Below are 288,358 nucleotides of genomic sequence, written 5' to 3' on the forward strand. Positions count from 1 at the left end.
CATTACTGACTGCTTACAGTGTTAATAAATGAATGTTGAGGTTTGTTGTTACTTTCACTCAGCTAATTAGAATTAATTTATTGTTAGATGATTTCTTTCAGGTTTGGAATAAAAGTAATTTCTTCATTTTCATTACAGCTGCCATTGATTGTGGACTATATTTCCATTAACATTGACTTACATAAGTGTAGCAGTTCATGGCAGCTTAGTTAGAAAGTAAACCAGCCAAACCCACTCTCTTGATATGCGAATAAGTGAAGCTTAGGAATTCTTTTACTGGGCGAGGCAGGAATTCAATCAGTTGGACTATGGGGCTAGGAAACTGGGCATCCGACACAGTTATGCTTCAGCACTTTTCAATTTGGGCTTGGCCTGCCTCAGCCTCCGGCCTGTAGCCTATCGTTAATGAAAGTCACATTAGGCATCCTTGTCATCCTTAGTCATCCCCCTCAACCAGTAGGAGGTTTTCATAGCTGTTACCTACTGCTTCTATCAATGCATAATGTCCCCCAGCTGGTAAGGGAGTCCTGACACTGTTCTGCTCAAGAAACCTTAAGAAATGAAAATGGGTGTTCGAAATCGTCATCCCTTGCCATCTGTGTATTTGAATTTGCTCTTGATTATTGATTGGCAGTTCCTGTGATAAAAATAAACTGCTGTCCTTTTATTTTTTTTCTCTTCCTCTCACTCAGCCCTTTCACTATTATAATCTTTAATGATTCATGATGTTTGTGCTGCTCTTCGTTGCTCAAGTGCTTTCTTTTGTGGTGTAGCAGAGGTCATGGATTCCTACATTTATGCAGGGAAGTTTAGATGGATGTCTTGGGTTTCCTCGCGCTGTGACCTTAGCCTCTAACCGAGTGCCTAGCACGGCTGTGGCCTGGCACGATCTCCCAGACCTTTGCCCTTCAAGGGGAACTCCACGCTGTAGGGGCCAGCTCATGTTGCCTGTTTGTGAGGTGCTGTGGCTTTGACAAATGGCCTTTTAGTGGACATATTTGCTGAAAACCTTAGTAGTGCTTCCATGGTGAAAGTTTTCTCTCTGGCCTTGCTATGTGTAGTTGATTTGGCCACACAAGGTCAAATTCCAGAGCAAAAGTGGAGACTGACATGTATCTGAACCCTAAAAAGCAGGAACAACCAGCAGCTGCGTACATAAGTACATATGTCTGAATGCATGCTGTATGTGCACCAATGTACAGTATCTATCTACATATTTTTTGTGCTTTTTTATGTCAGCATCAGTTTCTTTTGCACTTTGACAGATGCACACATTGCCAACAAGAGTCCTGTTTTTGCATCTCACTTTAAGGGCTCCTTGCTTCTCCTCTACTCTTCGTTTGACTTTGTTGTCTGTATCATGTCACCTCTCTTAGCCCTTGGCTCAATTTCCATACTCCAGCTGTCAAAAGAAATCACACTCATTTATCTGCCTGAGAGATGGGATGTGCAGAAAGAGGTCTGTCTGTGCATTGTGGTTTGATTTGAATGAGGCTAAATGGGAATGAAACGTAGATGGATTTAGATTCAAAGGCCTGATTACAATATTTATTGTTACTTGCTGCACATGGGATATTCACATTAACACAACGATGTCAACACTTTGTCCCTCTTACGTATGTGTACCATGAGTAATTAAATTCAGTCTGGCAGCAGTCTCCTCTCTCACTGTTTGAGCAGCAATATAAAAGAGGGTGTGGGACATGTGGAAATTGTGATCCCCATCTTCAGTTGCCTGCATGGCCTCTTTCAGCCCCAGAGGACCCATGCTGCAGTAGGAGGATTTGTGTTGTGCAGTGCAGTGAAATGCATCTCACCACTGAAAATGTTGACCGCCAGACATAAACCAAAGCCTGAAATGATAGTTTCATTAGACTGTCTGAACTTAACGAAGGCTTGCGGTGTGGATTCGGAAGCTATTGCTGTTTTTTCTGACAGAATTACAGAGATTGATGGCTCGGGCAAACATAAATCATGAAGTTTTTCTCGAGCTGACTCGGTGTTCCTGGGCGTACCCTCCCTGCTGTTTTCTGATTTATCGTTAGTTTGGCCATTTGCGAAATGTTGGTGAACACTTCAGTCTGCACCAAATCATTTGGCCCTTGAGAAATGACGACAGGAGGAGAAAGTGATGTTCATTAGTTGGTACATCATTCTTTTCCACACTGTGCATGACATGTTGCACACTTTACATGATCTCCCAAATGGCTTATTCTGTGGAACACATTGTACTGAAAAGAAATTGGTATGTGACAGAGTATGTGTAACATGTAGTACACCAACCCCCTCTGAGACTTGAAACTTTTATTTTTACTCAACCAATCAACAATGTTAAGTTTCTTTTTTTTTTTTAAATTTCAGTTCTTCAGAAGTGAATCTTAATCAATAATGCACCTGTTTCAGAAATATGTTTAAATAATAAAATATCCTGGTCATATCTGGTACTCTGCTGGTATGGTTGTTGCATAGAAATTGCACTCAGTCTGTCAGTCTGTAATATGTGTCTCATGACTTCTTGACTCTCATTTATCCTCTCATGTCTCATGCACTCAGCATCCTGTCATTTGCACTTCCAGAGGAGCATGTGGCAGGATTCAGGAAGCCACGTTTTTGCTACAGAGGACTATCTCTAATAGAAAATATTCACTTTGTGTTCCATCACAGCAGGGTAGGCACGTGAGTAGCACTTAATTGACTCAATTAATTATAAGTCTGAATGCACACAAGTTCAAGTGCTACAGCTTTTCCTCACATAAGTGCCTTTATCGACATCTGCCGTAGCTATTTAGCTCGTTTTTTAGACGTACAGCTAGAAGGAATCAGGGGCATTGTTATGTTGTAACCTGAAAATCTGAGTTTTAAATGTCCACTGTCCCTTGTCTTCATGCTGAATTGTGTTTAATCCAATAAATTGCACTTCTAGATGGCTGATTTGGTTACTCACTGTGAAAGGATACATTAGAAATACCATATTTACCCCATGAAGATCAATAGAGCATTTCAGAAAAAGAAAGAGGCCACATTATCTGGCAGGTGGTGTTGCATTGATAACACAGTACAGTTCTCAAAACAGTGACAGTATAGCTGTGGAGCTTTCTCAGGGGGCCAAGAGCCACTGTTCTGACATGTCCCTGTGTCAGCGGTCTGGAGAGGAGCTGGAATGTGTTCATGACTCTACATGCGTACCCTGTTATGCTCCATTGCGGTGCAGAGTGACGGGATCGCTCTGTTTTTCACTGCGGTCCCTCACACCCTATCCCTCATCCGTTCAATGAGTGAGATGGAGAGATAGTGCAGCATGAGATATGACGCATCCAAGAATCATTCGTCATTCTGATGAAGATGTTCATTGTCATAATATATAATGTGCACAGTTTTCCTTTGGCAGTGAAGTCCACTGAGAGGAAAACACTTCAAAAAAGCTCTCAGCAAATTTAAGAATATAAAAGATCACACAATACCCAATTATTGTTATGTTAAAAAAAGCTCTGAAAAAGAAAAGTTGGTTAAAAAAACGTTGTCCTTTCATTATCCCTCCCAAACATTTGTGGGCAACTTGTCTCAAGTCTTTTCTCTGCCTTGGTATCACGGTCATTTACGTGGTTCTTACTGAAGGTTGAAAATACAGGCGGGGACAAAGAAGGTGTTTGCTTTATAGAAATCGGTTTAATTTGTCATTGCGGAGGACAAACTTCTGCAAATAGGACAAGGGTGATTACAAAAGCTTGATCAAGCTCTTACGTAAATAGGAAAAGGTTGATTACTAAAGCTTGATCCAACTCTTCACCAAAGGAGAAATTCTGTCTCCTTTTTTCCTCAGTGCATAATTGTCTGTTCTTCTTTAGCGGTAATCAAAACAAAGCCCGAGGTTTAATAATGATCTGGGTTCATGACTGCTTCTCACAGCAGTACACCTGCAGCATTTCAGCAAGTCATATTGCAGAAGCCGGCCTCATATGGGAAACTTGCACAAAACTGTGTGCTCATCTCAAAACTATACCGTTTTTCATCTGAGCAGAGAAAGAAGACTTTATTGAATTTAAAGAAAAATGATAACATCATGTGGAGACAGTGTGGAGAGAAAATAGACTTTTATCAAGAAGTGTTGTTATTGGACGACTGCAGTGTTCGCCGACTTGGTTGCAACTTGGTTTGTTTTCTCGTACTCGTCTTAATTCTTCATTTCCACCCTCCACAGGGATCTGACGGAGACAACAAAACAGAAAAGAGATTTCAAGCCTGAGAGGAGAATAGAGTATCTGTATAGTGGGAAGTGGCGTTTGTTGTCCGTCTTTTGACCATGACCCTGTGGGGATGTCATTCATATGAGTAATGCATGTGCGCGTCTTTATGACCTTGTGTGTCCATTTGTTTGTCGGTTTTTGAGCGTTCACGGGTATCTGTCCTTGGCCGCTTGATACATTTTAAGTTGCCATGACAATATATGCGCAAAATGTTTTCCCTGCAGATCCTCAAGAAGCCTTTTTTCTTTTATCATCTGTATAAGTAAACAGTTTTTTTGCTCTGTACTTCTGACGCACAGTACGACCTGTGATGTCTGACAGATGTGCACGTTTGAAGGTGGTATCAGGTTTCCTCGGGTTGGAGAGGGGGTACAGGCCTAGAAATAGCAGCGGCAGCAGCAGCAGTAGGCAGCTGGGGCCCACGTCATCCTGATAGGTGCTGCAGCAACCAGGGCCCATCTGGAGGGAACACAGATCCAAGGACACTGCAGGAGAGGAGAGGAGAGGGGGAGACAGGAAGATACAGTGCAAGGCCCTTCTCATTGGCCTTGTCATTGGAGGCTTGGAAAGGCAAAGACATTTCTTTCTTCCTTTCTTTTTTCTGTATTTCTGTCTTTTTTCCTTTCTTTCTTTTTCTTTTTTCTTTCTTTCTGTCAATCAGACATACGCAGAGGGAGTCAAACTTTAACAACCTCTGACAGACAGACAAGATCCTGCCATGGAAGACTCTACGTCACCTCAAAGCCACGTTCATTTCCTCTTGTCTTACTCCCCCTCTCCTCTTCCCGTCTTCTCTCACTTTGGGCCACTGGGACGGATGCGTCAATGACAGAAACACAGCCAAACTTAATGCTGTCTTGTCCCGCCGCAAGCTGCACTGTGGATATTTGTGGTCTCTAGTCTAGTAGCACCACTTGTTTTATTGCCATTTTACATGGCTCATGTGTAGGAATATAGAACCATAATTGCAGCAAAGTCTGCGTGATATGATATAAAATCTATATCAAGAGAAAATACCATGCTTGTGGTGAGGCTGTAGGGATGGCAATGTCAGTATCTACAGACTCTGGTCGTCCCCTGACTTTTTCTGTAGTGCCATCATGATGTTTACAATTGTTGAATTTGGTGCAGACAATTGTGTCCCCCACAGGATGTGTTTAATGACTTTGGTGATCACTTAAAGATCACCTCCTGATATGTTTTAAGACCCATAGAAATACTCTGCTTTGAATAATATTTTGTCTCTGATGTGGCTTTTGTAGAAAGCAAAGCAAATTGTCAACTGGTCATTCCTATAAATTTGACTAAAGAACTGATTGTGCAATCTGAGTTGATTTGGCCCAAACAGCCAATATACTAACTGTCCATACGTCAGCTGTTAGCTGTTGTGTGTGGGAGTGTGCCTGTGCATGTTTATAATGCAGAATCATCAAGCCCCAAGATAAAAAATGATTTTTTTTTTATTGTTGGTTTTTTTTTGGCTTAAGTTGATACATTTTCACCTTGTCTAACAGCATCTTTTCCTTAACTTTGTATGCAACGATGCCTCTAAAATTCAACTCACGTTCTGTCTGAACACACAGTCTTGTATATATACAGTACATCAAAGCATTTCCTTACATACGTTGGCTCACTTCTGTTATGTTTTTCCTGTTCTAGACTCTCAGGTTGGTCTCTAAATGCTTCACTTGTTGAGACTGAGGGCTTTCTCCCTGGTTTTGTTGTTAAAACTGGGTGGAAACAATTACAGAATTTAAAAAACGACAACCCTGCATTGCAAGCCTTTAGGTCAGCCTTTCATTTAGGGGTGGTGACATGCAGTTCACTACGGAGGAGAATGGGGGGAGAGCATCTTCCACAATAAGGCATGCCCTTCAGAAAGTATGAGGTTTGTTCGTGGCTGTTCTCCCTGCCTTTCAAGCAACTAGCATGAATTTAGAAATCCCCAGACTTTGGTAGGCAGAGATCTCTGATTGCCTGGTTTTGTGAGGGTAACCCTGTTCAATTACAGTATGACCAGTTTAACATACTGGGTTTATCTGCTGGTTAGATGTCACTGGTTGTTGAAGTTATTACCAGTTTATTGGCATTTATTAAGATTGCATTGTGAGTAAATTTAGGTTGGTATGAGATGCATGATGTTGTTTATTTTACAAACCTTCTTGCAGTTTTAAGTAATTTAGATTTATGGCTCGTGGATCTTAAAAAAAAAACAAGACTAGGTAACAAAGGATAGTTTGCTAATCATTTGTACACTTTCAGTAAGAAAAAAGTGTTGTGTGATTTAGTGTTTAACTGAGAGTACTTTATGTCCTGCTCTCTTTTACCACAGCTTACTCAGATGTTACAGACCACCTCTCACTTAATGATCATGTGTGGCTATTTCTGCATTGTGTAGGTTGTTTTAATGGCACAGAGCTCCAAACAACACTCGGGATTTAGTGTGCTGGACTCTGAGGCCGGAGGCAATCAGAGGCATCCATCATCCACACAGTTTATAGAGTGATGGAAGGAAAGAGAGAGAGCTGGACAGAGAGAGAAACACACAGAGGGAGAGAAATAGAGAGAGAGGTGGATAAACATACATAGACAAAGAGAGAGAGAGACAAAAGGAGACAGTGATAGAGCGAGGCGAACAGACAAAGTGACAATGCCAGAGAAGTGGGTGTATAAAAAGCATACATAAGAAGAGGACTAAAATGTCAGCATGAAAGCATTTGGTCTGGAGGTGTGATGCACTCAGACACAGCCTGTCTCTATACCACTGTTAAGAGGTTTAAGTACTGTGCATTACATCCTGCATTCCTGTAATTCAAAACACATATTTGGTGTTCTCTGTGTTTCCTAATTAGTGGAAGGTTTTCATATTTTGTCCCATTTTTGTGGCCATTTTCTTGCATTTACTAATAAATGCCCTGAAGGCCTATAGTATGTTTCAATGAAGAGATTTATTATACTCTATTTTATAATAATATAACATACCTGTACATTTTTTAATCTATGACTGCAAATAGTAATCATTTTAACTATTAATTTATCTATTTTCTTTTTTCAATGACCTGTGGACCCATACCTGACATTTATAAATTGATTTTCCTGATCCTAAAAGGGACATTAGGACATTGACGTGTCCCGAAATTGACCCAAGACTGATTTGACTTGACTTGATCTAAGTGGCACTTGACCCAAATGGACCTAAATAGAGAGATAACAGTGACACTGGTAGCAGCACAATATGCCACCAGTTAACGAGCAGTAGCAGTTGAAAACAGTGGCATTACATTACATTACACATTGTTTTCTTTACATTTAAGACTTCCCTTCTCACCACAAAAAACAAAAAATTATCTTTCGATGATTAGGATGCAGCATGTCATCAGAACTTTAGGGAGTTGCTTGGGTCTGCTTATAATCATTTATAGATGTTCTCAACAGTCCAACTCTGCTTTTTTTTTTACATACAAAGTAGTAGTCGTGTCACATAAGAGGTCGTACTAGAAAGAGAGCTTCAGAGAGAAGTCCGTACACCGCTTACTCTGTCACCTCCACACACCTGCTGTCACACCAATCACTGAGTGAAGTGGTTGTGATTGTCAGTTTCAGAAAGTTACAGAAATGGCCGGATGCAGTGCCCTATAAAAGTGTGGCGGGAGGTCGTTTTGAAACGATAAACGACAAGCACTTCAGTTGGAGCACACTGGCAGCTTTTATACATATTGACACATACTGGAGATCCAGGACTCATGGTAACAGAATAAATTGAACCCAGCCCCAATCCAGATATCCGGTCTTGGTTATTACCCAAGACCTGACATGTGTAGACCTCTACTTCAGATAGTTTGCCCAATAGTCCAAGAGGCAATTTAAATTCTATTAACTATGGTATAAAACAGAGGAGCAGAAAATGCTCACAGTTTGGCAAGTTTGCTCCTTCAAATGTTTCTTTTTTTGACTGACTAATGACTTAAATGCTTGAACACACAATTGATTAACAAAATTGTTGGGTATTACATTTCTGTTGGTGATGAATTGACTTATATTGCAGCATTAGTGTAATCCATCCTTCCAGCAGACCCCGGTTTGCAGCAATAAGCCTTCATCTCTCCCTGAAGTACCCCTGTGTAAATGTTTATGTCCCCTCTCCACTGAGGGGGTAGATGCTGCCTCTTCTAGTTAGTCTAAGCATAGTGGGAGACCGATGGATTGCGCTGGGAAAGGGAGCACCAAGTACTTTGGCTATCTGCTTTCCTGGTGTAGGTGTTATCGAAATCAGGACACGCAGATCATCCCCCATGTCTTTCCATTTGCTTCCCATAGGATGTCAAGATGCAAATTTGGGGCGCTACATCCGCTTCACAGCAGCAGCCCTCAGGCTCACGGTTCACCAGAGCATAAACATGTGTCAGGCCAAGGAAAATATTTGGAGAGAAGGATAACAGACGCAGAAAGTTGTGGGGTTTACTCAGAGCTCCAAGTGTGGAAGGGTTATATTATTGTTCACCAAAGATTCTCAGAGGTCAAAGACTCACTCAGTAAATATCTTCCTCCTTTCCTTTTTTTTTTAAGTCTCTCTATGTGCTCCCCTCTGCCCCTCTACATCCCATCCCCTTCTCTTTTTTCAGCACGGCAAAGGAGGAAAGCACTATTTGGTATCAAAACAAGTTTCTTAAGGAAGTAAACACAGTATACTTTGAGTTGGAATACATTAACAGTATATTGTGCCACCTAATACCTAGAAATAACAGTTCATGACTTGAGGATGGGTACACTGTGTATCCTGTATCCTCTCGAGACTAGAGCAGAGCCACTAAACATTTGATATGGGTCTGCAGAGATTTCACAGTCACACTGAGGTCAATGCAGAAATCTTAAGTCAGCCTGTCCTCACAAGAAAAAAGACACTTTAGGTCTAAAATTCAGGCTGGGAAAAAAAGACCTATAGTTACGTTTGAGTGATGAAGCTATCTAGCAGCTATAGTAATTATGACCCGGGGGAGTGATGCAGATCAGATGACATCAATATAAGAAGACAAATTTCCTTATTAAGAGGAAGTGGGCTAGGTGGATGTTTAGATAGTTGGATTGCAAAAAATGGACTGCTGTTCTTGTCCCAACCATAAGTCGGGACATTTAAAATCAACAACAAACTGTAACAATGATTTTCATGGTGGTTAGCGTTGCCGTCATGACAGTTTACTATCTTTGATCTTCTGTGATCATTTTAACCCAAACCATGATCTCCCCCTAATCCTAACCAAGTAGTTTTTGTGCCTAAACCTAACCATTATTGTTTAACAGTGATTTGTAACAATTTTGGAAAGAAGCATAATGTGCTCCTATTTTGGAAAGTGGAATATTGTGCTCCTCATTCTTAAAATGCTCCCATGGGCCATTCTGGAGTGCAAGGTACAATCAACCTATGTGGTTGTTTAATTATGAGGATGTGTTGTAATAGTATACACCACACAGCTGACCCCCAGTACAGTACTGCACTGATTGTATGAGTGGCTGTCAGCCATCCTGGGTATAATGTCACCCTCTGACCCAGTTGCCTTGGTTACCATCTACTCTGTGTCCCTCCAGACTCTCATCTTAGATCGCAGAAGTGTTTTCGTAAAGCATTATTAGAAGAACAAGCTGAGAGGAAAAATGTGAGAAAGAGAGAGAAGCAGACACAGAGTGTGTGGTGTTGGCCTTGCCAGCCTTCTCTGCCCTGGTGCTAGTGAGCGTGGAGGCCTTGGGGGTAAGTTCTCACTCTCTCTTTCCTTCCCTTTTTCAGCTGAGAGCAGCCTGAAACCTGTCAGACTTCCCACGTGCCAGAATCCACACATGCCCTGCCACTGCGTTGCCTTGGTTACGCTTGAACTTGGTGATCTAGTATTGGAGAAAAGATGAGGGTGGGTGAACAGGGGTGCCGTTTGGGATTGTAGGTGAACTGCTAGTGAACCACAGAGACCACCGCACCTCTGTCTGCTGCGTTCTGCCAGGAGTGACAGTCAAAGCCTGCATGTTTGGCGGCAGGAAGGTGACTTGTGTGAAGGGATGAGGATTGGCAAAGGAGAGCGACTGGTACAGTGGAGGCCATTTCACGCAACACAGCTTCCAGGAAGTCAGTCATCAGAGATGCCAAAGGAAAGCTGCATCTCTTTCATAGCTGGCCAAACGGAGCAACCAGGCGTGGAGGGCCCTCTAGAAGACAATATCCCCTAACTAATGCCATCTGGGATGGCTTTCCTAGTCCCTGTGTTGAAGCCTCTCACCCTGAAACCATTCATTTCAACCTTCATTTCAAAAAATGCTTTGGCAAATGGCTATTCAGTCGTTTATGGACTTTAAGTTTTGTCATTTTGAAAACCTAATTTTTGTTTATTTGAGGGGTTTTTTTCTGCCAGTTTACACCGTTGCACTGGAGGTTGTCTATTATTCTGCATGTGCTTTGTGTGAAACTGGAATATGGAGATGACACAGAGAGAAAAAAGGGGCCTTTTTGGCAGCACTCCAGTCGCTTTTGAAAAAAGGGTCTGAGCCAAGATAAAGCACAGTTAGGCCAACAGGAAACCAGGACATTTTGATTTGGATCTGTGTAGTGGGAAATCAGCCATTTCTGCCTTCAGTACCCATGTACCCAACACCAGATGTAGGGCACAAAGCCTTCTGGACGATCAGATACTCACAAACCAGGAAGCTGTACAGTGTTTTTAATTGCATACAGAAAGGAGAAAAGCATAGATTTGAGCCAATTTGTCATAATGTTTAGTATTACACTTGAAATAAAGGTCCACCATAAGATAAAATTAGATAACTTGTCAGGAAAAAATAACAAATGAATAACAAAATACAAACTGTTGCCTTAGGGTGTCTGATTCTTTCTATAAGAAAGTCAATATACCAAGTGGAAACCATAAAACTGGGAAATGTCACAGCGAGCCATAAAGAAGCGTAGTCCTGTTAAACTTTCTGTAATACAAAAGCAATCTGATGTCTCGGCAATAGGCCACAGTTTGCTTCCTCAACACTTTACCGGAGCTTGTTTTTGTTCTATTGTGTTATAGATTTCATGGTGAAAATATTTCCTGGAAAGCAAAGAATTGTTCTGTATGACCATATTATTCCTTAGTGGGAACCTCATGGGGAGATTTCATCATAGTTATGGGGTCACACAGTGTTCACAGAGTAATGACTCCTGTGAATGAGGGAGCAGTGTCTTCCCTTTTTTTTTTTTTTTGCAGTTCAGGAATCATAAAATAGGCCAGTGTAACGTTGTTCACTTCCATCTCCAAGGACTTCACACTGCCACTGGCATCAAAACCAGGCATGCAGGTAATTTAATGTATTCTCTAAGAGCATTGAAATAGCATTTAATGACAAATACGTATTCATTGCCTGAATAGAAAGGATTCCATCTCTGAAAAGGAAAATCAACCTTTATCTGCCTGAATAAATCGACGGTGACCCATAGTTTGATACCTTGTATTGCTGCACATTATATGAAGAGTCCATTTCCATATGAGGAGCAGGACACACAAGAGTTCTGTAATTCACAAAGGTCCATCCTTTAACACCCTTAACCACACAGTGTCACAAGGGAGAGGGAGGAGAGGGAAGGAAATCACTTAACCAGTGAAAAATGGACTCAGGAGAGGTGCTATGCTCTGGTTCATCTCAGCGTATTAATGGAGCCACAACCTCCACTCACTTTTTCATAGCTGAAGGTGAAGCATTATCCCGCCTCAACTTGCATGTTTAGTAATAAATGGTGCTGATAACACTCTGGCTTGCTGAAGTAGTTACATTTTTTTTCTCCGTTAAGCCAAATGAATCAAATGTATTAAGAAAATAATGTGCAACTCTCATTTGTGCGTATTATGATCTAAGGTTTACTTGTCGGAAGACATAGAAATGTGTAATCCCCAGGCAACATATTTAGTGTACTGTCCTTGATTTATGGTGTTTTATGTTGAAAGGTCAATCAACTATTTTTTAAAGGTTCCAGGATAAAATTTAAAGAGCTTGAATGGATAGTCTTTAGAGCTGGGTTTCATCAACAATGCCAAAATGATTCTTTTGTTTTTTATATGAGAAATTTAAATCAATCAATATCAACACAATCATTAAATGAAATACAGAATGAGCAAATAAATGACAAAACTAATGTAGACCTGCAACTAATGATTAATTTCATTATTAATTGACTCATTAATTTTTTTGCCTATATGATGTTAGAAAGTAGTGTAAATGTTTAATGTTGTTAAATGTTTAATTTTATTCAGATATTCAGTTTATTTTCTGTGTCATATCAAGCAAGACAAAGAAAAGACAAAGTCAAGCATTCACCTTCAGATCTGAAGCTAAAACCAGCAGATTTTTGGCATGTTTGATTTTAAAATTGCTCTTTTAATGAAACTGCTGTATTATGTTTCAACCTAATTTTAATCTCAGTAACCCTGAAACCGAGTATTGATGCTCAAACTGCTCTCAAAGGCCCCAAAAATCCCAATTCTCTAAAGATATTTTCCCTGCCAAAGTACAGAACTTAAATTGTTCCCCACAAAGATAGAAATACAAGAACACACACGCACACACACGCACACACACGCGCAGGATATGATTTGCCCTTGTTTAAACAAAAAAATAGAGTGAAAACAATGTTCTTCTTCTTCATCATCCCCCTCAATCAATTTTGAGCAAATCAATCACAGCAGACACATACAGTGCATAAACACGTGCACGCACTCACAAACACATTGACACCAGCCAGCCTATACACACATCTGTTTGCCTGCATGTAAAACATTCTCCCTTAAAGGAAGAAAGACCTTGTGTAACCAGATCCGATTGGCCCTTATATAAAATGGAGAAATATGGGCAGCGTGTAGCTCTCTGACGAGCTGCTGAAAGTCTGTGACATGAATCTGAGTCTTGGGACCAATCATGCATTCCAGTCGAAGAATGTCAAAACGCTCGGATCTCAGCCTCATGTTAAAACACAGCCCTGCTCCTGTGATATAAAGGGAGGATATCTTGTCACTCATGCAGCATAGCTATCCAGCCTTAAAACATTTTAAGATAAGATAAGACAGACTTTATTGTCCCAGTGGGAAATTTGCCTTGGACATCACAGTGTCTGCTGTACAAAATCACAGCCAAAAAAAAGAAGAAAAAAAGACATTCATTCAAATACATTCATCCATCAATTGCACAAGCCTGTCTACATCAGAAAAAGTGCATACATCATCCAATATATAACAGTGATCAATGACAGTCGACAGCTACAGCATACACATATTATATTATAAATGGACAGGGGAACAAAGAAATGTTTAAAACTGCTAAGGGGAACCCTGTACAATCTGACTGAGGGGAGGAACTGATACTCAGGGTTGGGTCTGAGATGATTAATTTTGGCCTGTCTGATCATGGTTTCTTGAAATATATCCTTGGGACTAGGATATTGACAGACTACAGCAATTTTCATGGCTTTCTGTGTAAGTTGAGTGATCTGGGTCTGAGACTGTTCTATCAGGTTACCAAACCATGCAGAGATATCATAGCACAGAAGACTCTCCTCCACTGCATGATTGAATAGAAGCTGCATTTCAAGTTCACACCAAAGGTTGTGAGCCTTCTCAGGAGGTGTAGCCTCTGCTTCAATCTGGAGCAGACATCCTCCACATGGGCATTCCACACTAGTTTGTAATGCATGTGGATGCCCAAGTACGACCTGGGGTCAACCACCATCCCTTCTCTTTTTTTTCTGTGTTGAGGATGATGTAATGTTTGTAGAACCATTGTGCAAAGTTCTGCATAGTAGTATTGTACAGATGGACATCAGAGGTATTTAGCATAAGCTCCAGGATGGCAGTGTTGTTAGAAGATTATACAATATATTTTACTGTATCGCTGGTGCATGCATTCGTGAACAGCACAAGTGAGTTAACACACCCTTGGGACACTCCAATACTGATGGTCTTGGGCTCAGACACAGTTCTGATCACTCTGACATGATGGGTGTAGTTGATAAGGGATGAATGCTACCACTTAATGATGAATTGGTTGATATTGAGCTGATTCATTGTGTTAAGTAATATATGAGGCTGTAAGTTCTTAATTGCACAACTGAAATCAACAAACAGTCTGACATTGGCCTTGGGTTTCTTCAGATGTTTAGTGACCATGTTCACTATACTAGTGATTGCATCATCAGTGCCTTTGTGGTCTTTATGCAAGTTAGTATGGGTCTAACTGTAGGTCTTTCTCAGACCTCAGCTTGCTCACCATAATACTTTCCATACATTTCATCACCACAGTGGTCTGATATCATTAAATCCTTTATGAGAGGGTTGTTTGGGGACAATTTGATGACTGTCTTTTTCTTTATTGCTGGTACAATGTTACAGTCTGCAGACCTTTGAAAGAAGGGACACCAGGCAGGTGTTAATTCCTCTGCACATTTTTAACACAAATACAGAAATACCATCTGGTTCAGTGGCCTTGTTAAAGTCTTCACCTCTTTGGAGTCTATAAAGAGCCTATCGACCCTGTCAGTGGATATGTCTTCTGAAACGCTGCTATATTCAAACAAGAAGTCATGTGTATCGAACCTTTTATAAAAACCTGTCCAGTTCGTTTGCCGTGGATAGTTCATCTACAGCATGTAAAATTTCCTACTGGATTTCATGTTAGTCATAGTTTTAACAGTTTCCATAGATTCCCATTGTTCATATTTGTAGGTTTTCCTCAAGTGTCACATTATGCTGTTGTTTTGCCTCACTGAGTCTCTGGTTTAGTTGTGGTGGAGATGCATGTTTTCTCCTGTTGATACAGTCCTTTACCTCCTTGGTTATGTAAGGCTTGCTATTTGAAAACACATTTATTGTCTTTTTGGGATCACAATCAATGCAAAATTTACTGTAGTCCGTAGTGACCTCTGTAGCATAGTCTAGATTAATTTCCTCAGAGAATGTGTCCCACTCTGTGCATAAAAAAACAACCTTTCAGTGTATTACACATTGACAGATTTTACCAGGGGCTTGCTCCTCTTAAAAGCTGCTCTGTATGAAGGGATCAAATGGACAGAGTTATGGTCAGAATTAGCCGGGGGGGGGGGGTTGCAGTTGCTGTTGCTGTTTGCACTTTTAACACTTCCATCACACTTGTAATGTTTTGTTTTTCCTGGTGTCACATTTTATATCTTGTTTAAAAGCAGGTAGTGCAATCTATAAGCTACGATGGTTAAAATCTCCCATAATAAAGATAGGAGCAGGAGTGTGATGCAACTGTTCTTGTAAACAGTCTACCACTTGGATCGCAGCTCCGGACATCAGGGGTAACATAAAATGAACATATAATATTTCTAAACTCCAGAGGCAGGGAGAATGGCCTCAGGCTCAGACACAGCAATTCAATGTCCTATTTGCAGACTATATCCCGAACTGTATACTGCCTAAACCACTTGTCATATACATACACACGGAGCTCGCTATCTCTTCTTTTCTCTGAGACTTCAGTTCTGTTTGCGCAAACGTGGGTAAAATCTTTGTGGATTTGTGCTCTTAATCGCATATCAGTGAAGAACATTATACAGGACAGCTTGCATTGCACTGGATGATAGAGGTTAGGCCCCTTTCCTCCCCTTTTTACCAGTTGCTGGACATCTCCGTTCTAGCCTCTTTTCCTCACTCTTGGTCACTGTGATGATCATATCTCCTTGGGCAGGTTTTCAGTGTGAGATCCCTGGAGATTTGCATGCAAGTTCACACAGAATCACTATTGCCACAAAAACAGTCCAAAAGCAGGCTAAATCTCATTCCTTTTTCTTTATTCATGTACATATTAATGCACATAAAACATCCCAATAATCTGACAAACTGTTGCTGAAACAGCCAAACACTAAAATACATCAGCCAGCTTACTGCTGACCATGTTACCTGCAGAGCAGCGCCACCCCCACTTTGTTGTATCATCATATTGTATTTTATTGTAATCAGTGGCTCTGTTATCCAATATAACTTATGTGCATGAAACATATTTAAAATTAATCTCACTCCTGAGATAGTGTCTTAAACCACACCCCTGCCTCAATGCATTAGTTCTAAATGCCTTCTTTTTTACTGAACCTCTATTGGCCTTCATTTATAAGGCCAATAGAGGTTGTTGCATGGCTTGGGGCTGCACTTAAACTCTATGAACTGGTGAATACTTGCGTTAAAGTAGCGGCTCTGGCCATACAATTTAATGTACCATACTTAGGTCTGTTTCTTCCCCCTAGGCTTTTACTGTGGCTGTATAATAGTGCAAGAATTTCTCTATAGCGCTCAATAACTTGCATCAGTGAGGCTTAGCTCTAAATGTTGATGTATTGTTAGTACAATATATCGTGCCCACACATAGTTCTCAAATTTTGACCCTATGACTAAGTCTTTCATTTAAGGCCTGAGAGAAAATAACAACTCAGTGTGTTTCATGTGTTTGAGAAAAGCTGGAAAAAATACACAAACTTGCTTGATTTTTTTTCCATACACAGTTCAAAACCTGGTGATTCAAAATCAGTGCTGCACATATTTGTCTATTTTTCCCCCCAGAAACTATGGTTTTATTACACCAGTGGGCCTCTTTCATGCTCCTCTATGGACTCTGCAGTGGGCTGCATAAATGCATTATCCTACTTTGGGGGAAACGGCCTCCTCCTGTTTTATATTAACATGAACCCTAAACCTGTCGTTGTATATTGTATGTATTAAGCTGAACTTTGGCTTATGTTCTCCCCCTCCGGTTCTTTCGTGATGAATAATACGAGACTGGCAAGCTTTCTGAGCACAGCTGTGAGTCTATATTGCTGCTATTGCTCTCCCCCAGTATTCCCTGTGTGGGATGGCCTCTGACCTCAGTGAAAATCCAACAGAGGCTAAAGGGGACTGTTAATGCTCACTAGTGATGTACAGCTTTGCTTCATTCAAGGTGGTTTGTCTTTGTTCTTCAAACTATTCATACATTTAAATTTAATCATGGCATAATGGTTCAATCATGTGTCACAGCAAGAGTGAAATCAGAGAAAAAACTGTGCATAATTGATACTTTTTAGGGAATAAATCTTTAAGTTTGTACTATTTTATATGTCAACAAATTGAAAAATTGAAAAATGTCCTTGACACGTTTTGAAAGTCCATGTTTGTTTCTTAAAGTTGCTTATGTTGGATAACAAATACAACAAAACCCAAGAGCTTTCAAATAGTAATACTACTATAAAATGGAGAAAATGAGCAAATTCGCATTTGGAAAGTTGTAACTGTTTGAGAAATGTTTGTCATTTCTAGCTAATAGTAGCTAATCCATTTTATATTTATTCATTAAAGAACACTTAATCCTTCAGTTATTCCTGAGAAGTTCAAAACCACCAAATTTGGTTACGGTTTTCTTCGGACAGTGAGTTTAATACATACAATATCAAACACTATCTGAATTTACCTTATGCAGTAACACTGCTGTGTGGTGACTTAATATGGGTTAAAACCAACAAAGAGGCATAGTTCATTACAGTTTGCATATACTAAATTATTTTCCTTAGGTTTTGTTAAAATACCACTGATCGGCATGTGTGTCCTGTGTTTCCTGTGTTTTTTTCTGTGCTCCAATGGCCATGACAGCCTGGGTAACCCATCTCAGAGCGGCATAAGCCATCCTGTCAGCAGACTCAGCTCTGTGTTTCCTGGACCCTGTTGATACCCAATACATAATGCCACACCGGGAAGCCCATTGCCAGCTGGTAATCCAAGCATCTCAGTGTTTTGCACAGAATTATATTCTATTTGTGGTGGTAGCTGATGACCTTTACTGGCGTCATTAAGAGCCAGGTCATACAGTCTGTTCTAGAGTCTGAATAATAATAATAGTACAATAATACAATTTTCTTTGAAGAGAAAGGTAAAAATCCATTAGTTTTTAAAGTTACACATTTACTTCTCGCTGGAATCTGGCCCACTGCTCCTCCCTCTGCACCTCTTGGACATCTTGCCCTTTCCTTTTGCGTCTCCTCCTTGTGCTGTATGTTGAAGACAAGGTACTGATGAAGGCAAGGCCGGAAAGATCCAGGGAGCTCCTCAGAGTCTGAATTGTGACAGGAACCTACATTTAAAAAAAACAACTAATGCTGCTGTTTAGTCTTGGTCAGAAATGCAAACAATCATCATTTTTATGTATCAAATTAAACTGAATCTGCTCCTTGATGTAGAAAGTTTTATTTTTTGAAATATTTTTGACATATGAGGTGGGGAAAATATCAGCCTGAAGGTAAACCACTGCCACACATCTGTACATAGCACAGATTTTGTAGAGTCCCTCTGCCTCCTCTGCCATGGCTCAAAGTACTGTTCAGGTTCCTCTGTAGGGTCTCGATGGCCTTGTGCTGATGTTCTAATTAAAGACATATTGATTATTTATGAATAGAAAGAAGATAACCACTATGGTATCAAATAACTACTATATATATATATCTCACTCTATGATTTACAGTACTGCCTAAGCATTAAATCCAAATCTAAAGCTTATTTTTGTGTTACTGCCTGTCTTGATGATGGACCACTGCAAATAGTTGAACACACCTAATACCTGGGCCTATTGCTGAACTCTGAACTTTCATTTAAATGCCATATTAATCATATTGTGAAGAAAATAAACTTACCCTGCTGTTACCCTGCCTGCATTTTTTGAAATCTTTACACAGGATATAACGCAATAGGATCACATATAATGATAAGAATAAGAAAAAGAGGATGAAGAAAAAAAAGAGAAATAAAAACTATTATTTCTGATTATTTATTCATGATAACACAAATTATGCAGATATGAAATTTACCATGCTGTGTGTGGTACAGCCAAGTCTTAAACTAAGACATATTAATTCACTCTGGACCAAATCCAGGGCCTCTGTGCTTGCTGCTTACACGGCACAGAAAAATAGAAAAAGAGGCCCCTTTTCGTGAGAAATGTGCTTTTCTTACCTGTCCTGCTCCTACATCTCTCTGTATTTGCTGTCTCTACTGGCTGCTGTCCTCCTCCTCCTTCCCTACATCTATCTCTTCATTAGCTACAGCTATCCCTTCCTGACCCTCTCGTGCTGCTTCAGCTGCCACAGCAGCACTGTAAATATTTGAAACATTTAATTAATTAGATAACTAATCACACTGGTCAGGCTGCTCAGCTTTCCAACATATGTTTTCTTAAGTTTCTAGTTACGTGGTTTTGATAATACCTCTGTTCCAGACTGTCTTTGGCCTCCTCAGGATGAGCCCTTTTGAGCCTTTGAAAATATTTTTCCATATTCATCTGTATTGAGGGAGCAAACATTCAGCATCAGAGTAAAAGAGTTAACATGAATGTTATCCACTTGCATGAACATATATTATATATTGATTAGCAGTTATGTACAGCATGCTAACCTCCACAACCCAACTTCTCTAATGTTAACGTATAGCTGCCCTCACTAGCTAGGCTCCTTACATTCTTGATAATAACTTATTAGAAGATTTGAAGAGTCTCTAAGATTGATACCTTTGAGTTAAGAACATCAATAGAAAAACTAGAGTTAACTTGAATGCATCAGTTTTGGACAGATTTGTGCAGAGGTGTTCATGATACTAACCATTTGTGAACTGCAGGTTGATACTATTCAGGAATTCGGCCAGCCGTTTTCTCTGCAGGGAAAAGCCAACAACAATCCTTCCTCCCGTGCATGATCATGTTTTGATTCAGAGTGTGCACATGGAGGAGGGGGTTTTCATAGACAGGCTTGTTGTTATTGTGTTTATGTGTGTGTGCATGTGTGTGAAAGAGAGAGAGATAGTAAAAAATGTAGAAAATCAATATGTGACAGTCAATATTGATATTGTGGCAGACTGCCACAAATAAATCAATGCATGGGAAATACTGCATCTTATCAAAGCAATCAGCACTTTTCCAGCAAGAACACATCTCGACCGTGACAGAAAGCGGTTTCACAACATCTGGTGCTGTAAGTGAGAGACGGGGAAAGAGAAAGCGAGTCAGGGTGAAAAAAAGTGTGAGAACAATCTTGATGTTCTGGTATGGAGATCTTAGATCAACACCACATCCTGCCTTCTCTTTCTATTCAGGTCAGTGAACGGGCAGTCAGTTGTCAGTGCTTGCCCGCTGCAGAGTGACTACTTTCAGTTACGCTAGTGATGTTCTTGATGGTAACATTTGTCATTGCACTCCTTCACATTGTCTTTTTGCTTCTCTTTCCTCTCACCCACCCCTTACATCTTTCCTTTCCCTTTTTCCCAACCTCCTGATCCATCTTTTCATTTCTTTCTCCATACTTCCTTCCAGCCCGGTGTAGCAGCGAGAGGGTACCACAGCAGTAAGGCAACAGCCATGAGTCCAAGCCTTGGCTCCAATTGGACCACTGGTAGCAGTGGTGGTCAAGCGGCCTGGAGTGGTCCTTCCTTCACCCATGCAAGCCTGCAGCACCACATGTCCCGCCATCAACAACACCCACATCACCACCATCAGTCCACACACACGAGTTACGCCTACTGCCCGGTCCATACAGCTGTGAGTACAGCAGTGATTTCTACTTTCTCTGTGTTGCTTCATGTCTCACTTTCATTTGTAGCTTGTTTGTTGCTCTGCTCTCTTTGAATACATTTCTGCTTTCACTCACTTGTTTCTTATTTCTAATGACTCTCTCTGGTGTCCATTAGTGGCTTTTACTATCAGGGAAGCTCTTATGTATATAGCAAATTCTTTCCATCTCTCTCAGTCTTCCTCTCCTCTTACTCCCCTTTTTTCTACCTGCCCTCCCTTTTCGTCTCAAGCCTCATGTATATCACTTCCTCTGGCTTTTTCTTCTTCCTTCTTTCCCTCACTTTATCTCTTCATTTCACTGTCTTTTTCTCCCCTCTGTCTTCCCTGCAACTTAATTTGTTTTTCTTTCATCCATCCTCTGCATCGACATTGCAATGAAAGACTAATTGAGGTAGAGACACTTTTTGGACGGCTTCTCTTGTCATTATCCTTGGAATTAATTGCTGTTCTGCAATCCGTTTGATTTGACTTTATTGGTGCGATCTGGTTTTCTAATGTTACGTTCAGGGTGTGACTGAAACCCAGACATAAGCCAAATTGAGAAATGTTATTATCGTCATGTTGCTGTCACAGTCACAAAACTGAAAACAAAGATTTGGCAGCTTTTTATTGCTCTGTATTTCTTCCGCTAATAAATGTATTTGTTTCACGGGCTTGACACCAAATCCTTCTGTCATTCTCTTTTATTTCCATGAGAGCACCATTTCCATGATATTCTCTCAATGAAAGATATGCTTTGATGCAGATGCACAGTGATTGACCCTGGAGTCATTAGGTGCTTCGGGTCTTTCATCATCAAAAAACATTGCCATGGTGACCAAGCCAGAGTCGATCAGATCCTACCTTGCATCCCAGCAGGATCTGGGATTGATCTGTCCTCTTGATCCAAAGCTACCTACTGACTTTCCCTGCGACTTAAGTAGTGGATCTGATGGTCTTCCTCTTTGCCTCCCCAGTGATGCTCAGTAGCATAAATGCTTTGCTGAGTGAACTCCCTACAAATCCCTACAAGCCCACCTGCACATGCTCACATTGAGTTTGCAAGTCTTCTGCCAGCGAGTTCTACAAGCCCTTGGTACTTGGTGTACTTCCTTTTGTTGACCTCATCCATACACTCTTCCCAGGGAACTCTGAAACAATGATTAGTTTAGTTTAGTTTAGTTTAGTTATTAGGATCCCCATTAGCTGCAGCCTTGCTGAAGCTATTCTTCCTGGGGTCCGACCATAGCATAAAAGAACACAGTGGAATACAAAATATAACAACACAACATAATAAATTAAAGAGAGAAAAAAAAAAAGAAAAAACAGGGTATATGTATACCTAGTCATACCTAGTTGAAGCCGTGTTGATGTTATCCGCTTGCCAAGCTTCACTTCCACTTGCCCGTCAGCAGTAGTGTTGAAGAGGTCTGACTTTGCTCTTGGTGAAGGTGGGGCTTCTCTTTGGCTATGAGGAATGTGATGGTTTTTGGCTGATGGTGGCTCTTGCTGGTTTTGATGGCCGAAGCTATATTCTCAGTGACTGCATTATGCAACTGGTTATGGTGGCAGTGATAGCGCCCGTCTCTGAGGGCTTTTAGGCAGCTGCTAAGGATCCAATGATCCTCTTCTAGAACAATGCAGGAAAGTTTCTCACGTAAGTTTGGCTGGACTTGGTAGGATATATTGTAGGCAGTCTGGACTAAGAACCCGATGTCATGGAAGTCGGCTTGCTAGATGTTGGATCAAGTAATCTTTTTTTCGTTGCATTGCATTTTTTCATCTAGTCTACAGTATGCTCCTAGCATTCCTATCCCTACCATCCTGCTGGCGCGTACCTCCTCTATTCCTGCTCACACTTCCTATTGAATGAGAAGAGAAGTTGCTGCTCTTTGCCCTGCATGTTGTATACTGGATCATTGGAAAGTAGCCTTTGCAGTACCCTGTTGTTATGGACCCCACTAGTGCCATCTACATCAGCCTGCAGAAAATTTGTCAGTGCTCCATTTCTTGCCTGTCCAAACCTGGACACTAGCAGATACCACTTTTGGATCCCATTATTCTTTATAGTGAAGAGTTTCCTGTGTCAATAATACCATGAACTCTTCAGCGTGGCTTATGATTGGGAGCTGCAGGATGTTACTGGTGCAATGCAGAGCAGTGCTGCTCCGACAGCAGGGTAGGCTTAGTCATCTTCACAAGTAGCTGCTGATCTTCTCTTCAGAGACTCAAACGTCATTACTTCCTTGAATCAGTTTCTCACTTGTCCCCTGGCAGCTTTTTAGTGAAGGTGAAAGGGTTAGAAATAAAAGCAGCACACCTCCTTGCTCTTTCTTTCCCCCTCTACCCCTGTTTAGGATCATGAGTTTATTGTTCAAGATGTTGCGGAGTACGGAAAGTGGTTGCTCTTCCTTTACGCAAGCCACCTTGTGCTCTTGGTTTAGGATTTGACGCTCTCTCATCTTAAATATGCACTGCTTAAATTCCTAGCAGCCTATTTGCCAACACATTGACACTCCCCTGAAGTGCTTGCATGCAGCAAATGAAGAAATTGGTTGGACTAAGATATGATAATCAGGTTTCCCTGGAATTTTTTTAGGAAAAAAAAAAACAGTTTGTGCTTGATTTTTAACCTCATGGTAAATAAGTTACAGTGAAATCTCCGCATTCATACCATCTTCATAATAATGGCAAATCGGTTCTAATCTATACAAGCTGATTTTAATCTACACTTTTTTCATAGTCTGACTACCTAAGTAAAACTCATATACAGTGCATTAAAGAAGGAGCAGCCTGTCCTCTTGCCAATTTGAATGAGTGGCACATAGCTGGTGTTATGTAGCCGCCTTTTGCTCAGCACACTCATAGACTAGTTGAAAAGGGGCTTCCAGGGCTTTATGCTCAATGTCTGCTTGGACATCTAGGGCTTTGACAACTCCTCTTCCTGTATAGAAGGATGAATGCATTAACACTGAACTACATGTCTTCCAGAATACATTAACTATTCTTCATGTATTTGGCATTATGTTACTTCCTCCAAGATTGCCCTCTTTCTTTACATAATCTTAGTGGGTCTCGCACTTCTTATGACAGACAACATTATCCAGTCTGTTGTTGTTTTTAGGTCGCTTTTTGAAATTAACATGATGTGAGGGATTGTGTTTTCTGCAGAGAACACATAACAGCCCATCAGGCATGTTCATGAGCCAGCTATTGCTTATTGGGTCATGCTGGTTCAAAGCCACTTGATCTGTATTTCCTGTGCTGATTGTTTAATATATAAAAAAGAACAAAAACAGAATAAAGTTCATTTTTATTTAGTCGGCTATTCTTCAATGTTCAGTAACTCCCTCTCTTCTCTGCTTTGAGTCTCAGTCTGACCCTCGCTTTTCTCCAGAACTGTCTCATCTGGCTGGCTGGTTTATTAAGAAAGTGTTAGACCGTAGGAGACATTGACAGTGTATTAAACTTCTCCATACTGAGTTACTGTCCTAGTCTAAAGATGTTTTAAAAAAGCCTATCTGTCACCTCTCTCTTTCCCCCTCTGTCTAAGGCATTTTACTAAAGAACATAGTTATCCTCTTCCTTTTAATTCTGGAAATTAAATTAAATTAGTTAAGTTATTGCATTATTTTGGACATCAGTGACATATTATGTTTATTTCTAGGAATGGTTATCTTTTGAAATGTATCACCAAAGCTTTATTACATTTTGGATTGGGATTTTTCTGCTTAACTGATCTGTCGAGTACTTGCGATCCAAAAGTAGTTTACTGACATTTTTTGTTTTCATTGTATTTTTTTAAATACACAGTTGCACAATACTGTACTGTAGTTGTACTGTTAAAAGGTACTGTTAGTAGATTGAGACAGCGGGTTATGGTTCTATATGGTCTTTTTGTAATGGTTAGTGAAATTAATATGACTAGTTTGTGATGTTTGGTTGTATGCAATGTAGAGAGATTACCAAGTAATGCAATGATATGACGTAAGAGGATGCTGAGGCTGAGGCTACTGAGGTTTGATATCCAGTCCTATTTACTTCTGTAACTTAAGCTAACCTAGTTTTCATCACAGACAATTGTTACCTTGATCTTGCACAAATTGTGAAAGTGTCATTCTCCTGTTACCTCCACACTTGAGTGCCTTGTGTAATGTGCATGTGCTTGGTATGTTTATAGATGCACTAGTCTCCGTGGCGACATATGCCTCAGCATATGGCTCATGAGTTACAAACTTAACATGATATGATAATGTCGGGGATATTAGATTGAGCAATTACCTATTGCATCAAAGCAGTTGCTGATAAAAGACACAATAGTGCTTTTTTTTTTTTTAAGGTTCACATTTATTCTGACGTAGGTTCTTTTTAGTAAACGGAGAGGAAATTATCTTTGAGTGCTTGACCTGCTGTATGTGCGTCATTTTGTGACAACCCTCTGATCATAATCACTGTTTCCAGAGTTTCTACATATTCGTCATAATCACTACAAGCACTACTATCATCACTTACATCACTTTTACCATCGCCACCAAAGGCAAAGCAGAGCAGGGGTGTTTCAGCACTGCAGTGCACAAACAGGAAGCAAAAACATTCCAGGAGACAGACATAAACCCTGCGGTTCTTTTGGTGGTGGGGTCCGTCACATGTGTCTTTCCTCACAAAGTTTTTCGGGAACATCACAGTCTTTTCTGTTCATCCCGGGGGAGCACAGTCATCGTCATTGACACCCACTCAAGGCAGTGCAGGAGTGAATGAAATCTTGCTGTTGACCTGCTTGACTGGTCCTGCTTTTTCCAAGAGCACAAGCATAACATAAGCCACTTCTGTCCTCTTCTAACTGAGCATAGTCACTGGTTTTCTGAGTTGCAAAAAAGTCCACACTCAGACTAAAATATACTTAACTAGAGTAACCATACATAATACCATAATAACACAATACACAAATAGGTATAGGTCTTGAACTGAATGTAACATGCCCATTGCAGAGTATCAAAATATGTCAAGTACCCAAAGATGGCATGGTAATTTTATGATTATTTAAATGATAACAACACTTGTTTTTACAAATAAAGGTTCTGTAGAAAATATGTTTATATTCCTTTACACAAACCTGTAGTTTTGGAATCAGTTTTGAAACCCATGTAATTGGTATTTTTGTATTAACAATGGAACAATCTACTACATGTAATGTGAAAGGTGTCGCTTGTAGTAATGAACCCACAGGGAATTGTCACCCGACTCTTTAGTTCCTCAAAGCTGTACTGAGATTTTTAGCTTCCAGCTCCAAGTTTTGGTCTTATGACCCACAACAACCTTATTGTTTTAGTTCTATGTCCCTGCTCTCATCAACCCCGTTTCCAGGTACAGCGGGCAGACCAAAAAAGCGCCAAAATGAGCTTAAAGATTAGGCTTCCTTTCGTCGTGTGGCCAGAAACATCACTCCAAATGAAAGCTCGTTTGAGAGATCTATCAAGATGAAACCTAAAGTGAATTACTGTTCTTGTCATGGTAGTGCGTGCTGTATGAAGTCTATGCTGTAACTATGAACTAAAGAAAAAGGGTGTGTAAATCGATTTGCAATGGGTCGATCTGCCCTTGTATTACGTCACTATTAATACCCTTTGTAGCCTGAGACTTCCCGGGAAATGCACATTGTGTGTATCACAAAGCCAGCAGACGAGAGTTTTATAGTGTAAAAAAAAAAACCCTGAATAACTTTGAAACAAACACCACACTCTTTAAACAATACACAAATTCAAAACAGACACACCTCTCTCAATTTTTCTTTCATTCTCTATTTCCACTCTATTCTCCCATGTGTGTTTTTTGTTTTTGTGGGATGTTGGTTGGCCACGTCTCTTATAATACCCGGCTAACCGGTCTTGGTTACAGATCACTACGGGGTCATCAAACTCTTGGCCTCGCCTTGACCCTCTACCGTCAAAATGTAACAGACTCTGCTGGCTGTAACTGGCCTGTTTTCATTGGACAGCAGGGATGGTTGTTTTCTTTTCAGCCTTTTTCATTTTGTCACTGCAGAAAGCAATTTCTCTCCCACTATCATGTCTTTGTCCTGGGCTGTTACGAGTCAACACTTTGGCCTTGAGGAGGATTCACAGTGCCTAGAGACAACTAATCCAGACACTAACAGTAAACAAAGGCATTGTTCCAGCTTTCGGTTCTGCTTTGCCATTTTTACAACCTCTCATATACAATACATAATGTATATGGAAGAGAAATCCCCACAATTTACTAACAAACCAATGCCAACACCTCCCCTCTTTTTTTATTTTATTTTATTTTACAACCTTTGTCTCAAACACCCTCCCCTCCCACTTCATGGTTTTTATTGCCTCCATAAATGCTATTGTAATTTCAAGCATATTAGATGCAAAGAATGCCCAACAGAAAGGGAAGAAAAACAGAACTGATAGCTCAGCATGTGTCTGTCCTCTCAGCTGAGAGAGGTGAGTAAATAAAGGAAAAAAGAAAAGCAAGCGAGGATCCAGCAGAGATCAAGAAGCTTTGCCTCCAGTGGGTTTGTAATTACAATGGAAGCAGATACATTTCCACTCTTAATATGGTGGGATGAATATTCCTCAGGGGGGATGGTAGTATGACAATACAGCAGCGGAGAAAGTCATATAGAAGTCAGGAGATGTTATTAGAAAGAGAAATTTATGTCATTTATTAGGCATACTCGTCTGTACTATCTACAAAATATGGTACGATATATACTATTTTGCTTTGCCAAATATATTTTGGCAGAAACATTTTTGCTGCCTGGATTAAATTCCCTGGCATTTTTGTCGAAATCCTTGTTCTACACAGAAGTCATGGGATGTAGTTCTGGTGGATGGTTGGTCATGCAAAAAACAGGACTTTGAGTACTTCAGTGTCGGACAATCAGTTCACTGTTTTGGTCTAATTTCAAATATCTCAAGATCTATTGAATGGATTTCGATGGAATTTAGTGACGTCTTGACTTTTCCTCTAGACCAAACAGTACTGTTAAATTTTGGCTCTGCAAAATGTTATTTATTACCATGTATTGCAGTTCTCATGTGCCTCAGCTGTGCCTTATATTTAGTGCTAGATAGCAAATTATAACAGAAGTCAGAGTGACTTTCCTACTGCTGTAAAACACATTAGTTGTACATAAATATAATTATAATGCAGCGTAGGACCAGAATAACATTTATTTTCTAATGATGGGTTTTTTATTATTCTTTAAGTTATTATTTTCAGTAACCTGTAATTTGGTTTAAGTGATAAGTTAACCTCAACATTCATGCCACTAAAGCTTCAGTTTTTTAATAAATGAAAGCAGGATTGAGACAGGAAAAAGCAAAGGCGGACAGACAATAAAGTACAGTGGTTACTGAGGGTTGTCAAGTGTCACTTCATATTCCACTTCATTTCTCTCTGTGTACTACTAACCAAACAGCTAAACAGGTTAGGTAACAGCCTTTGTGAGTGGACCAGACAATAGGTGCTCAAGTGTAATAAAACCTGACAAGCAAGTGATTGCACATGGTGTTATTGGATTCCTTACTTGAATCCACATGGGCTAAATACTCTTACAACCTTCAATGTGATTAAAACCTGTGTCATATAGCTTCTAGTCTATGAAGAATTGATCACAGGCACAACGGCAATGAATAAGATACTAATCGGTGTGACAGAGCCTGTTTATGGGAGGTACACACAGTGGTGGACATACATTGTCAAGTAAAGTTTAGACATTTTAAATTGAGTTTCCACTCTATTGATATTTGATATGCTGCTTCTACTGTAGTTTTAAGAACATTTCTCTCCATATATATTTGTTCATTCCTTCTGTTTTTTTTCTCTCTTTGTACTTCATTTTCACATTCCTAATATTCTTTCACCCCCAAAAGCACACTTTTAATGAGCTAATCCCTTGCAGTGCTTACAGCACAGCGCAACCCCATGATGAGAACTATTCTGACCTCATATTTGAAATAATAGATAGGCAATTAGTCCTTCTTAAAAGTTTGTTTTATCTGTGATTTTACAGAATGTAGATAGTGGTGTGTATTGTATTCAATTACCAAATAAGTTTGATTTTTAGAGAGTTTTTAAAATGTCTGTTTTGAGGAAGAAAACTTGAAAAACTAATCTCAGTTATACAGACGCTCCTGCTTGAATAATATCTATCACCTTGAAAATGGAAAAAGCCTTCAAAACAAGTTTATGTATTTGTAACAACTGATTACTTTCAATTTTGTTCTGTAATAGTATATTTTCTTATAAGTTTTGGTACAGAATAAAGAAACTGCTTCTTTCCATTCAAATTTGCGAAGGTGTACTTCCCCTCCCTTGATGTACTGTACATGCTGAACATTGAGCCTCACTTTACTTGGATAAGTTAATCAGACATGTCTTTGTGTGAGTACCATTTCCTTAAGACAAATTAAATTTGATGATGATGGGGGTCATGGTTGCCTAGCGGCTTGGGAAGCGGGCTGTTAAGTCTTCTTCATCAAATCTTGAAATAGCTGGGAGAAGTACAGTAAAGTGTAAGACTAATCTCTCCAGCTACTTCTACCTTATCTAAAGTTGAGATGACTTACCCATAAATATAATAGAAGACAAGCTTTGTAACTGTGCCAAGCAGTGAGACATTGCTGAAAAAGAGCATGTGTTCTCAGTCAACTTTCTTTACTTATATAAACACATTTTTTCTATCTAAACCCCTGAGCTGTTTCATTTCTGATGGTATGCTTCCCCTTTCAACAGATTATCTCAAAAGTGCTTAATATCCAGATGTTTCCAACATTGCTTCAATCATCTTGTTCTTCTCAGTCAGATACCACACATGTTTGTGATAGTGTTTCATTATTTTGCATATCAGGCGTGCTTGGGAATCATGATCCTGCATTTGTCCAGGCTTAATAGCCGTATTGGACAATTTAACTATATACAACTGGGAGGAATTGCATTACCAGCCTGGTCTGCTTCGGCTAATTGCATCCATGTAGTGTGCTTATAACCATCTTAATCAGAACTCGAGTGTGTATGTGTATGTGTCGAAAAAAGCAAGAGCTTTTGTCTTTTGGTGTTTTTATGACAAGATATATGCAGAAGGACTGGGAATGTATTTTGAACTCAAGGGCCAGCCCGCTTTGCGTCTATGTACTGCTGCAGAGTTCATCTCTCTTCATAACATACAGATACAGACACACACACACACACACACACACACACACACACACACACACACACCTACACAAAACTAGGTTTTCTCTCCTGTAGGATAACAAGTGCTACACTGCTGGTGGATTGGTGCAAGAACTGTTGGCTGGCCGACTGTTTCCATATGTTATCCTTTGCGTGTGTATGGGGAATTCTCATCTCATCAGGCAAAGATAACAAGAGACATTTTTCCCCTAATAAAAACATTTGAGTAGGTTATCACTCTTTTATCTGAGGACGTGGACATCCCTGTGAACCCTTCAATTTAATCTGGAGGTGTCTCCTGAGCAAACTCCAGCTGTTACCTCATTAGACTTGCCGAGCACACACTGGCCAATCATTCAGTCAATACAAACCTGCTAGTAGGGATTCCCAGCACATCCACAGATTCACAAGGTCTGAAAACTCAGCGAAAAAGACAAAACAGGATATATAAATAGTGAGAGAATAGGTTATAATCATAGAAGGACAAATGGACATAAAAACAAACTAGATAGAAAGAGGAAGTGAGAGTTACGCAAAGAGTAAAATCCTTGATCATGAAATGTTCCTTTCGCTTTGTCTTCTTCAAACACTCAAAACTAGGGTTTACCTACAATAACGGGGACATTTTTTTGTTCATATCTAACAAGAATTGGTCAATCAGAGATACTAATCAAAGAAACAAGTTCATGCTTTCCTTAATTCTTTACATCTTCACATATTTGTCATGTGTAGGTGTGCCATAACTCAATCCCACCATCTCACCTTTTCATCCGTCTCTCTTTGTGAGGCCTGCGCTCTGGCACAACCCTTGGTGTTGTGATTAGCTTAATTGGCCATAACTCACAAACACCCATTTATACATGGTGACAGATGACACAGTCATTTAGCTGAATGAATGGCCTGCCTGCTGGCAGCAAGTGACGGCGCATCCCCTGGCTGATGGCCTGCACAAGACAAGTCGGTTGAGACTAGTTGTCTGAGAGTCACCCAGGGAGCACAGAATGCTCGGACCAATGAGAGTGAAGATATAAAAATGGTCCGATTGGAGGAAAGCAGGGAGTGAGGGCAACATTTATATATTTATTCTTCTGTAAAATATTACCTCTAAGAGCAAATAATTTAAAAATTCCTGATTGCAGAGACGGCAGATGCTGATTTGTACTGTACATGTGTGGTGCTGGCGGGGGAGCCTCGTTGAGACTTTGTGATGAATTACATTAGCTTACATTTTAGAGTCTGAGTCTCTTTCATCACCCCTTGAATGAAGAGCATTGCTCATTCCCCAAATACTGCAATGATTCATCTTTGCCATGAGCTAGAATGGGCTTTGTCTCAGTAATTAATTTAGCTCTCGGGACAGCAGTTGGAATGAGTCGTGTCTTCGAGGCCTAATTAAAAGAAGATTTTCAAACACATTCTAGGTCACACAGCTCAGAACCTCCAACCATTTAGGAGGGATTTTTAGGCACCGCCACCTCGTCCTTTGCGGACAATTTTAAATTCTCCTGGAGTGTGGGTTACGGAGTGAAAAACAAATGGTTTTATTTGCTTTGTTGATTTCTTCAGGCACCACTTGAAAATTGAGACACTTGATGTTTTGTTTATTATTGGCTACTTGAGTCAGAAACTCAACCCACTTGTGGCTTTGTGCCCTGCATGTCTTTGCCTCTGTCTGGGGATGGTTTATTTGAAATTGCGAAGACATTTCATGATTCCAGCTTGTGGAAAGTAGCCACACTATTAACATCCAATACACAGCTGCGTGAGGATGCAACTGTGCATGAATACCTTTGGTTTAGGATCACTTTCTCTAAAATAACAATCAAATTGTGGTTGGAAAACCATATATTGGCACAGTATTCAGCATAACATATCAGCTGGAGTAGTCATTTTATTGAACCAGTCAACACAACAGCAAGCTGACAGGCAGGAAGTGTCTATCTGATCTGTCCTCATAATGAGAATCTATGACTTTAGTTACAGGCACAGAATGGCTCTAACACTACACACACTTACACACACGCACACACAGGTTCTGAACAATTAAGCGCGAGCTGTCGGGCTTAGTGCCTGGGTCCATTGTAAGCGCTCTAAACCTGTTAGACTGTGACAGACCATTAAAAGGCTGCCAAGGCTTCCTTAATTTGCTTCAACAGTGCACACTGAGGCAGAGTGAGTGAGTGCCATGAGTTTGTCTCTGCGTATAGATGTCCCTTCTTATGACACTCCTTAGCTCACCAACAGCCCCCATCCCTCATCCTTTGACCGTTCCTGCCACTTCCACAAAATGTACACACACTCACCCACAGTTGAGTTTGACAGTATAAACACCATAAAGTCGCTGCATGTCTCCGCTTCAGTTCTTATGTTGGAATTATCGTATAATGGCCAATTTCTATTTATTTAGAGAAATGCATCAAATCGTTAAACTACTGCCAACACTAATGTGCTTTCTGTGTCAGTATTTCTGTTAATTGTTAGGAGCAACAGTAATTATCTTTTCATTGGAAGGCAATGTTATGGTTAATTGAAGTTTGTATCCTGTAATGTTTCTCAGTTTATTAGTCATATTTTTTAAATATACATGCTAATTATGGAGTACTGTTAAACACAGAACCTTCATATTTATCATAGATATTCTCCATTTTTTGCTGATGATTAGTTTGTCTGTGTTGGTTGACTGAACCAGTAAAATCTGGTACAATTGGCAGGCAAAGTGGAAATGACATGTTTCACACCATGTTTGTATTTTCACACGTTGGAATCACACTTTTCTAACTGGTTTGTTTTCCAGCGATTGCCATGTTTGACTCAAAACAATTCTGCTGTCTTTGTTGTGCTGCAAACATTATTTCAGTCACCTGCTACACAGCAAGACAAGCCAGCAAGTCTAAAAGGAATGATGACCAGAATAAGAGAATAAGATCCAAGTTGTGAAAAAGCAGAATTTCCCTTTAACCACTCAGCTTTCTGGACTCTGAGCAGATTAACATAGTCATGGTGACAAAGCACTTTGTTTGTCAGTGCACCAATCCACTTCATAGGGAAACCTTGTGTATTTAACACTTCTGAATGAATGCTTTTTGGGTGGATGTTTCACCTAGCAGGCATTTCCTGTCGTGACCAGAGCTTGGCTTTCTCCACCAATCGAAATTAAAGGTCCAGGCCACAAGATCTTGAGCGCCAGACCACAGGAATATCCAGAATCTGACAGAGCTTCCAAGCCCCCGCATGTTTCATTTCCTATTTCACAAGAGTGGGGCGGTCCATGCAAATTCCTGGCTGCGGTATGCCACCAGTCTTCATTTAGCAGTGGTTCGTGGTTGATATTAGATGTTGGACACAATGGGAGATGTTAGAGCATGGATTACGAAGGGTGCTGGCAGATCTTACAGGGATTTAAATGGTTGTCTTCTCTTGTTCAAATCATACGGACTGTCATATTTATATGTCACTGGTGGCTTAGTGCTGTTTCTTGGTCGTGTTTAATGGCAAATTCAAAATGTCTCATCTGTGAAATCATTCTTCAGCCAATCAGTTTGCACCTGCTACTCTCTGTTTCAGGTGATTAGTCAATGACAGGGCAGGGCAGGGGAACATAAATCACACGTCCTGAGCTGTAGATGTGACCTTAATTTACAATGTTTCGCTCTGATCTGTGCCATGGTTTTCAGCTACATGTACAGACACGCTAGAGACACACACACACACACACACACACACACACACACACACACACACACACACACACACACACACACACACACACACACACACACACACACACACACATTGACATCCGTGCACAGATGGGTTTTCATATATGGCTGCCTGGGGCTGTAGTATTGGCTTTAAAAACACTCATAACATCTGTAAAGCATTACGGCTGATTATACTGGTCCTTCAGTGCAATCATGCAATATGGGCATGAGCGTTGGCTGAACATGAACCGTATGGGAAAGGAGATGATGAGGCCTTGACTATTCTGATGAAGGCGTGAGGCCCATGGCTAAATACACACATGAAACACACCCCAGGACATGAATTTTACACATATTTTTTATTATTTTTATAGTTTGTAATGAGGGTCATAATTGCGTGCATTCATTCATGCACTCACAACTCAAGCTTCAAAATCCTCCCCAGTTGAATACACTTAAACAGTTCATGCTGTATCTTACATCTTTGTTTTTTGTGTAGACTTTATTTTTCAGTCTCATGAGTTGATCACATCACTTTATTCATCCAGCTGAAAAGACTGTGATGTGAAACATTAATTTGAACGTCAGGATTTTGGTGTTAGTTGAAAGGAATCAAATAGAAAATGTCTTTTTATAGGCTGACTACGGTAAGTTGCAGCAGTTTTTTTGACAAGACAGACATGTACTGTTAAGAAGGAGCACAATCCTCTTAGCTGCTACATGAGTCCCATCACCCTGCAATTTACTCTGGGGACTTGAGTGTAAGCGGTTGTGGACATCAGACTTTTTTGGTATGAAGTTCAACTTTTTTATCCTTTGAACTCATTTATTTCTGGGGAATATTGTTCATTTGTGTCTTTATCAAATTGATTAGATTTTACCTAATTATATCAGAGTGCCACAAAAGTGCATCTCTGTTTTTACATCAGTTTTTCTCCCCATTTGAGTGGATTTCCTGTCTCAAAATGAGGCAATGATGGTTTCTCAGGTTTGATTGACTAAGCTACAGGAAAGTAAATTAAAAAATGGAACTAGTCTCAAGCAGATGCACAAGACCTGCCATGCCTCTATCTAAGTGAAGCCGAGTCTATGACTTAGTTAATTCCAGAAATTACAGGGATTTGTGTTCAGGCTGCAACTAATAACTATTTTAATGTCAATTATTGCTTCAATTAAGCATTTAATTGAATGAATAAACAACAATGGCTAAAATCAGTTTTCACCTTGAAAATTGAAAAACCAAAACACATTTTTGTTAACATTGTTTTATATATTAAACTGTATTATATAACAAAAAGCAAATGTTAACATATGCTGTACATCATATGTGCAAAAATTGAGCTTTTTATGAATTACATAGTAATCACATTGTTCACAGGAAAAATACTTGTTAAAAGCTTTCTTTAAAATGCTGAACACAAACTGAGTACTAACAGGTTATGCGTTATCAAATAGCCTCAACAGCGGATCATGGAGTTGAAACAGGACCATGGAGGCACACCAGTGCTTCAGAAAGCACACACTTACCTTCTTCCTGTAATACTCATTCAAAACACACACTTCCTCTTTGTGAAAGGTCTTTGCATTGCAGTACAAAAATGTTACCATGTCCAAATACCCAGAGCTGGGGCTGGCTCTCTTCCTTATGTTAGCCTTCCACCATTGTAATGGACTTACTTCTTTGGCAAGGACCTCTCTCCGAAGTATGTCCGGATATGGGCTCCAATTTATTATTGGGGTCTTTAGCTTCCTTTTCTCTATTTTATTCTTCACTACTGGTTTCAGAATCAAGGAGTGAGTCAAGCAAAGAAACAGGTGCTAGAAGCTTTAGTCACAGTGGAGATTGTTTGGTTTGATTGGACCAACAGGCTGCTGCTGACCCGCCTTCCTTTCCACTGTAACTTCCTGTGCCTGCACTTTAACCTGCATATTAAAGACTTTCCTGATATAAAATTAGCTATGTAGCAGTAAACGAGTCTACACCCTGTAACTTAACTATGTCATTTAATTTGTGGTAACTCATAAATGTTAATGTTGCTGTCTTGCCAAGTCACTTCATCTATTGCTTCAACATTTTCTCTCCTCAGGTGCTTAATCAATCATCTGACAAATTTTCCTGCAAGCCTTGCCCTGTTTTCTGTCTAGTCAGACCTGACCTGCCACGTATTGTTAGTAACCTGAATGATGTTATGATCTGTCCACATCCTGTCTTCTGACATAAGCCCCTCATTCTCCTCAGTGTGTTTCTCAGTGCCACCTGAAGGCCTTCCAGTTCCTGCTCGGTGCTTTCCAGTGCTTTCCCAGAGCCTTCAATAACAATTTGTGTGTGTTTCTCTGCCGTTCTGCACCTGTCCACCAGATGCCCTCTCCTGCACACCTGTGGCTCTCCCCCTTAATCAGCTCTGATCTGCTGCCTGACTTCTTAGCTGACATTTTAACATCTAAATGTAGTGCAACAGTCAATTATTAGTCAAATTATTAATTGCACCTGTGCTCTTCCTGCTATAATATATAAAAATGTCTGCTGTGAAATATAAATATAAATAGTGTGGTTATATCCTGATCTTCCCAACCTTACACACAGTAATCCAAAATCTCATGAGTGCACTATAGTGAACTTTACTAAAACACCAAAAAACTATTCATGCTCAGCAGAGAATAATCTTGAATCTAGATTTACGTAACATGGCCTCTCCACAAGCCAGACATTTCACATATGCCCCACTTGTGGTAAGGATCTACGAATAGCAAAGCTTTCTACATCCAAAAAGTTGCTGTTGCCTTAAGAGCATTGCAGCATCACAAGTTTGCTGGTGTGGCTATAGAAACTTTAGCCTTGAAAATGTCCAGGAAATGTAATAAAAAAAAAGGTTGAATATATGATTCTGTTGCAGTGCCAGGTTTTGATGCTGAGATAAGCTGCTTGGCTATTTTTGATTTATTTAACAGAAATTTTGTTTTTTGAAACTTCCTCTCTGTGTTGTTTTGGAGGAAGAAACACAGCACACGTCTTGTTGGAAGAAAGAGCTTGATGGTTCACTTCTTTCCAGGCTCTGTCAAGCCTCATACAGAGAAACACAAATAAAGGCCCCCATGTTATTGCACCTTTTGTTACTGCCATAAAATAGCTGAGTTTAATAGGACAAGCACCACAGTGTGTCTAGCCTGCAGTATTGACAAGGGATGGAATTAGGGCCCGACTGATACTGGGTTTTTGGGGCCAATATTGATATAAGGGAGTAAAATAATCTGATATCAATATACTGACCAATAATCTTACATATACAGAATACAAACATAGATATACATAAACACATTTTTTGCAATGATGCCTCAAATGTGGTTATCAAACACTTATGACAAAGACATGTAATGGATGCATGATATTTTACAGCTTAACAATAAACATCGTATAAGATGACATCAAATGGAATTTAATAATTATAAATGGCTATAAATAGAGAACATGTAGAACAAAAAAAACGCATGTACGTGTATTAAACTTTAATTAAGTAAAATGATTAAATATACATAGAATGCTGCCTATTTAACTAGCAGTGGATATCAGACAACATACACTGATACTGATATATCTGTGATAGGCCAATATCAGTCAATGATATTGGCTGATCGACATGGTTGGGCTCTAGTTTAAATGTGTCTGCTGTTCCTTCACCTCTTTTTGTCTTTTACTATTTTACATTATTTCTACCGCTCTTCCTCCATCTTTATCTCACTTTCTTTTCCCACCCTCTAATGGTAAAAAAGTGTTAGTTCTTTCAAAGATAGAACCTGTATACAGCGTCGTCCCTCCTTTCATCCTCTAACAGCAGTTGGATTTTGTTGTGTGAAAGTTGAAAGGTTTGTTGGAGCTGCTTTGCTCCATTTAGTTGGTTCACTTTGATGACTTCAGTACTACTAATTATAGAGGCGCTGCCAAAGAGGCAATCTCAAAGTGCATCACCCTGAAAGTCTTACATTCACTGATATCCAAATGTTACCCAGTGGAGTTGCACCATAATGATAATGTTGTAAATAATCTGCTCTATGCTTTCTAGTACCTCTGTGCCATCTGGTAGTATTACACCATACAAATCCTACAGTAACCTTCCAAAGAATGTAGTGTATGTTAGAGATATGCTACCCATTTTGATCTGTGGTATGTATATATATAATGTATGCTACACTTACTGCAATTGCAGTTAGCTTAGGAAGGCAGCTTCTAGAGAACATGCACCATTGTGCCCATTAATTGTGCAGCAGCCTTTAATAATACATTTGTTCCAATGTTTAAAGTTGAATAAACTAAAAACACAAGGCCCTCATAATCACCATCAAAATGTCAAGCCTATCAGAGGCAGCAGTGGTGGTTGTTCCTTGCTTGTCTGTCATCAAGCTTTCCTCTACTTTGCCCAAATTTAGCTTTTCTTTAGTCAGTAAATCCAATATCTCTTCAGAAGCATTAAGTGGGTGTCACATTGCATTGCTTAAAGGTTGATTACCATTAGGAAGAAGGTTTTACAGTAGTTGAATGTTTTAAAGGCAGTGCTGCAGAGGCATATCTCAGTGGGTGACTGGTCCGCATGGTCAGGATCGATAGCACTCATCTTTTCACCCTTAAAAAGAAAACGAAAACAGAAGCGGAAATTTCGACTAGATAGCTTACCATTCCACGCCCCTGTGTGTTTTCTGTTTTGTTAAAACAAATGCATGAGCAAAATGTCTTGTCTATTAATTCAGTGTTATTTTGTCCTGAAGCTTGTCTCTTTAGCTCTCTCTCTATCTCTCTCTCTGCGTTCTTTGTCTCCTGGGCTTCATGCTTTGCATGCAGAGGATGAGACATCGGGGGAGGTTAAGAGAGGAGCTGGAATGGAGTTCTGCTCCATTTACCACCCTGAAATATTCTTCTTAGAACGACACACTCTGTTTTCTCTCTCTCCTTACTCTCCGCACTGTTTCTCACTCCGCCTGTCCACTCCCTCTCACTTCTCATCTCTGTGTGACATGCGGTCATTTCACTTCATTCCAGGATGGCTTAGCAGTGCTTTAAAACATTGCTGCTGTCCACCCATCCCATCCAGCTCAATTGCAGGCAGCACTGAGCTTCATAGGTCTATACGGATCTGTTCCTGGTAGCTATAACTCTTCCTCAATCCCCAATCTCTATCTGCTTTGGGCAGAACATTCAGCACCTCTCTCTATTGCCTGACTATTTCACTTCCTTACCTGTGTGCTTCTGACACTTGTGCACATGAACAACAGTTAGCACACATATACATACACTCAAATACCAGCATTTTCCAGTGTCTATGTGGTTTAGTAATATTTTAGAACAAACAGTCACAGATCACCTTGTTTTCCAATACTCACACTGATTTTGTCCGTGGATTTGTTTCGAACATTAACACAATGAATAAAACAAATTGCGCATAATACACTGAGTGCTATGATGACACATTGATAGCCCTCTTGTCATATCTGCGCAACGTGAGTTCTGAGTCATTTTTGCCTTTTACTGTGAGGTCTGCTGAGTTTTTCATAGTCTAAACAATGTGGGTTTTCTGGCTTAGTACATCCACTTAGATCAAACATCTATCGTTTAAGCTCACACCCTTATTATGCATCATCTTTTCCTCTGTGTCCTAGGCAGCGGACGTCTGGCTGGTTCATAGAAGGACATGGCCAACCCTCAGTTTGCAGTTTATATGTTATATCAGGGTAAGCAAGAGGCCGCACAGGAAGTCTGATCTCTGAGCTCCACTGAATTGTTTTCACCTTTGGTGGCAGAACTACCTTGACCCTCCTGTGATCTCAGAGTTTCAGAAACACTTCACTTTCTTTACTATTTTCAGACACGCACACACACACACACACACACACACACACACACACACACACACACACACACACACACACACACACACACACACACACACACACACACACACACACAGCTGCAGACCACCTGACTTGAGATATAGTTTCACAAAAACAAAAGCACAGATGCAGATACACGCATTTACACACAAACAAAATGCAGCTATGCACACACTCACACACACATGCTAGTAAAATTCGACCCATGGGCCTCTTTTCCAAGTACAAAATCATTTGTAAGAGCTCTGATCTTTTCCGAGAATCATGTTAATCAGGAAATGAGTCGTTGGAATGAGTTGTATATACATTTCACATTTGGAGTTGAGACCTAGTAAGTGTTCGCAATTTACTCTTTCGGGTCTATTGCCTGTCCCTCGTTGGGTAGTAAGGGGTGCTGTGAGTCATTTCTACTCATGCATGTCTGGTTTCATATTTCCTCCCCATTAGGCCTGCATTGCTCTCCTCTGTGTTGTGATAGAAGCTAATGACTCACTGGAAATCTGCCTGGTGTTTATCAAATGTCTCAGTGCAGGGCTGGTGGTCCAGGGTCTGTCTGCCCTTTTTACCTTATTATGAGGTATTAGATAAACAGCCAAACCCAGGTGATGAGCACATCAACAACGGCAAAAAAAGAAAATAGAGGAGCGGCTTGAAATCATATCTTAACTATATCGCTCTGCTCTTTGCGCTGCAGAAATGTATACTCTCATAGGGTGAATGTGTTGAATTACCTCAGGCTGTCATCCCTTAGTGCACTGATAAGAATGTATTAAGAAACTGCATGTGTCAGAGATGAGGTGAACTTACACACACAATGTTAACGTACAGTATCTCGGCTAAGAGTTTAGAAATGGGCGGAGAGGAGGATGGTATGGTGTGCATGAGTCTGGTCTCTCAGATTAAAACATTTTTGGATGAAATCTTGAAAGGATGCCACTTACATTATGTGGCAATCTGTCAAAAATGTACCTTTTTATTCTCAGTTTAGCTTTCTGATGCTATGATTTCAATAATAAGAGACTCTACTTTCTTTTAAATATGATTTCCCATTGTGACCGCAAGATGATCAATCGCAATCTAACTGCCTTGTTGAGTTCAGATGTGATTAATCACATACTCAAATAAGTTATCACAATGTGGGAATGAACTGCAAGACATTTTGGACTCATTTTGCACTTTAGAGCCACATCAGAGGTCATCCACCCTTTTTCTTTCTGTTATTTGTGCCGCCTTTCTTTTTAATTTGATTTAAACTGTTAAAATCTGTGGCTCTCTTATAGACTTAACACAATGAGATATTTGAAATTATTAGATTATCTTTTTCTTTTAGTATTAATGTGTTTTAGCTTGCCTGTAAATTAAAATAACTAAATTAGATTATACTTTTTATAATACAAACATAATAGCTTAAACTTAATCATCAGTACTAAGTGATCCTCTGTGATATGGTACACTGATATGCAAGCAACAGTCTGTTCCTATTTGAAGTGATTATCAACATTTAGTGATGTTTTCTCATATTATTGTAGTCAAGAGGATTTCTGCTGCAGATCCACAACCCAAGCTCAGCTTCTCTGTACTTGATGCAAATGTCAATGTTGCAAGAGCGTGTGCACACCAGCCATGCCATAGCTGCAATGGTTATAGTTCATCTTTCACTTTAACATGAACAAAGTGCCTCAGGGAAGCTGGTTAGTCATGCTACATCAGTAGGTCTACATAAAGCGTGTAAGATGATCTATTGGTGCTCGGGTATCTCCCTGTAGAACTGCTGCCAAAAGCAAAAGGGTTTTTCCAGGAACACCAGGCCCTGCATTTCACCAACCCCCCTCCCCCCATTATTCCAGCCTTCCTCTTCTCCCACCACCCCTCCCATGCTGCTATGCCAGCCTTCCCTCAAATACCACGCATCTGGTCGTTTCTGGGAAACACCCAAGACGGGACGTGTGGTCCGGCGAACCACAACAAACAAAGCCTCTTGGTTTCCGCAGCGGCTTGAAGAAGGCCAGTAGTCACTCGGGTAGGGGTCAGGCATTAGGGCGAGATGGTGGACTTTCTAGGAATTGTTTTGGATAAGAACATTGTGCAGTTCTGTATTGTTTAGAATGAGACTAATGTCTCTCCATTACAGCTTTAATGTTGTTTTTGCATTTAAACCATGTCCTAATGCCTCTTCTCTCATTCAGTCTCCCTTTTCAAAAGAGATTGAGAGCATTAGCTTAATAACTAGTGTTGATAGAGCAGTCGATGAACAAAAGAGTAGCTCTATCAGTGCCTCTTCAGGCACTAATATCTTTGTGGATGTTAATATAATTTAAATATCTTACAAAAAAAGCTTAATTTTACTGCTGTGCAAACTCACTATGCAAGAATTTGAGTGATCTGGTTAAATAATGAGCCTTAACACTCTCTTGAGTTGCTCTCATTCTGACCAGAGACCACACTGTGATCATGCTGATGTTTTCTATTAGTAGACCTGCCTGATTCTTTAGATAGGAATTGTATCCACTTAACACCTTCGGGGGCATGATACACCCTCAGCTGTCTTCCAGTTTCGCTATTTTAAAGTCTTGTGAATGACTCACTCATGCTCTCAGTTTAGAAGGTGAATCAACAAGCATCAGACTTTAGAACTGTGGAGCAGATGGGTTTTTTCTTATGAACATTTCTGACAAACCGGACTGCAAAAGTATACTTTCAGAGAGCAGAGAGGCACAGTTTTAGCTTCATCGTGACAAATCAACCTGTAAATAAGAGGAGTTCTCACTCACTGTGAAGTACACTAAATGCACTTTGAAAAAGTCCTGCACTTACTGAGCTGTTTCGGGCAGCAAGCTCTACTATATTGTAGAAAGTAGTGTGAAACAAATAAAAGTCAGTCATCTTTAATGCCTCTCTGGTCTAGTCCTTTAAAGATGTGTACTTTTTAAAGGCAACATTTGAAAAATCTGTAGATTTTGCATGTCCTCTGCTCCAAATTACAGCACTGGTGAGACGACATTCAATGAATTGGTGTTACATCGGTATTGATAATACAAGAAGAGAGAGAAACTCACTTCACGTTTCCCTCTTTCCATGAAATAGTTGTCTGCTTATCACCTCTCTGTGACGTCAGATGCTGCTGATTCAGACCAGACCACACCACCACCGGGGAAAAACACAAACATCCACAGTCTTCAGTTTTCCTCTGGTTCCACGGAACAAGACTGTACCAATGTTTATTTACATTCAGTGTGCATTACTCCTCTTGAGTCACTTAACATGAAATTAACTTTATAAACTAACCTTTGCCAATTTGTGGGTAAAGACTGAATGTTCACGTCAGCCAGCTCTCAAGGTAGTTTCCAATGTTGTCTGTTGGGCCACAGGTCAAGTTCTTTAGTTTCAAGAGTCAAGTCTCGATACCCTGCTCTTAATTCTTAATGGCTCAACCAATGAATATTAATGGTTCAGCTGACCAGTGTCTGTGTAATGGTACTCTCCCAGGTTTCCATTCTGTGTCGACTAATTTGAATAAAAAATGTAGTTAGTTTGCAGTCAGTAGAAGCAAATATTCCATAATTAGGGCTCAATATTTAGGATTCATTTTACAAAAAAATTAGTTTTTGAGTAAAATCTAACTTGAAAAATAAATAATGAAAAAACTTAGGTGATAATCTGATAATAATTAGAACAAACACAGTTTTTTTAATTACGTTGATCTGACTTGATGGTGCATAATCAGCACCTCAATTCTATTTTCTCACCAGTTTTGTTCTTTCAGAGCTGGAAGCACTGCACCTTTTAGATACGTGGACGAAAATGGGTGAAAATCACCTTAAACTGACCAACTCTTCTGACCTCTTACAGCAAAAGCCTTAAAAACAAAAAATGATGAGGCTTATCTATGAAATACAGAGATGACGCTCCATGTTTGATCAGTGGACAGACACCGGTATAAAGACATATGAATCGTTTCTGCCTCATGTTCTGTCTCCTACTGTGTCTTATCTTATTTTCTCTCCATATCTCTTTTATTTACTCTCTCCATTGGCCATTGTCCATCTTACTGTCTTTGTTCTCTACTTTCTGCCTTTCCCCAGATGCTGAGAGTTTATGTGTCTAGTTGATCCAGAGGCTGTTAATCTGGTAATCCACAATCGATATCAGCCTCATCTCTTTCCTACAGATAAAAGTGGCCTATCTGATAATTACATTTTCCTCTCCATGTCTGTGAAAGACTGGCCTTTCCCTCTGTGCTTTGTTTTGGTCCTTGGGATTCTTCTGCTGGTATTGATTCGGTCTGTCCACATGCACTGGACCCGTTCAGATGCATAAATCTTCTAAAAGGAATATGGCATTTACACCACACTATGTGTATAGATTTTGAAAACAAAGTCTTATACTTGAGTGTGCATTGGACATTTTTTGAAATTTCTCCCAAGAATATAATGCAACATAAATAATTATGAATATACTGTGAAGTGAAGCACGTATGTTTGGCTTCCTTACCTTGAGTGTTGCACTCGAAATATGTAATTAGACTGATAGCGTCTATTATTGTTTGAGAGGGAGACATCATCCTCTTGAGTTTGTATGTAATGCTCCCAACTGTAACACATACAAAACAAAACCAAGCTCATCCAAGTCGGGGTTCTATTTTCAGATGTGGAAATTGTCAAAATGTAATTGTTTTCAGTCCAGATATTTCATGCTGTAGTTTTTGGCTGCACAGTTTCCTGCAGGACTCTGCTAACTGAGTGAAAAATGAGGCTCTTGAACTTGTGGCCTCAGAGTCACCAAGAACGGCAAAAGGACTTTAGGTCAGTTCTTATCCATCTGTGTGTGTGTGTGTGTGTGTGTGTGTGTGTTTGTGTGTGTGTGTGTGTGTGTGTGTGTGTGTGTGTGTGTGTGTGTGTGTGTGTGTGTGTGTGTGTGTGTGTGTGTGTGTGTGTGTGTGTGTGTGTGTGTGTGTGTGTGTGTGTGTGTGTGAAACAAAATATGAGAAGGGTTTCTTGTTTGTAGCAGTATGCGTATGGCTTTGGTTACTTGTAATCAGGCAGCTCAGTGTCTGAGCTTTCTTACAATGTTTTTTGGCATAGTCATGGTAAATCAAAAATGATTAATCCTACCATTGTTAACTTTTGATGTTACACAGGAAGCGGTGCTCCCTTAACTCTCAGCCAGTACCTGGGAGATTGTTGCGCACTGTACCTTTTTATATCTACTGTTCTCGACCTTGCAGTAATAAAGATCTTCACTAATTTCACATTGAAACTTTATTATGATCTAATGTTTGATTTAAAATGAATAAAATATATCTGTTTATAGCTGTCAAAAAGTGCAGTGTGCACTCTTGAGTTTCACTAATAAGGAATAAATGGGCTTTTGCAGGAAAATAATGGTATAAAAATGGATCCGTTTTTGCTTGTATGTGTTGAATCTGATGTAATCTTTGTGATTGATTAAAATACTTATGTACAAAAAGAATGTACAAGATCAAAATATACATACCTAGAGGCTCTAAAAAGTTGCATAGTTTATCCAACATCAGTGATTATGAGGTTAGATCAGCCTAGTTTGTTAAGAGACAGTGTTTGTTCCAGGCGGTAGCTCCATGTGCAGCCAGTAGGGGGAATCGACTGCTCGCGCTGTCGCCATCCCCCTCTCTTCTCCACTCCTCTCCTCCTCTTCCCTGCCTTCTTCCAGGTTGTAGAAACACTGCAGCCCGCTGGTCTGTGTCTGGATCCCTCTCACACAGAGCTGCTCAAGACCCTCCTACCGGCTGGGCTGGGGAAGGAGGAGGCAGTCTGTTCTGCTCGCAGCCTCGGACGAGCCCCCTTTACCGCCCTGTCAGTGTAGAGGAGAAGTAGAGAGAGAGAGAGAGGGTGAGAGACTGAGTGATAGAGAAAGCGCACGCGAGAGAGAGAGAGAGAGAGAGAGAGAGAGAGAGAGAGAGAGAAAGAGAGAGAGGAACTGTGTGACAGAGGGAAAGAGAAAGAGGCAGGCTGCTTAGAGGAGTGAGAGAGCCAAGGAAGAAATAAGGAACACATTTTACAAGAGCAGGAAGAGGGAGGATCACAGACGAGGGACTCTTTCTCTACTGGGCACCTGGGACACAGTCACTGTGTTTTTTTTCACTCATCTTCTCCAGTGGATTGACTAACCAACCGGTGGATTTTTATATACGCTTGTGCCACATCCTTTAGAAACTGGAATCATTTCTCTGTGTTATCTGCTCTCTTGCTGGCTCGACCGGTACAAACTGAGATTGCCTTTTCTGTCTGCTCTGCTTTAGTGTTGTGATTCTGCTCCGTGCACAAAGTGCATCTGTCGGTAACCGGTGCTGAGGATATCTCCCTTCTGTCAAACAGGACAGCACACAGCCACCGTCGGATCAGACTACAGAGAGGAGAGAGAGTGTGTGTATGTTAGAGAGGGAAAGAGAGCGAGAGAGAGAGAGAGAGAGAGAGAGAGTGAGGGGAAGAGAGACAGAGTCAGAATCACAGTGTGTTTGAGCGAGAGGCAGATTAAAGCCCAGGCGAAAGACTGGAGTGAAACAGCTTAAATAGAGAAGTGAACCTATACGTCCTCTCCCGTTTTCCTTGCCATCCCTTTCCTCCTCCTCTCCTCCTCCTCTTCCTCTCCCATTTTCCAACATTCACAGGACTGCCAGAGCTACTGCCACCTGCACCTCCTTACGTCTTCTCTTTCCTCTTCATCCTCTACCTCACCCTTATCACGCGTTACTATCCGATACCAGCCGCTGACGGACACTCTGCTCCTGGTTCAAGCACTTGTGGAAATATTTCCATTGATCCAGCAGTGAGAGACTGAGTGAGCATCTGGCTGATACTGAGGCTCCGGACCAGTGAGGCACCCTACGTCAGGAGCTTTCCCGTCAGAGACAGATCTTCTTCCCAGCCGCTGTCCGGCACGAAGACCCTGCCTTCTCCCTGGAGGACTGGCTAGCGACACAGTGATACGGACAGCAAAGAAAGGATTCGCATTGCTCCTCTGCTGCCTCTATCCCATTGCTAGCTACTTGGCAGCTCCCGCCCCCGTGTCACCATTCCCTGCCTCAGTGCTAAGGATTCCAGCTACATGGGCAAGCGATTGGAGCAGCAGCCAATGTACCCTCAGTACACCTACTACTACCCCCACTATCTCCAGACCAAGGTACGCTGCTCTTCTGCTCTTCTTGCATTCCTCAAACCTACTCATCTACTCCTACACTTCTGCCCTTTCTCCCTCCCTCCCACCCTCTCTCACCCCCCACCAACCCTACCTCCCTCCCTCCTCCACCTCCTCTCTTCCACCGCCCTCCCCTCATCCCCCTCTCATCCCTGAGTAGAGATGGGATTTGATGGATAGCTGGCCTTGGCTGTGATGGTTTCAGATGGCAGGTACCTCGTTGGAGTTTGGATGTCTGTATCAGTGTGTGTGTGTGTGTGTGTGTGTGTGTGTGTCTGTTTGTGTGTGTGTGTGCACTTGTGTGTGCATATGTGTCTCAGCTTGAAGGATCAGGGATCAAGGCTGGAGGGTTTGGGCCACTGTTAGTACAGCCTGGTAGACCGTTACTGGGAGCTGTCCAGTAACCTCCATCTATCTCTCTTGCAAACTGATGAACTCCTCAGATACCATCCTTACAATGTGTAACATGTTGTATTGCATGCATGATATATACTAAGGTTTTTGTCAATTAAAGTAACTGACAGAGAGCTCTTGTGCTGTCATATAATTAAACAAATGAGAGAATTAGGATCCAAATTTAATTTACTAATGAAGCATTTGAATTGAGTTGAATGTAGGCCATTGTTTAAAAGCTTCAATGCCACTTTTATAATAGAGGCAAATAAAACTTTCAATTACAAAGTTGCTCATTTAATAAAAAGCGCCTTACTTTACTGCTTTACAAAGAGGGTACAAACAGGTTATGAACCCTTTTTTTTTCTATGCTGATGATCAGTATGGTTCTGACAGAGAGCAGGCATGAGGAAGGCTGCCTATGTTTGCTTTAGCTGTAGTATGCATCAGTGCCTCTGGGATGGAAGCCCAGGCCTGGGCCCCGATGGCTGCCAGGACACTGGCTGGGCACACTACCCAGACATCATCAAGAGATTAAAATGGGAGCCTTTTGGGGATTACTCTATTTGTTTTTCTACCCGCATGCGTAACACTAATTTCTGTCCATTTTTGTGATGGTGTGATGTACGGCCATTGCTGAACAACACAATGAAGATGCGCAGTTAACGTTTGTACGACAGGCAAGTGTAAGTTGGTTACCTGAGTGCATTTAAAACAAATATTGCATAAACAAATTTGTATTATTCATATCGAGGAATTACAGCAGAAAGAAAACTCAAGCAATTAATGCATCAATATAATCACAATAAGGCAAAATATCATAATTTTATTCGTCCTTTCCATGTGAAGCTCGATTGTTGGCCAGAACGCTTCCAGCAGGGAGGACCTGCCTGCAGCCCCACCTGGCAGTCCGCTAGCTCCCCCCCTGATTTATAGTTTAATACATTTGTGCTGCTGCCATATGGCTTCCCTCTTCCTCCCACCCCCCTCCCTTGCTCCTTCCATCATCCCCCTCTTCCTCCCTCCCCCTTCTCATATCTCAGAGTTGCTCATCTCAGGGGCCTCTCAATCAGGGCATGCCCCTCCATTCTCCCCTCCCTCCCTCCCTTCCACTTTTCTTTTCCCCTCTTCCTCCCTCCTCTCGCTTTCTGCCTCTCCGCTCTGCTGCAACAGGGCCCCATGCCTCCTTCGCCTATGCTGCAGTTCACTCCCAAGGTCAGCGCAGATCCGATCTTGCCACCGTCAGCGATTGATGTATCCTTGAGCAAGCCACTAGGGTCCTGTGTCATGCAAACGAGACCAACGGTGGGGGGCGGGGGGCTGAGAAGAGCGTACACTTCCGTTTATAAATCAGTGGCCAACATTCATATCCATTTTCATTGTTAGTTGGCGTAGCCAGTGGCCTCATAGGTTGATATGATACACAGACAGGGTCAGTAGGAGAAAGGGAGGCGGGGAGAAAGGCCAGAGTGTTGGGCAATGTGGCCGAGAGAACTGTGGAGAGCTATCTCACGCTCTCTTTAATGATCATTGATAGCTCGATTACAGAGAGGGGAGAAGGGCCTTGGCTGGCAGGTTCACTCCACAATCGACAAAATCACATGGCAGTCACTTGGGCCTTGAGTGCGTACACACACATTCACTGCAAATGCCTTTTTTGCACTCATACACTCCCTAGATTTTAGGCATCAGCCTGGAATCACACAGGTCTTTCTATTAATCTTCATTGCTGCATTCTCAAGGTATGGCCTCATTCTCCCAAGAGATGTGGGTAGGGGGCATAAATATCTTATGGAGGGGGAGGGGGGCGTAACTCATACCAAAGTGTTGCCATTCTCCCCCTCTCGCTTCCATTTTACGACACATATTTGAGATTCTATGCATAGAAAATTTATAGAACATCTGTGCTTGGTTAGAACAGAAGACTTTATAGTAAAGAAAGGAACTAAACATCATCTTAATGGCGTGGCAGAACATACTTCTGAATTTGGAGTCCCTTTATTCCCCCTTTATGTGTGCATTATATTCTAATTTAATGGAGTTCTCTGATGCTGTCCAGCATGTGCTAGTCAGCCTAGATTAGAATGTGAAAGTCAGAGAATGAGATGAAACAATAACATTTGGCTTTCTATTGATTAGTGCAGTGGGGCGTAGCATGTGCTTCTCTTTAGCTGAATTATTGATTCCTGAAAGAGGATTTGTGTGTGTGTCCACATGTGCACGTCTGTGTGTGCGCGTGTGGCTTTTATACGAGGTTATAGCTGGGGGGAGCTGGCAGGATGCTGCTTTGATGAGAGGATCCTTTAAAGGCCCTATTTCTGTCTATTCCCCAGCTGATCAGTCCATGGACTCATTTGCTAAAATTTGGCCTTTTTTCCACTCGTGTCTTTCCTTGTGAGTTTGATGTTTAGCATTGTTCGCAGCTTGCTGTGCATCCAACTTTAATGAAGGGTAATAGATGTGCATCATGAATTAGAAAATGACTGTAAAGTGCTTCACGCCAGCCCTGGCCCCTCCTCTCGCCCACGAGAACAATTACAGCACACAGATCAATTATTGTTATTTCATGATAGTGTTTAGGGAAGAATATGAATTTCAACCAAATGCGTGCACTAAGTGCCTGTTAGTCTTAGTGTGTGATGTATCTCATTTTATCTCAATGACAGACATTTTCAGTATTCTTTGTGTTTCATTATTGCGCAAACAACTCTCAAAGGTACTGATAATTTCCCCTTGAATACCTACTGTAAATTCTAGCTATATTGCGTATATTTACTTGGCTTTACTGTTGCTGTTACAGTATGCACAGAGGGTACTTGATACTGTTATATCACTGATAGGCTAGGTCATTACATGCCTAATGTCAGCAATCTCACACACAAAGGCAAACAGCACTCAGTTACACAAGGGTGCACAACAAAAATATATGCACACACACCCGTGTGTTGTGGCAGTGCTCTGGGAGCGGACAGGAGTCAGACAAGTACATACAGAACCTGAGAAGCCGAGAGGGATAGATTTAGGTAGATTTAGCAGCAGCTAATGTCCCTGGCCTTAAGTAAACACCAGTCAAAGAAGCCCTTTGAGAGGATCTGTGCCTGTATCTGCCCTGGCCATAGGCACCATTTATAGTCAGACATTATACTGTTTAATTCTTTATAAATTGAGGAGGCGATGGAGTGAAGGACTATATGCGTGTGAGACAGAAAGAGAGAGCGGGGCGGTGGACATTATAGAGAGTGAGGGAGGGGCTACTTAAAAGCAAGGAAAAGGGTTTGGTTACATTACACGGGGTGATCCATTGTGCTACAGAAATAACAACAGAGCCATCTAAATCCTACTTTAATGCCTCGATAGAGGGGAAAGAGAAACACAGATACAACAAGGAAAAGACAGATATACATAGACATGGAGAGCAAGAAAAATCAAAGGCAGAGTAAAAGGACCCGTTTCCAAAGTCTTTCATTAAATCAGTTATCAGTGGTGTAAAACTCAGCTAGCAGCTTAGTCCCCTCTGTCTCCACTGATGTGGATCTGCTTTAAAGAGTTTATCAAGGGCTTTTAGGGCCGGAAAATACACTTCTTATATTACATTCACTAAAGCCCAGCCCTATTTTGAGTCCAGGACGATATGTTCTTATTAGTGCTAAGACAGGGGTAGTATAACTCATTTTCCCAGCTTGTAATTCATGATGCGTACCTCACGACTGACTACCCGTAACAAAATACACTCCCAGTCTCGCTGTAAATCTTAACCCATCGTGCGTCCTCTCTTAGCTAGTTGAGATTGGCAGGCTTTTTAGCAGGAGCTCTATCTTGCTTTCTTTTTCATTTTTATGTTTTCTTAATCATTTAGAAGACGTGGTCAAACCATGAAAGGAGGCTGTTTGATCATGAATCAACAATATGTCTGGTTTTTATCTGCCTGTGCCTACGCCTTTATCCTGTTGTACAATCACTCTATGTGTAACTGTCAGCCAATTGGGCAGTCAACTCCATTTGCTTGCTATGACCTGTGTGTACATGCACAAACATGCACGAACACACAGGCACCCACTACAGTAGGGGTACTCTTAACCCTTCTCATCTATCAACTGACATCCCAGCCCTATCTGCACACCCATACATTAAGGTTGCCTGTGCATTACTGCTTCCCGTGGCCTCTAATAAGCCGCAGAGCAGGGTGCTGAGACCTGGCGCTCTGCACGCAGCCGTCCACATCTCATTATGGCTGCTATACCAGAGTGCTCTCTCAACATTGATATCCATTTTGTTAGAAGAGCAAAGGAGAGACAGCGCATAACAGAGAGAAAACTAGATAGCAGACTCATTTCAAATTTCTATAGGCTGTGTCTGGACAAATGTGAGAAGGAATCTATTCCCTATTATGCACAAGAGGTTATAAATGTAGCAGCAGTCTAATGCGTGTGCTGTTATTGCCCAGCAGGGTTTATAAACACAGATGGTGTATGAGTATGTGTGTGCAAGTGAATGCAAGAGAAGTCTACCAATAAGTTTGGACAATATAAAGTTAGAAGTTGTGAAAATATGTGTGTGTGTGTGTGTGAGACTGCGTGCTTGGTAAGTTATCTAGTGATTAGATTGAAGGTCTCAAAATCAGGTAATATTTTTCTTCTCTTCAACCGGCTTGTGTTGTATTGAAGTGTCCTTGAGCAAGACACAGAACAAAGTACCTGCTCACTCACCGGAGGTCGCTGTGAAAAAGAGCATCTGAGATAAATGGCTGAAATATAAAATGATGTGCTCGGTGGTGGAGTTCTTGCCCCAGGGACTCTTGTCTCTGAACTCTCCTTCCCTGACCATCTGGAGATAACAGGCGACTCGAGTCTGTGCTGCAAGAGGGAGGAACACCTACCTGTGTGGTGAAATGGGGCATATGGGGAGGTTGGTGGTGGAGTGAGTCGGACGAGTTTCCTTCAACCGGAAAACCCGGGTTAAGACTCTGAATCCCCACCAGCTTCCAAAGGTACCGCTGTGAAGAGAGGCACACACACACACACACACACACACACACACAAGAAGAAACCTTACTGGGATCGTTCTTGTATCAAAAAATTGTTGATTTGAACTCATATCCACAGGTGGTCCGTAGTGTCTGCATATTTGGCATAGTTTTAGTTAACCAAAATTCAAACATGTATTAGACAGATAGATTTTGGCCCAGGATGTGGCGCATTTCCTTATGAGTAACTGAAATGAAACACACACAAGAGGCATGCAGGGACAACATCAAGCGAGACAGCGAGAGACAGGAAAGATTTTGCTTCAGATTTAGCGCCAGATGAAACAGACACATGATGTGCCCTTCAAACCCACCAACGCGGCAGGACTCTACAAATACACCTGCTTTTTTTCATCTTTCTTGTTTTCACTAGCATTTCTTTCTCTAACATAGTTCTGTAACAGCCTGGAGCTGTCTACTCTGGCCCACTGTTTCACTCTTCTGTCTCGCTGGCAAAGACCTGGCCTGGCGTTTTCACGCTCTATTTTCTGTCTCCCCTTTTGCATCTGAGGACGGTGGGGTACAGTCTCAGAATTTTGTCTCTTTTCATCTTTTACTGTTTATGTACCCCCCCTCACTTTTGCTCACATCAGTCTTTCTTGCTCCTATTTTCGCCATGCCTCCCTTCATCTTTAAATTCTCTTTCATGTTGTCCCTCTTTGTAATTACTCTTTCACATCCTCCATCACTTTTTCGTCCCTTTTCTTCCATTTCCGGGAGCCCCTGCTGGCTGTTGGGCATGGTGTCCTGCCATCTGTGCAGGATGACTTGAGTGGTTGGAGACATCTTTAATGCATGCAGTCAATATTAACATACAGAAGACATATAGACTGCATGTGATATAATAAAAGTCAAAAACACCTACAGTGAAAACCTTCTAGCTACAATTTGCTATGTGCTATGTGGATAGTAGGGAGTATTGGCAAGAGTATCCTATAATTGTTAGGCCAATTATTTTGCAATATCATTTCCAATATTTTCCAAAAGAGAGGAATTTGAGTGATTATGCTTAACCAGAGATTATAACTTTGTTGACAAAGAGATAAGGGGATTATAAACTCCTGAAACTCCTTTTGGTTTCTGTTTCTGTTCAGTAGATACTCTGTCTGTATAAGACTGAATCATTACAGTGTGTTGTTTCATGTTTTGGGCTGGTCTGGATCTCTTTACTAGAATATAACTTTACTACACAGGGCAAACACTACCTTTGTTATATGAGCAACTTCTCTGGAGAGGTTGCATATTTGTTTCCATTCATAATGTCATTTGGTGATTGCAGTTTTCAATTTGCTTGCCTTTGATGTTTCACAGCATTTCTTTTTGACTCAACTGTGAGCTATTGTTTTTTGCCAAATTAAGAGTGACGCAGAATATTTACAAATTTGAACCGTGGAAGTGATGGATTAACTCAAAAACTCTTTTTTCTGGAAGACACATAGCTGAAATTCAGAAATAAGCAGGGCCTGTTTGCCCCATGTAAGAGGAAGATAGTGGAGAGCAAACAGGGAAGGAGAGGAGTTGGGTCAGGGTAGAAGAAGGAGCTGGTAGTGAAGGATGTCATGCTGCAAGTCACGTGCTGGAGAAGGGTGGGTGGGGGGAGAGGTAACTGCGCCTCGTGAGAGACAGGCAGGCAGTCAGGCAGAGAAGGGCTTTTGTTGTTTTAGTGTAACTGAAGCTTTCGGTGTCTGCTCCGTCTGCTGCCCTACCTTTGGCATGCCGGCTCACATGAAGAATGCTCAGGTTGCTGTTGTAGCGACAAAGGCAGTGGAAGAGGAAGGGTAGGAGGAGGTGGAGGTGGCAGCTCAGCTTGGTAGTGCTCACTGACTCAGACTCTGCCGGGGTAATTGCTCTTGCATTTTTAACGAGTGGCTGCTGCGTACACTTTGAGGAGCAGCCCACCAGAGGATCCCTGCCTGGCTCCTACTGCAGCAGAACTGCCTTCCTCACCTTCCTAACTGAGGGCATCTCCGGGAGGTGGAGGCCTGTTTCATGTGGTCATACCTAATCAGACGTAAATGTCTCTTCATTGTCATGAGTGATGTTATGAATTTAATATGAATCAAGCCAAATGAAGCCTGTCTGCGTGTGAAACGCTGCAAAGAGAGAATTCCCATCCTGATTCTCGTGGCACTCTCAGGAGGAAGGAGAGGCTGCACAGACAGTTTTGTCATTCTCATCTGGTGTCAACTTATTATTGGGTTGTAGTCCTAGCCTGTGGTTTACCCCATAACCAGACACATGTTATGGGGTACTGAGAATGCCTAATAGCGATGAGTTCATTATCAAAACAGTCTACTACGTAGGAGTCAGTGTCTATTCCTTGAAAATATTTTACTGAGAAATCCTGCAAAAGGATCAATTTTCTATATATTGTTCCCTATAAGTTTGATCTATTTTTCTCAGATTTCTTTTTCTTTTGGCACCAGAGAATCAACTACAATATGAAACTGGGCAAACCACCTGTATAGAGAAAAATGTAAAGATCGACAGTCTTTTTTTTTTTTCACCGCGGTCTTTTATTTACATCATAGCATTATAGTCTGACAAAGAAAATATTTTGCCCGTGTGCATTTCACTTTTAGGAATTTGCATTTAATTTCCATTATGACTGCACGAGTAGATGACCTGGTGTCTTCACCTAGATATGGAGACATGGAAACCGGAGGAGACCCTTGCCACAGACATGCAAATGGTAGTGTAGCCTTACCACCATGATTACTATGGGCAGCCGCGGTCATCCCCCCTCCTAAACACATATACCGACTGCCTTCAACATTTACTCTACACAGCTGCATTAGTAGTGGCAGGCTCAATGAAAATACCGTGTCACACATAGCTTGAAAAATGGCTCCGGAAAAAGCCAATTCTGCCATGAATGAGGATAAGCAAATAGGCATGAGGGCTTGAATAGCTGCCAGTCCTGTCAGATTCCCCCTCTCACCCAGCCACAATGAGCTCCTATACAAATAAGGATACGTGCACCAATTTAGCGCAGCAGATGAACCTTGCGAAGCCTTGTCGAGCAAGTGGGGGATTACCAAGAGCAAACAGGCCTTTCTCCTGGCTTTATTTGAGTTAAATGACTCAAGCCGCCCTCTTAGATTTTGCCTGAATGGTTTCTTTGGCAGACCCTTCCAGTGCTCCACCCGCTTCTGAGGCCACAACATGCGTGCATTAGTCAGTGTATGGAAAAACACTGAGCGGGACAGGTAGGCGGCATGAATTAGATTACAAGGACACTGATGCAGGGCGCAGGCAGAGCCAGCGCAGTCACAAACCAGGATTAATGGAAAGAAGAGGATGGGAGAAAGCCCTCGGCGTGATAGAGTCCAATTGGAGGAGAGATTATTATTCTTCACTAGTAATTAGTAGCACATAAACAGCCATTGGCAACAGAATTAAAAAGTGGCATTATGATATGTGGTCTCCATACAAGATGCCTGTTTTCTCCCTTTTCAATAGTTAATCATGTTGCCTCACAGACACCCCCGGTGCACACACAGAGAGGGTAAGGGTTCAGTTTGTAGCAGATGAATGCTTGAAAATGACAAACCTATTGGAGGGCTTGATGCAGAACACTAGTTTCCCCTTGTGCAATCTGCAAATGCCTGCACCTCTTTTGTCCCTTTCCCCTAAATTATTAAGGTCACCCACATTTGTGAGAGAAAGAATAGAACAAAAGTGTGTGTGAGAGAGAGAGTGCACAAAGGAACCAATGCTTTTATATGCATCTATGTAAGACCAGCCTTACTTTGTGTCTCTATTAAGATGTGCAGAAAATTACAGGGACACATTTTGAATAAATTCAAATGTTAGCGTTTGAGTACTTTTACAGTTGATGAATACTGATGTTTTCATCTTTCTGTATTTTTTTGTCCTTGGGCTCTTATGAAAATGTTAGAAAACAGTGGCTTTGAAAAAACAGTTAGTTACTAATTCCCTGTCTGCTTTCTCTTTCTCATTAGCTGTCTTGAGTACCCTGTGGAAGACTTGTATCCATTATTTATCTCTAGCCCCAAAAAACAACAGCTGCATGCTTGTGTAACCGCCATATGTTATGCTTTTCCAAACATATTGGGAGGAATCATGCTGTATAGGGAGCTTTATATCAACCCAAAGAGGTCTGTATCAAGCCCTGTGCAGAAATGCAGCATTTGAATTATTTCCTAAATGCTTAGTTTTTCAGGCTATCAATGGAAAATACAGTAGAAACTTCCCACAACACTGAGAACTTAAACTACATCGGGCAATTAACCACAGTGGGCCCTTGCCACGTATTGTCGGATGCTCCAGCACCACTGGAACTGTCAGAGGGAGGGAGGGTCACATTAGGATTCAGCCGATAAAGCAATAAACCCTTGTAGGAGCTGCAGTCGGCGCCATTCAGAGCAGATTCTGTGTCCTCAGCACTTTGGGCCTGCAATTAATCACTAAGCCGACATTACCCCGCCTTCCTGCGAACGTTGGATAAACACTCTGGCAACGGTGAGGCAACGTTTTCCGCCACAGTCCCGGTGTAATCGTTAAGATGACGCTCGCTCCCTCTCAGAAATGTTTAGGAACTCTGTGCCCCAGTTATGTAGACTTCCTGTAGAGCGCTGGATGATCTGCTGATCTGTTTAGTTATAGATAGCAGTTTAACAGCCACCCGGAGTTACAGCAGGCGGCCCTTGCTCTATCATTCCCCACTCAAGGGTTATGGAGGACACCTGGCTCCCGTGGCTGATGTGTAGCAGCATTAACTAGCGTGCTGCATCTGTTTAACCCATGTGTGTGTTTGGCATTGTACATTTCTCTGCCGGTGTGACTGTGTGGCAGTTGCCACAGTGATTCGTGTAATGGGAAGCCTCGGAGCCTGTTGAGGCTTTATTAAGAGGATGGCTGGCAGTGTGTGCTGTGTTGTTACCATAGTGATAGTTGCCAGTAGTGTGTGCTTACCCAGTCCATTGTTTGACAGCAGGTCAGGAAAGGTTACTGTAGGGTAACCACTGTGACCCTAAGGTGGGGCTCTAGTAGGTTGTTATTTTTGATTTGGTTCCAGATGTGAAATACCCAAATTCATTTAACTGTCTTATCTCCCACCCAGTTATTCATATCTTTTTTTTATTCTCATGTGTGGCAATGGAAGTAGGGGTGTAACAGCACATAAAATCCATGGTTTGGTATGTACCTCAGTGTTGGGGTCACAGTTCAGTACTTTTACAGTCCAACAACTGTTACAGGAACAGTGTAGTTGTGCTGCAAAGAAAAAAGAAAACAAGCTTTCTGTTACTTCCATGGTTTTATACTGATTTATAGTCTAACTGTATATAAAGTAGTTGAATCTAGCTCCACCTTGAACAGTAACATGCTGCTTACACTCTGATGCTTCAGAATCAATAATCTAATGATTTCATAAATAATAGAATATATAGAAATATGTAAAGCTATGTTAAAATAAGTCTTATTGGAGCTGGATATGGTATGGATGTCGATCTTTTGGGCTGTAGCAGGAGTTCCCAAATGGAGGTCTAGCCATTAACACTATATTACACTGTCTTCATCATTGGCTAGAGTCTACCCAGTTGTGTTGAGTTATGAGCTCTTTTAGGACTTCTTTGTGTTGGTTTATAGTATAGATAGGAGTGCTTACTACTATTTTCAACAACAAGAATTCAGTTTGATGGCAAAGGCAATTATAACTTTATTAAAGCCTTCATAGATTTTGAAACTGGTTGAGATTTTGAACCCTGGACTTTCATAACTTTTTGCGATTGCAGTTTAGTGTTACAAAGTAGGTTTTAACATTTATCTTTATTTTTAAACCAAAACACTCAACAAGTAAGAGTTTTCATCTTTAAATATCCATAACGCATTAAAACTCTTTATAAATACTCAAGGCACGTGAGAGATGGTTCACACACTTGTAAAACGCCAACATACACACTGACCCACATTATCATGTGCATACATAACAGCCCGAGAGGAAACATGAGTGAGCAGGACGTTTATCGTTGAGGAAGGAGGCAGGAGGGCTGTATATGAGGAAGGGAGGGAGCCCTGTTGAGTGCACTGAGTTCACCGGAGGGGACTGACACACAGTTCACCCTACCGTAGTCTCTCTCTCCTTTTCTCTCAAACATGGTTGATCTGAATAATTTATCTCATATAATTTATCTCCCCACCTCTCTATCTCGTTCACTCTCGCGCACAAACACACTCTCACACATACAGACGTGCAATTATCTCCCCCCCTCCACACAAACACACAAACACACACATGCCGCAAGGGGTTGGGTCTTGGGGCTGGTGTGGAGTGAGCGAGCTGGAATCTGCACACAGGGAAACCTGATAGGCATTCCCTGTGCCAAACACATGAGGTCACCCTGGCTGACTGATCCTGCCTGCCAGCCAGCCTCGCTCCATCCCTCCACTGCCGTCAGGTTAAAACCTTGTATCTCTGAGAAATCAACTGCAGGAGTTGGAAAAACCTTTGAGAGATTTTCTCATGGAGGCTCGTTTATTCTTGTGCCCCGTAGGATTGTAAAGCTTTTTTAAATGACCATGCAAACTTTAAAGAACACTAGTTTTATACAATTTGGGTCATATTTCCTTAGTTTTGGCCATCATTCAGATCCGCAAGTGTACTCAGCAAGTTAATGTTGTGATGTGGGAACATGGCAATATCCTCAAAAGCACATCATATGTGGAAAAATGGGTAAAATCGTGGCAGTCGTGCAGATTTTAAACAAACGCTCTGTTGAGCCAAACTTACTTGGAAAAGAAAACATATGGTAAAATTATTACTGTCCATTTTGAAAATTCATCATAGTTTAGTGACTGACTTTCAACTTTGATCTACCATGCTAGTTTTAAGTCATTGTAGGCAATGAGTGATTACTACCAACATTTCAGTACTTTTGAATAAAGCTAAATGGTTGGCTTGTTTACAGTCTGTCTGCTTGTCCGATCACTCGTGTTTTTTGCCCCGTCACACTTCGCTGTAGCAATGTCATCATGTTTCCAGATCTCAGCACATTCACATTTCAAATGTTATTATCAGCAACCAAGCAACCAATTATTGCCAACACTATACAAATAATACAAAAGTTGTGGTTTAATGAACTGGAATTATTCTTGAAGTTCATTCATCTACTAACATAAGCAGTTTAATTCAACAGTATTAATGAATATTCCTATATGAAAGCATTTTAGAAAAGATTTTTCCAGTGATATAGAAAAAACTAAAACTAAAATAAACCTCACACAAAAAAAGAAAATATGGAGCCTTTCTTGGACTTTACTACCAATTTATGAAGTACTTGCCTCCGGGAGACTAAATGGTGCAAAATACCTGTTATATAGTGAGCTTGTTGTCCAGTGTGAAAAACAATACACTGCAGTCTCTCCAAGTTGACGTGTATGAAAGGTTGGAATCTTAAAATGGAAAATGTGTAGCAACTGTAAGCTCCAGAGACTCGTCTTTTATGTCAAGCAGCCTTTTGAAATACCCACCCAAACCCAAACAATACTGTCAACTCAAAGCACCGCTCTCAAAAGGACCCCAAACATGTGTGCTTTAGATCCCGGCTCCTGTTCTCTTGTCACAAGTATATAACATGGACACCAGAATTCAATCAATCTCACACACACACACACACACACACACACACACACACACACACACACACACACACACACACACACACACACACACACACATACAAACGCGAGTACACACACATATACACAAACTCCCACCCCCACACGACATAACAGTCACCTCTTGCTCCCACACATCTCATGTTCTCCCCATATTATGTTAAAATGGACACGCATAATTGCGCTGGCGTGGTTTGTTGTTTTTGTTGGCGGTTATCAACAGCCCCCATGATGTCTCCGACAGAGGTAATCATTGTTGCAGGCACCACAGATCTACATCACAGTGTTCGCAAAAAATGCTGTTTCTGTGAGGTCCTATTGTCAAGATGGAGGGGTCTGGTTTTGGAAGTGTGGGGGGGAGGGGGAGGGGGGGGGGGGGGTAATTAGAGTAATTATATAATTACAGTAGGTCATATGTTTTTCACATATCGTTAAAAAAGAAAAACTTACAGGCTAAGGTAAATGGTAAGATAACATTTATATTAATGTGTGCAGTAGTAGTGCTAAGTTACTCTTTATAGTACTTATTGTAACTCTTTATAGTGAAACCATTTCCCCCTCACACAGGCCCAGTGGTAAAATGGGGTGAAATGAAGCGTGGAGAGAAGTCTGGGCATGCGAGACAGTTACACCTGTATTAACGCCAGAGTACAAGCACTGTCATTCTAAGACCTAAACTAAAACACTATAATGACATTGCAGCTGCCAATACCATTGTGGTGAGACATTTACGGTACCAGCAGTGTTTAACTTTTACTTCTCTGTTAGTCACAAAGCAGAGGAAGTCAATATCAGACCGCTTGCATGTGCCTTTATTTTTTTGCTTGTAAGCTTGAAATTTGTGTAGCTGTACTGCTTCTTTATGTTTTTGAGAAGTCAACCACCCTGAGTAACCTTCCACCAGGAATTGACTTCGACAAGTCATTGAGGTTGGGTGAAGTTTTAAACAAATCTGCAGCTTGTGGCGGCTAGCTGATTTTATATGTTTTGTATAAGCTGGCCCGGCACGGCCTTTGCCAAGCGAGCGCTGTAGCGATCATGTTTCCAAACAGTGTGCAGCCTGCAGACTTAACAGGAGGTTCAGTGCCTTCATGGAGATGTTTAAACTGGCTAAATATGATGCTGAAACCACATAATGTGAGGGAAAACAGCAGCTGTTAGTCTATGTAAAGGTTTTTACTCGATAATGTGTATTTTTTAAAAAGCCTATTGCCTGAAATCCTTCACTAGATGATCCCAACCTCAAATACGTTTTATTTAGCAGACAATAGTCTTAAGCCTGTAATTTAAATGCTATTCCACAGCTTTGGTTTCATTGTTTGACAGTCATTTAAAAAGACTACATACAGTATTTAGTTGTGGTCATTCTTTATTCAAATGTATTTCAATTAGGGAAGAAGGGCTTAGAAGATTTTATTGTAATCGTCTTTAACACACAATTCATCAAATGTGATTTTCTGATATGCTCTATAATTGTGCGCAATTCCCTTTTTGTTCTCTCTGCCTCTGTTTCTTTCTATTTAGCAGCTCAGGTTTGTGTTGTGGGTTAGAGAGGGTGAGTTAATGGAGAACGTCAAACCAGCTTGTAGCGCTGGCTTGGCTCTGACCCGTGCAGATTGTGGAGTGACCCCAGTGGTGCTGCCCTGAGCCTGCAGTGGAATCCAATCTCCTCGCCGGGATATGGTGCATGTTTTAGCAGTCCGGTTTGATAACTTTGCCCCCCCCTGTCTCCTCCAAAGTGTCTATCATTCTTCTGATAAAACCTGGTTTATTTTCACTTGTGATGACCCAATTTAGTCTGGCTTTTTGGCTCGCAGGCAACAGCGGTACATTTGTTTAATCACATTGAACCCCTTTCTGCTCCCTGCACTTCGACTGAATGGAGACAGGACAATTTAAAACAAGCTTTATTTTGTCTTTAGAAGTTAAAAAAACCTTTACGATACTCTGTATAAAAAATAACTGCAGATACTATAAAATGACAATCACATATCCAGGCTGGTTGTATAATATCAGATCTTTTTTTTCAGGGTTTATGATGTGATTAAAGTGACGAACATACAGCCACAGCTAATCATTCGAAATATGTGTTACATTGAATCAGTGAATTACAATTAAATCGATAGAACTTCATTATACTTAAATTATCATTCTAGATTCAGCACCCTTGGAGAGGAATGATTTTATCATCTTAAAATGTCTGCCCTCATCTCGTGGTTTCAGATTATACTTACTCTTCTTCCAATTAGAAGCTATGGAGAGAGAAATCGATGGATACAGAGAAGTGACATCGTTAAGGCATTTCGAGGCAAGCTGAAATCACACGGGGCATGATAGCCAGGCTGTTTAATGAGTCATCCAAAGGAGTGCTTCTCCACACCTATTTGTTTCCTCTCCATTTGGGCCTTTTGCCGTCCCCGTTGGTGGTAATTGTCTGGAACACACTGGCTATGACACAGCTACCCTACCTCACACTGAGATGCATTAGTGCCGTTTTAAATGTGACGCAGGGTAAGACTGCACCCCTGTAATTCGATAAAAGTGAATGCAGGGAGTTATAGATAGATAGAGAGAGGGCACCAGAATCACAACGTGGTTTGAGAGCAGATTGTCCGCAGCCTTTCAAGGTGAAAGCATCAGCTGAAGGTCTCACTTTTACTTCCTCTATTTTTTTTCCACTATCACACATTGACACATTACTTTCTCCCACTATTCAGCAGGTATTTTAGTGGCCAACAGTATCTCTTTGCTTGAGTCTGAGCAGCAATATTCAACTTCAGCTTCTCAAAACTGGAGTCAATATGGCTTCTTCAGAGAAAGTGGTGGCTTTTTAGTAGAAAAACCCCCAGAGATTATCATGGAGAGTAGTTTGGCTCAAGAGAGAAAAGTGTCTGGTGAAGCGAGTTTAGAAAGGAAGAGATTAAAGGGGACCTATTATTCTCATTTCCAGCTCTATATTTTTCATTCTGGGACTCCATTCAAGTAGCTTTGCTTGATTCACAGTTCCTCCTTATTTATCATATAATGGCTATTTTTGCAGGCCCACTGTTCAGCCTCTGTCTCTTTAACCCCCCTCACCGCCAAAAGGGAGAGTCGTGTTAAGTTGATGTTGATTAAAACCCAACATTTCCTGTTATTTCAGTTAGAAATAATGCAGGCAGCAATAGTACAAACAGAAACAGCCACAATGAGATGTTTGATGAAGAGCTGCAGATGACCAGCATACCTCCAACAGGTAAACAACTTATTTTACTTTGCCCTGCTGTGTAATGGAAAAACACTCGCAGCGTGCCAGCTCGACCCGAGTCATGGTTCAGTCTGACTGCCCCCAGAGCAGTGGAAAAACTCCATAATGTTTTTTTATTTTATTTCTTTTTTTAAAAATGTAATCTTTATTAAGTCAAGCAGTCTCATTGACATTAAGATCTATTTTCCAAGAGAGACCTGAGAACAAGAAACATTCATAAGAAGACCAATCAGCATGACAGAAACAACACAACTGCACAATAAACAAGAAATTAATTTTTAAAAACAGTTACAAGAATCATAAAACATCAGCTGGTCAAGCTTTAAAATCTCCAAGAGGATTGTAAGACTCAAGTTTGAGGGCTGTTTGCAGTTCATTTCATTTCAAAGGTGCATTGTACCTGAAACCAGTTCTGCAAACATGAGGGCGAACATGAGGGATGTCTGAGGTTAAGTAGATACTGTATCATGTACTGGAGTTACTAGTTTTAAATAAGAGAAGAGATGTGAGGTAGCTTGGAAGCTTCAACAGTAGAACAACAGCATCTGCACTGCTTATCAAACTAAAAGAAAGTTTGCAGGCAGAAGAAGCTGAGGCATGAAGGACTTCTTTTACTGGACATATATGGTAATTATCTTCAGTTGAATTTACAGACATTAAATAAAAGACTGGAGGAGAGGAAATGGGGATGCTCCATGGATGATCTATTAGAAATATGACCACATACTTGTTTCATTTGTAGTGGGCGATGTGGCCGTGATGAATTTTGAAGAGATGCTACAGTGCTCCAAAATTTACTGGAACTGTCAGGCAGAGAGAGTGGCCTGATAATAATTTGATTTAGCCTTCCTAATCATACTGGTGCAGATGTTTCTTTGTTGCCTAAAGGTTAAGCAGTCCTCAGCTGCCTCAGGGACGCCACTGGATCAAACCTTGGACCAGGCTTTGTCTCAGTTTGGCATTGAAGAGTTATGGGGAAAAACCAAGGACTGTATAATTCTATTTTTTTTTTCTATATAAGGGGCATATCTGATGTTTCAGTGCACCAGTCTGAGTCTTTGGGCATACTTTAAAGTGTAACATGCTCTTAAGCTGTAGCAAAGGGTGGACGAGAGGGCACAGTAGACAAAGGGGGGATAGATTAATTTTTTAGACAATTAAGAGACATGTTTAGGTCGACTCCAAGCAACCAGATTTATAAATAACAAAAATGATATGTTCAATTGACTGATTGTTGATAGAACTGTCTTTAGTGGGACAATGTACATAGTTGTTTGAGGGTCATGAACAACAATACAGAAGCATGGGGAACCAATAAGGCGGGTGCTAGGACCCTGGGGACGTTGTTAGCAGAGTGGTGTGATGAAATCGCGTGCTGTGCATGGAGCAGATGAACATATAAAGAAATCCATCACAGGTTGATTTTGGCTTGGGCTGAAAGTAGAAAAAAAAACATTGGAAACAGAACGTTGAGAGCAGTCTAAAGCTGGTGCTTTTTTCCTCAGAGGGGTTACTTCTATATACATTTACCCCGGTTATTTTACTCTTTGGCCACCTTTAATATAAATAGAAAACATTGTAACATTACAGATATAGAGATAATAGGTTCACTTTAAAATATTACTACTACTAACTGACAGAACAGAAGGAGACATGGAAATGTATGAAAAATGATGAAGAAAATGTGGTCTGAGCATCAGTGCAATGTGCAAAACAAGTTGGAGAAATTGTGTTTAGATCTCAGGAAAAGAGAGACACTGAAGAATACAATCAGACATCAGCAACCTGCTGGGAGTCTTCAGTCTAATTCTACTGAGAGCAGATAGTTAACTCTATTGCATGTTACGCTAGCAATGGCTGGCAACATAAGAATTCAAAATAATTAGAGTCAAATGGAGAAGCGCTTAGAAAAAATAGTGGATGGATAAATGGGAATTGTTTTGATGAGCAAAGACACGTTGTTGCTCAGAGGAAATGCAGTGCAGACAAAAGTATGTGCATTTGTCTGCGTATGTATGTTGGGTACTTGTTTATTCATCCCAAGGGCAGTGTCAGAAATATTCAGACTACGGTTGAGCAATATGGATAACAAGTTTTATGATGGTTTGTCTTTTTATATTGTGACACATTTGTCAGAATTTAGAGAATTTTCCAAAAATTAAAGTTAGAAACTGTTTATAGATAACATTACCAGATAGGAAATGCATTTGGTGTTTGGCTAATTCATTGAATTGTATGCCTGGAAAATCCTCATACATAATCATTCTTAAAATCCAATATATTTCTGCTGATATGATTTTGCAACATTTTCCACTATGGTGATAATACTACCAGAGATTATCAAATAATATGCAGTCATATTGTTCACCCGTAATTCACACACAGAGACAAGTACAAATGAGCTTGTAATTACTTTATAGTGACTCAATTACAGTACAAATCTTACAGTTCCCTTTTAGGTCATATTTACATTTTCTTTTCTTCTTCTTTTCTTCTCGTCTTTTCTCCTTGACTTCGTACTCAGTGAACTCTGTAATGTCTCTTCAGCTGGTGTCATCCAAAGGTTTGCCTCTGAATGATATGCAGCAGAGCATATGTCTTCTTTTCTTCTTTTCTTGCCCCTCCACCACACACACACACACACACACACACACACACACACACACACACACACACACACACACACACACACACACACACGTTATGTAGGACTGGATGCAAACTGCTCCATCTTGTACTAATATATAAATGTATAATACATTTACATAATACATACAATGCAAAATGTATTCCCTAAAGTCTCACCCAGTGATTGCTGACTGGCAAACAGTCATCAGTACATTATGCAGCGGCATCTTCGTCACTGCGAACACACTTACGAGGTGTCCTTTTTATCCCGGCACCCAGTGACACCACATCCTGTTCAAAGTGGGAGTACAAGGAGAGCAGCCCTGGTTTGAAGGGTAAATATATATTGCCACACTTCACTCTCAAAGCATGTAAAAGGTAGCCTCATTTGACTGCTTGCACTTGTTAGCACTGTTGGCTCCTGAATACATGAGCTGGTGTGCTTCAAGGTGCCTCTTGGATATCAGGAGGGGCCTTTTAAAGGGAAAATTTAACAAATTTCAACCAGCATTTTATCATTACAATGTGGGTAGTATATGCAAATGAGCAAAGTGTAACTTCCCTCTTGCACCCAGAGCTCCCAGCTCATTTACTGGCAAACGTCTTTAGAGATCTGCCGTAGACTGCAAACTATGTTTCCTCATTTTCTGTACTGGTGCCTTAAAGGACAGTCAAATGTGGGTCTCCCAAAACACTCCATCTACCATGTTATGCTTGCAATAAGGAAAAGCAGACACTAATATCATGCTACTTTAAAATATCAGCATATTTGGAAGAAAACTAGTTTCATGATACGAGACAGAATATCACTGTGGAATCAGACACAACAGCATGTGGAGGAGGAAGCAACCACTGGAGCTCTGTTACAGCCGCAGCCTGAGACACAAACTTCAGCTGTTGAGTTTCTCCATGATTCCTAACACTAACACAAACAACTAGCTTTACAATGTAATTTTAGAGCAGAGATGTGGTGCCACCATTACATCGTATGAGGCCAAATATAGTGCTGTGTTATCAGACACAGCAGTGTGGAGAAGAAAGTCACCACGGGAGCTACTGTACAGCTACAGCTAAGAGAGAGGCACCGCAGTCCGATAGGCAGCTGCAGCATCGATCAGTGCACAGTGCAGAGAGTATGGAGACAGAAAAGAAAACTCCACGCTCCAACAAACTTTGTGTTGCTTTGGTAAACCCGACTTAGTTTTACAAAAAGTAAAGAACAGAACTACAGCAACTTAGGTTCTGGTTCATCATCATCCAAAATAGGTAAAAGAAACAGTATGCGGACTTTAGTTCACAATTGTTTCTCAAAACAAGCTGAAATGATGAGGACAGACTCCAGATCCACATAACCTTAACTGACTCCATCATCTGTTTTATGATACTTGTAGACCGGTTTACATTATCCAGGCTTGATGAGGAAAAAAAAAATTTAAATGGGAAAAAACCACAGCATCAAAAATAATAGCACATTTCTACTACATAGATGACCTAGTTTTAAGAAATTATCATATATACAGTGGTGAATTTAAATGGAAACCAAGCAAAGACAAGCCAATATTTTCTCTTTTAATCTGGGAAAAAAAACCCATACTAGCTGCTTTTGTTTTTGGTCCCAGCAATGCTGAGAGTATGAAGCCTGCCCACCAATTAGGGCATACCCGTTCTTACAGCCCATGAATTATTAAGAGCAGCCCATCGACTAGGAGCAGTGACGGAGGGCAATAGAGAGAGAGCCAAGCCACCTGAGCACCACAGCTGCATTTGTTAAAGCGTAAGCTGTGTGCTGTGTGCTGTGCCAACACTGTTATAATTAAAGTAAAAAGAACCTCCACAACACCAAGCTCCAGTGATTTTAATTATTTTCAATCTACAAATTGGATAAATGCAGCATTTATTCAACAACACACATGTATGAGGCGGGGGGTAAAAAAAAACAGAAAAGGAGTAGCAGAGACAGATAGGATAATGTACGGTATTAGATTGCAACTTGCAACAAGGGCTACCCTCGAGGTCAACGCAATTCATTCCTGCTGTAGAATTTATTGCCTGGTAGTAGGTAAAGCAATGAGGTCCTTTGAACCTTGAGCTCATGTCTATATAGAAGGCCTTCACAGGTTTTTTTTTTTTTTTTGGGGGGGGGGGGGGGGGGGGGGGGGGGGGGGGGATCCTGCTTGTTAACTCTCCATCGAGGGCTCCAGCCAGCTCTAGTGCCTGAAACGTGACCCCGCGATAGTGTCGGCCAAGGCCTGCTCATGCTCCTGCTTTTTTTTGGGGAACACCAAGTTAATGTTCCCTGGGACCATCACCTCATCATAAATACTGTAAGTCTTTGAGACGGTGCCAATGGGCCGTAACTTGTGAGGAATGACGGGAACGCTGCAAAATTAGGTGCCTGTCAAATGTGACTCCTGGCGATTGTCAGTACTTAAGATGTATTAGACGGAGAAGGGGGAACTGCTTTGTGTGGGAGCCCCTGCCTTACTGGATAACAGAGCTATCATTATGCATGAATAATTGGATGCATTCCTTTTATTTTTTTTTCCCCCTCTCTTTTCACCAGTGGGCTGTTTAATGTAGCAGAGTTGTCAAATAAGTCTGTCGCAGGGAGAAAGAGTGAGCCAAGACTGATTACTTTATGTGAATGACTTTTTTCTCCCTCTCACAGAATTGAAATAATTTAGAGCAGTTACGAGAGGAGTGGGACTGTGGAGAGAGGGATATATGTGGATATTGTGGCACGGTGGGGCTTTTAAGTGTGTTGTGATTTAGTTATTTATTGTTTTGCTGCAGGGAACGAGGCGAGAAGAGAATGCTGGTCTCTCAGATGTCTTTAAATAGATATCCTGACTGCCTACTTGCTCGCTTGTACTCAGAAATGGCTAGTTCAATCTCCGTTTGGTAATATACATTAGCCATGGTCCTGTTTGTCACTGGAATAGCTTAAGTGCCCTTTAGCTGGCATTAGATTCAGTGTTTTCTTCTGTGTTGCTCCCTTGTTTCTGAAAAACCACCGGGCAGAAATAGTTTAATGCCCGTAGAAGAGCATCGCTTTGCTCATTTATCAGTGAAACTCCCTGGAAAAGCACATACAGTATATAATGACGGTATAACACTGAGCTCAGGTTTTAGTCCTGAAATTGCACAGAAATAATGTCCGTCGGTGTGTCTTCTTCCTCCTTTTCATTTGTCTTTTTTTCTCTCTTAAACATTCTGTTTCTCCCAAGCGGTTTGACAAACCAGCAATTTCACCAGTTAAGAAAAAACATGCAACAAGATGTGAATATGTAATGAGGCTTTTTGAACTCTATTGTAAGCTTTCTTGTGGTAGATGGATGAGGCAATAGTCAAAATATTATAGAAACAGATTTACACTGTTAGATCCCAGTAGCATACTGTTAACTTTTAATTATCCACTCAGAACAAATAGGCTCATTATTAACAATTCAAATACACAATCTTAAAGGGCTAAATATACACTGGTGACTGTTCATTTGTATGAGATGTGGGTTCTGTGCCAAAGGATAGATGGTAAAGAAGCCTCGTACCTGTCAGTAATCAAAGTTTTGGCTAAATCCATTTGCTAAATTTAGTTGTTGTGTGCAAAAATAGACTCACTAAGAAGTGCTGAAGTTTGAAGTTTCAGACCCCTCAGTGTCAGAGACAGCTGCCGCAGAGTCTTCATGAGCTTCATCTTTTTTCCTTTGACTGTATCTCCTTCTGTTTTTCTGTGCTGCACCCAAATCACATTATATTTTCTCAAACAAAAAAAAAAAGAAGAAGAAAAAGAGCAATACACAAGTCTGGAGAAAGTCAACCAGAACCGGGACCAGACGTGAACTGAAAGGGCCTGTTGGAGCTCTACAGTGCAGCTTGCCTGTCAGTCAGTCATGAGTTGTTTACCTTTCCAAATCGTGACTCAGCCTCATTATCTTTATCCCTGTTCTACACCTGCCATCCAGCTGTAGCCTCCACTAGACACTAAACATCAAACTATTGACAGTCTATTGTTTTGTCTGCTTTTCTTAATGTTTGCTCTAATTGCCTCAACCTGTGCCTTCAAAGGACACATTTGTAACTATGTGGATCCTTTCGTGAAAGATTATTGTGATACCTGTATGAAGCAGAGCCATTTACCATACTTCTACTTTGGTGGCTGAGACAGATTAACAGATCGATGAGCCTTGAGATGAGTCTTAAAGTATTCTTGGCAGAGGATCTTTTGGGCTGATGGGATTGTAGTTAGATAAGTTGGGCCGCCGGTGGGATGTGAAGCAGCCTGTAACTGATTAATTATGCATTTTGCAGCACATTCTTTCTTAACCAAAAGTGAAGTAATGCCAGCCTGGTCTGATAAGTGCTTTCTGTGTGTGGCAAGCCTCACCTCCTTGTCATCCGCTGGATGTCTAAAATAAAAAAAATAAAAAAACAGCATGAGGTTCATTGTTATGGTAATGAAGCATCCGTGGTTGTGGGCCGACCCCTTCATATTCATCCCCACAATGACTCTCCTGTCTTGGATATTTAAGAGGTGGTCTGCTGCTGGCGAACGACTGAGCTGAGGAGCTTCCTGTTCATGTGGTAATCTGTGCGGCGGTACAATGGAGCGGGCGCTGTTCGCTGCTCAGAGCCCAGCCCCACACATTCAGCCGGAGAATGGATGGCCACACAACACAACAATAACAGTCTACTGCTATCATCTCATGAAAAGTCTCCATTGGAGGGTAAATAAATAGTTTAGAAACCTTTTAGCAAGTACAATAGGCCAGACCACCGCTGATTTTCATCTTTGATGTCTCCTCACAATTTGCCCCGGCTTATGAAAATATAATGTCGGGCTGGAAAAACACAGCGCTGAAAAGAATGTAGAGATTCAATTGTATTTTACCTTGAAGGACATCTGTAAGGGTCTTTTTGGTAATGAATAAAAACATGGACTGGGATCATTCTCGTCATGCAAGATTTCAAATTGAAATGAAATAATAGCTTATTGTCAGATTCATTAGTTGAGAGGGGATTCCAGAGTATAAGCTCTATGTTCCAGTAACTATTTTCCAATTGCTTGCAAAGCGCGCGCATTAGACTCGAGGGTGACATCTTAAAAAAGAAAGACAGAAAAATAGAAAGTCAAAATAGCCTCTTTAATTTGCAAAAGTTGAGGAAAAGCTTTTATTGCTATTGCTGCTCTGCTTTTTCAGAAGGTTGTTTTGACTGAGAGCATCTCGGTAAGGGATCCTTATAAAACCACTCGAGCAATTGTCAGAGCGAAGAACCATAATCCCTAGCTTTGATTCATAAAGTGTCTTGCAGCATTGCTGATATGAGACAATTGCACATCTTGTCTGAAATTTATGGTCATTCAGCTTGTGCTGTGATGCTGAATTAGACTCGTGAGAAGCTTTTTAAATCGATATAGTACATAAGAAGTGGTGAGTGGTGAAAAATCCACTCTTTCTTACTCATACATTCCCTTTGAAGCTAGAAAGAAAAATGTATGAATGAATGGTAACCCTTGACTTTCTTCGCTGTCAATGTACCAGAAAATGGAAAGAATTAATAACCTCAGTTACCTTTATAGATATAGAGAGACTGATAGTATCGCTGTTGAGTTTGTTCTAACCTGCTTGAACCCAGATGGCCTGTGTTTATCTATACTGGCTGTGATCCCTTACCGTGTCCAAGTGTTGCATGCATTAAACTCTTCCAGCAGCCTGGCGAGAGCACAGCGGGCCAGAGTCACTGAGGCAAGCAGTCAGGCAAGGGGGAAACATTACACCATTACACTCACCTGTTCCACAGCCATGGTGACTTATCTCATGAATAAATCACGCGACCAAGGTCCGGACAACTCCGACACCGCACCTCTTCTCCTTTGGCAGACGTCTGCATCCCTATCCATCTTTTCTCTCTCTGTTGCCTCTTTTTTTTTTTTTTTCAACTTTTCTCTGCTTTCTCTCTTCCTCCCTCCCTCCTTACATCTCTCGCTCTAGCTGGCTGCCCGACAGTGCTCACTTTATTTATCACGCGATTGTGACACTTTTGGATAAAGCTCCACACCCGCACTGATTGAACTCTGCTTGTGAGAGCTGGGAAGCACAGATCATTCCCCTTTGGTTTCCAGTAAGTCATGGGATTGACAGCTCGGGATAGTCTGCCAAGAAGAGGCTGACTCTCTTCCTTTAAATCACTCAAAGAGGCGCTTCTGAAGGGTCAGTAACTCAGTGGTCATGCCAATATGCCAAACCAACAGAAATACTGGAAGCGCCTACTTTGAAAATACAAAAATCAAAAAAAGTAAAAGTGTGTGTGTGTGTGGGGGTTTAGATTTGAGATCCTTCTTTGATGTGTAAACCTTACTTTTCTTGACACGTCTTTCTCGGTATGACTTATCCAGGTGCACAGTGGCAGAATAGCAAGCGGTGATTCCAGAGATGCTACAATGCGGCATTGTTCTCACATTGACCCGGAGTAAAACAATCCCCTGCTTAGCCTCTCCGTCTACTGGTGACAGCAGTTTGTGAGTTCAGGCCAGAGGAGGCGGGCAGATACAGGAGTTTTTGTGTTGAGTAATGCTGGTATTCCTTCAAGGGGGATAGTTGCTTAACACACTGTGCAGAATCTGGCACGGCATCTTCTTTGGCCTACTAAACTCTGCTCAACACTATGTGAAAACTCCCCAATGGCTGTTAGACAGGGAGGAGAGAGGGGGTGGAGAGAAGGAGGAGAGAGACTCGGAAGAGAAAGAAGAGAGGGGAGGCGGGGAGTGGGGGGAGGTGTAGGAAGGAGAAATGGAGGACGAGCAGCCAGATGAGGATTGGAATGGATTTAGAGATAGATGAGAGCTGACTGAAGGGATTGGAGAAGGTGAAGAGAGGATGGATGGAGGACTAGCAGGGGATGGATTCAGTTATGGAGGGTTAGAGAGAAATGGAGGAGGGGGCAGATGGTCTGCAGTACACTGGTTTAGTGATCAAACACTTAAATATATGGACAAAAAAAGCTAGTTAGGCTGGGAGGAGTCTTTTATCCCTTTGTCAAAATACTGTGCTTAGACTGTGATGGTGCACAGAACGGGGATATGTTAGTTAGGCGGTGATTTACTGCTCTGACAACGTGCATTTGTTCAGTAAAGGTGATGAGTCAGTGCCTGAAGTACACTACTCAGCCCACTTCAAAGGATAAACTTGTAGCAAATAATGTTGTGACAAATTAGATCTCATCCAGGACCATAACAAAGTGACAAAACAACGAAATGCCTCCGGGTAGGAATGCATTTGTCAGATGTGAGCAGAGGTTGGATTCTTTGAAGGACACACTGTAGCTGCACAGAGACCAAAATTATGGTGCATTCAGGCGGTCCTCGTCAACGTGTACATTCAGAATATTTATTACCAGGCGATTGCCCTTAAACAAAGAAAGTGGTAAACAGTTTTTTTTAATGATACCAGAGTTTACAGTATGAGCAACATGATGGAGTTACAGTGTAGCACGTTAATTGTAAATAGCCTATATCCATATAACTTCAATGCATCTTTAGCACCACTGTGATTGACTACATGTCTTGGCTTCTAACAAGAACAAGCACAGAAGAGTTTATGCCTGCGTGCCATCTCCTGCAACTTGCAGTGGCTTTATCAGTGTTGTACTTCATGTAATATGCATTATGAAACAGTGATCTCTTAACTGCCTTAAAAATGCAACTTAACTTTACAAGTTAACTGGATCGTTTGAATGGATTATAAATATCAAATCCTGTTTTATCTATATAGTGTTTTTCAGTCTTGATGTAGGCTTTTATTTTTATGGTAAAGTGAAACATTTATAGTGCAAATATTTGGATACGATATTCATCTGAAACCTTGCAGAAAGTGCAGGAGTGTGTTTTTTTTACTACAGATTTGATTGCCTGCTGCTTAACGACCTTTTCCCAAACTCATCCAGAAGTTCACATCCATCAAAATCTCATTTACAGCTCGCCTCGCAATTAGAGAATGGCTGGATAATGTTTCATTTCAAAGCCATTTTATTTTTCACAAAATAATGGGTTTTTTTCTCCACTTGTCATATAAGGAACTGGATTTATTTTGCACCTGACTTAACTTACAGTGTGTCTGTACAGTCTAAACATTTGAGCTGTAATCAAAATGCAATAAGGGCCACAAAGCCAAAAGTGAATTATTACATGTTACAAATCTGGTCTGTTGTTTTTACATCAACATCACCACCTTCCTCCCGCTACTGCTTGTTCACCTGGTTTTTCTGGCTCGGGTAAAAAGAGGGAACAAAGTCCGTTTGGTTAGGAGGCTTGTGTGAAATCCCTGGATATGTTTTTCAGATGTACGTCATAAAATAACCCTATAAACTACCACAAACCGACCGTTCTCCATTCCCTAGCTGATTTGTTATGGCTGTCTCAAGCTTTCCTGCCACAACAGCGACTGGTGTTTAGTGCCAGTATTTAGTCTGGCAATTGCCAGAGACGCTTCAGTGAGTATATTCCTTGGGGGCCAAAAGTGACATTCCAGACTCAGTGCAAATACATACTTTGCATGTGAAAGAAACTGAATATTCAAAGTGAGGAGGATGTGTGTTCTCTCCTGTGCATATTTCTTTACCTATCTGCATTTTAGTGAGTTTATTTTTTCATCTCTATGATTTTATTAATGAGTATATTGCCTGCACATTTGGTGTGTCCGTGCCGCTTTGTTTTAGATTATCTGTTTGTTTTTCCACTGTATAATGTATATATGTGTGTGTGTGTGTGTGTGTGTGTGTGTTGATCCACCTGTGCGTAAATGATAGTGTCTTTGCATACGTGTGTTTCCCCTCTGTGTGTGTACAGCATCACAGATTTATAAGCATCAAAAGTGAAGAAGAACTGAATTTCTCCACTGGCTCTCATCAACATATAAGACATATACACACATATACACACATATACACACAACAAAGTGCAGAAAAATATCCAGCTACATGCACATCTGGTAGGATGCTCACTGTCAGCACAGAGTTTATTAGAGATGCATCTCGGTTATGGGCCTTCGACAAGCATCAAATTCATAATATGATACAACAACATCTTTATACTGCGGTAAAACCACATGCTGCAACACAAATCAAAGGGGAAGCTTCATCTCAAACACCTGTGACAATTTATTTTCTTAAAATGAGACAAACAACATATGAAAACCGGATATATATTTTTTAAATAGAAGATTGAAGTAATGCCCTAGTATTAGACTACTTTTCATTTCCTCAGTAGCAATTGTTTCTGTCCTTCATGCCTTTATAATATACTTATGAATTATTTAAGTTTGTCATATGATTTTTCTTTAAGGTTATAAAGATATTTCCACTTTGAATATGAGACTTAGACTGGTTATTGCCTGATCTGTCTCCTCTCTCCCCTACTTGAACTTATGAAATATTTCATTTCTGTTCTACCCTTTATATATATATATATATATATATATATATATATATATATAGAATATATGATACTGTTTATTTTATCATTATTTTATATAACTTCAAATTAATTTTAGTTTTGGCTCTTCTTTTAATTGGTTGTAGCAGCCTGTAGCTTTAGTATGAAGATGATGATGTTTTTTATATTGTGGATTTGATGCCTCACACAGGTCACTGATCAAAACATTACATCTGTAATAAACTGCCAGTGGTGTGTGGGAATTCAACCTTTGCTTAATACACAAAACACAGCATGTAGAGATGTACAACCTGTGATATTCCTGCTGTTTGTGTTAGTGTGTCATAGTACTGAGCACTTGTCTTAGGTTTGTAAAATATACTCTGCATGACTTTGCTATTTGTACAAGCAATGTTATCATCACTATGCAAACATTACATAGCACCTTTTAACATATAGCCGCTGCAACGCTGTCAAACCGAGGTTAGTGTCAGGCAGTAACTCACGGGCTTGGCTGTTGGGGACCTTTGAGCCTCTTTGCCGCTCCTGCACCAATTATGGCCTTATTTATGAATTTGAGCACAGTTGACCTTCTGGAAGAGGAGACGTAAATTTGTTTGTCTGGAGAACGGCGTAACGAATGGCATTCTGCGACAGCTCAAGCTTACTCTCGATCAATCTGTCCCCTATCTCTCTTTCTCTCCCTCCCTCTCTTGCTGTCCCTCTCTCACCCTCTGGCGTTCTCCACATATCTGCAATAACTCTTATCAACTGGTCAGCTAAAGTTGCTCATTTAGCAGCGGAAGCCAGCCAACAAATGTTTTTTCTTGGACCACCAGACAAAGGCCAGGAACTAGCATTTCAGATGTATATTCGAGAGTCGACTTAGAGAGAAAGGAGGAAAGAGAGTCACAGTTGTGTGTTTGTCATTCACTCTTTTCCTCTCTCTTTTTCTTGGTCCTGTGTGCAGCCTGTGAGAACATTTCAGGGCAGGATGCCAGGCCATGTGCGTGACTAGATTGGTAGACATTTGTCTCAGTAAGAGACAGGTCACACTGAAAAGAGCCTAACCCGCTCTCTCCTCCCTTTTCCACATCTTCCACAGTCCTCTGTTTGTGCTTCCACTTCCTGTGAAAAACATAACTGACTCCTGAAGAATGTGCCCAATTAGAGACGGAGAGTGACTGTGTGTGTGTGTGTGTGTGTGTGGGGGGGGGGGGGGGGGGGGGGTTGTTCTCACTGTGACTGCTGCTTTCTTTCTCATATCTGGCAGGATAATGTTCAAAAGACTCAAATGTACTGAAATACAAGGGCAAAGCTCAGTGTAGTAATGGGACACAACACGGTTATTGACATGTATCCTGTTCGTTGTCTTTTTTAATTAGAAATAAATAAACTTTAATTGGCCTTGGCAGCGAGTTCAAACAATGACCACATTAGCTGAAATTATAAACCTAATTATTTTATAAAAAGCAGAATTTTTTCCAGAAATGCTGAACATTTGCTGGTTCCACTATCTAAAATAAAGGGAATTTTCTCCCTTTTTCTGTTTTATATCATTGTTTTATAGTGACTGATTAATTGAGCAATTCAACTTTCCCATTTGCCAGACCTGTCAGCTGAAAATTGTAGGATTTGTTTAAATTAGTGATCCAGAGATCAATCTGTTACCGTTATTTTATGGCCCATAACTGCAGTCTATCAGTGGGTTTATTTCTCAGAGAATGGGTGCCCAATGTGTGTCCAATTGGAAACCAAAGTTTAGAATGTTCTCTTCCTTTCTTTTTTTCTACACTCTTTATCTTTCTCTGTCTTTCCCTCGCTTGCTCTGTCCTTAAATGAGTGTCTCTGTCCTCCCACTCTCCCGCTCCATCTATCCCGCAGTCTCTACTCCCACACTGGCTAGCTTGCAAACAGACCCAGCTGGCCATAATGATGACAAATCAGCCCAAATATTTATGTCCATTGAGTTTCACTTTGGCTCTGCCCACGGCTCACCCGCTGCTCTTTCTTTTTTTCTTCTTTTTTTTACGGATCCCTCTGCGGCGGTCATCGCAACTCACGGCCAAACCGTCATAATCGCTCTTCACAAACACACTTCATCCTCGGTTATGTCACCTAAACACCGGTTGACTGTTAGTGTCTGCAGAGAACCAAGTTTATGGTTGCCAAAGGGCCGGTATAAACATGGAGGCTACGGTGTGCTCATGTACATTTAGTACGGGCCCAATGACCAACCTGTTCTGTATATGCAACATGCACTTTATCTTCCAAAGGAAAGGAAATGGGTGTTTGTTTCAGGTGCTACCCACCATGCAGACACTAAACACGGATCTGAGGTGATGGATGAGCTTACTGAGAGTTTTAGATGTAAGGAAAACGCAGGAAATGGACTCTTGAACTGTTTGAATAGTTTGTTACTGTGAAAATTAGAACTAGAAGAGTTGCTGTCAAAAGTGCTTTCTTGAACTTGTATTTTAAAGTGTTTGATGCATAATACAGTATTTAAACGTTTAAAATATTTATTATTTGATTATTTGATTAGTCAAATACATCCGCTATTATGTTATATTCATCATATGTCACCCAATGATTTGCCTCATGGGAATAGTCTTTGGCTTAGTTCCGCCGGCAAACCGTGAGATGCAACCATTATACTGCTATTCACCCTTCCTCCATATTTCATATGTGTTGCAATAATTCTATTTAGCTTTAAAAGACAGATGACTAATAAACTTTGCAATGAGCTTCTCTCATTATTAGTTCATCATTATGATATGACAACCTCCTTCTTTTTTGCCTTCACCCTGTCCTTAAAATGTCCCTTTCCTGTTGTAAGCAGAGGAAGGTGAATCCTTATTAAAAATTAAAAAAAAACTCTTAGATTGTATACTTGCCTTCGTGACTAATTATTGATCCCACAGTACTTCTCAGGAAGTGAGTACCAATTAACTTCTTGCAAAGTGTAAATAAATGAAGCAGCGAAAGAAAGTGCATTCCAAAAATCACTGTATATCTAATTCTTATTCCAGCACTGTACTATCTTTGAATAATAGCTAAGTAGAATGAAGCTTCATTATTAAAGAAGTTCTATTACTTTCTAAGTGAAATGCACCATTTCCTATTGATGAATTATGAAATGATTCATTTCAGACCTGCAGTACTTCCCCGTCTTGTCACCCCCTTACAGCTAAAACAGATTCCTCAGTGTTTTTAAGCAGTGATGCTACATAAAGCATCCCTTGTTTACCTCCATAGCTCTTGTCCTCTCTGTCAGATAACATATATGCATCCTATCTCTCACCCCCGGGGAAAGATATTGCCTCTATTTTAACTCCGGGGCTGTGTATCCATACACATGGGTCCTGACATGGAACACAACATCCCGCTCTTATCTGCTCCAAAGGAAAAGCGAGAGGAAGGGGGCCAGTGAGGGGAAAAGGGAAAAAAAAGAAAAGAGGAATAAGAAAGGAAGTTAGAGAATGAGAAAACAATATCAGGCAATAAATAAAGGCAAGAGAGAAGCAGGAGCAGAGAAAGAGCTCCATCTCCTGCTTTGAGAGAAACTGTAGATGTACCAATCAGCATATTTAAAATTAGCCCCTTACGTCATTGTCCACGGCAATACTGATTTAAAAGCATCACAAATCCCTGAGCTTTTTGTTGGGCAGTGAGGAAGGAGGCCTGCAAGCGACTGTAAGCCCAGAGACAATCAGACCATCAAAATGATTTGCTTAACTCTCTTTCTTTCTCATGCATTCTTCTGCTATATTTCCTTTTTTCCTCCTGTTTTGACTGTTCTTAGGTTTTGGCTTCAACACTTTCATACCTCTCATTGTTCTTCTTCTCATGCTTGTTCTTTCCTCCTGCACTCTCACCATGCCCACGCATACAGCGAGCTCTCAGTCTTCCCTATTAGGATACATTTGGCTGTAGAATCAGCTGTGTTGCATTCCCAGGTGAGTTGGGGATGATTTGCTATTCACTCCTCTGGCTATGAGTTTACCTCAACAGACACGCACAAAAAGAGAAGGAGCGAGGCATGAAAACAAGAGGCAAAAAGGAGGACAGGCAATAGCTCTCTTTCGCCTGTCTTTCGGTGTCCCTCCCTCTTCGTTCGGCATTGAGATGCCGCCGCTGTTCTCAAAACACATGTTTAAGGGCTAAAGGTTTGGAAGCAGCTATCCAGGATGGATGGGGGATTTGTGTTCCTCCCGCGCTTAGAGGCTGCTGTGAATGCAGCCGACCGCCGAGCTAGCTGTTAGTTCTGGCAGTTTGGAAGGGATGCCTCTGGGAATATGCTTGTCTTTAAGAGTCTTTGCAGAGACTTTGCCAGCATGAATTAATGGAGGATGAGCTGAGAGGCTTTTTTCTTCAATTTAAGGAGACTGCTTGTCATTTTTTGTGGCAGGTTTTTGTGTGTCTACGCCTGACTCGAGTGACTCATCGAACACAAACACACCGAGCGGGGGAACACGCACTCACACACACACGCGCGCCCCCCTGCACAGTGACAGCTGATCTTGAGTAGTGGTGTCCTGGCCGTGGGGGGTTTGGGCCGGGTTGGGTCGGTCTGATATTGACAGCGTGGCCTTGTCTGGCCCTGTGCCAGTGTTAAGCTAGCTCTCGCTGGCTGCTCTGGCCTCCTATAAATCAGGGCCAATTACCACGCTGGTGCACAGTCACAGCCCTGCCCTGCAGAGTGCAGGGAGGATGGGAGAAAGGCAGGGAAGCCACATCCCTGCTCTCATTCTAATTACCACTGTGGCTACCCTCCTCTGTGTTTGGTAAACCTTGTGAACACGTATAGTGTGTTTCCACATTCTTGAGAGGAAGAACTTACTACCTTCTGCAAAAATATAATCATTTGAAAAACTGGAAAATTAGCTTTCTTGATGCCATTTAGCTGGTTTCTGCAGCGATGTCCTTGTCAAAGAAACACTGCTTACATTTGGATGTGTACTGCAATTGTAGTCAGTTATTTTTTTACCCAGACTATTCTTATATAGCCCTCATCTATCATAATCTATTTTTTGCACACTTAAGTACACACAATACATAAAGAATATATTGTGGTACTGTAAATACATGAACATGCAAATAGGACAACTTGTTCAGAAGTGCATATTAATCTCAGTGACAGAAATAAAGTTCAAAAAAAAAAAAAGTGTTATCCATGTGTGGGTTTGTGAATATGCAGTGCAGCGCTGTATCCCCCCCAGCCTATGTAACGTACGCGAGATTTATCATCCTCACTTAATACACTCATAAACATTCCCTAGCATGTCACGAAGGCTGTGAACCCCCCTGCACGGCTGGCTCAGTAAATTGGGCCTGTGTAAACCATTCTGCCCGTCTAAAATACAGTGCGGCAAATTGAAATCCCCAGTAAGCCTCTGTAGCAGCATGTCACAGCTGGGTAGGGAGGAGAGAGAATGGAGGTTTTTCTCATTTACCACCTGGAGGTTTTTGAAGTGTCATAACCAGCTATTCTCCTGCACTCTCTTTCTCCTCTCTCTATCTGTTTTTAACGCTTTCTATGTTGATTTTTTTTTTCTTTATCTCCCCCGCCCTCTCCCTCTATCTCCCATTCCCTCCCCTCTCTAGCTGAAATACCCGTTGTCAAGTGCTGTATTCAATCCTCATCATTCTGACGTATGAGGCCTATATTTATTATATATTTGAGGAGCCTGATCTAACAGGCTGACAGGGTGAGGGTAAACAGCAGTCACGGAACCATCCGGAAAGAGAGACAAGCTCGGTTATTAACCTCCAGTGGGGAGACCAGAGGAAGCCAAGGAAGAATTTGATTTAACACAAAAAGGGGGAAATATTCTTGGTGTGTATGTGTGTATGTGTGTTTGTGTGTGTGTGTGTGTTTGCGTGATGAAGCAACAGCAACTTGTGTGGTTGTTAATTTCCATCCCACGCTTGTACAAGTTCACTTACATTCCCCAACACGTGTACATACATGCGCTACACACACAACTACAACACTACGCTGGACGAAATCCAATAATACAGCCTGTTTTTATTCAAAAACTGGATGTGTCACCACAAAACTGGTTGCTTATCAGCTCTTGACCATTTTCCTTAGATACCTAGAGGTTTTGCATTCCTCAAAAGTGGAAACTCCCTTCACATGTTTGCTGGGAAAAAAATGAAAATCTCGACTATTTAATCCTTAAGAGTTCGACATTAAACTCATTCACCCCGTCCCACCGGCTACCCAACAGCCGCTCTCTGAGACCTTCGGCACCCATTCCATTCTTCATCCATGGGGACTCTTCGGGCCTTTTTCTTTCCCCTTGGATAACCTCGAGCTCCTCCTCGCCCAACACTGTAAGTATATTAATGGGCTGGTTTTGACCCTCCATGCCTCATTGTGTAAGATTTCAGCTTCTGACCTTAAAAAATGAAAGCAAATCGATAGGGCGGGACACATGAATTCCAAAGCCCAGGATGCAAGCCAAGCTTGGAGCCCAGGGAGGAGGAGGAGGAGGAGGAGGAGGAGGAGGAGGGACGTATTAGTTACTGAAGGGCTAAAACAAAGAAAGAAAGCCTGAGAAGGAGAGAGAGGCTTTCAATTAACCTTCAGCGCTGACAGCAACTCTGTGCAGTGTCTCTTGTTTGTGTGGGTGAATTTGTACGTGTCACACAGTATGCTAAGTGCTATGTGTATAATTTAAGCTACAGTGAACGAGGAGGAAAAAAAAAAGAGGCGAGGGGAGGGGAGGGGAACATAAGGTGAAAGCCATGGAGTCAGTCAGAGGCTTGAACTACAGCTGTGCACGTTCTAGTGAATTTGAGTGGGAGAAAGTAACTCCCATGGAGCACTCAAATGATTAAGAGTCCTCTATACTACTGCCACAGCATGCAAACCTGAATGACTGGAGACTAGTTTTGCTTTTTTTGTTTTTTGTATTGTATTGTAGCATTTGCAGCCAAGGCTACCAAAGAAGAATGAGGCACGATATGCTAGAGGCGTGGGTTGAAGTGGAATTTGTGTGTTTTTGTTTGCATGTGATTAGAGCTATAGACTTGAGATGCAAGAACCGAGGACTTGATTCTTGACTTGGGCTTGATTGATTTACTTGAAACAAAAAGATTTAGCTCAGAAGGTTTGACCCCTAGAACAATAAAAAGTCAGAAAGCAACAGTGGGCCATGCAAGATCATATAACAACCATATTTGTTTGTTAGGCCTTTAAGGGCTTTAGTGGTCTCAGCTATGTGAAAAACACTATTAATACTTTGGAAAACTGTTCAAATATTCAGGAATTTCAGTCAGTGTTCAGAAACAGGATGATCAAGTCCACTTTATTAATATAGCCCCAAATCACAAATGTGCCTGTAATTGCTCTACAGTTTATACAACATATGACAGCCTCTATTTTTAGACTCTTGGCTTGGATGAGGAGAGGAAACCTCCCCCTAAACACTCCAAGGAAACCTCAGGAAGACTAGCAGAGGAAGGATTAAGGATGTACAAGCATGCAATAAATGTGATATGTAATAATAGTCAAATTACAGTATTGGGTAGATAGACTTGCATCCTTACTTATAGATAATTCAGATACTCGAGAGTCGACTTGGAGTTTCTCCAAAAGCTTAAGCTGTGGTGGTGATGTGTGTAGAGTTCACTGCACATGGCTGTGCTGGCCTCTATGTGAAAAAGTTATTTCTGTTATCACTAGACGTGTGTGAGTGTGTGTATGTGTGTGTGTGTGTGTGTGTTTGCGTGCAAAACTTAACGTGTGTACAGTGTGTGTGTGTGTGTGTGTTTGCGTGCAAAACTTAACGTGTGTACAGTGTGTGTGTGTGTCCAGCACAGCGAGTGGCTGCCCATCAGTTCCACTTAGCTCAGCGTGGTAATTGGCCGTCCATTGATGGACGTGGCTCCCTCTTCACGCTCCAGGGACCCCGGCTCTTTGTCTGAGGAGTGGGAGGCGACACGCTGGCATGGCACACACGCTTAAAATAGCGCATCAAATCAGCCATGCTCCGGCAGCCACTGCTAACGTGTGGGGTAGAATGGAGGGCTAATGGTGTGTGTGTTTATGTGCGTGTTTAACTGTGTGTGTGTGTATGTGTGTGTGTGTGTGTTTACAGCGTGGTATGAAGTACTGAGGTTCTCTCTGGGGAGGATAAGGGGTTAACATGGTTAACTGGAGCTGGTGGGGGTATTTAGTCATGTTCCCCTCTCTCTCCTACCATTTTTTTTCTTCCATCTCTTCCATCCATCACTCACTTACTTTATTGCAGTGTGCATCGCCTCTTTCTCTCTCCTCTCTTCCCTCTTTGCTCGCTCTCTTCTAGTGCTTTTCTCCCTCTCTCTGTTTCTCTTTCCGCTCATGCCCACAGGGCCCCGGTTCTCTCTCTCTCTGTCACGATGTGCAGTGTCCCTGCAATAGAGATATAAATGGGCTGTGAGCAGGGGGCCCTGACTCCTATACCATAAATCTACACTAACAGCACAACAGCCACATGAGGAGAGCAGGGGAGGAGTGGGAGAAAAAGACTGGGAGGGAGTGACTTATTTTATACATTTTGATTACATATTTGAAATAGAGATTATACAATAAAAAAATAAAAAAAATAAAAAAAGATGTTCACATTGAGGTGTTTATGAAATAGTCTAGAGAGGATTACTGCATCAAGATATCACACCCTTGGAGGTGTAAATTGTTTTACAGTATAATGAAATTGGTTTTTAGGGTATGAATAGTAAGCAGGAAGTTGCGATCATTTAAAACTGTTATAAGCTGCTGGAAGCCTCATGATCCTTCATTTGAGAAAATCTCCTCAGTGAAATGTTCACTTAAATTAAAAATGTAGAAAAGTTTGCACACTAGTCTCCAGGCCTGTATGTAGAAAAAAGACTTTACTCTGACAAAGATCTTCTTTAACTTCAGATCTTATTTACCACTATATACTGTAAAAACGTATATACATTGGGGGAAGGAGAATTTTAAGGTTTGGATCATAACTCACACACTGTATAACTCCACAGTCAACCAGATAATTAACAAATGCCAATCAGAAGGTTAATGAAATGCAGAATGAACACACATGAAGAGCTTTTTTGAGTTTGTTTGTTTTTTTTGTCATTGTGCACACCTTTTTTCTCCACATGAAAAAGCTTCCCCCACACTGTATTCTCATTATTTGAGACTGAGGTTAGATGTTTGTTTTCTTGAGATTTTATTCATTAATATCCACTGCTGTGTTTTCATTTCGTAGTGACCCTGATCTCATTGCCTCTCTGCCTCACAGCTGTTCTAAAATGTCTGCTCTCATAATTGCGGTGACATTGAACTGGTTGTGTCTGCTGTTTCTGTAAAATATATATATTTCCTACTTCCTGCACATTGCCTTCGGCTGTCATGAACATTTTAGCTCTTGTTTTTTTTCCACACCTCACCACCCACTGTTTACTGTATAACCTTAGTCTTTGTCTAAGTCTTTTCTCTCCCTTCTTTTCCCAGCAGCCCTATGCTCCACCCCCTCATCCCATGGCTCCTCCCAGCCCCAGCACCAACAGCTGCAGCCAGGGAGGGGCGGAGCAGCTGAGTAAGACCAACCTGTATATCCGAGGCCTGCCACCTGGGACCACCGACCAGGACCTCATCAAGCTCTGCCAACCGTAAGTACTGGGAATAGGGATGTGCATCTCCATCACTGAGGCTAATGCAATAAGCATCTTGATGCATTGCCAACTAGCCGATAAATTAAAAATACATATGAAGCAACTACCACTGCAATCCGACACAATGTAATTCAACACATTGCATGATGCAAAAGAATCATGCTATAAAATTCAATATGATGCAACGTTTTATTTATTCCTTAATCATACAGCAAATCATAACTAATCATTAACTTCAAAATGTAATTTTAATGTACATATTTGTTTCTGTGCATATTCTCTGTTACTCAAACAATTATTGTAAAAGCTTAATTATCAATAATAATTTGTGGAACAGTAATCTTTGGGCAGTTTTGGGAAGTTTGGGCAGCACACCACTTTGCTGTAGTTTGCTTGCACATACTTCCAAAGCTATTTAGAGGAGTAATCAATCTAAATATCAAATAATTGGTCATATTTCTAAATAATAAAGATACAGGGCCTCTACTAATAATTATATATAAATAAAATACAATAAAATGCATAAATAAATGGGTTTTACCCACGCAAAGATGTTTAAACAGGGCATTTGCATCGTGAACATTTATGCCGCTGCACTGCTGTGAGTCGTGAGTCTTCCCATCTCTAACTTGGAACCATTCCAGTTAAATACAGAGGTTACACTCCCACATGAAACCACTTATGAAACCTGATCTTTTCTTTTTTTTCTTTTGTGTCATTATGAGGTTCCTTTGATCATGCCTAATTGCTGGAATTTCCAGTACATGACATACACTACATACTTCTACATACTTTTCTTTCTCCATCCCCCAGCTCATAATGTTAGTAGAGCCTATTTAAATGTCAGCAACTTTGATGAATTTAATGTGGAAAATTTAAGTTTCCATGTTTATCTTTCCATTCTGATTATCCCATGTCAATGTAAACTTTTAGATACAAATAACTTTATCTACTTCTTGACTGTCAGACAGTTTATATTGTAAATAATAGCATATATATCATTATGGGCAAAAAGCCAAATCTATTCTTAATGCATGGAAGCACTAAATTAATCATCTTTAGGAGCATTTAATGGCTCAAATATCTTCAGTTGAAAATGATGAAGATGTTTTATGTAGAAGGATAAACTTTTATAACAGTCCAAACAAGCTGAATGGGAAGATAAGCCTGACAAGATCATATTTCAGTAACTAACTAAATAACCAGCTGTGTAGAGGATGTTCTATTTAGACGAGATGGAATTTGTGTTTGGAAATAGTGAGGATTTTTTTGGGTCGCTGTTGCAATCAAAACATGAAGCTACAAGTAACAATCACATCAAATGTCAGTATATACGTTGGTCCACCGGCTACCTGCTGTGTTAAATACGTTTAATTAAATTGAATAGATTATATTGCATGTACTGGGCCGACGTGACTCATGCTGTATATATGGATATTTTACTTTGGAAACGACACCGCAGCATGGCAGACAAGCGTTGCTGTATGTACATGTATAATGTAATAAAGCTCCTAAATGCCAAACTGATCAAGCTAAAAAGCTCATCTCAGAGAAGAAAATTACAGGCATGAAAAAGGTCCATGTACAATACCCTGCACACCCCATTAAACTGCTACCAACTGAGTGTATTTTAGTGACACACACAAAGGTACTCATAAAGCTCTGCCAAATGTTCTCGATAGAAAAAACACTCACACGCACTCACACACACACACACACACACACACACACACACACACACACGCTCACACACACACACCTGCCTGCTCAATAAGACCTAATACAGCTTAGATTAGACCACCTCCCCCAGGAATCACAGACCAAGACCTCATCAAGCTGTAACACACAGTCACAGGGGCTTTCTTTTTCTCTATGTCTCTGTCTCTCTCTCTCTCTCTCCATCGCACACACACACATACACACACACACACACACGCAGACACAAGCAGCTTTGTTCGGCTCCATTAGGCCCTTTCACGTCTAAAATGGTGAAAAGGGGGTCAAGATCATTAATGGAGACAAGGCCAGCAGATTGTGAAATACAGGCCATGAGCAAGTCTGTCTGGTTGCATAACCTTTTCTTGGCCATATTTCCAGAAATGTCCTGGTCAAACGCAGCCAATTATTCAATGATCCTTCAGAGACTGGAACATGCTGTCCAGTATATTTGGTAATGCTCCCAGTAGCCATGTCATAAGTCATGCATTTATTCTTGAAACTGACCCATCAAAATTCTTTTAGCCTGAGAGGCCGCCCGATAAGATTTTGAAAAGCACTCAGCATTTTGACATTGCATATCCCTTGCTTAGCTCTCTCATTCACTCAGTTGTACAGAGTAGGACAGTTTCAATTTCATTTCTAATTCCATATGATCTTGAATATTTTTTAGCATAACTATTCGGAAGGGCAAATCATGTTGAAGCTTATGTAAAATACCCTGGGAGTGAGCATGTTTGTGAGTGTTGATTTGCATTCTAATATATAGCTCTTCTCCAGCATGTTATGGAAAGCTACTGACTCTGTCTGTTATTGCTTGGATCTGCCTTGCCGTCCTCTAGTGGTTGTCCTCCTATTCAATGGTTTCCGCTGCTCGTCTCGCTGTCTCTCTTTTTTCTTATATCTCCCATCCTTCCCTCTGTGTGTATCGCCTGTCTAAGAGCCCCCAAGGTTGCCCGAGGTGTGCTGTGCCAGTGAAAATCCAATGCCACTGAAACTTTAATTAGCCAGACCGTGTTTCAGTGGCAGGCGGGTGGCAGCATTCTAGAAAAGGTCATGCAACTGTTCTGCAGTCTGCATCACCCAGGGTCCCCCTCAGGTTTTTTTCCAGATGCCCAATCCCCCCTCCTCCCTCCCTCCAGCACCCAGCACCTCCTCTCCTGGCACTCAGCCCCACCAGCTCTCCTAACGAGACTCTCTGTTCAATATAAATGCTTGCTAAATGTGGCACGGTATTTTTAGGAAATGCAATGTTTCAGTCACATTAACTGGCTAAGCAATTTTTCCTCATCAGTATCACGGTCTTGTCTTTCTCTCTCATGACTGTGTGCGTACTCTTGCACAGATCTTTGTGAGTGCTGGCAGCCCGACGAGTCAAAGTTGATTCTCAGGCCTGGGATTGTTGTGTCACACACATTGAACAGCAGCTCTTGCCACCCTGGTTCACCACTATCTCAAAAGCAAACATGCTGCCGCCAATGTGAAGCATTCTTGACAACAGGCCATATCGTAGCTGCTGATTAGAGGCCACCTAAAAGATGCCAAAAAATAAATGCCTTCTACTGTGGTTGTAACCCTGTCTTCATAAACTCCAATTCTTTGTTGCCAAGATCCTGCCGCATTATCAGTAACCCTCTTTCAGGTCCCCTATCCCAATAAAGTTCATAGTTCTTGCTTAGAAAAAATGTAGTTTCAATTTAAAAAAAATAAATAAATCATATAATGTATAATGTATGTGATCAGCAGCAGGAATGTAGTTTACGGGCATTGTTTCGGGTGATGCTAGGTTGCATACTCTGTTTCCTAATCGCTGTGATCGTTGTCCAACACCATCAATCTTACACCCCCTTGAAATAAAGCTTTAGATTTCAGAAAACACAAACATGCTGTTAACAGCAAATTAATTTGTGATTATTTGAGTTACCGCAGTCCAGATTTCTTTCACAACCGGTCAACTTCTTCAACTTCCCTGTGGTCACTGGGAGCAAAAGTAAAGACTGAACAACAACAAAGTTCTCACAGCGGCTGGAGTTACATGCTGAGAGCTGTTGAATGAGTAATTAAATGAATTCAGAGGGTGCTTAATCTTTGTTTTATTCAACTGGCTGGATGTTGGGTTCTCCGCAGCCGTCAACCTGATATATGGGTGTAGAGAAGAGGCCAAAGGACTGGAGAGGGGATTTGTTGGCTGAACACCCAGATAGTGAAAGGCCTTCCTTCCTACTTGCCTGGCCATGAGCGGACGAATGGATGGACGAATGGATGGGTGGATGGGTGGATGGATGGATGGATGGATGGATGGGATGGGGATAGAACAGCTGTTTCTGTGAGAAAAATTCCTTGGCCTAACCAGCCAGGTTGAGGCACTGAGCCAACCCAAAGCCCAACGCTTGCCCCATCCAATCCAAAGATCTGTGCAGCCAGCACGTCTAACCCAGCCAACAAAGCCGTACCCCAAAAGACCCTGGAGCAAACCAGACTGTTTAACCCGTTTCTCCAACTATTTAATTTTTATTAAACAGCACCCACATTTTTCTTGTTTGTAATCCACCATTCAGGAGAGGATGCAAGCAGGTTGTTGGATGGGAAGGTTGAAAGGGACAAAGAGAGGTAATGCTTTTCTTTCCCTCACACCTGGAATAACAGAGACAAAGCATTTCACATTTTCTATCCCAGCAGCCCAAATGTATTTTAGTGTCAATCTCAGTCGCTCCTAAACAGAGAACGGAGAAATATCTGGCTGCTGAGTCTCTCTTGAGTTTTGTTCTGGCCACCCGTACGCTCCCCCACCGCTGCCACCACCCCAAAGCAGTCAACCGCAGGGAAAACCTGATAACTCAAACTGCCAAAAAAGCCGGGGACCCTGGAGGTCCCTGCACCCCCCAACTACTCGCTCCCCCTCTTCTCCTTTTTCAACCCTCTCTCATCATCTCATCTGCCTCCTCTCACCCCTCCCTCTCCTTCTGGTTCTCCTCGCCCAATTTCGGTCATGGCCGATCCACAGCTGCGCCCTCAGTCACACTGGCTTTTGCCTCCGTGGCAAGGCCTGATCAAACGAACAGAGAGAGCCAAATCAAGAGCTAATCACCACCAATTGCCTAAATAACCTTTCCCTTGTATGCTGAGAGAATGATGGCGGAGAGGGAGCTGGAGAGGGGGGGAGGGAGAGAAGCATGAGGTATGCTAAGTAGTGGAGGTGAAAGGAAGGGAAGGGAGGGGTGACCCTGGGACCACCTGTTTTTATGGAACAGAGGCCCGGGCGCTCAGCAGCGTCACATTATCCCTAATGACTCTCCAAGGTCCAATGTTGACACTAGCTGCCTAGCTATCAGCGACAGCCTGTCCTATGGCTGTGTTTCAAAAAACTGTCAGGGGGTGGAAGTGTGAGCAAAGACACTCCAGTCCAGCCTCAAAGTCCCAAATTTCCCATCACCCCTAAAGCACAGAGGATAAATCGGCCCATATTATGGATTTTTTTTTGTCTGTAATATAAGCTTGCTCACACACACTACTCACACATTTGTATATTTGATACTTGTATAGTTTTGCTTTATTTATTTGTAGTTGTTAATGTTGATTCAATTTAGCATGAAATTCTATTATTGATTTAGTGTTGAAACAGTGGCTAGACTTTATCTTCTCAACTCAAGGCCCACACAACAGCTTTTTCCAGAGCTTTCAACTGCATCTCCTGGTTTATGATAATTGCATCCATGGAAACTGAGCAAAATCCATGATGAAATGTGGGATGTCGTCGAAAAATTGAGAAAAAGCTTAAAAAATTGATTGAGTTTAGATTGTTTTGTCAAGATATTAATTCAGTTTCCAATGATGTTAACCCCAATGATTAAAGTTCACAAAACTTGTATTTGTTTTTAGTGTAAATCCCCAATAAAAAGCCTTAAAAATCCAGTAATCCAGGTTGTAATCTGCAATGGCCATATTTTTTCTCCTTTTTCTATCTGAATCTCAGGTCTTTGTTGTTTAATCTTTATCTCCAACTGTCCTTTTTTTAAACCTACGTACATAGTACACTAATCTAACAGCAGGGTCAAGATTTGCGTCAGTCAAGACATGAGGAGATAGTAGTTCTTCACCTCTGAAAAGTAGCTAGAAAACCACAGGAATTTCCAAACTAAACTACTCCTACAGCTACAGCTACATGCTGAGCAGAAGCATCTGTCATTCCTGGAACCAGAACCCTCCATCCCCACTTTTTCTATGTGTGAATGGCTCTCTCTCTTTTCTCACCAGCCCCCCTCTTTCCGTTGCACACTCCACTTCTCTCTCTTTCTTTTCTCACTGTTGCACTCTCGCGCCATGTTTCTTTTTTTCCCCCTTACTCTCTCTCTCTTCTGCTCTCTAACATCTCTTCATGATGTTAATCTCTCCACTTTTCTGCTACAGCAGTAGTGACATAGTCATTTCACTGGCCGGGCCAAAGTAACTAAAACGCAACGCCTCTTTCCTCCCCAAACATCGATTTAGAGCAAGGGCGAGCGGAGAAGCTGATTTGGCCTTAGGCTTATTTTTTGAATTATTTATAACCCCATTATTGTATACATGACACGTAGACAGTTTGCCTATTTAGAGCCTGGAAAGAGTCTCTTTTTTGACTCTGTTACAAGTGAATGTTTTAATAATATATATTTTTAAAGCATCTTTAGTTTATCACATTCTTATTAAGTTTTAGTTTGGACTTAAATACACAGTCTTTTAAAAACTGAAGCTAAAAGCTGCATTTCACCGTAGCTTACCTCCAGGAACTCATAGCATACCAATTACCATAGCAACTGATCCATTCGCCATTGTAACATGCTGGTCTGTGCAACAGTTCTGTTCCCACCCTCCCACCCCCTCCTCAACTGTAGTTACCATTTTATCTGACTCCAGCCGTATGCAGCCGAGGACAGTTTTTAAGCTCCCACAGACACAGCAGCAGAATCTCTGGTACAGAAAGACTGATTGACGTGAGGGACAAAACCTGAGATCTCTGGACTCTCCGGCTTTATCCCTCCATCCCTTCCTACATCCTCTCTTCTCATTTCTCCACATTTCCGTCTACTGACTTTCCCTTTCATCTGAAGTGGTATCTAGAAAACAGGCAGCACCAGCACCGATGAGATGTGTTCATTTGTGCGTGTCAGACAGCAGTGCATGGCATGTGGGTTTGACAGCTTGGACACTTCCAAACAAACAGGGGCTATTCTGCAAGGCTGGCTCTGAAGAAGACCAGAGTGTGTGCGTGAGAAGGAAAGCGATAGTAACTAGTTTCACTCAGAACATGCCTTTTTAGGGATGTTTTTATGCACGCTTTCAATAAACAAACACTCTACCAGTTTGTGATTCACTTTCTCAGGCTCAGTTTGAAGCTCTTTTTGAGCTTTGTGTCTCTAGCAAACATATTTTCCTAAATTCAACAGCTTTTTTTTGTTTGTTTTTTCTTACATGTGCATCCTGTAAAAAATAAAATAAAATCACTACCCCTGGACATGCTTAGTCTGCTGGTTAGAGTCCAGATGAAAGGGAGGGGTGACAGGGTTATTCAAAGAATTCACAAAAATCCACATTTTCTTCAGGACAAAGCGCCTACTCAGATTCTCTGAAGGTCACCATCAAAGAGAATAGAGATTTAGATAAGAAGATCAATATGAATCCCATATTTGTTAAATATGAAGCTACAGCAACTACAGTACAGTCAGCAGCTGGTTCAGTGTGAAAGAAGGGGGAATACCTACTCTGGCTCCTTCCAAATATAACAAAAAATAAATCCTGGAATCATGTCATCCCTGTGAGGTTGCCAGTCAACTCAAAGAAGTCATTGCTCCCAGCCAGGAAATAGTCAGGAACACAACCCTCCATAAAACTGCAACTTATTTTTACACCCCAGTTGTTGTACGGTTTAAGAAACATCTTGAATGAAACAAGATGTAACTAGAGCAGCTGTTTCTGGAATGTGTTCAGGCTTTATTACCAGAATGCTCAACATTATTGTGTGATTGGTTGTGTTTTACAACATGTACTGTATACATCTAACTATGAAGCAATGACCTTTTGTCTGTCTGTTTGTATGCCTTATGTCCTTCGGGTATCTTGAGAACAGTTCAGCCTTTCTTCTGCACACTTGGCGGGTATATTACCGAGCAACCAAGGACGTGCAGTGTCGAGTGCAAGCTCATTATAACCAATAAATCATTGAGAATTATCCAATTTTGACGGAGCGTTTCTATTTAAACCGGATAAGCTTTTCCAGCCTTTACAACACTGGGTCAGAGGCTCACAATTCGATCAATACCAGTTATTTTAGGATAGACACTTTTTTTCAAAAGCTCTCTGTTACATATTTTATTTTTAAATACAGCCTTTATTTTACTTGTAATGAGCAAAAAAACATTTTTTCACAGCTCATTTAAAGATTGCCCAACGTGATGCTAAAAATCTCTGTTTACATGATGTTAAGGATGTCGGTTGGTGGTCTTGAACAGTGCTCTCCTGCTGCTTATGCAACTTTTTACCAAATACTTGAGTTTGACTATCGGCATTAACTTGTGTTATTCTGACGTATAATCACACTTAACACACTTAAAAAACTGTTAATTTCCTGTTAGTTTCCTTCATTTTGCAGACTGAAAATCTGATAAAGGAAGCGTAATAAATGAAATCCATTCATCTTGAAATGTCTAATTTTTGGCAAACATTTTGAGTGTTATATGGATTTAATAAAAATAATGGGTAAGTAATCGATTATGCGTGATAAATGTACAAAGCAAGATATAAATGAGCCTTCAAAGTTACACAAATGAAACAAAGTACGCAGGTTGGTCTAGTCTCATCCAAAGTGAAAGATTAAATTCTGGGAGCAATTTAACTCATGGAAACTGTATAGCAGTCTGAATTTTAAAACTTTAATTTATTGAAAACCCTTTAATGCGAGCATGAATAGCTTTAAATTTAACTCTCTGACAATGAATGCTTAACACATGCTAAAACTTTTAAATCACCTTCTTTTCTTTTATAAATTGCCTGACTGGTGCCTGGTCGCTCTATTGCAGCTTGCAGCTATAATCTTTGCCTAGGAATCTTTGAATGGTTCTTATCAACTTGTCATCCATTTCAAACTTGCAAGGTGAAAGGAATGATCATAAAAAGGAATCGCATCAGTAAGGAAATGAGGAAAAATTGAAATCGGAATAGTTGATGACAGCTAATGAGCACAGAGAGTTTGACCATGGCCAACTTCAACAGACAGATGTGATGACACGTTTGCCAAGAAACTACGGTCTCTCAAATCTGTAGGAAATGAATAAACTTCAAGCTGCATGTTGAGTATGTTGTTTCTGTCTACCACATTCTTTTATTTCATGCTATAATATAACGCCAACATTTCCTAGATGTTCTGCAGTGTTGCCAATTTTGCTTTTTGCCCCAAGAATGTGACAGTTGCTGAAGTAGAAGAAATAAGAAAAGAAAGAACTACCACTTAAGGCCAGATTACCTTTCTGTTCTAACATGCTTCTCACATTTAGAGCCGTTAAGGTTCGAAAGTAAACATTTGCCAGTTGCCAAAGTAAACCCGCCAACAAAACACGGGGGAATCCCAGCACCTAAAAAAACCTGATGAAATTCTGCCAAGGAAAAGATAGAGTACTAATGCCAAGAGGGAATTATCCAATTTGTTGAAGGGTTTTGATTTATTGCTACTCATCCTTGCCAACACAGTGTTTTTATATTTGTACTGTAATGCTAATATTTAGCTTTATCTAGACACCATTCCTCCATTAGTATATTGGTAAAGTAGTATAAATCATTCATTAATTAGAATAACCAACCCAGACAACCTAGAGTTTTGATAAAATAAACAATCTTTGTACTGAAGGCAATAGATTAGAGTGTTGAAAGCCAACTTTGCTGTCACTTTGCTAAAATAAGTCATAGTCTCTGTTCTGGGATATAGATAAAGACCATAACCACCAAATTGACAGCTGAGAGAGGTCAGGAGCAGAAGTTCGGGATATCAACTCAGTGGTGGTGGGCTGAGCAGCTGCTCCGCTCCCTGCCAGGTGTCCATCAGGATAGTTTTTGTCCTCCTCTGTTTATTTCGCTCTTTACGTCACCGCATCCAGCTGTCTTCCTCTTTGTACACAAAACTCGACTTTCATCAGCGTTCTCCTTATTTTACCCACTGCTAAAAAAAAATGTTGTTCAAGTTTCTCTTTCTGCTTTGTCCTTTACCACTTCCAACTGTCACCATGCTTTGTCCTCTGAGAATCTCTCTTCTGTGAGCCAAGTGCCAAGTACATTTTTTACAGCATAAACAGTTTATCAAACAGCTGGCCTCTGATCATAAAAGACAACTTTCAGTTTTAACTAACCAAAAGAAAATACATTTCAAATTCTGGATCAGAACATATGCCACAAAAAGAGTCTTGAAGTCTGAAAAGTTGTTTGTAGACAGTTTCAGTGAAATGCATTCAGTAACATCCGTGAGATATGGAGAAATCTGAAATATAACAGCCGTAGGTCCCTGACATTGTCAGTTCAGCGTGTCATCCGCACTCAGAGAGCAAAGCATCAGAAATAGAAAATATATTGATGCTTAAGGATAGCGAGATCAGATTTTTGGTAGTCGCATAGCAACTGCAGCAGCAACAACATTTCACAAAAGCATCTGTTTAATATTTCTATCTAAAAAGATGCCCAGTGGACAGGAGACCTAACCTCTGTCTGAGCCACGTAGATGTGTGAGCTGTGGGACACGTTAGCTGCTGTAAAACAGGGGACGACAGTCAAGGGCAGCTGCCACACAGTGCATTTATACAGCAAGATGATCCCGACTGATTCACACTGACAAGTCACGCATGCACATGCTCATTTATATATAGTACATATGCACACAAATGTACTTTTTCTCTTTTTTTCCCCTATCTTTTTTTTCTTCTCGCTCACTTTTGGGCATGAATGCCAGAGTGTGTGTGCGTGTGCTGTTTGCCTGAGATTTTCCATTTTTATCTGTCATCCTCTTTATATTTGGTTCCTTCTTGCATCCTGCTTCTCCTTTTTATCTTTGATATAAAAGTATAAAGAAGTCATGTTCCTTTTCCCTTCGTTTTTTTCTTTCTTACTCTGTCCTCTCTCTGCCTGCCACAGTGACACCTGTCTCTTGTAGTCGCATCAAAGACTTAACAAAATGAAACACATCGTATAATTTTTTTAGTTTATCTCCAGTGTTACTAGAAAAAAAGCCTTCTCCCTTCTGGCTTGTAAATATTAGTTCAAATCTAAAAACATGAAAACACAGGCTATTTCCTGTGATGTCATGATGTTCATCTTGCAGCTGTTTCTCACATTAAAATTGGCCAAACAGACTTTGTTTCCTGAAGCATTTTTTTTATACTACTGCTGTCTAAAACAACTGGACTACTAGACATTGCCTCAGCCAGCAAACTTACCACTGTTTCGTCAGCTGATACACTTGTCCATTGTAAAGAAATTGGCGTAAAGGTTGTCACTAGCTGAACTAATTGGTTAAAATAAAAGTATAATGCTGCTCTGTGTTACTTAAAAGTACACTGATATAATCATTATACTTTAAAAAAAATAAAACTGTATTTCTTGAGCTTATGAAATCCAGTCTGGGTAATTTTCTGTACGGAGTAAATCTGGATGACGGGTGTCTGCGGCTGCTGCTCCTACACAGCTGCACCCTTTCTTTTTCAGATACAGTATGTACTCTGCTAATTGTTTTGTGTAAAGGCCTAAAAGAGTTGATAAATCGAAGTTGAATTGCTCATTATAGTGTGCCTTTTTGCACCTTGTCATATACCCCTGCACAGATGCGCTAAAGATGTTGAATAGGTCGTTTTCAATTGTAGGAAAGAACTTCTAAGAGACGCAAAGTTTTCTGATCTTTTCTTCACCCCTTTTCTCTATTCTCCTGCTATTTAATGTTTAAACATTTCCTATAAGACGGCTTGGAGACTGTCTGGTGACCTATGTCTGGTAACAGGTCAGGGTTTTAGAGTTTTTGAGCAAAGGTCTTTTCAGATGATTTAAATGAAACATTAGCTTTAATTCATGCATACTTATGCAGATATTATACTTCATCAAAGAGAAGGAATCAGTTTTCTTAAATGGTAGATATCTGTTACATTCAGGTCTGTATCTCCAACCACAGATGGAGAGTCACATGTAGGTACACGCACACATTCATCAGACATTTACACTAAGAGCTTTAGAGAGTACAGATGTCGGTCAGCGGTCTTAGATCGTGATTCAAGTTTCATCTACCTACTGTCTAAAGCATTACACACACCCTGTTGTGTAATGGCACACTAACTCACAGACCTTTGCAGAGTGTGTCTAAAGGCTGAGGGCGAGATCTGAGCACAACACTTGGGTGGTCCGTCCATCCGTTCCAGCACTGGCCTTTTCTGTGTACCAGCAACACCACAGTGACGTGCTGTGGTTCTGGCCAGCTCTCCCTCTGCCCACGTACAGCAAAGAGCCACTTCACTTTCCCAGCTCCGATGACGGAAATGGAATACGCCTGGATCGTTTCATCCAGCAAGAGAGCGAGGAAAGAAAGAAATACAGCGCTGCGATGTCACTGCACTGTGCATGCTGCTGCCCTCTTAAAAACGTAGAAGCTTTCGGCTCAGCTTCAATTTTATCGCATTTCAGTGCTCAGACAGCTGTCAAACGAATGACATGTTTTACATCCACCACAATTTGTACATTTTCGTCAGCTTAAAATAGCTCATAAAGCCTCTATTTTTTATAGGCGGTTTCATTTCTGGCGTCTTCTTTTCTCAGGGTTGATCCGATATTGCATCAGAATGATTGCCATGGGTTTCCTATTAGGAGGGGGGAAGAGGAGAAGGAGAGAGAGACAAAGGGAGAGAAATGAAGGATACAGTACAGGAAGGGGAAATGGAGAGGAGGGTAGAGAGACAATAAGAGAGAGAAAGAGAGAGAGAGCGAGCAGGGGAGAGGAGAAGATTTGTGAGGAGGGGGGAGGGCCGAGGGCCAGCGGAGTCAGAGATAAGAGGCTGCGAGAGTGATTGAAATAGGATTAGTGGAGACAGGCTCTGCATCCCGGCCACAGCATCACAGTGTTAAACCTGCGCTTCACAGGGACTGCCTCTGTCACATCAAAGCCTCCCCAGGCCTGCCTGGCAGAGAGGCGAAGGAGCCGCCAGCAGGGTCGTCCACAGCCACACACACACACACACACACACACACACACCTACACACACACACACACACACACACACACACACACACACACACACACACACACACACACACACACACACCACATACATGAACATGCTGATCACATTCTCCATCCGTCTCCAATATGTCTCCATTATGTGCACGAAGCTGGCTCCTTCCACCTTGCCTTTTCATCTCGCTGCAGTGTCTTTGTGGTGTGCATTTGGACCGCGGATAGGATGCATTGATGAGCCATCTTTAACATTTAATGAGGCAAGCAGTGATGAGTTGGCATTCGAAAGCTACTGTCTCCTGCTTCCCCAGAGTCCAAACAAAGTTTTAATGAGAACTTTTCGCCAATTTGTGCCAAAAGCATTGAGCTTTTTAACTGTTTCCCAGACTGAAAGCATACAAATATTTTTCACACAAGTACTGAAACAGGGCATACACCTGCGTGAAAATTAAGGAATAAAAGAACAAACACACACATGCACAATAACCTTCAGTGACTACTTCAGTTCACAGGCTTGCATGTAGAGCTTGGCAAATCAACAGAATCAATGTTGTGAAATCACATTCAGTTTGAATTATAGTTAAGTAATATCATTTTCTGACCTTACATGAGGTCCATTTGTTCATAAAGAAGCTACAGTAATTATTTTAATATCACCAAATTTGAGTTTGATAGTTTCACCCAGTGCTAATTTCCATCTGGTTATTTTAAAGTTTCCTCAACTACAATTTTGAAAAAAGTAATCCAATTACAATAAGTATCTCTATCTTGATTTAAAATTACATGTAACTTTACCTTTTACTTTTCTCTTCAGTTTGCATCTCGACAAACACTGAAAGACTGCAGTGGCAAACACAGCTCTGCATGTTCTCTAATCAAATGAACAATCACTGTTCCATGTTCATGTTGTGTACTTATGCTTGAGTGTGTCTCACTGTGATCAAACATTACACGTTAGTACTGTTCTGTTGCAGTGGATTATGGTTCCCTATAGCTAAAATGGCCTGTTTATCTGCTGAGGAGAGACAATCCACTGATTGGTGAGTGTTGTCTCTGTGTGTGCATATTTGTATGTGTATGTGTACTCATGCGGTATCTGTGTTTTTATGTGTGAGTGTGTGTGTGTCTGTGTGTGTGAGCTGGTAGTTTTCCTCTTGGAGCTCATCAGTTCATATCCACCACCCACCCCACCGCAGCATGCAGTAAATAGAGTCTCCGCCACTCGTTGAGAAATGGCACAATTATCCCCTGCTGGTGAAATATGGGCCGGGATGCACCACTGCTTCTTCCCTACAGAATGTGTGTGTGTGTGGGTGTTTGTGTGTGTGCCAAACATACAGAATGTGGTAGTCTTTCCTCTGCTTACTCACGGTGATGTGCATTAAACACAAAGGGAATTGTTCTCACTTACAGACATCATATAAACAAGGGTAATTTTACAAGCAAAGCTGCTTTTGCACCCATGCTCACACACATAGAACCACACACAGTATATCCACACACACATACTGTACTTACAGAAACCTCTCACCTGCCAAACAATGCTGCATGTTGCAGTTCTAGCTGAGACAAGCAGATAAAATAACTCACTTTCAGTCAGTCAGAGAGGTCAGACTTCCAATTCTGAAAAATCCTTAGCCACTAACCCACTTTGCATACAGAAATGTGGAATAAAGAACTATCGTATATTTCAGTTTTCATGGAGTCAGTTTTTGCAGTTTTCATCTCTTGTTAATTTTGAATTTTGTATATATGTGAAATAAATACTGCATCTTTCCCAACTTGCTGCCTGATATGAATAGCTTATATATTACAAATGCTTGCTTTTGTTTTATGTATAAAAATTGCCAAAAATGCCTGGAAGCAATCATAATGTAATCACTTTTTTCAGTTTGCAAATAAATAGTGAAAAGTTTTTTGGGGTTATCATAAATATTGCTGCTGTTCAACCTGAATATTCAGTTATGAAATAATTTAGTATTGTTATTGGGTTATCTGACTGGTGAAAGACTATTTTGTTAATGATGTAGTTTTCAGTTTTCTCTAAATATCTATGCTATACTTTTTTACTCATATAAGTACTTATCCTCTGTAACTGCTCACTGTGCTTGTGTGCTTTTTAGACCTTTTAAAAATGTTCAGTGACTCGCTCAAATGTCAGAGGGCTGCACATTCATTTGAAGTCAGCCATACACATAATGTTATTAACCTCAAGTGATTTCTCTTTCCAATGGCTTTTGACATTTGTGCTACTTTGCAAATTGCTAGTTGCAACTAAATGGCACAGGGTATGGAAAATAAGACATCTACTTTAACCACTGGATGGCAATCAGGGTGAACTGCCCCACCGGTCAAAGAATCAGAAATGCTTACATTTCTTGTTTCTCTGTCTTTACAGGTATGGAAAAATAGTGTCAACCAAGGCCATTCTGGATAAGAACACCAACCAGTGCAAAGGTAAGCTTGTCTGTCTTGTACACCCACCCTGTTTTAGTGTGCCAGCTTCCACTCTTTAGACTGTGTCTTGTCACAGGAACAGCAATCCAAGCCCCAGCGTAAATTTAGACATCAGTCGAGGAAGCCTTGCACCGTAAATCAGTCGCAGGAAGGCTTTGGGTAAACAACCTGCTCTTGGATGGCGCTGCCCTGCTTTGAGGTTAAGCAGGCGAGCAGTCGCTGTCTCAGTCCCTCCCTATCTCCTCTTCGATTTCCTGTTTTCTTATATGAAAGACAATCTTTTTTCGAAAGTGTGTTTCTGTAAAAGGTCCATTAGCAGCTTCACAGTAAATGGTGCGCACATGCAGCAACGACATTAGTGGCTCATTTGAAATTGTTTCTGGAGCACACACTCTACACATATTTACATGCATGAACATACACGTGCACTGGACCAATTAGAGAGCTAACAAGCTAGCTTGGATTAATTACTATCATTGTCACACTTATGTTTTCTGGGTTTTCACTTTGCTTGAGCCACCTGCCTCGCATGGCTGTAAATACATTTCACTTTGTTTTTCTTTTGTGTGCATTTAGTTGGTAATGATCAAGACCAGCTTAGCCTTGAGTGCAAAAAAATAAAGAATAAATAAAAAAAGAGTCAAAGAATGAGAGCGAGGCATAGACCGAGCGATAGAGGGATGAGGGGGGGAAAAAAAGATTAGTGTGCTACTTGCCCCGAGGTGTCTGGCAGCACTGTTTAAGAGCTATTGAAGTTCCATCAATACTTTTAATTGCTTTTTGTGGTTACCCGGGCTCTGAAGTGTGGCCTTTCAAGGTGAAGCTGCCTTCTTAACCCTGCTCCACACCTGAGTTTATCCTGCCAGGCATGCTCTGGGTCAAAATGTTGAGGAAAAGACCCTCTGCCTTTTAGAGGATAGAAAAGAAGGCTGATTGTCTTGACAGTCTATTTTTTGTGAGTCCTGCGGGCTATTAAAGACAAGACTGGATGCATGTTAGTAGGAAGGATCTATCTATAGGTCACAGGACATAGCACAGGGTGGATTAAAGAGGAGAAAGACAAGTTGAGGGAGGTGAGGTGGATTGAGACTGAGGGAAAAAAGAGAAAAAGTAACAGCAGAAGGGAAATTCTTTCAAGTCCTTGTGATTGAGTTTGATCACAGGTTATCCCTCTCCGTGTCCAGCTGACCTGAGTTATGCACAACACAAAAAATCTGCTCTGCTTAGCACTGTGTTGTGTGGGAGACCACGTTTCCCATAAGTCACCCTCCTGGAATGCAGCACGGCTGAGATGCCAAAAGGCAAATATAAGCAGACGTATTTTATGAGTGGAAAGGATGGTCCTGCTCTGCACCCAGCGAGAGAGAGAGGGGTGGACAAAGGTGATATGTGTAGAGAAAGAAGATTGTAAGGGGAAAGGTCTGAGAAACCTTGAAAAGAAAATTACAGTGTTTGAAAGACGAATTGAGAAGAAGAGAAACTTCACAAAAATATAATTTCTGCTGCAAAATTTCTGCTTTTTTTGCCCCATACACAGTACGTCAGTGCTCATGAAAGGTGAGCAGGTATCAAAGCATAAACGAGCCAAGCAGGTGTATCGAAGCCTGATGGACTGGCGTTCGTCTCAGTTCACAGTAACAAAGCAAAAGCGGCACACCGCCCTGATCTAGTCACGCGCTGTTTCCATTCATCTGACCCCGGGACCCTGACACTTGTTTAAATGTCAGAGCGGCGGCTTATCACCGTTGTGCCATCGTCACACACAGAGCATCCCTCTCCACCTTCTCCTCTCCTTATCCACCTCCTCTCCTCCCCCTTGTGTTATTTGTGTTTAGTTCAGCTCAGTGAGCACACTGCCAAAACAATGTGGGGAAAATGAGATAGAGAAGAGGTCAGTACCAGTCATCTCTAAAAGAGCTAGCGGGACAGAAAGATCTAAAACATATTCAACTATTTTAATATTATTATGTAATTATAGTTTATTTTGTATTCTACCATTAAGGTAGATTAAAATAATTTGTAACTTTCCTGTCTCATATTATTATTAACCATTGTTCAGTGTTTTGGCATCTGATAAGCCTTGAGTTTGATTGTTCCATTATAAATCTGTAAAATTTGAATCCATGAATTACTTTAAAAAGTCTTTAATTTTTATTTAGTTTTAAAATCTAAAATACTAAAATGTTGCTGCTACAAGGTAAGATTTTAGACCAATCATGAGAAATCCACAGAGATTAATTAAAATGTAAATGACTTAATCACACACAGGCTTGTAGATTTATGTTTTTCTTTTTCCAAAGTTGAATTTGATTGTTGAAACAGCTGACCGTTAGATCTTGGCCAGAACACAGTGAGTCTTGCTCCAGCGAAAAGTTGCTGACTTTCAACATGTAGCAGACAGCAAAAGCTGTAGAAAAGCAGTCAAAAGGTGAAATCCTATAGATCCTTTTTTGTTTTGTTTTGTTTTATTCGATAATGCAACTGCAGCTTGTTTACTTATACCTACAACCTGTATTATAAAGTATAAAATAACCTTTACATGCATCTGCACTATGTTAATATACTAGATGTAGAATGTCACTGTTCATTAAGTTTCAAACATAACTTGATGGCAGAAGTGTTTTGTTTTTTAGTACTGATAAATCACATATGAGATTAATTGAAAGTGAGTAGGTGATAGGAAGATGGATAGCTGCGGATATGTGAGATAAATAGTGAGTGTGGGAGTGAAACCTGCGCATTATGGAAAAGCAGAAAAACAGCGATGACACTTACAGGTCAGATGTTGGGGAAATGAATTTACTGCGTATACAGAGATAAGCCAACAAAGGTGTGGTGCCCACACACATACATGTTTCCCTTCAAGCATACATCTATCTATATTTTCCCTGAGAATAAAAGTGTGTGTATAAGTGCTATGAAGCCCTGTTTGAAGTAAAACTACACACCAAGACAATGTAATACACTTCTCCCACGCACTCAAACACCAAGGGCACACTCACACACACACAAAGACTAATCGTACCCCCGCACGCACTCCCCATCCATCTGCCTGAGGTGTGTTAGGCTCTTGCAGCAGCAGTGACCATGCAACAGATCTATCAATCCTCTACCTAACATCACAGCATGTGTGCCTGCCTGTCTGCCTGTTCTGGCTGCTCTCCTCCACCACCGCACCACGCAGGCCTTTCAATGAGCCTCTCTATCTTCCCAGCGCTGACTCACTCCCTCGCTCTCTACCTTACTCGATGACACACACATACATACAAGCTCCCAGGCACACACACACATACACATTCGTACTTTTGCAAGGGTACATAACAGACGCATACAAACGGTGCATGCAGATAAATACACACACACATGCTTTGGAGGTAGACCAGTTCAGAGAGAAATGGGAACAGGAAGTTGTGAAAGGGCTTTAGGGCTGTCAAGCGCTCTGGGTAAGAGGAGGCATTCAGCTCTTCATCTCTTTCTCTGGTTCTCATGCACCTCCGCACTATCACTCTGCTACTCCTTCCCTCTTTGTCTCTGTTTTTCTCTCTCGCTCTCATACTCCATCTATATATCTGTCGCTGCACTTTCACATTTACTGTAGAAATACAGCAGAGATTTGGGGTTTGCATCAGAGACATATTCGGGGATTGAGGATGGCAGAAAAGAGAGAGAAAAGGAATAGATTGTGAGATCCCAAAACCGCTCATTTGCCATCCATGCCCACAAGGGCCTCTTAAAAGGCAGCGGCGGCATTTGAAATAAAGCAGGGCTGACCGAATGGAGACATTTTATTTTTCCTGCCAGAGCCCGGAGGCAGAGGAAATGACCTCAGCCCTTTAAAAGACCTCTGTTTCCTCCTCCGCCGCTGGGAGATAAGGCTGTGCCGAGATTCACCGGCCTGACTGGCGCTCTGCCGCGACGGCCCACCGCACTGAATTGTGGGAGATAGATGAGATGTGAAGATAGTCTCTTGTGGCTGTGTGTTTGGCAGTTTGTTGTTGTTCATTTCTTTGCCCTGTAACTTGCCATCCATTTTATACGAGGATGCTAAAAACCCACAAGGGCATTACATAAACTCACATCTTAAAAGAATTACTGTCGCTTTTACTCTGTTATGTGGGTGACTTGATGTCAAACTTCCTATTTTGTCTCAACAAATTTTGCAATGTTTTATTGCAACGATTATAGCAATATCTACAGTTGCTTCAAAGAGATGTAATTGAAAAGATCTACATTCAAACCAATAAAGGATGTATAGCATATAAATGAATACCCTTACATACTGTACCTAAAATGTGAACACGCTAAACCTCATGCCTTTTGAGTACTGATTCAATCTTGGCTAGACAGGCTACATGTGCAGCCTCCGTACAATTTAAAAGGTTGTCAGAAGTTGACCATTACAATCTAAAGCATCCCTTAGCCTTACCACAGAATCAGCCTAATGGAAAAATATAGGCAATGTTACATTCTATAAAAACAGATTTATTGCAGTATTGCATGACTGGAGTATTGCATGACTCCGAGCATAAGGGCTATTGATAAATGAGGTGACGCTCGCCAAAAGGACCTGTTTTTCATTGTCATGTGTATCTGTGTATTTGGGGTGGGCTGGACAGGGGGGGAGAGGTGCGGGGGGTGGTGGGGTGCATCCGTTATTGGTTTCTCATTAGAGGGCTGAGATATAAACATTTGTCTATGTTGTACACGGTGCCGGCTCAATTAAGGATTCTCTTTGCTGCCCCCTCTGCCCTTTGAAAGTGAATTATGTGCAGATGAGAATCTCGACTGAAGTGCAGCCAGCAACGGACCTTTTCCAAATGCCTCTGCTCCCTCAAAGCCATTCCAGAAAGAGGCGAGATCGGCTGAAGGAGAGAGGGAGAGAGAGAGAGCTTGTGCCGTTTCCTGCTTGCATTGCGTATTAATGACTCTAATTAGCAATAGCTGAGGGATAATCACATTGATTTGGACAGATTCAGCATGCAGAACCTCAGTGGATAACACCCGCAGCCTTTGTTAGCACCCCCCTATCACATACACACATACACAAAAATCCTTTTTCTCTCCTCTGCCCCCCCCCCCTCCCCACACTCTGCTGCTCCCCTCCTCAATCTCCATTCCACTAAGTTCCAAGTTGGCTGTTCACCAAGTAGGCGTCTGATTGGCCAAGTTTGTCGTAAATAGAGGCAGCCAGGCCATCAGTGCCGCATTCCTTGAGCTTTGACCTTTTGTACCCCCTCCACTTCCTGTGCTGTTTTTGCATGCATTGTGGTCGTCGTCTGTATGTGTGTGTATTTTTAATGCGTGTGAGCTCATGGTGAGGAGAGATCCAGCAGCCGCAGAATCACAGATCAAAATAGACCAAGGTTTCCCAGGAGTATCTTGGCATTCAGATCGAATTTGGGGTATTTCTTCATTTCTTAAGTGTTATTGTTGACTTTCTGTCATCTGGATTCAAACAAAGACAGAAAAATCTGTAATAAATTTCAACAAAGTACAAACAGGATCTTGGGAATCAGCAGATTTTTGTCACCGCTGTGGCATTCTTCTTCAGACTTTAGCTTAATCCGTTTCATTGCGCATCCCAGAGCACCCTTTCGTGTCTTGTTTGTTGACGAATGCCTCAAAGGGCACTGGTGGAAGGTGAGGGGGCGTACCTCCAGTCATCTCTTATCCTGGACCTAACCAGTGGATGGCGGGGGAACCACAATGAGCGATACAGCTTTCCACTGACCTGCCAAGGCCCTGGCCCCTGCACATCCCCTGACTAATGATCATACCCTTGATTAGTTAAGGAAGGCATAAATCATAACCGCAATGAAGAGGAAGGCTAGCTGAGGGCGGCCAGGCCGTTCCTCATGAATGACTAACAGATGCTACGCAAAAGAAATAGGTTGCGTAGTTGTTCAGAGGAATGGGACACTTTGTCTATGTCCAGATTTTAATGTTTGTCTCTACCTGGAGATTTTCCCCATGTTCCAGGGGCGCTTGATTTTCATTGATCCGGCTTTGTTCAAATATTTAGCCTGTCCTCTCATCTCACTGGCGGCGCTTTCAATCCTAGTACCTGACGTGATTACATTGCTTATTACGAACTGCTGCTCAAAAGCGGGATAACATGGTGACGCACAAGATGGGCACCCAGCATGAATGTTAAGATGAGTCAATTCCAGGTATAGCTGGCATGAAGAACGAGCAGGTATTTTAAGATACTTTATAGGCAAAGTGAAAGAGAAGTGTGAAAAAAGGCCTGCACCTGCTCTTTGTGTAGAAATGTGCTTGTACTGCTTGTGGCATTTTCACATCAACGGGTACCATAATGAGCAGCTATTCAAGGTTGTTTGACATTCTAACCTGAGTATATGTGAAGGTGTTCATGTGCAAGTGTGGGAACACTTGAATTGCCATTGATATACATCAATGTTAACATGTGTACTTGTGTCTGTGTACTGCCATGCATGCGAATGCTGGCATTAACTGGTTTGTGTTTGCTTGTACACTTATAAGTGTTAGTGCTTAGGCCTGTAAGTGCCTTTGTGTGACTATACATGCAGTCTTGTCTATGCGATTCTGTGTGTGTGTTCTTTGAGATATCCGTGTGGGGGTTCTGTATAGCCACTCAGTTTTTTGCCACGGGGCTCATTTTAACAACCTCTTGACAAGTAATTAACACCCTTCAGGTCTCAAACCTTTCTCGAGGGCTCTTCACATGTTGCACCAAACACATCGGTGCTTTGCTATTAAGCTTGAAGGCTGATTGAGCTACCAGGGAGTTGAGCAGTGATGCCATTTCTAGCTCTGAATGTCTGCACAGTTTACATTTTTTTCTGCTTGTTTAAATCAGCGAATGGCAGGAATAAGGAGATATTCTTTAGATGCTTGACTACTTTATTTTTGAATGCCTCTTCATCTCTGTGAGCCATGTTAGACATTTAGATGGTAATCTCTTATCTCCAGTGAGCTCAGAGGTAATGCTGATGATGAAACCAGACTCCATTTGCCTTGATGCCAATTTAACACTACAGCTTGGATTGTAACATAACTGCATGCCTCTCCTCTGCCTAACACACATAGTTTTAAATACTGCCTCAACTGTCACGCTGAATTTAGAGCTGAAAATGTAGTAGAAGCCATATGGCGCTGTGCTATAGCTAATGAGTGTGAATAGTTATGAATTAATTAAGGAACAAAGAAAATAGAGTAGAAAAGGAAGAACATGATGAAGAGTAAAATCAAGAAGAAAGGAATGCTGAGATAGGGAGAAATGATTATTGCAGCCCATATGTTCAAATACATGAATATTTGACCTGTGAAAATGTCGCACTCACATTTCTTCCCTGCTTCAGCGTTGCCAAAATAGCCTCAGGATAAAAAATGTTTACAGTGTGGTTTGGCAGTCACTATAGAATTAGTTCCTCAGGAATTATAAAAAATGTCTTCCCAGCATGAATGCTAAACACTTGCATCCACGAGTTTTGCAATATGCATCAATTCTGTCGGTGCAAAGCTGTGATACAGAACTAATCTATAATACTTGCACAGGTATTGTATGAGGAATTCTTTTTTTCAACCTTCTGTTCAGTTTGTCTTCACCACAATGAGCTGCCAGTGGCCCCCTTGGCCCCTAGCCCTGGCAACCTGCCCTCTGCAGATTCCGACTGCAGTCTCTGACAAGGACACTACACCTGCGAGAGAAGATGACAAGAAATACAATACAGCCAATAGGTTGGCTGCTTCAGCCTAAGATGAATGCCTTAACTATAAATCCATGTTGCAGAGTTGATAAGTTAATTGCCTGTACTGCTATCTCCTTGCCAGTGTCTAATATAAAAGAGCCCTCTGTGAGAGTTATTTTACAACAAATGGGTATTGTCTCAAAGCGCAAGGCAGGCAGGATGGCGGCAGTGGACAAGAAAATGAGGGATCTTTATTTTGAGTTGTTCTGAGAGTTGTAGCATGTGTCTGTGGGTGCATGGAGAAGCTTTTATACACCAGAAACCGTTTGCTCGCATGTGTAAGCTAATTTCACAGCATCTGTCTGATGTGTTTCTAGGGCTATCTGTGCCAGAAGACGTCATGAATCTGGATCTGTTTTGTGTTTGCAGATGGAAACACAGTTGTTTCTTTTAAAGGCTGGCAGATATAGATGAAGTTATTTTTTTATATAGTAGTAATGGGGAAGTGTTGCTGACTGTATGACTTGTCACTCCTCTGTGTTGTTAGTGATTTGATGGCAGTAATGTGGTCACAAGTCTGAAGCCCAAAGCTAACATTTTAATACAGAACATTTAAAATTGTAGATGTTTCTCTGTGGGAGGCTTTGACTGAAAGATACAGTGTATTTACGATCCTGCCCTGTTTATACCCACAAATGCACACACACAAACAACAGCGTTGGAGATCATACACACACGCTTTTGTACTCACACATTCACGCACACACTACCGCATGGTTTAGTGGAGGGAAGCCGCAAAATGTATCATCAGTCAGCTGCTGGTGGCGCAGGATAAATTGAGGAGGACAGAGGAATGCAATCCCAGTGAGGAGGCTCTCCTCTGGGTTTGGAGTTTGACCAAGGCGGTCTTGGCTCGGCCGCAGTTAGTCATGGATGCCATCTCACTATTTAAAACCCCTGTGCTCTCCCTCAGTGTTTGCACAGCTCACCACAACCTCCTAAAACCACCACCCACCCTCCCTGCAGGGCAGAAGGGCTGGTCAAACCCCCAGAATGGACTGAAAACATCTATAAATGTACAAGCTATAAACGATTTCAGCAACAACTTGATGTGGGTTGATTTCTCTGAATTGTGTCGTTAAGGACGTGTCACATACAATACCAGTCAAAAGTTTGGACACACCTTCCGATTTACTTGACTGAGAAAATGTGAAACTTGCTGTGTCACTGTTACTAACATTTTTGTACAGATAACTGATTCATCATTGAGTATAGTAAAATTCAGAAAATAGTGAAAAATATTCATCACTATTGGTGACGTCTTTAAAACCCAAAGATATTCAATTCACAATTATATAAAAAGGAGGAAAGCAGCAAAGCCTCAAAGGAAATGTGTGGAATTCTTCCTAAATAAATCACATAAATGATTAACTGATTCTGAAAATTGTTGTCACTTGATTATCTGTTGATTGACTAATTGATAAATTGACTCATTTTTACGCTATTAGATACGACTTATTTACAGATATACAAAGACAAAAAGTCTGAGCTTACAGACAGGCATTTATATACACACACACGTATCAACAGTTAGGAGGCAGAGCGAGGTCAAAAGGATACAAACACTGTAGGACGGAGCGTGATGCGGCACTACGCCTGCACCATGAATCATAAGCGTCATATTACAGGCATTGTTATGCATATTTGTCCATGGAGTGGCCCCTCTATCTCCTCCATTAACCATGATTACTTGTATACATGCAAAGTACGAATTATTAACATATGTGTAACCACAATGATTAATCACCCATGTGCAACAGCAGTTTCAGAACTCTTCTTGATGACTCACAAGGACGTAAACAATTACACTGTTTGCCCCGTACACCATTGTAATGCTCCGTGACTTGTCGTTGATTCATTATTCATACTTAGGGCATTATTATTACATTGTATGCGGTGCAAAATGGGATCATTAGCGCTGAATATGAGAATGTGAAAAATGGAAATATTGGGGAAAATGGTGGTGGGTATAGTGGGTAGGAAACCCCAAACAATCCAGACTATTAGCAGATAAAGAATGGTAATTTCCCCACAAGTAATTAGGATTAGCATAATTTGACAGTGAATGCATGAATGATGCATGGATGATTGATACCTCGATACACGCACTGTAATGAGTCCCTTATCTCTACTCTCCACTGAAGACTTTTGTGCGGCACGTAGCCTGAGGTGGCATCCACTGTAGTCCTAGACCTCCTCAGGGGGGCTATATTAGGAAGCACCCTGCCTCATACACACGCATACACACATTCATACAAGCACAGTCGCTGGGGTTATAGTAGTGTAGCACCAGTTGTAGCATAGCACCATCTTGTAGTAACTGATTGAAGATGGTCCTTTTATCTTGACAGCTACCCTGTTAGAGCCAGACCAGGAAATATGATATGGCAGCTCATGTTCTCTTTATTCCTCTCACAGAGACTGTCTGTACACTGTGTTAGTGTGTGTGTGCGTGTGTGTGTGTGTGTGTCATCCTGTCAATGTGCTTGCGTGGACATACAGCATGTGTGTTTGAGCAGCTCTATGTGTGCGTGTGCATATTAGTGTGCAGCTGCACAGCATTATCAGCAACCATGCATGTAGCGAGTCACTTTGAGCTGCTTTTAAGTGACAGCTATCGATTGGATGTTTGTGTTGTTGCTGAAGCTTCAAAGCAACACCTTGCCCTCTGCATCCCACTTGAAGTAATAACTCCAGAGTGTCCGTACTGAATACAGTAACAGTACAGCATGTACTTGGCTTCAGAAAAGCATTCTTCTAGCGACATCTGCGTACATCTGTGCGTAGGTGTGTGTTTATATGTGTTTTAGTGTGTGAAAAGTGATGTCTTGAATTAAGTGTAGCAGTGTTTTGTGACCTTGCTGCTTCTTTGCAACTAAATCGACTTTTTCTTCAGTTTTCTTCTTCAGTGACTAACCAAAGATCAGTGTAACTTGCTGGAAATTCACGCAGCACCAAAAATAAACCTCCATAGCCTTGAAAGGTACTTAAAACATACTCTAGTACAGATGTATGAATATGAAATTGTGTCCACTCCATAACAATGGCGGTAAATGTAGTTTTAAGCCAAATCCTAAATCTAAATTCCTTAATATATAATCCATATATAGTATCTAAACCTCATTTTAAACCTATGCAACTCTCTTTCAAAGTAAAGATGAGCCAGAATGACTCGTGACAGTTTAACAAGTATAGAAGACGAAGCGCACACATACATATACATACGCACACATTTATAGAAACTGACTTTTCTGTGAACCCCCACAACCATTACGCCTGATAAAAGCACAAATAGAGACTTTTGGATATCTCCATGTCTCTCAGTTATTATTCTTTTTTCCAACAAAACAACCCTTTCACAGTTTTACCCCGTGGCTACATATCAAGTATTCCACATTACAGAATCATTATGCATATATCAGCTACGATAACCGCACAGGGGAAAAGCAAACTGGTTCTTATTCTGGAGGCAGCTCAGTGAGTGTCAATTCAGTCCTCTTCAGTGCATTCAGCTGACCCCAAATAACCCTCTTCCTTACGCTGCTTTTCTTATGCACACACCCTTTCTCTCGCTCTCTTCCTCTCCGCCTTCCCTTTAGTTCTTCCTCCATTCAGAGACGCCTGAATATAGGTCAGCATTCACTAAAATCCTCATACTGCTGAAAGTTTGATATGTGCACTCCAGGTGGTGGTGGTGGGGGGGGGGGGGGGGGGGGTGAATATTAAATTTGTAATTGGGGGTCCCAAGTACCCACCCTTGGAATATTCTGATTATTAAAGAGAATCAGCCGTCGCCCAGGGGGGGCTCAGTCACTTTTTGTCTGGTTCTCTTAAAATGCTGTTACAGTAATATGCTCTAAAATCCAAAGAGAGATGGAATGGTGAGGTGTAGCATCTACTTTATCTGTTCTTAAAGGGGCAATTCACCCAAGTTACATAAAATACACAATAATATCTAATGGTATCTAGCTATGTATATACTTCAGTTTTGGTTTTACCAGCCCATGTTTGAAGATACTGTTCACAAGATGACTTTTCTGTCTCCACCCGACTGCAACTGAGGTGAATGGAATTTTGCGTGTGGCGCTCACAGTGTTGAAAAATTGCATTTAAAAAATTCAACAGTAACATGTTTTCTGTTACACTGGATAACCCACTTACCTCACTTTGAACAATATTTTCATAGAATTTTTTATTTATTTTTTTCTGCAAGAGAAACACAGACATGTTACATTTGACAACCTTAAGGGAAAACCCAGAATGAAAAAGAAACATAATGTGGATGATTGAAAACTGTACAAGACACAAACTGTTACTGAATGGTGTAAAATAAAATTATGCACATTTCAGGTCTATATTTATATCCTGGGTAATTCTACTAGTAGTTCTGATTTACAGTACAGAAGACTTATTTATCGTATACTGGCTCTTTATGCAGCTCCTTAATTCAGCCTTTGTCTGAAACAGGCTGTTTTGGCTCTTATGTCTTCAAGGCCCCCCATCTTGATGAGCCCACTCTGTTCTGAATGGCCATCTTCTGGAAGCTAATCCACAACAGACTTCCACTACTACTGCATGCATTAACAAACAACAGTAGTAGGATTTCATGTCTTTTTCTCGTTCCTAAATACACCCATATATGTTCGAGCCTGAATCTGATCCGAAATATATGAGAAGATAACCCAGACAACCTATGGAACAACCTTAGCAACAATGGCTACCAATGGACAGCCGTCTGATATCATCATCCAGGAGGAAGTTGTGGTAACTTTGCAAACTAATTCAGGACCAGGTGAAGCCTGGGTTTTGACATATGTTTTTTTATATATATACACCTCAAGTTTTGGAACTTTGAAACATGGTTAAAATAGGCATCTGATATCATACAGTATAAAAATGACACAATATTTCAAGCATGATATGTTCCTTTTGAAGAAGTTCAAGCAGCTTATGGATGCCTAACACCTTCAAAAGACACTTGATGTTGGTCACTTATTATACGTATCTGTAGTCCCTATTAAACCTGTTCACATCGAGTTCTATAGCTCATCCACAGTAATGGGGTAACCTTCTATGGAAAGACATGCTGCTATTGAATTTCAAAGTTTTATTTATTTAATTTTTTGTACTGTTGTGTGCACCACAAAAAAAATTCCATTCACCTACTGCGTATTGTGTTTGGATGGAGGCAGAAATCTCAGTGAGAGATATCTGAAAAATTGGGTAAATAAAGTCAAAACTACATCTTGAAATACCAGGTAAGAAAGTAAGTTTTTTTGTAATTTGGCTGAACCAAACCTGCAAGTAAAAACAAATTTGTATTAGCTGCTTGTGTGCGAGTTATATGTTTATTAAGGTAAATAAGTGGTTGGGTGCACTGCTTATTTTCAGCTTCTTAGAAAATAATCCTTGGTACATTTACTTTTATAGAAAAAAGGTAGCGTTTGTCTGACTGCCGCTTGTATTTGAATGTGGACATTTCACTGTTGGTCTTCATATTTACACAATTAAGACCCACCCTTCCCTGCCCCACTGTAACAGCTGACCATTAATCAGTCCCTGTGCTCAATTTCTCTTCCACCACCGGGTTATGATTTTCACATTACTCCACACTCCTTCATCGCTATCCGACAGGAATATGACCCGACCCCTACCCCCTCACCACCACCGCCACCAGCACACACTGACACACACCTCGTATGTCTGTGAAAGCAAGTGAGATATTTACTGTGTGTACGAAGAGAACACACATGTGTGTCGAGAAACCAAGGTGTTATATGGTTTAGTGCATGTGTGCTCACTCGTGTGTGTGTGTGTGTCTGTGTTTGAGTATATGATCGTTTGTAACATGATGGGGTAACCACTCTGGCGAGTCTCCCCCCACCTCACACCCATTATCCTTTTCTAATTACACTTTCCTTCTGAAACAGTGGATCAGAGGGCACCATTGACTGCTTTTAATCCTCCACCAAATTTTAATTAACACAGACGTGACCCCCGTCTCTGATACATCCCGGAGAACGTCGGGATCACAATAACTCATAAATCACAGCCGCAGATTTCATTCCCTCCGCTTTCGTCTGCTGATGAATTTCCAGATGGGGGCTGGTGGCTGTTAATGTCAGGAAAAATATGAGAAGGAGAGAATGAGAGACAGAGTGAGCGAGAGCGCGTTAGAGACAGAGAGGGACAGAGAAAGACAGGAAGAAGATGGAGAGAATTGCTATATTTGTAAGAATTATAAGTGTGTTTATGTGTATGTAAGAGAGATGGAGTTGGAGAGAGAGAAATGGCAGCAGCTCTGCTATGCTGTTAACCTTTGAAAGATTTGTTACCGGGGAGAGGATTATGAAGGCTGTGAAATGGGGTTGTGTTAATATGCCGGGTGTTGAGGAACACGATGTGGGCCAGCCAGCTTCACAGTCTCTGAAAATCAAAAGGCTGAACGACTGAAAAGTGAAAATGACTCAGTGATGTTCTGAGGAATTCATTGACACGTCTCTGTCTCTATGTGTGAGTGTGTGCGTGCGTGTGTATTATGTTTAATCATGGACTTTCAATCACGGACTTTTCAGAAATGACCATGGCACCAATTCTGCTTGGTTAAATGAGTTGTCATTAAACTACTGAACTACAAATAAGATTAAATTCTCAACAAAATTGAAACAGTGATGGTCTTTATTCTTGATTTGCATGCCACTCATTGTTTGTGTGCTTTTGTTTGTGTGTGTGTGTGTGCATACAAGTCTGTTTGTATTTGCATATCCATACGTGTATCAGTGATCTTTGTGTGTGTGTGTGTGCGCGTGTGTGTGTGTGTGTGTGTGTGTGTGTTTTGAGGTGGAGGTGGGCAGGGTGCCGGGGTTTGTTATTACTAAATCGCTCATCCATGCTACTAATTAAGATGCATAGCATCCCCCTATGAACGTCAGTGTCTCTAATTATCAAACAATGTAGTGCTCACTAGATATGAGAACTGGCAGCCTCTGTAGTCATGTTACCAACCTATTACTGCTACAATTACCAAGTACCTGTCATTCTCCTTGTTAGTCATCTGCCTTCATTTTTTCCTTTGCTAATGCCTGTCTTTTTTTCTCTTTTTCTCTCCCGCTCTCCTTCTCTTTTTTGTCTCTCTCCAGGCTATGGCTTTGTGGATTTTGACAGCCCAGCTGCGGCACAGAAGGCTGTGTCGTCTCTCAAAGCCACCGGGGTGCAGGCCCAAATGGCCAAGGTAAGCTGTGTTTAAAAACAAGTTAGCATTGCTGCTTCCTCGTGCATTATCGTTAGCACTTTGTTGCGCACAAAGCTCCCTCCGGGGATTTAAAATCATACACTTAACACATTTGATGGATGTTGATGGGACTGAAAGCTCCCACATACAAACGGGTTTTGTCCATAAACACGTTTTTTATAGAAAGTAATTTTCCACAGCGCTTTGATGTTTAATGACAAACTTGTTCACCCTAATATAAGGAGTCTCTTGAATGTGGGCTGTTAACAATATTTGTGTATTTTAACATGGCACGTTGGGAGGCGACTGTGGTGCATGTAGGTCTGTTTTATTTTGCTGACACTCTCTGTGACAGGCCAAAGCTGTGGTCTCATACACAGAATCAAGACTTTGCTTACGAGTATATGTCTCTGGTTTCAAGGGGTTATTTGAACTGACTTGTGTGTGTGTGTCTCATTATTCCACTGCAGACTAACTTGGTTGCCAGTATGTAAACTGGCCCCCCTCTCAAACTGAGGTTTGACCAGTCGCTTGTTCTATGTTCTGTAGTGTTATTAGCTCGCTAAAGTGGAAGCAGATGAGACAAGCTGTTTCAGTAGTTAACTGGGCCCCAGTGAGCTACACAATAGAACCAGTTGACAGACATAGATTCACATGGGGATGTGTGGCTTAGTGGGTAAAACACACTGGCAGGATATGCACTACTTCACAACCTTTTCTACGTTTGGATTGTATTATTAAATTGTAAGCAACCCTATTCTCAATCTGCACTGTATTTGTATCAGCCATGGTTAGTGTTACATATTTGGCTGGCTGTCAGTTGTAACAGACTGTTAACAGGCTAATTGGCTGGTTAACTACACCCCAAAAGAAGCGTGGTGCCAAAATGAGAACATCAGCGAGATTGTTTTGTGCGTGTGTGTCAAACTTCAATCCACGCTAGCGGTGATCATACTCTCCTTTTCTCATTTTTCTCATCTAAATTTTTCATTCCCCTACTGACACAGACTGCTGAGAGAATCGCCATAGACTGAGGCTCAGCAGGACCTTCTCTCTGAGCATCTATGATAGACGAGCCCACGTGGCTAAACCGGGCTATTTTTGTATCAGCTGGTGTCAGAATATCTGAATAGGTGAACAAAATGTCAGTAGCATTAAAGCAATGAATATGGTGATGACTATGAGTGATTTTCCTCGCTCGAGATGGTCTGCATTTGATCTGATCCAGAAATCCCCCCCTTGAAGCCAAAGAAGCACTGATGAGGTGGAGAATGGCGATGGCACCAGTGAAGATGACAGAATTGATGATAACGATGAAGGTGGCAATTATTTTGATCAAATGGGATGAGATCTGACAGGAGGAGATGATATTCTGTGCAGTGCTCAGGTGTGCCATTTCTCAAATGCACCATTTGGCCGTTTCCTCTCTCCCACCAGTGTCCTTCTTCCAATATTTATAAGAGGGCAGGCTCTCAGAATACAGATAAGAAGCCGTGCTCTTTGCCCATCTCATTTTAAGACCACACTTTGCATTGCTCCTCTTTTCTCAGTCAATATTTTCATGAGAGGTCTTGTGTCCCAATACAAAGGAAGATGACCTTTTTAAGAATGTTTGTTTGCATATTTTTGTGTGTGTGTTTGCACATGTGTGTGTGTGGGCACATTCACAAAATCATTTTCTATTAGCATTTGCGTAATATAGTTTTATTTTTGAATGTTCCCTTGTTCTATTCATACAAATGGAAAGGCCAGCATTCTGTGCTGCAGCTCTGTGCTTTTATCACACTTCTGAGAGACATTAAGGAGTGGTTTGCTTTTATAGACTCCCACCGTATCTCTCTAATGTCTCTTTAGCAGGTATGACTACCATCACTCTATCGGCTCCTCCTTCTCTACCTTGCCTCTTCTTCTTTAGTTCTAACCCCCTTCTTTGCAGCTTGATACAGTTAGCTCTTAACTACCTTTTTACTCTGCTCTCACACATTCATGCATTCATAAACACATCTGTATTCACATCCACCATGTGTTCCCCTGCCAAAGATCCAATGAGTGCAATTTATGCCCATCAATAATTCACAGCAGGCTGCCTTTGTGTCTCCATACCTTGCAAGGTGTTTCTGACACCTTTCGTTCTGTCATGGCAGAGCAGCATTCCCCAGGTGGGGCCAGATGTAAAACCCAGGTAAGCATTGAGGGAGGTGTAAATCATAAAGACGACTGCTAACGCCACTGACGACTCCAACAATAAAAGCAATCAGCCTCATTCTCTCGCTCCCTCTGCTCCATTTTGTCATATATTATATCTCTTCACAACAAAGTAATAAATGGATAGCAAGTCAGAGCCAGAGGCTTTGAGCTCATTAAATAAAACAGTTGCAGTAATCAAGTTGTGCCTTTTTTTCCCTGTCTTGACGGCATTAGAAGACTTTTATAAAGGTTTCGTATTTTAGGAGGCAAGAAGAGAGAAACAGAAGGAAAAGGGAAGCGACACTTGATTTCCTCTTCTTCCTCCAGTGTAACAGCCTACTGTCTCTCTCCTCTTACTCCCCTTGGAATTTGAAATACCAAGGCAGCAGAGATGAAACATTGCCTTCCTTTTGTCTTGTCCTCCCCTGGGGATGGTGACAGCGAGAGGGAGGAGAGGAGCCATAATTAAGACACCTAAAGGACACTTCCCCCCTGCGCCTCCCTTCCTGTCACTCACCTCTGCACAAGTCACAGATAAGAGTGCTTAGCATAGGTGGGAAGTACGTGTGTGTATGTGAGTGCACATCATTTCCTGTGTGCTTGTTTCTGTGTGTGTGTGTGTGTGTGTGTGTGTGTGTGTGTGTGTGTGTGTGTGTGTGTGTGTGTGTGTGTGTGTGTGTGTGTGTGTGTGTGTGTGTGTGTGTGTGTGTGTGTGTGTGTGTGTGTGTGTGTGTGTGTGTGTGTGTGGGCTTCTGCATATATGGTCATATGTGTGCTTGTGTATTTGTGTATGCACAACCAAATACACGTTTCCATACAGAGTACATTTTTGCCTTCATGTGTGTATATGAGTGTGTGTCAGTGTAATGATAATAAAACAGTCATGATACATTGTTTATGTCAGCATAAAGCTAGGGAATAATTCACTTCTATCTTCTATCAAAATTTAGTAGAGAAGTATAGGGACATTGTGATTACATTGTGTCATTATGTTGACAAATTCTGTTTAAATGAATGGCTCAAAGCCTGGCTCTTTCAAAATGTAAAGAAAAAACTTCTATAAACACTTCTAAAACTAACAAATGAACATATTGTATCTAGTTTGTTTAAACTGTACACAGACAAAAACTAAGCAAAGTTAATAACTTTCTGCTTCCAGCTGCTCTTCTCATCTAACCCCTGACAAGAATGCAAATATGCACATTCCCAAAAATGGCTGACTATTTCTTAACAATGATGGTCCAACACAAGCGACTACTTAATATGCTATATATTGCAGGATAATACATCATAAGGCAAGTCTCATTATCAAAATGTTAAATGCCATACACTACAAAAAGATTTGATGCTTCAAAGCAGAAGTTACAGAATCAATTAAAAAAAAAATTAAGATATTGAATTACAAAAATCATAATCCATACAGCACAACATGGATAAAAGAGATTATATCCATTATAATTTATAGTACGTTTTTGTGGTATCAATTATTTGTCCCAATTCTTGTGTGTGTGTGTGTGTGTGTGTGTGTGTGTGTGTGTGTGTGTGTGTGTGTGTGTGTGTGTGTGTGTGTGTGTGTGTGTGTGTGTGTGTGTGTGTGTGTGTGTGTGTGTGTGTGTGTGTGTGTGTGTGTGTGTGTGTGTGTATTAGAGAGAGAGAATTAGAGTATAGGTGTATTTGCCTCCTTACACCTTGGACTCTATTCTCTATGTCACTTTGTTCAGGTAGCTTTCCGAACTGAGAAAACTGACATGTCGAGCAGACAGAATGATAACAGGTAAACGCCGTGTCTAGCTTTGCAGATGCAAACCTGTCAACCAGCCGCTCGCCTCACTCTCCACAGGCTGCCATTTTCCCCTTGAGCCAATCAGACTGAATTATGGGAAGGGCGCCCTCGATTGTGGTGTCTGTGTCTGAGAGGTAATTCCGCCTGACAGCTGCTTGCTTTCAGACAACAGCCAGTCTTTATGGAAATCATCCCTCCCTATTCTCGCTGCAGTCGGCTTCTGCTGATAACAGTCCGGATGAAAACAAAGCGGTGCTTTTCTACTTTCTTTTTTTTTTTTTTTAAATCTGTTCTTTTTCCTCCGAGTACGGACAGCTTAGAATTAGCAAAACAACTCAAACATACTGTGGAGTCTGACGATGTACACCCTGCTTTGAAGTTATACATACTTAAGACCGATATAAGCTTAGAGCTGACACTTCTGATCAAAATGATTTCACAAAGATAATTGTGGATTTGTGTCAGTTGAATTTTTAGTTGAATTTATCCATCTAGTAAAAATGTTTTCTTTTTTTATTCATGACATGTTAAATGCATTTTTCTACCAGTATAATGTTATATTTGATTTCGAAACAAGGAAAAAATTAAATGAGCAACATTTAACTATTTGGTTTCCAGAAAATATCCATAAAATGAACAATGCCTTCTGTCAATAAGTTGTCAGAGATGAGGCACTGGTATTGATTTTGGAGAGTTTTCAACAATACCCTGGTTTAAGCAGTGGGAACAAAGCCCATGGTGCAGCATGTCTCCATCGGTACCCTCTTTCCAATATCCAATATTTATAAGGTGAACAGAAGCTACAGGCAGACAGGAAGGCTCTGCTTGCCCTTCACTTCACATTACAGTGGGGAAATTATGCTAAAAGCGTCATTAAAGTGCCTCCATGAAGTGAATCCCAAATGTTTATGATAGCACATTGCTCGTACTGGCCCATCAACCAGTAGTCACCGCCGGATGCTTCAGATGGTTTAACGGTGTGAAACGAACCGGAGTGTTCAGTCCTCTTACTCCCTCTTTCATTTATTCTCACTTTCTTTCCCTTGCTCTGTCTCTTCTGCTGTCTTTTCCTTTCTCTCCTGGGGAAGATTTCCTGTCAATATCACATTTATATTCATGTGAAAAGCACGGATCTCCCTCTGGGTGGTCTGCAGTCAGTCAGCAGTCTTCTTATTATCCTTTAAAGGTGACTCCTCTGACGTCTTAGCACCGTTGACATTGTGGACCCCACAGCTCGGCTCAACATGGAGTGACCTCTGGGCGATAATCAAAGGGACGGCTGACAGTGCTGTTACAGTTGGTTGCTGACAACAGCTAGCCCAGTGAAGCCTGCCTTCCCTCAAGCATGGGTTAAATATGGGGGGAATGTAAGGGGAATACATCGCATTGTGAATACGGCAGGATAACTGGACAGACTTTGGAGATATAGGTGCTCACTCAGCAGCATCACTCACCTCTCCGTTCAATGTGTGCCACCTTGAATATGATGCCATTTCTCCTCTGACATCGTCCGCAGTGTTTGTTCGCAAAGCATATGGTGTCAGAACACAGTGTGGAGATCAGCACTTTCCCTCTGCACTGCGCATATGAAGCCGCCATTGACAGGGCCATTCTTATGATTATAGTTACTTCCAGCAGCTCATTTCCTTCCATATGTTTTTTCCTACACTCCACATTTGAACAGTGTGTGTACGCATCCGAATGGTGCTAGTCAGCACATTGGCATACTGTGTATATCCTTAACTTCACTCATCTGTTGTCATGTATACTTGCCACCTGTAGCTTTGATATACTTCTCCAAGGTGATAGTATTGTTTTCACTGCATAGCACAAAGTCAATGCTGTTTTCTCTACACATAGCTGTATGCCTCTTAACTGAGTGTATAATTGTGGACCTAGCTATTGTGATGATTCTCAATATTCTTTTCATCTAAGTTATTCTTTCATTTAAAGTAACTGACCTTGCTTCAGTTTAGTTTTTTAATATTATGTTCAACACATTAGCAGATCCTTTAGCCAATAACTGATATTATTAATTACATTTAGTGTGCTTTCTTCCATAATAACATGCTTCAATTGGCTACTTTTTTGTGTAGTGCACCTTGAGAGAAGACATGAGAAAGGGAAGTGTTGATATCATGGAAATACCTGGAGTGCAATGAGATGATGTGACTCATAAAAAAAGATACCATCAACTTTCACCTTGTCATTTTGTAAAGTGTAGTTAGCTGCGGTGGGGCCCAGCGTCCCCCTCCCTGCTTCTCCTGCAGAAGTGATAGTTTTGAAGGACAAATCCAGTGAGAGTGAGATGGACCATCTGACGAGCACAGGCTCCCAAGCACCTCTGTTGGCTTCCACCGTCTCCGCCGTCTAATTACGCTTCAATCATCTGCAGGAGCGCTGCGTGCGGTAAATTGTTTCGCCGAGCAGCGCGGAGACGTGCCGAGCTGTGAGTGTGAGAGAGAGTGAGAAGCAAGGAGACACAGAGAGTATGAAGAAATCAGCGAGTGAAAAGCCGGAGTGAAAAAGTGATGAAGAAGACGGGAAGGGAAAGGGGAAAAGCATAAGAAAAATGGAGACGGAAAGGGAGATACCCTGCAGAAACAGAGAGGGCTTGAGTAAGAGGCCTGCCAGCCATAATGTCACCTCAGACAGCTTGTACAGCAGCAGACAGGCCAGCACTAATGAACAAAGTTACAAACTTATCACTTATCTGAGATGGGGTGAGAGAGATTGATCGAGAAACGGGGGAGGAAAGAGATGGTTGGCACTGCAACTGGTATTAGACAACATCAGCATAATACATTCTTCTGTAGATGTAGATGTATATGACTCCTGTATATGATATTCTGCTGTGCGTAGTGCAGATATAGAGAAATCATTTGGGAAATATTACAATTTCTTCTTAAAAATTACACTCTATCTTTGGGAGTTTTTTATTGGTTTCCACTTTAGCACCAAAAAAGGGATCTAATTAAAGTACAATTTGGAGTGGTTGCATTTATGTATGTGTGAATAGCTTCTATTCTTTTCCCAAATTGCTGTAAAATGGCTTTGTGTCCAAATTGTTGGCTCGAAAAAAAGAATAGAGAAGGTCTGCATTCTCAGTATGTTCAATGGTGCCATGCTTGCTTTGAAGCAAACATAAATATGGCTTTTTCAGGCTTGGTAATGGCCACAGTGTGCAGTTATTAGAATCTCTTTGATGTGGCAACTGTGCCAACCTGCTCGCTGTCTCTGTGAATTGATCTGGCTCAATTAGCAGGCCCACAGAGACAACGTTCAAAGGACCAGGCTTCCACACTCAACAGTGACACACATAGACCAGGTGAAACGCTTTGCATTCATTTACTCAGCTGGCCCTGAGAAGACAACCTGTGAATAGATGTGAATATTGGAAAATCAATACTGCAGCTTCAGTGTTAAGGAAAGCTTTCACCAAGAATGTTTTGTGTATTCTTTATCCAGTATGAGCTCACTTCCTGCTGCCAAGGATTTCATTTAATTAAGCAGATATCTTCTAAAACCTTTCTGCTATTGTAGTGTATTTCAATCTTAGTATCTACTGTATGTCTTTTGGATGCATATCCAGGTATTTTATATGTTAAACTACGTGTGCATTGTACACCTCTCTTCCAGCCTGCCTTCCTCCCCTGGTTCAGCTGACCCATTTCAATTTGTCTTCATCAGTCATACCAATTAACTCTGGGATTAGATTCCTCAATGCCAGCTACCCGCGGTCCTCCCTATATTCAACCATCCATCCCCTCTATTCTTCCCTACCTCCCTCTGCTACAGCATGGAGTGCTTTCGCCTCACATGTTTGTGATCTCCAACCTTAACAGTCATCCTGGGCTTCTCAGCATCCAGCTTAGGTAGCACCCTGTTGATGTACATAAAGAGAGCACACAGCACTTTTCTTTCATTGAATTTTATTTGTCAGAAACACCACTGCAGGGAAGCTCATTGCTATCCTCTGGAGAACTGTAATTTTAACTTGACTGGGACTCATGGAGTCATTTTTGTCAGTAGCTCTCTGCTGCTTCTATCTTTCCTGAGAGGGATGAAAAAAGAGGGCCTTTTCCCTCTTAACACTTTAAAACCAGATGCAAACATGGAGCATCTATGATTAATGGAAAGTACTAGCACTACTAGTGGCAGAGAGGCAAGGACTCCAAATGACAAATGAAAGACAATGATACACCTACACACACACACACACACACACACACACACACACACACACACACACACACACACACACAAACACACACATGGCGCTTATCTAAAAAAAGAACAGTAAATCATTAGATTATGAGCAAAGATACATGCGGCATCACAGAGCATCCGCTACTCACTTTATTTGCATTGATTGAGTTAGAGTGAATGTATGCATGAATGCAGCAGTAATGAATATTTTGACTCCTTTCCCTGCCAGATCATTTTGTGTATTCACACAGAAATGACTATCAATATGCTTTTGCAGAGTTTGTATGATTTCAATGAAGCTGATGATCAACACTAGGGCCGCTATTCTTCTTTTTTCTGTTTATTTCGTGATTCATGTAATATTTTACTGATGTAAAACTGCAAGACTGGCAGGTTATGAAGGAACCGATTCAATCAATTATAGTGACTGCATTCTTATGAACTAAAAATGTATGAAGCTTGCCAACAGTAGCGAATAATTCCTTTACCAGTGACTCTTCCAAAAGTATTAAAAACTAGACAGTTACACAGTTGCCTTTATTTTGGATCATACTAAATTGGTATTATTCACACACACACACACACACACACACACACACACACACACACACACACACACACACACACACACACACACACACACACACACACACACACACACACACACACACACACACACACACACACACACTCTCACACACACACACACACACACACATATTGGTGAGCATATTAAAACACAGGACCTGTAATTCATTAGATTCGGTAGAAAATATAATATGATTAATGTAACCCTTCTACTGCAGCTGGATAACTCCAACTTTAAGCCACTACTCACATCTAGTTGCATGCTTGTGTGAGTTCACATTGCCATCGGTCTCTACATAGATCATATTTAATGGTAGTTTGGGGTGCCGCAGCATAGTCAGAATAGAGCATGTAACAATGCTGAGACTTGAAGAGTTTTTCCAGACATAACTGCACCACGATTACAGATAAATAACACAATGTCCCATTGCGGTTTCCATTAAGTGTTATCAATTATTCTAATTAAATCATTCTATTTTATTCCCACAATTGTTGTCAGGTCAGTTGCATAATATCCTACTCTGCTGTTCCTTTTTCTTTAGCCAGCTGTCCTCACACCATCAACAACAATTTTCCTCATTATGACTCCTTTCTCTTTCCCTCCCTCCATCCCTACCTTCCTTCCTCTGTTGCAACCCAACTATCTCCCTCTCTCCCTCCCTCTCTCTTTAACAAATTCTATGTTCATGCCATGTTAAATTACACTGACTGTTTCCATTTCCAGTGGCTTCAATCATATATGAGAGGTCTGGAGGAAGAGCGAGCTGTGAGTCCAGACAGAGCAGAGCAGGGTAGATCAGGGATTGGGGCTCTGTCCTGCTGAGGGTTGATGAACCAGCTCTCTGACACCAACACAGTCCCTCATTCTGCCTAATGAGGAAGAGCAAAGCCAGAAGAGCGGGTCCCTTTTCATCCTTTTCATCTCACTGACACTGCTCCCATGAGTCTTTGTGTGTGAGTGTGCGGACACGGCCGTGCAAGAGATAGATAAAGACAAGAAGAGATGAAAATAGAGAGAATGAAGTTCCACATCAAAATATCAAATGCTTTTGATTGCGCTGTAGTAGCACAAGAAATCTTCCTTTCCATGTGATGTGTGTTTTTGTGGGTCTTTATCCGACACACATCTTTTATTGTATGTCAAAGAGATAATGAGGGGAAAAATCTTCTCTGACCTTTCTTGCTCAGATGAGAAACACAAGAAGGGATCTCTGCCTTTTCTCTGAGGTCAGTGTAGTTTATCTAAGCTCAAAAGGGACCTAGCCCTTAAGATCTCAGGCCCTGTGGCACAAACATGTACTGTATGGACACTGTGTGACTTTTGCCTTGCAGAGAAGAGAGGAAATAGTTGCTATATAGTTAGATGGTGTGGAAGATCCTTTGCCCGTGTGCACTTTTCTCTCCAGGGTCCGGATATAGCAAGAAGATGGTCAGCAGTTCAGAGGGAGAAATTGAGAGGAGACAGATAGATGTATGACACACGGGTGTCTTAGTCCGCTCTGAGGTGATTTCAGATCATTGCTCTCCTTCAAAGTGCTTTATATCAAAAACATCTCGTCAGCACATTCCAAAAAAACCCAGTGGGTGGATTCAGCTGTGCATGTATCAGGAAGAGAAACACTGACAACTTTGAAGCGTCTCTGACTCTTTACACTTCTGTTGTATAAGGGTGGATTTTCCCCACCCTAAATTGTCACTGTTGTGTTGCACAGCACAGTTTCAGCCTCTGTGTTTTTGATAAACAAGCAGTTTATTTAAGAGTGTCGGCTTTCGTAAATTTCTCATGCAAATTTGACTTTTCCTTCAAGTTGATTTATACCAACTCGTATGTAGAAGTCACTAAATTCTTTGCTGCCTTTTTTCTCTCTCCACAGTGTCAATATTATGTTGGCATGCGTTGTGATGTCTCTCACTCTCTCTCTCTCTCTTTCCAATTGCCCTGTTATCTCCGTTTGTCTTTGTTATGTCTGTCGCTGTTTCTCATTCTTTCACTCCAGCCTTAAAAGCTCTTGTTCCGTCTCGTTCACTTTCTGTATGTTTGAGGCTTTGCCCAAGCGCTGGTCTGTTGTTTTTTATTTGTGATATCATGGCATTGTTTTCTTTGTTATCTCACTATTCGCCCTGCCATCTTGGTGTTGCTTCTGTGTTGTGCGAGGGGTTATCTTGCTGCCGTCTCTGGTTTTATCTTTGCATTATCTTTTGGGTTATCTCAGCGCTGTTGTCCCCATGTTATCGTATGCCACGATCAAGGCGGTGACCTTTTCTCTCTGACAGCATCTTAAAATGCTCTCAGGGATGTGTTAGCTGTTCCTTTTAGGCTTTTCTTACTGCCATGAACACTTACTGTGGTTTTTAAGCTTTTGCATTTCATATTCACATTTTTTTGGGTTGCTGAACATCAAAATATTTGATTTGCTAAGTTTGTTTTTGATGCAATCCTTTTTTCGCCTGAGTGTATGCTTCTTAGTTTTCTCTTGGATATGTACATTTTCATGTGTGTCACACATGTTTAGCTCTCAGGGATGTCTTTGTTTCTGCAAGCGACTGCGATTTGTCTGCTGCCATCACTTGCGTATGCCTGTGTTTACATGGCTGCAAGTGTGTGTTGTTACATTTGATTCAGAGCATGGTATGATTCATAGCAGATGGCTGCCTTCTTCCAGCGGAGTGTGACAGCCGTAGAAAGTTAACACTGCACAGTAGACAAGATAGAACAGGGAGGAAAAACTAGGGATGTGATTACCATCAAACCATCAGCTCAGTAGAGGGAGCATCCATCCGCATCCTTCTCTCTGCTCGGTATGTGACATAGATACAAAATGTCTCCCAGGCTAATTTGTGGAGCAGTACACACTCTTCACAGATTCATTTTGAAGTTAGCAGTCAAACAGAATCAGCTCCTTTGCCTCAATATAGTGAAATAAGACTGGAGACCCCTTAAATATGTACTCCAGGCTGTTTGCGCATCAGTTGATCTGCTAAAGCCTGTTTTCCTTCCTTTTTGCTTGGCATGTGCAGTATCTTTTGACAGTGAAGTTTACATCTTCCTCTGATGTTATTATACCGTTCCTTTACCGGATATCTAAACAGAAGACCCTTTGGCCTTGTCAGTCTCAGCTAGTCCTTGTGAGAACAAACCAGAGATTTGTATGCCATGTGTTTTCATAGCAGTTTTACGGTCCGCACTACGGCAACCACTGAACCACAACGCAGTTTGTATTCCATTATTAACAGGGTACGTACACCTCATAACTGTCAGAAAAAAGGAAGAGGCAGCCTTGACAAGCTAACTGGTGGGGAGGCACTGCCATCTTGAATAATGATCAGTCTTTCTGAAGCCCTTTCGTACGATTAAGTGAAAATATAATCATACTTTTGTTCACTTCACTTCACCACACAACTTTCTGGCCCTTGATTTGAACCAACTGTGTTGAGACACAAAGAAACTCCAGAGATTTTACTCAACAGTTTTTGTGGAACAAACAACATATTTTACCTAGAACACTTTGCAAATGATTATTCCAGGGAAAGCTGAATATTTGATATTGGTGGTAATGTGATATTTTCAAAATTGTCATATTAGTCATGGTAATTTTTTTATGGAAAAGTCATTTCATTTGAAGAAAATAAGCTTGTTGAAAGGCCTGTTTTTGACATTTATTTAAAGACAGGTACTTTCTCCTTATTTACACATTGTTGAAATAAAAGTTAAAGAAAACACATGGCCTTACCACACCCTGCTATGATCATCTTGGAAAAAGGATGCAGACGTTACCTAATCAGTATTTTGGCGATCAAAACAGGAGCTCGTGATGAAGGATATTTTTTCCCCTGGTACTGGTTTTTGGCAGTGATACGTAAATTAACTCCTTTATTTTCACTTTAACTTCATTTTCTTGTGTGTGGTTCTACCAGTACTGAAGCCACTTCTATTTGTTCATGAATTCATACGGCAATATGGCTGTGAATGAAAATGTAAATTACCTGCTACCAGGTCTCTAATGATGTTAATCCCTGTGTGATTAGACTATATGATATACAATCATGTGTTGTTATGGGTTCAGTTACCAAGAGATGCTTTTTTTGTCTTTGTCATTGTCATCTGGTGTCAGTTTTTCTAAGCAATAATCAATACCATGGTTATTTTTATTGTGTTCATCACTAGTCTGACATTACCTGGTAGCCTTGTTTGGGCTGACCACCAATATCCATCCAATAAACACTTCCATATATTCAGTATTAATAGTGAGCGTCGTTATATAGTAACACAAAGGTTGTCACAGGAGAATTAGATGTTTTTGTTTCATGGTTTAAAAGGTTGCATCTGACTTACAGTAAGACGACTTCTTTTCCCTTGGTAAGTCACTTCAGCGATCCCCATGGAAACGGTTACACCCCGCCTCAAAAGCTGACAGCCAGACTTGTTGTTGCCTCAAGCGTGATGGAGAAGGGGAGAAAGGGGGAAGAGCAGGAGGGGTGGGGAAGATGGGATCTGAACAACCAGGGGGAAGTAGAGATGTGACTCCAATCAAATTATTGGCCAATCAAGTCATAACGTGAGTAATTCAAGGCTTACATCGACGGCCTTAATCTGATTGCTGATGCATTAGGGTCTCAGAGGAGGGCTCTTAGCGAGCATGCTCAGTGGGAGGTCTTGGAGGGGAAGGTGCTTTGATGGGAGACAAGAGATGCTCACTTTTTGGTAGAAGAGTGTGTGTGCGTGGTTCTGTATTTATGTGTAGAAGACAGAAAGAGACCGACAATCTGTTGGGGTTGTTGAAATGATGCCTGCCTCTCTACCTTTTGGAGCAGTACTGTAAAATAAAAACTAGGAAGCCAGGCGAGGGATAGTGGGAGGTTTACATCGCCTCTCTGTTGCCATCTGCTTCAGTGCCATTGTCCAATGGCAACATCTCTCATTTGCCCAATTACAGAGGAGGATTATGATGTGTTTGTTTCCTACCCATGGGCTCCCTGGCCACATCTGACTCATGTTTTAGGTAGAGAAAGATTGTCTATCCTTTAATGAGTCTTGCCAGGACTGCCTAGTTAAAGTCATATTTGCTTCTACAGTAATAGAATTTTTCAGAATTTCAGATCTTGTTTTTCTTCTACAGTAATAGAAAAACTGGATTTCAGTGTGATATCTATACAGTAACTGATGGGGGAATGTAGCTCGGTTTGAGAGCTTACACCTGGAAAAACATGACGATGGGGCCAGTCGTTGAGCGGAAGGGGCTCCTACAAAAGGCCAGACCCTCAGAAAGCACGGGGTTTCCGGCGTCTTACACTGGTGTTGAGTGCTAATCGTGCTCAGTTTCAGAATCCCGGGGCCTCCGAGAGAAAAAGCCTGGCATGTTTCCGTGCAGATTTACATGTTGCAGGGTTCATGAATTAGTGACCCCCTCCCCCTCCTCCTCCTCCCATCACGCAAAACACATACACACACACATATACACTCTAACCACCCCCTGCGCTTGGGGATCTGCATTGTCGAAACAGCTGCCAAGGGAACAGCTTGTCTGGGAGAGAGAGAGAGAGAAAGTGAAAGAGGGGAGGGAGAGGGAGCACTGGGGAGAGGGAAGGTAATCAGTTTTTGGAAAAATACTGCCTCTCTATCCCCTGCCAAGAGTTAGTTTGTGTTGTGGCTTTTTTCTGGGCCAGCGTAGCCCTGGCACTGTGACTCTAGCCACCCACCCCTCTCTCCACAGTTAATTCAACAATGGGGGGTTTAGGTCGTAAACTGACAAAAACAACAGCCAAACAGAATGGGGTTTTGAAGTGTGTCTGTTTCTGTGCTTGTGTGACTGCACTCTGGTGGTGTTTAAACTTTTTTTTGTTTCAGCCATATGCCTATTTGTGTGTGACAGTCAAGCATCTGTAAAAAACAAAAAAAAAAAAAGGCTTATTGTTGTGATACCACAGCAAGTATCCATAAGTGAACAATCACTCTTTTTTTTCAGAGTGCTGGCAATTTGCCACCTCACACTACTGTGGCATGTTCCCGCTCTCCCACGCACTTAGAGCCCTATTTTAACCAAGTGCAATGACAACTGCAAGGTGATAGGTCTTGGGTGCACGGATTATGTGGGCGTCTCCATGTGCGTCAGTTTTTTTGGTTCATATGCTGCATGCGCAACGTGCAAAAGGGTTGAAGATGAACATAGGTCTGTGTGTGTGTGGTGATTATTAAATACTTTCTCAGCCAGTCACATCACTGGTCTCATAGCTCTGAAGAAGTTGTGCCAATCACAATTAAACGTGATAACGACAGCTCCATAAACAGAGAGCTTTTCTTCAGGAAATGTCTGGATGGTTCAGAGCATCAAAACATTAACAGACATCACCACAACTATGCACCCAGAGACAGATGGAGTAGTTGTTTTCATCAGTTAGTTCCTGTAATAACGATGGAAATGAAAAATAAAGGAATTGATTCAGTAAAGCCATTTATATGATTATATTGGACGGACGCTATTCCAGCAAGAATTTGAATGTACCTCACCATGTACATGGTCACATAGTTTAGTAATTAATGTTACTCAACAATGTTTGCACTGCAGTGTATTTCAATGATAAAACTATTGCTGTTGTAAAATAGGCCTAATCAGCCCTGCTCAGAGGACATCTCCTTCATAAGAGCATAATGTTGGGTTATAACTGACCAGCTCACTGTTGTTTTCAGACAATTTAATGAAGGCCGTGCATAACAGCACTGCGCTCTGGCGCTGCACTTCTCAGAGGCTGTGGATTTATCAGCATATCAGTCCTGCTCCCTTCAGATGCTGCAGGGATTTAATGAATTGAAGGAGAAGCTTTTCATACAGTATAAAGGAACTGTGGACAGCAGATACTGTAAGAATCACCCACATTCATTTATAGATCAATGTTGAGTGATTTACTGACTTTCCTGATTTGACCACATTAAATGTTATTTTCTGTGCCAATTTTGGTTGGAGAGTGTTTAACTGAAATGAATTATTCATATTTTAAGCATTAATCCGTTGTTCTTGTATGTCTGCTGCAAGTATTTAGTTTGAACCTGTTGATAAAATCACCAAAGCAGCAATAGATTGACATTTTGCCACAACTAGGTTCTAAGATGTCTGTTTTCAGGGCAAATTTTAACCAAACTACTACAAAAACTGCCTTTGCACTGCTTCATTTGAATGAACCTCCCACCTGTCTGCACCGCCCCTCCAACATGTGCCCTGTGCACTCTGTGCTGGTCACCAAAATACCACACAGACACACAAAGTGAGTGTCAAGCTCAGGAAAATACCAAACAGTCAGAGCACTGCTTGCACCGGTCGTTGTGCCTCGACGTAAATACAACCCTCAATCTCAGGAACAGATCTGATTCCATCACAACTGACTGACTTAAGCCATTATACCAATACAGCACCAGTTGAACAAATGTAACAAGCTTATGCATGGTGGATCTAGTTTGACACATGCCACGTGCCATAGACCGAGGATGAATAAACAGAAGCATTCTTCCCCTTCTCTAATAAAGCTTGTCAGCTCAAGAGGAAGTGACAGGTTCAATAGTGTTTCTGGTTAACACAACAACCTATGAATAACCTCATCTCATAAAACATATGGCCCTTCTATCAAGCATGCTGCAAACAAGGCAACACATGTCAATTAGAGTGTCAATCAAAGAGGGGTTAATGGAGGCAATGCTTGTGTGTAGCCTTGAATATCAATATGATATTATTAAAAAATATTTAATAATATTAACTTCACAAAATAGGTATATTATTAATGTTTTTATTTACATCACATCACTGTGAGTTTCTAATAGTCTTTAGCAGCTTAATATGTGTGCTTAATACAGGGGACTACTTTATATGAAGTGGCTAAAGTCTTTTATAATGAGAAGGTATATATGACTGGTCTGCTTCATATTGTCAATATTTTAAAGTCAGGATGTTTTTCCATCCTGTAGCCTGGGAACCAGTTAAACAAGTTTGACTGAATAATCCAAGAGCCAGTGCTCACCGATGCAACATCAATTAGGCTCTAGTGAAGGGTCGATTAGTTTTCAAAAGGATGGAGCGGCTCTGCACTGAGAGTCATGTGAACCCGGTGCCTTTTCTCCAGCTATAGGCATGGGAAGAGACAGGAAGAGAGGGAGCCGGTGCAGCAGCCAGAGCCAGGGCGAGTTAGCTGTTTACATGATGTGCAGATGTATACACGTATCCTCTGTCAGACTTTTAATCACTTTGGAACCTATCGAGAAGCTGTACAGCAGCAGCGGGAATAGCTTTCACTGTTTCTGCTGTTTAGGGAGGCAGGGAAGAAGGGAGAGAGGAAGGAAGAGAGGAAGAGATATGATTCAGATGCTCCGCTGGCTACTATTCACCTCACTTCTTTTCTTCATTTCCCCTTCTTCCTCTTCTCTCTCGTCCCTTTGCTCTCTACAAAGGTATGTTTAATACATAAGAGTCTAATTGCTATCACAGCTGCGGCTCCATCGTCTGTCTGTCTGGGTTTTGTGCTGGGTACTCTATCGCTCTCCTCATACTCTCCAGAAAGGAGAGAAGCCATAGTAATGGACCAATGTCCCCAGGCTTTGTCCTTTGTTAAATATATTTTCTCTATTTTTGTAACCTTCTCTTATTAGATCATCCATCTGTCCTTTTCCCTCCTTCCCTCCCTCCTTTTACATATCATTGTCATGACAAAAACAAAAAGCCTTCAACTTGTCAGCACTAACACTTTTGAGGGTTTTCTTTCATCCAAATTACAAAAAAATACGTTTTCTTACTTACCTCTTAGTAAACCCCTGCATTGGCCAATCACATATGTGCAAGCATCCATTCCTTGTAGATCACTTTGTAATGTGAACACTGTGTTTCTGCTGTTTATCTCATAATTGCTGCAATAAAAGATAAAATAGTTGATAACTTGTATAATCTTGGCTGTGTGTATTATAAACTGCTGTGCAGTGTTTTGGTCTTCAGATTCATTAATCTGTGATTCAAACCAGACTTCCCAGATTATATTTCATGTTGTACTGGTACCTGAAGCATCACACTCCCACCAACACAGCCCCCTGCATTAATACATGCAAGCTATTAAGCATGCAAGCTTTAACAAAGCACATGAGATTAGTTCCTCATTTCTTAATGATGACATATTCGTTAATAAAAATGAATACCATATTGTTTTTTTACTCGCAAATGTACCTGCAATTTGCATTCTACAGTCCCTCATGACATATGATGCTGCCAGGATTAGCAAACCGCATATAAGCAGTGCTCGCAAATCACTTTTGTGTAAATGGACCCTGGTTCGCAGTCACCATTGCTCATCTCTAATGTGTTTGATGGGGTTGAGGTCAATGATCTGTGCAGATCAGTGAAGTTCACACTAAACTGGTAAAACCATTATACAATAATATTAATAATAATAATAATAATAATAATAATAATGATTATGATACTATATATATACTGGTACTCGTTTTCTGCCAGGGGTACCCACATACTTTTGGATATAGTGTACATCCACCTTAGCTGGTTGATGGGTAATCACTTGTTGTGTTGCTTAGCTCTATTTTATTCCTGCCATGTTTTTCACCAACCTGCCGGCTCTCACCTCCTCCATACCAAACACAAGGCAGCGCTCTCTCTCTTTCCCTCGCTCTCACACTCCCTCTCTCTCTCTCTCTCTCTCTCTCTGCATTAATGGATGCAAATGGAGGTGTGCGCGGGGGAAAGGAGCTGACATTTATGCCTCTGATTAGAACATGCAGCCCCAACGCTCTGTAATTGATTGCAGTCATGGACAGCACACACTCACCAACACCCTCTCTTAAAGGCCTGTACCACTCTCTGCATCCTATTTATGTGTGTGTGTGTTTGTGTGCATTTCTTTCTATGACCCACAAACTTCAAGGCACTCAGTTGGCATATGATATGCATGTACACACACACACAGCTTCTCATGCAGTAACAGTATACACACATACACATAGTCTACCTCGCTGCATCCATTTGAATAAGAAGCTTTTAATGGTTGCTTGGTTCGACTTCAAGGCCAAGTCATTGTGGAGAAGCCGAGCTAACACGACTGAAGATGTTGATCCGCTTCCTCTAGATCAATGGTGGTGGGTGTGACCTGTGAACTCGGATAATCCTGGAAACCATGTCAGGGTGCAAGGCGATGAGGTGGTGTTTACGTGATGGGTCAAAGAGTTAGCTCAAGGAGGCAAACAGTGGGAAAGACGTAGGAGTTCGAATGTTGGGTGGAAAAAATGAGAGAATGGGCAAACATGTCTTGGAAAGAAGAATTAAGGTGGAGAGAGAAGAAAAAGTAGAGGTTACATTTGTGAAGAAAGGAGAAAAATGAAGCTCGCTGAGAACAGAGATGGGAGAGCAATGAAAGAGTGGGCTGAGGGAAGAAATGTGCTGAGTAGTGTGTCCTTGTTTTTTGGAGTGTGTATGTGTGTGTGTGTGTGTGTTTGTGTTTGTGTTTGTGCATTTATATGAAACTGTGTGTGTTTATGAATACGTGTCCATGCCCGTTTGAGTGTGAGCATATTTGCTTGTGGTTGCATTTTCATTTTGCCTACTGGCTCACGTGGTTCTTTGCAGGCGTCCACTGTATCTGTGTGCAGGTGTGTGCGTGTGTGCATGTATGTGAGGAGCAGTGGGAGAGTTAGGCAAGGTGCTGTACAGTAATTAGCATCATTCTCACCAGGGAGGTGTTATGTGTGGAGGGTCCATTAAACACATTGGAGAGACAAAAACTGAGCCACTGCACTGTTCGGCTTACTAGAATTCCTCTCCCACCGTAACACACACAAACACTCCTAAATCACTGTGGCCTACCAATTCAAGTGCATCCTAGAGTAGCCATGCACACAAAATGAGTCATTTTCAAATATATCAATCTGCATACATTTTGAGTTGAAGAAAGCATGACTTTGTTATATTAACACATGCAATAAATACAAAGGTTAATAATATTCTATATTATATTTCATTAAAAGTTCCTCTCCTATCTTAACCTGCAACGGTTTGAATTATTACCATAAAGATTTTTACCAGGCTAAAATAATAAAGTAAACTCTTTCTTTCATATATTTAAAGGTGGGCGAGATTAGATCCATCTACTTCATCCCTGCTTACATACCCACACACATTTAGAGACACACTTAAAGATGCACCATGACACACACACACACACACACACACACACACACAGACACATGCTCACAGGGGTCGAGCGGGGGTGTAAAATTATGCCGCGTTAGCTGGCATGCAGTGTTTGTGCTAATGAAGCTCTCTGTCCACATAGGCTGATAACTTGCTGATGACTCGATACTTCTGCCAGAGAGGTCTGAAGCACAGTTTGAATACTGAAGCAGGTGTAGCCTGAGGTAGCTCTGTATTAGTAGCTGAGGATGTTAGGGTTTTTTTTCTTTTTTTTCCTTCCTTGAATATTGGGATGGATAAATATAAGCCCACATTATTTAAGTAATTCCATAGTAGTTTATTTGATTTCGTAGGGTCTAATTGATTGTTTTTTAATTATTTTTCATGCTCAGTTCTTTTTTTTTTTTTTTTTTTTTTTTTTTTTACATATCTCTCCAAAAGGAGGATTTCATGTAGTTATATAAAGAGGAATAATCCATTTTATTGTTAGCCATCCTTGTTAATCTCATATTTTATTCTGACTAATGGCCATGATAACATTTTCCCCGCCACCTTCATTCCAGAGAAAGATGGAAAGATGCACCAGGAAGTGGATCCATGGTGCTATGCAGTTTGTTAAATCAGCTGCAGGGATTTTCTAACCAACCTGCTGCATTACCTGACCTACAGTCACCCGCAAAAATATTACCCTGTAAACCCAATTATTACATGAGTTGAGAGAATGAAGGATATCAGTTCACTTCAGTGACGTTGGAGTTTATTAAGCCCCGTGGGTGGCAATTAATTTTCTATGTATGTGTGGGTGTAGATTTCAGTCTCTGTCATCGTGTAAAAGCGAGCCTCACAACACCTTGTTTACTTCCACTTACATCCCATTTCTCTACCTGTCATAGCTAGTGGGGCCTGTTGCTCGACTTGTTTGTTGCGCATCTGCTTGTCATCTCACTAAGGAGCTGATGCACAAGTTGAGCCTGACCTTACGGAAGCAAGTGCTTTGTCATTTAGAAGTACACACACACACACACGGGGGTTCACACACACCCCCGCCATGTCCCCTATCCAGCACAGGGCACAGTAATTAGTTAGTGCCCCCAGGACTTTGACAGGCTCTTTCAGACAAGAGGAAAGGGCAGGGTGACATTTTTTGTCAGCAACGTGCTGCAGTTATTTGTGCAGCGGACTTCACAAAATTACCAGAAGGGTTGAAAGTTTAATTCCCAGAGCCCACTACGCTGATTGAGCCTTCAACCGTTTTAGACAACACTTTGCGCACTGATGACATGCTGGTGTAAAAGGGCCCAGCACTGTGTGTCCTTTGGGACAAAGACACCTCATCTTCTTTGTTTAGACGTTAACGGTCTTTGGAGAGTTTAACGTCTCTTAAGCACCATCTATAAATGATACATTCTCCACTTGAACGCCCCAAAACTGATGAACTCTTGTAAGGGATGTTATACAGTGAAGATTTATAGTGATTTTGTCTCCGTTTTGATTTTGAAGACTGGGCAGCGATATTATTCTAGTGGTGTGACATTAGCAGCCTTTGTGCTCATCCATACAACAAACCAAATGAGAGAAAGGGAGATTGGATGAAAAAGAAAAATAACAGTGAGTCAGATACTCGGACAGATGGTAAAGACCTATAAAAAGAGGGAGCTGCAGCCTCTTAATCTTATCTTAATTTTTCTCAGTAAATAAACAGAATCTTAATGGTTGCCGTTAGCTGAAATTACTTCTCCGTGTAAAATACTACAATCCTTGGCCAGACTCCCTTGCTCTCTCTCAGCTCACAGAGCTTTAACTACACTGCGCACCTTATTGCCTAGACTGTCCTGGCTTGAACCATGCAGCTCCAGCTCGGCTATGATGGCTGTCAGTTTAGATTTATACTCCTTACAACTTTGATGGATGGGCCAAGATCATGACTAACTGGCTGCCCACTAGCTCCCCAATCCCATGACCTCATCATTGGCAGACTGGCAGGGTCTCGAATTTCAGTCATGCACAACCACTTATTAGGGCTGTGTGGCCACTGCCATCTTACCAGGCCCTCTGGTACTTCTCTGGTGGCTAAAAATCTTTTTTTGTCACCTTTGTTTCTCTTTCTATCTACCATTTGTGTCACTCATTCTCTCTGATTGACAAAACATGCTTTTTTTTTAGAATGTTGTCTGGTTGTAAAAGGTTTGCAGAGAAGTCCTGAATGAAGGGGAACAATGTTTTTCTCAGCCAGCACATCATTATGAATGGCTACAGGAAACATGAACAATGTGCCAGACAGATGCAGATTATTCATGTCATCACATGACATGTCAAAAAAAATGTATCTATAGGAATCCTATAAATCAGAAGCAGATTAGAAAGATGTACGGTCTCCTCTCAGAAAGCACCTCAGTTGGCACACATAAAAACACAACATGTGAACACAGTGTAACTGAGCATAACTTTTTAGGTGTCACTTTCCTTTGATAAAGGACAGTTGCATTGACAGTATAGAATAGGACTTTACATCTCTTTAGATTGCAGTGGTTGTAGAGTATCCTGCTCCCGTAAAGTGTGATAGATTGCTATAATAGTGCTCATGCATTCTGATTTTCTCTGCACTCTATTATAATGTCACAGTTCTCACTATCAGTGACCTTGTCATAGGGGCAACATTGTTAACACCGTAAATAATGCACCTGAACCTCTTTGCAGCAGAGATGCTGTATTTTAAACTAAATGTTTTTTGTTTTTATTTATTTATTGTAAAAATTCCTTATTACAGTGCAGCAACAGCCATCCCTCCCATACAAACTTATTTACCCTAGTCTTCATCATTTTCTTTTGTCCATTCATCAACTGACTTTTCCCTCATTTGCGTGCGGCCTCTTGCTGGCTCACCGTTTCATTCTCTCCCTCCATTTATTCGTGTCTTCCATCTCTCTCCACCTCCCTACTGTCTGCTGCACCCTAACAGCTCGGCGTGTGCATCATCCGCTGTCAGGCAGAGGCATCACATCACATGGCAGGTTGGCAGGCTGACCTTGTCCTGCACTTCCTAGGATCCACACGGCAGCCCAGCTAATCCAGCTAGCGTGGCTGTCCGAGGAAACATCTGTTATTTTAATTACCAAAATGATGTATTTTAATCCTTCTTACTTTATCCAACTGTGGAAGCAGTTATGATTAATGTGTGCATGTTTGTTTGTCTGTGTATGGGTCTGTTTGTTTGTGTGTTAGTGTGCAAAAATAATATGTGTATTTGCTCTGGCAGTTATTTCACAATTCTTAATACAACATAAATATAGGCAAATTATCATTCAAAGGATGTGGGACTGAGCCATTGAGGGCAACAGGACAGAACCAGAGAGGAAGATGTCCTTAAATCTAAATTTGGTCCTTAACTGGATCCTGTAATCTAAATACACACAGATGGACACTTACACAGACACACACACACACATGTCCATGACAGGCTGGGATGTTGAGATTTAAAGCTAGCCTGTCTGTGGTGTCTCCCAGTGAAATCTGGCTGCACTACTTAAAGTGAACCCAGAGAGAAGTAAACACAGGGAAACCAGATGGTCACTGCTCTCAGCCCTGCCAGTGGCAGCCAGAAAACGATCTGTACAAGCAGGCAGGAATTATGTACATACTGTACCTGTCTGTGTCTTTGACTGTCTGTCTTTCTGAGATGTTATGCACTGTACACTGAGGGTCAGAAATGTATGATCGCCATCATATATTATTGAGAAAAGAAATGTTTGTGTGCTGTATAAGCGGATTATGATCCATTTCCAGTGAAATTTTCTCTTACCTTACCTCATGTTATTATACAGCACTCTGGTCAGCAGGGTTGCAGTCATGGCTGATGACATACCTCTTGCCATGCAATGGTCATAGTTTTCCATACCATTGGAAAAGCAATACCCAGTTTTATAGTGAACAACCACCATCAGAGACCATGATGCCTTTTTTCCACACAACAGGAATGGCTTTGCACCTAAATTGGACCATAATATTGGAGATTATTGTGGCTTTTTCTTCTTGTGAGGTTGCAGCAAAAATTCATATAATCTCAGACTGGCACGATGCAGATAAAAATCATGCTTTACTAAGCAATAAAAGTTCGGTTAAATGTGTAAAGTTACGATATTTCATTTCTCGCACAGCTGTGTAAATTGATGTACCTTTTCCTGCCTTAGATTCCTTCTTTTTGTTCTTTGTTTTGCTTCACTGTTTCAGTCTTATACTTGTTGACTGATACGAAACTGAACAAAAATGCAGCTGGCAGAGTGCCCTCAATGTAAGCCTAGTTCCAACGTTTCATATGCATATAACTTTGCCAACGCTCTGGGAAAAGTTATATCTATCAAAAAATAACTAAAAGAAATGTAAGGTGAAAAGTCTGTAGACTCACAGCTGTAGGCAAGAAGAGTTATACAGTATTTTTGTGTTTTTGAGTTTTATATTTCACTTTGTGGCATCTTTCTGTTCTATCTGTTGCTTGGTTTTGTCCAATCCTATGCTTTGGGTTGCACTCCAAGTCATAATGTGAGACCTGTTCTTTCAGCCCAGATGCCATTTTGGCTCTGGCAGAGGTCTGTGTTTTTCATCCAAGTGCTCTATGACAGAGTGTAATCAAATCTTGGTCTCCTCCTACACAGGACACCAGACATCTCCCTCTGTCAGCCGCAGGAGATTTGTAGGCTCATCATGTTTTGGTCGAGGCAAGTTTTCTATATACCGACTGCCAGAGGCGAGGTGAATTGGATGTGGATGGAAGGAGATGGTGTAGATGGTGGAGAAAACATATTAAATGCAACCCTCAGCAGTTTTCTTCGTCCCCTTGTTTAGTTTGGACAAATCTCAGAGTGGTCGGTACCTGCTGTAGTGATACATTTGCTGGATTTCTCTATCAGGGGATTCACCCAATAGCTTTATTTGTTATGTTTATGATTTTTTTCTTAGATTTATACCTCCACCATTTTTAATATTCACCACAACGCACTGTAATATGAAATATGTCACAGCTATAACAGTCCACCATCCATTATTAAATGGAAAAAGTGCAGCACAAACTGGTGGCACCATGGAAAAACACTCAGTTAAGTTGTCGGTGGCGTTGCCTGCCAGGCTAGGGGTGGCAAAATAGTCCAGACTGAGAACAGTGTTGATTGATGGGACTGAAGGGCATGCAGCAGCCATACACTGATTGTGCAGGGCGGAGCTGTATGTGTTTACATCTATACTGTGTGTATAACACACACCAGTTGCGCCAGTGTGACTGCATGGCATGCGGCTGTTCATATTACACACACTTTTTTGTGTGTGTCTGTGTGTTTTCTTGTGTGGGTGAGTGAGCTGGTGCAGAACTGACTGGGTAAGTGTTGTAGTGGTTCAGAATACAAACTTGGCCAGCACATCAAAAGCAGTGTGTCATGTTGGAGCGGCTTTACTCAGGGCGCTGTTCACTCACTGAACTTCCCAGCATTTCAGCTTGTTTACAGTGGCACATGCCAAGCCTACCCTCCATTTGAAAAGCCTTCAGCATGTCGTTAACTCCTTCCCAAAGGGAAACCTCCATTTTTTTCCCCCCTCCTGGGTATACAGCCTGTCAGAAGCACAAAAGAAGAAAATTGCCATTGCGTTGCTTCAGGAGGTACTCTGTCTGATTCTGATACTATGTTGTTTGTATTTTTTTTTTGCAGAAAATTGACAGACTTCTAGTGGTTTTCACTTCTTGTTTGCAGACTGTGTATGTGTGCAGCGGGAGCGGTACATGTTGGGTGGAGAAAAACAGAAGCTGGAATAGCCTGAGCTTAAAATCAGATGTTAAGTCCCCGAGCATAAGAGAAAGCATCCACGTGGTTCAAATAACAGAGAAGGGTGAGAGCGAGAAAGCAAAAAAAAAAGAATGACAGGAAGAAAGAAAATTGCAAGAAAGTACTTAAGCAAGAGAAAGCAATGGTAAATCCTTTTGAAGTGCTGGGGAAAGTTTCACGGATTTGCCTCCAAATAGCTTCAGAAAGCATCTCAAAGGCTTGGGTGTAAGACAAGTCTTTCATGGTGGGCTGTGCCCCCGCTGACGTTGGAGCTCCCCAGACCTGCCCGGTTATCCAGGGCCTTCCAGGAAGTATCCAGCAGCCCAGGGAACATGCTGGGGTCAAACCACCTCTGCTGGCACAGGAACTGTTAGAACAGAGATCACAAAGAAAAGGAGAGGCAGGAGAAGTCATTATCTGTGAGGAGGTCCTATCTAGAACTCTCCAGAGGGGGATTGGATAGTTGGAAGAGAGCATCGTATTGCTTGGCTTGAATTTTGGGTTTAGGAAACTAAGCCAAACTGCTGACATGGGGCATTCATTTTCTGTTCATTAGTTTTCTGCTTTTTAATTAACTGTTGTTGTATTTAGAAGCTTTGTGAATTACATAGAAATGGATGCAAGGCCAGGTGGAGATGTTTTGCTTTCCGTCACACTCATATGTGTGGGTGTGTACATTTAAAGGATTGGGCTGGTAATTTTTTTAATGTATTTTTTTTCATCAGTAAATTTCAGATGCATAGTCAAACCAGCAATGAACTCTAACTAATTACAAGTATTGTGCATGTATCCAAAGCCTGATATATCATATTCCTTTTTGTTGTGGACTTCTGTTCTTGTCCAAAATCTATCAAAAACACTTCAATGGGCCACACTGTTGCACATGTTGCTTTGTCCCTGAAGATGATGGCAGGAGCTTGTTTAGAAAACAGTTTCAGTATTTGTACTGAAGTTCTTTGTGAAATTTATAATGCTGTTCAAAAGTTCTTTGAGAAATGTATAATGGAGTGAAGCTGTAAACAGGACTGGGTTTCTACACATGCTCAGCAGCAGTTTACTATATAGTATATACTATTAGTCACTACTACAAGTCACTGTAGCCACTGTCTTCCTTAACAAAGTAACATGTGTTACCATGTGGCACATTGGTTTGTTGTGTGTTGAGATGAGATTTTTTGAAATATATAGAAAATTGCCAGAAAAATGCTTTACTGCTTAATAGTAGCAATAGATACAATATTGTTTATACACACACAGTAACACATTTAGTCCCCCTGTTGTGGTGAACTTCCTGCGCTAGGAAGGGGGCTCCCCTCATCAGTGTCACAACCTGGAGGGTGATGTTTACAGCGTGGGAGTGAGTGCCGAGGAGATGGGGGGCGGGGGCGCATTTCCTCCCTGGTGTCCCTGCAATGCCTAGAGTGCAAAAGAGAGGTCACACAGCAACAAACACACATTCACACTGAATGTGTTGACACTTTAGTTATTACAGAAGAGATAAATCTACTTTATTATATTCTTATTTACTTAATATTGTAATATTGTAATTCTGTTCATCTTTATTGTATTTGTCTGTCTGCCCTGGAAGAGGTATAACTCCTCTGTTGCTCTCAAGATTTCTTCCTTGCTGCTTTTTTCCTTTTTCATCTGTAGAGATTTGTTCTTATCTAAACTGAGAGTATAAGGGTAGATATGATGTCATATGTTTTACAGATTGTAAAGTCTATGACTTAGAAAACTATAAAAAGAAAGCTATAAAAACAAATCTATAAAGATAACGCTGATTTGACTTGAATCTGGCTAAATGCAGGTACATGAGAGCAACCGCAACAACAAAAAGTTGGCCGGACAAACTAGAGCAAAGTGGATTAGAGCAAAACACAACCAAAGACAAAACACAGCCACATGGTTGCATAGTTGCTTTTGTCTGACAACAGTTGCCTGTTCTGCATTTGACTCAAAGGGTACAGAGACAAACAGTGCGCCAACATCCTGATGAATGAAGTCACATTTGTAATGTGATACAAAGCAAAACTCTTTCATCAATGCAGGTGGTAAACATGGATTCTCTCGACATTTAGATTTTCTTTGGCCCCACCAAAAACAGCAAGCACATTAACTGGAATGGTGTCAATGTTTTACCTTTTGTTTTACAGGCTGCAGTTACTATGTGGTGAAACTTATGTACCTTGTTTGGTATCATTTATGTATATGCTTTAAAATTGGAACATATTCACATATAAATGAAGGTATGCAGGCCACACACAAACACACACTCACGCACAAACAGATTGGCATGCATGTTGCACTGTCTTAAGTAATCCCCAACAGCCTCAGTCCATCTAGAAAAGCTTCCAGGTGTGCTCAGCTGGCACACACTTACCCGCACACCCCTGCTCACACTTGTGCACATGCACGCCCACATGCAATCACACACATGTCATTCAACGGAAGAAAACAAGAGAAGCTTCCTTCCCCCCTTTAACAAGTCATTTCACCCTACCGCTGTGTGTAATCCTCAACATATCTGACACAAGGATCCTATTGTCACCAAAAAACTCTCAGCCTCTTTCATGGATGTCTAATGATGTTTTATCACCTTCTCTGCATCATGTTCACATTTCACTGCATGTTTAAAAAAAGATTAAAAAAAAAAAAAACAATCCTCACTTCAGAATTCTTGTGTCAGTTAAAGGGGCGATGATATGCTGTCTTCCAGGCTCCCACCCTCCCCCTCTCTGTCTCTCTTCCTCTCTTCCCCTCATCTCTCCCTCTTTTCAAGATCTTACATTTTCACTAAAGTCCCCTTCTCTCTGTTATCATTCCACCAGAGGCTCTCAAAAGGAGCTTTGATATTGAAAGCAGGCTTGGCATGAAAGGCAAGGGTTTAGGAGAATGTAAATGCTGGGGGTCTTTTTAAAGGAAGAGATCTTCCAGTTAACGAACACCTCACGCTCCAGCACTTTCTGCACTGCTGACTTTTTTTCCCCCTTTGCATGTGACAAAATAGAGATGAAAAATTGATTTGTAGATGTCTTTTCAGTCATTTGTATGGATTTGGGTCAATTGAAGTTGATGAAATATTGTGACATAGACTAAGGCAAAAAAAACAATATGGGAGACTTGATCCATGCTCAACTATTCAACTTTTTATATATATAAAGCCGTATAGTCACTATAACCCCTAACCCTACTCATTCAAAGGCATCGTGTGATCCATTTAGTTTTTTTTTTCCAACTATCTTCAAAGTTTTCATGTTGTTTTTTAGAAAATTCAACATCATTGAGGTACAGTATGAAATAGTAAGATGCTGCAAAATGCCTTAATCCTATCCAGGCAGGCAGTCTCCCCCCTGTCATGGTTACTATGTCATCCCGGATCAGATTGACATAACAGGAGCCAAAGTCTAATGTACTTGTCAGCATGTGCAGTCCCAATGCATCCGTGATTGCACCCTGTTCAGAATCCAGCTGTGAGCCTCAGCCAGAGCTAAAAAACAGCATCCTACAGTATGACCACCCCTACTCTCTCTCTCTCTCTCTCTCTCTCTCTCTCTCTCTCTCTCTCTCTCTCTCTCTCTCTCTCTCTTTCTGTCTCCTTTGCACCCTGCCAACACATCACATTCCTTCTATCCAGGCTTCCCCCCTGTGGCTTATGGCGCTACTTCAACACTCTGGCATTCACCTTCTGCTGTCCACAACAAGCACAGTCGACCAGTTTGTCCCAGTCTGCCCTTGTACATCTCTACACTCCTGTGTACTTTTTGGACAGGAAATAAGTAGTGAGAAAAAAGCATGTCCAGAAAAAAAAAAAGAAACACACTTACTCTCCGCACTCTCCCATACACTGCCTTCTTCAAATAGCTCCGCTCCTCACTAATGAGTCCCTGGAGGGTTGTACCCCGCAATCGCTCTCTTCAGACGCCATTACGGCCAGTGCTGCTTCAAAGAGTTGGGTGAAACCATTACAATAACTGGGGACTGCTACCTGCTTGAATAGCTTTAGATATTAGCAAAAACTGCATTTTGCATATGGGACTGAATGGACTTGACTTGGGAACAAGAGCCATGGGAGCTGTGGAAGTTCATATCCTGGAGTCTGGACTTTTTTTTCACATGCTTTGATGTCTCAGTTGATGTAGACTTAGATAACAGGGTTAGGGTTATTAATAGGCTGTACTGAGTGCATTGTTAAGCAGTGTTTACTTCCTGCTCCTCTATTCTCTTCTACTTTGTTCTACTCAATTTTTCAACTCTGTTATCAGCCTCTGCCCTTTCAAGGTCACAGCTCGCGATGCAGATAATTCTATGGCTAATTAAAAACTCATCATCTTGGTGATGAAAAGATAATATGATAAAAAAAAGTCACATATAGACTATAAAAACTGCTAAACTGTAAAAGTATGCGACACAATGACTGTGCTCCTAGTTTGCTGGTATCCTCTGCCAGCTGACATGATGTGCAGAGGCAAAATGTCAAGTTAATGCAGCCGGTCACCCATCAAGTAGGTTAAATTAAATGCTAGGCAGCAGTGTGGAAGTCCCAGTGGTAGCTGTCTCTCTGCCAGCCCTGTTGAGGTTTCTCTTTCTGGGATGGCTGAGAAGGGTATGAGGGTTTCGATACCCCGCTGTCACCCGCTCACATCCCGCCATATCTGGCAGGTGTTGGACCCACGGGAGTGCTGGCTGCACTCATCTGGCCTGAGAGCCCTGCAGGAGCTGTCAGTCTGTTACCTCACTGCTCTTTCTACCTCAAAACTACTGATTTAGACCTGAAAGTCATACCACACACAACACTGTACAGAACTGCACTTAATTACACTCTCAAGATACACTTTTACTGCAATCACTCAATGATTACTTGGTTACTTACAATATTCACCATTTTAGTTCAGTGTATTAGCATGTTAACTTTAGCTAGTAAGAGGTAGAGCCTGAAGCTGATGAGAAAAACATTAGTTTTGCAGGTATTTGGTTATAAACTAAAATAGTGGATACAGAAAAAAAATTGCCTGATGGTAGAACTAGATGGAAAGTGAAGTCATTGGAAGTGCATCACTGAAGTTGTTTCAGTTGAGATCTCCTCTGGAGGCCATGAATGTCCAAAAGTTTGTAGCAATCCATTCTACTAACACAGATGTGTAAAATCTTTGACCTGCTGGTGGCGTTACATCACTCAATCACTCATTGAAATGAATCATCTGGGGATTATGAATATTTGTACCAAATTTCATAACAATCCATCCAGCATTATAGTGATGGACACACCAACCCATCAATAGAGCCGAACAGCAGAATAAGTCCTGGCTCTAGGACTTATACTGAATTGGATTATTGTTGCAATATTTTGGTATTTTTAATGTTACTTGATTATGATACCTGTCCTGTTTGCATAATTTAGCTAAAGTAGCTAACATTAGCCGAAGTAAGCTAGTTTAGCCGGGCATGTTTCCAGAGTGAAAGGCAACAGCCTACACGTCTTCTTATTGGGAAGGTCCTGGCCTAAATAGAAAAGATGGCACAGACCGTAAGATGCAATTTGCAACTTCAAACTGTCTCCAATACAAACCAATAGCTACGTACATCTTTATATACAGTCTATGGTCACATCTGCTGAACAGCATGCACTGTAGGGGGCTTGGCAGAGAGCAACAGCGAGATATTTGATGCAAATGAAAAACCACTCGTTCAACCTGCTGTTAAACTGATCTTTACAGCTGTCTTATAAAGGAGATCTGATATAGTGGTGCCAAATAGAAACTTTAAGGGAACTAATGGGGGGAGATTTGCTGCCCTTTGCAACATTGGCCAGTTAGGTCATCAAGTATGCCCATCTTCAATTTGCTCAATCTGTCTTCAGACCTCTTAGGCCAGGTTGTTGAACGAATCCAACCATTTTTCAACAATGGTTTGTGTATTTTCCACCGTACTGAAGAGGCAATTTCCTTTGCAGCTCAAGTGGCAGTTGTCTTTTGCCTCCTTGTTCAATTAGAGAGGAGGGGGAAAGAGAGCTGGAGGGTTGCAGTAATACTTCTGGTCAAAATAAAAGCTTTTTGCGGAGACATCATGTCATCCATCTCCCAGTAAATGATACATCTTCCTCTTACAGCAGTCTGAATGACCTTGTTTGTGTGGCCCTGTTAGTAGTGAGGGAGACTGCGGGTGGGAGTCTGGAAATGAGTCTGGTCATTGTCTGGAGATGCAGGCAAGCACAGAGAGATAGAGACAAAAACAGAAAGAGGAGCTGAGAGAAAGTACACTGGTCTCATCTCCGACCTGCTGCACTCATCAGGGTGGCACTGACACCTTGCACCTTATTATCCAGACACTCATTAGACCTGACCTTGGATGACAACATTAGAAAAACTGCATTGAATTGAAGACCAAAAAAAAAACCCTACAATAAACAGGCACACTGTTATTGCATGTGAGGGTGGAAGCAGTTATTCCTCCCATAAACATTTTCTCAGAGAATTAAAGTTTGGGTTGGAAGGAAGATTAATATGGGGCGAGGAGAGCGTGCCAGCGAAAAAGCAGGCTAGTGGAATTTAATGAGTTTTGTGTGTCGACTGGGGAGCCCGCTCGCGCCATGCTAATTACGCTCTGTAACGAACTGAGATCTGGGGAGCATCACAGGAAGACAAAGGCTCTGAGCAGTCCGGCAGCAAGCGGCAGGCAAAACAAAAGAGCTGCATACACACATTTCAAGCCCACATGGACAGACAGAATGAGTGTGAAACACAGAGAGATGGAGGCACTTTTCTCCTATAGCCTTCCATGGTTACCTCCCCCATGTTAAGGGTAATGAGATGTTGCTGGAGATAGAGAGCTTAAACCTGACCAACGAGCCTCTCCATTAGGCTCGCCAGACATGTGGCGCAAACTCCGGTGGTAGAAAATGAGTTGTGCAGAGACGGTGGGATTGCTGGGATAATTAAATCAACCTCTGTTGACTTCATGCTGTTCCAGCCCTTTAACTAGATAAACAAAGAACATACACACACACTCACACAGGAAAAACATGCACATCATAAGCAACACTGCCCCCTTTTGTTAAGGAGGCCAACTGCAGTTTCTGATCCCCCCCAGGGTTCATTGTAAATGAGGAAGTCCCAGCTCTTGAAGCGGGTGTGTGTCTCTTTCCTTCATTAAGCTCCCAGTGCCTACGGGGAATCTAACACTCTTCCTACGCATCAGTGGCCACAGCGCACAAACAGCAAACAATCAGGCTGACTTTCAACTGTGACTTTCAGCAGAATGAAACCAGCCTCACCTCCTCCTCTCCCTCCCTGTCTCTCTCTCTCTATTGCGCTCATTCGCTTTCACCCTCTCTCTTGCAGTCTCTTTCAACTTGGAAAGAGAATTTGCTTCTGGCACAGTTTAAATGAAACTTGCCCTCTTACCAGTGGATTCTAAGCTTTAATATTCTAGCCCTTTGTTGGCAAGTGTATATCAAACTTTCATCGTGCAATATGTATTGTTATCACCCTGTGCACCCTCTAACCCTCACTATGAAATCTTGGTCTGTTGCTCTACTCAAAGCCCAAGCTACTGTCAGATGAGGAGACTGAATTCCAACCTTGACTCATTACTGTATATAAATCATGCTCCTGTAATTTCACGTGTATCCCCTTGCCTGACATCATACTTTTACCATTGCCAACATACGACAGCATTCAGACTCCATCACGCCTTGTAATTTGTTTGTGTGTTTACGACAGAACCCTGCCAATTTTATTAAAGCCAGAGCTGCCTGATGCGTGACTGCGGACCTCGTCGTCCACCATGCTGCACATACTGTCTCGTGTTTTCTCTTCCAGCTGATTTTCCCGTGCTGAAAAGCCCTGTAGCCCCGTCTGCATTCCTTTCCAATTAAGCCAGCATCATCTGATTCCAATTACTCTAATTACAGCGGCCAGGGATGTGAGTAAGACACAGGGAGAGAGAGAGCCAGAAAAGACGAATAAGAGAGTGAAACGGAGTAGAACATTATGGCAAACCTTCCCACATAAATGTGAGTGTAGCCGGGCAGATTTAAGGTCACACCAGTGGTAACAACAACAACAGTAACCAACAACAAAAAGTGCTTACAACATCAGCACAGCACAGCAACAGCTGCAAAGATTTTAGCGAAAACACACAATGCAGTCTGTAATGGTGGAAACACATGATAGTGACAGACCGTGTAATCATGCCACACACACACGCTTAACAAGGTCAGGCTAATGGAGGGACATGGGTGTTGTTAATCACACTATGACGTGATTAACACTAATCCCCTTGGTTTGTCTTGTAAAAGGACATTGTATAACAAATCCCTCCTCCCTTTCTGAAGTCCTGTTTGATACCTGCAGGCCCCCATAGCTGTCTCTGATGTCACTGCACAGACTGACACCGTTCATACGCTAGCGTGCTGCCAATGCTGCGGGTCATTGCGACTGTTTTCACAGATGAGTGATGCCAGGGTGCGGGATTGCCCTGTCTTTAAAAACCTATCTGTCTGATTCTCATAATGCCTGTGTGGGCCTCAACACCTCTGTTTCCCTCTCTGCATACTACCCTTGGCCTTAAACACTTTACACGTGCAATCAAAATCAGCCAAGACATTTATTCATTAAATCTAATTATTTTCAACCTCAAAGATGGCATCGTTTTTTGTGGCATGCAAATATAGTGTGCAAAAAACGAGCGCATCACATATACACATATATAATCATGTACACAACACATCCGCTGTCATCATGTTAAGATGAAAGTCTCATTTGACAGCTGTGGCATCAAACGGCGGGCCGTGTTAATGATGCAGACAGTCTCAAATTAAGAGCTCATTAGAAGCTGTTCAGATAAGACACTGATGAGCCAAGACGGTTTGTTGAAAGATTTATAAAGTAGACATAGTGTTTCCTACTTTATGTTGTTGTGTTTATTGTGCAGTCTTGTGCAATGGGCCTCAGCATTACTTCTTAGAGGCTTGCTGTTGTGTTTTATTAACTCCACTTTAGCACAAGCAAAGAATCTGACCACTGCGATGACAATGGCATTAAGTTCGATATTGTCCTTTTGAATGGCAATGATAAATGATGGAGTGATTATGGAAATGCTAAAACCTGCAGGGAAACATGTGACAGTTAATTATCTGGAGACATAAAGCAGGTGTGACATCAGATGACTGATGTGTATTCAAAGTCACCCCGCATGTGACTTACCTCTCTACTCCCACTCTCGACCCACGATGACCTCTGAATAAGGTGACCCTCCTCCATCTTGCAGGGTGCTCGCCCTTCTCTCCATTTCCCTTTCTCTTTTTCCCCACAGTCTACAGTTCACTCACTCTCTTATGCTGTCATGCGGACACTGATGTCTCTGTCTCTTCTGCCAAGACCCATGACACCTGTCTAGACACTTCTATGCTGCTGGCTTACAAACCAGGGACTCCCCCTCCTAATTACCAGCAGCCATCTCTCTTCCTTCCTTTCTGTCCTTTCGCCCCTGCCTCCTGCTATCACTTCTTATAGTTAAGTTGCAATGTACTATAAAATTAATTCCATACAGTCAGGTTGTCTGTTTGTTGTGTCCTCGAATGATAAAAAAAAAAAACCTCCTTGGTGTCAAATCAGGGCTAATTATCCCTGGTCCACCTCACAATATCTTCCTTGAGGACTGACTCGACATTCAAAGAGATCACAAGAACGTTGTAGCTATCCTAGATTAGTTTCATTTCAAAACTTTAAACCATTGTTGTGGTTTGTTCAGAGTCAGTTACTATCTTTTCTTCTTCACATCCTGATGCACCACACCCTATCGCTGATGGGCTTGATTGCATCTTGCATATAAACAATGTTGATTTCTGAGGAAGTGCAACATAGGTCTCTGGAGGAACCCAGAATTCGCAGATAGACATCATGCATTCACATTAAGAAAAAATGTATCAGAGGCTTTAAGCTCTGCACAGTAATTTGGTGAATATTCCAACATGAAGGCAAATGTGCCCATAGACTGACAAGGAAACTACAGGGGACTCTTCACATGCAAAAGAAAATGTACACACAGTATAATCAAGAGATATTTTTCTGTATTGTAATGTTCACTGTTGTATCTGAAGAGCTATGCAGGCAATTTTCTCCTTTGATATAAAACTGTTTTACTTAACCACAGGCACCTGACACTAGTTTTTGAAAAGCCTGGATTCAATAGCATGAAGAATTTTAACTGCAGTTGTTTGTAAAGGATTAATTCAACAGAATTTGTTCAGAATCGGTCAGCAAAAGCATTGTGTCAACACAGCAGTTTGGTGTTAACAGGCTTGTTTCCCCACGTTTCCCGAATCCACCTGAGCGCTAATAAAAGTACCAGCGTAGCTATTATTGTTATTACTACATTTTTATTACCACCTTCCTCCCTTCATGGCTTCAACAAATCCTTCTCTATGTTCTGTGATTCTTTCTCTCTCTCTTTCTCTTGTGTCCCGCCACCCTCCCTCTCAGGAAAGAGGAAACACGTTAAGGAGAGGTTTCCAAGTTTTCATAAAGCACGAGTGATGAAGCCATTGAACTCAGCGGGACACCCTGGGTGGGTCGTTAGTTTGCTTCCACTGTATCATTAGTGTCCATAACAAACACATTATCTCCTGCTGCACCACCCCTCTTCCAGGCCATTTAGGGTGATAATTAGACTGTAACAAGCAGCCGTCCCCTCTATATAGGTCATCTACTGCTAATGACGCTCTCACTGAAACACACACTGAGGAGATTGGGTTTGGGTTCGGAAACATAAACTGTACTATTTTTGATAGGTCAAGAGAATCACTTAGCAGCAGGGAGATTACCACAGAGATTCTTTGTGTTGGGTAACAGTTGCAGGTTGGGAACAATTAAGCTTGTATCGCCTTCATGGGGTTTTGGTAGTTTTGTCAGCTTTGCAGTTACTGTATATAGTTAAGAGGCAATTCTTTTCGCTGGATATTTAACCTGAAACATGTTAAGTTGGCAGTGATATGACTCACTCCAGTGAATAGCGTCCTTAGGTTTGTGAAAGGAGCTATATAAATCACACCTATTAATACATGCAATATTTTCTTTATGAAACGTAATATGTGAAATAAAAGATAAGCAACTATTATCCATAAAAGCTGACAAGACTAGCAGCAGACCAGAAAGAACCACACCAATATAGCAAATTTCACACATCACTGAACAGTCCAACACTTTTTCTACCTGTGCATAACACATCACGGTAGAACAGATTGTCGGGAATCTGTAATTTTTTGCTAATTTAGAGTGTAACACTGATTTTAATCTAGTCTCACCCATACTGTGTCAGCGCCACCTCTTCCTAAAGGAAATATAATATGCTTAAGTCCAGATGTAAATTTATGCACATGGTGTAGAGCCCAGAGGCAGCTGTCAGCAGGAGGAAAACAAAAGGGGCTGCTGTGCAGAACACATGGATCATTCAGTAATTATGTGGTGGTTAGTCAATACTGTCATCTTTTCTGTCATGTTTCATTAACACGTGCGTGTAATTTTGTACCATGTTTGCTGTAATCATAAATAAATATGGCAAACGCTAATTTTATAGGATTTTATAGAAGCCATGTTGTGCACTTTTGTTTTTGCCTGTAAATGCTGTGTAGTTACAAGGCTGTCACACCAACGCTTCTTTAAAATTCCTCTGTCACAAAATAACTTTAAGATAACATAAAGTAGGACTTTTTTTTTCAAGGAATCTATTTTGTATGTTGAAAAATGAGCAGAAGAATGAGATTTATGAGGGTTTAAGTGTCTCTGAAGGCTTCTGCTGCAAGTAATAACACTTTTTTTATCTGGTGGAAAAAAGTATTAAAATCAGGAACTAATTAATTTTTGCACAGTGTATGTATTTATTTGTTTGTCACATGCTCCATCTTTTCAAAATCTGAATCTGGTTTATAGCAGTTCTCAAGAACCTGTGTTTTATGATGGAAATGGAACTAATACTCCACATCACTGTTTTGTAATTGAAAATCATTGCATCAGTTCCACCACTGAACCTTACTGATGTCACATAAATGTTGATTTGTTCTGAGTGGCTTTCCCTGCACAACACTTCCATTATTGCTTTTTTATTACTTTTGTTGTGGCTGTTTTCCATTGAGAAATAATTCTTTAATATATATTTCAATATTTCCACGGCTCTCGCCTCCACCTTGTTGTCATTTCTCTGCGCAGATGTGACAGAAACTAAGGCGAGGTATTTCTGCTGCAGTTAGACATATGATGCTCACATCGCAGTGTAGTTTCACATGGCAGCCTTAGTGTTCCCCGGTGAGTAGTGGCACATTAAGGAATAACAAATGAGTCCATGACCCAGGGTAGTTATTCAGGGTGTGTTTGTGGAGCAGGCAAACAGCGTATGCTATTTGCTTTGCAGTAGATTCATAAGTGAAAATTGCATTGTGCCTCCATTTGGAGAGCAGGTGATGGAGTGTGGAGGGAAACAAAGAGATTGTCACTCTCCTGGTTTCTGATGATGCTGTACCACTCTGCTGAAAGGCTCACACATCCTGCCTGTCATCTTAACACTGAATCTGACTTGTCAACCTACTATATGTGTCTGCTTTTAAAACTAGATTGCGAGTGTGTGCAAACTGCGGGTATTTATTAGTGCTGAGTGCATGACAGACAGTCACCGATGCATGCTGAAGTGCATGCATGTGACTCTGCCTTCCTCCCTATCTGTAAACTTTGATCCTCTGACCCAGCCGGTCTTCTGAGCACATTCTTCACACACACATGTGCTGGGGAGACAGACAGAGGGAGGGGCATATGGCTGCAGCCTTTTGAAGTCACTTAACATCCACTGCCACGGCTTATTTGACCCATGCACCGTGAAGTTAACATGCATGACGATTTTATGATGCGGTGAACCCCGTCGAGGGCAGCTCGGAGGATCGCATGTGGTGAGGGCCTGAGAAAAGCCTGTATTGAATGAGACAGAGTGTCTGAAGTAGAGAGGAGACTGTGTCGTGTTGGAAACATATGGGCTTTTTAGGAGTTTTTTAGTGTGTAGGTCTCTGTGCACCAAATCTGTGATCTTGGGAACCAAGAGCATTGGTTCCCAAGATCACAGATTTTCTGTTTTTTAATGGCGTACTCCCACAGCTCTATCAGAATTATTTGATCGTTTTTCACCGCAGACAAAACACAGCGGTATGATGGATTCCTCCAGCTTGGTTTCTTTCTTTTCAGTTCAGTAGATTTACGACCTTTTTTCATATGTTTGGAGTAGCAAAAGCTGGACATCGCAGCTTTCTTCCCTTTTACTTCTAGATATTAATTTCAACTTTTCTGATCACTCGCTCCTTAGTTTTCATGTTGTTGATTGTTACAGTAAGTATATCATTATGCATTTTTATTATTATTTATTACTAAATTATAATATGCATTAAATATAATATGTATACACTTATCTATTAGCTATTTTATCAAATTTCACTAAGCTACTTTGCATTATATACCTCATGGTAACTGTAGTTACCATAGTTACCAGGGAGTACATGAGCATATACTCCCTATAAATTATAGGAATAGCTTTTCATCTCCTTTGCCTTTAATAACACAGAACTATGGTCAGTGGTCTGACACTTTGCACTTCAAAAGTTCCCACTAAAGAAAAATTACAGAATCATAGCTCTCTTTGTTCAGCTGTTTGAACTTGTTGTTTATGGGATTCATTCGAATTAGACACTTAATAAAAAAGATTTATAGTAAGAAGGTAAACAGCGTATAAAAAGTTGTGGATACCACCCTCTGATAAAATCAATGTCGCCCAATGGGAGTCGCCTAACAGATTGTTCTTTTTGAAGTATGTATTCCCACATGGCTACCATGGAATGAAACATGCATAAGTCCTGCTGAAGTGTTTGAGTCCCATCCATGATGTTCCTAGATTTTTCTCTTTGGGTGTCTGGAGAAAGCCTACTCCCAAATATCAATATCATATTACCCATAACACAGTATGTCATGTGTTTTGTTCAGCATTCTATCTTATCTACGCTCAAAGCAAATGATCAAGTGTCCTAAACCATGGGGACTGTACTTGTAAAGAAGATCTAGTGAGTTAGTGTAATAGTGACTTTGGGAGGGAGGTGGACGTAAGAGCATGAAAAGCAGACAGCGTATAAAGGTTACTTGGGTTAAGAGGCAAAATGAGAAAAACACAAGGGAAAGAAGAGGCAGAGCTCTTGTACAAAGTGAAACTCCATTCATAATTCAAAGGTAGAGTAGGTTTCCTACATCGGCTCACAGAGGTCCTCCTGTTGGTCAATAGTTGGACTCAAACAGCTCGCCACCATTTCCTTTTAACACCGTCCTACCCTCCACAACCAAATTCATCACCAGCACTCTCCACCTCCACATGATGTCAGCCAGGAGGAATTCAATCTCAGAAATGATATCATGAATGATGCATAAAACGGAAAAATGCATTTACCCTGGCAACAACACAATGAGCTGTTGTCGCAAACTCCGTAATGGAAAAATGCGAAGGTTACGGTGATGAAAATGTATTATGAAACCGGAAAGACATTTGTGAATGTTGTCTACTCTTGAGCTGAGGGAGCACGACTGTGAGCATAACCACAGTTTATACGGAAATTCCTCAATATTTCTACAAAGGGAAGATGAATTTGTCTTGACGTCCTCAGGGAGTGATGCAAAGAGCATCTTTGCGTGCATGTGTGCGTGCCCACTTAGACGATGCGTGCCTGAGTTTGTCTCCTTTTGCTGGAGCAGAGGGGTAAGGCCGGCGTGCCCGTCTTCAATGTTAATAATGGATTTTTGATATGAGCTCCACATGAAATTTTAATCTCTGGAATAGTAGCTCACTGAGGGAGATACAAAATCAAATCAGGGGGTCGTGATTAAGCGGGTGAAGCGCATATCGACCCATTTAAATTCACATTAACCCGGCATCAAAATGTATGAGCCATGACATGGATGGCAGACGTAATTTAGTGGTGTTATGTCTGTTTTGCAAAGTAAAGGTGTGATCCCTTTCTCACACATCTGCAAACGAGAGAAAATGACACCTAATATGTTAGATGACACTTCCTGGATGCTTGGAAATGTTAAAGAGGATAAGCAAACTAAATATTGCCTATCAAACCAAAGCTTAAAGTAGCTGTTCCTCTTCGCCATACACTATACATTGTGTCTAAAAACTGTTTAAAATAGTATTGACTAAGACAGTGCAAAGCCATGGCGTTGCATTGGATGACACATTTATTACGATGAACTGAGGCACTGTAGTTAACACCTTATAATCCCACATTCACCATCCATGTCATAAATACTAATAAGAGCACCAAATGTGTATCAGTCCACAACAAATACAGGATTTACTCCTATTTGAGTGACATTTCCAAAAATGACAGTGATCTGCTGTTACAGGCGGATGTTAGGTTGTTGTTTTTTTTTAAGCTATATGCTTGTGACCCATTTTTAAAGATTTAAATCATCAATATGTATTAATGCCAGTGGGGCTAAATGCCACTGACAGGGTTGGGAAGTACTGTAACACACTGTGTGTGTTTTTTTTTGCCTTTCCATAGGATTTGTTGACGATAAGAAAAATATAGATTTATGTCAGCCTTTCCCTTGGAGACATTTAAGTCACACTTAATCTTTTTTATGGTGGCAGTAACTATACATTTGTTTCGATGTCATACTATTAAAGATTATATCAAGAATTTGACAGTGCAATGTTTTCTGTATGGTATATGACTCTCCCTGTTTTGGGGTGTTTTTTTTGTTGATTTTTTTGCTCAAATTTGCATGCAACATTACAGTTAAGAATATCCCAAACCCAGTTTTGTGACGTAGCACTCACTGTGCCCTTCGCTGAATGAATATTTTACCAGCTATGCCAGCAGAGAGCAAGACCAGCTGAGAGAGAGAGAGAGAGAGAGAGAGAGAGAGAGAGAGAGAGAGAGAGAGAGAGAGAGAGAGAGAGAGAGAGAGAGAGAGAGAGAGAGAGAGAGAGAGAGAGAGAGAGAGAGAGAGAGAGAGAGAGAGAGAGAGAGAGAGAGAGAGAGAGAGAGAGAGAGAGTAAAACAAAGCCCACCGCTGTGTTAGCATACTGGGAAGCTCAATAATGTATCACCCACTGTTGTTCCTTACACAACATCTATCATCTCGCCATAATACAGAGTAGCAAAAAAGTAATTTTCCTTAAGCAATATTACGACAGAGATTGACAATGTGTGTGAGTTTGTGCACATATGAGGTGCGACATCGTGCAGGAGCGTTGTGTATAATTATGTGAGTGAATGAGTGTAGATCTTAAAACCAAACTAAACACCTCAGTGCCTCAGGGCTGCTAGGACACACTTAGTTGTCATTGGCTTGCATTGCACTCATGGGAAGAATTCTGTAGCTGAATAATGTGATGTATTAAGCTGTGCTCTGCAGCAACGTATGGTAATTTGTAAGGTTTTTATTTAATCAGGTAACATTGTATTCCAGCCAATGGAACACTGCGTGAGCAAGGTGAGCCTCTAATCTTTTGCTCATAAGCTTCATATTCAGCTGTTTTTATCTTGTGTATCTTTTTGACAAAAACTCCCAAATAACTTTTTGCCCTGTGACAAACTTTGAGTTACTTGTTAAAAAAAAAAGATACTGAGAGGTTAATTAATGGGCATTTTCTAAGCAACCATCTGTTGGTGCTTTTCATACTGTAACAGATGAGTGGAGAATCTTCTTACAACTACTGAAAGACTGATCAATCATGTGAACATCCTAATGCGAATAAATGAAAGAACTGAGCAGTGCGGCAGCGTTCAATGAAAATCACCACAGATCAGAACAGAAGTCTGACCTCTGTTGTGTCAATATTATGTCAATACACAAGAAAAAGGGGATGGGGGGAGGGGGGTGGGGGTGTAATCATTTCTTGACATGTAAATTATTGGTAAAATAGATCGTTTTGACCAAGGGCATGTGTGCAGTATGTGCAGACTACCAAAGATTCTTGTCTGTTTCATTCTTACTGTGTCATGTATCATAGTGACAACCATACAATAAGGTACGTCTCCATTAGAGATGCACCAATCTGATATTCCTGATCAGACTGACCTTATTAAGCACATCGAGTATTGGCCATGACACGACCAAATCCACATTAAGTATAGTTTCTTTGTCAATGTCATTCTAAAATGAAATGTTTCCGCTATCAGTTACAGTTCATTCACCGATAGTGGCCTGCCGACTGAGGTGTTAAGTACCTTAGCATAACTGACCCCTTATTACCTTACATAATTCATTTTTTTCAGAGTGCCATGCTGCAGTATACAGATTTAAAGAGAGTACTAAGTATTTGCAGATACCTTAAATTGCAATAGAAATAGAAATGCCAGAAATTCGAAATGAATGCCACAATCTATCTGAATAATGAATGCTCTTGTCATTACATATCTCACCTTGTCTTAAATGCGTCCACATAAACATAATTGATAGAAACATTGCAATAACTCACTTTATAATGCACCAAAACTTCAAAAATGCTTAAAATGTAACTATCAAACCTAAAGGTTTACACGTGAAGATAATTATAGCAATGCAGCCCACTGTGGTGGTTCACGTTAAATAATTAGGGGAAAGATGTTATCTATAACAGAAGCATTAGTTTAATTATTTAAGCACTAACATGTATTCCTACTTGTTATGTTTGCATTCTTTATCTTAAACCCCTGCCAATGCGTGTTTATCGCTGCACTATTAAAGCTATGTTTAAATGACAGGTGTTTTAGGCTGTTTGTTCAAACATAATATGGTAATTGGATTGAAAACGGATGCCCTAGGTGATGGCACAGATCCTCCGTCTCGTAGCCCTTGTTTCAAACAGACGGTTTGAATCAGGAATGTGAATTTTGTCAGCCCCCTAGTGAGCAGCAGAAGGACCTAACGCATTACCAGCTTGTGCTTTCGCTTTCTTTCTTCTGCTCTGTAACATGCTGTTCTGTGATTGAGAGCGTCTAGGTCGGAGACATCTCCGCATATGTTGGTTTATGTTGTGGGATTGTACACCTGTATGTGTTTGTAAGCACATGTATCAGATTGAGAGAATTCAAACCTGCAAAGTTTCCCCATCTGTCGGTAAAATCTGACTATGATGAATGTATGTAGCCATTGTAGTAAAGACACTTTGAACTCTTTAAAATGCCCCTGTACTAATGTAGGATAAATCAATCTTAGCAGCTGTTTATTTAATGGACAGCAAGGTACCAAATCGTATTTTCACATCAGAGTCTGACCCTGATCTTTAAACCCTTATAGTTTCAAGTTTACTGCAGCTTGACTCTGCTAACAGCTACTACATATGGTGTGAAGCTGCTGTAAGTGGTTGCAGTGGACGGAGACGGGTTGGGATGAGTACACACTGTTGTAAAATCTTGGATGGGATTTGAAGTTGTAGTGTCATAGTGGGGCTTGATAACAGACAGAATGGTGTGTGTTGAGGAAGCGTTTGACAACAGCCTCTACAAAAGGGAAAAGTAGAGTGATCCTGCCATCCACTCATCTGTGGAAATGTTGAGAAGCGCTCATCAAAGGGCAGTAAGCTGCCCAGCTGACTTCCCCTGCTGTTGTCTGACCAGCTGACTAGCCGTCTGACAGAATGATAGCTCCTTTGTAGTGCTACCTTTTTGTCTTCAAATATTCTGGCTCCTCACAAATTAAACTCAAGCTTTTGAAGTGAGTTGATGTGCTCATATGCTTCTCCCCACTTTCCAGCATCCACATCCCACATCCCTCCCCTGTGCTCATCTTTGGAATGCATTCCACAGACTCAGGTTCCCACTGCAAGATCTGAGTGCTCGCCTCAACTTACATACACAAGAACACGAACGCTCCCTCTGGCATCTGCAAACGTGTCAGCAACACACGCTCACAGCAGCAGAAACACAGCAAACTACTGCTTTCTTGCAGTTTTCTCCAACCAGACAGCACAAAACCCCATTGTCTTTGGCTTTAATTGTGCTCCTCAAGGCTGCTGGTTAGTCACACACCAGACCAGAGTGGCATACCTGAGGGAAGTGAAGTGTGCAGTGTTCTTCCACAGATTGGCAACTGCATACACATCCACACACACACACACACACCCGTTGCAGAGTGTGTACCAGTGCTTGGGGGAGCTCCCGAGAAGCTCCTCTGTAGAGCCAATTACACATACAACTCTAATCTCTTGAGCAAGCTGAATGAATAGAGAAGGAGAACAGAAAGGAGCAATGATGAAGGTTGCAGGAGATGGCAATAGATGGAGGGGGAGGAATGAAGGACAAGCAGGAATGGATTGACAGAGAAAAAATAAGGCCCTAAGTGTGTAAGAAATGAAAAGTGTTGACAAAAGAAGACTCGAAAGAGAGGCTCTGGAGAGGTCAGTGGTATGAGGAGGGGAATGAAAGACAGAATGGGGTGAAGAAATCCAGGGGATGTACTGCACTGGAGTAAAAGAAAAGAGTGTTTGCAACAGAGTGAGGGCAGCTCCAAGCCTCAATACAACGTTAGATGCAATGCCCCCAGTCAAGACACATATCTATCTGTCTAACTGTTATCTGTTAAATGGATACAGCCCTAAGAGCCCCATAGGCACAACGTGAGACTTCTAACGGCTGACGTTTTCCCTCAAGCGTTGTCAAAAGGCAACAAGGGCTCCCTTTAATGTGTTATCTGCCTGTCATGTCAGCTGCCTTCGTCTCTCCGGCTCTCTTTCTTACCTTTCACTCTTTCACCTTTTGCACAGAGATCTATAACTCCTATTTTCCCTCTCCTTTGTTTTTTTGGTGTTTTTTTTTTTCTTTTTGCATAACCCAGATCCTCACCGTCTTCCCCCCCCCCCCTTTCTCTAATAATATCCCCCCCTCCCCTGTGGCATGGTAATGTTCTCAGAAATTACAGTGAGGTAAACAGAGCAGGGTGTCGAAATGAAATAACTGCTACAGGGCTGTCAGCTCCAGCAAGGGGGCCATCCGTCAGCGGGAAATGACACATCGGCTGCACCCCCCACACACACACACACAGGCAAACACACACCCTCCAATCCCCCCCATGTCACACACACAGTTGGATTCTTCCTGTCCTCCTGGTGGCAAGGTGAAGGAATTATGCTCATCAAAGGCCCAGCGCAGCCTGGAGCCTTTCCATTAACCTTCTACAACACTGGTCAATGGCGAGGGGACAGACATAACTGCCATCACACACACCAGAAACAGGGATGCTCCTGGAAGGAAAGAAATGATACAGACACAGCTTAATATATATATATATATATATATATATATATATATATATATATATATATATATATATATATATATATATATATATATTAAGCTGTATATATATATATATATATATATATATATATTTGATGGAACAGACATACACGCATAATTACTCTGTGATAGGATATATACACAGGTGCACACTCACGCACACACACCTCAATTACCGCTTCATTCATAGCCTGACAGCAGTGCGTACGCGAAGGCTGACATTAAAGGAAATTAAATCTCCTTGTGGAATGGGCCAGCCCATCTCACCTCCCGTCAAAATGCTCCCATTTCCACTCCTCCCCGTAACCTTCTCATCTGGGTATTTAGGGCTTTGTGGTGCGGAACGTCATCAAAGAGAAAACTTAGCGAGGCGGCCGTGCGTAGACGAGGCCTCCCTGTGATAATCCCCCCTGCAAACGGAGCCCTCTACTATTAGCCCACGCACACAAATTACTGCTACACGTTCAGTCGCACTCTTTCACCGCATGTACTGTCACATGCTTATAGGCGAGAGTACTTTCAGTCAAATTTTCACACACACACACACACACATACACTCATATCATTGGCTTAGCCCAGTGAGTGAGTCAGTTAGTTAATTCTTTGATCCAGACCTCCTGTCTGCATTGGAATACGAAGCCTATTTGATATAATCCTGAAAAACATCGCCTCACATAACCAGTGATAGGCTACTCAAAGGAAAGCGCAGCTGCAGGGCTACACACACCAAAGGGACTTAGCAAGAGAGTGACACGTGTACAGTAGATTTTTATGGGCAGATTTAATTAAGCCTCATTCACTACCAAATCCTGTGTTACACAAACTCTTGCAAGCTCTTTCAAACTCACGTAAATGTGATAAAACTGCAGAAGACGGAGGCGTTTAGTTTGCCCCAAAGTTGGGTAATTGAGTTCCTGGTTAAAGGAGAAAGAACTGTGGTTTTCCTGCTTTCACATTGGGCGCAGTTTTCTCCCAAAGGCTTTAATGAGATCAAACATGTCCTGTCAGATAAGACGGTTAATTAATCAGGGGAGGGACCAGTCTTCTCCTCTGACAGATGGAGAGATGGAGGCAGGACGCTGGTGGAGGCACTTCCTCTCCTCCTCCTTAACCTCTTCCTCTACCGTCAACAGAAAGCAAAAGAAGGCAGAGTGAGACAGAGTTACCTGTAGAGAAGCACAGAGCCCGTAAAGAGTATCAAAGACGGCGTTTTCATGCAGGCTGCAACTGAAGTATCTTCAGAGCCCCCAACTGAGAAGAAGACGGACTTCTGTATTGAAGCCGCTGTTTACAGTATTGCATATGCTTGTGAAATAGATCTCTGAAGTTTTACTCAGATTGTGAGGAGTAAGACTTTTAAGTCTTCATGAGGGATTTATTGGAGACCAGATCAACTGGATTAAATGTAAATTAGAGGTGGTTATAGACTGCAAACCTGCGTATGAACATGTTGGTGCAGGTAAGCGACGCATACTAGGCTTCGTTATAATTATGAGTAGTTTATGTCTTTATTTTCTTTGGGTCAAAGTCAGTCAGCAGCTCTACCCCGACTTGGCCTTACTTCCCTTCTCTTGTCTTTTTGCCAGTTCTTAAGGTTAATAAGACAACTAAGACATTCTTATCATTCATTATCATGCATTCACATCATTCCATCAATTTGTATAGATGATTGCTAAATTGTCATTCTTATTCACGGTAGTTTCAGTAGCCTGTCTAATTAGATGATAGACCATACCCATCTCATAGATTATTGCCCTTCTGTACAACAATGTTTCTTTCAAAGACCCAAGCCTCCATTATTGATCTGACTTACATTAAAATGAAACATCCTATTCAAAGGTTTTACTACCCACCTGATAGCTTTCAATCAGCTTATAAGAGGCTGTATTTTTACTGAGTACGAGTAGGAAATGTACTTTTTGATTATTCACCATAAATATAATACATTTAATGTTCTGCTCACAATGGTTGCACAAGATCAATTACTGTTAAAAGATTGTTTCATTTTTAGCTATGGTTTTGCCGTGGCTGTAAGAATGGCAATGTCAGTCCATCAGTTGACCACTTTGTGTAGAGCGAAATATTTCAACAACTACTGGAGAGATTACAGACATTCATGGTCCCCAGAGAACGAATCCTACTGACATTGGTGATCCTTTGACTTTACCTTTGATGCTTATAACAAGTTGATATTTTTGGCTTTGCTGAATTATCCTGATAGTTATTAGGAGGATTGTCATGACATTTGGTACAAATATCATACAATATTGCCTGGTTGGCTACCTTCAGCAGGTGAACGTTTTTGTCTTATACTAAAACATCTTAACACACAGTATACCAGATGGATCAACACACAATTTTATGCAGTGATTTGTAGTTCCTGGACGATGAATCCTAACGATTTTGGTCATCCCCTGACTTGTCAGCTTGCACCACCATGAGGTTAATATTTATGGTTTTAAGTGAAATGTCTCAAGACCTGTTGAATGGATTAGGATTTTATTATGATCTCCATATAGCACATATAAAACACTTACAAACACAACAACTAAATTATAGTAAATCAGAAAATAATATGTATATTTTTTCCACTTCCTTAACAGCTATATTGTTCAGCATCAGATTTAGCTAGGGTCTATAGCTCCAGAGGTGATTTGTATTGACTATAATGCTCTTAATATTTGATATGTTTAAGGCTAGTTTATTACTAGTAACCCATTATAGTACTGGCTGCAGATCTTTGCTGAGAGTTGCAGTGATTTCATTCATTAACTGTGGGCGCATACAATTTTATAAACAGATTACTGTGTCATCTAGTACACACATTAATGTCACTGTCAGCCTCAGGATGAATTCTAATCATTACGGTGACCCGGCCACTTTTCACCTAGCGCCAACATCAGGTCAAACTTTTAATTTATCGATTCAAACAGCCTCAACTGTGGTTTCTGTTTAGTGCAAATTAGTAAATGTTATTACGATTACATGCCAAACTAGGATGATGAACTTTATCCTGCTTAGCATCAGCATATTAGAATATATGGATGTTTGGTATGAAGTAGATGTGATAAATGAAAGCTGGTAGCAATCAGACTCTGGCAGACAGCCTGATTGGATAGTTTACTTAATACCTGAGTGGAAGATGGATTGGATGTACCACTAATTTGATATTTCAGAAGAGAATATGCGTCAAATGCACACACGCATCATAAAGATATACCTAAAGATAAGGATGACATAATGTAGTTTAATTTAGAGACTGACTGACTTGAAGCATAGATGGATGGATAGCCGAGGGACACACATGCAGCTGCCTGGCTCACTGACTTATTGACTGATAGGGTTGGGCTGCTATGTCCAGCTGTTCTACTATAGAGCTCACCAAGCCCTCTAGTACCTCACAACACACAACCAGCTGTACAGCTTCACATAGCTAGCAGAAGCTCCTACAGTGAATACACTGTTATACAATACACAATACTCTCTTTAGATCTTTAAACACTGAAGTAAAAATAGCAACCATAAGACTCCATGAAAAGTACTGTGATACTGCATGTTAATACAGATTTGTGTGGTGTCATACAAATCCATAATATGGCCTACATACTCACTTTTTTACTCACATACGGTTAAGCTGTGAACTTTTGATGTAATCATATTGCATAAGCAGATGAATGAGTAAGTGTATAAATATAACCAAGCGCTATGCAAGTTCCGAAAGAGTTTGGTTGCACTGTTGACAGCATTGCTACACGTTACGTGATGGCTCACGACACACAGCTGATGCATATTTCACAGTTCTTAAAATTGATGGTGATGCATTATTTCTCATACTATCTTGTCATCTCCTCTTTCCCCTTCCCTTCATCCTCTCTCTGTGCCCTCTTTCCTCCCTGCTATTCTACCTTCCCACCTTACAGCAACAGGAGCAGGACCCCACCAACCTGTACATCTCTAACCTGCCGGTGTCAATGGATGAACAGGAGCTGGAGAACATGCTAAAGCCCCTGGGTCATGTTATCTCCACGAGGATACTGAGGGATGCCAACGGGGTCAGCAGAGGAGTCGGCTTCGCCAGGTATACTTTATTAATGATACTAATATGATATGGAGGTATCAGTCTCCCCTCTCAACACGATGCCTGGTTACTACTAAGCACTGTAATTGACTTTTTAAGTAGTAGATGTGCAGTACATGTGCGTGCACACTATACCTTGGTCAAATATTAATTCTATACTTACAGTACATATTCATTGCAGTTTAGTTTAACCAAATTATCTGTAACCTCCCGAGTGTACCAGACACTGGACTGGTGCAAGCTCAAACAATAACAAAGAATAATTTGTAAATGAATTGTGAGCCATATTATCTGTGCACACACATGCATACATTTAATAACAAGCACACACAACGTTAGAATGCATTTGTCTATACATATAAATACATAGGCTTGTGCACCTGGACTCTATATAAGCACACATGCCTTCACTCTAGAAAGACAGTTGCAGATGAATCGTGCCTCCAGGCAGTGGAAACTTTAAAAAGTGATTTGTTTCTTTTCCAACCCTGTCTGACTGTGTGTATGTTTGCTTTGTTCATGCCAGTCAGTGTGTATGCACATTCCTGTTAATTTATACCTGTGTCCGTGCATTCACAGACAGCAGCAATTACACCCTTATGGCATAGTCAGGGCTGCTATATTTCCACCATCATGCTCATCACTGAACAGTTTATTTCTTTTTCTACTTAGAAAAGTTTCCACTTCAGCTTGTTAATCCCCCAAAGTCATAAACCGCTCTGTCCTTGTCCTCGGCAGCAGCCACCAGGCTCTCATTCCTCTCCACATATTCCTCCCTTGTTTACCCAGAGGAGGCCACTGACGGTAGAACCGCCATCTTGCAGGGATTTTTCTTAATCACCTGCTCTGGCTGAACTCCCCTCCTATTCCCTGCTCTATTACTGAGGGTTACAGCAGGACAGACAGACAGGCACAAACACATACACAAACAGGCACTTGTGCACAGACATAAACATAGGCACAGACAGGCCTCCAAACATGCCTACACACCTGTGCATAGGCACACATGCATGTACGCACATATACCAACGCAAACATTCAGCAGCAGACTCTTACACGTTCACACACAGACAGGTAGTCAGCCTCCTGCAGACCAGCAAGCAGATCACAGCAACAACCTTCCACAAGCCACCTGTTCAAGCGGCCCTCAGTGGGAGGAGAAAGAGACATGATGGAAAGGAAGAGTGAGGCGGCAGCAGAGAGAGAGGCAGGAGTGTGAAACAATGGCCAGGTAAAAAGAAGTTATCATAGAGGTTATTATAAAGAGAAAGACAAGGTGATGAGAAGGCGAGCGAGGGCAGTATGAGAAGGAGAGGGATTGAAGAATAGAAAGTGAAACGAGTAAGTGTGGGAGAAAATGTGAGATATGAATAAGTATAGTTTCAGTCAATAAGAATAAAAAGAAAAAATAAGAGAGAGGTAGAGTGGGTGTGATTGTTTATGTACGGTTTCAAGAAATAAAGGAAGGTGGTGGTTATTGACAACTCCAGGTGAGAGAGAAAAAAGCTAGAAATAGGCTTCCTGGACAAAGGAAAAAGAGAGAGCAATGTATTTTATAAATTGTGGAGCTCCTGTTAGCTGTGTCAACACAGAGACAGACAGACAGCTGCTGAGGGTTGGGCCATGAGGGGCATTAGAGAGAGTAAACTGAGCTAAGTGTTTGTGGGCCGATCCATTACTGTTATCAGAGCCCATTACTCCAGCCCCAGCACTAATCATTGTAGACAGCAGCACCTGATGCCATTAACCAGCAGCACACAGAGAAAAGCTAGCCTGCCTCACTGCCTACCTGGTTCGCTCACTGACTGACTTGCTACCCCAACAACATGACTGACCATCAGACAGTCTGGCTGACCGGTTTGTTTCCCAAAATGCCTAACCGCCTGTCTGCCTTATTTACTCCTTGTCTACCCACCTGTTTTCTGTCAACCTATCTGCTCTACTGCTGGAAAAAGTGAAGGAGAGAGGAGGATGAGGAGGAGGCAAACAAGGAGTAGCCAGAGGGAGTGTGTGGAGGATGGATAAAAAGCAGTAGGGAATAGGAAGAGAAACTAAGCATCAACATGTCAGTCAGATAATCGCTTAAAACTCTGAAAAAGCTTGATGGATTCAGTATGTTTCTCAAGCCCTTTTTGGACAGCAAGCACACCCCAACAAATAATCTCAGCACGGCTTTTGTTTTGTAATGCAATACACATAAACGTAAATCATTATTTCAAAAGTACTAAGTGGAGTGTGCAGTGGTTTGTAAGGCATCATTGAAAAAAGAGCCAAAGAAAGAACGTGAGAGGTTAGCTGTGCCTCATGCAGATCCTCCCTCAATGTCACTGAGCCTCTTCCTAAAGTGACAGCATTAAAGAACAGGTAATTGGCGTGTTTGTGTAACTGTGTGGAAGCGCAGTGATGTGTGTGATTTAATTTAATTATTATGTGAAATGCGTGAGTACAGGTTGTGCAGTATATGAACATAAACACACAGTATATGCATTTCATTTAAATTCATTTAAAATGTCAAGCTTTATTGGCAATAATGCTTTCATCACAAAATGCTACCAAAGCACATACACAGAGTAGTATAGTATAATAGTAAGATAAATAATGCATACCATAATAGAAACATGATTATATTGTATATACAATAACAATACTTGTAAAGGAACAAGTGGAAACGCTCTACACGATTAACAGTGCATTACATTATATAGAAATAAAGAAAAACATCGTAAAATGTTATAGAGATGCAGGTCTTATGACAAGTAGTTCAACACGTTATTATACTGTCAGTTTTGCAATATGAACAATTTGAATGACCTCTTCTCATCGAAGCAAAGATTCATCCTTCATCAGACAGTCGCTGATTTAAATAATAATTTTAGACTATTGTATCCAGGTGTAAACATTTGGTATTTAAGAGGTTTATGAGGTTTTGTTTTTGACATGTATACAGAAACTCAGATATTGTATCGACACTAGAATGTCTGTAAATCATTGAAATTAAATGTGTTTTATTGATCTGGATTTAAGTTAGTTGCTTAGTGATAGTGAGGTTTTAAGGCCCGTTGTCATGATTAGTCATCAGCTAACAAAGACTGGTTAAAAGAGAGGGAGAACGGATGGATACACGGTCAGCAAGAGATGGATGATGCTGGGAAGTATGAAAAATGACATATTCTAAAAAGAGGGCTAAAGAGAAAGATGGTGGAGCAGAGAAACAAAAGGATGGCAAACGAAAGGAGGGCAAGGAAAAGTGAGAGATGCGGCGAGAGAGAGTGTGAGGGTAACGGTGAAAGATGGAGGAAATAACCAAGGTTGAAAGACGGGGAGGAATGAGAGAGACGTCAAAAAGAAGAGGTGCAGACGGGCTGGGAGTAAGATGGATGGGATGGAGAGAGCGATAAAGAAGCTATGGTGAAAAAAAATGAAAAAAAGAAGGATGGAAGTAGAGATAGGAGAGCGATGAGAGACAGAGGACAGAGAAGTGAGAGGCTGACAGGATGATATGAGTATTCTTGGAGGAGAGAGCGAATAAAGCATGAATATCTGGAAAGCAATGAATTTTGCACATTACAAGAGCGTATTACCATGAAGGCATCACTCAAGCTTGCATTTAAAAACTCAAGTCTCATTTTAATAAGAGCCCTTTGTGTGTATAAATGAAAAATTTGCACAGTAACATTATGTGCAAATTCATGTAAAGGGTATGTAACACAATTGAAGTCTTTGATATATAGAAATCTCTTTATGCAGAAGGGGAAAAAATCATTGTTCTTGACTGATGTAGATTGTACTGAACTGATTGGTGTTTTTAAACAATGTCATGAAAAGACTCTGAAATAACCAAATGTCAAATTGTGGTTATTCTTTCACAAATTAATTTCATTATCTTTTTTTTTTTAAGTCAAACGTAAAATTGATGTTAATTTTTACAGAGAAATCTCCCCTTCAATTTATTTTTTGCAGTGAATTTTTGGTTCCTATTAAAAAGTTGGTACTGTAATTTCATTGGAGCAAAATTATTGTGGGTGGGCATTAAAAATTGTTTGATAATAACGCTTATTTATAGCCTTTACTTAGTCCCATATTTCATCTGAGCGCTCCCAATATTACTCCATATATTACTCAACACTACTTCCTGTTATGATTGAAACCATGGCTTATACACACAGTACTACAGACTCTATGCTCCTGTGAGTTGCCATTACCACATTTTGACCTATGAAAGAATGACAGAAAATGTTAGCTAGACTCCTCTCCTTTGTATAACATGGTGCAAAATATACACTGTGGGTTCAGTAGCTGTCAATGACCCAGCAGGTGTTGAAATAACAACCAGGAATCAGTGGTGACGGTAGAAAGCTACCACTTAGAAAGCTAATTAACCCAGCTGGCTATCTTTCACTTTCCAAATGGAATACGAACTCTCTTGCAGAAAAAGGGTAAAATGCATCTTGTATCAACGTCCGTAGGCTATAGGGCTTCTGTAGTGCAGCACAGACGGTGACAGCATGTCTTCTAGGAACACTGGCATCTGGATGTCAGTAAAGCGCTGCAGTCAAGCTTGAAGCGGTGACGTTGTTTCCATAAATATGTCTAAAAGTAGTTTTATCCCCTTTTCAAATTGGTAAAAATATGTGCAATAACTGTAGTATTAATATATTTTATATTTTCTTACAAAAGAGAATAATTCAGATTTCAGTTTGATTTAAAGATTTGGAGCTAGGGGTGTTGTGTATAAGGTTATAGGAGTTAAATTAAAGCTGGCAGATAGTGTTTATCTCAGTTCCTCTCTTAAGTTTGCATTTTGTAGAAACATAAAAGATGCATGTGTGCCTGCCAACATACAGTACATTTTATATGTGTTTGATATACGTACGTGTTTTGATGTAATGTGTGTATAGGCATTAGTGTCTGTGTGCTCCTGATATGAGAGATCAGAGCCTTCCCGCTGGTCAGCTCCTCGTCCAGTAGACGATTGATCCGGCAGACGGGAAAGGGGGAAATGAGTCACAATATCAACAGCTTTCCGTATTCCCTCTCTCTCTTCCACTTCAGAAATCAATTACACTACTATCCAGAAGCATGTCTTTTTACATTTTCCTACCTTCTCATCTCCTTTTTTCTACATCCCGTTTGCCTGTTCTCTATGTTTTTCTGTCCTTTGTGTTTTGGAGGAGAAACTGCATAACAACTTATTTCCCTGCAAACCCTAAATTACACTTTCAACTTCTGATTCAAACAGACAATGATGTTTCCCAGCAGATAGGCCGACCTTACAGGCCTTTTTTTAGAATGAACAGTCTGATATTAACCAGCCAGTAGGAAACAGTTTAGTGGTTCAGTCCATTTAGGGGTAAATGTGTCATTAGTGGCGGTATTTTACCTCATATCATGTGCTTGATCGTGTGCATCCGTGTGTGTATCTGTCAGCAGCTAATCTTGCACACTACTAGAACCATCAGCCTAATATTTTTGTGTAGATTTATGACTGTATGCTCAAGGATCTCTCGTGTTTGAAGCGATTCAGAATTTAAAAAAAAAAACTATTTCATAATGTGATTCCAATTGTAAGAAAAATTGTTATAGGCCACATTTTGGCCTTTGTCATGGCTCAAAAACAGGAATCTCTGGTAAAGTTTGGTTTCATGTTGAACCAGAGCATCTGCAAATTAATTCCATACTGAATATTTTTATGAGGCACAATACAATGAAAAAACCCCAGTTTTTGTTATCTTAGCCACCGTCTTGACTAAGAGAGTCAGGAGGGACAATTGAGCGAGATTCAACTCTCTTTATTATGTGTGGTGTGCTACGACAAAATGTTCTAAATAAATACCATTGTTTAAATCGAGAAGTTTGGACAGATCATTTTGTTTATTGTTTCCTTAAGTTAAGTTAAGTTTGGACACTTGGACAAACCCAGGAGGATGCTTGGTTACAATACCACTATTCTATGCATATTAAAAAATCCTAAAAGTATACTCTACAAAAGCACTTTATTAAAAACGTTGCATACATCTGTATAAGAAAACTTACACACCTATTGGAGATCTGCACGATACTGAGTGCACTCTTCTAGTTATCTATTGTGAAGGACTCCAGTGCATGATGGAAACAAGCAATGTTGAGATGTTTAAAAAAAGAAAGAAAATGACTGCATCTGTAGGGTGTGGAGACTTAAAAAAAACTTTTGCTGACAAATGGTACCATAGTGTAGATGACTGCTAATCTGTGCCTCACGCCAGGTATTGTCACCTTTTGTTCTGTGCCATCAAGAAATTCAGTATATTTCGCCCTTTTGTGTGGAAGTTGGTGTAGGCTGCTAGTATTCTTCTTTATAGTGTGATTTATTTGCAATAATTATACTTTTTAAGACCTACTAAGCACTTTTATTTGTGAGAATGGATTTGTTAACAACTAAAATGGTCAATTTCAGCCTTCGCTAAAACTGTATAATAACAATTTCCTAAAATAATCCCTTTGTGTCACTTTTTGTTGCAGGATGGAGTCCACAGAGAAGTGTGAAGTAGTGATACAACATTTCAACGGAAAATACCTGAAAACCCCGCCAGGAATTCCAAGTGAGTCACTCTCCCTTGCTCTACATTACTTTCACATCACCCATCTCCTTCCTTTCTTTCTTCGAAAATCATCACCTTTTCAATGAGAAACCTCCTTTCTAATTCAATTATGGTAATTTCACATCTCAGATCTGCAGGACAGCTTGATAGATTGTGTATACCGTTGTCTCTGACACCTGAAGCTAGCTGTCGCGTCTATGGCTGAATAGCTGACGGTTCTATGGGTCTCTTCCTCTTTCCCTCTCCTCCTCTGTCATCATCTCTCTCCCTCCCTGGTGGTGCTGCTGCTGAGGCTGGAACTTCTCGGGCAGGAGAAAGCCCTCTTAATATTCACACTCACGCTTCTGTGCTGTTCTTTGCAATCTACTTAAGAGCTTGCACTCGCCCCTCTTTCCTCTTCTGCTTCTGCTCTCTGTAGCCGTGTCCCCTCTCCTTCCTATCTGTCTTTTCTGCAGTCACCCCAGACAGTGGAAGAAGCTGGCCAAGGAGAGAACTGGCAGGGAAACAAAAAAAATGTCACAAAATGGAGACAGATTCAGAGACAAGATTGTACCTCATTGTGTGTTAGCACAGAAAGTTGTCTTTTATCCAGTGTCCAAAGTCATCATTACTGTCCCACAGGTTTAAAACACAAAGAGACAAAGCACTGGAGAGGTTGGAAACAGTGCACATCTCTGAGGGAGTAAGGGTGACAAGTGGTGCCAGCAAAATGGGAAGCAAGGTGGAGGGAGAGTGAAGGTATGAGAGATAGAGAGAGAGAGGGAAAGGCTAGGATGAAGAGGAAATGAAGTGCAGCCTAAGCAGTTTTGGGGCCAGGTGCTGAGGCGCTCAAAGCCTCCCGTGTGTCCCAGCTGGACGTGTGGGCCAGACAGGGTGATACCGTGGAGATCTCCTTGTGGCAATTTTATTAACAATACTCATACCTCCAACCAGCAGCACAGAAACAGGTCCATAAATCGCTCTCAACTATTCAGTAATATCACAGAGAGACTGGATTTGGAATCTCCATATATGCTCAGCCACTGCATAGCCAGTGGCCATTAAAGGCAAGGTGAGCGGTTATATTGAAGTTGAGCCGTAATAGGAAACCTTTAAAGCTGTAATATCAGACTGACCTTCCCCTTTAAGGGTCTATCTCCTGGCCGCTCAGGCTTTATTATTGTTAATGGATTGTCCAGGCTTGTGCCAAGCATGGAGATTTACTGCCTTGATGTAGGAAATCCTTCTGTGGAATTAAGAATGGTTAAGTTTACAAGATCCGCTCTGGTTTGTTGCTACTATGGTTCTTCCTAAAGGGTCCATGAAATCTCCCTTTTCCCTTGCTGCATGCCTGAATATACACACAGGACTACCAGTTGCAAAAGATTTTATTGTTTATTGTGTTGTTGCCATTCGTAAGTTGAGGCAGTGCACAACATAATAAATTCATTTAATGAATGATTACGATTTGCTACAACTTGAGACTTGTTTTCGTAGATTTTGCAATCATTTCTATCAGTTATAATAATCAAATCAAATATCGCTGCGATGGGGGAGCTTGGTGATATTGCTACAGCAAAGCCTGATGGGGCAGGAAACACAATCAGTCAGACTGTCTGACAGGTTGTAAACACGCCAACAGCCTACTTAGATCAAGGATGTTGAAATACAAGTCTTAAAGGTCTACTTCATTCATTTCCACTGGTTCACAGGTCCAGCAAGTGTGCATTACATGTTGATATTTCAGTATAATACAAGTCTTAGAGGTCCACTTAATGCAAGTCCTTAAACTTGAACATAAAAATGTGCGATTGCCACGCAGAGTCACTGATATGAGTATTAATTAATGAGTCTGTATGAATATGAGATCTTCACTTCATTTATTGTTGAAAAATGTTTGATTTTACATTTATTCTGTTGGAATCTGGAAGCAATCTTGCTAACTGTGGTGACTAGTTAGGATGAATGATGACAGATGAGGTGACGTGATAGCAATGTGTACGTAAAAATGGTCCGGGTAAGGTTGCAGTTACATTTTCAGTCCGCCTATTCAGTATTTATAATCTACATAATCCAAACAAGATGAAGGAGTTTGTTCCAATCCTACATGATCATTTGATTATTCATGTTTCTTGCCTTGTCTGACGTCTTTCTTGCAATATCTTTGCATTTCCAAATTTCAGATTTGAACTTGGTACAATGTTAGTATTACTTATATAAATAATTTCCAAAACTAAACTCCAAAAGTGTAAGACTCAAATTAGAATTAAAAAAAGGAGTCATCCTTTGAGTCTACATGAATTAATATGCCTCGGATTCTGAAATGCTGCCCCTCTGATGATAGCTGTATTCATGAATACTGATAGATAAAGGCTCACTCTGCCATTCCTTTGATAGTTTTCCTCTAGTTTTTAATTCACAGAGGAGATTGAGTGGATTGAGGAAATGTGTTTTTTTCCCCCATCTCAGACACTGTCCATGTTGACTTGCTGTCTGCTAAATGGAGATCTCTGGACATTCCTTTATTATCAACTTCAGATGTTCCTCTGTGGAGAACCCCCGAGCTGTTTCTGTTTCTCACAGAGGCAGCCAAAAGCCCCCTATAGATGTGTGTTTGTGTGTGTGAATATAAAGTTATATGTTTTCCTTACATCTGTTTCAGTACATTCTGATTCATGCGTCTATTTTAAAATTTAGGCATATTAAAACCGGAGCACATACATACTGTATTTGTGTGCTGACTGTGTCTGTGTCAGAGTGTGTGCGTGTGCATGTGTGTGTCATGATAGTGGTATTTCCCCTGAGCCCTTTGCTATGCAGGGCAGCTTCTTCATCCATCCTGCTTTGACAGCTCAGCGGCACCCCCCAGGGGGCCCCCGCCACACACAGCACAGCAGGATCGTATGTGTGTGTGTGTGCGCACGTGCATGGATATGCTTGTGTGACAGCTATGACTACTACACTGTGTGAGTCTTGACGCATACACATACACACAAACCACATAAGCACAAATATAGTCATGCACCACTAACTTTGACCTGAATGGAATGTCAACATGCATATAATGCTAATAAGATCCCTTTTTCCCACCGTTTAGTGTTTGAAACATAGCCCACAAGCACACACAAAGCTGCTGTAGTAGCACACACACACCTACACACATGCACGACAATACTCCAAACATGCACGCATGTACGTACTCTTCTCAATGTACCAAGCTTGTTCACCAATCCTCTGTAGCCCAAATCTGAACCTCTGCATTTCTACTTTAGCCCCTCAATCACACTCTGTCAAGAGATTTCCGTTCCTGTGTGTGTGTGTGTGTGTGTGATGGGGGTGGGTTTTGTTATAGCTGCCCTCTTCAACTCAGGTGTGTCCAGCAGTAATACAAAAGGATATTGAGTTGTAACCTTGCTGTCCCATACCAGGAAGTAAATATCTTAATGTCAGGTGCCAGGTCATCTGTTAAATTCAACTGACCATGGGAAAATAAACCGACAGGAAGTCACCATATTGGCAGGAAGCTAACGTTGAATCGCAGATAACGCAAGGACACAGAGGGAGGTTGCAGAAAGGAGGATCATGGAGATGCTAACAGATGGCAGCTAATGGAACCATAGACTGCTTCCGTACACTTTCTGTTTAAATTGTAATGTACAGTAATAACATCTAACTTCCTTGTGATTACCTCAGGTGTTGAGTTGATATACAGTATGGAGACGTGATAGCAGATGGTGGCCAATGATACTTAAACAGCTTATTTATTCTAACTGTTGAGTTTTTAATGGGAGCATATGTAATTTTCCAGTAGTTACATGTGTTATTTAGATAAAATATATGGTGTAATGCACTTTTGATTTATGTTACAGTTATCGAGTAACGATACTTGCATTGATCGGACGTCCTTCATAAAGAAGAGACACACTCTAATATTTCTGTATAAGCAATCAAATGCAACAACGAAAAAGGCTTGAATTTAAAAATGGTCCATGTATCTAAAGTTTTACAGAAACAAGTACTACCATGCTCGCATATAGATGCATCTAATCAGCCATCCATGTCAGGTTTGTTTGGTGAGTCCTGGTTGATATGAGAGGTGCATAGCACTCGTCCAACAAGCCAGTCACTGAGGCCTGCTCCAGCCGCTCTGCTCTGCCCACGTCTGATTGTGATTCAGAGAGAGGGACATGATCGATAGCCCTGATGGAGCAATACAGCTGTTTAGCTATTCTGTGCAATGCGGCAGCCGATCTCCCTGTCGCTGTTGTCGGCCGTGAGCGTGCATACACTCGCGCACAGATACAAAATACAAAATGTCCAAAATACACAGATGCATGCATGTGTTTTCATATATGGATATACAGTACGTACATATGTTGTGATGCAGAGATACGCGTCGGCTACAGACACAGATAAATTGACTTTTACACTCATGTAAATACATTAACCTTCTTGCTGAAAAATGAACAACTTCGTAGTTTAGGTGAGAATAAAGAGTTATCTTTGTTTTTCAGTGGATGTGGATTTACTCAATACACGAAATAAATGGAATTTATGAAATGTGACTACAGCAATAAACTATACTGAAGTGAGCCCAGTGAGCCCACAGGGACGCATTATGATTTACACTGCAACCCTGAGCAGTGGGAAAGTCAAAGGAAGCGCAGATAAAAAGTGATTTAATCCGCTGGCTCCACTGAGCCTTGCTGATTAAAGCCCTTCGTCCTACAATGCATTAAACAGCTTAGAAATGACACCCTATGGTAAATGTAATTTGAACCGGAGATACATTAGCCATTGTTTGGTTTTGACATGTGACAAATATCATGTACATCCCATATTGTGTTTTGGCATTGGCAGACAGGAACCTGATAATATTTGATACACTGTATGTGTTTTGCTGCTCAGTCAAATTTAGGCTCTTTGTATGATTTTACATAATTTCACTGTCAACAGTCAAACAAACAGCTAAATAAATAAGGAGGTGTGTTTTCAGAAGGACTCGATAGCAGTTGCCAAATGATTGCACTAGACTTTGATGAATCTTGCACTTTCATGGATGTCTAACTGTGCAAACAGAGATTCAGACCAGACTGAATGTGCAGTACAGTGTAACACTACAGCTTCTTCCTTGTCACTTCCGTTGTTGTTGCTCGCTCCGTTGTCCTGCTGCCAATATGGCAGCAGAGCTGAGAGCCGGCTCCAATATTGTCCAATAGATGCTGGATAAATAATGAAAACCACATCAGGAAGCAGCCACAGTGGCCCTGGGAGATGGAACCAAACGGAAACATGCAATATGTACAAGCTTTCCTGCTTCTTTTTTCCCCCAGCACTCTGGCATTTCTCTCTCTAACAATATCTGTTTTGACAATTTCTTTTCAAACTGCAGTGACCGTCTCTGTCTGTCTTCACTCACACGGTCTTTGAGTTTCTAAGTGCACTATTACCCCTGTCCACCAACTCAAACTTACTTCTGGTTCTGGGCTGCTGTTGGTGCCGGTTCGCAGTTGGTTCAACAAGCAGACTTCTAGGAAACAAGCTTGCTTTTCCATGGGCTAGAGAGCCAAGTTGTTACATAACTGTACACATCTCCGGTTTCCTAGCAACACTGATGCCAACGTTGAGCACTTCACACTCCGACACAGTACGTGCTGGTAATGCACCTTAACGCTGGTTGTCACCTGCCATAAAATGGAAAAAAGAAGAACCTCAAGCACAACAATGGCAGACTACATCACAGTTTTGGTTGTGTTCAAAATCACATACTGCCTATTACCCAATCAGTGTGTACTGCATTCTTCCAACTAAATGAACTAAGTTTGCCATTACCTCAGACTGTTCAGACTGACGGACCGTCTCACCCAGCCAGCAGCTTCTCACATCTCCAAAAACGTTTCCAGCAAATTTCCAAACAGGCATTATTTGGATAAACTAACCGCATATTGGGAATCTAATATGTAAAATATTAAAACTTAATAAAGTGACATATTAACAGCTTTTAGCCTGGTCTAATATCTTGGTGCAGTCTGAAGAGATGCAATGCCTTTTGATTTTCGGTTGGTCACTTTAATTCTGTCCCCAGCCCCTGACGTAAGCAGTTCTTTGTTCTAGACCAAAGTGTTGGTGTCTCTCTGGAACCAGTTTTCCTGGCAGAGAGTCGGTTCTTTGGCTATCCAAACCATGAAGAACCGACTCTGAACCTGAATTCAAACTGCCTTAGCCAAAAAGGGGTATAGTGTCCAAAATTTAGAGTTAGACTCATAGTAAAAGCCATGTTCTGCATGGAGGCTTGTGGGAAACATCAAATCTTTTCTCATGCAAAGCACCCCCCATATGAACATGAATACAATTGGAAAATCCAGATCCAATTCCCGATTTCCTGATCCAGATGACTCCCAGGCTCTGATGGAACCACTGCAGCTGTCAGGCCAGTGCCAGACAGAGTTCACAGGGGCCACTCTTTGGCAAAGCCCTCGATAAACATAACATAGCATAGACCAAAAGACAGTCCTGGCCCAGCGACACATACCGTCATTATTTGCAGAATACAAGGCCTGTGCCACTGCTGGTGGGGGGGGGTTGTTGCTTTGGGGTGCTATTGCAGAAAAAGATTCCCTCCCTGTTGGCATCCTCACCAAGGCAACGGTGCCAAGATAGCAGAGACAGCCCACAGTATTAAAACGTCCCTTGCTGAATTAAAGCAAGTCCCAAATCACTTGGTAAGTCACAAAAAGCCCTTCTGAAACTGTCAGTCATACTTGAGTAATCCATGTTAATTTCTGCAATCCCTCCCACATTCCCCTGGCTAATAACTGGCCTGTCGGCAGGCCCATTTCTCTTCCCTATGGCGTGTAGATTTAATGCGCAGCCAAGTAGGTTGGTGGCTTGGCTGTCAGAGTGTCTCAGACATGGCTGCCTCTCCAAGTACACCGAGGCACTTTTTTTCCCCATGATGCATTTCTGTGTCATGTGTGGGTTATAATCTGTGAATTGTTTATATCTAATGTTTTCCTTCCACTTTTTTGACGGAAACAAAAAGTCAAGTCCATTATGTATTGATAATTCATTTACTGCTGCTCATCTTGCAGAGGAGGACCATCACTCGGCGTAAACTAGCCATATTTCTGTCTCTGTTTGTGATCCTCAGTGACAATCAGACAGCTTTTCAATATACACTGCCACAGATAATAATTAGCCACTGAGCCTCCCTTTCAAATGCAATACTCAGGATATTGCATCGTAATGAAAGCTGTCCTCTTAGCATGAACCTTCCACCCCCCCACCCTTGACTTCACCCGCCTCCCATTAGAGTCAGGACACACAGGAAGTTATTATTGGCATCCCCAGTAAATCAGACAGCTTCCTGAAAAAGGATCAATTTCCCCCGATGCACTTTCTCATTATAACCTTATCTCGCCCACAGACAATAATCTGGATTTGTCACGCTTTGTTTGTTTTGCCACTGAACTGTATCAATCACAAGCGAAGCCAAGGGTTAGCAGACAGAGGAGGAGAGAGGAACCACTCGGAGTGGATCTGTCACTGAAATATAGAGTATTCACCTGCTGCAGTCCCCATCCACAGAAAATAATATAAGCCCTTTGATTGGCTTCAAAGTTTGTTTAGGCAGAGGAGAGCAGCTCTGGCTCCTGGAGGGGTTTAGGCAGGAACGATTGACTTTGCTCTCCACTCAACCACATCTAATGTGGAGCGAGACAAAATGGAGGAGAGTTACCATGAGAAAAAGATACATAACGAGGGAAAGTAATAGAGAGAAATATAGCAGGAGTGTGATGGAAAGAAATAGATTAAGAGCTGAGGCAATGTGACAGGAATAAGAGAGGGAGATGAAAGAGAACAGATGGAAAAGGGCAGCGAGGGGAAGAAAGTGATGGGCGGCAGCGTAGGGAAGCAGAAGAGAGAGGAGTAAAAGTTGGATCAACCCGTGCTTTTGGAAGGTTAAATTTGAGTAAAGTTTAGGATGCTGCATCTGCAGCAGATGAGATGAAAGGATGACATTGACTCCGCCGCCGCTTCATGAGCTTGACACCTGTGACCCTGGCCCAGCTGTCCACCATGTTGATCCCCTTCTACCTTTTTCCCTCTTACCCTGCTCACATCTCTCCTTGCTCTTTTTTGTTGTCCTTACTTTTATACTCTGACTCTCATCTGTCCCTCCCTCTCTTATCTTCCCTGCCGCCACTGTCTTTCATCCCTCGCTTGTGTCCTCCTCTCATCTCTCTCTCGCTATTCTACGCATCGCACACATTCTTGCTCATCCCTCCCTAACACTTGTCTGTGTTACGGGATGTAGCTGAGTGCACACAATATAAGTGCAAGCAAAATAAGCACCTGAGGCTGCATTTATTTATGAAGAACATTTTCCTCTCTTCTTTGTTTGACATGTTCAGCCCTTCTTTCAAACTGTGGATATATTCACAGTGTGGATAGTCGACAGTAGTGCTAAAGTTTTGTGTTTGTTCACTTTAAAATATTTTTTTATACATTGAAATATAACAGAAACCAGCATAATCTGGGCTTGGTGAAAGAATGCTCTTGAGTGTAAAATGTAGATGAATTTGTAATGCATCCAGTTATTAAGAATACATTTTTTCCCCATTTTGCTTAACTACAAATTGAGTTGTTTTTAAATGTTCTGGGACGAATCTAAGACATCCTTTTTCTGCGAGGCCTGATATGAGTTTACAATAGAAGTGAAGTGCAGGATTGTGATTTCAAATACAGCACAGAATGCAAATGTGTTATTTTATAATGCACTAAAAATTGAAAGGAATGAGGGGCTGCTAAAAATACATCATATAAGCACATTCGTCCCTCGTCGAGCATATTATCTTCTGTTTATGTACATGCTAAAAACCAGCACTGGCCAGTGAAACCACACTGGGGACACAGTAGTTGTTATTGGATGTAGAAATATTCCTTATTAATTTTTCCTGTGAATTTTAGTCAGGCTAGCTCAGGAGTACAGTCCTCTAGATTTTTGTGGTAGCCCTCACTAGATTTAGAGCTCTCTCAACCACTCTTTGGGAATGATGTCTTGCAATGTGCACGTTATCTTCACAGATCGGCGGATTCCAGGTTTTAGCCATCAGTCAACTTAATCTAATGCAGGTCCTGAGGCGATGCGTTTCTTTTGCAAAGAATAATATTCAGCCTCTCAGCAGATATAGTAGGTCACTGAGCTCATAGCCTTTCGGCCAGCCTGTCTGTCCTCCAGAATGAAGATTAAGTTTGCTGAGGAGGATAATCATGCTCCAAGGTCTCTGTGGTATGCAAGCAATTCAGCTGGCTTGCTGTCTGTGGTATACTGGTCGACTCCTCTCTCTCACCCACACCTTTCATTAGATTAGAGTATCACAACACATGATTTTTGATCACAGCTTTCTATTTTTTTTCTTTCTAGCCTGGTTTTACCCTCTTGTAAGGTTTAAATTTGATGGTCCACAGAAGTAATGAGGCATAGCCAGGTCATATGACTGACCGGAATTGACCTCAAGACTGATTATGTCCTGTGTGTGCTTGCGTCAGGGAAGCAGGAAAAAAAAAAAGGCAGGCATCAGTTACACCCGGCCACGTCACTGTCACCGTCCCAGGACACAGAGGGCACTGAGATAAATCTAGCTGCTGCCCCCAAAATAGAGCACGAGTCTCCATTAGAACAGGACGCAGGCTGTATGAGAACAAGCAGAGGTCACGGTGGTCAGCAGAGTTATTTCTGTAGCACCACCGGACCTCCAGGAATGGACACTCATTCATTCATTGGACTGCCTGCCAGCGGGGTACGGCACACACACAGAGAAACAAAAAATGCGTTCACACCTACAAGCTCTGCCAGTGGACGATCGGTGGGAGTGGGACGTTTTCCATTTGGTGCAACTAACTGTGATGTCGTCTGAGTCGCCAATGTTTCTCGTCACCTGAGGCTATTTGTGTTTCGTTTTTTCCTGTGTGTATTTATGTGAGAGCAGTCTGCTGGGTTTGGAGATGAAGGGCGATGGAAACACACCTGGCTCCGAGTGACCTCATGTCTCAGACGCATGTCTCACTGCCTGTGTGTGTCTGTCTCCCTTTTCTTGGCTGGCAGTACAACACCATGGATATTGGATCACATTTGCGGGTTATTTCTCCTGCTTTTGACGCATATAGATGATTTACAGTAGCTTACAGACATGGATGTACACTTTTTTTTAACCATTGCAAAAAAACACAGGCAATGCACAAACGGAAAACACACCAGCACGCCAACAAAATGATTTCTTACAGTCTCCTTTTCCTTTGTTTCGTCAAGCCTTTCTCATTCTCTTTCTCCATCTTCTTCTCATACATCCACACACACACACACAAATACACACACATCAATAGTCCATTAGGAGTGTGTTGCTTTCATTACCTCCAGCTTGGCCCTGAGACAGCCTTCAGAGTGGAGTACAGCAGAGCAGAGCTGGCCAGGATTGGAGTATATATAGAGGGAAGTCTGGTAATTGCCAGCTCTCTGTTCTCTCTATCCTGTGCGTCAGGTGGAAAGTATGAATCCATGGTATCTAGGGACCACCCCTACTGCGCTGCACAGCATCGCGCTACAACTGTCTGTCCCCCCACCAGGCACAAGTAATAGGAGGAAAACAGAGCTTAAAGGCCTCAGAGAGTCCAACAACTGCCACTCTAACAATACACACCGCCATGGGAATAAGGTACCCACAACACTATCAGCAGAGAGGCACCTATGGATACATGCTCACATGCCTTGCTGGCTGCACAGTAGTAAATGCTGTTACTGTGGTACAGCTTCCTTATTGAAGTGGAATATTCAGTTCGTTTTATTTTATCTGAGAAAGCACGAGAAAGGGTTTGAGAAGTCTTAAAACATTTTTAGGCTCTGTAAAATTAAAATGAAATGCAGACTTCCAAGTAAACACATCATATAATGATATTGAATAACAATAAAGAGGTTGTTGGACAAGTATGGTAAAAAAACAAAAAAAACTCCAGTCAGAATCAAATATTCAAGGTTCAACAACAATTTTTGCTTGCACTGCAGTAAGACAAAATTAGTTTTTTATTCCAAAGTAATCAAATGTTTGTTGAACATGAACATTTGTTTGAGATAATTGTTTTATACAAAATGAGCATCAGAGATCAAAGCCTTGTGTATTGCCAGTTTCATGCAATGTTACAAGGTTAATTATTTGTATTATCTGCTGAAGAGTGGATTGTTTTCACAAGCTATCCTGTTGGAAAATTAACAAACATGGCCATTGCTGCATGAAGTGGATTTAGTCAGTCTAGGTATTTTTCGATGCCAAGGTGTCCTTGAACATGGCAACACGGAGGATTGTTAAACAGTCAATACTTGGAAATGCATTACAATTAAGTAATACTGTGACTGACAAAAAATAAAGATAATAACAGCTGTCATCAAGTTACAAAACGGTCACAGTCGTATACACAGTCACAGTAAAATATACACAATATGCTCTTTTATTTGTATTCTGTATTGTAGTAGAGGACAAAAGGCATTGTTGTCTGCAGGTGGAGTCCATAAAACTTTTTTTTTCTTATTTGTACGTTGATAATTGTACCTACCATCTTCTGTATGATGCTGTTTTCAAAGTGTGACCTTTAGCAGCCCTCACCATTTATAGAGGTGTTGACTTAATGGCCTCTTTGCTGCATCCGTCTCCCAGATAGCAGTGATATAGTTATGATAATACCACCACTAGGCTTTCCCATTCACCAGACCCTGTCCTGATCCTCTTACACATAGACACACAGATTTATGAATTACCTTGAGCTAGTCATATCTCTTTTTTAGCCCTAGACGTAATCTTGCCACAGATGCATCCAGATCAATTTTTCAGGATGTCTTATTTGTGAAGCGAGCGGCGGGCTCGGCGCAGCGGGGGTGAGTGCGGAGTAGTGGAGGTGGGGGGGCAGAGGGGGAGGATGCAGTCAGGGTGTATCCAATTTCAGACTGCAAAGCAAATGGCCTTGGAGATCAAGGATTATACAGCAGATTTCTAAGTCGAGCTGGTATTGATTCGCTGTGCCCCTGGTGAACTCCAGATTGTACCTTTTCCATGTAAGCTTTTAAATGTTGCTGCCTCGTCAGTATCGCCCCCTGATCCATGAGGCCACAACAACTGACCCTTATAAATATGGCCTTTTGTTTTTGTAGATATCCCTGGATATTCCACGGACCAGTAATCCAATGGGAAGTGTTTATGTTTTATTTTGTTCAAGATAAGGTATGATTTTTAGTTATAACACATCCAGCTGGTGCAGTTGGATGTGTGAAAAGAGCAGAATTAGCATCATTTTAAAAGAGGAAAAATACTGTAAGCGCTCTAAATGACGGCGTTGGAGAGATTTTCTTCTTCATCTTATTGTGCATCTATACCTCTACATTTATGCAGCCAGAATTTTTGTCATTTTTTTGCAGTTATTTCATTATTTCTACCCATGAAGATGATTGTCAGATATTTTCTCTGCTTTCTCTTTCTATGCTGGCAGTCCTCATCTCAGTTCATTTACTTTGTTGGAGCCCCTCCACACTGCAGCTGGTAATGATGAATGTCTGACCACCCAGATGCTGAATTTTTCCATAGAAACTTTACGTTTGAAATTCAGAACTGTGCAGCAAAGGCATTAATCACAAGAGTTTATATCAGTTCTAATGCGTTTTGATGTGTTGTCCCATACTGAGCAGCTCTCTTGGCAGCCTGCTGTGACTTCATGGTCTCCATCTCCTTTGCCAGTCTGAGGCGCAGAATTAAAAGTTTGTTGTCCTGCCATTTAGCCATCTGTTCTGCAACTTCCGCTGCTCTCCAGTGTTTTCTTCCTCTTCATCACACTTTCCTTCACACTTTTTCTCTCTATTTGTCACTCTCTCTCTCTCTCTCTCTCTCTCTCTCTCTCTCTCTCTCTCTCTCTCTCTCTCTCTCTCTCTCTCTCTCTCTCTCTCTCTCTCTCTCTCTCTCTCTCTCACAAACACACACACACACACCTTCACACACACATTGTAAACCGGTAAACACAATACAGCCACATATTTGTTGAGTTTGGTAACTGATTTCGGACAACCAGAGAAAAAAAGAACATTTATTCAAAGTCTAATTATTTAGCAATACTCCCCCCCCAAAATAGGGCAAGAAGGGGTTGTGATGGGTCTTGGGATCTGGTTAACACATCAAATAGGCCCATTATGGGGTAAAATCAACAGTGGGGAGTTTGAGATGTGTGCTAGCAAAGGGAGAGCATGTCCAAATCCCCTCAGTTCGCACAGCCATTACAAACAAGAGTGGATTAGCCAGCAGACCCCTGCTGGGACGCTGAATGGATGAGAATGGGAAAGATGAGGGAGGCCGCTTCTCTCCAGCATTATCTAAATAACAGGCCGGGGAATTCAATAAGTACCGGCCTCATCAGACCTCATCAGCTCCCCCAATTAAGCCCTGCGTCATGGCGGCTGGCGAGCTGGTTGCCGTTGGTGACAGATGAGAGCCGGTGTGGGGATGTGCTGCCTGCCTTTGCAGAAGTGCTGTGCTGGCTCATAGTCCTGACATTGTTTAAGTGGATGCCTTGGTGTGTGTGTGTGTGTGTGTGTGTGTGTGTGTGTGTGTGTGTGTGTGTGTGTGTGTGTGTGTGTGTGTGTGTGTGCGTGTGCGTGTGCGTGTGTCTGGGACAGGTACGTTGTTTTCAAATCACAAGCACAGATGAATATCATCAGTGAAACAACAGTACTCGCTCTTGTATCTAACTGTTAATGTGGGGTCCACACTGACACTCAGTCCCACTTCCACTGTGCTTCTTCTGTCCTTGATGCTGCATCGATGAGTCGCTGATCAGGCAGCCTTAACTTCAAGTAAGACGGAGTTACCTTCACCACACTGGTGCTTGCGAACCCCAGTGATATCGACGTTGTGTGTCAATATTTCTCCCCTCCCACATTACCTCCCTGTGTTTCCCCAAGGGTCAGGACGTGGAGAAAAAACACGACTCTCCCCCATCGATTGGGGCCCATTAACGCTGGCTAAGAAAAACAAAGCCTTTCATCACGTCTGAGATGTTTAGGCAAGGTCTTAGTCAAAGCTGTTCTCCACAGGTCAGAATTTCTTTCTCTGGTTATCACTCTCATGTCTCTCAAGGGGATGAAAAGGCAGAGCTACTGAAGCTAATGTACATAATGCTGAAGAGTTTGCAGGGTGTGTATTTTCTTCTTTGGAGAGGAATACACTATCAACACATTTCTTTGTTTCTTTTGTTCTGCTTTGAAACTGAAGGAAGGCTGAAAGGAAAACAGTAGATCACTGACAGAGGAAGGAAGTGGGGTCAAATTTTGGCCAGAGATTGTTTTGTGTCGAGGATAAAAAAAACACTAATTACTTTTATGGCATTCCTGCTGTAACCGTTTTGGTCAGTTTAAACAGAATTTATGGCATAATAAATCGACATAAACACGAGATTCTTCTTTAATGCTTTCCAAATAAGATGGTCTGTTAAATATCTTTCATTCACTTTATTAAGCTTCTTATTCACTGAGATATTGATGTTTCCTTGGAAAACAGTTGATATATTCAGTGAGTGCGCACAAAGAATCTGCCACTTCGTCGTCAGCAAATTTTTTCCAAAAAGGCAGAGAAAAAATGAGTGTCAACACTGCTTGAGAACAAAGAGAATACCTTAGAAATGAAAGAATTATGAGCTTTGGGAATTTCTGAAGTACTGTTTGAAGTTCAAAAGTACAGGCTTCTGTTTGACAAAGCGCAGATGAGTGCCGTCTAATTTTGGACCCAACTCTGGCTTTCTAGTCTTGTGGCGCTGACTGTGTCGTTCATCATCTGTCCTGCATTAATCTTAAATTACCCAGCCAATTCATAACCAGGTGTTTGCCCGCTCATCTCATTTTATCAATTTTTATGAGAATATTGTGAAGCCAAAACTAATTAAGCATCATAAATGTGACCTGTTTCTTCATCTTGTCTTACAGAATATTAAAAAAGAGCAGGTCCTCTGACATTTTAGTCAGGTATCATTCACAAGAGATGCCTGGCAAAGGTAAAAAAAAAAAAAAAACATAGCTTTAAATAAATATCATAATCATCAAATGTTGACACTGCGAAGATGTTTACCCTAGTTTGTCTTTTACAGCTGTGTCGCTGTGTTTTCAAAAATAGAAGTTCGAACAAATTCAAACTAACAAGTTATTTATTCAGAATAATTTGAATGCAACCCATATATGGTAATGTGTTGCAGATGCATTTTTCTCTGATTGTCACAAGCATATATGGCCAGCGATGTCCATCCATCAGTGGTCAGAGAGAGTTTCTTACCGTTCAGTATACTCTTTACAGTTTCCCTGTGTGTGTCTTGAGGTAGCATTGTGTCAAACAGCTTTTTCCATGCTTCCTCTGCCTCACTTGAGTGGTTAACTAGCAGGTGACTCCTTAGATTTGTTCTTGTTGTAGATTAAGGCAGCTGATATTTACAAAATTGTCAAATAGCCTTATCTTTGTGGTCATTTTACCATCTACAGCATTGCCCCAAAAATACTTCAACACACTTCTCAGATACCTTTACCGTTGTGACTATCCAATGATGATGGTTTTGCTCGCTAGTTTCCTAAATTTTTATTAATTTGCTCAGTTTACTGATTGGTCAAATAGCATGAAATAGGTCAAGCTGGCAGGGAATTTTAAGAATGACCCCAGCTGGATCATAAGGCGAACTACTTCAAACAGTTTGTTGCACTTATAGACAGTACATTTTGAATTTGATCAGATCGTTACAGTTTGAATATTTAATTTTCCCCAATGTTTTAATGAAAGTTCTGATTTTGAATGAAAAATCACAGCCCTGTGATCTACCCCAACTTCCCATGTAACATAAAGGCAGAACAAAAGGTTAAAATGGAACCAAAGAAGAAACCAAAAAGCAATTATGGGGTCTCAAAGATAGCTGAAAACTGTGAGAAAACAAGGCAGAAGAGAGGGAGCATGTCGATGAGAGTAATAGATACGATTTTTATGAGGGGGAATGGCAGAAAAATAGTGCAGACGTTCTTGTGCTGCGTGTGCGTGTGTGTGTGTGTTTGTGTGTGTATGTGTGTGTGTGTGTGTGTGTGTGTGTAGGGCTGCTTTTTTGAAAGTGAAAGAGCAAAGAGAGCTGCACCTGCACCTTCTATCAACCAGTGGAAAGCTCCTTTCAGCACAGCTTTAATTACAGTCTCTGCAGCTCTGCTCGGCTCAGACAGGCCAGTCTCCACGCAGCCAACCAAATCCTCTCACACATAGCTGCCTTCCTCTGCCACAGAGTCGCCTGATCCCTAATCAGCCACGGTGCCACTCTTCATCGATCCCCAATCAGTTACTGTAAAGGGGACGCTATGGAACTCCCTTTCACACACGCACACCCTCCGTCCCTTCCCCCCTTATTAGTCTGGTGGCCTGCTTTCATTGATCATAAATCAACGTCACTGGCAGCATTGATCGTCAATCACCCCCAGTGACATTATTGATCTGGCTGGTCCCGCAGCTATAGGCTTGCCCTCAGCGCTCGGCCCACATTGCAGGCCGGCTGTGGCATATTGATCCTCCCTCAGATACAGTATTGAGGGTTCTTTATTGATAATTCATTTATTGTGCTGTAATTTCATTTTCTTTCCTGTCTATACTGTTGTTACTGGAAGCCCCTACGGTGGAAACCTAGTTAACGGACACACAGCCTTTTGTATACTTTCCTCTGTGAGCGCCATGCTACTCTCACTGATGTGGCTTTCTTCTATTTGCAGCTCCAAGCATATTTTCCATCTCTGTTCAAATGTCATTATAAATCTGCAGGCAATGGTAGCCTAAAGGTTAGATAACCCCACTTATAACTGGAAAATCATGTTTGAATCCCTGGACCAGCTGGGATATGATATGAGAGGCAAGGTACCATTTAACCAGACACCTGATATCCAATTTTTCGTTTGAGTTTCATGCTGGCCAACAATAGAAGACTTTTTGTAATGCACTTTTAGTGCAAGTTTTTGTACCTCTATGAATGTCAAGCAGCACAGTGCTGAAAAATAGCATGCATGCTCAGCAAAACCTTGCATTGATAAATAAACATAAATAAAATTTGCAGTACCATTATATGGAAGCTGCATAAAGATGAACAAGAGGTTAAAGTAGTTCAAATGCTTGATGTAAATAAGGAAGCCATCACCATAAAAACATCTATGAACACAGACTACAGTGCATTGTGCTTTTAAGGTGAGCTGCAGAGCTCAAAACTGATTTATTCTTATTCTTATATATACCAGTGTCATATATACTCAGAAATATTTGCTTTAGGTCTTGTGGGTAGGCAGTTATGTTGAATTACAAAGCGACCATCTGTATGATTCATCTCTATAGATGGGAGGTTTCACAGGTCACTGGAGGCGTTGGCAGTGTTATACTGCACTAACAGGGACAGACCTAGCTTCACTGTCTGCCCACACAGGCGGTGACACAGACAGTGGCAGCAGAAGTCAGCCCCCACAGGCATAAGTACAACAGCAGCTGCCTGCAAGTTCCTCTACTGCAGCCAAAACTGTTTGCCATTAAAAGACCAGAACAGACCAGTTTGACACCACAAGGCTAAAGAAATCCAGTGAAGATCTAATTTTCATTTACGCCATGAAAACAGTCATTTTTAGTATTTGTTTGTTTAGTGTCTAATGGAGGCTTCTTTCTTTTTTAGTTCATTTCACGGGAGACTTGCTTTGTTTTGCAATGAAACGTTTGCATTAATTGTTTATATGTATTTATTGATAATGGAATGGCTGCATGAACTAATAGTCTGGCTATTCATATTTGCATAATCAAAACCCTTACACTGTAGTTTTAATTTGGATTAGTTTTTTTTTGTTACAATCAAAATCTGTAACACATTGTTATTTTATTTCTCAGTGTAGTTTAGCAAAGGGGTACTTAGAAAAAAACACACACTTCTTGTGGATTACAGTTATTGTGATCTGTGAGTGAGTCTCTGATTGGTGTGCTCAACCAAAGAGCATTCATCAATGTGTGAAATGTGAAGATAAATTGGAGACCAAATCATTGCTTAGAAACCCGCAACTTCAAAATGTGTCTTCTTTTTTTTAATGTTCATTTGTAGTCTAGTGTATAAAATGTGAGTAAAATTTATGTCATCTATGTCATACAATATACAGTATATACGCAGTTAATGCTGTAAGTAGTACATCAATCATTTTTGGATGACTGTTATAATGTCTTTAAGACCAAACAGTAATTCCACTTGGCTCACTACTACATTCATCTGACGTATTGAGTCACGTCGTCTCTTGCAAATTGTGGTGTTTTCTTAGCTGGGATGATATTTCGAATCCAATCCACAAATAGTGTTTTCAATCTCATACTGTACTCTTACAATTTTGAACCAACCGCAATGCGGCCGCTTGTAATTGCCACCCTGGCCAGCTGTGTAAAGCAGCCGCTGATACCAGAGAACCAGTAACAAAGATGCTGGCAGTGTGCAGCAGCGCATGTGTGGCTTAAGCATTAGAAACATCTGCCACCGCCACTTTAAAATTGCAGCTGACTACAGGAACCAGCGACGCTCAGCTATGTCATTTGGAATGAATGCGGTCAGGACTGTCTGCTCGTATAAATCTTATTTTAATATATGGATGAAGGATTGTGAGCAGAATTGGCCAACACACATACACTGACTTCTACTCACTCACACACCTCTGTCTGCTCCTTTGCTTTTAGTTATTTGTTTACTCACCATGGCAACCGTAGTGTCGGGAATGGCGAGTGGAATTAGCTGATTAAGCTAAAATGAAGTTCTCCTCCTAACTGTTTTGCTGGTACCTCGGTGTCTCACTGGAGTTGGCTACCAGCTAAACCTGCCTGTTTGACGCTATGCTTGAAGCTCACACATTTACTGTAAAAGCAGATTAATTCAGAGTCAGTACTTTGGAAGGTGCAATCATATTCACCCATATTTTTATCTGCTGAAATTATTACAGCTCTGTATATATGCAAAATATTCTTCACCTTTTCACAGATGTGTCTTCATACTCCCGGACTGCTTCTTAGGCACTCACAAAAACATGCACACATCACTTTTCTCAGTATTTGAGAATTGGAATACTTAGAAAAGTGATGTGTGCACGTTTTTGTGCACATAAGATGGTTTCAATCAATTCTAGTCGCCTGCTGCATTATAGACTGACTTTGTATCAGACACACATGGAGCTCATCTCATCCATCAGCTTTGTTTATTTGTCTGAGTGGTCCATAAAGAGACAGACACAGATATTTAAATAGAGAGACAGACAGATAGATAGATAGATAGATAGATAGATAGATAGATAGATAGATAGATAGATAGATAGATAGATAGATAGATAGATAGATAGATAGATAGATAGATAGAAATGGAGAGAGCGATACAGAGGCAAGAGATAACCACGACAGAGAGAGATGCGATCGAGGGAGACAGACGGAGAGAGTGAGAGATGGATTAGCATGTCAGAGGCTCCCTACATAACATTACTCTTGTTAAGTGCGCAATAGCTCATCGATCAGGCTTCTACTGCCCGCATCCAGGGCTCTTCCCTCCACTTCCCTTCCCGTAATCCATAATATCATCTCAGGCCTGAACTGGCTGGTGTGCTGCAGGAGCCCTCTATGGGAAAGTCTGAGTAAGGGCTGATCAATAGCCTTGGAGCATGTGTAGCGGATGCGGGGCGAGAAGCGAGGCGTTGTTGACATCCTTCTTCCTCCACTCTTCTCACTCACTCATCTATACTATATGGATTAGAAGGGGGGTAAAAAACTGGACTCCACCTGTCACTTCTACCTTCAGCGAATGTTTTTTGGCCTCTGTCTCGCTGTGTCCCTGTGTCTTCTTGTCTCTCTATGGCACCGTATCTGTCTTTCCATCTTTCTCCCTCTCCCTCTCCTCTTTGTCTCGTTCTCTGCTGTGCTCTCCTCTCAGCACTCGCTTCATTTATCGGGCCGTGTCATTGAGCCATGTGTGCCGTCCCTGTCAGCAAAACGGCTGGCAGACTGTCTTCATTTCCATGCTGAAGGATGCGAGGCCAGCGTGGCAGTTGTGAGAGATATCGACTGGGATCTGTCAAAAGCCCTGCCTGTAGGGATGTTGCCTGCCTTCCTGGTTGGCGGTCATTCAGAGTCCTTATGGCTCTTGAAAATAGCGACGTATATGCCACACCATGTGTGTTCTCATCTTTCTTGTCCACCTGTACTCATGTTTGTTTCTACTGTAACATCTGGCTCCACTAGCTTTTCTTCATCTTCGTCTATTTCTAGAACTGTGTCCCTTGTGCTTGTTCTGCTTTCCTGTATCTGTCTGTGTCTCTTTCTCTCTCCCTCGCACTCTTCTTCCATCTCTTTCCCATAAGACAGCCTCCTCAGTCAGGGCAGACAGGTCAAGCTGGCTGATGGGAATCAGACAGTTGTTGATCCAATTAGAGATCCCCTCGAGCAGCGTCAGAGTACAGCAGAATTCCAATAAAATACTGTCCTCTTTTTTCCTTTTCCCTGTTCTCTCCAAACATGTCCTCACAGTAAAACACAGAGAGCCATCCAGATGACTTCTCAGACATACTTACCTCGTAGAACGTCAAGCCAAGAACCTGAAGAAACCTTTAACCAAAGATGTCATAGAGAAGTGGAAAGCTTCCTTTCACTGCAGCTTTTTCAGAGTGACATATTTTGGTACAAGTGGCTGAACAGTTCTCTCTGTTCGTCCTCTTGAGGGCTTTGCACACTCTCAGAGCAAAGCAAGGCCAGCACGGTTTGACTCCAAGCCCTTGTGAGAGGCTTCTTTTGTAACTGTCTTGATGGTGAAAAGCTAGCTGTTTCACTGAGCAAAACATTTTTTACCCAGCCCCGCTGCAGCTCGGGAGCATTCCTGCATTGATTTCACCAATTCAGGCCAAACAGATGTACGGTCCAATTCTGAACAGCGGATGAATGTATGACGCACTGACATTGATGTATTATAATACATGTGCTGATTTGCATTCATGTATCAAGTGTTATTCAGCTGGCCCTTGCCAGACCATCCGGAGCACGCAATCTCCCTTCGTCTTCAGATACCAGGAGGAAAAGAAATGGTGAAATCTGGTGTTCTCGCCGCTCTGGCTGATATTCAGCAGAAAAAAGGTTGATTTCCCCCAGATGCGGGCCCAGGAAACAACAGTAACAGCAATAATTACTTATGCACGCAGCGCTAATAAGTGAAACTTGCAACAAGCTTCAATTTAAATGGCTATTTTTATTGCACCATTGTAGAGAAATACATCTGCATGTACTTATTGTTTTTTTTTTACTGGGTGGTAATGTGTCTATTGATGAGCAGAAAGCCATGACTATCTCTTCAGAGCCAAAAGGATACTCTGGAGTATGATTGAGCCAAGGCTGCTATCAAGCGAGGCTAGCAGCACAGATGTCTTACTCTCAATAAACTCTTTTTAGCACTGATCCTCTTGCTCTTTTGTGTGTGAGTGTGGTTGTGCACATGTACACATGCATGTGTACTTTTCTCCAGTCACCCCTCGTTAACGTGTTTACCAGTTCCTAGGGCAACCCACATAAAAAAAAAACAATTAAGAGTTCCCATGGAGCACCTTGTTAGCGGCAGTAGTTGACCTCTAACCAAAAACACTTTATGCCTTTTTCCCATGATTTAGGATCATTACAGGGTAGCAAATTGGTTCATAACTGAGCTTTTTCTTTTTCAAGCGGCCCCCTACAACAAATGCTGGAGCCGGCGTGAAATGTGTTGTACTTGGAACTTGTGTCCTAAAGACGCAGCATCAGCAAGCTAGTATGTACAGCCAGTGGCCCAGTTTGCTCTAGGCTGTGCCAGTGATGACGGTGTGTGGTGAGAGGTCCCAGAGCGATTTTTAGACTGGCAGCAGTTTGTATTGTGTATGTGCATGTGGGTATTTCTGTGTGTTTTCACTGGTTATAGCAGAGAGACTTTAAGGGCAAAAGGAGGGTGTGTATGTGAGGGCCATAGAGGGGTAAGTGTGTTCACAAGGTGGGTGGGGTGGTGTGAGGCTGTTGATCTTGGGCTGGAGTCTTAAACAAATTGGCTAGTTCACTATGGGAACTGGGGATGTAGTTGCAGGGGGAACGTCCGCACGGCCTGTGTCAGATTCTCCAAATTTCTCTGATAGCTAATTATCTCCCAGAGTGCCAGAGGAGAGGTTTGGAAGAGCCTTTGTTGTTTTTCTTCAGCATCTCTCTCATTCTCCCTTCCTGGCTACATTCTCCTGGGCAGACTCTCAAAAGTTTGGTCCCATAGTAGCCCCTAAAGCCACACAGACACATGCACACTGTGTGTGTTCTTTTGGTTTTTTTTATAGACGTTTGTTTGTATTTGGCTCTACAGTATAGTAGCCTTCCACTCACATAAAGGTGCACACACACAATTTTGCCACCTCGACAGCCCTCTGCTCATTTGCATATCAGACACCTACTGTAATTACAAAATAATTCTCCCCCAAATGTGGCAGCAGTTACAATAGCAGCATGTCAGAAAATGGAAATTAATAAACAAATCATCCTGTTAGCTCATTAATGCCCGAATCATTTCATTCAGCTTGTCATAACTTCACTTCACTTTAGGTTCTTTTATTGCTGTCACTCCTTTTTCCATCCAGACAGCATCTCATTTCTCTCTTGTCATGTGATACTGTATTATTATCAAGGCCCGAGCACCTCTAACATCTGGGATCGGAGATTAAAGCATCAACAATTCTCTTGGTTGGTGTCATCTCTGGCGTGGCGTGATGAAAGGTCCCGTTGCTCGCCTCCTGCAGACAGCCTCGTCATTGGCCTGCGTCGTCACAGAGCGGCCGTGTCACGAGCTGCCAGGCCTGTAATGTGAATGCGATGACAGGGCAGCCGACAGGTTTCTTCTAAGCCAGCAGGTGCAGGGCAGCAGCGGTTCAGTGTTTGGACAAGCTCGCTGGCTCAGTGTGTACTGTACTGTAGCTGAGCTGTGCAACCCTCCCAGGGAATGAGTGTTTGATCCTGGTGTAGATTCTCACTCTGGCTCTGTTTGTTCCCTTGTTGCTCACGTAGTCACTCACCCAATTCTCTAATCAGTTTCACTCTTTTGCTTTTTGCTTTGGTCTTGTTTCTCCTCCTCTTTCCTGTGTTTCATTTAAGTTTATCCACACCGCCAACACTGCTGCTATCGTCCAAGTGTCCCTCTCTCATCTCCTCAGTCTGCTTCCAGTGAGAGATTCCAATGTCGCTGACGCAGGCTGAAAAAGGGATGGACGCTGTTAAGACCCCCAGATCTCCGGCCAAGAGAGCCAACCGTTTCTCACGAGAAAAGCTCACTAAGGCCTTTTTTTTCTGCAGTTTTTTTTTCTTTCACTCTCATCTTTCATTGAGCCTGCCTTTCAGTATCTACATTATCTCATCAGTAGAGTACTCCACCTGAATCCATTTTTTTTCTCTTTTGGTGCCCACCTGCAGCTCAGGTGTGAGAAAATGCCCTTTGAGGAGTTATCTTTACAGCGACGTAGGTCATCACCACACATTCATCAACCTTTTATTGGCAATTATGCATAAAAAAGGCTTTTGATACAGAGACAGCTTCGATGAGGTCGCCATACAGGGAGCTTTTTTCTTGTTTTAATTTGATTACTAAGTTATTTCATGTCATTTTTTCCTGCTGGTTGATTATAGACACTTGCCAGCTCTGAAATGACGGCACTTGTGTCAATCCTCTCTCACTGTTGCTCCTACCATCAGAAATGGTTATGCTGCCCCCAGTGTCCACTCCTAGAACAGTAACATTAATATCTATGACAGCCTTTACTCACACAGCACAGCCCAGAGAGATGCTTGCAGTGATGGTTGCGAAGTGGAAAAAGGCATAAAATTTCAAATAAAAGAGAAGATGGCTGTTAAAGTAAAACACAAAGGGATTATGCGTCAGGAACAGGAACGCCTTCTAGAAATAAGCTTTGGCTGACAGAGCGGTCCTGCATTACCATCTCAGAGGTATTTACAAGAGCGATTACTGTGATTATTATTTCAACAATACCCTGCAATGCTCTTTCATGGGCTGCCAGCCTGGGCCGGGGTAGGGAGGGCCTGCCAACATCGACAGTCTGGGAATTTGTCTAGGAGCTCCATAGGAGGGCAGAGAGGAGGGAGGAGAGAGAGAGAGATGCAATGGTTGGAGAAGAGAAATGGGACACAGTTCAATAAGGCTTCTGTGGGGTCACAGGATGCAGTCGTCCTAACATGTTTTTTGTCCTCTGTCTCTCTTTCCCCCTGCAGCTCCCAATGAGCCTTTGCTGTGCAAATTTGCCGACGGAGGGCAGAAGAAACGCCAGAGCCAGAGCAAGTACCCTCAGAACGGAAGGCCGTGGCACAGAGAAGGCGAGGTAAGTTACACCTAAGCATATGCTGTTCTCCTTCAAAATGTCCCAGAACTATAGAGTTTATTTACTCTGAAAGAAAACTCTTCCACACTCTGCAGGTACAGCATAACAAATCAGTGTTGTTTTGCGGATATCTCTGTACACCAGGTCTCTAGAAATTGTTCTTTATTTCTACATGAGATAAGAGGTTGTTTTTTTTAGTGAGCAATGCATTTCACAACCAGCTCCTCAGGTTTGCTCATCAAGATGCAAACACATCACAGGCACTATATTTAAAGCAATTGGATCAAATGACCAGCAAACCATGACTCACAAGTGTTAGTATTCATCAAGGACAAATCATAATTCACTGGTCTACTTTACTTGATTTTTCTCTAGCATTCAGCCACATTGTTACCCCTGTCTCTATAAAAAAGATGGTTCGCACTCTCCTGGTTGATGACTTTAGTTTGACCCAGTAATAAGATGTGCCAAAGATCAAGAATGAACCTTCAAGCTAGTACAGTATACAATGTTGGCATGAAGAAGTACAATATTTTGAAAGCTGTAAAGGGAATTGGCACCTCATCACAGTGTTCTCACTAATATCCACTGAATAAAAGATGAGTAAGAAAATCCTATTGTAGCAACATAACTGATTCAGATCAGGAGCTAATGTTGTCAACCTTTACTATCCTACTTTAGCTTTCTAACCAGTTGTACACATTCTCACTATATCACCACCTCTTTGAGAGTTTATTCTATCCTCAGATGATGGATTGCATGGCAATGCAACACAGAGATTTACAAATTTACTGAACAAGTGCAAATGCAATGTGCAAGAGGTCATAACAAGGGGGCTGAGACTTGGCCAAAAATGCAGTATGGTGACGCATTAAACAAGGTGTTTACGTCTGATGTAATGGCATTTATAATAACAAACTCCTCCCTAAGGTGTGTTATTAGAGGCCCCTAGATAAGTTGGCTACAGCATCTGGCTCTATGTAAACCATCACTGCCTGTCATTTGTAGTTACTCTAAGGTATGGAGCTGTTTAAGAAAGAAAAGAAAATATCCCAGATATCGATCAAACTGCCCCCAGATGTATAGAAGCTGTCATGTAAATTGCATCTCAAGCCAAACACCTCACTGACTACTACATAAATTCTTGCCATGCATCAGAATGCTGGGAAACATGAAATTGGATACAGTGCTATGGTAACGTATTCATCAGCAACATGTGGAGACAAGGTTAGAGTCTCTACCAACCGGCTATACTGTGAAGGACACACAGAGGAGACAGGTAGAGGAGTGTTTCAGACTGGACTATATACAGTACAATATAGTGAATGCACGACCCCCCCCCCCCCCCCCCGCACACACACACACACACACATACACATTGAAAGAGGCTGACAGTTGTGCTGAAACGGCAAGGTAGGGTAGACCATGGGAGATGAAATGTTTGTCCTTCAGAAAACACATGCTCTCTGTGTGTCTTTGGGGGGGGGTTGTTGAGAAGGGGTTGGTGGAGTAGTACACTGGCCATCTGTGTGTTTGTGTGTGTGTGTGTGTGAGTGTGTGTGTGTGTGTGTGTGTGTGTGTGTGTGTGTGTGTGTGTTTGTACCTGTCCATCACATGTTCAGCAGCCCTAAAACCTATAAGCCAGTGAAGCGTGTTTAACCTAAATCACATTGCTACATCCCCTCATAGGCCCACACGTTGACAGGGTCAGCTAAGTTGACTTAAGGTAAAGTGAGATGACTGTATGTACAGACTGTGTGTGTGTGTGTTTGTGTGTGTACTTCATCTTGAAGGGTGCCATAGGACAAAGAAAAATGAAATTATACTTACACTTCCAAAATGGAGAAAACATCCCTTTTGTCCTTTTGCTGCATTTATTCACCACCCTTTACATCCTCTACAGTATACACACAAAGACATGATGTTAAAACACCTGCTTATTATGTTGCACTTACCCTGTCTCATACAATATATATATATATATACACAGCTAATTTGGCTATGTTTTTTCCAACCCAATAAGACTGGGATTTCGAATCCTGCATCTTAGGTTTAGGCTACCGCAACACTTGGTTAACATTGGGGAAGTATTATGAGTCTAGCTAAATATGAAGTAAATGTGTCACATCTCGTGCTTTAAATGTGTATTTAATCTTTCCCTATCCTCCACCAAGTGTTTTAATTTTTTCCAAATATGACCATTAACACATTCCCCATGCTTTAGTTGCTCAGAGTGACTATTTAAGGTATGAACATACATTTTAGGAGACAAGTTTGGTCCCACATACACAGATATCCACTGGCTATGTGTGTTTTTCTTTATAAAAGCACAAATAGAATTACAAGTTAACCTTCAAAAGGCAGAGACACATACCTACATTCAAATTCTGTATGCGCCTATCTCTGTATCCATCTTGGTTTAAAGTACTTCGTTTGGCCTCTGTGACAAACTGTTATGTCCTTCCTCTGCATCCCTCCTGCTCTCTCTCTCTCTCTCTCTCTCTCTCTCTCTCTCTCTCTCTCTCTCTCTCTCTCTCTCTCTCTCTCTCTCTCTCTCTCTCTCTCTCTCTCTCTGTCTCTCTCTCTCTCTCTCGTCTGCCATGTTGTAAAGGCATGTGGCATGACTGAAAGGCTGATGTTTAACTGTCTGAGTGTGTGACAGAACACGCTCGAGCGTCCCTGAATTTATTTGTTTGTATCTTTATGAACTGATGTTTTGCTATCCTTGAGAGGACGCATAAGAGATTTAGACCTTCAAACTGGAGACATTGTTTTGCAAATTGAGGTTATTTTAACTCCCAAACTTTGAAATGCAGTATTTGGTTTATATTTTAGGGTAAATTCAGCCAGCCTTAGGACTTGAGCTTAAAGGTTTAAGATTAGAATAAAGTTTTTTTTTTATCGTTTGCACTTTGACAGTAGTGGATGAAATACCTGAAAGCCTCACTTGAGTAAAAGTAGGTACAGATATCCTACCAAAAATGACTTTGGTCAAAGTTAAAATCACCTATTAGTATATTTAATTTTTACTGTTTCAAGTATCAAAAGTAATTTTCTGTTAATACATGTGTTTAAGTATTGAAAGTAAAAGTTAATGCTGCTTATAAAAAAGCAAGTGGCCATAATTTTGGGAATTATGAAGTTTATTCTTTTAAGCATGTACATCACTTTGAAAATGGAGCCTTCATTACTCATGAAGAAAATGTAGGTCTTCACAACTTACTAATTTAAAGAACTGTTTTTTCTTCCCTCCCATTCCTTCATTAGTCTGTCCCTCCCACCTTCCTTCCTCCTTTATTTCCCTACAGTAAAAATCCAGTCTTTACTTGAAACAAAAAAAAAAGTACTGTTCATCATCAAAAGAAGTTGGTTTTCAAAATTGCAAGAATTCAGTCTCGCTCTTCTTGAGCTGAAGACGAATCCTGTGATGCTAAAAAGCCTTTCACAGGCTGCTGAGGCAGGTAGAGGCTCGTTCAGATTCACAGACAGCTTGCACACAGCTGTAAAGGATTTTCAGCAATCCATGTGATCTGCTGAACAGGCCAAGATCCGTCCAGTTGTTTGGAGTTGTCTTGTGCTTGCGATGACAGCAGGGCAGAGAAGGAGACATCTTCATTAGATAAACTGGGCCTGGTGACATCAACTTGCTGCAGTGAGGGATCTTGGGAGCTTGATGTAGGAGGACGAATATATAAACGATGAGATTAATAAACTTTCTAACTTGTCTCGACTCCAACCTAAGATTCTTTACTAAATAGTGTGTTTTAATTTGATGTCTATAAATTTAGTTTCATGCACCATCCATGCATCCATAATTGATTCGTCAAGTGTCAAAATGTACACCTGTTCACTTAATTTTCACTATTCCTATTTTGTCATACCCATTCAGAAGCGCTGACACAAACTCTGCTTCTTCACTCCCTCTTGATCCTCACCTGGTTGAGATGCATCACTTTCACTTCCCTTTATTGTTGTTCTAATCTTCAACGAAAACGTGGATAGCTTTTATGACATTAGTGTTGTTATCTGTTGTTGTTCTCAGTTTACAGGCTAGCACTACTGAGCATCTTTTGTCAGGGTCAGGGTCCAATGAGCAGTAACACCAATGAAGCTCCGCCTTCTGACAGACCAGCAGTCGGTGATGGTGGCGATATGGTCAAATCCCCTCATGGCCTCCTTCATTCCCTTTGAGGCATCATCAATCATGGAGTGCAGGGTCAACCATGACATCATTTTTGCATTAGGCAGCAGTTCCTTCTTCTCCTTCTTTCTAAATGGTTCTTGCTCAACAATGCAGCACAGCTGGACCACATACTCCACCACCACAGCTTTGTCAATGGACCTCCAAGACACAGTCCTGGTGTTCACTAATGTGGTCTGCCTGCTGTTGGAGGGAGTCTCAGGAGCCCTTTTTTTCAGTGTACATGTTTTCTCTGAAATAGTGAGAAAAAGACATTTTCCAAGCATAACAACTTGAGCAACTGGATTTAAAAGCTATTCAACAACGCAAACAGTCAATGACCATTATTTAACATGTACTCTCACCCAATCTGCAAGTAAGTTAATGATGCGATGATCAACTGGCCCTAGTTTGTGCCACCGATGTAATCATTTCATTTTAAAATGTATTAATCTTGATTAATAACAAAAGAATCTATTCCAGTCACAGATATAGCACAATATCCTATAACCACTGAATTTTGATGGAATAATTCAAAGCAAATCTCAAGACGGTTTAACCAAACATATGGAGCTTTTAAATACATACATAATCCTGAACACTGTCTGAGTTACCGGAGAAGATATTCGGCTGGCAGGTTATACCAGCAAGACTGTTTCAGGATTAGAGTTTCATGTTTAATTAATTCAGTGGTAAAACTCAGTGGTAAACATTTTATCTGTAATTCGAATGTAATCAGCAACGTTAGCTAGTCATCACATTAGCCAGATATCTTAACGTGCTTAATTCTAATTATGAATAAATTATAAATATATAAATATATTATCATGAATAAAAAACAGCTTCATACATATGGACAGAGCGGTAAGAGAAAAAATGGAGAGGATAAGGAGACTTAATATATTAATATGTTGTAATATATGTGATTTATATAGGCTAGTCAAAGAAGAGAAAACATGGTTGGAAAATAAGTTTAAATTTCACATTAGATGAAATGAAATGCTTGATATTTAGTGGCAAATGTTAACATTAAGGATAAAGGAGGAGTATATACAGTACAGTCACACCCCATGTGCATCTCTTATGAACATGAAATCTGTGTCCAGATACATTGGCTTATATTTACATCTGAACATGAGCCTTTGCATTTATACCTGGAATTAATTGGCATTCCTAATATCTATATTTAGCCATTACTGTGATTGCATCTCAATATGCAAGTAGAGATGGAATTAGGAGACCTTTTGAGTTGTTGTGCAGGATGTAACAAAACTGTACCGATTGTATTGACACCTGGTTGCAATGCTTTCTATATGCATTCACACCTGCAGAATCAAGAGGAATACCCTCATAATTAGTGTGTGTGTGTGTGTGTGTGTGTGTGTGTGTGTGTGTGTGTGTGTGTGTGTGTGTGTGTGTGTGTGTGTGTGTGTGTGTGTGTGTGTGTGTGTGTGTGTGTGTGTGTGTGTGTGTGTGTGTGTGCACACGCATCCATGTGGTCATTGATCAGCTGTGCAGAGAGGGCAGAGGGAGATGGGAGATAGGCATCACATGTTAGTCCGTTTATCAGCGCTGAAACCATTCCTCACCTTGCCCCCTGTGGCAGACAGATGAAGAGGAGCAACAGCCCACACCATCTATTACTCTCTCTCTCTCTCTCTCCATCTCTCTCTCTTTCTCTCTCTCTCTCTCTCTCTCTCTCTCTCTCTCTCTCTCTCCATGTCTCTCTACCCTCTCTCTTTCTCTCCCTCTCTCTCTCGCTTTCTCTCTCTCTCTCTCTCTCTCTCTCTCTCTCTGCATCACAGCAGTATAGCTCACCCTGCTCTTTCTCTCACTCTCTTCATCTCTCTCAGTCTTTCTTTTCTATCTTCTAGCACTTTCTCCATCTTGTCTCTTTTCGATCCCACTTTGTCTTTCTGTCTCTTTCTCCCCGTGTTTGAAGTCGTCCCAGATCCCACAGCAACATATGGGGAGAGTGAGAGAGCGAGTGACTCACTGAGAGTAAGGGAAAGAAAGAGAGAGGGAACACATTGCATGATCAGTCAGGAGTTACATGGGGTTGAGTGCTGCAGGGTGGCTGGTGGTGAGGATTGAGAAATATATGACAGATTTTCTTGTAAACTACCCAAAGTGGGAGTCTAGAAAGTGCTGTCTCTCGCTGTCTCATGCTGACAAACATATTAGTCACTGCATTTTTTTGCAGCACACACACACACACACACACACACACACACACACACACACACACACACACACACACACACACACACACACACACACACACACACACACACACACATACACAAGCGCCATGGGTGCTCATTGTTTTCTCTCTCTCTCCCTCTCTCTCTTTCTTTTCACTTTCTCGCTCTCTTTCACAAACACACACTCCTACACACAAAAAACTTTCAAAGTCACACTTCTCAAGCACCTACTCTTGGGGAATGAGTGTAGATGAAAAAAAAACATCCAGCTCTCCACTCTGACAGATGTCCGTGTGTGTGTGTGTGTGTGTCTCTATGTGTGTGGCCACGAGGCAGGAAGAAAAAATAGAGAGCGAATCTGTGTACAGAAGGAAAAAATTCAAGGAGGGTGTGTGTGTGTGTGTGTGTGTGTGTGTGTGTGTGTGTGTGTGTGTGTGTGTGTGTGTGTGTGTGTGTGTGTGTGTGTGTGTGTGAGAGAGAGGGAGAGACAGAGAGAGAGAGAGAGAGAGAGAGAGAGAGAGAGAAAGAGAGAGGGAGTGAGACGATGGCTTGGCTCGGCTTTCCTGTATAAGAACTGTACAGCACAGGTGTCCTTACAGCTGCCTCATATAGGCTGTCCTCACTCAACCCCTTTTAAGATTATGAATACATGCATATAAATACACAACTAATTTTTTGTTTGTTTAAAAAAGCTGCCTTTTTTGTATGATAATATACATTTACATTTGCATTGAAAATGCATTACTAAGACAAAATACAATTGCACACCCAAGAGCACAGATGAAAAGATATTAATGCAAAATAATTTTTCCCAGCTTGCTTAAGTTGAATTAATGACTAACTGCAAGATGCATAAAGTGAGTCATTCTTTACAGCTTTTGTTTGTACAGTAGTTTGGAATCGAATCCTGCCAACATACAACAGTTTGACATTTTATTTACAGTAGGGGATGTTTTTTTGGATTCAAATTTCTAAAGGTCTGGCGAGACGTTTTCTCTTAAATGATGGTGAGTTGAAGAAGTTCAACTCACATTTTTACCTAATTTGGTTTGCAAAATGAACATACTTTGTTATTACCCCTTTTTAAAGCAAGGTCTGCTTGCCTGTGGCGGCTTTCATCAGTGCCAAGCTTTGCTCCACAGAGTCTGTACAGTATATAGTCAGGTTTTTTTTGGTTCGGTTTTGGATCAACCTCAGACAACAGTATACACAAACTGTCTCCGTCTTTTCCTTTCCACTGGTTGCTGCGGAGCCAAAAGCTGACTGCATCAGTAATCAGTCATTGGCCATGCAGGTTCCCCCGGTCAGGAGATCCTCTGCTGTGGAATTCATCAGCACATGGAACCAAAGGCGGCACTTAGGGGAGTTATCAGCCTCACCAGACAACTGGCCATGTCTGCCACTGCTATTAGCACACATTTCAACACACACGAACAAGCAGATAGGCATGTACGGTAACAGGCATGCAGCAAGATTCTTTGATCTTACATTTAGTGTAAAGAAAGTGTATAAATATGTACACAGGAAGGAATATTCATGGACACATTGAGGTGATAGCCACATGAATAAAGCTGAAGATATTTATATAGCGCAGGAGCTGATGCATTCCCTTCATCTAGCCTTTACAGCTTTACACATAATGTCTCTGAAAGCCTTTTTAAACTTTATGTGCAAATGCTGTCTCGCATAAATTGAACACAAAAGCCTACCACCATGTACGCACACACACCTGCAAAGACACACACACTCCGCACCTCCCCTCTACAAGTGAGGGCTTATTCATTCGGTAAAGATTCTCTGTTTTTGCTCACTCTCGTGGGTTCGGTCGAGGCTCACTGATCCCCCCCCCTGCTCCTCTGAGCCACTATTCCCTTAACAGTATAGCTCATGTAGGTAGACCTCTGAAGGAACAAGGGCAAAAGAGCAGTACAGGAAAACAGGATGGGGGTAGATTAAGAGATGAGGTGGGTGAGGGATGAAGGGAGAAAGGAAAGGAAGGAAGAGGATACAAGATGATGTGAAAAGAAAATAGAGGGAGAGAGACTAAAGTAAGGGAGAGGAAGGGCAGTGTGTGTACGTGCGTGTGTGTGTGCGTGTGTGTATGCTGATGAAATCTGCCGTCCTCAGCAGCCTCCGGTTAAAAGAAATCGGATTAGCTCTCCACCGGGAGAGAACCTTCAGGAATGCAGATGACGGATTGCGGCGCACAGGTTTCTCTCCTGGACTCTAAGAGGGCCTCACACACTCACTAGTGTACACACATGCACACTTACACACACATGCACACACATGCACACACACACACACCATCGGCAGACAAAGAACTCTGTTTTCTACTCACTCCCTTTCTCTCCAAAGGGCATTTCTTCATTTCCTCCCATTCATAAAAACATGATTGTACGTGACGGAAATAGAAAAAGAGGCGTTCTCGATACTAATGCAGTTTGTACTATTGACTAAGCTTTTTCCCACATTGGGTTTGTCACTTGTCATTTTTTCCAATTTGAAATGAGTTGATTTTCATGTGATTTAATTCATTTTGAACGAAAAGAATCACGATCTAAATCGCGTTATTCCCCAAGTACAATAAAGGTACAGCGAATTATCTTGAAGACATCGGTGCAGGAACAACACATCATCACAATTAAAGAACCACGCAGATCGATTGTTCCATGCTGTCCAGAATGACCCATAGGAGCCTTTTCTAATACACTGCTTTTATCTGTGTTTTCCACAATGGTTACAAATCACTGTTAAACAATAATTGTTTTACTGGTGACAGCGCCAGGGGTTAAGATCTGGTTATGTTGAACCACTTGGTTAGCATTAGAGAAAGATCATGGCATGGGTTAAAATGATCACTTGAAACATGGTGTGGGGTAAAGTCACTACTTCCTTAACCCTTACATACTGTTCAGTGTCAAATTTGAACCATTTTTTACATTTGAGAGCTGTAAAAACAAACTGTACACTTTTCTTTTAGCTGGACTTTTCCTAACTTGACACACAGTATTACCAACAGATTTTTTATTTTTTACATTTTTGTGCAGCTGATACACTTTTTTTTATATGCAAAAATTCAAAAAACACAATTCAAACATGTTGTTGTATTCCTCACATTCTATAAAATATTCTCCTTGATCATAAAATAGGGATTGTGAATCTATTTTTTTCCATAAATAAATAGAACACACTCTGTTTGCTCTCTTACAGCTTCATTAACAATTAATCAAACATTAATTAATGACTGATGGGGAATTATGTGAATTGGTGTAAAGACTAATTATGAGTCAGAATAAGGGTTAAAGTTAGGCTATCTTCTTTGTCATGGCAACAGTAAACACCATGACAGTCATAGTTACATTTTTTTTAAATCTGACCCGACTTGCAGTTGTACACATTTCACTCGTGCGTAGAAACAGGAAGTGAACAGTGGTCTCCTGCAGCTTAGCCCAGTTTTAGACTTCTATCAATCTAGCCAACCCACCATCTCTCAGTATGGAAATGTATCACCTTGTATTGACATCATCTGAATTGTGTCACTTCTGTGGTTAATGATTAGAATACGGTTGCTAAATGGTGTCTGTCACTCAAACACAACTATATACTGTATAGGTCATTTTTCTTTTGAGGAATGGCTGTGCAGGATCGAGTTGACAGAGTTCGCAGAGATATAAAATGCATACTAAGGCACAATAGTTGGTGACAGTGACAGAATGCAGTCCAATCTACATGTGTGCAAGTGCATATACCATTAACAGGCAATTAATCTTACCTGACTAAGGTTTACCCTCTGAAACGTTTCAACTAAATAAAGTGAGCACAAGTGACAGTGTGCAGGATTTCTGCTTCCGTCTCAGTTTTTGGTCCTACACACAACTGTCATTAAGCCTTAAAATAACTGTTTGAAAATGTGCTTTTTCACTCTGTTGCCAAAAGCTAGATGAGAAGATTGATACGTCTTTCATGCTGTACACTAACTATGAAGTTACGGCTAGAAGGCAGCATAGCTTTAACAGTCTGGCAATGTCCAAAGATTAAAAAAATCACCTAACAGCACCTCTAAAGCTCTCTAATTAACACGTTCTGTCTTGTTTGTGTAATCTGTTCAAAAAAACATTAGATGGTGTCTCATCTAACTCTTTGTAAGAGGGTGTATTTATCAAGTGTGGAACTACTTTTAATACTGTGCAAAGAACTAGAACAAAACATATAAATAAATGAAGGCTCTAAATGCTCTATAATGACCAACTTTATTATCTGTAATGTCTTATCAATTGTCACATAGTCTGTTGTAGCTGTTTAAATGTTTTTTGGTTTTCTTTGTTTCGTTTTTTTTTCCTGCTCCAACTCTCTTAAATTGTGATTAATCCTGTATGTTTTTTTTGTTTTTTCTCTTTCAGACTGGCATGGCGTTAACATACGATCCCGCTGCAATGCAGAACGGGTAAGAGCCTAACGTTCAATCCATCCTTGGCACTATCTAATACACTCACCTCTTGGCTCATAGGACCCCAGTCAATACTACTGTCATACATAAAGATTAATGTACTGTCTGCACTTTGTTACTGTTTGATTAAGGAAATCTATATGGACTTAAAATATCGGTTTTCATTGGAGAAGTCGGGTGAAGAATGGCAAATGGTGGCTGAGCGACCTAGTGTGTGTGTATCTGGAGTTTGGGTCTTCATATATGTGTGTGTTCCTGTGTGTTTCTGTGTCCTCATGTCACAATTTAATGGTACTGTGGAAATAAATGACCCGACAACGTGTTTTATTTTCCCCTGCAGTACTGAGACAGGAAGGAGAGTACTGAGGCTCCCCTCTGTCTCCCCCTGGCCTCAGTCATTCACAGGAAGCTCCTCGCTCCCCGCTTCCTAAACCACTTATCCCCCAGTGACTCTGAGTCAATCTCAACCAAACGTATCACTCACTGCAAATCCAGCAAATTAAAACCCCACAGTTATTTATATTAAGCAACAAACCCACAAGGAATTGGAAGATTCACTCTTGCTACACCTAATGATCCTATTCCGAGCAATGAGGAAATGGGGTGAATTCTTCAGCAAATAATGTAGAAGTAGTCAGCTTAATGCAATGTAGAAAATAACAGATGGGTGAATCAGCTAGCACAAAATGTAGACATATATAGTCAATTTATTCAAATGCTAATGAAAACTTGAGAATGAAAATGCAGTTGAACTAAAACTGAAAATGAAATCAGAAATGCTGCTTCACATTAGTCAGACCGTGCTTACTGGGACATCAAAAATTCAAGTGCTAATGGGATTACTGAATTAAAAGTATAATTATTATGCAAATACCACATATATAATGCATATACATTATATTGCTATGGTGGGACTGAATTTACATTTTTCTAGTTTGCATTAATATATGAATACATTTAACGGTATACTTTCAGAGAAGTCCCGAAAAGTAAAGTTTTTGTTTCTGTTTTGAGATGAAATCCAGCCTAAGACGAAGGGCGGGTTTCAACCCTTGTGTTTTGTTGATGCTGGCATTATTTCCTAATTGTATTAATAATTGCAAAATCAACCCTTTTTCCCTTCAGAAGTGTTATTTCTTGTCTTCTGACAATAACTAAGGAAATATTCATATTTTATGTTATGTGGGCTATGCACCCATATATATTCCTTTTGTTGGACAAAAACTCACAGACAAAAAAACATTGTACAATACAGTATGTTATCATCCATTACTTATGTTTCGGGGTCTGTTTGACCCAGACAGGTTTAATTCCCTGTTAGACTTCTTGTGAATGAACTGTTATAAAACTCCAATGAGAGAAATATAGTTCAAAATCACATTTATAAGCAATTCTTCCCAAAATTAGAAAAAGAAATCAAGTTGAAGAAAACATTTATGTTTTTAGAGCTGTTAATGACGGCCTGGAGTGCAGGACACCAAACAGGGTTAAAATATAACACAATGGAGAACTGATCCATCTTGAAGCTTTGCACAAAACATATCTAATATCACTGGCCAGTAATGTGATCTTCAGCTCAGATGACGTAGACTATTGGTCGTCCCACTCAGCTTCTTAGGGGATCAGAGTGTCTTTTAGTTGCTATAAACCTTCAGCAATGAGATAAAGTAGCGTAGCAGACCACCTCGCTTTTCAACAGCTCAAGTCAAACCTCGGCTTCTTGAAATGTACCGAGTTTTCTCAAAGCTCAGCGTACAAGCGTGCTACTTAATCCAGCCTGCCAGCACAGTACAGTGTAGCCTTACTGGTAGAATCCATGTGGGGGGGAAAAAACTAAAAACAACAGACAACCTCCTATTTTATACGATGACAAAGCTGAATTTGATGTGATAAAACCAGACTTTTCAATTGAGAACGCTATAAGACACTTCATGAAACTTTTATGTGGCGTGCGAAATACAATATATATGGCCAAGTGTTTGCTCTGAACAAGCTGTAAGATAAATCCACAGTGTGTGTATTGATGTCTGTGTGTGTGTGTGTGTGTGTGTGTGTGTGTGTGTGTGTGTGTGTGTGTGTGTGTGTGTGTGTGTGTGTGTGTCTTAGTTTGCAAGTGTATTTTTCTTTCTTATATGTACAGAGAGACCTGTGTATAGAACAAAATATGTCTGTCAACACCCTACTTTTGTGGTAAAATACTACAACTTAATATTTACATGATGTTCTAATGCCTAAAATGAATATGACAAACTGATTCTTATGTAAGAACATTGTCTTACTGTTATCTCCTCTCTCTGTTCTCTTGATGTCCTCTCCTTTTTACCTCCCTCTCCTCGTTTTCCTCTCTTCCTTGCCCTCCTCCTCTCTGTTCCTCCTCAGGTTCTACTCCTCGCCTTACAGCATCGCCACCAACCGCATGATCGCACAGACCTCCATCACGCCCTTCATCGCTGCTTCCCCCGTCTCCACATATCAGGTGTCTGTGTGTGTGGTGTTTAATAGGGTGGTTTACTTTGTGTAGGGAGATAGAAGAGAGGGGGCGGGTTGCAAAACAGCATGAGGTTCTCTCTTCTTCTCTAATCGTTTCTTCACTGCTCCAGCTGTGCTCGATGACATCTGTTTCGTAGGCGGCAAACACAACAGGCATCAGAAAACAAGCCACCAAAAAAAGGATAAAAAAAAAAGGCTGACAGGGGGAAAAAAAGAAAATCACCCATCAAGAATGAAAGTGTCAAGGAAAAAAAATAACACACTCTCCTCCCTCCCAATTTCTTGACCTCTTCTGTGCTCTCTCAGCTGAGTTTTTTTTTTGTTTTATTTTTATTTTTACTAACTTTGATACCATCGCTTCCTGTTCCAAAGTGAATTTTCACATTCCTCACGGCTGTGATCTGTGGGGTAATGAAACAGAACAGAACAGGAACGTGAAAATTGCCTGTGTGAGATGTCAGGAGTGTTAACCGTTTTCCGTCACCGCACATTTTACGCAGCACCCTTTTGCCGAATCTAAACATCAAGAGGCTCTGCCACTGTGCCCTCCCGCTCAGACGCTATCATTTAACATCAGCTCTGTTTGGTATGCGGAGAGTGACAGACGAGGATAGTGAGCGAGAGAAAAGAGATGAAGGATAGATAGGACAATAGGAGGGACAGATGGAGAGAAAGACAACTAGGGAGAGGAGGAAAGATAGTCGAGGTGGTGGTGATGGTGTCGGATGGGGTGGTGGGGGGGGGGGGGCAGAGGAGCGGTGTTTCTGAAGGTTGCTCTGCCCGTCTTTGAGGCACGCTTGATTAAAACTCTGGTCCAGTACCTGTGGTGGAGGAGTAGGGGAGAGAGTAAGAGGGGGGAAAAGTGGGCCAGGGCGCGTCTCTAATCCGCTCTCGGAAGGCTTCCCAAATTGATTTATCAAAAACAATGGCCAGGCTTTTGAGGAATATTAATCCTCACAGTTTCAATATCGGGCAGCTCTGCCGCCGCTTCCTGTAATATTGCCCTTCAGCCAGTCACGGCAGGAAGGTGAGTCCTTCATCTTCTATTCAAGTACAAAGAGACAGAGGAAAAAGAAAAAGGGAAGACAAGCCAGGCAGCCATATATGCCAGACAAAAGGAAATCACTTCCTTTTATGATGGAAACTATTGCCTTTTTAATGAAAATTTCAAGGTGCATAGAAATGACTGTATATGCCATTCCTCCTTTTATGTTTATGTTGAGTGGATATTTCTTGAGCTGATATACTGATGGCATTGATTTACCAAATCTTCAAATGACCCATTCCAACAGCCGTGTTCTGGTGTTCTCTTAAAGGGCCAGTGTGTAAGATTTAGTGACATCTAGCAGAGAGGTTGTAGATTGCAACCAACTGAATATTCCTCGCAATCACCCCTCCCTTTAAAGCGTGTAGAAGAACCTACGATGGCCGCAAAACTTGAAGAAAAATGCGAAAGGCCCTTTCTAGAGACAGTGTTTGTTTTTTCTGTGGTGGGCTAAAGCAGAAACAGGGCGGTGAAACATGACAGGCTCCATGGACAAGGACTCTATGTAGATAAAGGGCTCATTCTAAACTAAAAAAAACACAACATTTCTTAATTCAAGGTTATTATGCACCAATGAAAACAAACTTATGACTATTATATTCCATTTCTGTCAGTAGATCCCCCTAAATCTTACACACTGGTCCTTTAAGCCTGGCTCGGTTGAGCTTGAATGATGATTGGCTTTGTTTCCTGGAAAAACAGCTTTGATGATCCATAAGACAGGAACTGGTCCAGGCCAGATCACTACCAAGATTTCAGCCTGTACCGCCAGCCAGCCAGCCGTAGCCTGGTTTACATCACTGGCTGCTGGCTCTGCAGACTGGCTCACTGGCTGACTAAATATGTGGCTGGCTGGTTGGATGTGTGACTGACTGGCTTGCTAACTAGCTAACTGGCTCCCTGGCTCCCTGTTTGGCTTTGCATGTGACTGGACAGAATGGTGGCCAACTGGATGACTGTGAGGCTGGCTGACTCACTTAACAACGGACTGACCGTCTTCTTGGCTTGTTGGCTGACAGGCTGTTTTAAATGGTAGCACAAGTAATGAAGTTCAGCCAGAGGTGGAGAGCTTCTTAGGTCATGCACATTATACCATTCCCTCACCTGAGTGGTATAATGTTTTAATTCAGTGAACCTGAACCTTCTGTAACTGTAGAATAACCACCCGAACAACAACTCCTTCATAAGAGATGTTTTAAATCTTTAGGGGCAAATCCAAGCCAAGTCTTGAATGCCTTAAGTTGTGTTGATCTGCCTGACGCTGTTTTATCCAATTTCTATTGTTCTGTAATTTTTCCAGATCAAAACTCAAGACTTTTGTTTGATTTGTGTCTAAAGTCAACTATTAGGGTCAGTCAAATCCCCATCGAGTCTTAAATCCCTATTATTGTAACTCAAAGGCTCCTGCAGATTGTGTGACAAGAACAGGGTCTTGCCAAGTCATTGCACGACACACTCTGAGTTATAGTTCTAATAAAGTCTCAGTTTGCAATCTCTGTCAGACTGTAAAAATTAATTTTCTTGGTCAGATGGTGCAATGAATGTCTGGTGAATCGTAGCACAACAATGTACATTTTAGAAAGAAAAAAAAAACTAGGTTATAGCAGAAGTCATATTATGTTTGACACTAAAGATTTTTAAAACAGATCCTCTTTCTTTTCCAAAACTCTTAACTGGCTGATGGACTGGACAGACTCAGTACGATTTGGTGGATGACCAAATATTTCACCACATCTTTTTCACGTCTCTCATGACAAATCTCATCAAGAACCGCCCAAAGGCATGTAGAGTGTAAAGAGACCTTAAGTCTCAACCCTCGAAACTACAGCTCAGCTCTCTGTTATTTAAATCACATGATGGTCATGCAGTATCTGGGTTGGAAAAACGCTGAAGATAAGCATTTAACGATGAGCTCTTCCTCTGTCTGTCTGGTCTCCTGTTCAGCTGGGGGAGAACAAATATTGCCAAGTATAAACAAACAGACTTGGCTTAATGTTATAGAATATCAAGCTTGTTTAGGTGCGGATCCAAATCACACGTTTGGGTTGGCTCAGGGAATTGATTGCTCTTATAGCAGATTATTCCATGTTTGTTTTTGTTTAATCTAATCATTTTACCAGGATCAGTGGCCAGCCTGTGTGTTTGTCTGCTACAAGCTGTCTAATTCCTCTCTCCAGCACATCTAAGAGCCCTGTTTGTTCCTCCATTCCTTCAGCCCTCTTGATCATTGCCTCTGTCACTGTTTCACCGTCTCTTTACCTTTCTCACCGGTATTTGTAAATATGCATGTCTGGATAGTTTCCCCTGGCAATAACTTGGCATACCTGTGAATTTTGGCTCACAAAAAAGCAAAAGTTCTGTTTCCCGCTCCTCTGTTTCTTTTATATGAAATAATCCCACTGAGATTTTATGGATCGTGGTTCTCTGTTCTTAAAATGTTCACAACCTTTCACCTGTCTCACAACATGACTGGATATGAAATTAATGTTATTATGATAATAAAGAAAGGGTTTAATTTATGGGCTTTGTACACAGGTCGTATTGTTAGCAATAATGAGGAGATATGAGGGAGATTTTCTGCCTCCAGACTTAAAATTTCTTCTTACAATTCTTTCACACGACTTAAACTGTGTGAACTTCGCCCATTCTGGTGTATTAAAGCCAAAGCAATCATTCTAAACCTCCAGACTGGAGAGTATTTGAACATATTGTGAATATTTGAAGAGAGTTTATTGCTTTATGCAGGACACTACTTGGAACTAAGACTGAGGAAAATTCACATTGTAACCATCATTTTACATTTTATGTCTTTCCCTTCAGGTCCAGAGTACGTCATGGATGCCTCATCAACAATATGTTATGCAACCTACAGTAAGTACTCTACCATTCACCTGCAGTAGCTGCCCTTGACTTCCCATTGGGATCCACCCTGAGTTGAAAAATCTACAGTTTGCCTCAAGTTTCTCCTCTCTGCACAGTGTTAAGCTAGTGATGTTGAGAGGTTTAGGAGGAGCTTGATAAGAGAAGCTTATTTTACGATCCTGCTGAAAATAGTCGTGCAGCATGGAGAATTCTTCATATTTAGAGCTATATGAATGATCAGGAAAATGGATTCTCTCTGGAAAATCACTTAAGGCACATTCTTGCTTTGTTGCCGGTCAAATGTTAAACCAACTAAATCGCCTACACGCACTTACACACATGCACTGACATTACACTACCACATGAAAACTTCTGATAGCTAAATGATTACACCATTTTTATCCTGCAGTTACTATATAAAGCTCTATAAAGACATATGATCCCATTTATTTCCATCTTCCCTAAGCATACAAACACATTTAGTTCTATTTTTTGGTTGGGAGTTTATAGGTTTTGGTTGTGCCAGGAAGCGATTTAGCATCATTTACCAGACCACAGCACAATACAGACAGGCTGTAGACTGTTGCTCATGGGTTACCAGGCCTACACAGCAGACAGGGAAAAAATGAATATTAATTAGATTTAGTTCACCAACAACACCGTCTGCCAGAGTATGACTGAAGAGATCACATTGCATCCAATGGTGTTCAGTCATTCTGCTTTTGTTAGGTCATCCAGCCTGCAAACAATATCCACACTAATGAGTGATTTATTATTGATTTAAAGGATATTTTACTCATACTTTTTCTCATTTAAAATCTAACAATTGTTTCAAGAAAATTTAGTTTTTACAGCCTTAGTTTTATATTCTGTTCTCTGAAAATAGTTTACAATGTCCTTCGCTGTAATGTACCAACACTATTGTTTGGAATACATCCCAGAATTGCCTCCGTAATGTTATAGCAACAAAGAACATTAGTAGTTTAGTCAATTATTTTAAGGTTGAGCTTTTTAATTGGTCCTAGCTCCATAATTGTACTCGTTTTGTTGCTTAGAGGTTTTAAATCATTCTGCCAGAGGCTTTAATGTTTGCTTGAGGCTTTTTTGTGGCCCCCGAAGCACATTCAATGTGCTTTGTTCTCCTCTGCTCACATTTCATTCACTGATTAAGACTGGGAACCAGTCATAGGAGCAAGTATTTGATCCCTTGAAATCTTGAAAAAGCATCACTATATCTCAGTCAATAATTAACAAAATTCTTCTTATTTACAGTAAAGTCTGCTACTTGACGGTGCAGTTCAGAACAACAGAAAGTGCATCATGTTACAGTACATAATAACTCTGTAAATATTGTACTGTGGTTATAAAAGATGCAGTATGATATTTTCTCTGTGGAATAGAAATTGCCACCCTGAGGCTCACTTAAATTATTTTTTGCTGATGTTACCTCTAATGAATCACACAGCCAGATAATTTAAATCATGCTTTAGTATCAAATTCCCTATTTTGTGGTAATGAGGAAATGAATATGCATGCAGGTGAAAAGGTAGCCTCTTACAATTGCAATTTTTGACCCCAAGATGTTAAGGAAATAACTATTTCAAACTAAGGCTGTGGCCCTTATGCTGGTGCTTGATATGTTGCTTGAGGATCTTTAGAGCCTTTTCAAACTGGACCACAATTATAAATCAGAAAGACTCATGATAATATGAAATACAGGATATGGATTGTGCAAGATTGTTGAATTATTATAATTTAATATAATTAAATTCTTGGAGTGCAGTTAATACAATTAAATCATGTAAGGTTTAATCTGCATCTTAACTGGAGAATGTTAAATTGTAATGGAATCTCAACTCTGTTTATTTTAGCAATGAGTGTTGTTTCAAGTTCCAATCTCCACTGATAAATAGAAAATAACTCTTGGTGAACCCTGACCGAGTTAAGCTATCGCTGTTGCTACTTTAAATGAAAAATTATGTTTTCCTCAAGCAATCCATAAAAGTATCAATAGCATTATTAGCCCGTGTCCCTGTAACTGAACAAATTGGTAAACACTGGACTATACAGCTGATGGCCCAGCACTCACTCACTGGAGGAGTGCTCAACCAGCCGCGTGGCTCCCTGCTGTGGCCATTTACCACTCAGTCCTACCCATCTCACTTCCATTCCCGCTGTGGGACAGTGAACATGTAATCTGGTCACAGCAGGTCACCAGCCCAACAGACACACACACACACACACACCACACCCAGCTGCAGCTACTCTCCAATCCACTCAGTCTGCCTTTCAGCCACATGACCTCCTGCCTTTTCTACCAGTATCTTAACTCACTCCTCGCCTCCTCCTCCTCCTCTTCCTCCTCCTCCTCCCTGCTGTAGCTTGCTACATTTGCAGTTGGGGCTGCTCTTTCCCGGTGACACTTGTTTCACAGAGGATAAGAGCTAACTCGCTAACAAGCTAACTGTTTTTACTGATGCTGCTGAGTTTGCCTGTTCTGAGAGTGAGAGTGAGAGTGAAGATGTCATGGGTCATAGACAGCATTTAGGTTTGAATGACAAGAGTAACAAAGACTTCTAAATAGTGTAACAATATGTCTGCTTTTGTGTGAGTATGTGTGTATCTTTGAATGCATGTGTGTTTGCTCTTTGTATCTGTATTCTGTATGTCTGTGTGCATCTAGATTACACTGGTGCATGTGTTTATTTAAATGTGCATACCAATTACTCAGCTTCTGGCATCTTCTCTGGCTCTCTCGAGTCACATGTTGTTATGGTTTGTCAGTCAGCATGCAGAGAACATACACAGCTTCATCCTTTGTGTTTGTGTAACTGCTCATGTTTGTGTGGACTGTATGTGTTATGTATTGCCATATGTGTGGTCCATACTGGTCTTTCCCAACCAACCCGTATGGCGGCCTGACGGCTGTCCATCTTCCAGCCTTATGTCACAAGGCCTCTTGGAGCCATTGGCAGTAGTCAGTAGCCACGTTGTACTGTTGTGTACATCTCATCAGGGCTTCATGCCAACAATAGACATGTGGCCATATCTATCCCCATGGCCCAGGCCCTATTGTGTGCCGGTGACTCTCTCCGTCACCAAACGGCTGCTAGGCACTAACCCCAGCTGTCAAAGCCATCAGTGGATCATAGCTACCAATCTGTCTCCCTTTATGACCCACGCTCATATCTGCTACCAGCTACATCCACAGCAGACCGGCCCTTACACACACAGCCTGCCACCAGCTCAGTGAATCACATCAAATTAGCCAAGCGGCCTAACTTAAAGAGCTCGGGGGGCTACTCAAAGTATTAAAAACCAATTGATTGTGCTGCAATTTGGTGGCTCCCGCCACGTGTCACATGTTAAACCAATGGAGCGTTGTTCAATGGCGCTCCTGGTGTCTGAGCAATATGGAGGCAGCCAAGCATGGAAGGGGACGAGGTCACAGCTAGCCAGTCAGACTGTGTAGAATAGCATAGTAAGATAGAATTGACAAGGTCTGTTTGTCTAGGAATTGTAAAAGTAAATTATGTGGCAAGAAAAATGGATTCACAAAAAATATACACTAGCTGTCAGATTAATTTAAATACCCCTCATACCAGGAAACAAAGGATCACCAGTGAAAGATTATTATTAAGTCCCTGTAGCAGGAAAAGGACATCACAATCTAGAAAACTTATAAAAAAGAGAACAGAAGATTAAAAGAAAAAAATTGTAAAACACACAACAGTTAGCCCAGCAGTAAATGAGTAGTTAAAGCTTTGATATATCAGCACAGTAACAATGTCAGTGACAATGCTATGACATTTCCATTAGTGGTTGCTATGAGCAACAGAATGTAACAGTAATAGTAGAACAAAGGCAATTAATTTGTGCATTATTTAAACTAAGCTTACATTTATGAAGCATATTTATGAGGTAACATAGAGTCTGTACTACTGAAAGTAAAAAAACAACACATAACTGTTACTCCAACAGTAATTAAACCGTTACTTTGATTGTATAGCCTATTTGGCACACAGTTTAGCTGCAGACAGTTGGTATAATGGCTGGCTTGATTGGCAGCTAACTGATCTCAGAAAAAGTAAATTCACAAATCTCAAATTAATGAGCACAAAACAGCTATAATTAAAATGAATATCTGTAATGCTTAAACATGAATGTTAACAATGTCAGTATTTGCTTAGTCAGTTAAATTGTAACTGCCATTGAATTACGCCTGTCGGGATTGCTACGAGCAGCCAAATGTTCAACTGAGACCAGCTGCTAGTGGCAGAATGTTTAGGAGAACAATTCCCTTTATCACAGAGAAAGGGAAAATGTTTTTGATCCAGATTGAGAGCCATATTATTCGTTTAGCTATGTGAACAAGACTGATTATATTCTAACATTTAAATTGTGCACCTGGAGAACATTTTAAGAAGTTCAACGGGGCTAAACTGTCCCAAATGTAAGCATTAGGGATGTTGCAAGCCAATCCGAAAGAACAGTGTTTGGATCAATCCAGACGTGATTAAATGGATCGGTTTCAACTACGATGAACCTGAACAAATGCCAATCCTTTTAGCCAGCACTGATCATCACTTTCATTTTGTTAAAACGACAAACATTTCCACTGGCAGGAAAAACTTCTGAAGTCTCACTTTGCCAGATATGATATCAATAATTTAAGCTTTTCAACTGAGGACATTCAGCATGTAGGCCAAGTAGTTTAGTACCAAATTTAGAGGGTCACACAGTGTCAAATACATATTTAATCAACATTTAGGTATTTCTACATATCAGATCTGACTTGGTATTGGAAGATATCTTTATTAAACATCTATAGAGACAGAAAGTTCCATTGTTTATGGACCACACATACCGTACTTAATAACATCATTAGTTGAGTTACATGCCAGACTGTCATTTATTGCTTTGTATACTATCTGGAGTCTGTACTTTTTACTTGAGCTCATAACCACCTTGCAGTTTAATAAGGAACTCTAACAAATTAATTCCTTACCTTAAAAGTGTTAAGTACAGCAGCTCTTATTAGGACACTAGTTTGTTTGTAATACAGATGGAAAGGGTCGGTAGAGCAATATATTGGTTAAAACCTTGTTAATTAGCTGCTGCTGATGCAGTGTTGATACACGGGTTTGTTTACTTTTTTATGTTTTTCTGTAATTTATTCTGTTAGTGGTTCTGTGAACTTAGATCCATTAAAATATAAGTAAACAAGAATTTGCAGGAAATAACATATTGATTGAATTGCAGTATATGACACTATGGCAGAGTTGAGAACTTGAATTTGCTTATTGCACAGTGCACCTTGTACTGCTTTGGCAAAGGTGTTTGTTGTTATCTGACTAGATTAAATTTGACAAGTCCATCCATACGAAAGTGGACTCCTGCAGAGGAGGCAGCACTTTGTTAGCAGTAAGAGAGAGAGAGTGAGGAAAGAACAGTTTTCAAAATTTGTTTATCCCCAATTAATGGGAGAGAGGCACTTGGCATAGAACTTGATAGAAAGTGACAGTGTTTTTTTTAAAGTGGACAGCTAAATGAGGTTGCAGCTTGTTCTTCCAAGCGATGTTCTTCTTTCTTTTTTCCCAGTTTATTATCTGTCTTCCCTCTCTCACACATTCTGTCTCTGTCTCTTCTAATGTGTATTCTGTTTGGCAGTTTGGCGTGAGATGTCAGAACAGCATGACTGCTTCCCTTTTGCGCTCTGTTCTTTGGTCAGTGCAGTTCAAGTCAGCAAACCTTGTAGAAAAGTCAAGTACAGTCAATTTTATTTATATAGCGCCAAATCATACCAGAAGTTATCTCAGGCCACTTTTCATATAGAGCAGATCTAGACCATACTCATTACAATATTATTTACAGAGACCCAACAAGCACTTGGCGGCAGTGGCAAGGAAAAACTCCCTTTTAATGGGAAGAAACCTCGAGTATAACCGGGCTCTGAGTGGGCAGCCATCTGCCTCGACCAGTTGGGTTGAGATAGAAAGAGAGAGGGGAGAGAAAGAAAGTAGAAGGGAGGGCAAAAGGAAAGACAGCATAGACGCAAGTTCCACATAGAGATGCATAGTTATAATAATGGTAATAATAGTAATACTAAGACTAATAATAATAATTATTCTACAGAGGCAGAAATATCTGCAAAAAGCAACAAGAGGAGATAAATGAGAAAGAACTAAACAGGAGAGAAAATATGTCAAGTTATTAACATGCATTAATGGGATATGAATGTGTATAGATGGAGAGGGAGAGGAGGGTAGGCCTATAGCAGCATAACTAGGAGGTATTCCAGGGCAAGCCTGAGGTGACCCTAACTATAAAGTTTACCAAAAAGGAAAGTTTTGCCTGATAGTTGATAGCCTCCCATTCTACTTTCGGAGAACCACAAGTAAGCCTGCATTCTTGGAGCACAGTGTTTGAGTGGGGTAATATGAGCTCTTTAAGATATCATGGTGCCAGACCATTAAGGGCTTTGTAGGTGAGGAGAAGGATTTTAAATTCTCCTCTGGGTTTTACAGGGAGCCACTGCAGAGGAGCTAATATGGGAGAAATATGATCTCTTTTCATAGTTCTTGTCAGTACACGTGCAGCAGCATTCTGGACAAACTGAACAGTCTTTATAGATTTCCTTAGGCCAGCCTCATAATAAGGAATTGCAATAATCCATCATAGAAGAAACAGGGGAGACTAGTTTTTCTGCATCTTCTTGAGACAGGATATGATTATTTTTGCGGTATTATCTAGGTTAAAAAAAAGGCCTGAAATGTGTGTATTGTGGGAGTTAAAGGACATGATTAAAGTGGTGCTGTTATCATTAGATAATGAGCTTCTGAGGTGTCTCGGGCCAAGCAAAATAACTTCAGTTTAGAGTTTAGGAACAGAAAATTGCAGGTCATTTAGGTCTTTATGTCCTCAAAGCATGCTTGATTTTAGTAAACTGATTGGTTTCATCTGGCTTCACTGATAAATATAATTGTGTATCATCTGCATGTTAAACGTGCCAGTCTATGTAATAGGATGTGATGATCAGTGGTGTCAAATGCAGCACTAAGATCTAACAAGACAAGTACAGAGAGAAGTCCTTTGTCCGATGCAATTAGGAGGTCATTTGTAACATTCACCAGTGCTGTCTCTGTGCTATGGTGCACTCTAAATCCTGACTGAAAATCCTCAAATAATTATGTTGAAAGTCACACAACTGATTGGTGCCTGTTTTCTCGAAGGTCTCAGAGAAAACGGGAAGGTTAGATATTGGTTTATAAAAAACTTGGATCAAGAGTAGACTTTTAAAGAAGAGGTTTAATTACAGCTACTTTAAAGGTCTGTGGTACAAAGCTTGTTACTGAAGACAGGGTGATCATATCTAGTAAAGAATTTCTTACTAAGGGTCTAACCTTCTTAAGCATCCTAGTTGGAATGGGGTCTAAGAGGTGGATTGATTGTTCTGATGAGGAAATTGAACTTTTATGGCTGTTTCTAAGGTTTCTCTGTTTGAGGATGAATCTGTGCCTGTTGAGGGCAGGAGGTGATGAATTTTGTTTCCATAAGTTAGAGTTTTATCATTAAAGAAGCTCATGAAGTTGTTACTGTAAGAGCTATAGGACTGCATGGGTCAATAAAGTTATGACTCTTTGTCAGCCTGGCCAAAGTGCTGAAAAGGAACCTAGGGCTGTTTTTACTTTCCTCCATTAACGATGAGTAAGAAGCGGCTCTTGCATCGGCCTTTCTATATTTTTTAAGACTATCTTGCCAGACTAAGTGAGATACTTCCAGATTGGTGGAACGCCATATGCTTTCAAGTTTTTCACGGAGGAAAGGAGGAAACTAATCGCCCCAAAAGACAAATAAAAGTCCCAAAAGACAAATACAGACATGCAGTACGCACAAGCCTAAACACATATATTCTTTAAGTGCAGAAACATATTCTTGATGCTAAATCTCACACGTACAGATCACAATCACACACACACACACACAAATTCATTTCACACTGTCAAAGAGTGTGGAGTAGCTGCGTTGCCAGCCAAGCACAGCATTGCTGTCTTTCCTCATGACTTATCCACACCCTTTTTTTCTCCTTTGCCTCACTCTGGATTGTATGTGCTTCAAGTGTGTATTTGCTGGAGTGCATTGGCCCTTATGTACTGTAGGTGAATTATTGAATTCCTCTCGGTTGCACCCCAGCCAGTTCTCCCTGGCTCCAGCTTTGAATAGATGCTCGCTGGGCCTCTTAGAATTGAACCATAACTATCTGTCCTCATCGGATGAGGGTGAATCGGTGCACTGTGTGATACCCATCTCCCCGCTTGACATTAAAAACGCTCCGCGGATTCAGAAGAGGAACATTATGTTGGTCTCGTGGATTTGACTGGCGATGCAGAATTTGAGACAGGGCTACAGTCGTCCTTGAGTTGCTCTCGCTGCTCTTTTTCTCTTCCCCCCTGTCTTTTCATCCCTCTCTGCAATGCATCCTCTCTCTGTGTACTTCTTTCTATACGACTCCTTCTCATTTTTCCCTCAGTTTCGCCTCGCTCCATCCCTCCCGCTTCTCTTTCTCCTTCTGTCTCTCTTCTCTGCTGCTGTTTCAGAGTACAACTGCAGCCACTGTGCCTGTGCCTGTGCCAGCAAAAAATCATCTGTTCAGGGTTAAAGTTTCATTCATATAAGAGAGATATTGTTGCATTGCCACGAGGTGACTGACAGAGAGATTGAGTAGTTGCATTTTTCAGTATGAGCTTTTTTTTTTGGACTCGAAATTTTGCGATTGAGGCAAAAAAACATTTTCAGAGAAAGGCTGATATGGTTTGGTGAACAGGCTTTATTAGCTCGCTGTTTTTTAAATTGGATTTCTAATCTTTTTTTGCTTTTGTAAATTGAGCAAATATTCTGGAGAGATTCTTGTGTGTGAAATGATCCATTTGTCTATAAAAGGCAGTCAGACAACAGCTGATAAACGAGCACAGTCCGAGCGTGGAGAGGAATGGACCTCCCATGAAGACATGACAAATACTGTTACATGCTTCATCTAACATCCTTATCCTTTCTCGTACACACAAACTCACACACACACACACTCACACAAATCCATCCAACTACAGTGTCCTCGTCAATGAGGACATGTTAGTGATAACTTTTTGATAATAACCCCATTACCCTTAGCATTCTGATTAAATTAATGGTTTGGATCTCTCTCTTTCTCACACATACTCATGTACAACAAATGTTATGAACAATCTCAATCTTGGCCAATTAGTAACAAATATGTCGCCATATTTTGGCCTGTAATTGCAGCTTTCAGCACCTGCCATTCCAACTGGTGTCATTTTGAAAATTCTGAATTGCAGTGGTTAAAAGGTTTCTATTGTAATTCAACCTGCGTCATTTGAGATATTACACATGATGGACAGACAAATAAATCAATAAGTGGAAGAGGGGTTATCCATCATCCTTCTCATTTTCATTTCATTGTGGAGGACAAATAGATACACACTTGATAAACATCTTTGCCAGAGGTGAGAAATCCTTCATCGGTACCAGGCTCCACATATTAATCTGTTAACATACATTGTTGTGGCCCCTCAGCTGCTTCATTTTCACAGTAATGATTTCCCTGTAGGTTCTCATGTTTGCAATTAGGCTTTTCAAAACCCTTAAAAATGAGATTTCAAATTTCAACATGATGGCATAGGGCAAGATAAGCCGCTTTCTGTATCAGTGTCAACTTGTGAGGCACTGGGCTTCATTCATTGCTATTCAACAGCTTGCACCGCTGTTATTTCTGGTCCTTTAGGCTAACTGCTGGGTAAAACAAGCAGTTCACCATCCTGACTTAGTCCATAGTACTCTTATAGGCAGGATGTGTTGGTGGTAGTAGTAGTAGTAGTAGTAGAGCAGCCCTGGTAGACCATTTGCCCTAAGGAGGGTTTCATGCTGCGGATTAGAGCGAAAGACCCAGGATGCTAGCTCCCTTTTCTGGGCTTAGATGAACAGAAAGGTGCCTGAGGGCGTCTGGAATCTGTGGCCATAGTTGAGGTAGGCAAAGGCATAGTCATGGGTAGCTTGAATAAAAAAACAAACACAGAAGAAGGTAAATAAGAACCTGTACAGTATACACTCATTTCAATCATGTAGGAGCCAATATCCTGTGTTATTTTTGTGGTTTCTATGGATACAGTTTCATATACCCATCAGGTGGGCAAGCCTGTAGTTCTTAGGGTCCCTGGCAATCTGTCCTGTATATAGTTACCAGTCAATCATCAGCAGATGTTCTGTTATAACATCAGGCTTTCCAGACCAATAACGACTGACTGAACAAACGTAGTCTGTGTGCATTTGTCACTGGAGATGGAGAAAACTGCGCAGTACTAACGCTTCAGCAGAATTACTCCATGGCGTGAAGCTGGTGCGAGTATCCAGCAGTGTGTATGTGTGTCACATTTACACAGACACAAAACACACTAACATACACACCAGCATCAGTATCCAAACCACAGAACCTCACATGGAGAAACAGACTGTCAAATACACAGAGGAATGTGTTGAGTCAAGCTCGGGTCCTCTTTCATGTGGACAACACAAGTGATGCTTTGTTTGAGTGGAAGAGTCAGGGATACAGCCGTGGTCATTGTTTAACATTTTTGAGGCTTTTAATGTGCCTCTTTTCTTCTGTGGTGAATGAAATTGTCCTTTTTTCCCACCAATGTTCACGTTTCACCTGTCTGAAAGCACATTCACTTTGAAAACTCTTTTTATTTCGTACTTCTTTCAGGCTGTTAGTGATTTTGTGTATATTGTCTAAACAGTACAGTGCATTGGTTTTCATAACCAAATACCTTGCTGAAAGCAGTGAAACATCATCGCTTATTAGGTGAGGATCAGTGTGTGTAAGCTTCTCTTTGTGGCCTCGGGCTGTTTTCACTCAGAGCTAGGGCATTGCTACTGCCTGAAGGTAGTAATATATCAGCAATGGTTTGAAGCAACAGCTTAGATAGCCGATAATGTTGGATATTATAACCTGCAGCAGCAATAGAGATGATCAGAAAGGTTAGCTGTAGGGGTGCACTGATCAGACTTTATAGATACTGATCACAGTTTTAAAGTAATCAAAATCAGCCAGTTTTTTTGAAAGGTTTTTATCGGGAGCCTCTGCACACATACACACTGTAATTTTATTTAGAAGATAGTCGGATATTTATTCTGAACAGTGCTTCATTAAGTGTTGTAATACTTAATTCCACCGCCCAGAACAAGCTCATTTATATTTCTTTCTGTAAAAATTCTGGCGAGGTCTCTCTTAACTGCTTCACAAAGCAGATATAAAACATTAAAAAGGCTGTTTTTGCACATCTTTTAGAGACATGGTTGTGAACCAGAATGTAACATCACAGTTGCAATGCTTGATGGTAGTAGTCATCGTCAGGCTGTGATGAAGTGTGTGAAATACTGCAAGAAACCGCTGATCAAAGTCACATTCAAGCAAATTGGCTGCTCTCTTGGGCATATTAAACCAAAATACAGTTTTATTTAATAACAATACTTTTTTTTAAATCTTGTACCATGTGATCGTACTTCCCTAGCTGGATACTAGCAGCCCAAATATACTACCTACCTGAATGTACTGTATGTAAACAGTTTACTGCACATGGTGGAGATCCTTCAGCAGGAATGGCTCAGGCAGTAAAAACTCACTATCTATGTGACATTTATGTACTTGCTTTGCCTATTTTACAATTGTTATATCTGATCAGCAAATTCAAACACTGTGTACTGAATATCAGTTGATACAGATCAGCACTCCTCCAGTCGTAGCAGCGGCTATTTACTTGTAATGAGCGGTCATTAAAAAACACTGCTGGTTGTAAGATTTTTACAAGATTTCTTATTTACTGTACAGTGTCTCTAGTTGTTGAGAATATATCAATGTATTTAACAACCAGGACTCTGATATCATCTGTCTCCTGTCTGGAGCAGGATCAATACCATCTTAAGCAAGATGGGTTTCTCACAGACACACATGTAGTTGCATAGACACACACACAGAGAGAGACACACCATACATTGAGGAGATCTGTAAGGATATCATACATTTGTAATAGATACCTGCAGTATCCATTATCTTTCTCTCTCTTTGTCTTTTCTTTTTTACACAGAGAGAGAGAGAAAGAGAGACAGACAGGACAAATCAAAAATATATATTGTCTATTTGTGTCAGTCTCTTCCTCATTTTTTTTCCTTTTTAGTCTGTCTGTGGACAGACGCACAACCAGGTAGACACCCACTTATATGCACACACACACACACACACACACACGCTAAAACCCCCTCTCTCACAGACATTCAGTCTCACAAACACAGAAAATCGAAATCACAAATCGGCTTAACTCTCCCTGACACGTCTGTGAATTAAGCCTTTCCGTTGCTCTCCCTTTCCCATTATAAAGGCATTGTCAGAGGCTGAATCAGTATCAGGTAGCCCACAGCTCCTGCTGCTTCCCTCTCACTGCTAGCTTTCTCTTTCCATCTCTCTTCCTGGTCCTCTCTCTTTTTCTTCCCCTTTCTTTGTCTTCTCCCTGTGTGTCCCTTGGCTTTCCCTCTCCTTGCAAATTCTCTCTCCTCCCTCCCCCCATCCACATCTCCTCGCTGCCGTCTTCCTCATGACCTCCATCAGCTTTCTCCTTAATCATCTCTCTCCTGTCCTCACAAACACTTTCTAACACTTTCGTTATATCCCCTCTCCTTTTTTCCATCTATCACAGCCAGTAGTTTACCAAAACTATAATACTTCATTACATCTGGCAGGGAAACAGTGTACTTTTTACTTTACGACATTTACTGACAGATATATTTGCCACCTTGTAAACACTCACCTTTTAAAATACCCAATATATTTTAAAGTAGTTAAATTTAAAATCATTAAAATGCTGCTTGCACGTAAAGGCATCAGTAATAATATGCCAATAATTTAAGTTATAATTTATGCTGATAATACTTCATATGTTATTAAATGCACTACTTTTAAATTTTAAATTATTACTTAGCTTAAAACATTACAAGACAAACAAGTGTGTAAAAAGAGCTGTATTTATATAGCCTGAACATTTACATTTTATTTGAACTTACTTTAACTGACGGTAACATTGACAAATCATCACCTTTTACAGTAATATGAAATGGTGAATTTATGAACAACCAGCTGCTTATTGTTTACATCCAGCAGACACTTAGCAACATTAGCATTCAAATGCAAATGCATTGTTCAATGTCCTTTTTGCTCTATAGTCTCTGCCAACTCCTGAGGGAAATATCTGGCGCTTTAGCTGCTAAATACTCCACCATTTTCACCAGCTAGTCCCTAACTTAATCCGTCTTCTGTTTGATGCTTTGCGGATAGCACTGTGGGTTTATCAGAGTTTATGACACAATTGTTTTTGTTGAGCGCCAGTTAGATTGCACAACAACAGTAAAGTTGCGAGCCAGAAAGATAAAACAATGAGCTGAAAAAGCTACAAAGCTTCTTAGAGAGTTGGTTGATGATTCTCTTCAGGTTCATCACTATGAATGGCACCTTTCACATTCCACATTTTATCCATTGTTGTAAAAATATTGATAATAGCCACTTTTAGTAAAAGATATGCATATTTCTTTCACCACTAATTGCAGCAGCTTAACTTCAGTTCATTCCACCCAGTTTCTTTCTTTTTGTCTAGAGGTGAAACTCCGGGAAGGATCACATGAAGCTTGCATATCGAGTTAAAGAGAGAGAGGAGGGGGAGAATGGAGGAGAGAGAGAGTTAGCTGACTGTGTTGTGAATGCGGGGAGTAGACAAGCAGAGCGATTCTGACAGGCTGTGTCTGCACAGTTTGTTCTCCAATAAGCCCACACAGAGTCACCAGTGGGGTGCGCACATGCACGCTCGCGCACACACACACACACACACACACACACACACACACACACACACACACACACGTGCATGTGCTACTTCAGTTGAACACTTAAATATACACACACACATAGACACTGTCTGCCTTTTTCACACTTGTGCACAAAGGCTGCTACACAGAGTGTGTTACAGGCTTACACACACACACACACACACACATAGACACACTTACAGGCACGCGCACACACAAAGTGAGAAGAGACGCGGGGCGAGCAGAGGAAGAGGGCTTGGTTTTGAACACGTTCCTCCCGAGGCTTCAGTGCTGGGGAAATGGAGCTATCATGACAAGGGATGAAAGAGCAACAATGGTTTCATCACTTTCCCTCATGTTCCACTGCACCGTGAAAAAGAAGCTCCTAGCGTTCTCATCCGCCCGTTAGGGAAAACATGCAGCGCATTATACCAGGAGGGGAGGCTCGCGAGTGAGTGAATGAGAGACAGGGAGGAAGTGAGAGAGAATAAGCATCCTGTCTCAACAATCAATGAACCACACAAACCCATATTGTTGATACATCAGCAGCAGATATTGCCCATTTTGATGGACCAAAGACAATAGTGTGTATTGATCTTGAAAATATCCCCTTGTTCCGTCGTTGTTTATTGACATTGTCCCTTTTCCCTTCTTCTTCCCTCGCTGTGTTATGCTCATTTCACCCCTGCCTGGACCCCACCCCCGTTTTTTTCTCTTTCTCTCCCACACTCTCCTCATTGTTTTGATCTTTCTGGCCTCTCCAAAAACTTCCCCAATTTTCTGCTTCCTGTTTGCTTTCTTTCTCCCGCTCTCCACTTCAACTTCAACTTCCTTTGACCCTCTCTGCCACCTCCGTCATTCTTTTCACCCCTAGTTTCTCTTCTATACACTCCCCGAGAAGTACCTCGCCTTTCATTTTCAAAATCAGTTGACTTGTTCACTTTTCTTGTTCCATTCATACAGTGTGAAGCTGTTTCTTTTTCACTGTATATTTCAAAAAGAGAATTACTTTGTACTAACACGGAAGCTAATGAAGCTAATGGGCATCTGAAAAGAAGAATTAAAGAATATACATAATGTCCTTTCTTCATTTGTTCCCTTCTCATTTCACCTTCTCCTTCTCTTTTCCCTTCTTCCACCAGGGTGCAGTGATCACGCCAGCCATGGACCACACTATGTCCATGCAGCCTGCCAGCATGATGGGCCCTCTCACCCAGCAGATGAACCATATGTCCCTGGGCACTACAGGAAGTGTGAGTATAATCCTCACTGCACTGCAATGATGGATACCACCCACTAACCAAAACACAAACACAAGCCAAACAATGTCCCCATGCTCTTACACTCTACAGTTGCCATAATTCAGATAAGGGAAGCTCAAAGATTATCAAAATGCTGATACACTCATTTCAGTTGTTAGCGTGTGTTCACCAGCAGTAAGCTTTACAAGGAGCAGGAAGTTCTCGCTGCTTGTTGGAAACTGCTCGGGGCTGAAAAAACAACTGAATCCTCATGATTTTTCCGGAAAAAACACAATTAAATCTACATTTTTGTTTACAGTTGATAATAAGTTACAATAGTCTCCTAAAAACAGACTTATTCTGCCACCAGCACTTGGTTTCAGTCGAACATTTTGTTTCTATTGTTTTATTATTGTATTGTGTTACACTCTTACATCATGGCGGTAATCATTCCCTTATTCACTCATTCACTGCTCCCTGTATAATAGACAAATAGTTTACTCAACAGTGAGCAGTAGAGCAAGATTTCAGGGCACTCACTAATCATCTTCATTTAGTGCCGTCACCATCAGCTGTAGAGTCACACGTTCATTTTAACATCCCTAAAATGTGGAGAATTGCGCAGAGGGATTGTTACCTGCTATTCAAATGCCATTATTGGAGCATTATATGTAGGTAGTCATTTAATTACAGCTGTTTTATGAATGTTGATGTGTTAATTTTGTTTTTCTCCAATCAGTATTCTGCTAAAATGGCTATCTATTATACTATGATAGCGGCCGGAGGCTAATACAACAGTCTACGCAACTGTAAAGTGTATTTTACTCTTTTTTTACTTTATCTGTGAGTGTAGATTAATTACAGTGTAGTATTTCCTTTGGGGACTTAATGTTGATCTTTAGGCACATTTAAAATGTATTTATGTGTTGCCAAGTGCTTCACTGTTATTCCTTTTCATCATGTAATACCAGACCAGCAATACTAAACATCTAAAAGTCCATCTGCTCTTGAGAGGTGAGACTGAAAATGATGTGTTGAAAAAGAAAAACAGCAGGTCTCCATTACACCATAGTTATGGGTCAGAAGAATTCATTGGAGGCCTCTGCATTTTGGGAAACATTATTCATTTAGTTCAGAAACAGAGTACACACTGAGTGAGACAGGGATTTTACATTTCTTTTCAAGAAAGCCAAATCGTCTTAGGCTGTCGCCACATGTCCTCTGCCATGGAACTGCCATATCATTTGTTTTACACTGCATGCATTCACCACCAGATATTGGGAGAGCACATTTCCCTACTGATCTTCCACATTAAACAGATTTCCTGCGAAGCTTAACAGTGTGACAGGGCTCTCTGTTCTCCACCTTCCTCACTTTCACCCTCTAATTTGTTTCATTCTCACACTTTCTGTCTGCCTCACTCTCTAAATCACACATCAAGTCTATCACTCTATCAGTTTTCTTTATTCTACACACACACATACACACATTTGCAGTCACTGCCCCCTAAACCAGGAACTCCCCCCTGTTTTTGGATCAAGTCGACTTAGAGGTGTCACACAGTTCTGAAGCCTGACTTCCTGCCCTAACCCTGCTGCCCGGGGGCAGGCAAGCAGGCAGCTTTGCTCCGGCACTACGTTTGATCTCTTTGTGTGTGTGTGTGTGTATGATTGGAACAGTGCTGTATTGTACAGTTACCCATGTGTTTCCAGGTGAGCTGTCAGCGACTGTGACGCCATGTTGGCTCTGTCAGGAATGCCCCCTCCCTAATCTGCCCCAGCTGTGCTAACAGCCAGGATTAGAGACAGGCTAATCTATGATGATGGCTTCTGATGTTTGATGGGTTGTATTATAGCAGAAAGTGGGTTAAGGCACTCTCTCTCCTTTTTTTTATTTCTAGTTTACTTTTTCTGCCCCTCCTCTTTCTGCCTGCTTAGCTTTCCTGAGGCGATTTGCTGTGTAGCATAACTTTTCTATGGCTGAGCTGCACACACGGCATGCCACACTCGATCATCTTGGGGAATTGAGACGTGTTTCCTATAAAGCTCATTCTTAAGCCAGATGTGAAAACCCTTTTATAATGCCTGATTGGGAAAGTATGTTAAAAGAGGGGTTAGGAACCAGGATCTGTAACTATCCATGTAGTAAACTGGACTTGACACCACATACTCTTAGAGCACATTCCTCAAGTGTACACGCATGTGGTTGGGTTGTTTTGATTGCCCCCACTGGTCATGTGACTTAGCCTTTGCCACAGAGGAGCACCTGCCATGAGCAGCGTCTCCAAAGTCAACAACTTATCATGACTGGCTCTGGCCGCTGAAGGAGGAGCCACACCTCAGAATACTCTTGGCTGTTCCAGGGCTTTCTGCGGCTGTTTGTGTATGGCTGTGGCTTCCTTCTCTCCAAGAAAAGAACCAAATGTTCCCGGTCCACCCAAGCAGTAGAACTGGTGTGGTGACCGTAGCTTTCCGAGAACGCTGTGTTATTTTGCGCCGTCGAGAGCATGGATCGGCACAGAGGGTTAGGCCTGTTAAAAAAGGAGTGGCGAGGAAAACCTCTCCTCGTAATGAGGAAGTATGGACCAGTGCCATCTGATGGTCACTGCTCTGGAATTCAGCTGCTTTTCCAGAAAATGCTCTGCTTTATAAAAACGTCTCTACTCACTCAGCTCACTTTGGTGTCTGCCTGTCTTGAACAACTTGATTACAGAATTCTACAACCTCAGGCTTACCGCTTATGGATGGCACACATAAACATGCCATCCATGCCTCCTCACTGATTTATTTTACCATGTTTGGTGCATATTGCTCTGTTACTGATTTATTTACCATCTTGGAGCTCTCACCACTTAACAGGAGTCTATCTGTCATGCCTGGTGTCTGTGCATGCCACTGTGTCACTGTAGATGTGTGTACAGTCTCTGTCGTTTTAGTATTTGCACCCGTGTGTGTGTGTGTGCGTGCGTGTCCATGTGTGTGTGTTTGCACGCATGTCAGTGTCTGCGTTTGTGTGTGAGCGACACAGTGTTTGACATGACAAGAGGTGACCTTCCCTCTGTGTTCTCCATCCTATTCCTGTCATGGCATGTAGAACCCAGGTCTCTGTTGTCATGGTGACAGTGATGATTGACAGCCTCTGTGTTCCTGGAAGACAGATTTGTGTGAGGCGTTTTCCTCTATTATCTGGGCTGTTTCTCTTTGTTTTCTTTAGGGAAGAATGAGTACAGTATGTTATTCTGCATCTCCATATCTGTGCATGGCTATATTTAACCTTTACTCGCCCAGGAAGAGTTGCCTAACCATGCACACTCTTTTGTTCACATTCAGACAGTAACACATGTTGACATCTGGGTGATTCCCAGCACCACTGAGCAGAGATCCTTGCAGGACCTTGAGGGTAGTTGTTAAGGAAGGGACACATTACATTTTTAAATTTTACAGTGCATTTGAATGTTTTAGAGGGCCCACAGATAAGGTGCAAGAGTTTTGCCACACTTCAAATTTAATGTCCTGAATCTTAAATATGAGATCTAAATTTGAAGTTTTTTGTGAATTTAAATTACGGCTCTAAATCTGTCCTGTGTTTTAAATATTGACTTAATTCTAAATTTGTGTGAACATTAAATGCATCAGCTTACAGTAAGCACCAGACTCAGGGGTGCAGTCAGATCTTATGCCTAAAACTTTGGGTTTTTATGATAAAGACCAGCAATAATTCTGATATTGGAGGCTTATTAATGCATGCTCCGTGGAGAGAGAAATTATTACTGCATAGTTTGGGGTTCTTTTTGTATTATTTTACTTTTATTCTGCTGTTGTGCAGAAAAGTCTGTTAATACTGCTTTAATAATTTTTTATTTATTTTTTTTTGCCAAATTTAAAAATCTAAATAAAAAAAGAACAAACAACAACATAACAAAGTGAGCACTACAATATTACTGTATCAACACATGAACTCAGTAAACCAGTAAAATGATATACTGTCAAAACCTACTGATAAGAATGTGTTTAGAGAAGTGATTTAAAAGATGACACTGAATTTGCCAGTATAAATCACCTCAGGCAGGGTGTTAACAAAGCCTAGGGGCCGAGATATGGAGGGCTTTTCATGGTGAAGTGGTACAGTGCTGTGATTCACAGCCACTGGTGTGCAGCCCCAATAGTTGCCATCATATTGGAGTCCCACAGCTAAGATCAATAGTCATCAGAGCCCATCCTCACACCGCTCGGCCATTAATAATCTACGCTGAGTAGCTGGATGCTCTTGCCTTGACCAACTGTTATCCTCCACCTTGCAGACGACGCCACAGAACAGCATGTCACCACAGATGGGCTAAATAGATGTGGGGATTGACAGAGAAGTGGGTGATTTATTTTAGCATTTAAACATGCTAACATGTTGTGCTCCAGTACACTGGAGCCAGAACTACAATCTAGGGAGATGGTATTCTTGTTAACGTGGAAAAGTGAATGCAGAAAATTGTCCCATTGTCCTTTTATCCATCAAACACAAACTGCACCAGCTTACAGTATATTAAACAGTGGCCCAAACCACTGTGGCACCAAAGGGGGTTTGTCTGTATTGTGTATGGAGTTTTGGAGTTTTGTCCTGGAATTGCTGCATTGCGGATTGACTTTAGATTGTAGTTATAAGTGTATGTCATGGAGAGTGATGGTAGAAAAGGGACTTAAGGATTCTACTCACACCAGCCTCGTTAAGGAGCTATTCAGGCCTCCCGTTCATCAAACATACGCACATGCCATCTGCTTGAGGCGCAGGTGTGTGCGTGTGCATGTGCATAGATGTATATGTGTGGCTGTGTGCGAGACTATGGGAGTGAAACACCATTTATTGCCAATTAGGGATGCTTTATATTGCCCAAACCTGTCCCCAGACTATGGCTAGGGAAGTATTAAAAGAGTTGAGATTGGACAAAAATCATCTTTATCACCATAGCAACCTATTTCACTGGAGCCAGGCTTGACATCCCCTGACTTGCCACCACAGCCACTGCAGAAATATGCCCCGCTCAACCTGCCACATTAAATAGGTTAACTAATGGTTATGGTTGGAGAAAAAAAATCTTATCTTATTAAATTTTCTTGTTAAATCTAATTTAAATTCCTTTTGCAGTCCTGCAGAGAAATATAACATTTCAAATGGACACGCTCCCTTTGACAGGGAGATTTTGATATTGCTAATTATGTCCCGCTTCCCTTCATTTGCTTTCATGCAGCCCTCACAGGTGAGTTGGCTGAATAAGTAAATGGGAAAGAGAGGTGAAGACAAAAAGTCTGAGGAAAATTTGTATGCACGGTTTCGATTCACCAGGGAGAAGGTCACTTCAACAATCTGATAGGCCCTTTTAGACGATAGCAGGTTGAGAGAGAGAGGGAGGGAAGTGACAGGAAGGTGAGGGGGAAGAAGGGATGACACAGAGAGGTAATGTGGTAATGTGTCAGGAAGTCTGGATCTGCCGCCTCACCCCATCCTGAGTGTGACAGCCCTGAAGGTGTGATAACCTTAAATTCACACAGTCACACTCACATATGAACGCACACTAACATCCATCCTAGGGCATCCTCCTTGGCCATGTGTAGCAACGGTGGGGGAGTTAATCACCCATGTCCATGGCCTTTAGCTGCTCTCATTAGCGGTGAGCGGTGGAGCCGTACCCGATCCATTAGCGACGCTGCCGGTAATGACACTTCACCAGCACCGGCGGGCCCACAGCCAAGAAAGGCTCCGCAGCTCCTCAACAGCCCCTCCATTACTGCCTCCTATAGCATACTGCCGCCACACTCTCTGTACTGGCAGGGGGACTGAGAGGCAAAGGAAAGAGCGGGATTGTACTTCCCTTTTTCCTTGGTCCGGAAAAGCAGCAGGAAGGCGAGGAGAGGCGGAGAGGCAGCCTGGTGGCTTTTATCTGGGATCACATCCGTTGGCGCTGTACTGCAGCATTATCGTTCCAAGCCTCTTTGTCTTTGTCTGTCTCTCAAAGGGGCGCACACACACACACACACACACACACACACACACACACACACACTAATACAGATATGCATGTATGTTCCCAATACACAGCTGCATGCAGGGGAACACAGTTGGACAGACAAAGTGATAAGTCATCCTTTATGCACAGGCATGTACTAATTAAATAGAAGCACACACACTGGCAATTCAGGCTTTCACTGGCAAGCTGGTTCACGACACACACACACACACACACACACACACACACACACACACACACACACACACACACAAGTATTCACAGGAAGTCGGAGAAAAAGCCTCACACAAAGTGCTGTGTCTTCATTCATATTGCATGTGAAAGCCCTGTGGCTGTCATGTAACCGAACCTGTGTCACATCTGTAAAATGGCCATCATGGAGCGAGCTAGTACCCAGTTAAAAGCCAGGGCAGGCATGTCTAAAGGAATATAGGCCACAGGCAACAGACCTCCTGCTTTCTCTTCCCTCTCCCTCGCTTTCCTTCATTCCCTTTTGCTTCTCTTTTTCTTTCTTTTTTTTAAAACTTTTTATCTTCTTCTCAGTTGTGGCCTGGTACATTTGCCTGCCTGTGAAGTCTTGGTGGAGCTGCAGGATACTTCTTCCTCCTCCTTCTCCTCTGTCTACCTCGCATACTCTCTTCTGCTTTTCTCTGCTCTGTGGAGCGTGCACACATATTCTTTTAGCGCCCTCCAAAGGACACTGGGTGCACAGCAAGTTTCTTTTCAGAGTGGTTTTAGGATGGCACTGGGATAGTTTTTTTTAAATATTTGGAAAGCAAACATTGTCAGCTATCATATTTTATATCTGTGCTGCATATTTGTGTATTTAATTTTAAAACTGTATATAGTCACAGTGTATTCATGTGCAAGGATTTTGATGTGTGTGTGTTTTGTTTGTGTTTCAGTACATGACTGCTGCAGCCGCCGCGGCGCCTATGCAAGGGACCTACATTCCCCAGTACACTCCTGTGCCTCCAACAGCCGTCCCTGTCGAAGTAAGAACCACATGCATGCACGATGTACTTGCCAATGATCAAAAATCTGTTGATGTTTATCCAAAGGAGGCCTCCATCACTCCTGACAGCCCCCTCACATACACCCACAGACGCTCATATCTATTTCTGAACCTGCTCACCGCATTAACAGACCAAAACAGTCATTAAAGAGACAGATTACATTTGAAGCGTACAGAAAATTGCTCTTACTCTCCAAACAAATAGCCTTGCACCACCAGCGAATAACAAGTATGAAAACTGCAAGCAAAGCAGGATGAGTCAGAAGTTTTATAGTATTTGGGAAAGACATTTGAAGTGCAACACAGACTTTGTCACTTCCTCAGCGGCTGTCTGAGATCCTGGCAGGTCGTGCAGTCCAGCAAGAGAAATGATGAACGTGGAAAGCGGGCGGGCGGGCGGGCAAGCAGGCAGGCCGGCAAGGAGAGCGGGCCGGCTGTCTGGCGGCTGACAGTGCGGTCGTATTTAGATGGACTATCAGTCGTGTATCAGATGACAGCAGCTGAAGTGAGACACAGTGCCGGCGGTGCTGTCTCTCTCTCTTTCTCTCCCCATAGCCAGTTCGAGCTGGTAGGTAGCTGGAACACGTGCATCCGTCAGCCACGGAGCTCTGGTTAGCCCACCAGCCACAGACACTGACAGTTTCTCCTGACAGACCCATTAGTTCCTCCTCCCCCTCCTCCTGCAGTATCTCCCTCCTTCCTCGCCAAGTTGCTAGCTTCCTCATGAAGGAGCAGGACGATGGAGAGAGATGTAGTTGTAGTGTAGCCCAGGGCGCCTCTTACCTATTTCATCCTCACCAGCGTCCTCTCAATGCCAGCGTCAGCAGTAGGGTGTATATCACTGTATCAGCCGGTGTCTGGAGGGCTGATGCATGGACAGGACGCAGTATCCTTGAGAGCTTGTTAAAGGTGATTGAGATGACTCAATGATGAGGGCTATCGGTAAGGCCAGACACATAAAAAGGCTAAAGGATTGTTTTGATGAATTCAATCCACACAGCTATTCTTTTTACCTCATATATAGATGTGAAATCCTTCAAGGATAAATAGCACATTTTGTACTAAAGAATTGATTTATTAATCATATACATTTGACTGCCTGTGTAATGTACTTCTGCATTCTGTTTTTCACGTTTAACATTTAATATCTTGGTTCAAATTACTCTTCTTTCGTCCTCATAGGAAGACAAAAGACGCATATTTTTCTTTCACTGCTTAACTGGACTGTTTCACAATTGACTGAAATGTTCAGATTTAGGAGAGCAATTATGTATGGCTCCACTTGTACTGTGCACGAATAAAAAATTCTAGCTGACTTCACCATTATTTTATATGCATTTACTTGTGATTTGTCTCAACATATACTTGTATTGGTATAGTTGAAAAAGTTTAATATTTGCAATGTTCCTGTACCTGCCAAGGGTTTCTTAGTTTGAGAAGTTAATACTTAAAAGGTTTAATTTGGTATACTTTAATTTACTATATTATAAATCATCTGTACAACATAAAAAAGGGATCCCTCCGACATGCAATAGTCCAGATGTTACATTATTCTACACAGCAGAGAGAAGCAGTAGCAGCGGCTTTTTCTCAACACAGTCATACATTACAGCAGGAGGTACCAAGCAGCACAGAGAGATGCTTGTTAAAGTTCAACACTGACACGTTGCCCCTGTGTGTGTCCTCAGGGAGTGGTGACGGACGCCTCCCCCCAGACAGTGGCTCCCTCGTCACAGGAGGTGGCGGGCCAGCAGCAACAGATGCAGGTGGACAGTGCTGCCGACCATGTTCCTGCTTACTCATACCAGTCCAAGTAAGTCCAACAGTGAAGCAGGAGAGTGGGTGTCTTCTCCTTTTAGACTAGTTTTTATTTATTATTTTCCACAATACATCATTATTTTTTATTGTGACATACACTATACACTATATCATACATGCCAGGGCACAGAGATATCTATCCCTTTAATAAATCTGGATGTATTTGGTTATAATAGGCAGTGTTAAAAATCAATGAGCAGGGCTGCTTTATGATCATATTCAGTTTTATATAATTTTTTGCATCAACGTAATGAAGTATGTTGATTTGTCGCTGGATCGGCCAAAAAGAGGAAGTCCTGCCTGGTTATTTTATCCATTAACATTTCCTCCATTAAAGATCCCCCCTCCAGACATGTTATAAAATACTCTGCTTGGAATAATAAATTGTATCTGATATGTTTTTCCATAAAAAAATTAAGTTAGCTCTTTATTACATCCACTCCATCTCCCTCATTAAAACACAGAATCTATGAATATGCAAATACTGTCCAGTTCAAAATCGTAAAAGCCCCGCACACCTATAGTAAACCCACACAAGTAATTTCACTTATGTGGTGCTGATTAGACCTCCTCTCAGGTCTGTGTAGGTTTGAACAGACTGTTTGATAGATATACAGTACCTCTGAGTCTTTGTGTAGCTTTGTTGCACCTATTAGGGTCCATATCACACTTTTGATATAAGGTGAGCACAGAGAAACTTTATCCCTTCAGAAGATGAATATGAGAACAGCCATCTAGTGTCAAATATAGAAAATAAATCATTCTCCACAGTGAAGCTCAGAAATCCAACTGAAGTAATAATAAGTGAAGGGGGCCTTTAATTTTCTAGAAAATGTGTTCAATACTTAAAGGTGGGTCTCACAAATGCACCAACATTCACTCTCAGCATTCCAAGATAAAAACAAGTGCATAAATAAGATAAATAAAATCCAAGTAAGAGTAAAATAAATAGAGCACACTATATATACATTTATATGTAGATAATGTTACGTTAAATAACATATCATATCCATATGACTTGTCCTAGAAAGCACTTCTGACTAACATCAGTTCACTTAAGTAAAACTAACTTGTAAAGAGAAGCTTCCTCCATTAATTATTTGGTGTATTAAAGGGAAAATATACAAAATCAGCATTTGTGAGATTTTTTTCAAATAATAAATGGCATTGTATTTTTCTTTGACAAATATTTTTATTCCTACATGTGATGAATTAATTTATGAAGTAATTTACATTAATTAATTGTTTTTTTTTATTATTTTATTATTATTATTATTATTATTATTATTATTATTATTATTACTACATACTGCCATTATAAAAAGACTCAAATAATTTCTGTGCTTTTCTGATCTGATCATAACAGTTGTCTTCATTTTGCTGCAGTCTTCTCACTGGACTGTCAGCTGTCAGTTCTCTTGCTTTTATGTGTTTGTAATATTGTGCTTTGATTACAACTGCACCTCTCTCTCTGTTTTTCTCTCTCTTCTTTTTTTTCTCCTTTCTTCATCAGATAGCAACAACCTGAGAATGTTCCTGTGACAGCGTTGCCTTGAGACAGAGGGTGGCTGCACTGTGAATGTGAGGAAAAGAGAAAAGAAAGAGATTGCTTCCAGATTGCCCAGGCACCAAAAAAGAGACACTTTTTTCATTTCCTACCTGGCCTATGAGAAAAAACAGCAAGGAGGAGGCAAAGAGTGGAGTGAGGAAGGGGATGCGGAAATTGCTGGGCACAGTGCAAAGAAGTGAAATTGTTTAGTCTGGGAACCTGCCTGAAGGGCTGGGCTGAAGCTAGAAAAGTTTCTCAAAGAAAATTCTCAACCAATTAAAAAAAAAAAAGAGAAAAAAAAAACAAATATAAAATGACAAAAAAAAAAAGATTGAATGCGAAGGTAGGTGATGAAGTTTATTTTGTAATTAGAAAAGGGGAGTCAAGTTTGAGATACACACAGAGATTGTCTTCCTCAGATATTAAGCTACAATTTCTTTTCACTATTTTTTATGTTCTAGTGTTAAATTTTAGTTTTCTAGATATATTCGAAAAACAAAGTGTTTTTTCTTTCTTGAATCTTCATGGCCTTAATTTGAGGGGCGCCAGAAACTTTTTACAGAGTTCAAGTCTGACGTCTGGTTAGGAAAAAAAAAAAAAAAAGCAAACAAAATCAGTCTCTTGGACCACACGGAGGGTACAAGACACTGGATGAGTTGTTATAAAGAGGAAAAAAGAATCTATCACATAAGCTGTACAGATTTAATAGAGAAGAGCTTTTTTTTTCTTTTCTTCATTAGAAGAAAACTTTGATAATTATTATGTCAGAGGTAACTAAGTGTCAGAAGAAAACAAAATGTCTGTTGGGGAAAAAGACTTGGGGGGGAAGATGAAGCTTTGAAGAGATTTTTCACAATGAGGAAAAAAAAGAAAACATAAGAAAACATGCTGCATTGTGGATGCAGTCTGTTGCAAATGCTGAACTTGTTTTTTATTATCATAATTATTATTTTACAAGGCAAAGTTGCTGTCAATGACATTAGTGCTTTTTATCTGCCACATTTTACCTTTTTTATGAGCTTTAAGCTGTTTTTAGCCCGCTTTGCTTGTCACACTGCAAAAAGTTGAAAAAAAAGAAAAAAAGGAAAAAAAAGAAAAAGAGGAAGAAAAAAATATAAAACAAATGAAAAAAAAAAGCTACAGAAAAAAAATCTGGCAGTGAAACAAAAACAGTAGATACAGTAGGAGCTTACGGTTTAAACCAATCAGTGCAAAAGCAATAGAAGAAATTGTTGACAATTTCTGTAGTCTTTCCTAGTTGTGGATCAAATGCAGCCCATGGATGGCCATTTTTATACCAAAGATGAAGAGACACTCTGAACCAGAGTTTTGTTTTGTTTTCCTTTCCATTTTTTCAGTTTGATTTTGTTGTTGTTGATGTTGATGTTGTTGTTGATGTTAATGTTGATATTGTTGATGTTGTTGTTGCTGTTGTCGTCGTTTTTTTATTTGACCTTGATGGCCGGACCAGTCCTTACTATCCTTCTTCACATCTTCTTTTCACCAGTTTAAAGCTCATTTTTCCACGGTTGTCCAAGCTATCACACACAGATGCGCGCGCACACACACACACACACACACACACACAAACACACACACACACACACATACACACACACACACACACATAGACATATCGAAACATGCGCACAGATACAAACTCACACACGCATCAAACAGTATTTAAATATGTGATGCAACCGGTGGCAGTTCTACCAAAACTTCACTTCTTCTTATTGTCTTTTAATTGACTGAATATGTCTCATCGCTTTCACACACCGTGGGTGCATTCCACCTCTCTCTCTTTCAGATCCTGCAGGGAAAACTTAAGAAAACAGATTGGGGAATGTTGTTTGCTACGCTCCGTGATTGTCAATGCATTGCTTCCAGCTTTGTGTTCTTACTGATCTTCAGTCTTTTTATCTCTTCGATTCAACCATAACTAACTCAACCATCTCTCGGCATACTGAGCGTCAGTGTTGAACTGAGAATCTCCCTGCTGCTGTTTGGCCTCGTTTTAATCTCTGTCGTCTAGACGTCACCAAACCCGGGTCACTTTTTTGAGTATGCTCAGAATACCGAATGAGTGACGTTTACTGCATATTATACATCAGGTAAGACAAAGAAACTGTACAAAACTGGCTTTAAAGTCTCTAGCAGTGATTGCATAAACTTTATGGCACTTGATGATCTTAATGGTGGATTAAAATAGTTGAGAAGCAACAGAAATGCTTGAATATCCCCAAATATGTTTCTTTCTTTTCGATAAATGAGAAGATAAGTGTCACTCTCGTGTCGGCAGCTGGTTAGCCAAGGTGGACGCATAGCCTGGTAACAAAATTCACCTCACAGCACCTCTAAAGCTCACTAATTAACACCTCATATCTTGTTTGTTTAATCAGTACAAAAAACAAAGTTCAAACATAACACTTTGTGGTTTTGCTGGTTTTATTTGCCAGGCTGTTTCTTGGCTGGCTGCGGTTATTCTCTGAAATCTTGACGTCATTGTGAGGTTGACAGGCAACAAGCGGAGACCACAGGAAGTTTCTGTTTCCAGCTAATAAATATAGCGCTATATCTTTAAAACACATCTGAACAGAAGCAAGGTTGACTCATTTACTCCCTGAGAGGACACGTTTAAACTAGGGAACTTTGCTTTGTGAGACCTTTTTGCATCGTGATACTACCGTAACTCTGTGACACTAAAAGGGCATAAAGGAAATGTGTTTAAAGGGTAGAAAAAGGATTGTTTGTCTTGAACATCCACCTGATTATTTGTCCAACCCAGGCAGGGGAGGTCAGCACACCTATGGGAGCTAACTAGGCTCCTCACCAGCCATAACGAGACGTTGATGGCAGCTCCTTCCTCGACCTCACAGCTGAATGTCAGTTACACCCCTGGTTGTCCCAATTTGTTGCACAAACAAACCTGTCTCATCTCATCCCGTCTTCCCATCCCAGAGCTGCGTGAGGTTTGCAATGACTTCATCTCTGAGGATTGTCCCAGCAAACATTGCCTGTGGGACAGTGGTCATTTCTGCCCCCACTACAGCAGCCTGTGTGTGTCAGGTGCACAGTGTGTCTGCTGTGTTCATTCGCTCTGCCCCACATTGGTGCCACAGCACTAAAAAAGACCCAGTTTTTCCCTGCTTCGCTGGCACCATTAATGTGCCATGGCCAAGCCGGGCTCCTTTGCTCTCATTTTCCCTCGCTGTCATTTTCTCCCTCTTCCCCTTCTCTTGCGCTCTCTCTGAGGTTTCTTCTCTTTATTGGATGGTGCAGAAGCAGAACCACAAACCAATTTCAGTCACTCTCGCAATGAGGCTTGACGGGCCCAATTTGTCTCCCTCCAGGGCAATAGGATCCACTCCAGTGTCCCTCAAAAGACCCCTTTCTTCCAGACAGAGAGGGAGCTTTTTGTTTGGTGACAATTGCAATTGAGCTCCTGCAGTTCCTGTGACTCATTCAAATCTAAGTCCAGCGTTGCTCTGCTGCATTTTTGGGAAACGATGGCATGTTGTGTACATTATGGGCAAGCTATGTCACCATGTAACAATCAAACTGTACATTGAGTGCCTTTTAACAAAGCTTCCAAATGATTCCAAATTATCTTTGTGATAGTTTAAAAAGCAAAGCACATGGAAGAGCTTGTTAATGAAGTTGTGCTAAAGAAATGCTACACAATATCGAAGCCACTCTATGGTGCTAAAGAGGAAGCTGTCTCGGGCTTGTGCCTTCATTGTGTGCACTGATCTCTGTGAAGAGCTGGCCACCGTTGATTATTTGGCCATGAACTCTTGCTCAACAGGCCACTTGATGACACACAAAAGAACCAGGCACACAGGTTCTTGTAGTGAACTACACCGGTGAAGCCATATGTACATTTTTTTCCCCTCTCAGTCACACTGTAAATACTTTCCGTGCATTCATAAGCCTGCCACATGTCTTCCATCCACCAACGGAGGTCAAAAGCCAAACGTGTCATTCAAACTGTCTCTCAATGACTGCTCAGCTATTTATTGTCCAATCAAATCAACACTTGCCCTTTCCCTTTCATCTGATCTGCCACTCACCATCTGCTTTCACTTGCCTGGAGGCTATGATTTGCTCTTATCTGCTGATGAAGTCTCTGCCACATTACAGTTTTTGTCGGCTAACGACAAACGTTGGGTTTTTTAGAGCTCCCTGGACGTGCCCACGTTGCTTGCTATTCATCATTGTTTCATCAGCTCTCTGTACTCCATTTCTGAATCATGTTAAGTGTCCTGATTAAACAACAGAGCTGCTACACTATAACTTTACCAGTTTTAAGCTAGTGTGTGTGTGTGTGTGTGTGTGTGTGTGTGTGTGTGTGTATGTACTTGTGTGCGTGCATCATGAAGAGTTGTTCTAGTCAATAGTTCAACTTTTAGCAAGGTTATGAATATGGCGTAGCTATAACCAAGATCTCTAGACTTTTACAGCTGCTGTTTTATAGAGTACAGAAGACATTTTTGAAGCTTAATAGTTCTCTTAATGCGGGAGTTGCACATCGGAGAGCAAAGCATCCTACAAATGGGCTGAGATTCAATAGTAATGGCATTATGGGAAATAGGATTACAAATAGCCAAGAGATTATGGAAAAAATGCACAACAAAGAATATCAGCTCTATTTTGCTAATGGAGATTCAGGAAAGAAAAAAAATAGGAAGGTGTTTGCTACTGGTGTACAGTACCTATATTTCACAGAGATCTGAAAGATTACCCGACTGAACAAACAGAAGTGGCTTTTTCTTAATAGCACAATGGCATAATGTACCTTTTCAGAATACCAATATCTTTGTGGAAGCATACAGAGGGCATGCCTGCAATTTTAAGGAGGCTGCAGCAGAAACGCTCTGCTCCCAGTCAGCCCATGTGTCAGCACAAACCAGGAGCCAGCTATACCAAGAGAGAAAGTGTATGCGTGTGTGTGTGTGTGTACTATACGTGTGTGTAAGAAAGGGAGAGAGAGGAGGGGGGGAGGGGGTCATTAGCTCCTGTTGCCGGGCAGAAGTGGTCATAGCCGAGTTTCTTCGATCTTCATAATTTAGTGTGTCAAAGAGCTGTGGTGCTGTCCCCCCTGTACAGGACTCTGGGACCAGCTTGACCCTTCGCTAATTAGCAACACACACTCTTCCTTTCATTTCTTTCCTTTACCACGACAGACTCTGTCTCTCCTTCTCCACACGGTTGTGTACCTTTCTCAGTCCTTCCATCCATCGTTCTGCTTCAGTCACATCCTCTTTGTTCCTTAAGTCCTTGTCAGCCTGACAGAGTCCAATCTGCTGCTATTTCATCATCCTCGGACCTATTTCACCAAATTTGCAACATGCAAGCTGCAATCTGATGACATTATGTTCTCTCACTGTAATTTTTCATGTTTTACTAATGAGAACAAACACCGTACTTGTAACCATGCATGAGCATGCAAGAGTCTTGTAGGACTATTTGCAATTAGCGAACAACAACCATTCGTGAAACGTGATGCTGCCACCAGTTGAGATCTGCATGTAAGATAGTTTTAGTGAAACAGGTCCATGGTTTACAATCCAAGTTGCCACCATCTCATTCATCAGAGACAGCAGATTTGAAGGTTAATGTTCTCGTTGGCATGTCATTCATGCAAACGAGTAAACCTTTGGCGCTACCGGTTTCTAACTGTGTTTGCGGCTTGCATGCTCAAGAGTCAGGATTATATTGTTTTTAGTCATAGTGCCAGAAAGTCAAAGCAAAGTTTATGCAATCCTATCTTGAGAATTTAATTTCACTTAAGTATATTTTTGTGAGATTAACCATTTATCTGAAAAGATCTAAATTGCAGTAAATGACACTCATCTGGTTCCCCAAGAAAAATGTTCTGAATGTTTTTCCATTTACTATTTGATGCCTGGAGAAAGAAGCATGCTGCACATTTCAAGCGAATGTGGGGAAATGCAACATTTCATTCCCAGTCAGTCCCCTTTGGATAACTCACTTTCAACCAAGTAGATCTGATCTTCTGTGAATTTACCTACTCTGAGATACCTGATAAATACAGATCTTGAGATGTTACCTACATCCTGCTTTTCTCCAGTATCAGTCTTTCAAGGCCAGGTGCTTATTTCACTGCCTTTTTTTAAACAGTTTCCTCAATCCGTCCCTAACTCACCGTCTCTCACAATCACTGCCGCCAACCCAAAATCTGACAGGATCCAGATTGTCATTTATGAACTGTGGCTTCCACACTGTCACAGTAAACTCATTAGATGTATTACATGTCATACTCGGTTGTCGCAAGGCTCTTGTGGATTCATCCTTTGTGAATGGAGACAAAGCCATTCCTCATTGATTCTCGTCTGTTAGGAAAACAGTAGTTCAGAGTTACTCTCACAGCCTGTCTCTTACAGTGGAGTGTAAAGGAGAACTGTGGCTCAATAACTCATCACAGACCTGCGCATACACACTCACACACATTCTCCGCACACATAATGCAGTGGGAAAATTGCTCAAACTACCCCCTACAAGAGCGAGGCCCTGTGCTTTTTAATTGATGCTTCGGTCCACCTTTGATGAGAGCTATCGATTGGCCACACAACCCCAGGAGTGAAGCCAGCCAGCCAGCCAGCCAGCACACCCGTCGCGGAGTTCAAACAGCTCCCCGAGAAATCCAAAATCCAACAATCACTAGGAAATGGCCGATCAAATTGTTTAGAGATAGCCGGCAAAGAAAGTGCGTTAGATGTGGGATTCATTAACCAGATTTTTTTTTTTTAAAGGAAATATTTATTAGGACAGCAGAGCGGTTTTAATTTTTTTTTTGTGTTAGTTTTCTCTTTCTGTTGTTTTTGTTTGTTTTTCACTTTTCTTTGTTTCAGCGCCGAGGAGGACATGGTCACGCCTCGCACACGCTCCTCAGTGTGTGTGATCTTTGAGAAACTATCTGTACATCTGTGGATGTTAGAATTTGACTTGGGTTTTATGAGTTGTTTTTTTCTCTCTGATGAAGCTTTCAATAAAAAAATGTGGAAAAAAGCATCACGGAGCGTTGTTATCTTTCAATCTGCATCACAAATGATTGTGTTTCTTCGTAGATAGCTGTTTTCCTGTCCTCAAGCCATTATTATGGAAACATTTATTATGCACCAAGCATTCTCCAAGGAACACACACACTGAACACACCATCTTCTCTGTAGCCTATTATCTATATGACTAAATTGCAGTGGGAAGCAAGAGGGAGCCCTATTATTATCATCCAGCCTGATGGCACCTGCTGCGTGTTGACCTTGGGTCCTCACATCCTCTCATAATTACAGCCTTCACAAATGGAGCTAATACCTCTCGATGGGATTTACCCCATCACATCTCACACACACTTGATTGGGCGTAAAGTGGTCATAATCAAAGATGGAGGAGCTTGCTGGAGGAAGAAGTGGATCGATGGCAATCAATCTTCCTCTTCACTCTCATTTAGGCCCAATCAATTGCTGTCCTTGTCACCTCCTAGGGACGCCTGTACTGTCAATACCAAGGCTGCACAGTAGCCAAGTTCCCACTCCCTCAGACATCTCAGCGAGATCAAGGCAACAAGGCCGGCCAAGACAAAGGACATCTTAATAGAGAACAATTGACTGGCTGGATTGGACTAAGTGTGTGCATGTGCCCTCCAATGTGCATGATTGGGCTGTCAGGAGTTACAGATTCCTCCTTTGCATCTGCTGATTTGTGAATTTTATGGAAGTAACTCAGCGCTTGACAGAGATAACTGTCAGTGTGGTATATTTACAGCAATTTAAAACGTTTTACTGCTTTGAGAAACCTCTCTGTGGCACCATGGTTTTCTTCACTACACACTATACGGCTGTTAAATCTGGGAAAATGCAGTGGGATCCTTTATCGAGTGAAATGCCACAGATTCAATCTCACTCCCTCGGAGCCAAGCAGTCTCCTTATCTGGAGTTATAGAGATGTAGCAGCTGAGCACCACAAGGGTGCAGCATACCAACACAGATGTTATCTGCTGTGTGTGTATTTCACAGAGAAGTGAGAACCCCCACTCACCCATACACACACATACACACACACACCACCACCACCACCACTACCACTGGATACAGATCAAGGACATCTCCACTGGGGAAACTCAACACTACAACATAACCAGCCCTCCCAAGCCATAAAGCATTTGCCATCTGCTGAATATATATGTAGATTAAGAAGGAAAAGCCAGAATGTGCATTAAAATATATCTATCCTACTTGCACTTGTACAAATGATCTGATTGATGTGTATTTATATAAGATAAACATGCTCTTTGAGGGTTTTCTTGGATGCATTTTGATGTTGATAAGGGAGCTGATGGCAAATCCTGGCAAGAGCTTCACTGTGACAACTGTGAATTACACTGAGACAGACAAATCCCATGTCAGTTTAAAAATGCAGACGTGAGTGAGCAAGTTAATGTGGAAATTCTTCAAATGTTTTTTTTGTTTTTTTTATGGAACAACAAATGTCAAAACTGACAACAGGAAATAAATAGGATGTCAGCTTTTGTGTTGAAGAAAAACAACCCAAGGAAAACCATTTATTGGTTCATCAGCGTATTTTGCTATATCTTCATCAGGGTGTCACAATCGCAAACCCAGCACTCTCTAAATTGCCCTGCTGTAATAAACATGACCCTAGTGGTAAAAGCAAGGGCCAGTAATTAGTTCTAACCATTATCGTGGTTCTGAAGTTTATCTGTTTGCCTCCGACTAATGCTTTGTAAAGACCTTTGGGGTGACAAGGTTTCAGGTTCCAGCTAGTTGAACACAATTGATTTCATCCCCGACCAATCTAAATAGAGTTTTTGAAATTGAGTTGATTGGGACTGGGACCCGAATGACCCCGAGCTTCCAGGTGCAGTCAGAGCGGTTTTTGCATTGAATCAAAAAATCTGTGATCGTCAGCATCCAAGCACACACCTGGTGCTTCGTTATTGGCTTATACTCCTCTAAGAGAGACATAATTAACCAAAAGGGGGGATCTGCACTGCTGAGCTAGAATCTAAATAATGCCCAAGAGGGGGTTAGTGTGTTTTCGGGGGGACTTCATTATTCGCTTAATCTAGGAATATGTGAATGCAACATTAGGCCAGTAAACCTCATTACAAGAAGCTAAATATGGATATCTCATTAGTGGGGAAATGCATGACTCATATTTTATACTAGGTCTATTAGATTCAGAAAGCATTATTGTATTAGTAACATGCCTACAATCTGGGCACAAATCTGAACCTGTTCATTACAACTTTTCATTCCTATCAGTAATTTAATATTGTACTTACCACTTAAACCACAGAGATGCAGGATTGCAATACATTGTTACAATATGCAAGAAAGCAGAAAAACAAGCAGTCAGATGATCGTTCAGGTTGTAAACAGACTCTCAGGTGTGGTACATTTATTTGGAGGACAAAATGAAGGTGATTGGTAAAATTATTATCCACACTGTTTTTATTAAACAGCTCAGTTTAGAGACTGAGTTCTGCATGCACACATTTTTCCAGTGCCATGAGGGATTACTACAGACTTCAGGTGCACTTACTTTCAGTTTATCTCTAAACATAGTGCTTTAGATAATGTAGCTGTTTACAACTTGTCAGATGATCTGAATAGTCTTGTTTGTTACTGCTTTAGATAAAAAATGGTTTCCAAAGCTACAAAAATATGACTCAAGTTGTAAGAAACCAACTTTAGTTAAAAGCTGCACTCATAATAACTTTTGTAAGAATTGGTCCCTCACAGGGGGTCCTTCATGTTAAATCCACAGAGAAATAGCTCCTGACTCTGCAGGTCCTCTCACAGTTCCTTGTTCCTCGTCAGCTAGTTGGTGAACATAGCGGACAATTTAGTTGCAGATTTGGAGGAGACCAAATTAGAGCTACAAACAGTGGATGTTGGACTTGCATTCATTACATGTACAGAAAGAGGACTTCAAAAGAATGCTAATATTGTTCTGTGTCCACTGCATGTTTAAATATGCAATTGTTTGCTAACACAATAGCCATATCAACTTTACAAAGACATACTGTATATGTAAGTGTATTCAGAGCTTGTTGTGGACTACTGCATTCAAGGAGCCAAAAAAAAAAGATTATTGTTATTGTTCCGGCTGTAAAAAGGAGCCTTATCAAACTCAGCTCTTGAGCACATATTGATAAACAATGTATGAACATCTTTGCCAGATGTGGTCCTCAAGCTGACAGGAGAACAAATGAAAAACACGGATGTCTTGCCCCACATCCACAATTGAATCCCCGTGGCAACACACTCATTCAGACAGCAGCTCCATTTCAATATTCCCATGATGAATTACTATCATTGTGTTGCAGGAATTGGGAGCACAGCCAAAGCCTATTGAAGTTTACAATGACATTAGTGGAACAATTGTGTCCCAGGAGATCCTGGGGGCTGCACAGAAGGCATTGTTCCCCAGGTGGCACAGCAGTGGGTCTGTGCCAAGGGCCCGGCTCTGTTCTCAATACGCCACTGACAAAAGGTGTTAATTGAGGATGTGAAGAATTCCCATACCGCATGACTTTCATATTAATGCCCCGCTGCCTTTCATGAACCCTTATGTAACCAGTCAGTTTGGCTCATGTTTGAATTATGTTGATAAAAATGTGAGGTTCAAGACACTCACACACCTGTCCTCGCTGTTAGTTTTACCTTCAAATAAAGATAATTTTGGCTTGTTTAAAAACCTGTTTTCTTATCATTTCTGTGGTGAGCAAAATAACTGATAAAAAAAAATAAAAAAAATGTATCCTTTAAGGAAACTCAAAGTCAAATGGCAACTGTAGGGAACCCAGGTGTTTCCTCACACAGCAGAAATGAAAGGATTTATATTCTTCAGAATTTTTACACTTATCTATTTAGTGGCTATGAGCTGTTCCGCTGCTCCCATCTGTATGATCTGGTTTTGTCCGGTAAAAGGAGTTATACATGCCTTGATCTAATTCCAATTGTGGAAAAGGACTTGAAACAGTCATGAGTCAATTGTCAAATGTGTTCATGTGAATATGGTGAAACGGCAGCTTCCCAGCAGGCTGGACACAAGACCTGACCTTAGTTCACTTTTCCACTGAAGCTGAACTAGTAACAGTAACAATGAACATAGTTTTCATTTCCCTGTAAGTGTATAGAGGCTAAGAATAACATCTCCTGGATGTTCTTAAAATATAAACATGTTCTCCTACCTAACACCCTAGAGAGACAAATATGATGGGATCTGTATTTACATACACTGTATGACTCTCCAGTGTTTTATATTCCTAGTGCAAAATTACTGGAGGGGCTTAAAAGGTTTTCCATGAACACAGTACTGCTAATTCTGGAGGGAATATTGGAGCATCTGTAATACTCAGATGATTGTTGCTTAAATGTCTGCACAATTCAATGATTTATAGCTACCGGTTTTACATATTTTTTTCCCAGACAGCAGTCAAAGCGAAACTGAACTGATGCTGTAGCTTTCTTACTTACAGAGAGTCAACACTTCTTGGCTTGGATATGCTGCAAGTCAGAGCACACAATCAATCGAATTCTTCCTACACTGAGACATCACAGAGACCCTATGGAACACATCTGAAGGTTTGTCCTCAAAAGTCTAAAAACCCCAAATCCATTTTCCAATAGGGATTGGGGAACACACCTTTATCCCTTGCCAGCCACTGAATGAAATAAACCATCCAAACAGGCATTTCAAGTAATGAAATTCACCTTGGAGAGAGAATTTCTGAACACACTTCAGTTAATGAATATTGAGTGGTTAGGTTAGGTTAGGTTAGGTTAGGTTAGGTTAGGTTAGGTTAGGTTAGGTTAGGTTAGGTTAGGTTAGGTTAGGTTAGGTTAGGTTACTTTATTGGTCTCCACCAGGGATAAATTTGTCTCGGAGATAGGGAAAAAGTTGCAGCACATGAATGACATACAATAAAAACAACATGCAGTACAAACGTACATCAGGTTAAAAGACAGTGATGGAATAGACACAGACTGACACTGGATGATCCTACACATATACTGCCATAAGTATACATCCATACCACCTCCCAACCCTCCATCATAGCATTCACATAAGCATTCGCATTGCATCACATCACCCTCACCACATCACCATGTCAACCTACCAAAACATTAATTCTGTTATAAATATAGAGTCAGTACACATCCCAGCACTCTATCACAAACATTCATTGATCCATTCACACTGTTTATGAGTGAAAGGAACAAAGGCGTGGATGGAGATAGACAAGCGGAAACTGGAAGGTTAAGGTTGAAAAAAGGTAGGAGGGAGGGAGGGATGGCAAAGGAAATGAAGAAAGAAAGATGAAGAGAAGACGTCAGAAATGGGAGCAAAGGGGAAGGGGATGGAAAGGGTGGTAAATAATAGGGAAGTCTGTGAAGGGAAGAGACATGCTGAGAGAGAAGGAGATGAATGGAGAGAAGACAGGAGAACGGATATATGTCGAAAGAAAAATAAAGAACAGAGAGGATTCGTCATTTACTTACTCACCTCCCCCTGCAGCCCATCAGACCTTGAGGGCTGCAGGATGAGGTCCTAATAGCTCACTATCACCTCCAGGCAAAGTGATGTGATCTACAGCAACTGTATGCAGGTGAATAAACAGTCCTTCCCAATAACAAGAGGAAGACCACACATGCTCCAGGGCCCGACCCGTCGCCCCGTTGCAGCAGAACAGTATGGGAATGTGTGTAAGCTACTGAAATATGAGGCCATAAAGCACATCTCCAACTCCAGGGGCCTCCAGAACACCTCAGTCCCTCCAGATGTGATCCTGATGTGTTAGAACAGACTGGAAGAAATATGAGGTTTATTTTAGCAATGTACTACAAGAAATTCCCCTCTATAGGAACGTTAAAGATTTAGTATGAACGTTAATTCTTGAATTGGGAAATAGAAGTTTGACAGCAACAAAAAAAACTCAACTCGTAGTCCATTTGCAGGCTTTTTCAGAACTTTCAACACCATCTCATGTGAGCATCTGACGAGAAATTCAGTAAGACATTTACAGTAAGGAGCTTTGGTCATGAGGGAGGCTCTGAGGTGTGGTTAAAAACTCTGAAAAAAAATATTACATTTTCCCGTAAGACTAAACGTTGTGTAATATAGAGAAATGTTATGTCGAGCAAAAAAAGAAGACCAGTTTGCACCAGTAGTGTAAGAGAAAATAATTTAGCCTACAAGACTGTGAAAAACTAGACTAAAGATCAAGCCATACCACAAAAATACTAATTGATCTTACAATAAAACTACAAAAAGACTTTTAAGGTAATTCTGCTCTTCTTAGCATGGGACCATCAGGAACTGCTTGCATCTGTTCTTTCTAAGTTCAAACTTTCCTGAAATTAAGTTTGGATTGGTTGTGGTTATGCTCAGACATTTATTACGACATGTAATTATTCGTCACAAAAATGACCCAATAAATTCTGCAAAACCAATAATAACGATGTGATATGCTGCAGTAAGTGTATTGTGTCATTTCTGTATCTGTGAATATCTGCGTAATTGCATCTCCACCCAGTTAATTTAGCTACATTCTTCATTACTGCAGCTAATTACCCGCTGTACATTTAAATATACTCTAGTTTTCCTCAAGCACTCTTATCTCTCCCCTTCTTTTAGTGTCACACAGTTCATATCTGCCTGTTATTTTAGCGCAGCAGTTAGCGATTGCTTTCCTCTCTCGCTCTCCTGCTCCCTCTGACTCGGTGTGTCTTATGTTAAACTATTCCCCTGCCTCTTTTAGGGATAATGGTATATGTAATACATGTAGTATATTTACTGTGTTGAAGGCTCAGTGAGTTAAAAGTGCAGCTCTGCACCATGGAAACTCAGTCATTTGCTACTGTAGTTAGCGAGCTCTCAGTAACCGATGCATGTGTAAATCAAATCATGATCTGCTACGCCTACACAGTCTTGAGAAATGGACTAAACAGCCAAATGAGCTGGGGGTTTTTTAAAACTACACTTTCTAATAGTTATGAACATTTATTTTCACTCAGATTTTTGTGGATGCTTAATGATACATTCAACTTTGATATCATATATACATTTTTATTATTTCAAGATAAAATTTCCAGATGCTTTGATACATTTTTTGGATATTGATTTGACAACCGTGTAAACCACTTTTCGGACTTTTTCTCGTCAGCTCTCACTGAAAAGCTTCAATGAAAGTATCAATGAAAATATACAGTGTGTGTAATATTGTTTTTTCCGTTTATCTTACGCCTCCTAATGCACTCTAATTCTGCTGGTGGTTGCCCTGTTTTTCAAATAACATGTTGTTTACTTCATCTGTCAACTGGATAACCCTTTACCCGCATCAGGCTTGTGTGTTTTGAGAACATAGTGAAAGAATGGTGCATATACCACAAATGCCATGCCTTCTCCAGCAGGAATAACAATGGAAGGTGGATTTAAGGGCAGGGTTAAAGGCAACAAGCAGGGGAAATGCCATGCTATAAATACGTTAGAAGTGCTGTGTCTGAGTCTGTGAACGGTTGGTGTTGACTGACTGAGGCGGTTCTGGATTTAAGACACTGCAAAAGGGTGTAGACACTAAGCAGAGGAATGAAATGATTGCTGCTTATCCTGGGTCAGTGGCTATGCACCATGCACACAGACCCATACACCTCATGGAGTTTAAGTTGATTTACTGCCCAGGTATATTTTCCTCTCGTATACATATATATATACTGTTCACCAAACTCAATGCAGTGTTTCCTGCAGAAAAGTACAGCCAAATGTTTTCTAATCTCTCCAGAGTTATGGTACATTACACATGTTATGGCTGTGGCAGACTAACCCTCTGCTGAACTACACAGAAACTCAACATAGGTGAGGCTGGAGTCAGAAGGGGGCCCAAATTCTCTTAAGTACTCCCACATGTGGTGTATTTAACTCTGTTTGTGTGTGTGTGTGTGTGTGTGTGTGTGTGTGTGTGTGTGTGTGTGTGTGTGTGTGTGTGTGTGTGTGTGTGTGTGTGTGTGTGTGTGTGTGTCAGCGCGCCAACTTCTGTTCATGTGTGCATTTGTACATTTTACTGTGCAATTAATTTGTAGGAATTTAGCCGACCCACATGGATGTATGCATGACCTGATTCCTGCATTTGACTGTGTATGTGCCTGTGCCTGTGTGAGCCACAGATCGTGCTCGGGGACTAAACAGAGCAAAACAGCCGTCAGCGGAGATTAGCAGTCTCAAAACCAGTGGCCTCAGAACTGTCTGGTCTAGTTTCCCTCTGAAAAATGTAACTTTTCTCAGTCACACTGTTGACTTTAGACGTAGATCAACTGGTGACATGTTAAAACGATGTTGCTATGACACCAGATCCCTTGAGCCCTATATGAAAATGAGCTTGTAAAAAAAAAAAAAAAAAAACTGTTGCAAGTGACGCACCCAGACGTCACATTATTTTTATTTTGTCTGTATTTAGTATGACTCATTTGCTTTTTCATTCCAGGTGTTCTTGCAGAGTGAAAGAATACAGTACCATATAGTCTTTAACTTTGCAAAGGAACACATTTTAATTTGCCTCCACTTTAAAGGATTAGGCTGTCAAATTATTAACTCATGTATCCAAACATCATGCATCAAAACCTTATGTATCATATTCCTCGTGTGCTTAAAATCACATTGAGCCACATTACTGCGATGGATGACATGTTCCTTTAACCCCCGAAGTCAATGGTTGCAATAGTTTATCTCGAAAAGACTAATAACAGCAGTCACGTTGAGTCTCCCGTAGAGTTGTTTAATGTAAAGCAGACTCCACAGCTCATTCCATTTACAGTCCTTTGCTCGCTACTTGACTTCTTGACTTTGTACTAATTTTATTTACAATGTAGTCAGAGCCGTTTCTAAACAAATTACCATCACCGTAATCTCCACGAAGAAGGAACTTGTCACCCAGTGTAGCGGTGTGGCTTACTAACATGCTTTTAATACCATATATTTGGCTTTGGATACATGCTTGTAAGTAGGATGAGTTCTTTGTATGTTTGGCACTGTACATGAGATTTGTTGACAATTAGGAAAACTATAGAAAAGTGCCAGTTTAACTCAATGGTAACCTTTAGAAATAAATGGAACATTGCCAAGCACTTGGCATCCATGCATAGTAGTATGTTTTTGAGGTCCTGGCATGTGTGCAGTGCAGCTACCCCACATAAATAATGAATGAGCTGCGTGGACGTCAAGATCAAGCCACGAAAGTCTCATCGCACTTGTTATTACTGCCCACACCATTGTGATAACAACTGACCCTTAAACATCTCTAAAAATCTGATCTAATTGAGAGTTTCTCTGAGAAAAGTGAGAACACTAACAGAGTTATGTATGCAAAAGTATCTCACCTTCCCTCCTTCCCACCATCAGTATTATATTGCTCGGCTTTAGGAGCTGGCCTGGCATTTTAATGCTCACTCTTTATTGCTTTTCCTCCTGTTAGCCTGTCTTTCTGCCCAAATGTGTGTGTGTGTGTGTGTGTGTGTGTGTGTGTGTGTGTGTGTGTGTGTGTGTGTGTGTGTGTGTGTGTGTGTGTGTGTGTATGTGTGTGTGTGTGTGTGTGTGTGTGTGTGTGTGTGTGTGTGTGTGTGTGTGTGTGTGTGTGTGTGTGTGTGTGTGTGTGTGTATCTCTCTGTAACTCCAGATATCATAGCAAAGGTCTAGCAGAACGCAAACCCGTTGCCATGGAACCAGCTGGACAACAAGTGTACACACTGGTGAAGATTAAGACGTGCAGGCTGGACCTGGCAACGGACAGGAAAAGGGCTCTGGTGTGGCTAATGATGCCGTATTAGAGTGCCAGGACATTCCTTACCACTTTTCCATGAAACTAAAGAGGGATTTCAAGAAGAATTAAAAGAGACAGAAAGTAGGAGAGAGACAGGAGAGGCATGGAAAGAGTGGTGGTGATATACAGTACAATATGCCTGATGAATACAACTGGCAGCTGCTGTATTCAGAACATCTGGAGTTAGGGGCCTCATAGGATGACAGATGAGGGCTGGATGAGTTTGAATGTCTCTATAAAGTTAGAATAAATACAGTCTCCCTGGAGGATTCGTGTGACCAGACGATCTTGGGGTGAACTATTTGTCTATTACAGATTACTGAAATCTGCAACATAATCTACACACAGGTAATCCAGAGAAACGCACTGCCTGACAGAATGAACCACTTAGTATCTTATTTTCTGACAGCATATCTAACTGTACTAAATGTCATCTGTAAAAAGCCAAAGAACATCCACTATTTGAGCAGTGAAACTCAGAAAGTGGCTTAAAAGGTTATGTGTTAAACCCAAAAACCGCACTATTGGTACAGTTGTATTTTATTTAATCGTATTTATCTGAAGACAATTTGCATGGAAGTGGTACTCCTGCCTTTTTGAGCTATAAAAACAAATAAAGCTTTTGAAAGGCAGTGTGTAGTCTTATAATCATAGCTGGCAGCAATGAACCTGCAGAAGCGAAAACAACCATATTTTTCTTTGTGCAACAGATTGGCTCCAAATTAGGATATCATAATTTACAGTCATGCAAGCTATTCTTTCCAAATATTTTGCATACTTTGTCGCTCCACTTTCCTCTTCCAGCACACCACAAATTGTCTCAGTCACAAAAGGTCTACTCGAAAAATTCCAGGCCCTATAATTTTCTGCCCGATTTCAGGTGACCACACTCTTTCCTCTAGACAGCAGCGGCCAGCAGTAGCAGCAGCGGTTTTCCTGTGAGTACAATACACCAATCATGCAACACCCAGCCACTACTATCATTGTTCTAGCAGTCTGGCCAGTGGTCAGATAATGCAGGAGGGGGTCTGGTCAGTTGGAAAAATATTGGCCACGATAAAGCCAGATGGACCAACACACTCTCTCTTTTTTTTCACTCTTATCAGATTAGAAACATTCAACCTTTTCACCTTATGTGCCTCTAACAATGTCTCCTCTGTGTGCAGCTGAGGTTTCTGTCAGGAAAAATTCACCTCACCTAGCAGCTGCACTTAAAACAAAGAGCTTAGGCAGCAACTTGAGGTATAAGTTGAGCCATAATAGCAATGCATTTTAATGAGGCTGGACCACAGAGCCTGCCCTGGAAATAGATGCAGCGTAGTTCATTTCCTCTGCAGATTTTAAGGCCAGCGTGCGTGAAAATGGGCTGCTGTGAAGAAAATGTGCTGTTATGTAGAACACATTATGCCAGGATATATAGTGCTGAATGGATAGCCGTGGACCGCTTTTCCCACTCCCACTTAGAATTTAATCTTAGCTCACTGAAAGCACATTTAAGAGACGCTTCCTTTGCTAATCTATTATGGCTGAGGGGTGGTCTGCTCTGCTGCCTGAAAGAGATGTCTAAATGTTGCAAATTTGATGCAAGATATCAAGCTTTCAATTCCCTATCTGACTTCCATGGATTTCTTAATCTTGCATTAAAAGGAAAAAACCCATCATAGATCCTCTTTCTTTTTTAACAAGTGAAATTTCAACATCCATCTTAAAGATTTAAAGCACTTTGAGTGTGATCTTCACAGCAAGTGACAGAAAATAGCTTGAGAAAGCAGCCTTTACAAGGAAAAGACAAGCCCTGTTATCCGTGTCAACAAAGGCCAACACATTACAGACTGACACTGTTGGTATTGTGAATACAGCAGCTGATTATGTTGTAAGACCCCTGTTTTTTGCAATGTGGTAAACACTCTTTCTTCCCTCTGTTTCCCTCACTGACTCTAGCGACCAGAGGCAAATCCCAACAGGAAAGATGGGATTTTAAAGCGTGTGCACCAGGAAATAAGGTCCAGGTAAGTTTGGTTCTGTTATGACTTCTAAATATATTCTGCCAAACACTTCTTCTCTGTTTTGGTTTGGTTTTTACCTGTTTATAGCATTATAAACACTTGTTACCAAGAAAATATTACTTAATGTTGTTTTGGGCGGATGTAGTTGTGGTTGGAACAACTTAACTGCTTGGCCACATTTTTAGGGAGAGTACTATTCATCTGAGAAAAATCGTATTTCAGATTTGGACTTCATGATGAAATTCCAGCAAAAATATATAAATAATTAAAGACTCTAGTGTCTCACAATTGCGCTGGAGCAAAACTGAGCACCGAAGCCTGATTTCCTGAAATACCTAAATCATCCCAGTGTCAGGAGAGGTGGTGGGAGTGCTCTGTAAGGAAATTCCTCACAGCGAGAAAGCTGGCAGTCACTCTGTTTGGATAAGCACACTGGGATCTGGCAAAGAAAAAGTGAGGCAGTTGGCTCTAGAGTGAACTCCAACTTCATTAGATCAGATGAGTAAATGTGAAATTGATGCCTTTGACTAAATGAAAAAAAATCATTTCATCTTGAAGCAGTGTATTCAGCGGGCGATGGCTTCAGTATTCAGCCTTGACATCTGTAAATCTGTGTAGTTTGTGTTCGCCAGATAATATTTAATCATATTCCATCAGTGGCTTGTTCTGAGCCTCATTAGTTGCACTATATGCAACTGCAATATACTGGTTATACTGAATAAAGCCTACAATGGCTCTATTAGAGGAGGGATGTAATTTTCTTGTCATTTCCATGCTGCGTTGATGCACGCGCTACGAGGGAACATACAGAGCTTCAATCACACTCTATGTCATGCACAGTTTGTTTAAAAAGAAGAAATTTTGAGCCGGGTTTTCATGATCAAAGTCATCCACGAGGGCTGAGCAGCTCCTGAATTTCCACGGAGTGGCTGAAAATAAATGCATGTTCACAGTCACGGTAAATTTACAAACCGGTGAAGGAAAATGACCGCTTCGGTCGAGGAAAAGCTCATGGAATGAGGCGTTAAATTAAATCCATTTGGACGATTGACGTCACAGCCATGTATTTCAACTGCTTCTTAAAATGTTTGAAATATTTCTCACTGGGCTAAGATAATGAACATGTTGTTGATTGGTGGTGATATCAAACACATTTGGAACATGTTCACACTCTCAGAGCATCACTAGAGTCTAAATATATCTACCGCATTAACACTGCAATCTGAAGGATCTGGGTAAAACTTAATGTCAACCCTAATGGCTCCTAATACCCACTACAGTGTTGTGGTAAATATCAGCATACATGAAGCATTAGTAATTGCTGCATAAACAGACAATGAATGATTAACAGTATAACACAGTAATTATGTGTATAAGTGAAGTGTACATCATAATTACATATGTTACTGATGCATTTATTCAGTTGGAAATATTTCTTCTCTCTCTCTCTCTCCGTGTGATAAATGAGAAAACTCTATGAACTGATGAAGGCCACAGGATGCACATGAAAGCCTCAGTAGTGAAACTACTACTCCCACGAAACCAAATTGAACCTTTCCGCTCAACATGTCCTCTTATGTTTCGAAACACATATAAGACGAGTCTAAACTGTCATCTGAATTATTTGTAGCTATATAGAAACAATTATTTAATGCTTTATGATTTATGGTTAATGAGTTATGAATGCTTCATAGGAAAAGTTATGGTTGCTAGCAAATAGATTAAAGGAATAGTTTGGCATTTGGAGAAATATGAATAATCGTAGACTTGCTGAAATTTAGTTGAGAGGATTGACACCTCTCTCATGTCTGTAAGGTAAATATGAAGCATGGAGCCAGCAGCTAATTAGATTAGCTTAGTTTAGCTTAGCTTAGCTTAGCTTAGCAGAAAGACTAGAAACAGTCCATATACATCCATATATAAAAGAATGTATATAAGTGTAAAAACACAGTAAATAGCCAGTCCAAGAAGTACTTTGGTAAATTAATCCATGAAACCATTTGTTGTTTTTACACTTTGTTTTTTGTAAGTAGCCTATGAAACAGTTTACATATAACAAGTTAATTAATTCAGTTTTGAGCTGCTAGAAGGTGAATTTTGTTACCTTTGGACAGATAGCTGTTTCCTTATGTTTCCAGTTTCTAGGAGGTTGTTTCATATTAACCATATAAACATGTATGTTTTATTTTATCACACAGCATAAAATCCAGATGGTAGAAATAAAACAGATCGACAACAGACCTCCCCTCAACTGGATAAGACAAACAGTCAAACAAACAAACTAAAAAAAAAAACTATATAAATAATAAATGCCACATGATTTAGCAAAATACAGAAAATGAGAAAATACAAGACAAGAAAACACTCAGAAAGTAAAATATTATCATACAGCTACATTATAGTTACATACAATTTAAATCGTCATTTATATTTTAAATAGGAAATGGGGTGGGGTTGTGGTTGAAGTAGAGTGTTAACAGGATATCCACATTGCATGCATACTTTAACACATACCTTTATTTCTCCTTCTCTCGTTCACACACACACACACACACACACACACACACACACACACACACACACACACACACACACACACACACACACACACACACACATATAAACATAGTATGTATGGTTCCTCTATTGTCTGGCATTTTATACCACGTGGCCATGGTTCAGCTCCTTCTCCTTATCAGTGTTGGGTCATGGTGGTATTTCCTGCCTGTAACAAGAGCAGAAGGTGGCACAGGATGAGCGCTGCTTCCTGTGCTGACACACCCAACATGTACCCACTGGCCTCATCCACTCTGCTCTGCAGTCAGAGGCAGGGTTGCAGAGGTTTGCTAAGTTGCCCCCGATACATAGTGCGTGCTTTCAACTAAAAAATTCATACATCTGTTTGCCAGAAATCAAAAATAGCTGTGTGGTGCTGACTATTGGTTAGCTGAGGGCAGTTCATTACCAATTCATTCGATCTTTACTGGGTTAATGGGTCATTTAAAGATATTTGTGCTCATTCGATAATATGTGAGGAAGCGACAAGAAAATGAGGGGAGGGGTCTAGGTCCTGAAGTAGACCCATACCAGTGCTGGAGTGGAAATACTTTAGCTAAGGTTGCAGGCCATCTGGGTCTTTTATAAGATAAATATTATTTTTTTTAAAAGGGAGTCAGTAATTTCTGTTGACATTTGCTCAAGTGAATATCATTAAATTCCTCGTAGGGTAGAAAATCTCCTCAAACAGCATGTGAAATTTTAGATCACACCACATTAATAGTCCCAAAATGATTCAGACGCTGCTATAATCCTGAGGTTAAGAAATAAAGAAGTCGACTGAAACCGCAGTTTTCAGATAACCAGTAAAGCATTATGATCAATATGTAATCAAAACGCTTCATGCACATGCTTTCAGAGGAGGACAAATACCGGGGAAAATAATGTATCAGTCGAAGATGTTGTCAAATGTTGTTTTAATATCCACCAATTAAGTGATTGCGTCTTTGTGTCTCAACCTCTTAAGAGTCCCTGCGACTCCAGATGGGCCCCCTCTGGGTAGGGAGGGCTTTTTGTGTGACATTAATATACCATCCACTCGCATTTTTAATGTGGAAATCTTGTTGGGCTGGAATGTTGTTTCATCCCGATCTCGGCACAGCCTTTCCCATGGGAAGTACACAGAGGAATCTTTGGTCTCATCAGGGGGAATCTGCAGATGTTTGTAAATATGCACGCGGCTGCTGAGACCAGGGAGGACTTGCCTTCAAACACTCTGATGTTGAATGTTTATTAGAAGTGGGTTTCTTGGGAAACCATGATCACTGGGCTTGCTCGCTGAACATATTTGGAGTGCGGCCTGTTGCATGTCATTGAGAGCTGGCTTTTCTTTGCATACGCCCATCCCCTCCATCTCCAGGCGAGTCCCACAAGGGGCCGACTGTAAATCAGTGGATGCTGTTTGTATATTACAACCTTCAGGGGACCGCTGACATTTTCAGTTCCAGAGCTTGATTGCTTGATTTTGGAAACCGTTGGATTTAGAGGGAAGTGGTGGCTGCAGAAACTTAATCTTATTAGGCGGTTGAAAGTGATTTCCAAAGTCTAAAATGTATACTCCCATGAGCAAAGATGAACCTACAGTCACATGCACTTGTATAGTGACCACCACAGACAACTTGAGAAAAGATAAAGTTGTTGTTTTTTTTTTTATTTAGACTCATCAGTCAGGAAAATCACAAGTTTTTACTAATAACACTGACTCTGTACTATTCAAATGTCCCAGTAATCCATGTCAGTGTGACAGAGAACCAGTATGAACATTACCAGGACCCTGAAACCAAGACAGTTAAAAGGACTTCAGTCATCATTCATATCACTATTAACACCTGTTTTCTTACTGTGATATGTGAAAGTGTTAAGGAAGATGTATTCTGAGTCATGCTCTTTTTTTGGCCACCGCAACAAACTGTCAAACACAAAGTTGACATATTATCAACTTGCAAAGTTAGCATGAAAAAAACATGAGCAAATAGTGCTTCCTATCCAGCATGGTGATACATTTGCTTCAATTTAAAGTTGTGCTCCTGTCCATGTCCATGTTGTCCATGCTTCTGTCCATGTCCGTGCTTCTGTTAATGTTTAGCTCTCCACCAGCTGGCTCTTTAGCGGCTAAATGCTCCGAAACTATGTTCATAATTTAGTCACTAACTTTGCTGTTCAGAGTTGGGCAGGTAGTTCACTGACAGTTTATATTTGAGGTTTTTAGGTGACAACAGCTGCATGCTACTTCTGAAAGCTGTAGGAGTCAGCAAAAAGATGTTATCGCGCTTTGTAAAATTGAAACCGCTGAGTCAGGTGATAATTCTCCCTTCAAGTGACACCTTTCAGCCATTTGATTCACTTTGCAAATAAAACTTAGCATCAAAAGTAAATGCACTTATTGACCCAATCATTGTGTTAGTATATAAAACATAATACAAACATGTCAGCAGGATTTTAATGTTACAAGTAGAATTTCCTTCTACTGATTTATAAGCTATAGCATTATATAATCTTTTATTTAAAGCAGCATATTTTAACTTATTTTATGTTTTCTGTAAAAAACTACAAAATAACTTTTAAATGCGTTAATTGCGCTGTCAAATGAAAGTATAAAAAGCATAAAAATATACTATTTTTCTCAAATATAGTAAAGCAGAAGTATAAGGTAGCATGAAACTGAAATACTAAGTGTGCTTAATAAGTCCAGTGCTTGAATAAATATTGTTATTCTTACTTTCCACTTCTGATTATTATTATATGACTGTTGCAACACTGAACACATATGTAAACACACAGAAACTGTTATATATATAATAATAATTTATTAATAATAATAATAATAATGATAAAAATCTGTATTTATATAGCACTTTTCCTAACAAAGTTACACAGAATTTAAGAAGAATTTAAAAAGCTATTAAAAAGAAAAGACAAACAAACAGAGATCATAAATCAGATGGGAATAAAATGAGGTTACACAAAAATATAAACTGTCAAAAGTGGAATAATAAAACACAGCAACATATCAAACATTCAAAAAAAACGTTAAGATAAAAAAATGTTTTATGAAGAGATTTAAAAGACATTAAAGATGTTGCCTGTCTGATCTCGACAAGCAGACAGTTTCTGGGCTCTAACAGCAAAGGCCGCTAGCTGAGACCTAAGAATAACCATAGTTATTAATGCAGAGATCACATGCAGTGGACCTTTCTAGTATACATGAAATTCTTTGATATACATCCACTCCCTCACAACACAAGACGGTATGATTGCATCTGCGTGTAACTGTATCCTCGGCCACATTAGGGACCCATATTGAAACATTTTATTGGTGGCAGGGCAACTAAATCTTCCCCTCTTTGCTTAAGTCGTCTGTTCCCTGTAATCAAGGTTTGGTGATCATCTTCATCATCTTCTCTCTTCGCTCTCACCGCAGAAGTAGTTACAGGCTCGGGACCAATGGCAGGACAGGCTTCAGGCTGATTTAACCCTACACTGCACAGAGCATAGCATGATCCCCCTTGAAGCTATTAGATACTCTGGATGCATCCAATCTGTGGTAAAAAGCCACTGGTTAATGTGTGGCATTGTGCTATAAGGGAAGAGATGGTTTACGAACAATATCATAGGAGGAAGGAAGACGTGGGTGGGTTGTTGTTTTTCTTCTTCTTCTTGTTCTTCTGTTGCTAGCTTTTTTGTTTTCAATTTCCTTTCCTCTTGTTGCTTCTTTTTGGTCTTTTGAATTTTGCATGAGGGGTTTTTATTTCAAGTTAACAGCGTATGCAAATTAACAACACTGACTATAATATTTTTTTGTTTTGTTTAATCAGCACTGCAGAATACCTGTATAAGAATCTGTTTTTGTTGTTGTTTCGCTTGTGTGAGACTGTGAGAATAGGCAATCTGTAAGTATCCACAGTGTCTGATCTGACCTTACATAACATCTGTCACTTCTTCTCCACACATGAACCACACTGAGAAACAGGATGCCGCCTGTCACACTGAGCTGGGAGTCACACGCTGCAGCTTTTGCTCACATGTTTGCTTCCCCTTACAAAGGGTTCTCTTAACTAAAACAAGTTTTGACAGCATTTTGGACACCTATTGATGTTCTGTCAGAGAACAATAGCCCTAAAAGTGTTGTGATACCAAAGGTTGTAACCTTTGGAACTTTCTACTATAAGATAAACTTTCCCTTCCTTTACAGTGTCTGACTAATGCTGGGAGACAAAGCCTGCTCACAGCGGTATAAGACAGATTGTTGTTGTCAGAATGGGCCATTGCGACTTCCGTTTCACCAGTGGCACAGAGAAAATGGTGCCAATTCATTGTGTGGGGGTGTGTGTGTTATTGTGTACGATGCTGTATCTGTACCACCAAATATGTTGTTATTTGTGCCTGTGTGAGTGTGCACACTGATCTACATGCCAGCTGTGTTGAGTCAGATTTCCGCACTGTTTTACACTTAGAATTTGCCACAAAGCGTGTGCAAAGAACATAAAAGCAAGCGGTTGTGTTTACTGTAATATCTTTACCATACATGGCCTGGATTCCTGCTCGTGTCTGTGGGTTTTTTATTCAACTGTGTTTGCATGCTGTTTTAAGTCACGTTCCTCTGCACATGACTATTAAATGATAAAATAACTTGTAGGATAGTCAGTCCACCACTTTTGTTCAGACTGAAATATCTCATCAAAAGATAGATGGATTAACTTGAAATGTATGGTGCCCAGAGGGTGAATCTTACTCACTTTGGCAGTCCCCTAACGTCTCCCCTTGTGCCACAAGCAGGTCAAATTTGTTACTTATCCTGTAAAATATCTGGATTTGTACTGCACAGATTGACACACATTTTGGACAGACATTGGGAATCCCATTGATATTGGTGACCGATCTTATTTTTTCTGTAGTCTTATTGTGGAGGTCATTTATGGCTTTCAGTTAAAATTTCTTTTCTTGATTTATGACCAAATTCCAGCTAAACTAATGACAATCTCATCAGCCTTAGTTGTATGTGTTTAGATAGATGGATAGATAGATAGATAGATAGATAGATAGATAGATAGATAGATAAATAGATAGATAGATAGATAGATAGATAGATAGATAGATAGATAGATAGATAGATAGATAGATAGATAGATAGATAGATAGATAGATAGATAGATAGATAGATAGATAGATAGATAGATAGATAGATAGATAGATCAAAGTGTGAAGTGTTATCTGCAGGATGGAACAGGGAACAGACACATCCCTGAGGCACATTCACCTGACAGATTGACATTCAAAAGAAGCAGAAAAAAAGCTTACATGTACAATTCATATTCTGGCTGCGTAGGCAGGCCCTGTTATTATGTGCAACGTATCTGAAGAAGGCACTGATTTAAAATTACCTGATTGTTTTGTGCCACTATTCTCACAAGCAATTTGCAAGTTGTATTACATTTATCTCCGCTGCACAAATACACACGCCTGTGCTTGTGGGACTCAAGAGCAGTGTTTAAAGATGTTGTTCCTTTGGCTGTTATTTGTGTATTTCTTCCTGTAACAAAGTCTTGATTGAAAGGTTTACAAAGACAGGCGGCGTGAGCAAGCATGCTGGCAGCGGTGCAGTGATCCGGCCACTTGCTTGTTTTTACAGCCAGTGGACAAACAACTAGCAAATCAGTGAGTGAACCGTCTCTGTTGAGTACGCTCAGATAACGTAACTGTTCCAAGCACCTACAAGACAGTTATTTATAAATCAGTCACGTCCAACAAGCCCTGTAAAGGCAGACTTCTTTTGTTGATGAATGTGATCTGCTTTATGTGTGACATCCTCTCCAACTCTTGACAGTAAAGATTGCCTTGCGATGTTTAATCTTGATGTGCTGTACTGTATTAATGAAAGATTACACTTTCAACTTGTGCAATAGTGGCTCAAATCTAATGCCAATTGGCAATGAAAGAGAGCAATGGTAATTAGAGCGGGCAAGCAAATTAAAGGCATATTACCAGGCTGCCAAAACTGGATGATGAAACATACATCATGTGCTTTTAAGACTGAACTTCTTCAAAAGCAGAGAAGGTTTTGAAACTGTTAGCTCTCTGACACCTCCCGACTTCATGCTGCTACGATGTCAACAATGATTTTGTGGTAATAAAAAGATAAAGTGTACATATTTTAGTTTCCCTGGCCCCTTTGGTACTTCAAATTTCCATAAATAAAATAAAAAATACAATCTGCAATGCTATAAATATAAAATGAGAAAATCTGCTCCAGAATTGGGTTAAGTAAGTATTTTCATGTCTCATGTGACAATCTAAAGCTCTGAACTTGAGCTTAACCATCACCTGCTGTAGTGGGAGGCGTCCCTTGTGTAATGCGCTGCCATGGATAATTTTAGGCAGCAAGAACACAGTGTACAAACTACGAACTGAAAATGCTAAGTCTCATGTTGGAAAGCTGTAGCACCATGCATGAAAGACCATTTTCTTTGTCATCAGATCAGTTTTTAAACAAAATCTGAATTTATTCAAAACCAATTACAGCTGAACTTTCTCATAACTGTCAAGTGTCTTTTTAAATGCCATAAATTCACAGTTTCCATTAGCGATTCAGCATATTTCCAACTTTGCAATATTTGTACCATCTCAGCTAAGTGCTGAGTTATGATTCAATATTACTGTATGCCCTCTCATTTTGTGGCTTATCTCCAGTTGGCACACACTACGGGGGAGAGATGGTATAAGATGTGTAAGAAATGTGCATGTGGTATATGTATGTAATCCTGTGCGTGGGTGACACACTGCACTTGTGATATGACTTTATTCCTACAGAGACGCAGAGAAAGCTGCAAAGAGATTGACATATCAGAATAATGTGCAGAACACAGACTGTTTGCCATCGGTGTTATCTCAAGGCGTGCGTCCAGAGATTTGTCATCAGGTTGCTCTATTTGCCTTTCCACTCAACCAAAGCAGTTTACAGGAACGCCGAGCACCTGCTATTGAACATAATACCACTCAGGATGTTTGCCTGGCGCTTGTTTATCTGTGTTTGTGCAATGAGGTGGAGAAAAAAAACGTTCAAAGGAAGAGACATACTGAGAAACTTGTGCAGGGGGGAGAGCTAAAAGTAACAGCCACAAGAAGTAACACTAACAAAAAAAAATCATGTTTAAATAAGCTTTTCTTGGCACACTGGAGTGTTGTGTGCTTCCTGTTGAAATGAAGCAGACAAACTTTAAGTATAAAGGAGTTTGTTTGGGTGTTGTGGTCAGCGAGGAGGACGTCTATGTGACCCTCTGGGATCCCACATGTGCTGAGGTCAGCAGGGAATGACCGTTTTGGGCTCACAGCGCTGTCGGATCTCCACCTTGTGGCTTGGACCCCATCTTGCAGTGCTGAATGCCTGCCTGGCATACAAAACTTGAGCAAACACACATGCACACACCCAACCGACCACACCGACCCCTGAGCCACAAGTGAAATACGGTCAGTTGAATGGGCTAAAAGAAATCTCCCAAACATGTGGAAACACAGGTAGGTAAAATCTGTCTCCCACATTTGTATCCTCACACATAAAAAATGTTCTACACTAAAAACTGGCTCAACAAAAGCAATATGAGAGCAGTTAATAAAGCACAGTGAGCTGATGGCGTAAGGAGGAGTGGATGTCCTGTGTGGAGAGTTATAAGCTCCGAGGTCACGGGGTCAGCACTGAAACCTGACATCACGGCTCGAGTATGCAGAGCAAAAACACATGTCTGAAAAGCCCCGGCAATAGACGGGTAATTTATGGGTGTTATAGTGGACTTAACCTCTGTGTGTCTTCAATAAAAACCAACACTATGAGATATGGAGTGACTCTCACCACCTCTTATGTCATACTTGATTAACTTTGAGCCTGGAACCTCTCCAGGAAAAACATGCAATGTAATTTAGTGACTTGAAATGGACACCTAAATGACTCCAGCGTGCTGCTAAGTGTGTAAAAATTATAATTCTGTGATAAAATGAGCTGAGCTGGGCCACAGATTAAATAAAAGAGAGATGAGAGACTCTAAATAAGATCTGAAAGGTGAGAATACACTGAAGTGAATAGGAGGAGGGGGGGCGGGTGTTTGCATACGCCTTAAGCCTATAGGTGAAACTTCTGGTTAAGCTATTTCTGAACATGTCATTTCAAGTCTTACTCTGCTGGGTTTTCAGCCTCTTAATGACATGGTTCAAGACTTTGTGAGCCACAGGAGCCCGACTGAGTAAAAGAAGAAGAAGAAGAAGTACAAGAAGAAGAAGGAAAAAAAAAAAAACTGTCCAACCCCTCTGAAGATTTCCTGTTTCATGAAAAGTCCACATACTGTGTGAGACTGTGAGTCATATAGGGCAAGTCCTGCCTGGTGTGTGTTTACTCTGCTGCCTCTACCCGGAGCTGTGAAGGAGCAACAGGCGGACCAAGAAGAAAGTTCTGCGGAGTCTCTTTGGATATTAACGTCGTTGTCAAAGTTTCGGTCAATTAATGAGAAAGAGAGGAGCGTATAGTCCGTTTCTAAATGGAGCTACTTCGGTTTTCCGCTTTTTGGTGTGGAACGATACTCTTTGGTTGTGTTCTGCTCGAGGAGGCGGGTGAGTTCAACTTTACACCGGTGCAAAAAAAGTTGTCAGAGCTCCGCAGAAGTCATTTCATTGACGTTGATAAGGCGTTAACGAGCGCTACAATGTAAACCAAATGCGTCTTTTATGAATGCTTGTGAAATAATGATTATTTTGTTAGTTTACATAGGCTTACATTTCATTAAAACAACATAAACTACCAAACTGAGGAGCTCTAAATGCCTTTTTTACCCAACTTGTTTGTCTTATATTAATGTATGTGTGCATGAATACATTAATCTCTTTTAGGCTATCACCTGTTGTACTTAACACCCCTTAAAGCTCCCCTTCTCCATCTTTTGATGTGCAGCCCCCCCTGAGGAAGACAGAGTTTTTACCTTCCACTGTCTCTGACTCAGTCCCAGCGGCACCAAGTGGCTTTGGCTGTTCCTAATCCTCTTTCCCCCTCTCTGCAATTATATGTAGCCCTGGGTGACAATTACTACCATTCATCCCTTCCATATAGCCCGCCTCCTGGGTTTAAATGACATGCTCTTTCAGAGGAGTTGCTCTAATGATATAATTACTCCGGCTCAGCCACCCTTCCCACCACCAGCACTCAGGCATGGACTATCCCATCACTGCTGATTTACTTCAAAACACCTCACCACCCCCGCTGGGCAAAGTTTTAAATTGCACTGTCAAGTACGTTATTCTGGAGTTCAAGTCTAATATGTGGATGTTTTTATTTGTCAGAGAGCTCCTTTGCTTTAAGACGCAGGCAGAAAGCAATATCCGTCTGCAATATCCTGCTAGGTTCTTGTGAAAGTATGTCACTCTGGCAGTGTCTGAGAAGCTGCAGGAACAGGATGCCATTGATGCACTGTATGGTGCTCTCCATTTGCTGCACTTTCACGCTGCAGGTTGTACAGTATTTCTGTTGCTGCAAGCCGCTGGTCAAACGCCATCCTGCTGATTGGGTGAAATGACACAGTAGGCTTTTTGTGCCAAGTTAAGAGCTCACCCACACACACACACACGCACACGCAGCACATTTTTCTCAAGTCAGTGTGAAGTCGGTCAGTTGCAAACAGACACTGAGCAGACTTCATCATGGCTGACACTGTCGAAATGTCTACTTTCACTTACACTTCCCAGTGTTAAACGTATGACTTTGTGGTCATGTGATTGAAACAAAGTGTTGTCATTGCCATCTTCCACCCACAGCTACTACTACAGATACACTGCACCTGTTTGTTTACCACCTACAGTATGTTAAAGCAAATTAACCCACTTTCCTTGGTTTGGTAACAAGTTACATATTCTCGTGCGAGGAGCAGGTTCAACTTCCTGTGCACATCGTCTGAAGTGTGGTTATGTGGTTAAACAGAAGCAACTGCTGTTGCATACTTCATCTTCCTTTGTTGTCCTGTTTAGGCTACTTTGATTTCAGTTTGTCCTTCGCTTCTCACTATAAACTAACAACCAAAGATCGGCAGTTCTGAAACTCTTTTTCACCCTCTTCTCCTCTGTTTACTCAATAGATTTGCAGCAAGTGGTCTTATCGATAACATCTTCTGACAATTTGGCCTTACATAGCACCTCTTGATCCAAAAAAATCCAGTGTGGTTCTCTGTAAAAGACATTTTTCTCTGATGATGTTTCCACTACTGAGTCTAGATTGATGCTGGAAAATCTTCTTTTAGAATGACCTCTAGCTTTTACAGCCACATGATCCACTTTCCACTCTTACTTTTTATGTGATGGTAGTGTTGGTGAAGAGAACACTCCCTTGTTGGAAAAAGAAAATCAGAGAGGAGCAAAGGGATTGTTCACCTTCTTTGTTGTTCCGTCTCTCTTTCCTCTGCCAAACAGAAGCATGCTGTCTATCTCATTTCCATCAGTGATAGCCTTTGCTCATGATGAGGGCAAGCTACTCAGTGCAGTTAGAGAATTTCTACAGAATACAAATATTCACCTACGCATAGACACACACGCACACACACACACACACACACACACACACACACACACATGTCTTTTCTCTCTGAAGACATTCATCGGCACTGATACATAATGGCATCTTTTTTTTTCTTTTATATTCATGAACAGAGTTGGCACAACACCTTTTAAGACGGGGAGTCGACTCATTGGCTTGACAAATTAGAGACTCCTCAGCAAGGAGATGCATTCGTGTTTCCTTTGTTTGTTGTTCTTGTCTGTCTGGCAGTTGTCTCCTTAGATGATTATCAAACCCACAGGCACTCATCACACAATCCTGTCTGTCTCACTGGTATGGGTCTGCCTGCCGGCAAAGTCAAGTCTGAACAAGACCAAAGGAGGTGGATGCCACTGAGCGCTGCTGTTATTGTTCAGACTTCACAGGGGGAAAATCTGTCCAGCCCTCTAGGAAGAAATAGTCCAGATTTTCTTGTGGTTATGTTGAATATCTGCTTCTACTTACAAGCAGATTCCAAAAGACATGCACTCTTTAATGAAATGAATTTTTGTCTAGCTTTTCATGCAAATAACTATCATTTATGTCCCTGTTGTTGATCATGATGAAAGTGTTTTGCATCTCTGAGTCAATTTGATTTCAAATGACTTTTGACTGTTTAAACAATACATTAAGTATCCAATTGCACACAAAGTAATGGGCTTGAGTCTGTTTTATGTTTTTACAGGGTAGATTTAACCGTCTTTCTTCTCTCATTTGCTCTCTCTTTCTCCAGAGGCATCTATAATGAAGCTAAAAAGGCTGTGCAAGTTCTGTGACGTACGACCCACCAACTGCAATGGTAAAGGAAGCTGCAAGGTGGATTGTGACATCACGTCCATTTGCCCACATGATGACGATGTGTGTGTCAGTATTTGGTAAGTGTCCACTAGTCCAAACATGAAACCTGTATTTCCAAACTACATTCCCATCAAGTAATAGTTATTTAGGTATAGTGAAGTATAATTATAGTGAAATGAGCATTCACTTATTGTCATACTGTCATACTACATATTCAAACAAATAACGGAGGAAATGAGGCCACAGTGGACTCGCCTTTATGAGTCAGACTTGGCATAGTTTCTTTCCTGAAGCCCTAAAAAATTCTTCCTTGAAATGACCTTTGTACACTTTGTCAGTCAGCGTTCTGGAGAAGACAGTTGGCTGGATTATGACAGCACATCATGTCTAACCACCCATCCACACTGAATCTGACTCTGAATGTGAGAAGCAGCAGGAAGCTGCAGGAAGCAGATTTCTGTTGGTGTTAAAAGCTTAAGGCTGCACCGCTGTTTCTCATTATATTAGCATGTTATGAGCTGAGGTTAGCAGAAAGCTAATGGCACAAGGACAGCAGCACCTCTTTAAAATGTTCCTCATAACCAAGCCGGCAACATTGCTCAGCAGGGAAGTGAAATTTAAATATGTATATTTGTGCAAGTTCAGGTTTTTCCCTTGTCTCCTGTTTGTAATGATATCTCAAAATCTTGCTGTTTGTAAACATGAACTCTGAGTTGTAGTGATTTACATAATGCTGAGACTGTGGACTGCTGAAAGAGACAAATATGCCATTTACAGTCACTACTTTATCACTGTACGGCTGAAATATTGCATTGTTTGCACAACTGCACACCTGCCATCATCACTTTGTGGCTTGATAATACAGCTATCTTAAAACCCTCCAAAAGGGTCATGAATAAAGACTACAAATCGAACTCGATAAACTGTGATATTTTCTGTGTGTTTTCCCTTTCTAAGGAGGAAGAAAGATGACAATGTCACCTTTGATACAGTCTGCCACAACCCAGCTCACAAGCTGTACGGCCTGGTCCTGGAGGATTACAACAACAGCAAGTGTGAGATGAAAGAAAGAAAGGGCATGGGTTCACAGTTCTTCATCTGCTCCTGCAGTGAGGATGAGTGCAATGAGAAAATCTTCTTTAACCCCTGTAAGTTGAAGCAGCAATAATTGATCAATTATTCACACATCCAGCACATACGGAGCAACATTAGCATTCATTTGTTGTGTTTCTGGAGATATGACAAATATATGTCCAATATACACTCTCCATTTAGCTCTGATCTGGTCTCCACCAACCCGTGAAGGAAATATCTGTTGCTTAGCTGCAAAATGCTCAACTATAACAATTATAATAATTAACTTTATCTATACAGCACTCAAAAGTGTTTTACATGAGAAGATTCAGATAAAACAATTCAGCACAATGATTAAATACATTCAGGCAAATAAAAGTACAGAAAATGAAACAGAATACAAAAGTGCAACAATTAAATAAGATAAAAAAAAGAGTGAAATAAATGATGAAACATATTGAATCTGTTAGAATAAAACAGAGGGTTGACATTGATAAAAGGTTTTAAAAAATAATTTTAAGAAGTGATTTAAGTAGGAGAGTGAAACAAAACTAAAAAAGCTAAGACACTAAAATGCTCCGGAGAAAGTGAGGGAAACTGCACAGTCTGGTGATAATTCTCTGTGGGTTGGTGATAACAAGCCAGTAGTCAGTTGTAGTCATTCATTGTTAATATAAAAAAACACTGATTAGTGCAGCTTTACACAGTTACATAAGTCTCTTACTACTGCACATATCTTGCATCAGTACTTTCCTGTTCACAGTGGAGCAATAATACAGCAGCACTGCATTAAGCATGTAAGAAGTGTGACTTTATGGTTCATACATCTGTACAACATAACACGGTAACGTCATAGTCATGGTCGACCTAATATTATTATTATGCCAGCTCCTATCGGCTTGTCATGTAAGGCCTCGCGCGTGAATGCTAACACGTGTGCACTGTAATGTTCTCCAGATACATGATTACAAACAGCTTTTGCAGACACTGGCTTATAGGCTCCAGTTACAACACTGGACCTGGAATCAGATGTATTTTGACTACAGCATCCAGGCAATAATAACACCGAGGTACATTTCCGAGACCTGGCTCTGCACAGAGAGCCAAATTGAAAGCATCTGCACAGTACAGACCACGTCATGGAAATACATTCGCTCACTCTAGAGAATGTCTGTGCAAACTGACTAAAACAGGACAGTGTTGTAATAAAGGAGCTTCAGTAGAAATGAAAAATACCTGTACAGTAAATATGTAGAAAAGGAACAACTCAACATAGTCTAGTGTTCACCGCCTCTGAAAAAAGGGTTCTCATTAATTCTAGTACAGTGCAATAAACATTAAATTCAGTACTAAATAGAATTAGAGGAAATACTTTTATCATACACCAGTTTTAATATGCTCATGTTGCCATGGTGACAGTAAACCCTGTTTAACATCTAGTTCCCTGTGGGCTAACAGGTTGTTTTTTTTTACCATATCAGGAATACAGTCATAAAAATGACTAAAATACCAATAACAGTAAAAAGGAGACCTAGAAATGTGATGCTAGACAAACAACAAATCTTTTAAATAGTTTAATTAACGTTTAGTGATGATTCAATCTGTATATGTATTAAACATTTTATATCAGTTGTGGTTTCAGGTGCACAGTTGCCTCTTACTCCTACATGGACAGTATCTTAGTTGGGGACTAAGACTTAAAACTAGAGCAAGAAAGATGATAGTTGAAGTGCAGATTGAAGTGCAAAAGTGCCTGGTTGAATCAATCAGACATTATACATAAAATACATCAAACCATTGTGTAATACAATTTTAATATTCATTAAGTTTACAAACAAAACTTAAAAACTAAAACATGGGTAGGACCTGAGGCAAAAGTTAAATTAAAGTGGTTTAACCAGCGGCACAGTCGTCATATTGACAATACCTCTACCACATATTCTTCTGAATGTTCAATATTTCATACTAGAAGTGAGGCTCTGACCCAAACTGTCTGAGAGAGGCCAGGAGGAGGCACAGTGACAGGTTTGTTGTGAGGAATAGTTTCTCACTCTGCGAAAATCAAAACAAACTGGCTGAGGCCATGTTGAGGATTTCAGACATGTGGTTTCCTGTTTAGGAAAAAAAAAAAGAGGGAACCAGAGAGCTTGACTGAGGAGTCAGCTAGGTTCGTCCTCCTCCTTTTTTCTACCACCTCTGCTTCTCACGTCTAGCTTCTAAAGTTAAATTCATTGGGTTTTGAATTCATCCATCTGGCCTCGTATATAGTAAACACATTTCTGGGTGAAACCTATTTCTAACTCGCACTATGCAACCACAAACTTTAACTAGATTTGAAATTAAGGTCAGTAGAAGCTGTGAATTTTAAACTGGAAATACATGCGCAGCACTTACTCAGAACAGCAAGACAAGACGACATGTAAATGATTAAATTTAGAACTCATCAAACCGAAGCTTTTCTCATTTTGTATGTTGTGTCTGGAGAAGTACTTTTTTTTATAGGTCTTCTTTTACGGCTGCAGCTTTAGAAACTGGACCATAAACACAGCACAAGCATAAACTTTCGCTCTTTGCCAAAACCGTAGCTCCCAGACACAGCACCTCCCAAATTATAAGAAGATATAAACTATAAAGAGACACAATATGTGGTTGACTGGGTCATGGTTTTCGAGCGGTTTGCATTTATGGCCAAGTCTCTAACTTTAGCATTCTGATGCTTATAGACATTCCACAGGGGAGGGTCAGGTTCCTCCGCTGTTCAGACAATATTACTTTACACTTGGCTAGATGTTTATATAATCTGCAGAGACAAAAATTCAGTTTTATATTTTTTTATTAGAGCAGACAAATCGTTTCCTGTTTATGACAGTTCCAAAAAAGCACAAGAGGAAAATACAGTGTCTTTAAAGAGCTGAGATCACTCACAGAGCAGAGAGAAAAATACAAAAGGAAGATAGAATCTCTCGTCTCCTTGTCCTGACATTTTATACCTAAGCTTTTGCCTTTTTGGTCTCTCAGACATGGACTCCCAGGTGGTGGCTGTCATCTTAGTGAGCCTGGTTCCACTTCTGGTTATGGCCGTCCTCGTCATCACTTCTTTCTACTGTTATCGGGTCTACCTCCAGCGCAGAGCCAGCTCCAGACGCAAGAAAGGCCTTCCGATGGACTTCAGCGACGGTCGCGCCATCATGATAGATGACGAAGGTTCGGACAGCAGCTCCACTCACGCCAACAACCTCAACCATAATACTGAGCTGCTGCCCATCGAACTGGACGTCCAGGTTGGAAAAGGACGCTTTGCAGAAGTTTACAAAGCCAAGCTGAAGCAGGGCTCCTCAGTCAGTGAGGAGCAGGGCTTTGAGACTGTGGCTGTTAAGATGTTCTCATACGAGGAGTACGCCTCCTGGAAGAATGAGAAGGAAATATTCTCTGACGCAGACCTGAGACATGACAATGTGCTTCATTTCCTGACAGCAGAGGAGAGGAAAGTGCAGAGACAGTACTGGCTGATTACAGCTTACCAGCCAAGAGGAAACCTTCAGGAGTACTTGATTCACCATATTATCAACTGGCACGACCTGTGGCTCCTCGGGGGTTCGCTCGCCCGTGGACTGGCACACCTTCACAGTGACCACACCACATGCGGTCGCTATAAGGTGCCTATCGCACACAGGGACATTAAGAGCTCCAACATACTAGTGAAAAGTGACCTGACCTGCTGCCTGTGTGACTTTGGCCTCGCACTTCGCCTGGACAACACTCTGTCTGTGGATGAGCTGGCCAACAGTGGGCAGGTAAATCCCTCTAATCCTAAATATGAAGTTTTATTTGGATTCACTTGGTTCTTGATCCCCTCAGAGATTAAAAAAAAAGAAAGTCTCTACACTAGACATGGCCATTTATTTCTTCAATGACATTTATCAGACCCTGAAAAGAGCCTTGCTATCAATCAAACTTTTCATTTCTGATCATTCTTCCTCATCGCTCAGGGACACCATCTCTTAACATCTGGCCTTCTCTATATCTTGGCCACAGATGGGCGGTGCTGATAGAAATAGCTCTGTAGGTGAGCTTAGATTGTCAGTCTATTATAGTCACAACACAAACCGGCTTATTTGATTCTTAATGGACTCATTTCTACTGATGCAACAGGCCAGAGCTGTTTCAGGCAGTTGAAAATGACTCATTATGAAAAGGCATCATCCTTTGCTGCTCAGCACATCTAATGCATTGTAATGTTCTTAATGCATTCGAAAGGAAGCAGCAGCGAACACATTTTCTGAGGTGGTAATTGTGTTATGACGAGCGATGTGTTGTTGAGCTCTGAGTTTGTTTTTCCAATTATTTTAAACATTAAATATGTTTTGATTTAAATAAATGTCAATGTGACATCTTAATACACCACAAAATTACCACCTGTCCACTTGATCAAGGCAGGTAAATGACTGCTACTGTGAAGATTGTGTACTTAGCCTGAGATTTTCGCAACAACTCCCATTTAATTGTGAAAATGCATTACTGTAATTGCTTGAAAATGTCATGGTTTACCGGCTCGCCTTAGCTGTTGCACAATGTTGAGGCCACATAAAAAAATGTTATACACTCCCTTACAGTTGCTGTCGGTGTTATCAAGGATTTAAATAACATTTTACATTTTAACTGCTTTGGTCACAGGTGGGAACAGCCAGGTACATGGCTCCAGAGGTCTTGGAGTCCAGAATCAACCTGGAAAACATTGAGTCTTTCAAACAGGCCGACGTTTACTCCATGGCTCTCGTACTGTGGGAGATCATCTCCAGGTGTAGCGCTATTGGAGGTAAGACACGATCAGACACACAAATACGACGACTATTGAGTGAAATGCTGTTTTGATCAAAGACAGAGAAGAGCTGTGAAGTTAGGCTCTGAATGTGATAGTTAATGCAGTAGTTTTGAATGAAATAATAGTTTCATCAAATAGTTTCATCATACTTATGCAAAACAGCATTTGGACCATGAGATATCAAACCTCCACTGAAACCGTATTAAAATATTTTATCTTTTTAGGTTGAGCAATTTATAAACTGATAAATTAAGCAGTAAATGAATTATTCATTTGTTTAAAAAAAAACTACATTAGATATACAGTAGACACTGAAACAGCCTCATGAAGATGGACTCCTTAAAAGAAGAAGTTTGACATTTTTGGAAATATGTTCCACATTCTCGCTGAGCGTTAGATGAGAAGATCAAGAGCACTCTCACAACTGTCTTCAATTAAATTTGAGGCTACAGCCAGGAGAAAATTAGCTTAGCTTAGCATGAAGAGTAGAAACAGGGGCAAACAGCTAGCCTAGCCCTGTTCAAATCTCACCAAATTCACCTACTAACACTTCTGAAGCTCTCTAACTAACATTTTATATCTTTTTATTTCATATTTTATATGTTTGTTTTGTACAAAAAGAAAAGAGTATAAACAACAATTTTGTGGTCTTGGTCTTGTCGTCGCCATGAGGTTGCCAGTGAGCCTGTGGAGACTTCTGGCCGAGAAGTTGTCCAGCACATAACCCCCCGTACAACCACAACTTGACAACTATGAGAGTGGTTTCGATCTTCTCGCCAAACTCTTGGCGAGAATAAGCGTATATCTCAAAGTGTAGAACTATTCCTTTAATCAATATGGAACCTTTCTGCTCTCAGCACCCACCTGAGTTTGTCTTTTTTTTATATTATGATTGATTATTTGTGCTGGACCAGTAACATCATGCCCCCCAGTGTACACACAGTAAACATCACTGTGACCTTTAGTTAATAATAGAGACAACTAGGTTTTCCTTGGTAAATTAGAGATTAGCCTGGGTTGTTGCGTTTTAAAGGAAATCAATACAAGCACTGATTGATGAAATTCCCTTTGGAGCCTGTGTAAGTATTCTTAGAAATACAGTAAAAACAAAAATTGCCTCCACAGCTCATTTGACCTCTGAGGAATACAAGCACATTGACGACTTTACCAATTAGGAGTGCAGTGACCAACTCCACCTTGAGTTCACATGGACGTGTGACATTGTGTAACGGGGCTTATATGTGTGTGTGTCGTTCACATCCCATTAATCACTGTGGGAACCAAATCTGTGTGTGTCAAGAGCACAATCTATCTTGTAGAAGTCTCAAGGATCAGCCTCCACTTTACTAATGTACTATTTTTTTCTGTTTGTCATTCTGTAACAAAAACAAGGCCAGGATATGTGCAAATAATAGAAATGGGTTATTATCTGAAAGAAAACTACGGGGCAGTATTTCATGTCGACACTCAGTCATTTGTTTTCACTTCCCCTAAGTGTCTCTGTGGACCGACTTATTTCTGTGACTGGTCCTGTCTCTATTGTGTCAGAGCAGTGATTGAAAACTGGTTTTGGACATAAATGCCTGTTTTGCCCCTGTCATCTCCTCGGGGTGTGGAGAAGTGTATCGTAGGGTTACGCTGCCCAAGAGCCCTGTGAAGACAAAAACATGGCCAAGGGACCCACAATCCCCCTTGCTTTTCCTTCCCAGCAGCAATAATATGTGTGCCCTGTGGGTACATGTTTGAAAAGAAAATAGACTATTTCCTGTTTTGCAAAGAGCGCAGTCCCAAGACAGACTATTTTTTGTGTGTGTGCATGTGTGTGCGTGTGTGTGTGTTTGAAGTTAACTTTGTAAGTATGGATGTCTTCTTTGTATGAGGATGTTTTGTGGGTACTGTCTTTTGAGAGTGGACCAGACACATGTTAGTAGTGATGGACTAAATTAATTCAGGCTCACTGGACAGATGTTAATGTGGCTTTTCTTGATTTCCTCTTGAGGGATTTAAGGGACAACAGCGTGATTCATTCCGCACATCCTCCTACCATCCTATCCCTTTCATTCATTTCTTACATCCTACTTTCACTTGCATACTTTGCACTGAGATCTCAAAAAGTGTAAAAAGAAGCAAATATTATTTTTGGAACATTTAAACACTGAATATCTTTGCACAGAAACACTCTGTCATTCTCTGCTTATAAACTTGACAGTCTCAACTTCTCTTCACTCCCCCCCCACCCCCTTACTGTCTGTCTGGCTTTTTCTCTGTCTCCCTTTTTCCTCCTTCCCTGAGGCAGGTGAGGCGGCAGTTAATTACTCTCCCACTGCACCGCAGCACCGTAGACAGCCATCCAGCTTTACTCATGCCGGCACAGACAGACAATGAGGACGGACTAGTGTAGATTTACTGGAGAGAGGGGAAGCAGAGGGGATCCTGTCCCACCCATGGACCAGAATAGAGATCATAGACAGAAGCTGCTTGGGTTGAGCTCATGTGTTTCTCTGTATATCTCTATCCCCTTTTTCCTCTTCTGCACTTGGCATGTGATGAGCGGAGGGGTGAAATCTTAGGTTCATTAAGGCCCAAAACTTAAAGAGACGTTCTCATCATACTGAAAGGCTAAAATGTTGTATAAACACAGCCAACGTCCTCCCTTGATAGACCCTGAGGAAGGTGGAAAGAATAAGCTGTGCAAATGAGATGCAGTAATTTGGTTTTGCTTCACTGGCAGCTCAACAAAAAAAAAAACCCTGTAGAATAGTACGCTGGCAGAGATCTGGTATTGATTCTGAAATCAGAGCACCATGAGAGTAAAACTGATGTGTTTACAGAGAGCAGTTTAAGAGTTTCATGCTTTCATGCTGCTGGTCTCTGATCTGTTTATAAAGTACACTTAAAGAGCTCCATGCTTTCATGCTGCTAGTCTCCTGTTTTTCCTGCAGTTGCCAAATTATAACTGGAGGTCTGTGAGTCACTCATGACACGCTGAGAAGTCACCTCCCTTGAGACAAAATATGAACACATGCGCACACACACACACACACACACACACACACAAACACACACACATTTAGAGTGACACATCTCAGGGCATCGTTATAATGACTGGGGTAAAGCCCTCCTTGCCTCTTGTCTAAGATGCCACCTGTGTGTATTTGTGCGTCTGTGGAAGACAGATGTCTGATCAACGATCTCTGATCAGCTCTCAGTGGCAGGCAGCCACATAGCCACTCTGTCACAGTTCCTGGGGCCGTGGTCTGATCTGAGATCTGCCAAGCGAGGAGAACACAGCCGTCGACAACGCCAGACAACCAGCTATGAGCCATCACTTTGCTTTCTTTATCTTCACAGACTACAAAGGCAGAGGAAGAGTTAGAGTGAGAGGGAAATGGCATGATAAGCACTCTTTCGAGAGAAGGAAAAGTTGGATTGGAGGCTCAGGCCTTTTTATCTCTGCCTCCGTTGCCTAAAATGTCTCTCCTGTATAATTTAGCCAGTCCAGATTTAGGGCTTGGAAAGACTATGAGGGCGTTCCTCAGGCGGGTGGGGCTAAGTAGGGGGATAATAGTGGAGTGGCGTTGAACATGGAGCTGCAGACAGAGAAATGCCTTTAGTCCCTAGAGGGAAAGGTTGGGCTAGACTGAAGAGGAGGAGAGGTTATGGCAGCTGCTTTCCAGATGTCAGACGATCAGCCCCTTCAGGACTGGAGGGCCTGAAAGCCTGATGTGTACTGTATATACTGTATGTGTGTGCGTGTGTGTGTGTGTGTGTGTGCGCGTGCACATTTTTGTTACCTCATGGGGACCTTTTTATAAACACCAATCTTGTTGGGACCAGCATTCCTCATGGGGACCAAAGCCCAGTTCTAATGAGGGAAAAGGTCATTTCTGAGGTCCTGGGTAATGTTGGGGGTAAGGTGTGAATTGATGTTAGGTTAAGGTTAGGGTTACACATGAGTTAGTTAGGATTAGGGTATGGTTTTTTGTTTGGCTGTCCACAATGCAATGTCCTAAAAAGGATAACTGTGCAAACTTCTTACTACTTCTGTGCAAACTTCTCACTCAGTGAAAAAAAACCACATTGCAAGTATTTTTGTGATACGCTTGAAGTCTTAAAACATCTTCACATCCTGAAAATACACTTTCAATATGGAAACACATGTTCTAACTTTTCACTTAGGAACTTAACTCCTGCTGGATGGCAGACTCATAACAGTAACATGATCATGGTAGCCCATCAGTTGGCACGCATGCCCATATTCATCATTCTAGCATGTAAACCCACATTTTCGCTCATGGATACTATATAGATATTTGCATGCTGGCACACACACATACACCGACTTATTCACTTATTCATGCTCCCAAAAATACAAAAACATCCTTCATTAGTGATCAGACCAAGACCACTGAGATTCATCAAAACCTCAAATTACTCAGGCTGTGTTGTTGCACTTCTTCTATTGATTGCACTTTTACAGACAGGCAGAGCTTAATGCTTTATACCAACAGTCTGTTAATGTGTCTGTGTGTGGAGAGGGGGGAGGAAGGGGGGGGACTTAATCCTCTTTTGAGGACAACTTTTGGACTTGAAACCACTTGACTGGGGATAAAAATGTGTGTGTCCAATTTGGTTTCAGTGAAGTTGCATCCAGCATGAGCTAAAATGGTTTTGGTCTACTTTAATGGGGTTAGGTGAAGGTTAAAGCATGTGTCAGTTATAGTTAATAGTAGTGTAAGACTATGAGTTGATGCCATATTTCCAAGAGTAAGCTCTGCTAATGCATAACGTTCATGCATGATATGTGTGTGTATGTGTGTGTTGATCTGTACTAAATGACTTTTACAACCTGCGAAGAACACAAAACAAGTGTGACAGCCACCGCAGCCTAATGAAAACCAGCAGAGAAGGCAGGGAGTGGATTTGTGTCGTAACAGTCGCAGATAGACTTTTGGGAAACAGACAAAGTTACTGTGATCACATTACTAATTTATTACCACGTGCATGTTGAGACTCTGTTTGGATCTGTTTTTCTGCATTATTTATGTGTTTAGGTGAAAGGATTTCTGTTCGTTTTTTTCCTTATTTATGCTTTGTTGAGCATAATTGAACAGAATGCTAACTTGAATTGTTAGCAGGACAAGTATATCAAACGACATTTCAAATGTGTGCTTGCAACTTTAAGATAGTTTAAGTATTTCTCCCCTTTTTGTTTTAGCTTGCTGCTATAACTGAGCATTTCTAACTAAATATAACAAGTTAATTGTCGATATATCAATATGTAGCACAGCGTTTGGCCATTGTATGGAAGACATTGCTGAGGGCAGACAGTCATTAGCTATAGAGACTTGATAATGCTGTCATGGATGTACAGCTCCTGAAGGGTGACACTAATTGAAAAGTCTCCCTACTTTGCGGTTCTCATTTTAACTGAATTTCTCCTGGCTGCAGATTCTCAGACATGCCTGACACCTGGCATGAAAAATAGACATTAAGGATGAAATTTGTGCTTGCATTGCAAATTTCACATCACTACATGTCAGCTGTCGTAGGATACATAGTGTAAGTTCACCACAGTTACTGTGCTGAACTTGTTATACTGTATTGCTTTGCAGAAATCTTGTCAATATGCAGTGTGTGACTTCTGCAAACCACAGCATTCCTCACTCGCCCTGTGTTGTGTTTTCAAAAGCTTTTGCTAGTTCAGAGTTTAATTTAAGGTTTGCCTGTATTAAAAAAACATCTTTCCTTTTAGAGGATTGGTCAATCTTTCTGTGCAGGAATACGAGGTTTTGTTTACACTGCAAAGTGCTCAGTAGTATGATTTCATATATTTTTGGGCCCATTGTTTGTGGATGAACACATAAACATGTTTGCCCAACAGTTTACATAGTGGATTTGCAGTCTAGCACGCACTTATACTCTCCCTTTAACCTGTCAAAACAAAAAGAAATATCTGTCTCCTTTGATCTTAAATATTGACTGATAGTTGGGTGGGGATGTGTTAAAGTTTTTACACCAAGGCAGAGGAACTGTTCTTGCAAAAAAATAGGACATTTCAGCCTTTGAAAAGAGTTACATTTCCCAGAAGCCTCCAATTCCTTGTCTGGAGGATTCATGACGGCCTGTAAGCTGCTTTTCAACATAGAGAAATGAAACCGCTCTGACGTGTTTGGTCTACTTCAATATTTTACTCTGATCGACACTTAGGACAGTGATAATTCATTCCTTAATTCATTTCATTCTGGCAATAGTCTTTATACAAGATGTGTCAGTTTACTCGAGACAACATGTTTGCCTCGAGACTGGGTGAGTAACTCCAGAGCTCGTTGACTCTGTCTGGCACTGCTTTGTTGTTTGCTTGGCTCAGTTAAGTAAACTGTGCAGACCAGATTTACGTACAGGGAAATACCGGACAAACCTGTGATGCAGTTTTCATTCAGGTTGTGATTATAATCTGTGTGTATTTAAAGTCTGGTTTAATACGTTGTCATCTAATTACACAATCAGTACGATTTGCACACTTAGAAAAGATAAACAAAGCAACTAAGGCTGATTCCTGAAAGTCAATGAGTCACGTTATCTGTCTGAGACTCTTCAGTCAACTCAGATTTTTGTTTTCCAGTCATAAATAATCTTATTTGTTTAATTAATTCTTGTCTAGATTGATTTAGTAGTTTATGTTTAAAGTGAAATAGAGAAGTAGTCCCCTCCTGTTGAGAAAGACATGTTAGTTATTTCATAGCAGCCATTCCCATCAATTCTGTTTCATTTACACCTTGTTTTTAACATTTAAATGAAAAGGTCTTTACTCTAAATGTAATTGAAACAAATACATGTGTGCTGTCTGCTTCATTATTCTGACAAATCCACACAGTATCTCAACAGTATGGCAGTATGTATTCAAATAGACCACAATTAAATTTAGCATCACATGCAGCTGCATTTTATTGATTTTTAAATGCTCAAAAATATGCCCCTGTGAGTCTTTTGTATTTGATTATGTTAATGTGATCAAAATCATCACTGACTGATTTTCTGAAATATCTACATGGAAGAATTTAAAAAAAGGAACAAATAGTCAAATCTTTGTATCGAATAGTCAAATCCAACTGATAAAATTCTGAGTTGGATACAGCACTAGAAGCAACAACGGAAACAGATTCAATGACCTCAGCCTCTATAGTTTACAGCTTATGACAATAAATAGCAACTAGGGAGTTTTTTTATTGCATCATCATCAGAAATATCAGTTCCATTGTATTTGATTGGCATCATCATTGCTAACCACAGTTCCTTATACATTTCCGACTTCTTGAATATTTATATCATGTAACATAATTGCGTTATAATGACACAAACAAGGAACTGTTAACTGGTAAAAACAGGCACAGTTGGAGAAAAGAACAAAAGCAACGTACTGAATGTACTCCAATCTGGATAAAAGGTATCCATGCCACATCTGAGAGGCATCATTGTGTTCAGCTACAGTCAACAGTGACAGTCAATTTAAAGTTTTCAAGGCAGCCTAAAAAAAAAGAAAGAAAGCTGATTTTCTTTTGTCTTCCTCTGTTTGCTGTTAGAAAGTTTCTTCCCACTTTGTCAAGATGTTATTTGTGGACTTTTGTGTGATTTTCAAACTGCTATTTCATCCCTTGGTCATCTTTTAATCACTCAACATTCCTCACACAGTAATGTGCCTCATCAGACTTCTCTTATCTTGGTGGATTCCCTGAAACTTGTGTTTTCTTTATACAAAGGCTCCACGCTCCAAAGCCAATTGGAATGTGATTTGTTGTTTTACTCCATGGAAGTATTAATTCATGTAAAGATACATTTTCTTTGGAAACTCTTGACCCACAGTCTCCAGACTCTTATCTTCCACGCCAACGCTTTGAAATCTTTCCCTGAGTAAAACTGGTAAATTGCCTTTGACAAGCACTCTGGATTTTGTTGTGTAAGAGAGCTGACACAAAGCCAGAGCTGCGTTGGTGAGATACTTTAAGCCCATTGATGCTGAGGGTAAAAATGTGATAATAATAAGTGTTTCTCTTCAGCAAATCTCCCCTTCGGCCCCTCTATCAGCAGCGCAGGATTCTTTAGTTGTTTGTGCTGCCTCAGTGCTATTTAAAGTTTGCAACCTGCTTTTTCTAATTTAGAGCGTACACTGAATCCTTTGAGAGGTGATGTTGATGTGTGTGCTGTGGGGCACTGCCATCTGATCTAGCCTCTCTGTTCAACACAGCTGCATCTTCCAGTAAATGTGAATGAAAGTTTATTGCTGGTATAAAACAACCAAAGCTCGCCTTTTTGATAAGGTCACAGGCTCACTTTTTTGTTCCTTTCTCTCGTTTGTGCGTGTTCGCATGCAGAGGTGAAAGAGTACGAGCCACCCTTTGGGAACTTGAGGGAGCACCCATGTGTAGAGAGCATGAAGGACAGCGTTCTCCGAGACCGAGGAAGACCTGAGGTCCCAAACAGCTGGATCAACCACCCTGTAAGAGGCAACACACACACACACACACACACACACACACACACACACACACACACACACACACACACACACACACACACACACACACACACACACACACACACACCTACACACACACACACACGCACGCACGTACATACCTGATATTTTAACTTCAGTTTGAAAACTTTATGATGTCCTGTGGGTTGAGGTTACTTTAAGACCATTTAGGTTCAGAAAGTCCTTTCAATACCTGTTGAGAAATAAATTATAGTCACCTTGAAAATAATTGGCTCTATTTTCATGCTGGTGAAAGGCAAAGGTGCAAACGCAGGTGGATTTTAAGTTCAATTAATCTCATATTGTGTTATTTTCTTGGTACATGCACTTATTTGAGGACTTCAAATGTTCAAACTTACCTCCTCACCCCAGGTGCACAGTGTGGCACAGACATGCCTGGATTAATTTGCTAGGAGCCGCTGGGCCTTCTCACCCTCCCATTTCTTTCACTGTGTGCAATGTTAACAGTTTTTTATGCTAGAATACTTCCTGGCCCTAGTTGTTTGTGTGTGGTGATTCGGTTAAATGTAACTTTAGGATTATGCAACATGCAAGAATAAAACTGAAGTAAATCTTAAAACTAGTTGTTAAGAGTGAGGACATTAGGTAATAAAGCTGAACCCACTGCAACAATTAGTCAATTAATCTGCGGTCAGAAAAAAATCTGCTGTTATTTTGATTATCGGTTAATTGCTTCAATCATTTTTCAAGAAAAATGCCAAATATTTATAAATGTGAAGCTGTTTTTCCTTTTCATATATGACAGTTAATTGAATATCTTCACATTTTAGGGTTAGCCAGACAAAGCAAGCAAATTCATCACTGTTGCCTCTGAGAAACTGTGAATGCCATTTTTCAGTATTTTATAATATTTCATCGACTAAATAATTAATGGACGTATAGAGAAAATAATCTGCGGATTAATTAATAATGAAAGTAATTGTAAATTACGGCCCTATATATCATGCGCTTTATTGGTGCATATTCCTAAACTGTTTTTAATTAATTAGCACAAAAAGTTGACATGCAATCTTCTTGATTTTTTCCGTTTAAACAAATCATAAAGTAGGCAAGGGGATCAGAACAATCAGTCAAACAAACACAGTGTGCACCTGCTCACAAGAGTTTCCATCTATATTTCTGGTGTGTTGTACTCTATTCATGACCCCATCTTTTTCTTTTACACAGACACAGATTGATACACAGATGGAAACACATAGAAACATTAACATTCATAGACTTTCATCTTGAGGGGCATGATAATATTCTGTCAGTCTTGCCTCAAGTCAGTATTATTGACTGATTACATCTGTGCTCCACTGCTCCCCCTGCAGGGCATCCAGCTGGTGTGCGCCTCCATAGACGAGTGCTGGGACCACGACCCGGAGGCCCGTTTGACAGCCCAGTGTGTTGCTGAGCGCTTCGACGACATGGAGTACCTGGACAAGCTGTCGGAGCGCTCCAACTCAGAGGAGAAGATCCCTGAAGAAATCATCGTGGTGGATGAGAAGTAGAGCTCAACAGAAACACTGCCCCCCACCAGGGCAGCTGAGGACTTACAACCAAGCCGCTTGGAATGAAAAAATTCCAGTGGATGCATCGTTTGCTATGGATTTGTCATAAATGTGTGACGGAGGAGCAAACTGGAAAATCATGTAGAAGAAAGAGAACTGTTATCAGAGCTAGACTTTGTTTTTCTTCTACATACTTCAGAGACTGGATCAAGTCATAAACAAACAGGGATGTCGCATTATCAAGCTTTTTAACCAAATGCTATTTGCACTTTATAGATATCTATGCACACCAAATGGTATATATTCAGTGTCTTTTTTGTTTGACCATAAATTTCAGGTATGCAAAAATAAGGGGACAGTATATATTTAGAAAAATAAAAGGGAACAGGGAAAAGCTATTTAAAAATATTAAGACTGTTACTAACACTAATATCCCATTAACGGTCCATTTATATCAAAATAAAATGGCTTCCCTTGGTGCCTTTGGGCCTTGGATAGATGTCAACATGACTGGATGCGACATAAGATTCAAGGT

At 41.1% G+C, this 288,358-nt stretch overlaps 2 protein-coding genes across 3 annotated transcripts in view; both read left to right on the forward strand.

Annotated features, from left to right (window-relative positions):
- The first annotated feature begins 46,084 nt into the window (after nt 1–46,084).
- Nucleotides 46,085–242,287, forward strand: rbms3 (RNA binding motif, single stranded interacting protein). Of its 2 annotated transcripts, XM_062435758.1 has the most exons (14): nt 46,085–46,768; nt 84,630–84,787; nt 100,132–100,190; nt 115,063–115,154; nt 165,128–165,285; nt 171,784–171,863; nt 196,196–196,302; nt 207,090–207,133; nt 209,516–209,612; nt 213,492–213,542; nt 228,599–228,709; nt 235,619–235,708; nt 237,417–237,541; nt 239,060–242,287. In XM_062435758.1, the coding sequence occupies exons 1-14, from the start codon at nt 46,694–46,696 to the stop codon at nt 239,061–239,063; spliced, it is 1,251 nt and encodes a 416-aa protein (XP_062291742.1). In that variant the 5' UTR covers nt 46,085–46,693; the 3' UTR covers nt 239,064–242,287. The 2 variants fall into 2 exon arrangements, with proteins under 2 accessions (XP_062291742.1, XP_062291743.1); XM_062435759.1 differs by lacking the exon at nt 239,060–242,287 and having other exon boundaries at nt 84,633–84,787; nt 237,417–237,552.
- A 26,612-nt stretch (nt 242,288–268,899) lies between these two features.
- The window catches only part of LOC133996116 (TGF-beta receptor type-2-like), a 19,854-nt gene continuing 395 nt past the window's right edge, over nt 268,900–288,358 (forward strand). The window contains exons 1-7 of the mRNA XM_062435673.1: nt 268,900–269,113; nt 271,813–271,954; nt 272,835–273,025; nt 275,970–276,745; nt 277,626–277,767; nt 286,146–286,270; nt 287,644–288,358. The exon at nt 287,644–288,358 is cut by the window's right edge and continues 395 nt beyond it. Coding sequence (XP_062291657.1) covers nt 269,041–269,113; nt 271,813–271,954; nt 272,835–273,025; nt 275,970–276,745; nt 277,626–277,767; nt 286,146–286,270; nt 287,644–287,823 — 1,629 coding nt within the window. The 5' untranslated portion in view covers nt 268,900–269,040 and the 3' untranslated portion in view covers nt 287,824–288,358. The remainder of the gene's footprint in view (nt 269,114–271,812; nt 271,955–272,834; nt 273,026–275,969; nt 276,746–277,625; nt 277,768–286,145; nt 286,271–287,643) is intronic.

Source organism: Scomber scombrus, chromosome 16, assembly GCF_963691925.1.
Source record: "Scomber scombrus chromosome 16, fScoSco1.1, whole genome shotgun sequence".
In the NCBI taxonomy this organism is placed as follows: Eukaryota; Metazoa; Chordata; class Actinopteri; order Scombriformes; family Scombridae; genus Scomber; species Scomber scombrus.

Coding starts and splice junctions, on each gene's coding strand:
- rbms3 (XM_062435758.1), top strand. CDS start 46,694: ATGGGCAAGCGATTGGAGCAGCAGCCAATGTACCCTCAGTACACCTAC. Junction 171,864..196,195: donor AACCCCGCCAGGAATTCCAA/GTGAGTCACTCT, acceptor TTCCCCCTGCAG/CTCCCAATGAGCCTTTGCTG. Junction 235,709..237,416: donor CAACAGCCGTCCCTGTCGAA/GTAAGAACCACA, acceptor GTGTGTCCTCAG/GGAGTGGTGACGGACGCCTC.